At 46.9% G+C, this 243,793-nt stretch overlaps 2 protein-coding genes across 2 annotated transcripts; both read right to left on the reverse strand.

Annotated features, from left to right (window-relative positions):
* Nucleotides 1–27,091: 27,091 nt before the first annotated feature.
* On the reverse strand, nt 27,092–64,541 carry MXD1 (MAX dimerization protein 1). The gene is made up of 6 exons (XM_063932097.1): nt 64,376–64,541; nt 54,185–54,281; nt 30,815–30,844; nt 28,403–28,517; nt 28,118–28,277; nt 27,092–27,836 (listed from the first exon to the last, which is right to left on the reverse strand). Exons 1-6 carry the CDS (start codon nt 64,446–64,448, stop codon nt 27,643–27,645), a joined length of 669 nt encoding a protein of 222 aa, XP_063788167.1. The 5' UTR covers nt 64,449–64,541; the 3' UTR covers nt 27,092–27,642.
* Nucleotides 64,542–108,164: 43,623 nt separating this feature from the next.
* On the reverse strand, nt 108,165–243,417 carry SNRNP27 (small nuclear ribonucleoprotein U4/U6.U5 subunit 27). The gene is made up of 6 exons (XM_063932098.1): nt 243,177–243,417; nt 240,440–240,554; nt 222,214–222,317; nt 201,844–201,923; nt 133,069–133,133; nt 108,165–108,583 (listed from the first exon to the last, which is right to left on the reverse strand). Exons 1-6 carry the CDS (start codon nt 243,214–243,216, stop codon nt 108,529–108,531), a joined length of 459 nt encoding a protein of 152 aa, XP_063788168.1. The 5' UTR covers nt 243,217–243,417; the 3' UTR covers nt 108,165–108,528.
* Nucleotides 243,418–243,793: the final 376 nt, after the last annotated feature.

A 243,793-nucleotide genomic window follows, 5' to 3' on the forward strand; every position in this document is an offset into this window, starting at 1 on the left:
AGGGAAGGAATATCCAGGGCTTATGGTCAAGCCTGGAGACATCACTTCACATAAATATCCTGAAGCTAAGGGCCATTTACAATGCTCTAAGCTTAGCAAGACCTCTGCTTCAAGGTCAGCCGGTGTTGATCCAGTCGGACAACATCACGGCAGTCACCCACGTAAACAGACAGGGTGGCACAAGAAGCAGGAGGGCAATGGCAGAAGCTGCAAGGATTCTTCGCTGGGCGGAAAATCATGTGATAGCACTGTCAGCAGTATTCATTCCGGGAGTGGACAACTGGGAAGCAGACTTCCTCAGCACGACCTCCACCCGGGAGAGTGGGGACTTCACCCAGAAGTCTTCCACATGATTATAAACCGTTGGGAAAAACTCGACAGGTATTGCGCCAGGTCAAGGGACCCTCAGGCAATAGCTGTAGACGCTCTGGTAACACCGTGGGTGTACCAGTCAGTGTATGTGTTCCCTCCTCTGCCTCTCATACCCAAGGTACTGAGATTGATAAGATGGAGAGGAGTAAGCACTATATTCGTGGCTCCGGATTGGCCAAGAAGGACTTGGTAACCGGAACTTCAAGAGATGCTCACGGAGGATCCTTGGCCTCTACCTCTAAGAAGGGACCTGCTCCAACAAGGACCCTGTCTGTTCCAAGACTTACCGCGGCTGCGTTTGACGGCATGGCGGTTGAACGCCGGATCCTGAAGGAAAAAAGGCATTCCGGATGAAGTCATCCCTATCCTGATCAAAGCCAGGAAGGATGTAACCGCAAAACATTATCACCGCATTTGGCGAAAATATGTTGCGTGGTGCGAGGCCAGTAAGGCCCGACGGAGGAAATTCAACTGGGTCGATTCCTACATTTCCTGCAAACAGGAGTGTCTATGGGCCTGAAATTGGGGTCCATTAAGGTTCAAATTTCGGCCCAGTCAATTTTCTTCCAAAAAGAACTAGCTTCAGTCCCTGAAGTTCAGACGTTTGTAAAAGGGGTACTGCATATACAGCCTCCTTTTGTGCCTCCAGTGGCACTTTGGGATCTCAATGTAGTTTTTTGGGTTCCAAAAGTCACATTGGTTTGAACCACTTAAATCTGTGGAGTTAAAATATCTCACATGGAAAGTGGTCATGCTGTTGGCCCTGGCCTGGGCCAGGCGCGTGTCAGAATTGGCTGCTTTATCCTGTAAAAGCCCTTATCTGATTTTCCATTCGGACAGGGCGGAATTGAGGACTCGTCCTCAGTTTCTCCCTAAGGTGGTTTCAGCGTTTCACCTGAACCAACCTATTGTGGTGCCTGCGGCTACTAGGGACTTGGAGGACTCCAAGTTGCTAGACGTTGTCAGGGCCCTGAAAATATATGTTTCCAGGACGGCTGGAGTCAGAAAATCTGACTCGCTGTTTATCCTGTATGCACCCAACAAGCTGGGTGCTCCTGCTTCTAAGCAGACTATTGCTCGTTGGATTTGTAGTACAATTCAGCTTGCACATTCTGTGGCAGGCCTGCCACAGCCAAAAATCTGTAAATGCCCACTCCACAAGGAAGGTGGGCTCATCTTGGGCGGCTGCCCGAGGGGTCTCGGCTTTACAACTTTGCCGAGCAGCTACTTGGTCAGGAGCAAATACGTTTGTAAAATTCTACAAAATTGATACCCTGGCTGAGGAGGACCTGGAGTTCTCTCAATTGGTGCTGCAGAGTCATCCGCACTCTCCCGCCCGTTTGGGAGCTTTGGTATAATCCCCATGGTCCTTACGGAGTCCCCAGCATCCACTTAGGACGTTAGAGAAAATAAGAATTTACTTACCGATAATTCTATTTCTCATAGTCCGTAGTGGATGCTGGGCGCCCATCCCAAGTGCGGATTGTCTGCAATACTGGTACATAGTTATTGTTACCAAAAAATCGGGTTATTGCTGTAGTGAGCCATCTTTTCTAGAGGCTCCTCTGTTATCACGCTGTTAACTGGGTTCCGATCACAAGTTGTACAGTGTGATTGGTGTGGCTGGTATGAGTCTTACCCGGGATTCAAAATCCTTCCTTATTGTGTACGCTCGTCCGGGCACAGTATCCTAACTGAGGCTTGGAGGAGGGTCATAGGGGGAGGAGCCAGTGCACACCAGATAGTCCTAAAGCTTTCTTTAGATGTGCCCAGTCTCCTGCGGAGCCGCTATTCCCCATGGTCCTTACGGAGTCCCCAGCATCCACTACGGACTATGAGAAATAGAATTATCGGTAAGTAAATTCTTATTTTTACACATTACAGCAGCAGAGTCCCGTTTTACACATTATAGCAGCAGAGTCACATTTTGTTACATATTACAGCAACAGAGAGTGTGAGTGTGTGTGTCTCAAATCATCTGTTAGGGCGATGCAGCATCCAGGACTACCATGGGGAAGGGGCGTGTCCACATAGCTCCCTTTTACACAGTAAAGCAGGCAGAGCTCCCTTTTACACAGTACGGCAGGTAGAGTCCCCTTTTACACATCAGGCAGGTATTTTACACAGTACGGCACGTAGAGTCCCATTTTACACAATACAGCAGCAGAGTCCCATTTTACACATTATAGCAGCAAAGTCACCCTTTGTTACATATTACAGCAACAGAGAGTGTGAGTGAGTGTGTGAGAGTGTGTATGTGTGTCTCAAGTCACCTGTTAGGGTGATGCAGCATCCAGGACTACCAGACGCAGACACTCATTTACTGGCGCTCACAGTCCCCTCTCCAGTGCTCAGGCTGCAGCGGGTGTCACAGTAGAGGCAGCGGCGGCTCCTATACGGGACCAGGCGGCTGAAGGTGGCGGCGGAACTCACAGCCAGAATTACCGCATGACGGGTAACACCAAATGGCGCAGAGGCAGGCGCCAGCGGACAGCGGAAATTTCACTACTCCATCACTGACTAAAACAGCCGTATGTAGGGGTGTGCTGCCAGATGGTGCGCCTTCACTGCACTTGCGCTCTGGGCAAGGCAAAATTGGCACACATCTATCCCTGACCTGTACAGACACAGAACACAGATGGTGGGGAATGTGTGTGACACAGTGACTGAGACAGAACACATAGAGGTGGGTGTGATACAGTGACAGAACATAGAGGGGGGTGACAAAGTGACAGAACACTGGGGGTGACACTAACATAACACTGGGGGGTGGCACAGTGACATAACACTGGGGGGTGGCACAGTGACAGAACACTGGGGGGTGACACAATGACAGAACACTTAGGGGGGTGGCAAAGTGACAGAACACTTAAGGGGGGTGACACTAACATAACACTGGGGGGGTGGCACAATGACAGAACACTGGGGTGGCACAGTGACGGCACAGTGACAGAACACTGGGGGGTGACACTAACATAACACTGGGGTGGTGACAAAGTGACAGAACACTGGGGGGTGACACTGATATAACACTGGGGGGGTGGCACAGTGACAGAACACGGGGGGGTGACACAATGACAGAACACTTTGGGGGTGACATTAACATAATGGGGGGATGACACACTTGACAGAACACTGGGGGGGAGTGACACTTCACAGAACATTGGGGGGGGAGGTGAAACACTTGACAGAACACTGGGGGATGATATTGACAGAACAGGGGAGAAGGAGCGCGAAGGGCATACATTGAGACTTCTGGATGTCTGACTGCAACATCACAAGATATCGAACTCAGCACCGTTTACAGCCCCGTGCCCTCCCCCTGCTCTGTGACCTGACTGCTGCGCAGCGCTCAGAGCCGCGACCGCCGGATTTTTGCCTGTCTCTGCGCCCGGCGGCCACAATGCTGGTTTACTCACTGGGGGCCAGGAGCGCCGATGACCGTAGCTGTAAGGACTCCGGTGGCTTCATTGTGGCCGGCGTGGCTGGCCGCAGCAGCAACAACATTATGAGGCGCTGCGGGGGGTAAGGGGGTGGAGCTTGCTGCAGTCATGCTGGTGTGGTTGCCCACTCTACTTTAACTTCCGGGAGACCACTGCTGCATGAAAAAATTATACGGTGCGCCATATTTATATACTGTAGCTGTCGGCTGCTGCACCAACAGACTGCAGAGGGATGCAAAGCAGGCAGAGCGCCTCTTTAGCCCAGCGCCTCCCTGCTTTGCATCCCTTTGCTGAGCGGGCAGCCGGCTCAGTTGGCATTTCACATGTTGACACTGTGAACATGTTCACATTCTGCACAGGCCAACATGTATAATGTTTCAACAATGTTGACATTGTAAATGTGAGAATATGACTAAATATGGGTACTATATTTCTTTATTTTTATGCATATGAGGACCCTGTAGAGATTCCGATAACTATTTTCCAATATCTATTTGGAAAAGGTTTTGGCCCATTTCTGGATGTCAGCATACACAGACATTTGGAGCATGACCGTAAAAGGTCCACAAGTAGTTTTTTCTACTACTCAATACTTAACAGGTCTTCACCAGACACCAGTACCTATAGTGAAATGCACTAGAGATCCCACATTGCCTGGTAAACTTGCCAGTACAGGACACAACTGTTTGCTGAATTATTGTGAGCCGTTTATATGGGGTGCACCCTATTGTTACTATCAGGGCTGGATTAACAATTGAGAGGATGGTACTTTAGCCTTATTAGGCCTCTACATAAAAATAGGCCCATCATCATGGGAGCATGATGATGAGCAGCCAACTAACAGGCCACATGATGCTTAAGCATGAGCGCAGTTGAGGCTGGCATAGCCAGGTAAATTTATGTGACAGCAGAATTTCTGTACCCTACAAGACAGTGCTTGCTGCATGTAACATTGAGTGTGCTACCATTGCTGACAATACTATACCATGCAGTGACTTTTACACCAAAGCTGAATTACTTATTACACCACACCTGTGCGATTTGGTATATGTTGTTGCCTGTTTGAATGTCAACTTTCATCATATCATGCAAATGTTCAACATGTCAACAATGATCAAATTTTGACAAGCTAACAATGTCGACAATCGGGGGTGCAGCGATGCGGCTGTTTCGGTGGCAAGTACCCTGACCCTGTGGCTAATGCACTGGTGGCTGTGGCTTTAGTGAACATTTTGTGACAAAAGCCACAAACACGGAAAGAAGGTCCCTAAACCTAATATTGGCATTTTGCAAAATGTTGGCATTTCACTTGTCGAGCTTTGCAATGTTGACATTGAGAACATGTCAACATTTTGCAGATAGACATATTTGCTGTCGAGATGTCAACGTAACTGTGGACATAGTGACCGTCAACGTGCTGACCGCATCCCCACTGTGATGTATCCAGGATTGGACTGGCCCACAGGAGTACAGAGGAAATCCCCAGTAGGCCCCACTGCCTGAGGACTTCACCTCCTCTTCTAATGTCAGGTTTCAGACAGTGCACTCAAATTATACATGGTTACTCGATTTCAATTCGTTACTTAGTAGAGCAGGAACATAGATGAACAGACCATGCACTATACTATGCAAGTTGTCTGCAGCAGGGCCGGTTCTAGACCTTGTGGCGGCCAGGGCAAAAGTTTCCTTTGGCGTCCCCCCAGGCAAAACAGGGTTTGTGCGCGTCGTAGGCGCGTGGCAAAAAATAGGGGCATGGCTTCATCGGGAAGGGACGTGGCCACAGTTATAACCCCTTAGTAGTTGTGCCCCCAGTAGCTGTACCCTCAGTAGTTTTGCACCCTGTAGCTGTGCTCTCAGTTGTGCCTCCTGTAGTTTTGCCCCCAGTAGCTGCTCCCCCTGTAGTTGTGCCCTCAGTAGTTGTGGCCCCTGTAGTTTTGCCCCCCTGTAGTTATGCCCTTAGTAGCAGCGCTTACAAAAAAATTAAATAAAAAATGAATACTCCCGCTCCTGCTCCCCGACCGCTGCTGCCGTCCTCCGTCATGACGTCTGTCCCATAGCGCCGCACAGACACTAGAGGTCAATTATGACCTCTAGTGTCTGCGGCCACTCCCACGATGCTGTGCGGTGCACGGCAGCATGTGGGAGGGTCAGGCAACAGCGGCGCCCTCAGGACTGCGGCGCCCTGGGCAAAAAGCCTGCTTGCCCACGGCAAGGGCTGCTCCTGGGCTGCAGGCTACTGTATGTCCTCTATAATGGAGGGCCAAGCCTCTGTGATGACTGTCCACATCCCTTAAGCTGGGCCCAGTCCAATACTGAATATATTGCTTATGCAATTGTGTTTTAAAATATTTATTGTTTTAATTAAAATTAAAATATTAAAAAAGTGATAATTATTTTATAAAACATAATAATGACTTATCATAATGAGAACCGAAGAAATACTAGACTTCACGGGACAAACAAAACCATATACTGTACTGAATGTAATATGTACATACAGTACATCAACAAACATATCCTATTACAGCAATTAGGAAAGGACAGACTGCTGGGGGTAAGAGCATTAGGTTCTATCTATAGATATATGGCTAGAATGGAAATATTGCGTACATGTGTTGGGAAACATCCTGCCCGCCCCTTTCTCCCTCACCTCACATTACCTGTGCTTTGCATGTGACTTCAGGCTATACAGCTATGTCCCAGGAGACCAGACGCAACTGCGGAGAGGTAAGTAAGTGTCAGACACATAGTACGCCAAGAATCATCAGAAAATAAACATTTGAGGAATGTCTTAAAGAGGTGGAAGCTATAAGAATTTGAAACAATAAATCATAGCTTATATTAGAAAATAAACAAAAGAAATTGGCAACACCCGAAACATTTGTAAGACAGGTCCTTAGGAATGTCAGTCACTAAAGATACAAATATGAGATGCTGATATAAAGTATAGGATGGGTTCTGGAAAATATTAGCTAATAAGAAAGCAGATAGCAGAACTGGAACAAGGTTGGGGTAAGCGAGGCATCAGCCTCAGGCACAGATTAAAGGAGGCGCAATAGTAGAGCAAGCACACCTGCCCAAATGTTCCCTTCCCCATTATCGGCAGGACAAAGGGGGCAGACACCCAAACCGTATAAAAGAGATACGGTTCACGGCAACCAGTCTGTTACCTACAGCCGGGTTGATCAATTAGTAGATACATCATTTCATTTGCCACTGTGTAACAAAGTAGGGTAAAACAAACAAAGGTGGGGCAGAGGTGAAAGAAACAGATGTGGGAGAAAGTGTGGGAAGGAGCCGAGAAGAGAACAGAAAACTAGATTGGAAAAAAAGGAGGAACAAAAATAAAAATGTCTGGAGAGTATAAAGAGCAATTGGCAAAGAAAAACTTGAAGACAAATGAGAATAATAATGGATGGCAGCCATGCTGACCCTCCCAGAGTGCCCAGGAGACTGTGGGTATATTTTCAAAGTCGCCACTAGTCAGGGGTCCTGGCTGCAGGGTTTAAAAGTGCAATACAGGTTGAGTATCCCTTATCCAAAATGCTTGGGACCAGAGGTATTTTGGATATCGTATTTTTTCGTATTTTGGAATAAATGCATACCATAATGTGATATCATGGTGATGGGACCTAAATCTAATCACAGAATGCATTTATGTTTCATATACACATTATACACACAGCCTGAAGGTAGTTTTAGCCAATATTTTTTATAACTTTGTGCATTAAACAAAGTGTGTGTACATACCTCCCACCTTTGCCCTTGCAGCAAGAGGGACACACGTGCGGCGTTCCCGAAAAGGGGCGTGGCCTACAAAAGGGGGCGTGGCTTTGCGGAGGATCCACGATCGCGAGCCACGCCCCATTTTCGTCACTGAGGGGGCATGCCCAGCGCTCTGTGAGCCGCTGGCATGCCCCCTCTCCCTCTGTCTCCAGTGAATAGACGCTGTGCGCATGCGCACAGCGTCTATTCACCGCTGCTCTGCTAAGCAGGGCAGCGAGAGACAGACTCCCAACTGCCCCCCCCACCGCAGGACAATGCGGCCCGCGGGTGGGACAGCGGGACAGTCCCCAAAAAACGGGACTGTCCCGCGAAAATCGGGACAGTTGGGAGGTATGTGTGTACATTCCCACAATTCATTTATGTTTCACATACACCTTATACACACAGCCTGAAGGGCATTTAATACAATATTTGTAATAACTTTGTGTAATAATAAACAAAGTTTGTGTGCATTGAGCCATCAAAAAACAAAGGTTTCACTATCTCACTCTCACTCAAAAAAGTCCGTATTTTGGAATATTCCGTATTTCGGAATATTTGGATATGGGATACTCAACCTGTAATATTAAACACAAAACACACCTTTTCTTGCATTTAATATTATTGCCTTTTTAAATCCTACAGCTAAATCCGCCACTTAAAAAATACACCCCTAGGACTTCTGGGAATGACCCCAGACTTCCAAGAGAATCTGTAGTACTTCCAGACGTCAGACGAATCAGAAAGGGGATGAGGACACGAAAAATGCAATGCCCATAGCCCTTCTGCCACATACATAATGGTACAAAACAAGTAATTGCGCAGCAATGGAGGTATGCAATAACGTCAGTGCATTCATTGGAGGGTTGACTAAGGGAGCATGAATTGTGTCATCCTAACCCACCCACCATGACATTTTAGACCTTTGCATTGCATCACCCAGAGGTCATCTACAAATGCTGCAAGTGTGGTTGAGGACATAGTTGCCAATTCAGCTTATAACAAGCGGAATTGGGCTTGTTTTTTCTTCTGGTTGCTTATTTTTTTGGGTGGTTGCTTGTTTTTGGGCTTATAATTTTTTTTGCTGCTTGTTTTTGGGCTTCTTTTGTTTTTAGGTATCACTGACACCGACTTTCAGAGATAATTAGTCATTCATCCATATAACACAGATCCTCACACAGACATACTGTAGGTGAGACGTTGTGGATGAATAGAGTCTTAAAGAAATGATGATGAGTCATTCATTATGTCTATTGTTGCCGACTGCCGGTTGTGTGTATTCAGTAGGGCTAGTTTGTTTTTAACAATGACAACAACAAAGACACTGACCAGACACACAACAGTGAAGCAATTCAGGACCACTTCATGTGGTATTCTTTATGTCAGATATGGTTTAAGACGCTTGGGTATTTGTTGCAAGGATTTTAAACCAACTACCAATATGCTTCAGCGCTTCAACTCAGGAATGTATAACATGGAAGCTTCTATAGACGATGGAGACAGCTCAGATGAATTTGCTTATATCCATTTTACATGAAACCTTTGTAATTCAGTGTGCTATGCACTTTACCTCACAGTATGCCATCTGCAATGCACTTTACTTCAAACAGTGTGCCATGCACTTTACCTCATATAGTGGGGGTCATTCCGAGTTGTTCGCTCCCTAGCTGCTTTTAGCAGCATTGCACACGCTAGGCCGCCGACCTCTGGGAGTGTATCTTCGCTTAGCAGAATTGCGAATGAAAGATTAGCAGAATTGCGAATAAATAATTCTTAGCAGTTTCTGAGTAGCTCGAGACTTACTCCTACACTGCGATCAGCTCAGCCCGTTTCGCTCCTGGTTTGAAGTAACAAACACGCCCTGTGTTCGGCCAGCCACTCCCCCGTTTCTCTAGACACTCCTGCGTTTTATCCTGGCACGCCTGCGTTTTTCCGCACACTCCCAGAAAACTGTAAATTTCCGCCCAGAAACACCCACTTCCTGTCAATCACACTCCGATCACTTCAACGATGAAAATTCTTCGTTCGGACGTGAGTAAATCTACTAAGTTTTGTGCTAAATTACTTTGCGCATGCGCACTGCGTACCATACGCATGCGCATTTTTGCCTTAATCGCTCCGTTGCGAAAATCGGCAACGAGCGAACAACTCGGAATGACCCCCAGTGTGCTATCTGCAATGCACTATACTTCACACAGTGTGCCATGCACTTTACCTCACATAGTATGCCATCTGCAATGCACTTTACTTCACAGTGTGCCATGCACTTTACCTCAGTGTGCCATCTGCAATGCACTTTACCTCTCAGTAATTCCTTTATTATTTATTGAATTGAGTTACTATTTAATATTTATATATGCATTTATTATTTTAAATTGTCTTAATAATCTTTTGTTTTTGTTACCTTGATTTGGCCTCTTTATTTATTTAATAGAAGTACAAAGTTGGATGTTGTAAGATTATTTGTTTTATCTTTCCATCGAATAAATATTTCACAGTGAATACAAATGACCACAGATACAGTATATACAGTTGGCAATTTTCACTTGAGATTTTTCTTTAGAGGAAACATGAAAGTATAGTATCTTAAATTCACAACTCTAACTATAATATTTATAAAAAATTCCAGTATTCTTTAAAAGCCAGTTTTGTGCTGATAAATATCAATGGCCCTCATTCCGAGTTGTTCGCTCGGTAAATTTTTTCGCATCGCAGCGATTTACCGCTTAGTGCGCATGCGCAATGTCCGCAGTGCGACTGCGCCAAGTAAATTTGCTATGCTGTTAGGATTTTTACTCACGGCATTACGAGGTTTTTTCTTCGTTCTGGTGATCGTAATGTGATTGACAGGAAGTGGGTGTTTCTGGGCGGAAACAGGCCGTTTTATGGGCGTGTGGGAAAAAACGCTACAGTTTCTGGGAAAAACGCGGGAGTGGCTGGAGAAACGGAGGAGTGTCTGGACGAACGCTGGGTGTGTTTGTGACGTCAAACCAGGAACGACAAGCACTGAACTGATCGCACTGGCAGAGTAAGTCTCGAGCTACTCAGAAACTGCACAGAGAAGTCTTTTCGCAATATTGCAAATCTTTCGTTCGCAATTTTAAGAAGCTAAGATTCACTCCCAGTAGGCGGCGGCTTGCGAGCGAACAACTCGGAATGAGGGCCATTGTCAAGACCTTAAAGGCAGATTATATAAATAATTATATTTATTTTAATAAGACAAACAATAATGTTTGTTTTTATATAAAAAAAAAAAAACTTGAGTTGGGCTTTTTTTTGGGCTTTTTAGGATTGGTTTGGGCTTGTTTTGGGCTTATTTTTCAGTCATCGGTTGCTTGTTTTTCATTTCAGAGTTGGCAACACTGGTTGAGGACCACAAAAAAAAAAAGACAGAGCTATAGTAGAAAGAAGGACTTGAGTGATAAAAGCATTGGAGGAGGAGACTGTACTGGAGAATAACTAAGTGGTACTGTACAAGCAGAAGAATATAGTGTAACTGCAAAGCTATGGTAGACCCATTCTCCCCCTAACCCTTTAGGCTCAAACAGGTGGGAGAAGGGAAGCCAGGGGTTTTAGTGTAAGCATCTATGTATGGTAACTAATCCGCAACTTGCTCATTTCTTGCGGCAAAGCGATATTTTGTGGAATAGATCTCTAAGCAATAGTAATTACACAAATTACCAGTAGAGAACGTGTACATTGAGATCTCACACCTAGGCTACAGGGATTCAGTAGGCTTTCCCAACAGTCGGGATCCCGGCAGTTAAAATACAGATACCAGAATCCAGACAGGCAAAATCCCGTCATTGAGCGCAGCGTGTCTGCTCACCACGCTTCGGGCTCGGTGGCGAGCTTAGCTCGCCACTCTATAATATTCCCCCTCGGGTGGTGGCATGGACCAATACCCTAGTGGGAATACCGGGCAGCGGTCGTGATTTTAACCGCCTGCATTTTGACTGTTGTTGGGATTCTGGCGTCGGTATTTTGACTGCTGGGATCCCAAGTGTTTGGAAATTAACTGCATCCCAGCTACAGGCAATCCCCCTGTAAAGGCCCTATACATCAGCAATCAATTGGGGCAATTTGGCATTTTGCAGATGACTGTGCAAATAAAACAGCTATGTATGGAGTCCACAGATTGCAGATTCAGACCAAAATTCTATTGGGATTGTTGAATCAGGTTGTCCAATACGTTAGAGTTCACAGATCAATGGGGGCTGTAGTTTGGTATGGTATGGTAACAATCAGATTTGCAGACTGTTTCCACTAAACTGATGAGCCTCTCAAGAGTGGCAGATCTATATTTGTTGAAAATGATCTCCAAATCACTTAAAACTATCTGTAATGTATGGTCGCAGTTTGGTAGATTGGGGAATCTTTAAGTCTGGGAAAATATCTCAGAATCAGCTAAATGTTTTTTGTTATTTTTGGGATTGCTGATGTATGGGGGCCTTAAATCAGACACCTGACAGGAGACAGGTTTATCTTCTTACCCCACTTCACCCTCTTGTGAAAGTGGCAGGCTAGTTGGTAATTGAAGGCATGCAGACGGCAGACAGATCTAAAATCTAAATATAGTAATTGTAACCAATACTGCATGGTCTGCAGGGGATAAACTTTACACATCAACATGCACACAAGTCATAAAACCATTAATCTTGTGTCTAAGTGTATGACTCAGTGTAAAAAACAGTGATTAATAATCTGCAATACACCCACCTTAGAGAATAGGTGTGGGGAGATCTTGTGTTACTGGGTGAGATTATGCAACATAATCACTGTATAAACAAGCAGTAAACAGAGAAAATCCAGAATGCATCCCTATAGCTACCCGATACAGTCACACACTTCCTGGTATGAGCTGGCCCAGCTGATCTGCTGACATGGGGGGTTTCCCTTCTATACCAGAAGATACCTGGATCCTTAACAGGAGGCAGCTAGATCAGATTTCCTAGGCAATATGCCAGCAGCCATCTTTTTCTTTTTGCAACTCAATTTGCACATTGCACATTACGTAACTATCAGAGCAGAGAATCCTGTCAGATTATTTTATTTGTTCTCAGTCCATATAGCAGCTCCAGGAAACCGAGCGATTGTAGAATAGGAATACTTGAAGCCAGTTCAAAATACAAAAAGACACTTTGATTCTGTATGTACGATTAGATGCTTGCTGGAATTTTACAATAAAACTGGTCGTACAGACTAATCTCAACGCATGGTTCAAAGGTTAAATGACAGGATCCCTGCCTAAACTGATGAACATGTGGGTGGCCAAATTGAACTAGAGCTGGATGTTTAGTGCCCTCTTTCATAGCTGGGGTCTTGTGTTCCGACAAACTGTGAGGAGTTTGTATGTTCTAATAAAACATAATGGGAGATCCTTTCCATTGAAGCTCATTAATGTATGAAAACATAGTATTACAAAACTGTTTGGCATACACATTTCTAAAATTACCAAATTCCTCCCTGCTTCACAAGCAGGTTTAGGGGCAGATGTATTAAACCGCTTCTTTGACCCATGTTTTTCAAACAGCAATAGTAATTAATGCTAATTCAGGCAAAAGTTGGAGAAGTGGGCAATAAAAGTGAAAAACTATTAACCTTAGAGATAAAGAACGTCACTTTGGATTGGACTATAAAGACTTAAGTGTACGGGGTCCTATTATCTATGAGCACCAATGGAAAGGTTCTCCATATTTTTTATTTTTTTCTGTTTAAAATAAAAGTGTTGAGTGACGCTGTCCTGTCAGGTGTTTATTTTCTGGCATGCAGCTCACTGTACATTTCATTGTGCAATATTGTAGCTTGTACGTTCTCACATTGCATACATGGAAGAAACCCACGTGATCAAACAGCATATTTTAACACTGGATAGGTTGGCAGGTTAACTGGCTTCTAACTAAATGGAGTTTAGTTTATAAATTGCAGTGGCTGATGAATGATATTCTCTGTACAGCAATGTGTAAATAGGATTTTAATTACCTACCGGTAAATCCTTTTCTCGTAGTCCGTAGAGGATGCTGGGGTCTACATTAGTACCATGGGGTATAGACTGGTCCACCAGGAGTGGTATAGACTGGTCCACCACTTTAAGAGTTTGAGAGTGTGGGCTGGCTCCTCCCTCTATGCCCCTCCTACCAGACTCAGTCTGGAAACTGTGCCCGAGGAGACGGACATCTTCGAGAGAAGGATTTAACACAGATAGTGGCGAGATTCATACCAGCTCACACATACAAGGCACATCAAGCTAACTAGCTTGAAAAACTCAGCAACTGCTGAAACATTACTTACCAAGTAACAATGCAGTACATAACTAAACAAAGTTGTACTGAACCAGATAACGGTTGCAGGAAAACGAAGTGCTGGGTGGGCGCCCAGCATCCTCTACGAACTACAAGAAAAGGATTTACTGGTAGGTAACCAAAATCCTATTTTCTCTTACGTCGTAGAGGATGCTGGGGTCCACATTAGTACCATGGGGATGTACCAAAGCTCCCAGAACGGGAGGGAGAGCGTGGAGGCTCCTGCAGAACTGATTGACTGAACTTCAGATCATCAGAGGCCAAAGTATCAAACTTGTAGAACTTAGCAAATGTGTTCGACCCAGACCAAGTTGCCGCTCGGCAAAGTTGTAACGCTGAGACACCCCGGGCAGCCGCCCAGGAAGAACCCACCTTACGAGTAGAGTGGGCCTTAACAGATTTTGGACACAGCAATCCTGCCGTAGAATAAGCATGCTGGATAGTGAACCTAATCCACCGAGATATAGTTTGCTTTGAAGCAGGACACCCAATTTTCTTGGGATCATACAGGACAAACAAAGAGTCCGATTTCCTGTGACGAGCAGTCCTCTTCACATAGATTCTCAAAGCCTTCACAACATCCAAGGACTTTGACGAAATTGAGGAGTCAGCAGCCACTGGCACCACAATAGGTTGGTTGATATGAAATGCCAACACAACCTTTGGAAGAAACTACTGACGTGTCCGGAGCTCAGCTCTATCTTCGTGGAATGTCAAGTAATGGCTTTTACAGGACAAAGCCCCGAATTCTGACACACGTCTAGCAGAAGCTAAGGCCAACAACGTGACAGCCTTCCATGTAAGACCTCAACCTCCTGTAGAGGCACAAACCAGTCCGACTGGAGAAACTGCAACATCACGTTAAGGTCCCAAGGCGCCGTAGGCGGTACAAAGGAAGGTTGGATGTGCAGAACTCCCTTCAAAAAGGTCTGAACCTCAGGGAGGGCAGCCAATTGTTCTGGAAGAAAATGGACAGGGCCAAAATCTGAACCTTCACAGATCCCAACCTCAAGCCCACCTGCTTGCAGGAAGAGGAGAAAACGTCCCAGTTGAAACTCCACCGCAGGAAACTTATTGGACTCACACCAAGGGGTAAATTTACTAAGATGGGAGTTCTATTTAAGATGGGATGTTGCCCATAGCAACCAATCAGATTGTACTTCTCATTTATCTAGCACCTTCTACAAGATAATACCTGAAATCTGATTGGTTGCTATGGGCAACATCCCATCTTAAATAGTACTCACAATTTAGTAAATTTACCCCCAAGAGACATAGTTCTTCCAAATACGATGGTAATGTTTAGACGTTACCCCTTTCCTAGCCTGTATCAGGGTAGGAATGACCTTCTTCGGAATGCCTTACCGAGCTAGTATCAGGCGTTCAACCTCCATGCCGTCAAACGTAGTCGCGGTAAGTCTTGATAGGCGAACGGCCCCTGCTGCAGCAGGTCCTCCCGAAAAGGAAGAGGCCTCGGCTCTTCCTGCAAGAGATTCAGAAGGTCCGCGTACCAAGCCCGCCTTGGCCAGTGTGGAGCAATGAGGATCGATTGAACTCTTGTTCTCCTTACGAGCTTTAGAACTCTTGGAATGAGTGGGAGTGGTGGACACACCCACAGAGACACCAGGGCGTCCACTGCCACTGCTTGTGGGTCCCTCGACCTGGAACAATAGCGTTGAAGTTTCTTGGTGAGACGAGAGGCCATCATGTCTATTTGGGGTAACCCCCAAAGGTCTGTTATTTCCTTGAACACCTCCGGATGGAGACCCCACTCCCCCGGATGGAGATAGTGTCTGCTGAGGAAGTCTGCTTCCCAGTTGTCTATCCACTCCTGGAATGAAGATTGCAGAGAGCGCCAACGTGTGCTTTTCTGCCCAGAGGATGATTCTTGTCACCTTTGACATCGCAGCTCTGCTTTTAGTTCCGCCCTGTCAGTTTATGTAAGCCACCGTCGTTACATTGTCCGACTGTACTTGAATGGCCAAATTTCTTAGAAGATAGGGCCTGAAGAAGACCGTTGTAGACGGCTCTTAGTTCCAGGATGTTGATCGGCAGGCCGGCTTCCAGACTTGACCACCTTCCTTTCAAGGTTTCCCCTTGAGTGACTGCGCCCCAGCCCCAGAGGCTCGTATCCGTGGTTAGAAGGACCCAGTCCTGAATCTCGAACCTGCGGCCCTCCAGAAGGTGAGGCAATTGGAGCCACCAGAGGAGTGAAATCCTGGCCTTTGGCGACAGACGAATTCTCTGGTAATGGAACCTCCCGTACTGGAGAGCCTCGTAAGAGGCCACCATCTTCCCCAAAAGTCGAATGCATTGATGAAACGACACCCGGACTGGCTTCAGGACATCCCGGACCATTGTTTGTATCATCAACGCCTTTTCCTGCGGAAGAAACACCCTCTGCACTTCCATGTCGAGGATCATCCCCAGAAAAGACAATTTTGTTAGGCTCAGAATCAAACCATGGACTCTGAGTAGGCGGGTTGTGAGTACAATGGACTGCAACAGCTCCTCCTTGGACAATGCCTTTATCAGTAGATCGTCCAGATACGGAATGATGTTTACCCCCTGTCTTCAGAGTAGAACCATCATCTCCGCCATCACCTTGGTGAACACCCTTGGTGCTGTAGAGAGGCCGAATGGCAGGGCCTGGAACTGGAAATGACAGTCCAGTAATGCAAAACGGAGATAAGCCTGATGCGGTAGCCAAATCGGAATGTGGAGGTACGCATCCTTGATATCCAGGGATACTAGGAATTCCCCCTCTTCCAGACCTGATATCACCGCCCTGAGAGACTCCATTTTGAACTTGAACTCCTTCAGAAAAGGGTTCAGTGATTTTAGGTTCAGAATGGGCCGGACAGAACCATCCGGTTTCGGTACCACGAAAAGGTTCGAATAGTAACCTGTGGCTTGCAAATGAGAAGGTACTGGCACAATGACCTGTGCCTCCACTAACTTCTGGACCGCTGCCTGTAGGACAGTCCTGTCCACCAGCAGAACTGGCAAGCCTGATTTGAAAAATCGGTGAGGAGGGAGATTTTGAAATTCAAACCTGTATCCCTGGGACACAATATCTATCACCCAGGGATCCAGGCCGGACGATACCCAGACATGACTGAGCTGTCTGATCCTCGCTCCCACTGGCCCCACCTCCAGGCCGCGCGGTCCACTGTCATGCGGAGGACTTCGGTGTACTGGAAGCAGGCTTACTTTCCTGGGAACCTGCCGCAGCAGGTTTCTTGGATTTAGCTCGACCTCCCCTAAAGAAGGTAATGGATGGTTTGGCTTTTCTAGGCTTGTTAGATCGAAAGGATTGCGATGCTGATGAAGAGAAGGATTTCTTCGGAGCAGGTGCAGCTGAGGGAAGAAATGGAGACTTACCTGCTGTAGCTGTGGACATCCACGCATCCAAAGTTCCCCAAAGAGAACCTGACCTGTGTAGGGTAGGGACTCCACACTTTTCCTGGATTCCGCGTCGGCCGACCACTGGCGCAGCCACAGTCCCAGACAAGCTGAAACAGACATGGAAGAGATCCCCGCAGCGATGGAACCCAGGCCTTTCATGGATTCTACCATAAAACCTACTGAATCGTGAATGTTACGCAAAAACAATTCAACATCACCCTTATCCATCGTATCCAAATCCTCAAGTAAGGTGCCTGGCCATTTTACTATAGCTTTTGCAATCCATGCACTAGCAATAGTGGGACGTAATATGGCCCTCGAAGCAGTGTACATTGATTTAAGTGTATTATCAATTTTTCGATCAGCCGACTCCTTTGAGGCGGTAGATCCCGGAACAGGTAAAACCACCTTTTTGGAGAGTCTCGACACGGATGCGTCAAAAATTGGCGGGCTTTCCCATTTTTTCCTGTCCTCAGGGAAAGGAAACGCCACCTGGACCCTTTTAGGGATCTGGAATTTTTTCTCAGGGTTTTCCCATGCTTTCTCAAATATAGCATTTAATTCCTTTGACGCAGGGAAGGTTAGCGAGGCTTTCTTATTTTCAGTGAAAAAAGCCCCCTCAACCTGCTCAGGTGTTGTATCATTAATATTCAATACATCCCTGATAGAGGCGATCATCAATTGCACCCCCTTTGCAAGAGAGGCAGACCCCCGCAACACATCCCCAGTACAGTCTGTGGTATCAGAATCGGTATTATCTTGCATGACATGAACGCACGTTTGTGGGGGTATATAGCGGAGCATCCAGAGGTACCAGAATCGGGTCATATGCCCTAAAGCTCTGTAATACCTGGGTTGCCGATTCATTACTTGCAACCCTACCCGAAATCTGAGAAATCCAAGATTTGATAGAGGAAAACCACTCAGGTTCCCTTGCTAGAATCTGTGCTAAACCAGTGCTATCCTGATTACATGGAATGGGATCATCCTGGGAGGACATATCCTCCGCAGCATATGACACAGTGTCCCTGGACATAGCTAAAGGAGACCACAAAAAAACCCCACACACACACAGGGGAGGGCAGACAGAGTTTCACCCCCAAGAATGGCAAGAGAGACACAGAGATTGGAGCCAACCCACACACAGCATTTTAAAGCAAAGGGAGACAGCGCTGACTGTGCACCTTAATAGGATACACAGTCGTATTGCAGCCTCCCCCCGCTTCTACAACCCCCTGGTACCGTGAAATATAGCTGTAGTTGCTGTGGAGGGACCTTCTTTCTCCTGATCAGCGCTGTGCAGGCAGGAAATTGGCGCTGAACGCTGCTGGGTCCGCCCTGAGCTCTGCCCCCAAAATGGCGCCGTCTTCCCGCTCTTGATCCGATTATACTGCCCGGAGGATTGATGCTGGCTGAGATCCTGGCACCCCGACAGGCTGAGTGACCAGTGTAGGGTGTAAGCGCTGGTCCAGGGCGCCCCTCCACGCGCTGCACTATGTACCGCTGAGCCATCCCGGAGCACAGTTAACACTGCGCTCCTACCCTGCTGCCACCATCTTCACACCGGCCCCCCTCTTGCAAGGGGGAGGGGGGGGGGGTCGGTGTCTTACTGGCCACAATCTTTAGCTCTGTAAGGGGGTGGCGGCATGCTGCTGGGGTGAGCGATCCCCTGTGGCGGGGAGCGATCTATCCCCTCAGGAGCTGTGTCCTGTCAGCGAAGAAAGTTGCTCAGACCCCGCAGGGTGGACACTACTCCCCCCCCCCCCCCCTTAGTTCCTCGCTGCAGGGAGGCTGTTGCCAGCAGCCTCCCTGTAAAATAAAAAAACTCTTAAATAACTTTTTTCTAGAAAAGCTCTGGAGAGCTCCCCTAGCTGTGACCGGCTCCTCCAGGCACATTTTCTAAACCGAGTCTGGTAGGAGGGGCATAAAAGGAGGAGCCAGCCCACACTCTCAAACTCTTAAAGTGCCAATGGCTCCTGGTGGACCAGTCTATACCCCATGGTACTAATGTGGACCCCAGCATACTCTAGGACGTAAAATAAATATAATCAGCATTATACAACCAATAACAAATAAGAGTTCTACCACCTCTTGTTAACATTATTATACTCATACAGTAAATACAGAAAAAAAAGGCACATCAAAAAAGATATGTATATAGCCAGTTTTACTTGCAGCTTGCTCATTTCTATAACAGCGTTATGAACAGTTGCGCTAGATACACACTAAAAGATTATCTGCCCACTCTTTCTGGTTGGAACGAAAACTCTTGTAATATATGGGAGCAAATGACAATAGAACATTTCCTCCCACACACTACAAAACAGACAAAATGGACGTTCAGACAAATTGGTTAAATCCAATTGATTTAACCAAGTTTTCCGTACAACCATTTTTCACCATTTTCCGGCTTTTAGGAGCAAATGGTTGATTGTCATTTGCTCCCATAAATTACCATATATTCGCTCAAACCAGATAGATTGGACAGATAATCTTTTAGTGTGTATCTATCTTTACTCTAGTTTGTAAAGCTGGGTTACTTATAGTGCCAACTGCCAATAGAAGTCCACTGTACATACAACCAGGCATATATCACCGAGTTAAGACTTTGAGTCTGATTCTGAGTCATATGCAAAAGCATACACAGTAGCGTCTACTGGCTGCGACTGGCTACCAGTCTGCGACTTTATAAAAATGACGCTACACTCCTTACCTTGCGGCCGACTGTGCAAGCTGTGAGACGCCCCCTTTTAGAGTATATTCACACTGTAATACTGAATAGAATGTCCTTATATGCACCATCAGAACTTTACTAGCCATGCAACTCAGAAACAGGCCCTTTGGGTGCAAAGAGTGCTGCTCTAATTACTCAATAGCACTTTGCTGCTTCTACAGCAGACCCTGATTGGCTGCCAGGACCACCGTAAACGCAGCACAGCACAACTAATTAGCACAACAGCGTCAAGTGCTGTATAGTAGCTATTAAAAGATGCAAGCAGTGAGTGTCACAGTAAGATCTAAAAATATATAACTATTACAAAGCGTATAATATAAAAAATGATCCTATGGCTTAGGAGTCTCTAAGGGTATAAAAGTGCCTTCTTTGTCCTACCCAAAGCAGGCACACTGCTAAGCCACACTGGGGAACTTCTGATCTATCAGCATGGCCAAGACTAAAGGGAAAAAGTAATCACTGACATAAAAAGAATATAAAGAACCTTCTGTTGGAAATGCAGTGACACACTTTACATCAGTGCCAAAAATGGCTACAAACCACTTCTTAGTTCTTACCCAATCACGGCAGAGCGGCACAGCTATTACCAAACCAACAATCAGTGTTCAAATTAACAGACACATTATAGTAATTAAATAATTTTTATTTCATGTTTGAACAGTTTAACAGTACAGAAGTATTTCCATATACACAGCAAGTTTTTCTGTATTTTTTATTTTTTTTATCTTCTAAAACGTAGATTCTAAAAATGAATATGCTGAATGCAGTAAAAAGCACCATAATGTGATCTCAACACAGCGCTCAGGAGGAGAAATGAAATAAACAAACATAAAATGTTACCAACAAGGGAAACCCAAACAAGGAGCGGTTTCCCTCTGTACGCTCTGCCTGCTGCTTTTGGAAACACACGTTTTGGAAGACTGGCAAAACAACCGAACAAGACATTCGCTTTAGGTAGGATGGAAACGGGAACAAGAAATAAACATGGCTGCCTAACAACAACAACAAGAAGTAAAAGTTAAGATGGCAAATAAATATTTGGATCTAGCAAGCAGCAGAAGCCACACCATATAGCATCTGTCACCAATTGGTAGAAAGTTAATAACCCAATGGTTCTCAACCTCAACACCGAAGTTTTCCCAACAGGTCGTGTTTTGAGGATTTCAGTCTATGGAAACAGGTGGGATAATTACAGACCCAGCAACAAAGAGTAACTCACCTGTGCATGATAAAAGAAATCCACAAGACATGACCTGTTGGTGGTACTTGAGGACTGGAGTTGAGAATGCATGTCCTAATCCATTGTACAACCTTCATACAGATCATTGCCCATGGAACTCTACTACACCTAAAATATTGCACTGTTTCCTTGGACAAAAGACCATCGCAATACAGGGACAATTACAGTATTACTGTATAAAACATTCTACACTTCTATGGGAATTCATCAATTGATAATACACAGGTACTTTACATACAAAAAAAACAAAATTGGGAATAATGTTCTCTTTGATTATTCAGAATAAAGCAGCAATGTATTTCCAGTAGGTACATCAATTTCTAGTTTTTACACCTGGAAAATCACAAGTGTGCCTGTATCAGCATTATAACGTATTCTATAGTCATCCGGAATCTGATCACACTTCCTTAGGACCCGGCGCAACAACCAAGGCACACGAAGTCCCGCTTATAAATCCAGGACAGCTTCAAGAGGTCAGCATGGATTTTGCTTTCAAAAAAATACATTTTGGTAAAAATGGAGATTTCTATGAAACGCTTTAGAAATGCATCATGGAATAATAGAATCCCAGGCACTTGCCTCAACTTAAAAAGACAAGATGTTATAATACACATATATTGGTTGTGTTTAGGTTTGTATGCAAGATAGATGACATTCACAAAATTAGTTAATACAAAAAGGGAAATTGAAAACAAAAATGACAAAACATTAATACAGTAAATTATATACCAGAAGTTCCATATTCATAGTCATACCAGTCCTAAGGGTTGAAAAAAACCCCAACTTATTCCGAAATGGGACCCTAGTCCCTAGCTGCCGGATTGCCACTTTAAACAGAAGAATGGTAATGACCTGACAATCATCTGCATTCTAAGTCAAGATGCTGTACAGGGTTTTATAAGGCATTGAAGGGAGCAATAATGTGCAGAATATAGTGGTGACTTAAATATTAATAAACAAAAAACAAAACAAGAAAATAACAATTGAAGGTGATACAAGTTAAATAAATTACTCACTGCCAGTTTGTGGGCTGAACAGATATTTAAGAGCATGAGCTTTATCTACTGACTCACTTAATTGCCTAGGGAGTTGATGGTCTGGATTCTCAGTGGTTTAGTGAGTTCATTTATATTGTATCAAGAAGCAAAATGTGTGGAGAGAAAAAGTTTAGAGGGGGCAGAAGGGTATACGTTTAATTTGCTGGCTATCGGGATCTCGTCGGTCAGGATACAGATGCCGGAATCCCGACAGCTGACAATGCCGCCTGCCAGAGCACCGGCGCTACAGGACTATTCCCACTCGTGAGTGTCCTTGTCACCCATAGAGTGGGAATAGAACCTGTGGCAAGCGCAGTGATCCACCGAGACCGCAAGGGGACTCTTTGCGCTCGCCTCCACCTGTCGGTATACTGGCGGCCAGGATGCCGCTGTCGGTATAATGCCGGACGGCATCCCAGCCGCCGGTACATCATACTGATCCTTCCAAGCAAGCCAGCATTCTGGATATTCCTTTTAATTTTTCCGTAACCAATGTGTACATTGTTGGGTATCAGTGGTCTACAGGAACTTAATGTGATGTGATTTCAGCAAAATGCATGTAGATTTCACTTACGCTAATACAGAGCCCTTGCATTCAAACCTATACTGGCACTTCTGCCGGATTCAGTATTTGCAGCATGGAGACCTGTGACTGGCTGCCTGTAATAGATGCCTTTCATGGGGACAAGCCATGGAATTCCTACCAAGGGGCTTATTTAATGACATACTGCAACAGACACTAGTGTACACCTACACCATGCTGTCAATGAGATGCGATCTTAACTTAAGCACAGGTCCCAAAAGGAATGCAGAGTATCTGACAGGTTTCAATGGGTTACACATTTCTGCTTACTGAACCAGCTCATTCAATAAGTGTAATAATACACTAGTACCCTTTGGCTGTTATAGATGTCCATTAAAACAGAAAAATGAGGGATATTACACCTGGGTGGCTTTGGAAAACAAAAACAAAAGCAGATATCAGATCTGCAAAGCCCAGTTTCTGGTCAGCTGGCAAAGGCTCTCCGTGACCAGAACAATAAGTGTGTGAGTAATGCAAAGGGATTGCACTCCTATTGGCAATATACTGATTTTGTATCTGGTAACAGGAAAAGACATTGGTCAATAATATTACAGTCCACATACATATACAGTATATGTAATAATGATGCTGGTGGGCAAGTTCCAGGAATAAGCTCTTTACACAATTGCTTCCCCTATGACTGAAAGACCACATTAGCTTGCTTTCCAAGTCACAAAAGGCAAGGCTGAAGTAGTGTTGTAACTAAAGGCCCGAGGCTCGGCAGCTTTTAAAGTAGAACATCTGTTACCTTAAGAGCTTAGCATCTCAGATATGAATTCAAGTAAGCGATTCAGAACAGCGCACAAACACTATAAACATTTTGGTTTCTAACCAATGAACACTGCATTGCTTTGCAAAGTCAACCATGTTCATCTACAAGCAGTGGGATAGCCATTTTATGGCCTACACAAATATTCAGCCTATTCAATTAACAAAATGGGCGACTGCTTTTTGAGCACATGAAGGCTGCACCTTACAATGTATACACATGCAGGGCAAAACTGGGGCCTGTTCCTCTCAAGTGGTCATCTTAGGAGTGGCTGAAAGCAAGTCAGTGCAAAAAACAGAAGTAACTACTCTATAGGCAATTTTCAAATGTTTTAATTTATTGGCCATCATCCTATACTGTAAAGCAGGCCTGACTAACCGATGGCTCTCCAGCTGTTGTGAAACTACACATCCCAGCATGACCTGTCACTGTTTCAGCATACGCTGTTAACAAACCTGTGTACGGGCATGCTGGGACTTGTAGTTTCACAACAGCTGGCGAGCCGCAGTAGGCTAGGCCTACTGTAAAGAAGGTAAGCATAACTGGCTAGCCATTTCTGCCTGAACCCCAAAAAATGGCCACTGACACTACTCCACGCTGCTTCAAGGGTGTAAAAATGTATGGAGTATTTTCCCTTTTTATTGTGAAAGCTGGTCAACCCTCAAGTTGATCAGCCTCCCTGTACAAGACTGGTCTAAATTAATTGATATGTCAACATGAATGGTTGACTAGAAGATACAATAGGCACCCTTAAAGCCCAAAGATTATTTGAAGAAAGTTGTCCAATTGTGTTTAAAAGTAATGTGGGCGGTCGAGGTGAGCTGGGGTCATCTATGGGGGTTATTGCACAAGGGGAGGCACAAAGCAGCTAAAGGATTACTGCGGCAAGTGAGGGCCACTGCATTTGCGACTGAGACGTGAACTGCAGACTCTTCAAACTCCACGTTTCTGACGCATATGCGATAGCTTGCGGAAGTGACACCTGCTGAAAAAAGTGCTTTAAAACTATACAACTCTTGTTGTCCCTGAGTTTGGCGATGTGTATAGAATAAGATTACTAAACAAGAAATAATTAAGTTTGGTTGGCCAACCTTTGGAACGGATCTTATATGGACAGACGTTATTAAGTTAACGCTTAACATGTGCCTACTGGCTGCTCATCCCCCCTACGATGCTAGAAAGAGGAGTACTCTGTCTTCGGATAACAATAAATAAAAGCATATAAAAAAGGAACAATTTTTATTTTTGTGTCCATTACCTACATACAGTGGAGACAGCAATGGTGTAGCCTAAACATTCATTTTAGAGCTATTGCTATCACGGAGTGAATTTACGGTCTACATTGACAAGGATATTGGTTTGGCCCAAAGAGTAGCTGCTTTCACTGTGCATAGGAGAGCAATACACACACACTGTTGGTTTTTTAACTTCTAAGCCACCAAGAGCTTTATGACGGTCTGAGGGGAAAGACGTCATTTTGCCAAAAAGAGCACATCAGCTGCATTGTACGTATTACAAGCACCCAACAGACTAAAAGGACCTAGCCCTCAGGAACAGGACCCCCTTACCCTGGCAGAGGGTCTAACATAATAACCTAGAAAGCATTTTCAAGTGAATGGATTGTACGACTTTTCACTAATCTCCCTTTAAGGTGGTGGTGGTGGTGGGGATAATAATAATGCTACAAAGTGTTTAAAAGGTGTGCTAAAGTACTGCATGTAAGTTTACACACTTCAGTAATTTGCAGATAGAGATCTATATTATATATATACAAAAAATTTAGAACATTTAAAAAAGCACAAATTCATAAGAACCTCCCTAATACATCAGCTATACAAAACATGAATAAATAGTAATAGATTAAATGTGAGTTATTTACAACTTGGTGTGCTCTTTAATAGCATAATTTAAACGGGTTTCTAGAAAGGTAGAAAACTCGAACAAAGGAGTTTAATTTTTAACAACAGGGTACAAGCCAGGGAGAAACAGTGCTAGGAGCTGTGAACGCATCGGACCGTAAAAAGCGACTTGTCCCTGAATTGGTTTAAAAGTATTTTCACAGAATACTTAGCCTGTGATGACTTCAGCCCTGTGTTATTTAGGCAAATGTTCCTGTAAGACCTTTAGAGCTGATCCTCACAGTGGCCTAATTAGCTTTTATCCGAGGGATCTGCAGTGGTTGGATAGAACACCATTTAGTTATTTAGGAAACATTAAAAAGGGGGGAGTATGGAGGAGTTTAAGGAATCTATAATGCTGGTTAATCTCAAAAATATATTATTTAACCTTTGAGATTGTGCGAGTGCCAAGTGAACAGAACACAAATATATATATATATAGAAGATATAGATTGAGTGGCCTTACCTACTCAGCGTGAGCGCAGAGCTGCGCTGTGTGATGCTAGTATGAGATGGTTATTGCTCCAATGTCTGTGTGCTGTGCCAATGACTTAAGGCCTAATAATCAACAGTGGTTCGGACAACACAACAGGTCTACTCAGCATGGACCAGAAGGAACCCTGTGGCAGTACTTTAAGAGCACACACTGCAGATTTGGGTTTGGATACTAAACCAGAGACTTAATATTCTGCGCTCAAACACTGAGTGTTTCTTGTTCATCTATGAGGTAGGAAAAAAAATCCTTCAAAATAAAAACTTCTGCTTGTGGGAACTATATGCAGCAGCAAATGTGGGGGATAAATGAGAACGGCACAGTTACAATGATTTAACAAGGTTTCGGTAACGTTCCTATCCAAATAACTGCTTGGTATGAGATGTGTGTATTCAGTACAGAACGAAGGTCTCTATTGCCTTTAGGACCAAGTGCTCTCTGGGTAAACGTGTGACGATACCAATCCATTTAAAGAATAAAATAAAGGCTAAATGGTCAAAACGTACTTCCTGCAGTCAGGTACCTACTCCCTAGAAAAGAAGCCAGTCTGTATTCGAGTTGTTCTGGAACTACAAGTCCCAGCATATTCTGCAGATTATAAAATGTCAATGCATACTGGAACTTGTAGTTTAACAATAACTGGAGAAATGAAAGTAACCTGAACATGCCAGATTCTGGATGTTGACCGAGTTAACTTAATGTTAATTAACTACTGTACATGGAATTTGATGACCAATATATAAAGACTGGATTATAAAAAAAGCCATCATAAACACCAACAAGCTAAAAAACAGATGGATAACAAAAAGACCGAAACAAAGAGTAGGGGGAGAAAAAAAAATGACTGACATTATAGGTCTCCAAAGAGAAGCCAGAGAGGTCCAGCTTTGCGTTTCTTTAGACTGTGCTGGGTTCAGTGCAACATTTAGTGCACAAATTTGTGGAAAAAATATATATATATTAGCAGCATTCTCACTATTCTGAGCCAGAATCCCTAAATAGAGCAGGGAACTCCCCTCTGTAGCTTCCAATTTTATAGTATAGTAGCTGTAAACTGAAAGGCCTTGCAACGCAGCAAGATGCTCTAACCATAAATCCTTCATACCGCTCCCAGACGTGTATTCCAGGTGATGCAAGAAAGTTTCGGTGTTGCAGGGTGATACCAAGACCTTTGTGCTTGGTCAAATCTAGTGGGTGGAGATGACAGACACAGCAAGTGAGCAGTACACACTCACTCCGGCATTTGCAGTCAATCTTTATCATTGCAGTACAGTTGCTCCCCATACACATAAATATATATGTATTTTTTTCTCTTTCAGTGCTTTGCGTGTTTCTGGAATGTAGTTTCCCGGAGGACAACTAGTGGATGGGACAGGGTGTGATTTAAAATGTAAACTGACACCCACACACCTCTCAGGAGCTCTGGGTATGGGAGGCAAAACTGAGAGAGCTGGAAGTCTGAGTGGGCAATTTCACGTGCAAGATTATGGTGTGAATGCAGTCACTAGATAAGACAGTCTCTGACGTTGGAGCACTGGAAAGGAGGGGGAAGAATTGCTGGGACATTTGGAACTTCCTCCCCTCCCCTTACTTGTGGTTTATAGTGTAACACTGGCTTTTGGATTGTCTTTTAGTTCTAGCCTTTTAATTCCGGCGCTGGAATACCCTTCATCACTGCAAAGGCTCTGCAGACTTCCTCTCTCATCTAAGTCACTGGCACTGCTGCTGCTACTGCTCCAGTCCAGGTCCGCGGTTAAAAAGTCTGTGCTCTCTACATCCACATCAATCTCCTCTGTGGAAAAAAAAAAATACATCTGGTAAACAGTGATCACTCTTGTACAGTGCACCTACATAAATAAGAAGCAGCCATTTTGTGGGGGTAAACCAATATTCAGCCAGCCAATCAATTCTCTGGGAACTAGTAAGATCATAGAGGTCTCAGACTGCACTCTCATGAATAATGGTTTGGTTCACAAAATGGCTGCCCCAACAATTTAGGCTATGTATTACGTTTTAGGGAAACACGTGCAAACAAGTACTTGGATCCTGAAAAAGATGAAGGTTTTCGCTCACCCCGATCAGAATCTGATCTCTCGGATGACACTGTGGATCCTATACTATCCATTCGTATCCTGTCAACCCCGAATTTTTCTAGCTGCCTCTTCAGGTGTCGCTGCTCCCGCTGTAGCTGCTCTATTTGGTGCTGTGACTTTCGGTCACAATCTTCAAGTTTCTGTTAAACAGGGATAAAAATAAAATAAGTAAGTTGCACAAAGTTACAAGCCATCCTGTTTAGTGTAATGGAACTCTCAGAATCCTCAGCCAGAGAGAGACTACCCCTGTGGGAAACACACTTACCTTTATGTGTAACTTCGCTCTGGTCAACAGACTTAAGGTGGTATGTCTATTAGTTTCAGGCCCTAGTGGTACCAACACCTTAAGCTTTTCAAGACAAAGCCTCAAATGAGCTCGCCTAGGAAAGAGAAAAAACAAAAAAACAAAAGCGGATTTAAAAATGTTTGTGTTTCGAGAAGGTAACGGGCAAAGTTTAAATAACTGATTTGACAATGCCATGTCCCAATAAATTCAGTCCACCAAGCTATAAACTAACATATGCAGACTGCTCAGCAGTAGCTGGGTACACACTGTGCAGATATATCTGCAGATCAGATAAACGCTCTGATCCTCTGTGAACCCTGAGCACAATAAGCTTTTTGTAGTGTACTTTCTTCTGTGGGATTGGTCGTATCTTATGATCGCCTCATAGGATGTGAACTCCCGATCTGACCGTTTGCAGGAGCATTTGAAGTTGTTTATTGGTTAATGCTCCTGAAAACGCACTATACAATTGTCGGGCCAATCATACATTTATCAGCCTGATAAATGTATATATGTACTTAAGGCCCCCATCCACTACTCCAATTTGGGTACTTTTCATCAGATTTCGACGCATCCGACTGAAAAATCTGATGAAGTGTCACATCGGATGGCTCCTCCGATATATCTGAAGTTAATATAGTGAAAATTCAAGCCCAAGATCTGATCCCATTTCCGAGAAGCTGCCGGGAGAGTTCAAGAGAAATCTGATGCGACATGCAGCTCAGACAAGTTGGCCTAGTGGATGGGGGCCTTTAGCTTCACAAATTGAATATATTAGCTTTTTACAATATTACACACAATATATATATATATATATATATATATATATATATATATATATATATATATATATATATATATATATATATATATATCTCATGTATGGCCCGGCACTCCTCCTCTGAATATAGCGCCCCGGTGCCCTCAGCAACACTTGTAGGTAGTCGGGAAAAAGACTGCGGCACTCAGGGTCTTGTATTAGTGTAAAGATGTATTAGAAATACATGACAGAGAACATCAACGTTTCGGGGGATCTAACCCCGTTGTCAAGATCTTGACAACGGGGTTAGATCCCCCGAAACGTTGATGTTCTCTGTCATGTATTTCTAATACATCTTTACACTAATACAAGACCCTGAGTGCCGCAGTCTTTTTCCTGACATATATATATATATATATATATATATATATATATATATATATATATATATATATATATATATATATATATATAAAGAAAGAAAGAAAGAAAGAGAGAAAGAGAGAAAGAAAGAAAGAAAGAAAGAAAGAAAGAAAGAAAGAAAGAAAGAAAGAAAGAGAGAGAGAGAGACAGGAAACAACTCTGTTTGGTTTTGTGTCTCATCAATTAGAAACAGTGGTCCAGACTGAGGGCGGTTTGTTAATGCTGCGCATGGTGTAAAGTTCTGATGTTCGGTACTCTGCGCATGCGTCGGGCACATACTGCACATGTGCAGTTTGGGTCTGAGACGTCAGTCTCACTATGGCATCAGACTATCAGTGATTGAGGATCAGATACTGTTTCACCATTGTGGGGGGGAAGGGACTACTCCAGGATCTTCGTCAGAAGACTGAGATTTCCTGGCCTCTTGGTAGGTGTTGAGGCGGCCGGCTTGGGTGATCCCATAGGTCACGCAGTCAGCTGGTGTCGGAGATGATACGATACTGCGCCCTTGGACACAGCTTGGATCGTGACACCTCCTGCTGAATTACCATATTAGAGCCATCGCTGCTGCTTCCGTGTAAGCAGAAGCAATAGCTCCTCCAACCATATCTGAATCAAGCCCAATCTGCTCAAGCAATATTCTGGTTTTGGATACTAATGACATAACAAAATAGGACTAAAGTGCCTCCAAACTGAATACATTAAAAGTTAAGAGATAATAAGCAACATTGGAAAACATCTGGGCGTTACCCACTTCTAAGAAAAATGAATTAAAAATAAATAAATAAAAACAAATCATTAAAATTTACCATTGTATATTTATATTTCTATATTTTCCTTCTTACACAGAACGCATAGTGTGAAAACAAACAAATTCCTTTATGTTTCTGCTGAACTCAGCTATGTAAAGTGTTTTGTTTTTTTTACTTTGAAGTGTAACAAAGTGCTCTTGCACAGTCTACCCAATAATGACATCAATTATTAGAGTGGAACAGAAATGGGGAAAGAAGAAAAACATAAAACATACGTCCACACATTGAAGGGAAGATTCAAAGACAGGTACAGTGGAAATATGACAACTTGGCAGGCACTAGGGAGGACCTCACACGTCAGGGAGGCAGAGGTGAGGATAAGATTTTTGGCAGCTGTATTAAAATTATTGTGGTGCTGGGGATCAATAAATAATCCTGTAAAATGACTGGACATACCTGTTCTTCTCCATTTCATTATGGGTTGACCTGAAATGCAAAAATAACCAATATATTAGTCACATCCTCTCTAACATTAGGCTAGTAATTACACAGTAATTTAAATATTAAATACATTGTTTGAGAAACGTGCCGAGATAGAACTGGAGTACGCCATCAGTACATCTACAGGAGGAAAACATATGCTCTGCCTATAAACTACAGCCACGCACTAGACATACAGCCTTATTTTGTTTGGGTATGTCATTAAACACGCTAAGCTTTAAATCATACTTAGAATGGTCTGTCTCTAGCACTGCCTTGCCAAAACATAGAATCAGCAATCCAACACAGGGAGTGGTTTTCTTTCTTTTTTTTTTTTTAAATATCAAAGTTAAATACATTTAAAGTATATATTGGCTATTGATTAGTTGTCCTACAAAATAATTTCTGCCCTTAAAAATCTCCCTGGACAGTAGCTTCACACATATGCAGACTTAAAGGCTCATACACACGAAAATATTTTTTTACAGTGATTTGCGCGATGGTTTTGAACGATGTATCATTCAAATAGTCTAGTGTGTACATAGTAAAAGAATGACGCGCACCCACGCTTGTTTGAAGCGGGTCGTCAGTCGCCCATGCATGCAGCTCAATCACAGCAGAGCAGATCTTTTGTTGTTCAGATCATTTGTAAAAATCGCTCAGTGTGTACACTCAATATCATTTGTCACGGAGTTCAAGGGAAATTGCTCATCTTCCAAATTGTTCATCTTTCGTCTTCTAGTGTGTTAGGCCTTAACAGTTCTAAACATGCCATAAGAAGGAAGAGGTTTTTGGGCATAAACAGAGCTCAGAAGGACATTCCAAGGTGCCTCTGCTCCCCACATCATGATCATGGACTATGTGACCGTGGTTGCCATGGTAAAATTCTACATCAAATTCTAAAAATAAAATGTTTTACTTGTAGGCTACTACACTGATTTAGATTACCCCTCAAAAAAACAACAACAACAACAACAACAACAACAAAACCACACCCTCAACTTCTAAGTACAGTGCCACCAGGGCCTATATCATTCGATATGCTATGCTCTTCAATAAACACAGTTGTAATGTCAGTGGCAATTTTCAAGCTCTGCTTTTCTTGTTGTATTTTAATTAAACAGACATGAGTCCCAATTCTGATCTTGAAATAAAGGAAGAAAGTGCAAGTAACTGTGTGCAAGGGGAGCAAATATATAGATATTTTTGTATGTGGGGTAGATACTGGCTGATTTTGCATGAAGCCCATAAATGCTGAAAAGCTTCATTATACTTCAATTTGTAATTTAGATTTTCAGTTTGGACACACCCCTCTTAAATCTAAATCTTTGTGCATACTTTATACCTGCCCCATCTGCAGTGCAACATGGTTTTACCCAGGTGTACAGTTATACCCCTTTTCTGCTGCTGCAATACACCAGGGTTATTGCTGGGTCTATCTGGGTCACGTCTCAATAGAAAAGGGTCCCTGAAACACAGCCCGGGTCCAGTGATCCGGGAATCTGACCCGGGTAGCTACCAGAGTCACATCCGGGAAGTACCCTGGTGACTGTGCAGTGTAAGTGCCGGATCGCCAGTGTTTGGCAATCTTAGGGAGGAGGGTGGGGGTGAGGGTGAGGGAATCAATTGAGAGGGTTTTTTTTCCCCCCGAAGTTGCAGGGTTTTTCTATTCAATTTTCAAGCATCCCCAGAGCAAGTCTGATTTTTCTTAAATACATCTCCAAGCAGCCCTCTCCCCAGTGCAAAGATGGAGAGGAGACCACCACGATAAAAATTTGACTTTTCTCTAATGCAGTGGAGTTTTCAGAGCTGAAAACAGTGCATGCAAATGTTTTTTTTTTTGTTTGTTTTTTTAAAGGGCTGCAAGTTTTTATGCAGGGGAAAACCTTGTGCCCAATTGAATTCTCTCCTATGTTATCTCCAAGCACCGGCAGAGGGAAGACACGCCACTAACTCTGGTCTAGCCTGCAGCGTGAATGGGGTTTCAAGCCACTGTGACACAGTTTCAAACAGGGTTCAGTTACCTGGGTTGGACCCGGGTTTTAGCTGGAAAACTGGTATTACTTTCTCACTTTATTCCCAAGATAGAATCAGGCCCTTGGTGTCTGACATCACTGGATTCTTGGGCCAAGATGGGAGACCTCTGATGCGGACATACACAGTCACTTTACTGGCAACATCTGACCATGCAATTACCATCATCAAGCACCAGGTACAGCACTATCTGATCTACAGACACGCAGTTATGTGCTGTATACTGTAATGGAGGACAACAGTTACGTAGAGAAGGGAAACGTTTCTGAAGTACAGTGAGCTGCAAAGACCACCCAAGGCAACACCTGCACTTGTTCCCACGGACACAATAAGAGGCTGCAATAAATGACACTTTTACAGGTCTTTAGTATATAGATCCAGTCAGCTGAGATTTGTTTTACAATTGTAGCAAGTAAGACATGAACGAGTGCAGGAAGCACAAACCATTGATTATAAAACGCACTCCTCCCTTTTTAATTCTATGCAAATTGAAAATCCATCAGTGTCTGCTGGATAAGACAAGTAACTATTATCATTGGCTACCGAGGTTGAAGGGATTTTATGAGAACACACACATTACGGCCACTGTCTATGTCATTACTTGCAGCAACAGTCCGCAATGTTTTCATAGTTTGTCAGTTACAGGCGATTTCCATACAGAAACCACATCTAGCAAACAATCCGATCTAATTTTTACATTGGGTAACATGGTGGCTAGGAACTATACGATTTTGTATATCAGATAACTTTGACCCTGTGTTTGAAACCTTACCCTGCCAATGCCATGCAACAATGCCATACATATACATAACCCCATGTGCATTAGTTCTTAAGGACTTTGAACAGTTTAACTGCAGAATTCCAGCAGCAGGAGATCCACTAAACGCCACTAAGAGGAAAGCAATAGAGCAGCCCTGGCATTCTGTACGTTTTTTAAAAAAAAGTACATTTAAACAATAAAAGTAATATAATGGCACACCAGCACTAACAAGCAACTACATGACATACTATTAAAAATTATAGACAGACAGACAGAGACAGACAGACAGACAGACAGACAGAAAGGGTGGATATGGAAGCCCCGCCCTCTTCAAAGACAAGAATTATATAAATATATAAAAAACAACCACATTCAAAAAGAAAAAAAGAAAAGAAAAAAAACCAACAACACCTTGGAGAAAGATAATCCCCATTTTTATCCTGTTTTGTTTCCCCAATAGATCATCGAATTCGGCAGACTGGGGAATCAGGAAAAAAAACAAAACACACCACCTGATGTATGGGGGCCAAAAGACTGTAGAACCGAAGCAACATTTGTACAATAAATAGATTCAGTAAGAGGTCACCATGATGTTTAATTTTTAAACCAAAGTTTTCACCCAAGATTTATCTGAGATAGAGTGGTGTTTTTTTCAGCTAAGCTGCTGCTTAGTCTCCCAATTGATACAGAGAAATCATCACAAACCTGGCGCCAGAATCCAGACTGCCAAGATCTCGAACGGGCATCTGCCGGTCAGTCTAACTGGTAAACTGGGGGTGGGGATGGTGTTTTGTTCATACGTTTGTAAATCCAGTCATCAGGACACAGAAACATGTGAGTTCACTGCTGTGCTGTTTATTCCATCACCAACTCCAAGCACACTGCACACTGGACCACCCACTTCCCAGCATCCCCCTGGTTCTAGGGACCATCACTGAAGATTCAGGCTTACACATGTTAGCAAGGGAGTGTCTACAAATATTACGCATTCTAATACACTAACATCACATCCTCTTTTCTTTAAAGATAAGCCCTATACGCTTCAATGCAACAATTAACAAAGTCATATTAAGAACATCATCTAACACGTTTCAATGAGTCTCTCAGGTCTGCGTATTTCCATTTTGGGTCTTTCATACACAGTCTGTGTTTCATCGACCATGTTGGACCTTTCTAGAATCATGGTTTGTTCACCATTATCAGGATCATCATACATGTCAGATGAAGGGTATTCTTCAGTCACGTTGTCTTCATTATGGTTAGGTTGAGATCTTAAATCCACCCGATTTCTTCTTACTTCCGTTCCACGCTCTGTACGTATAGTATAAGATCTTGGTGCTACTTGTGCTTGCACAATACCTTACTGCCCCCAAATACCTTTCTCGTGATCTCTGAGACGGACTTGGTCACCCGATTTTAGATCAGATAAGCTTTTTGCTCGCCTGTCATGGAACAGTTTCTGTTTCGCCTGTTGACGTTCCTTACTCAGTCTGACCAACGCTGAGTTATGTGTATTAAGCAGTTCATCATGTATCAGGAGATTTGTTCTAATCCTCCTTCCCATCAGCATTTGTGCAGGAGAAAGTCCATTCTGTAAAGGTGTACTGCGGTAGATTAAAAGACTTTTGTAGAAATCTTCTTTACCTTCTTGAGCTTTTTTCATGAGACTTTTTACAGTTTTTACTGAACTTTCCACCAACCCATTTGAGCGTGGATAGTGGGGACTTGACGTAGTATGGCCAAATTCCCACTCATCAGCAAATTGTCTAAATTCAGCACTGGAAAACTGAGGACCATTGTCAGTGAACACTTCCATAGGAACACCATGCTTTGCAAAGATTGACTTCATGCAATTGATTACGGCTATACTAGTAGTTGTATGTAGTGTCTTCACCTCAGGGTAGTTAGAGTAATAATCAGTCACGACAATTTACGTCTTCCCATTACAATCAAACAAATCTGCGCCAACTTTCTGGTACGGTCTCTCTGGCACTGCGTGAGGACTCAGTGGCTCGACTTGTTTCGGTCTATATGTAAGACATATTTCACATGTAGCTGTAGTCTGTGCTATGTCTTGGTTCATTCTTGGCCAATACATAACTTCACGCGCTCTCCGCTTACATTTTTCTTCTCCTAAGTGGCCTTCATGTATCTTGCACAGCATAGTTTCTCTTAGTCGTGCAGGTATGACAAACCTATTGCCTTTGTAAATAATACCATCGACAACTATAAGGTCACTGCGGTACATCCAATAATCATGGATAGACAGCAGGCACGCATGTTTTTCTGCTGGCCAACCTTTCAGAATTATATCTTTCAACACTTTCATTGTGTCATCTGTCTCAGTTTCTTTCCTAATCTGTTCTGGTTTTGCAAGAGACACTGGTAGAGAAGCTACGATCAAATTAACATAGGCTTCTATCTCTTCATCCATCAGACTTTTGGAACCTTCACTTTTGTCCACAGCACGAGAAAGTGCATCAGCAATGTACATGTATTTGCCGGGACACTACAGCAAGTGTACATCATATTTCTGTAGTCTGATAAGCATTCTTTGAATTCTTATGGGACAGTCATGTAATGATTTAGTCATGATAGCTACCAATGGCTTGTGGTCAGTTTCCACTGTAAATGTTTGACCATACACAAACTGATGAAATCGCTCACATGCATATGTGATCGCTAGAAGTTCTTTTTCTATCTGAGCATACCTTGTTTCAGCACTTGTCAGTGCTCTTGATGCATAGATTACTGGTTGCCATGTATCCTCATGTTCTTGTAACAGCACTGAGCCTAGGCCAAATTGCAAAGCATCTGCTGAAATTCTTATTCTTTTCGCAGGATCAAAGAATTTTAGCACTGGTTGCTCTGTAATGATCCGTTTCAAGTTTTGCCAACTTTCTTCTTGTTCATGTGACCACATCCACTCGTTATCTTTGTCCAACAACCATCTAAGACAGGCTGTTCGTTCAGAGAGTTGAGAAATAAACTTTCCTAAGTAAGTAATCATTCCTAGAAATCTTCTGATGTCGTCTTTGTTGTTAGGACGTTCCATGTTCACTATGGCTGATATTTTCCTTGGGTCTGGTTTTACACCTTGATCCGAGACCACGTCGCCCATAAAGGTAAGTGTATTCACGCCAAATTCACATTTGTCCTTGTTTAGCTTTAGATTCACTTTCTTGACAAGTTCCATTACTTGTCTCAATCTAGAATCATGTTCTTCCTTTGTAGATCCCCAGACAATAAGGTCATCCATCATTGTTTCAACACCTGGAATATGTTCAAAAATCATGTGTATCTTTTTGTGATATACTTCTGGAGCAGACAATATTCCATATGGTAGACGAAGAAATCTGTATCGACCTTCTGGTGTATTAAATGTACAAAGCTTTGAGCTGGCCTCATCTAGCTTCATTTGCCAGAATCCTGCGTCCAATTTACTGAACCATTTTGCTCCCACAAATTGCGACATGATTTCATCTCTGGTTGGTAGTTTGAAATGTTCTCGTTTAATAGCTTTGTTTAAATCTCTGGGGTCTAGACATATTCTGAGTTGTCCATTTTTCTTTTCAACAATTACTAAGGAGCTTACCCATTCAGTAGGCTCATCAACTTTCTGTATCACACCCAAGGCTTCCATGCGATTTAACTCTTGTTTCAGTTTTTCTCTCAGCGCAAACGCCACTTTTCTACAGGGGTGTATCACTGAAGAAACTTGCGTGTCTATATTTATTTTATGCTCTCCAGGCAAAAACCTAGACCAGAGGTGGCCAAAAGGTAGATCGCGATCTACCGGTAGCTCGCGATCTACCGGTAGCTCGCGGAGCATCCGCTGGTAGATCATGACAGACTTAACAGAAAATAACTGTAAGGAGCCTGCCGCCGCTGCTTCTCTTCATAGATCCCATGGATGCAGTGTGCGGGTGCGCAGGTGACGTAATGACGTCAACCGCGATGTGAGGAGCCTGGGCGCTAATAGGATCCAATTTAATCCAACTGGTGGTGGCGATGACAGGAGAAACAACCAGCGGGAGGCCATGCAGCGTGAAAGCAGGAGCCGTGACTGCAGGGAGAGGGAGGACTGAAGCTAGGCAGCGTGGCAACTTGTCAAGTAAGTTATGCAAAGGGGTGTTTCTTCACAAAGGGAGGGACAATCCGCAAAGGGGGGGATCTGCACAGAGCGTGGATCTTCACAAAAGATTTTTTTTACACAAGGGGGATCTGCAACGGGTGGAGGATCTGCACAGAGAGGATTATTGTACAGGGGGCTATTATGCAGGAGACTGGAAGCGGGTGATCTGCAAAGGGGGGATTATTTGATGTTGTCATTATTAAAGCTATTTTTAAATGTGAGTGTTATTATTGGTGTTATTTGGCGGCGGTAGATCACCGGTAAGTAAGTGAACAAAAAGTAGATTCCAGGTCCCAAAAGTCCGGCCACCCCTGACCTAGACCTTCAAACAAGTCTCTGTATTCTGTAAACATTGATTTGCAGTCATCTTTTACTTGTGATGTCACCATAAAAACTTTTAGCAAGCTTTATTTTCTCACAGGAACTTAATCCTAGAATCGGTTGCACATTTTTATCCACAATCAGTAGAGATGTTTTAAACTGTTGTCCCTTATATTTCAGTGTCACTAAGCATGTACCTTTCACAGGAATTTCTTTCCCAGTGTACCCTGTAACTTTCACTTTGGCTGGATGAATTTTAGGTTTTACTCTAAAAGTCTTATAGTCTTCAAACGATATTAAATTCACCTGCGCGCCAGTATCAAGCTTAAAGGGAATGACAATCTTGTTCACAGTTAAAGGGACAATCCATTCTTTCTTATCTGCACTGCAAAGTTCAATGCAATCCACAAAGAATTCCTCTGTTTGTTTAACAGCATGCACATTGCTTGTTTCCCTTTTCATTTTGCAGCATTTGGCAAAATGATTAAGTCTACCACATTTCATGCAGGTTTTACCATAAGCAGGGCACATTTTAGGATTGTGAGCATTTCCACATCTACTACACATTTCCTTATTAGACTGTGGCTTAGACTGCTTCATTCTTGAGAATGGAGGTTTGCTTGGCTCTGTTGTCTGCACTACATGTACATCAGCATCTGCTTCCTTGTGTAACATTTTGTCTTGAAATCTAGTTATTTCTGCAGATCTGCACATAGTCACTGCCTTTTCTAGTGTTAGGTCTTGCTCTCTCAGCAGTCTCTCTCTGAGTCCATTATCAGGTATTCCACAGACAATACGATCTCTAATCAGTGAATCCTTTAAATCACCAAACTCACAGGTTTTACTGAGTGATTGCAGCTCTGTAACATACTGATCAAATCCATCTACAGACTTCTGATCACATGTGAAAAACTTATATCTTTCATATGTCACATTTTTCCTTGGCACAAAGTAATCTTCAAACTTTTGCATTGTAGAAGATAGCACCATATTCTGCCCCTCATCAAACTGAAAACTATTATAAATGTCCAGCACATCCTCTCCTATCACATGGAGGAAAATGGATGCCTTCGTTTTGTCAGCCTCTGTATCAGCTCCACATGCAGCAAGATATATATTAAACCTTTGCTTAAATCTTTTCCAGTTTTCAGACAAGTTACCAGACATCAGCATGCCGGTTGGAGGAGCTAGTTTATCCATGGTTACTCACTGTTTGAAGAGAGGAGCACACGGCAGGCTTTGCAGACACAGAGTATCACAGCCTTACAGATTGCTGCAAGATGCTTTCACACTGTGAGAGCACTAGCAGTCCAAGTTAAACTTCTTCTGACACCATGTTTTGTTCATATGTTTGTAAATCCAGTCATCAGGACACAGAGACATGTGAGTTCACTGCTGTGCTGTTTATTCCATCACCAACTCCAAGCACACTGGACCACCCACTTCCCAGCATCCCCCTAATACTAGGGACCATCACTGAAGATTCAGGCTTACACATGTTAGCAAGGGAGTGTCTACAAATATTACGCATTCTAATACACTAACATCACAGATGGGTTAGGCTATGGCCTGAGGGGGAGGGGGTTAGGTTTAGGCACATCCAGGGAGGGTTAGGTTTAGGCTGCTTGGAGGGGAGGTAAGTACATTTACCTACCCGTCGGTATTCCGAGCATTGGAATGCCACGGTCCGTATTCCGACTGCCAGCATTTCAATCCCAACCCCTTGCCCATCCCAGATACTTTGCCAGGGTACTTGCCTATTTATTGCCCACAGTTAATGTGGCTGACTTTTTTTTTTTTTTTTGCAAGTCATTTTTATTGAGTTTTAGCAAACAGTACAAAAAATTTGCAATCACAAAGTGGCATAAAAAAACCCCAATCATATGAATGAAGAGGTCTAGCAGGATAACTATCGCTATGAGATATAAAACACAGCATTAACAAAAGTAGATTGCATTTATGAGAACAACAAAACAATGTTGAACGCATAGGGCAAACCAACAAAATAAGGAAAAAAAAAGTGTTAAAAGGGACAGGGCAGGAAGAAAAATAGTGAGTGGTGGTGGTGGTATCCAGAACAGAAAGCAGGGAACACCTGAGATAAAAAGGAGAAATGAGATGATCATGTGCTGCTAAGGGATTTGAACTTAACAGGTCGAATAACTTCCAGCCAGCTGAACCATATAGCAGAGAAATACCTGAATTTATCAGCTGAGGACATAATAATCATCCGTTGATCTATACAGCTGTAAGCTATGAAACCCATCAAATATAGCCATCTTCTAATGCACAGGTTCTCAAACCCTCAAAATTACATGGTGTGGGGTGTAAGAGCTTCATATTGTTGCTGATTCCAGATGTGAAACGCTCACAGGTAATTTCTCTTTTCTTTTTTTAACTTGCAGTAAGCAATGTGCCAAAGAGACAGATCCACTAGATCTACTGCTTTAAAGTTGTATAGTGCACAGAAGGTTGCTCATACAGGGTTCACTACGGCTGGCCGGCGGTCGGGCTCCCGGCGACCAGCATCCCGGCGCCGGGAGCCCGATTGCCGGCTTACCGACAGCTTGGCGAGCGCAAATGAGCCCCTTGCGGGCTCGCTGCGCTCGCCACGCTACGGGCACGGTGGCGCGCTACGCGCGCCACACTATTTTATTCTCCCTCTATGGGGGTCGTGGACCCCCACGAGGGAAAATAATTGTCGGTATTCCGGCTGTCGGGCTCCCGGCGCCGGTATACTGAGCGCCGGGAGCCCGACCGCCGGCAAACAGAAGACCACCCCTCATACAGATAGCATTGATTGCTATGGAGAAGCAAACTATAGGGCTTCTTATCAAGAGATAAGATGGGCTACTGAATGGGGGAAGCAAAGCACATCCTATACCCCTCCTTATCATGCTACGTTATCTGTTTTAAGAATCCCATGTCAGTCTCAATGACCGGTATGTGAGCATCAGTGTCCCATCCATTCCCTCTCACACAACAGGACTCACTACGGCCGGATGTAAGGACCCCTTTCTACCCCCAGCTCTGTGCAGCATTCTCAGGTGCGTTCTCAGGAAATGCAATAGTGTAGTGGCATTCAACACAAGACCCCCCAGCTGATGAGGAACTACTGATCCCAGCATGCCCTGCAACAATTTTAGCATGCCCTGATAGCAATACTATTGCAGAGCATGCTGGGATGTGTAGTTCCACATCAGCTGGAGGGCTACGTGTTGAATACCCTTGCAATACACCATGAAGTTTGTAAGCAAAGGGAGATATAGCTTTTCCATTTGCCCTCTTTTTCACCAGATTGTCAGCAGACAGAATTAGTACCTGCTGTCATCTGGCATGACTGGACTGGTTGGTCGGGAAAAGATGTCAGACCAATAAAGGCATGGGTATCTTTACTTCTGGATCATGTAAATCTTGGCATTTGGATGAAGTGTGGTGGGTTAAAGCATTAACACCCCCTGGATACATAGGGGGGGGGCATTACGTATAAGGACGCTACTACTATAGGGGGGGCATTACGTATAAGGACGCTACTACTATGGGGGGGCATTACGTATAAGGACGCTACTACTATGGGGGGGCATTACGTATAAGGACGCTACTACTATAGGGGGGCATTACATATAAGGAGGCTACTAATACTGGGGGGCATTACATATAAGGACGCTACTACTGGGAGGGCATTACATGTAAGGATGCTACTACTACTGGGGGGGCATTATGTATAAGGACGGTACTACTACTGGGGGCACATTATGTATAAGGATGCTACTACTACAGGGGTGGCATTACGTATAAGGACGCTACTATTACTGTTGGGAGGCATTACATATAACTGCTACTACTACTGGGGGGCATTACGTATAAGGATGCTACTACTACGGGTGGGGCATTACGTATAAGGATGCTACTATTACTGTTGTGAGGCATTACATATAACTGCTACTACTACTGGGGGGGCATTATGTATAAGGACACTACTACTATTGGGGGGGCATTATGTATAAGGACGCTACTACTACTGGGGGGCATTACGTATAAGGACGCTACTACTACGGGTGGGGCATTACGTATAAGGATGCTACTATTACTGTTGGGGAGCATTACATATAACTGCTACTACTACTGGGGGGGCATTATGTATAAGGACACTACTACTATTGGGGGGGCATTACGTATATGGACGCTACTACTACGGGTGGGGCATTACGTATAAGGACGCTACTACTACGGGTGGGGCATTACGTATAAGATGAATAAGATTGTGCTACATTGTGGCGTAATTTTAAATGGGGGTACTATTGTGTGGCCATGCCCCTTAGTTGTGAGACCACACCACTTTTCCCGATGCACAACAAAGGAATATGGGAGGGCGCAAAACTCATAGGTTTGCAGGGGGGCGCCGAACACCCTAGCACCGGCACAGGCCACCAGTAGCAAAAGTACACCACGGCCACTGACACTATCTGCAGGGAGGGGAACAGCGCTGATATGGAGGGTACTTGCAGGCAGCGAGTCGCCGCCCGCAGCTCCTCTCCCACCTACACACCATACCTGCCGCCTGACACCCACACCCCAGGGAGAGGGCGCTAGCTCAGGCACCGCTAGATCAGCATCTGCAGCATACACACAAGGGCTGCCATGCTCAGCGGCAAGCGGTGCGGAGCATGTGCAGCGGGACAGCGCCAGGACGGGACACGCACTAATCAACATTGCTGCTGGGCCGGAGCTCCCTCCGTCTGCAGCCTAAGGACGCGCGCCGCACCTCTCCAGGGAAACACCATGCCTGCCCGCCCACAGGGCTCCGGACGCTTACCTATGCTCTGTGATCACAGCAGCTGACGCTGCCATGCAGGATGGAGGAATGACGCCCGTCAGACGGGGCGGACAGTGTGCGGCGGAACTGGCCAGGAAGGAATGCTGACCACGACCCATTGCTGCTGGGTCTGAGTTCCCTCCCTCTGCAGTCACCATCTCACAGCAGCAGCCTGGAGGTTAGTGGCCACCACGACCCGCACATCCTTACCTCACACATACCTCACACATGACAGCAAAGGTACACACACTGACATCACACCTGTAGGCCACCCCTATATCTGCTAAGTACTCCCCGTCACTATGCCCCGTCACCCTCATCCTGCTCTCTAACTGCCTGTCTGTGTACTGGCCTTCACCCCTCTTACACCATCACCAACCCTCACTAACTACCACAGAGACTATGTGCACTGATATCTGCCCCTCCACCACCTGCAGCGCCCCTGGACCCCTCCCCATCCCCCGCAAACCCCCGCACCTGCCCCTCCACCACCCGTGGCACCCCCACCCACTGCGCCTTCGGACCCCCTACCCCACCCGCAGTGTCTTCCAAACCCCTCCCCCATCTGCAGCAGCCCCTCCACCATCTGCTACACCCCTGGACCCATCCCCTGCACCCCCACCCCTCCAGCAACCGCAACACTTTCGGTCCCACTACCCCACCCGCAGCACTCACCCCACCACCAACCACTCCACCTGCGGACCCCCTACACCACCTGCTCCTCCACCACCTACAGCCCCTCCCGATCCACCGCACCCTCACCCCCCTCCCTCCCCCACCCGCAGCGCCTCCAGGCCCCCTACCTCACCCGCAACACCTGCACCCTTCTCCACCAGCAGCGCCTCCGGAACCCCTCCCCCATCCGCAACAGCCCATCCCCCGCCTCCCCCACCCACAGCACCCCCACCACTCCCGCATCCCCTGACCCCCTCCCCATCCGCTGAACCCCCGCACTCACCCCTCCCCCATCCGCTGCACCCACTGACCCATCCCCTACACCCCCACCTCTCCAGCAACCGCAACACCTTCGGACCCACTACCCCACCCTCAGCTCCCACCCCTCCACCACCCACTGCACCTCCGGACCCCCTACACCACCCGCTCCTCCACCACCTGCAGCCCCTCCCCATCCACCGCACCCCCACCCGCAGCGCCTCCAGGCCCCCTACCTCACCCGCAACACCTGCACCCTTCCACCCTGCAGCGCCTCCGGAACCCCTCCCTCATCCGCAACAGCCCCTCACCCGCCTCTCCCCCACCCACAGCACCTCACCTCTCCCACACTCCCGGACCACCTCCACCATCCGCTGCACCCCCCCCCTATCCCACCCGCGCACACACCCCTCCACCACCTGCAGCACCTCCAGACCCCCTCCCCCATCCACCGCAAATCCACACACCTGTCCCTCCACCACCCGTGGCACCCCCACCCACAGCGCCTACGGACCCCACACCTCAACACACACGGACCCTCCCTCCTCCGGACCCCTAACCCCATTCACTGCACCCCCCCCTCTCCCACCCGCAACGCCTCCACACCTCCTACCCACCCGCCACACCCTTTCCCACCCGCAGTACCTCTGGAACCCCTCCCCCATCCAGCCCAGCATCTGCCCCTCCCCCACACACAACGCCCCCCCCGGCCCCCTCCCCCGGTACCCACCCGCGGCGCCTCCAGACCCCCTATGCCACCCGCCCCTCCACCACCTACATCACCTCCGGACCCCATCCGCCACACCCCGCATCTGGCTCTCCCCCGCCCGCTGCACCTTTGGATCCCCTACCCCACCCACGCAGCAGGCCCTTCCCAATCCGCATCGCCTACACCATTCGCAACAGCACCGCACCCGCCACTTCCCCACCCACGTTACCCCCGCATCCACCCCTCCCCCACCCACCGCGCCCCCTGGACACCTCCCCCATCCACTGCACACCCACACCCACCCCTTCCCCATCTGCAGCGCCTTCGGAACCCCTCCTCCATCCGCAACAGCCCTGCAGCTGCCATCCCCCACCTGCGACACCCCTGCTCCTACCCCACCCACAGCGCCTTCATACCCCCTCCCCCATCCGCGGTCCCCACTCCCCAAACCCCTTCCTGTTGCAAGGGACTACGCCCCCTTCACCATCGGAAGGCCTTTCATTATGCAATATTCAAACACTAACAAAACTAGGAATGCAGGGAATACTCCATATATTGAACCCCAGAAAGGTGTGCAGGGGTTAAAGGGGCGTAGCCCCTTCCGACGGTGTGAAGAGCGCCCGTAGGGCGCGATGAAGCACCTAGTGTGTAATATATATATATATATATATATATATATATATATATATATACATACACACACACACATTATATATATATATATAATATATATATATATATATATATATATATATATATATATATATATATATATATATACATACATATACATATACATACATACACACACACACATATACATATACATACATATACATATACACACACACCACTTTTTTGGAAGTGTATTTCCCTGTAAAGAGAACCACACAAATCCCCACAGCACACTTACGCTGAGCCCAACAATGAAAATCCTGATATTCATGTGTTTTAAATTGGGACCTATCTACCAGGAGGCACACCAACAGCCTCCAATATAGCACTACAAGAACCAGCACTCCCAGACAACTACATATGCCATATATGAAACTCAAATGAGACAAAAAATGAAAAAGTCAATCAATTTCTAAGCACAAGCAGAAAGGGACGGATCATCTAGACAGCCACCAAGCAGCACATGGGACTCAGGAGGGGTAGCAGTAGATTTTCCGACGGACACAGTACAGACGCTCATAATCCAGACAGCCATTGACCGACAGTCAAAATACCAACACAGTCAAAATACCGACATTCATTATACTGACGTGTTAAAAATGCAGACAGTCAGAATACAGACATTGGAAATGCCGAAACGCATTTTTAAGGTATTTTTGCCCAAAAACAGACTCGTTCATACTTTACCATCCCAGTGGACCTGGAGGGGGAATAGAATAGTGTGCTGAGCGCAGTGAGGCACCGTGCCCGAAGCATGGCGAGCCGTCGCGGTACACTTACACGGTGTCCATGACGACCTATGTTGACATTGACACATAAAACCCCAGAAAAACTCATGCCGGTATTTTGAAATGCCATACATAACCCCATGTGCATTAGGTCTTACGCATAAAGGGGACATGGGCTATTATTCCTATAGAAGTAACGTTACCTGAAGCAATCATCACAAATAGCCTTGTGTTGGAGGAAATTCAGCCTTCATATGTAATATTGTAACAATATTTCAATATTTTAGTGTAATAAAAAGAAACAAAGCTGTACTTCGTTTTTTTTATATACACTGCTCAAAAAAATAAAGGGAACACTAAAATAACACATCCTAGATCTGAATGAATGAAATATTCTTATTAAATACTTTGTTCTTTACATAGTTGAGTGTGCTGACAACAAAATCACACAAAAAATAAGAATTTACTCACCGGTAATTCTATTTCTCGTAGTCCGTAGTGGATGCTGGGAACTCCGTAAGGACCATGGGGAATAGACGGGCTCCGCAGGAGACTGGGCACTCTAAAAGAAAGATTAGGTACTATCTGGTGTGCACTGGCTCCTCCCTCTATGCCCCTCCTCCAGACCTCAGTTAGGGAAACTGTGCCCGGAAGAGCTGACATTACAAGGAAAGAATTTTTGGAATCCACGGTAAGACTCATACCAGCCACACCAATCACACCGTACAACTTGTGTGATAACCTTACCCAGTTAACAGTATGAACAACAACAACTGAGCCTCACTCAACGGATGGCTCATAACAATAACCCTTATTTAAGCAATAACTATATACACGTATTGCAGAAAGTCCGCACTTGGGACGGGCGCCCAGCATCCACTACGGACTACGAGAAATAGATTTACCGGTGAGTAAATTCTTATTTTCTCTGACGTCCTAGTGGATGCTGGGAACTCCGTAAGGACCATGGGGATTATACCAAAGCTCCCAAACGGGCGGGAGAGTGCGGATGACTCTGCAGCACCGAATGAGCAAACACAAGGTCCTCCTCAGCCAGGGTATCAAACTTGTAGAACTTTGCAAAGGTGTTTGAACCCGACCAAGTAGCCGTTCGGCAAAGCTGTAAAGCCGAGACCCCTCGGGCAGCCGCCCAAGAAGAGCCCACCTTCCTTGTGGAATGGGCTTTTACGGATTTTGGATGCGGCAATCCAGCCGCAGAATGAGCCAGCTGAATCGTGCTACAGATCCAGCGAGCAATAGTTTGCTTTGAAGCAGGAGCACCCAGCTTGTTGGGTGCATGCAGGGTAAACAGCGAGTCAGTCTTCCTGACTCCAGCCGTTCTGGAAACATATATTTTCAAAGCCCTGACTACGTCCAGCAACTTGGAGTCCTCCAAGTCCCGAGTAGCCGCAGGCACCACAATAGGTTGGTTCAAATGAAACGATGATACCACCTTTGGGAGAAATTGGGGACGAGTCCTCAATTCTGCCCTGTCCATATGGAAGATCAGATATGGGCTTTTACATGACAAAGCCGCCAATTCCGACACACGCCTAGCCGATGCTAAGGCCAACAGCATGACCACTTTCCACGTGAGATACTTTAGTTCCACGGTCTTAAGTGGCTCAAACCAGTGGGATTTCAGGAAATCCAACACAACGTTAAGATCCCAGGGTGCCACAAAAGGGGGCTGAATATGCAGCACTCCCTTAACAAACGTCTTAACCTCAGGCAGTGAAGCCAGTTCTTTTTGAAAGAAAATGGATAGGGCCGAAATCTGGACCTTTATGGACCCCAATTTTAGGCCCATAGTCACCCCTGACTGTAGGAAGTGCAGGAATCGACCCAGCTGGAATTCCTCTGTAGGGGCCGTCCTGGCCTCACACCAAGCAACATATTTTCGCCATATACGGTGATAATGCTTTGCTGTCACGTCCTTCCTAGCCTTTATCAGCGTAGGAATAACTTCATCCGGAATGCCTTTTTCCGCTAGGATATGGCGTTCAACCGCCATGCCGTCAAACGCAGCCGCGGTAAGTCTTGGAACAGACAGGGTCCTTGTTGCAGCAGGTCCTGTCTGAGAGGCAGAGGCCATGAGTCCTCTGTGCGCATTTCTTGCAGTTCCGGGTACCAAGTCCTTCTTGGCCAATCCGGAACAATGAGTTTTGTTCTTATTCCTCTCTTTCTTACTATTCTCAGTACCTTGGGTATGAGGAAGAGGAGGAAACACATATACCGACTGGTACACCCATGGTGTCACTAGGGCGTCCACAGCTATCGCCTGAGGGTCCCGTGACCTGGCGCAATATCTTTTTAGCTTTTTGTTGAGGCGGGACGCCATCATGTCCACCTGTGGCAGTTCCCATCGCTTTGCAATCTGTGTGAAGACTTCTTGATGAAGTCCCCACTCTCCCGGGTGGAGGTCGTGTCTGCTGAGGAAGTCTGCTTCCCAGTTGTCCACTCCTGGAATGAACACTGCTGACAGTGCTTGCACGTGATTCTCCGTCCACCGAAGAATCTTTGTGGCTTCCGCCATTGCCATCCTGCTTCTTGTGCCGCCCTGGCGGTTTACATGGGCGACCACCGTGATGTTGTCTGACTGAATCAGCACTGGCCGGTTTCGAAGCAGGGGCTCTGCTTGACTCAGGGCGTTGTAAATGGCCCTTAGTTCCAATATATTTATGTGTAGAGAAGTCTCCAGACTTGACCACAGCCCTTGGAAGTTTCTTCCCTGAGTGACTGCCCCCCATCCTCGGAGGCTTGCATCCGTGGTCACCAGGACCCAGTCCTGTATGCCGAACCTGCGGCCCTCGAGAAGGTGAGCACTCTGCAGCCACCACAGAAGAGACACCCTGGCCCTTGGGGACAGGGTGATCAGCCGATGCATCTGGAGATGCGATCCGGACCACTTGTCCAACAGATCCCACTGAAAGATCCTTGCATGGAACCTGCCGAAGGGAATGGCTTCGTATGAAGCCACCATCTTTCCCAGGACTCGGGTGCAGTGATGCACCGATACCTGTTTTGGTTTCAGGAGGTCCCTGACCAGAGATGCTAATTCCTGGGCCTTCTCCACCGGGAGAAACACCTTCTTCTGTTCTGTGTCCAGAATCATGCCCAGGAAAAGCAGACGCGTCGTAGGAATCAGCTGCGACTTTGGAACATTCAGAATCCAGCCGTGCTGTTGCAACACTTCCTGAGAGAGTGCTACGCTGATCAACAACTGCTCTCTGGACCTCGCCTTTATGAGGAGATCGTCCAAGTACGGGATAACTATAACTCCCTTCTTCCGAAGGAGTATCATAATTTCGGCCATTACCTTGGTAAATATCCTCGGTGCCGTGGACAGGCCAAACGGCAACGTCTGTAACTGGTAATGACAGTCCTCTACCACAAACCTGAGGTACTCCTGGTGAAGTGGGTAAATGGGGACATGCAAGTAAGTATCATTGATGTCCAGCGACACCATAAAATCCCCCTCTTCCAGGCTTGCAATAACCGCTCTGAGCGATTCCATTTTGAACTTGAATTTCTTTATATAAGTGTTCAAGGATTTTAAATTCAGAATGGGTCTCACCAAACCGTCCGGTTTCGGTACCACAAACATTGTGGAATAGTAACCCCTTCCCTGTTGAAGGAGGGGGACCCTGATAATCACTTGCTGGAGCTACAGCTTGTGAATTGCCGCCAGTACTACCTCCCTTTCCAAGGGGGAAGCTGGCAAGGCTGATTTGAGGTAACGGCGGGGGGGGGGGGGGGGGTCGCTTCGAATTCCAGCTTGTATCCCTGAGATACAATTTGTACAGCCCAGAGATCCACCTGTGAGCGAACCCACTGGTTGCTGAAGTTTCGGAGACGCGCCCCCACCGCACCTGGCTCCGCCTGTGGAGCCCCAACGTCATGCGGTGGACTTAGTGGAAGCAGGGGAGGACTTTTGTTCCTGGGAACTGGCTGCATGGTGCAGCTTCTTACCTCTACCCCTGCCTCTGGCAAGAAAGGACCCTCTTGCCTTTCTGAGAACGAAAGGACTGCATTTGATAATACGGTGCTTTCTTAGGCTGTGAGGAAACTTGAGGCAAGAAAGTCGACTTTCCAGCTGTCGCTGTGGACACGAGGTCCGATAGACCGTCCCCAAACAATTCCTCACCCTTATAAGGCAAAACCTCCATGTGTTTTTTAGAATCAGCATCTCCTGTCCATTGCCGAGTCCATAAGACCCTCCTGGCAGAAATGGACATAGCAATAATTCTAGAGCCCAGCAGGCAAATGTCTCTCTGAGCATCCCGCATATATAAGACGACGTCTTTTATATGGCTCAGGGTTAGCAAAACAGTATCCCTGTCGAGGGAATCTATGTCGTCTGACAGAGTATCTGTCCATGCTGCTACAGCACTACACATCCAGGCTGAAGCAATAGCAGGTCTCAGTAGAGTACCAGAGTGTGTATACACTGACTTCAGGATAGCTTCCTGCTTTCTATCCGCAGGCTCCTTTAGGGCGGCCGTATCCTGAGACGGCAGGGCCACCTTTTTAGATAAGCGTGTCAGCGCCTTGTCCACCCTAGGGGATGTTTCCCAACGTAACCTGTCCGTTGGCGGGAAAGGGTACGCCATCAGTAACCTCTTAGAAATCACTAGTTTCTTATCAGGGGAACTCCACGCTTCTTCACATAATTCATTTAATTAATCAGATGGGGGAAAAGTCACTGGCTGCTTTTTCTCCCCAAACATATAAACCCTCTTGGTATTAACAGGGTTAATCTCAGAATGTGTAATACATCTTTCATTGCAATAAACATGTATCGGATGGCCTTGGTCATTTTAGACTGTAAATGTGCCTCATCATCGTCGACACTGGAGTCGGACTCCGTGTCGACATCTGTGTCAACAATCTGAGACAGAGGGCGTTTATAAGCCCCTGACGGTTTCTGAGTCGCCTGGGCAGGCGCGGGCTGAGACCCCGGCTGTCCCAAGGCTGCAGCGTCATCAAACCTTTTATGTAAGGAGCTTACATTGTCGTTTAAGACCTTCCACATATCCATCCAATCAGGTGTCGGCCCCGACGGGGGCGACACCACACTTATCTGCCCAGGTACGTGGAGGAAACACACACTACTGAGCCTCATTTTGACTTGTTTTAAGGACATTACATCAAAGTTCGATCAGCCTGTAGTGTGTTTTTCCACTTTAATTTTGAGTGTGACTCCAAATCCAGACCTCCATGGGTTAATAAATTTGATTTCCATTGATAATTTTTGTGTGATTTTGTTGTCAGCACATTCAACTATGTAAAGAACAGAGTATTTAATAAGAATATTTCATTCATTCAGATCTAGGATGTGTTATTTTAGTGTTCCCTTTATTTTTTGAGCAGTATATATAATATATAGTAATATATTTGATATAGCATCACCAGCTTATCTTAGTTTACGATCTGATAAGTGCACGTTACCCACATATTCCATGAACAGACTGATGTAGTGATTATCTGATTACTGTAAGAAATATTATTGTAATGATCTATGTTTTACACTAGTATCTATTGACAGGAACATATCAGAGAGAGATAGACGCCACTGTGCGCCGTGGTCCATCTATATATAGGTTTACGGTTGGCTATTCCATATGTTTGATATAAAACCCTTTGGTCAGCATATATACAGTCTGTGAGGAATACACAGGTATATTACACCACTGTGATACTCTACTTCATTCTCTGTGTACGTGTTTGTTTGGGGGGGTTTTATCACGAAAGAATACAGCTGCTTATGAATACCCACCTTTGTTATTACAATCACCACCTGCGGGTAGCACAAAGATGACATCCAAACAGCAGCACCTGCCCACAAGAACCTGTCTTCACTTATATTGCTCCATTAGCACCTTCTGGATTTGTCTGTGTGCCTGCAGTTCCCTGGAGAACTGCTGTGAGATTGTCGGTAATGATGTGAGCCCCCATCTTTCGGTTAGCAGAGAGGAGGAGGGGTGTCAGCTTAATGTACTTGTAAAGGATAAGATATGGTGTGTGTTTTTCAAAGCATGCTTTCTCATTGAAGAGCAGCTTCTGTGATGGATGACAGGTGCTATTTGCAGCGTTGTGTGGTGTAGACTCTTCTGCATGGTAACTGCATGTGAAATGTTTACTGACTGACATCCATTTCAATTCCTCACGTTTCAAGTTGTGTCCCTATGCAAGGCAGTGCTTAAGAACGAAACCCCAAATCTCCTTTCCCCAGTACCTGCATAAAGATCTGCCTGTCCCTGTCTATGCAACACATACACAAGTTAAATATGAATATCCGAGCACAATTTAGGCCAAACTGATGTACAGGAAACAAGATTGCTGAACTAAACCAGACCGTTCTAAATCTTTTTTTTTTTTCTTCACTATACAGTAAAGGCCAGAATGCACTGGTCGATGTGGGAGAGATGTGTGCTTAGCGAACCGCTCAGCACACATCTCTCCCACCGCTCAGCACAGCGCGATGTGTTCTGAGCGTGCGGGGGGAGCTCACTTCACCCAGCGCGTGAAGTGAGCGACCCGCTCGATTGGCCTGCATGCAGGACAATCTAGCACCAGCGATAGGAATGCGCGGGGCTGCGCATTCCTATCGCTGTGAGGGGTACACACGGAGAGATCACTGCTTAGGGGTCTATTCATGAAGCAGTGAAAAGTGTGGAGAAGTGAACCAGTAGAGAAGTGGCCCATCGCAACCAATCAGCATTGAATTAACATTTATAATTTGCATACTATAATACTATAATATAATATAATATAATATAATATTGTACGGAGCAGCTGATTGGTTGCCATGGGCAACTTCTCCACTGGCTCACTTCTGCTCACTTTTCACTGCTTCATGAATAGACCCCTTGAAATCTAAGCAATCTAGTCAGATTGCTTAGATTTTAAGCAGCGATCGCTCCGTGAGTACCCCCCTTAACAGCCCTGACGAGGCATTTTACCAGTCCTGTCTGATACGCACAGTAGTTAACGTGGCGATGCTTATATTAAGTTTATGAAGATTTTTTTTGGGTTTCCTGCCTTAAACAAATTATGCATGTGGTTACTATGGTAACGGTTTAGAAACACTGTCAAATTCAATTAGCATCATTGTCTGCAGTATTAAGGGGCCAGGTTTGACACTGACCACTTAAACGGAGATAACTGCAGGAATCTGTGTTATAGAATTGTATAAATTAGCACAGTGAGATGTTTTATCTCCTTCGCTTGCTGCTAGTTATGCACAAGTATGAACTTCCATTCACACAACTGAATTTGATGACGACAATTATCACCAGGGATGACCCGTGGGACACGAACTCTGCTTGACCTTCTTCTTCTTCTTCTTCTTCTTCATCACTGAGCCCACAATGCATAATTAAAATCCCCATGCCAGGACCGCCATTTGTCATGAGTAGGAAATCCACCAACATGGTTACCCATGTGAGTATGACCTAAAATCCTGGCTGAAGTTGCTATAGTAACCAGCCAAATTGCATTCAATATTGTATTACATTGCACAGGATCCTATGAGAAACTGAAAAAGGGAGATTTGCCAAACAGGTCACAAACAAAAGGAATATAATAATAATAATAATAATAATAATAATAATAATAAACCCAGACAATACATATATATTTTTCATCATAGATACACAAAGAAGCAGGCTCTGGGAATAGAATACAGAATAAGGGCATATGCTGGGAACTAGGACCAGTATATGGAATAATGTTGAATTATACATGCACAGCATATATAGACAATTTGTACTGATCCTGCAAACTGAAAATAGTAGGCTATAATGGCACAAGCAGTTTTCTATAGTGATCTAATAAATATGTATATACTACTTATTTTCCCTGCCAAAAACGCTACGCTTTTCCTGTTCAATTTCATTTCTTAGTAATGTTATTGCTGTGAAGTAGAAATGAGAATAGTTGCACCCCTCCCTGCAATGTGTCACCTTCTATCTTATTCCCATGCCAGTCCGCTATGCCTTCTCGCAGCTTTAACAGCTCAGACACATTTTTCACGTGAAAACAAGATGCTGTAATCACAAGAGGTTTCTCAATGAAGGCACAAACCCACGGGGGGAGAGCAGTCTTCCCAGCATCACATGTGGGCTGCAGCGTGAGAGCAGAGAGAAAGAGCCATGCTACAAAGACACACTGCACAAAGTCACAGGCATAATAGGGGGAAAAGGATTACAAATGGAGCCTGCTTGACCTTACCTGCTATTACTGCTTTTTTTCGATTTGCTTTTCCTTTTCAAGCTATCCCTCTCCTTGCTATTGTAAGGCAACATGGAAGCATACCCATGCTCAGCTTCTGTGTATGACAGAGGAAACGTGTCAATTAGCAGCATACTGCATCCAGTGCCTCGCTCTCCCAGCACAGGCAGGAGACACAACTGCTAGGTAATAACAAGCCTGCATGTAACACATCCTAGGCCATTGCCTTCAGGAACAAAGCAAACAACAAATGTAACCAAATAAACCGTCTGATTGTACTGTACATGTACATGATGTGTGCATATAGATGCGTCCTTCCGCACCTAGATACCATACGTAGTGACTCACGGCACACAGAGTGCATGAGAGTCGGCAGCTCCTGTGCAACCCAGCCAGTGCGTCTTTTCCCCTCGAAAATGCATCTATGCGAATAAGGCGCACAAGCAGACTAAATAAGATGCATTTTTGGGGGGTAAAATGCGCAAAAAGACACTCTGCGATAGTAAACGCGCTCACGACTAGGCGAGACTAGAAGGGCTGTTTAATTGCTGCAACGATGAGGATGGAGACGTCTACATACCATAGACCGAGCCCAATTCTGAATCACATGTAATACACACACACACACACACACACACACACACACACACACACACGTTTGTGAGTGAATTACAACTGAGCAGAGTAAAGAAATACAATTTGACTACTTATTGCGGATTTTGTTACACTGCAGATGAAATGTTTAGGTGCAGAACAACCATCTGGCTTTCCACCTTTCTCCTTGACAGCTTGGTGCTATGCTAGACTGGAAGCTAGTTGGCATATGCCAGGCATCGATCAGTAAAGTGTTTCGTAGTTGCAGTGCATGTTAAAAGGTGAGAGATTTGAAATTTGATCCATTGAAACCTGTCGAATGAAAACGCTTGTTAAATACTATTTAACGGCTGTGCAGCAAGAACGACGCACAATGTGTGGTAAATTTATGCTGCCATACATGGCTTTGCTTCCGATAAAAAGGCCATTTGAGCAGAGATGAGCTGCAAAATAAATTCACTTATGGTGATCTGAATATGTTACCAAACAGCAAAACAATCTGTCTCTTGAAGTAAATCTAGCAAGCATGTCTGCATAGTAGAATACATAAAAACAAAACAAAAAAAACTCATTTTGCCTTGCCAGTATTGAATTTCTATTCTCCCCTCCCCCTGTGGAATCTGTTCTGTTGACCGCGAGTAACACGCATATAATAATGTCTTACTGTATACAGCCTATGCATCCCACACTACACATCTCGGAGTATTCATTTGGCCCTCGCTATAAAAAATGCAAATAACCTCTATTTTTAGCAAGAGTTTATATTTCTCCACAGAGAAAACCCATAGAGAGGGGCAGGCTCCATTTTCATGCACCACACTGCTGCATCATGTGAATTATTCAATGTATTAGCATAATAATGGTCTCCCAATACAAGAGGAAAATATTTGAAGGATAATTAGCAACTATTATTGAGATACTGCTCAGTAATTGTTGCTTTCAACATTATGCCAGCAGTTTACATTGGCTGAATGTAGTTTATAGAGGGCATTGTAATTTGCTGTATACATGTTTGTGGTGAGGAAATTAGCACACAATTTGGTTGCATGGAATCTCTGCTCATCAAATATGAACCAGGCAAAATAAAGGACATTTTCATTTGGCGTGCGTTTAATCTGAATGAGAACATTGGCATCTCAAATGAATCAGAAAAGTACTCGGTATGTAATGAGTAACAATTAATACCTTGCTTAAAATGTGATTAATAGGACATGTAAATATGAATGCTCAGTGGCACATTTCTGCATGTAGCATAGTACATATTATAGCAAGTGCTTTTGCCCCTGTACATATACATATGTACAAATATTATCTACATAAATAATAAAGTGTTATGAAAGCCTCATCCTATATGAAATGTGTATGTGTTAGGTATGCATCTATAACGTTACATGTTTATCTGATAACAAGGTATATAAACAAAACACAATTTAATATAGATAATTTTGCATACTCACTATATTATATTCTTAATATGCAAGTGTTCATTACATATTTATACATACATATCTACATGTAGTTGTACATTACATGCTACAAAGTAGACTGTGTGTCATAGCCTGGAACATGTGTAGTAAGAGACAGTTGTTATACATGGGGTTTGTTATGTATATAAACACAGCATGGTACAGATGTGTCCTCATACACTGAGGGTCTTCACGCCATAGGGCGCGAGACGCTTCAAGGTGAATAGTGCGCAGTGTTTCTCTTTAAATTTGCATCTTGGTCGCATCACAGTGTGCTAGAGACGCTAGACTGTGACATTATCCAAATAGGAATAGGTAGAACACATATTGCAAGCCCCAGTAAAGGGCGTATTAACAGAGGAGGCGGTCCGTGTGCAACCTCCTCCACCTGGGTGCCCTCCTCTGTAGCCGGCATCTGGCAGCGCAACAGAGTCTGAGCACTACAGGGACACAAACTTTATTGAGCATGTGCAAATCTCTGGGAAATACGGTGGCAGCCATTGGCCCAGAGATTTCCTTACTGAACATGAACAAATCTCTGGAATAATGGCCGCTAAGCCATTTACCCTGTAATTTGTGGAGAGATGCTGCCACCGGTGGCAGACTCCAGAGAGGCGAGTATAAAAAAAAAAAAAAAAAAAAATGGGTGCATGGTGTGCGGTGTCCGCCCTGGACCCCGAGGGCCTGTGTGCACCCTACACACTACACCCATTATAGATATGCCACTGGTCGCAGTGGACTGTATAAGACAAATAATAAGAATTTACTTACCGATAATTCTATTTCTCGGAGTCCGTAGTGGATGCTGGGGTTCCTGAAAGGACCATGGGGAATAGCGGCTCCGCAGGAGACAGGGCACAAAAAAGTAAAGCTTTTACCAGATCAGGTGGTGTGCACTGGCCCCTCCCCCTATGACCCTCCTCCAGACTCCAGTTAGGTACTGTGCCCGGACGAGCGTACACAATAAGGGAGGCAATTTGAATCCCGGGTAAGACTCATACCAGCCACACCAATCACACCGTACAACTTGTGATCTAAACCCAGTTAACAGTATGATAACAGAAAGAGCCTCTTAAAGATGGCTCCTTAACAATATAACCCGAATTTGTTAACAATAACTATGTACAGTATTGCAGATAATCCGCACTTGGGATGGGCGCCCAGCATCCACTACGGACTCCGAGAAATAGAATTATCGGTAAGTAAATTCTTATTTTCTCTATCGTCCTAAGTGGATGCTGGGGTTCCTGAAAGGACCATGGGGATTATACCAAAGCTCCCAAACGGGCGGGAGAGTGCGGATGACTCTGCAGCACCGAATGAGAGAATTCCAAGTCCTCTTTTGCCAGGGTATCAAATTTGTAGAATTTTACAAACGTGTTTTCCCCCGACCACGTAGCTGCTCGGCAGAATTGTAATGCCGAGACCCCTCGGGCAGCCGCCCAAGATGAGCCCACCTTCCTTGTGGAATGGGCCTTAACAGATTTAGGCTGTGGCAGGCCTGCCACAGAATGAGCAAGTTGAATTGTGTTACAAATCCAACGAGCAATCGTCTGCTTAGAAGCAGGGGCACCCAACTTGTTGGGTGCATATAGTATCAACAGCGAGTCAGATTTTCTGACTTCAGCCGTCCTTGAAATGTATATTTTTAAGGCTCTGACAACGTCCAACAACTTGGAGTCTTCCAAGTCGCCAGTGGCCGCAGGCACCACAATAGGTTGGTTCAGGTGAAACGCTGATACCACCTTAGGGAGAAAATGCGGACGAGTCCTCAGTTCTGCCCTATCCGAATGGAAGATTAGATAAGGGCTTTTATAAGATAAAGCCGCCAATTCAGATACTCTCCTGGCGGAAGCCAGGGCCAGTAACATAGTCACTTTCCATGTGAGATATTTAAAATCCACCTTTTTCAATGGTTCAAACCAATGGGATTTGAGGAAATCTAAAACTACATTTAGATCCCACGGTGCCACCGGAGGCACCACAGGAGGCTGTATATGCAGTACTCCTTTAACAAAAGTCTGTACCTCAGGAACTGAGGCCAATTCTTTTTGGAAGAATAATGACAGGGCCGAAATTTGAACCTTAATAGATCTCAATTTGAGACCCACAGACAATCCTGATTGTAGGAAATGTAGGAAACGACCCAGTTGAAATTCCTCCGTCGGAACACTCCGATCCTCGCACCACGCGACATATTTTCGCCAAATGCGGTGATAATGTTTCGCGGTGACTTCCTTCCTTGCCTTAATCAAGGTAGGAATGACTTCTTCTGGAATGCCTTTCCCTTTTAGGATCTGGCGTTCAACCGCCATGCCGTCAAACGCAGCCGCGGTAAGTCTTGAAAGAGACAGGGACCCTGTTGTAGCAGGTCCCTTCTCAGAAGTAGAGGGCACGGGTCGTCCGTGACCAACTCTTGAAGTTCCGGGTACCAAGTCCTTCTTGGCCAATCCGGAGCCACTAGTATTGTTCTTACTCCTCCTCACCGTATAATCTTCAATACCTTTGGTATGAGAGGCAGAGGAGGAAACACATATACTGATTTGTACACCCAAGGTGTTACCAGTGCGTCCACAGCTATTGCCTGTGGATCTCTTGACCTGGCGCAATACTTGTCCAGTTTCTTGTTGAGGCGAGACGCCATCATGTCTACCATTGGTCTTTCCCAACAGTTTATTAGCATGTGGAAGACTTCTGGATGAAGACCCCCCTCTCCCGGGTGAATATCGTGTCTGCTGAGGAAATCTGCTTCCCAGTTGTACACGCCCGGGAAGAACACTGCTGACAGTGCTATTACGTGATTCTCCGCCCAGCGAAGAATCTTGGCAGCTTCTGCCATTGCACTCCTGCTTCTTGTGCCGCCCTGTCTGTTTACATGGGCGACCGCCGTGATGTTGTCCGACTGAATCAACACCGGTTTTCCTTGCAGGAGTGGTTCCGCCTGGCTTAGAGCATTTTAGATTGCTCTTAGTACCAGAATGTTTATGTGAAGAGACTTTTCCAGGTTCGTCCATACCCCCTGGAAGTTTCTTCCTTGTGTGACTGCTCCCCAACCTCTCAGGCTGGCGTCCGTGGTCACCAGGATCAAATCCTGTATGCCGAATCTGCGGCCCTCCAATAGATGAGCCTTTTGCAACCACCACAGAAGATATACCCTTGTCCTTGGCGACAGGGTTATTCGCAGGTGCATCTGAGGATGCGACCCTGACCATTTGTCCAACAGATCCCTTTGGAAAATTCTTGCATGGAATCTGCCGAATGGAATTGCTTCGTAAAAAGCCACCATTTTTCCCAGGACTCTTGTGCAATGATGTACAGACACCTATCCTGGTTTTAGGAGGTTCCTGACAGGTCGGATAACTCCTTGGCTTTTTCCTCGGGAAGAAAAACCTTTTTCTGAACCGTGTCCAGAATCATCCCTAGGAACAGCAGACGTATCGTCGGAAAACAGCTGCGATTCTTGGAATATTTAGAATCCAGTCGTGCCGTCGAAGAACTACTTTAGATAGTGCTCTTCCGACCTCCAACTGTTCTCTGGAACTTGCCCTTTTTAGGTCGTGCAAGTAAGGGATAATTTAGATGCCTTTTTTCTTTGAAGAAACATCTTTTCGGCCATTACCTTGGTAAAAAGGCCCGGGGTGCCGTGGATAATTCAAACGGCATCGTCTGAAACTGATATTGACAGTTCTGTACCACGAACCAGAGGTACCCTTGATGAGAAGGACAAAATTTGGACATGGAGGTAATCCTTGATGTCCAGGGACACCATATAGTCCCCTTTTTTCCGGTTCGCTATCACTGCTCTGAGTGACTTTATCTCGATTTGAACCTTTTATGTAAGTGTTCAAAACATTTTAGATTTAGACTATGTGTCACCAAGCCGTCTGGCTTCAGTACCACAATATAGTGTGGAAAAATAATACCCTTTTCCTTGTCGTAGGAGGGGTACTTTGATTATCACCTGCTGGATATACAGCTTGTGAATTGTTTCCAATGCTGCCTCCCTGTCGGAGGGAGCCGTTGGTAAAGCAGACTTCAGGAACCTGCGAGGAGAAGATGTCTCGACTCTCCAATCTTTACCCCTGGGATAATACTCGTACGATCTAGGGGTCAACTTGCGAGTGATCCCACTGCGCCCTGAGACTCTTGAGACTACCCCCCCACCTTGAGTCCGCTTGCACGGCCCCAGCGTCATGCTGAGGACTTGGCAGACGCGGTGGAGGGCTTCTTTTCCTGGGAAGGGGCTGCCTGCTGCAGTCTACTTCCCTTACCTCTATGTCTGGGCAGATATGACTGGCCTTTTGCCTGCATGCCCTCATGGGAAAGGAAAGATTGAGGCTGAAAAGACGGTGTCTTTTTTAGCTGAGATGTAACTTGGGGTAAAAAAGGTTGGATTTCCCAGCTGTTGCTGTGGTCCCCAGGTCCGATGGACCGACCCCCAAATAACTCCTTCCCTTTATACAGCAATACTTCCATCTGCCGTATGGGATCTGTATCACCTGACCACTGTCGTGTCCCTGACATCTTCTGGGAGATATGGACAACGCACTTATCTTGATGCCAGAGAGCAAATATCCCTCTGTGCATCTCACATACATATATATAGAATGCATCCTATTAAATGCTCTACATGAATAAAATATTTTCAGTCAGGGAATCCGACCAAGCCAACCCAGCACTGCATCTCCAGGCTGATGGCGATCGCTGGTCGCAGTATAACCACCGTATGTGTGTATATACTTTTTAGGATATTTTTCCAGCTTCCTATCAGCTGGCTCCTTGAGGGCGGCCGTATCTGGAGACGGTAACGCCACTTGATAAGCGTGTGAGCGCCTTATCACCCTAAGGGGTGTTTCCCAACGTACCCTAATTTCTGGCGGGAAAGGGTATAACGCCAATATTTGCTATCGGGGTAACCCTACGCATCATCACACACTTCATTTTATTTTATCTGATTCAGGAAAAACTACCGGTAGTTTTTTCCACTCCCACATAATACCCTTTCTTGTGGTACTTGTAGTATCAGAAACACGTAACACCTCCTTCATTGCCCTTAACGTGTGGCCCTAATGAGAAATACGTTTGTTTATTCACCGTCGACACTGTATTCAGTGTCCGTGTCTGTGTCTGTGTCGACCGACTGAGGTAAATGGGCGTTTTTAAAACCCCTGACGGTGTTTCTGAGACGCCTGGACCGGTCCTAATAGATTGTCGGCCGTCTCATGTCGTCAACCGACCTTGCAGCGTGTTGACATTCTCACGTAATTCTCTAAATAAGCCATCCATTCCGGTGTCGACTCCCTAGAGAGTGACATCACCATTACAGGCAATTTCTCCGCCTCCTCACCAACATCGTCCTCATACATGTCGACACACACGTACCGACACACAGCACACACACCGGGAATGCTCTGACAGAGGACAGGACCCACTAGCCCTTTGGGGAGACAGAGGGAGAGTCTGCCAGCACACACCAAAAACGCTATAATTATATAGGGACAACCTTATATAAGTGTTTCTCCCTTATAGCATCTTTTATATATATACAATATCGCCAAAATCAGTGCCCCCCCTCTCTGTTTTAACCCTGTTTCTGTAGTGCAGTGCAGGGGAGAGCCTGGGAGCCTTCTCTCCAGCTTTTCTGTGAGAGAAAATGGCGCTGTGTGCTGAGGAGATAGGCCCCGCCCCTTTTACGGCGGGCTCGTCTCCCGCTATTTTTGAAGTTAGGCAGGGGTTAAATATCTCCATATAGCCTCTGTGGGCTATATGTGAGGTATTTTTTGCCTCTAATAAGGTTTTTATTTGCCTCTCAGAGCGCCCCCCCCAGCGCTCTGCACCCTCAGTGACTGTTGTGTGAAGTGTGCTGAGAGGAAAATGGCGCACAGCTGCAGTGCTGTGCGCTACCTTTATGAAGACTCAGGAGTCTTCAGCCGCCGATTTTGGACCTCTTCTCTCTTCAGCGTCTGCAAGGGGGCCGGCGGCGCGGCTCCGGTGACCATCCAGGCTGTACCTGTGATCGTCCCTCTGGAGCTAGTGTCCAGTAGCCAAGCAGCAAATCCACTCTGCACGCAGGTGAGTTCACTACTTCTCCCCTAAGTCCCTCGTTGCAGTGATCCTGTTGCCAGCAGGACTCACTGTAAAGTAAAAAACCTAAGCTAAACTTTCTCTAAGCAGCTCTTTAGGAGAGCCACCTAGATTGCACCCTTCTCGTTCGGGCACAAAATCTAACTGGAGTCTGGAGGAGGGTCATAGGGGGAGGGGCCAGTGCACACCACCTGATCTGGTAAAAGCTTTACTTTTTTGTGCCCTGTCTCCTGCGGAGCCGCTATTCCCCATGGTCCTTTCAGGAACCCCAGCATCCACTTAGGACGATAGAGAAATTGAGAGGAATTCAATTGTTATTTGGGTGCACTACATCCTATGCAGCAATTCAATTGTAGCTCTGTTTGGGCGAGAATACCGCAGGTCCCCATTATTTTTATTCACCACCACCTGAGCTGGAAAGCAGAAATGTATGAAAAAAGTTCAGCTTTTTACACATTTTCCTTATCGCCCAATAGTTTATATAGGTTTAGCCTCTTTGCACGGTTAAAACCAAACTACTTAGTAGTGAGCAGCGCAATAATGGAATGGGCAACCAGCTCTGGAACAACTGAATATCGCCACATCTAAAGTGATGTGTGATCAGGCGCGATAGGGCGAGATAAAACAATTGAATCACCCTCTTTAAGTGAAAAATGCACTTGGCGCTAGTAAGTTGCCCGGGACCTAGCACGCCGAGAGTGGCTATTTGTTTCAACTGAAGCCACAGTAGAAGAGGGCACGTCTGTATGTGTGTGTATAAAGCCTGGTACATGTGGAGTATAACGAGACATTTACATACAAAGTCACACACAGAACACTGTATGTGGCCACATGTCGCGATTTTCCGCACATTATACAAAACTGCATATGAATCTTTGTGAATGGATGTATCTCAGCCATTTCCCTGCTGGCCGCTAAATAGATGGTTACTGGTGGCAATGTACGCAAGAGGACAGTTTTGTGGGTGTGCAGCCAGTTATTCACTAGTCGCGCATGCATTCGGATTCCAAATTTAGATGCTTACAATCGTGATGAAGACGGGCTGTGTGTTCACGAAGATGGGTGTATAAAAGTTGTGTTCGCATTACATGCTATTCAGAATATATATATATATATACATATATATACACACACACAGCATGGTACATGTACAGTACAATGAGACAGTTTGTATACATAGTATGGTACGTATTTCCACACCGCTTTGTACATGTATAGTATAATGAGACAGTTAAAGAGTATGGCTTGCAGAAGTACACAGCCTGGTAAATGTACAGTACAGTGACAGTATGGTATGCACATGTACACAGACTGTATGACTCAGTTATACAACGAGTATGCCATGTATGCCAGCCTGGTACATATAAAGTGTAAACAGACTATTAAAGGCACCGATTATTGCATGTATATGTAAACAATCTGGTACATGTAAAGAATAATGACAGATAAACACTGTATATTTTGTGCATATGTACTTAGCCTGGTAAATGTACAAGTTATAAACCAAGCATGGTATATATGTGTACACAGCCTTATACATGTGCAGTATAGAGAGACAATTATACATTGGGCATGGAACGCATGTGTATTCAGCATGGTACATGTGTTGTATAATGAGGCAGTTATACAGTGTGTGATATGTAATGTATGTGCACGCAGTCTAGTACATGTGTTGTAAAATGAGTCAGGTATGCACTGTGTGTATATACAGCCTGGTACATGTGCATTAAAATAAGTTATAAACTTTGCATGACATGTATGTGCACACAGCTTCACACATTTGCAGTATAGGCAATTATACTGTGTGTGTGACATGTATGTACATACAGCCTGATACATGTGCAGTATAAGGAGACCAATGCACTTTGCATGATATGTAGGTGCACACAGCCTGGTGCATGTGCAGTACAGGGAGGCAGATTTCTCGGTGCATGTTACATGTATGTACATATGCAGTATAGGGAGCAGTTATGCGCTGTATGTTACATGTATGTGCATGTACAGTAAAAGGAGGAGACATAGGGATGTACCACATAGCCACTCTCACCTCTCTCCCTCCGCTCCAGATACTCCGCCGCTTCCAGCAGCATCTGGATGTTGACACAGACCGAGGCCGCCATTTTCCAGCAGCAGCAGCAGGCAGGAGCAGAGAGGAGTGGTGGTGACAGGACACGGCACACCGATGGAGGTGGTAGCAGCTGGGTGACGGAGGGAGGCTGTGGCCGGGGTGTTTGTGCGCCAGACTTTGGGCTCCGCGTTCTCTGGCTGGCTCTCGGCGTCTGATAACAGAGTATATAGGGGATTGTTGTTTATCTGCTAAAGCAAGACACGCCCCTTGCTAGCCGGCACAGAAACGCCCACTGGCACAGTGGCGACTCTCGATTGGCTACGCTGACCCGGCACAATGCCCGCCCCTTGCCCGCCATTGGTATGGAGGACAGATGGGGCAGACCAATTTGAGGTCGTGGTTGGGGGCAGGAATTGCTGTCAACAGAATGTGCCTGTAATTGGGCAGCCAGCTGACAGTGACACGCCCATGGGGGGAGTGGTCACGCCTCCTTTCCATGTCTCGCCTGATTGGCTGCTGGTGGGAATGTGCTTCATCCAGTGACGTCATCGGGCACATCTATCTTTATGCAGTATACACGCTGGGCACATGCATGTACATTACCCGGCGCTACAGCTGTGTACACATAGCGGCTGCTGGCAGGTGACCCGGGCGTCTCTCCATTATCACCCTCTTTACGGAAGAAACATCAGGGAGTACGGTGTAAACATACACATGTCCAGCCTCAATTATATCAGATAACACCGCTGCTTTATCATTGTGTCTGATGTTCTTTACTGCGAAACATAGTATTGCACAGCCTACATAACTCCCGAGTATAGATCCTAGTGCGTGCATATCTATAGGTACCACAGTGAGTGTATATATCTCAGTGCATGCATACCTATAGGTACAAGTGAGTATATATCAGTCCATGCTATAGGTACCACAGTGAGAGCCTATATATGCCAGTGCCTGCATGGCTATAGGTACCACGGTGAGAGTGTATATATCCCAGTGAGAGCATATATATATATATATATATATATATATATACATATATATATATATATATATATATATATATATCTTTCCCAGTGCATGCATACCTATACTGTAGGTACCAGCAAGTGCATATATCCCAGTGTATGCAGAGCTATAGGTACCACAGTGAGTGTATCTCTCAGTGCATGCAGAGCTATGGGTACCACTCTGAGTGTGTATATCCCAGTGAGTGCACGGCTATAGGTACCACAGTTATTGTGTATACATCCCAGTGCATGCAGAGCTATAGGTACCACGTTGTGGAAGTGTATATAACCCAATGTATGCAGAGCTGTAGATACCGCAAGTGTATATATTCCAACACATGCATAGCTAGATACTATACCACAGTGAGATAGTACATATCCCATTGCTTGTAGAGCTATATATATATATCCCAATGCACAAAGAGCTATAGATACAACGGTGGGATATAGTTTATATCTCAGTGCGCAGAGCTAAAGATGCCATTACCATATATATATATATATATATATATATATATATATATATATATATATATATATAGTAATGGCATCTTTATATATGGTGATGGCATCTATATATATACACACACACACACACACACACACACACACACACACACACACACACACACAACATGGTATGAGAGTGTGTATATAATATTCCATTGTAGACAGAGCTACAGATACTATGGCGAGAGTCTGTAAAGCACCTTGGACTGTGACAGAGATATGGATATAACGATGATATATAGACCAAGAACCATATTCCGGTGCACACACGTTATATCCTGATGTACACATGATCTCCCTGTGTGTGCACAGGAATAGGCCCCTGTCTCCAGTATGGAAGCTGCTGTTGGTGCTTTGCGCTGCACCGTGCAGGAGAGAAGAGGGGGGCATGTGATGATGTCACCCCTGCCTGGGAGCGCAGCTGTCAGTCAGAGCAGGGACCCCCTCTGTGACGTAGCAGCGGACTCTGGAAATAGAACGCATTACGTAATGTGGCTGGCTGACAGGTCACGTGTTGAGGAGGCGGGCCTGGGCTCGGGTGTCACGTGACTACTGCAGTGCACAATGATAGCTGCTGCTGTTGTTGGGTATACAAACACAAAAATTGTTCCTCCATAGTAAGGCAGCGCTGTCAGTCACCTCAATTATTACTCAGGGATTTATCAGTACCAAGAAGTTGTACACAAAATACATGTCTTCTCTACACAATAATATCTAGTATCTACAGTGATAGTGGGACTGTGTGCCTGGGAACACATGGTGGAAGCAGCAACTACTGATACCACTGATGCAGGAAAGCAAGGAAATTCTGAATCATTATATTCTGGGCCCCCTTTGTAATTACCACTGCAGATCGCAGGCGAAATTACTTGGCTTAACTGGATACACTGCAAAATGACCGATACACAAATAATATTTAAATAATAACGGAAGTTCCCTTCATTTGTCAGGGGTTGAAGAATTGAAAGTGCAGTCAGTTCTACAGCTGGTGGTGTACTGCTGCACTTTCAACAGGTACCCATTTACACATCCAAGAAATTGTAATAAAAACCTGAAAATAATAAATGTATTACTGCAATAAATCCCTATTTCAAATTGTTTTAGAATTAGAGATGGCTGAATAAGTGGAATAGGTCTGAATAATGCTACTGTATAGGTCATTGGTACGGCCTCATCTGGAATATTGGGGCAGATGTATTAATCTGGAGACGGCATAAGGAAGTGATAAAGCAGTGTTAAGTGCAAGGTGATAAACACATCAGCCAATCAGCTCCCATATGTAAATTAACAGTTAGGAGCTGATTGGCTGGTGCATTATCACCTTGCACTTAACACTGCTTTATCACTTTCTTATGCAGTCTCCAGGTTAATACATCTGCCCCACTGTGTCCAGTTCTGGAGACCATGGCCCTCATTCCGAGTTGATAGCACCAAGCAACTGTTTGCTGCTGGTGCGATCAACTAATCTCCACCTATGGGGGTCATTCCGAGTTGATCGCTCGCTGCAGAGTTTCACAGTGCCGCGATCAGGTGAAAAAACGGCATTTCTGCACATGCGCATGACCCGCAATGCACATGCGCGACATACGGGTACAAAGCCCTTTGTGGTTGTGCTCAGGTTCTAGTGAAGTTTTCCTTCGCACTGGCGGCCGCTTGAAGATTGTCAGGAAAGGGGCGTTACTGGGTGCCAACTGACTATTTTCAGGGAGTGTTTGCAAAAACGCAGACGTGTCTGAAAAAACACAGGCGTGGCTGGGCGTTCACTGGGCGGGTGTATGACGTCAAATCCGGACACGGATAGGCTGAAGTGATCGCAAGCGCTGAGTAGGTTCTGAGCTATTCAGGAACTGCACAAACTGTTTTTGCAGAGCTCGGCTGCACATGCATTCGCACTTCTGCTAAGCTAATATACACTCCCCAGTGGGCGGCGGCATAGCGTTTGCACGGCTGCTAAAACTAGCTAGCGAGCGATCAACTCGGAATGACCCCCTATGGGGGAGTGTATTTTAGCATAGCAGGGCTGCGATCGCTTGTGCAGCCCTGCTATGCTAAAAAAGTTTCACTCAAAACAAGAGTAGCCCTAGACATACTTACCCTGTGCGATGGATCCAGCGATGATGGGCTCGGCTTTGACGTCACTCCTCCGCCCTCCATTTGCTGGACACGCCTGCGTTTCGCTTACCACTCCCCGAAAACGGCAGCAAACAGTAGGTTGACGCCCCGGAACGCCCTCTTGCTGTCCATCTTCTTTGCGGTCGCCGCTGCGACCGCTTTCTTCTCTGTAAGCGTCGTTGCCCGGCGACCTGTCGCCAGGCAACATCGGGCGTGCGCAATGCACACGCCACGCATTCCAGACCCGTTCGCACCGCAGCAAAGAACTGCTGCGTGCGAACGGGTCGGAATGACCCCCATATCTCCAGAAGGATATAAATACATTAGAGAGTGTACAAAGAAGGGCAACTAAAATGGTGCATGGCCTACATCACAAAACTTACCCGGAAAGGCTAAAAGATCTTAACATGTATAGTTTGGAGGAGAGAAGGGAAAGGGGAGACATAATAGAAACTTTCAAATATACCAAGGGTTTTATCAAAGTCCACGAGGGAAACATTCTTCAAAGGAAGAGAAGTATTAGAACTCAAGGACATACACTGAAACTGGAGGGAGGCAGGTTCAGGGGAAATTTAAGGAAAAATTACTTCACAGAAAGGGTAGTGGACAAGTGGAATAGCCTCCCATCAGAGGTGGTAGAGGCTAAGACTGTAGAGCAATTTAAACATGCTTGGAATAGGCATATGAATATCCTTACAAAGAATTAAGGTTCAAAAAGGGTTGAGATTCCTTAAAAGACTAAAAAAAAAAAAAGGGGCAGACTAGATGGGCCAAGTGATTCTTATCTGCAGTCAAATTCTTTGTTTCTATGTAATTACCAGCAGGCGGGATGCCGGCTGTCCATATCCTGACACTGGCATCCCCACCGCCAGAATGCCAACAGCGGGTGAGTGAGCGCAAAGGGTCCCACTCTCTGGGAATCATGGACAACTACAAGTGGGAAAAGTCCTGGTTTGCCAGGTTTCCGGCTGGTGGCATTGCCGGCTGTTGGGAAACTGACAGCCGGCAAACTGAACAAATCCTGAATAAGTGAGCGTTGGATTTTATGAGAGGTATGCCAATAGGAACAGCGATACAACACTCCTTAATGCCTAATTTCCTCTTTATGAGTGTAGGTGTGTGTAGTATAGAGATGCTTACCGTACTATCCATTTTAATCCCAGACACTCAAATTACACAGGTTCTGTGGCTGATTAAAACCAAGTGAAATGCAGGCTTGAAGTTAGGCAGCCACAGAACCTGTTTAATTCATTAGTGTCCCAGTTTAAACGAATAGTATGGAAAGCCTATATTATTATTTATATGTTATATACATATACCGAGAACCTCGCACTCTCCTTATTCATTTCATTCACCTTAATACTTTAATACACAACTAGATAAATAATGGGGTATTAGTTCATGAATTGTACAATGCAATTAGTTAAAATAAAAATTACTACGGAGTGTGTGGTTCTCGGTATATGTATATTTGACCAGGTCGTCACAGCCCACTGCACCCCAACCTGGGGAGTACATGAGTGCACCCCTTTTCTGGGAATGGCGAGTGCAGTGGATTCCTGTATGTATGTATGTATGTATGTATGTATGTGTGTGTATATATATTATATATATATATATATATATACACACACACACACAGATCAGCCATAACATTAAAACCACTGACCTAGAATAACATTGATTGTCTCGTTCTATTGGCACCTGTCAAGGGGTGAGATATATTAGGCAGCAGATGAACTCTCAGTTCTTTAAGTTAATGTGTTGGAAGCAGGAAAATCAGAATGACTTTGATAAGGGCAAAGGGGTATATTCAATTAAAGTCGGATCCATTCCGACATGCATTTGTCGGAATGGATCCGACAGGACCTATTCAATTTGGCTGTTCCCGACAATCTCAATCCGACTTTAAAAAAAAGTTGGATTGAGTAGATGAGGGAGCTGAAAGGACAAGACGGGGGAGCGTAGCGTAGAGAGCAGGAATCCAGCGGCTGCAGCAGCGTAGCAGGAGGATGGGGCACCGCCACCAGACCTCACGGCAGCGTCAACCCGGCTGCAGTCTGTGCGAGCAGCAGCTTACCTGGGACACATCAGCTCCGGACCAGCCTAAAGCTACAGTGCCTCAGCAGGGGAGGCAGCTGCGGGCAGCAGGGATTGACCCGCCGATCAACCCCCTACTTCCGGTCCCGTGCGGCGGCGTGCGATGCCGTGGGAGGTCTCAGCTGCACATTGCCAGGCTTATGGTGGATGGCAGTGGGAATCTGCAATGCGAGGCACCCGCAATGGTTCCGCATCCTACTGCTACGCTGCTGCAGCCGCTGGATTCCTGCTCTCCCCCGTCTCCTCCTCTCAGCGCCCAATAGCTGTCAGGTCCTTTCTGATGGATAGGACCCGACAGCTCCTCTATTCAATGCCGGGCCAAACCCGACTGGTTTGGCCCGGGCACAACAGTGTCAATCCGACTTTTTTAAAAGTCGGATTGACATTGTCGGAAACGGTTCCAAAACCTGTCCGGTTTGGCTCTGCTTCCGACAATGCATGCAGATCTGCGGCTTCACTGTGGCTGAATCCGTCGATCCGCGTGCATTCCAACTGGTCGGAAATTCCCGATTTGACGGAAAAAACGGCCCTCTAAAGAATAGATCCGACCTAAATCTGTCGGAAGCTGCCGTCTTTCCGACAAGACGCCAGCTTCCGACACTTATTGAATATACCCCTAAATTGTGATGGCTAGACAACTGGGTCAGAGCATCTCCAAAACGACAAGTGTTGTGGGGTGTTCCTGGTATGTAGTGGTTAGTACCTACCAAAAATGCTCCACAGAAGGACAACTGGTGAACAGATGATAAGGTCATGGGGGCCCAAGGCTCCTTGATGTGCATGGGGAACAAAGGCTATCTTGTCTGGTCCTGTCCCACTGAAGAGCTACTATACCACAAATTGCTGAAAAAGTTAATGCCAGCTACGATAGAAAGGAGCCAGAACACACAGTACATCACAGCTTGCTGCGTAGCTGCAGACCAGTCTCCACCTATCCACCTCAGAAACAACCTACAATGGACATGTAAGTGGCAGAACTGGACCATGAAGCAATGGAAGGTGGCTGATCTGATAAATCATGCTTTATTTTACATGAGGTGAACGGTAGGGTGTGTGAGTGTCATTTACCTGAGGAAGAGATAGCACCACAAGTCAGTGTAATTCCATGGGCAATGTTCTGCTAGGAAACCCTTGGTCCTGGAATTCATACTGATGTTACTTTGACATATATCACCTACTCAAACATTACTGCAGACTAAGGGGGTCATTCCAACCCGATCGCAACACAGCGATCGGGTTGGAACTGCACATGCGCCGACGCATGGCAGTCGTCGGTGCCCAGCGATCGCCCCCCGTCGTGACTACCCCCGTGAAGATCAATATACTCACCAGTCCAGGGAGCCGGTCTGCGCTGTTCCTGCTGGGCTGCCCGGCGCCGGAACCTGTGCTCTGCGGTGACCCCCGGTGCTGTAAAGTGCGCTGCCTGGACAGGTGAGTATGGGTTTTTGTATTTTATTTTTACACGGTGATCAGCTTGTGTGTCCATCGGACACACATAGCTGATCACTCTGCCGGGTCCCCGCTCAGCTTTCTCTGCCAGGGGCAAGTATGGGGAATGCAATGTGGGTTACTAAAAAAAAAAGTGAATTAAAGGGTTTGGAGGAGTTTTTCATGAAAACTGCTCAAAATGCCCTTTAATACAGTCAGGTGATACTAAAATAATGTGAAAAAGATTATTTTAGTAAAAATTATTTTAATAAATAGACTCCAAAATCACATGGAAGCATTTCATAACCACATCACATTGTATGTACACAGTGTGTTCCCACTTGATTGATTTAGGTCAGACACACTGAACTGGAACAAGACATTATAATAAAAAAAAAAAAAAGCCACACACTGCAGAATAATACAAGGTAAATGTATGTAAAAACTAATAGCTACGGACTTATTTGGTACAATGATTTTAATATTCACATCCGTGTTCATGCATTAAATATATATCAGAAGTGCAACTTTCAGAGTTTTGATGCAAACTCAAACAGCATAAAAAATGTGCACCATAATTTGATATGACTGGTTTGACTTAGGGATCAGTGAGCCTTATGGAAAACTCCACACATCACGGATATATTACAGAGACACTAAAGACGACATGCTATGTTCCCATGCAGACTAGGTTTACTCAGATGGCCGACGCTGCAAACACTGTGACGGTGATCCAATGCAGAGTCTTCGGATGCAGCACTCGGATCTGAGACGCAGTGAGGAGGTGTTTTTTTTTCCTTCAGATGCCTCCTGCAGCATTAGCATATTTTTGCACAGTAGCTGCATCCAAAGACACATCTGCTGTGCAAAACTGTTCATCTCTGAATTAGGCCCAGTGTTTCCCTCCCATAGTGATCAATGCTCCCTATTCCAAGCAAATGTGATTTCACTATGCACTCTACGAGTAGACATAATTAAGTGAGCACATTAATTCCCATTTACCATGATTATATAAATTTCTGAGGTTGAAAAAATAGGAATTTAATACCTACCGGTAATTCCTTTTCTCCTAGTCCGTAGTGGATACTGGAGTCTTGTACTTTAGTACCATTGGGTATAGATCAGGTCCACTGGAGAATGGCACTTTAAAACTTTTAGTGTGTGCATGTGTGTGCTGGCTCCTCCTCTCTATGCCTCTCCTACCAAACTCAGTCTAGGAAAACTGTGCCCGAAGAGACTGACATGATATGAGAGAAGAAACAATACAACAGCGGTGAGGCAACAAGCCAACACACAACCATAAATGAAAGGAGGGTGCTAACCAGAACAGAGGATAGCAACAACAACTTAACCCGGATAGCACAGCTATCCCAACAACAGAATGGGAGCGCAACGTCGGCCCAACCAAACACTTACACGGGTAAGCAGGAATGAAGCACTGAGGCGGGCGCCCAGTATCCACTACGGACTACGAGAAAAGGAATTACCGGTAGGTATTAAATTCCTATTTTCTCTTATGTCCTATTGTATACTGGGGTCTTGTACTTTAGTAGCATGGGGAAGTCCCAAAGCTCCCAAACGGGTGGGAGAGTGCCGAGACCCCTGTAAAACTGCCTGATCAAACTGAAAGGTCATCCTTGGACAAGTTATCGAACCTACAGAATTTAACAAACGTGTTCGAACCAGACCAAGTTGCAGCTCGGCACAACTGTAGTGCTGATACACCGCGGGCAGCCACCCAGGAAGACCCACCGACCTCGTCGAGTGAGCCTGAATAGACGTCGGCAAGGGCAGAGCCGCCGAAATATAGGCCTGTTGAATGGTCAACCGAAGCCAACGAGCAATAGATTGCTTAGAAGCTGGCCGACCAATCTTGGTGGCATCATAAAGGACAAACAGCAAGTCAGATTTCCAATGATGGGCCATCGTTTTGACATAAATTTTCAGAGCCCTGACCACATCCAAGGACTCAGGACCAATGGAAGCGTCAGACAACACTGGAACCACAATAGGTTGAGTCACATGAAACGCTGACACCACTTTAGGCAAAAACTGAGGGTGGGTCCTAAGTTCCGCCCTGTCTGCTTGAAAAATCAAATAAGGGCTCTTACAGGATAATGCCCCTAATTCAGAGACACGTCTGGCAGACGCCAATGCTAATAACACCACCGTCTTCCAGGATAGACATTTTAACTCCACCCTATGTAAGGGTTCAAACTAGTGATGAGCGGGTTCGGTTCCTCGGAATCCGAACCCCCCGAACTTCACCCATTTTACACGGGACCGAGGCATACTCGGATACTCCAGTATTGCTCGGTTAACCCGAGCGCGCCCGAACGTCATCATTCCGCTGTCGGATTCTCGCGAGATTCGGATTCTATATAAGGAGCCGCGCGTCGCCGCCATTTTTCACTCGTGCATTGGAAATGATAGTGAGAGGACATGGCTGGCGTCCTCTCACTTTGTTTCAGAATTTTCAGGGGGCTGCAAATATCTTTATTCTGGGGACCAGCAGTATTATAGGAGGAGTACAGTGCAGAGTTTTGCTGACCAGTGACCACCAGTATTATACGTTCTCTGCCTGAAAAACGCTCCATATCTGTGCTGCATTGTAGTATATAGTAGGAGTACAGTGCATAATTTTGCTGACCACCAGTATATAATATATAGGAGTACGGTACAGAAGGCCACTGCTCTACCTACCTCTGTGTCGTCAAGTATACTATCCATCCATACCTGTGGTGCATTTCAGTTTTGCACAGTTTGCTGACCACCAGTATATAATATATAGCAGTACGGTACAGTAGGCCACTGCTCTACCTACCTCTGTGTCGTCAAGTATACTATCCATCCATACCTGTGGTGCATTTCAGTTTTGCACAGTTTGCTGACCACCAGTATATAATATATAGCAGTACGGTACAGTAGGCCACTGCTCTACCTACCTCTGTGTCGTCAAGTATACTATCCATCCATACCTGTGGTGCATTTCAGTTTTGCACAGTTTGCTGACCACCAGTATATAATATATAGCAGTACGGTACAGTAGGCCACTGCTCTACCTACCTCTGTGTCGTCAAGTATACTATCCATCCATACCTGTGGTGCATTTCAGTTGTGCGCAGTATATATAATAGTAGGCCATTGCTATTGATACTGGCATATAATTCCACACATTAAAAAATGGAGAACAAAAATGTGGAGGGTAAAATAGGGAAAGATCAAGATCCACTTCCACCTCGTGCTGAAGCTGCTGCCACTAGTCATGGCCGAGACGATGAAATGCCATCAACGTCGTCTGCCAAGGCCGATGCCCAATGTCATAGTAGAGAGCATGTAAAATCCAAAACACAAAAGTTCAGTAAAATGACCCAAAAATCAAAATTAAAAGCGTCTGAGGAGAAGCGTAAACTTGCCAATATACCATTTACGCCGTGGGACGAATATGGCCATTGACATGCCTGGTCAAATTACAAAAAAAAAAATCACCTCTTCGGTGTGGAATTATTTTAACACAAATGCGGACAACAGGTGTCAAGCCGTGTGTTGCCTTTGTCAAGCTGTAATAAGTAGGGGTAAGGACGTTAACCACCTCGGAACATCCTCCCTTATACGTCACCTGCAGCGCATTCATCATAAGTCAGTGACAAGTTCAAAAACTTTGGATGACAGCGGAAGCAGTCCACTGACCACTAAATCCCTTCCTCTTGTAACCAAGCTCCTGCAAACCACACCACCAACTCCCTCAGTGTCAATTTCCTCCTTACACAGGAAAGCCAATAGTCCTGCAGGCCATGTCACTGTCAAGTCTGACGAGTCCTCTCCTGCCTGGGATTCCTCTGATGCATCCTTGAGTGTAACGCCTACTGCTGCTGGCGCTGCTGTTGTTTGCTGCTGGGAGTCGATAGTCATCCCAGAGGGGAAGTCGGAAGACCACTTGTACTACTTCCAGTAAGCAATTGACTGTCCAACAGTCCTTTGCGAGGAAGATGAAATATCACAGCAGTCATCCTGCTGCAAAGCGGATAACTCAGGCCTTGGTAGCCTGGGCGGTGAGAAACGTGTTTCCGTTATCCACCGTTAATTCACAGGCAACTACAGACTTGATTGAGGTACTGTGTCCCCGGTACCAAATACCATCTAGGTTCCATTTCTCTAGGCAGGCGATACCGAAAATGTACACAGACCTCAGAAAAAGAGCCACCAGTGTCCTAAAAAATGCAGTTGTACCCAATGTCCACTTAACCACGGACATGTGGACAAGTGGAGCAGGGCAGACTCAGGACTATATCACTGGGTAGATGTATTGCCTCCCGCAGCAAGAACAGCAGCGGCGGCACCAGTAGCAGCATCTCGCAAACGCCAACTCGTTCCTAGGCAGGCTACGCTTTGTATCACCGCTTTCCAGAAGAGGCACACAGCTGACAACCTCTTACGGAAACTGAGGAACATCATCGCAGAATGGCTTACCCCAAATGGACTCTCCTGGGGATTTGTGACATCGGACAACGCCAGCAATATTGTGCGTGCATTACATCTGGGCAAATTCCAGCACGTCCCATGTTTTGCACATACATTGAATTTGGTGGTGCAGAATTATTAAAAAAACGACAGGGGCGTGCAAGAGATGCTGTCGGTGGCCCGAAGAATTGCGGGCCACTTTCGGCATTCAGCCACCGCGTGCCGAAGACTGGAGCACCAGCAAACAGTCCTGAACCTGCCCTGCCATCATCTGAAGCAAGAGGTGGTAACGAGGTGGAATTCAACCCTCTATATGCTTCAGAGGATGGAGGAGCAGCAAAAGGCCATTCAAGCCTATACATCTGCCTACGATATAGGCAAAGGAGGGGGAATGCACCTGACTCAAGCACAGTGGAGAATGATTTCAACGTTGTGCAAGGTTCTGCAACCCTTTGAACTTGCCACACGTTAAGTCAGTTCAGACACTGCCAGCCTGAGTCAGGTCATTCCCCTCATCAGGCTTTTGCAGAAGAAGCTGGAGACATTGAAGGAGGAGCTAAAACAGAGCGATTCCGCTAGGCATGTGGGACTTGTGGATGGAGGCTTTAATTCGCTTAACCAGGATTCACGGGTGGTCAATCTGTTGAAATCAGAGCACTACATTTTGGCCACCGTTCTCGAACCTAGATTTAAAACCTACGTTGAATCTCTCTTTCCGGCAGACACAAGTCTGCAGAGGTTCAAAGACTTGCTGGTGAGAAAATTGTCAAGTCAAGCGGAACGTGACCCGTCAACAGCTCCTCCTTCACATTCTCCTGCAACTGGGGGTGCGAGGAAAAGGCCAAGAATTCCGAGCCCACCCGCTAGCGGTGATGCAGAGCAGTCTGGAGCGAGTGCTGACATCTGGTCCGGACTGAAGGACCTGCCAACGATTACTGACATGTCTACTGTCACTGCATATGATTCTCTCACCATTGAAAGAATGGTGGAGGATTATATGAGTGACCGCATCCAAGTAGGCACGTCAGACAGTCCGTACGTATACTGGCAGGAAAAAGAGGCAATTTGGAGGCCCTTGCAGAAACTGGCTTTATTTTACCTAAGTTGCCCACCCTCCAGTGTGTACTCCGAAAGAGTGTTTAGTGTAGCCGCTCACCTTGTCAGCAATCAGCGTACGAGGTTACTTCCAGAAAATGTGGAGAAGATGATGTTCATCAAAATGAATTATAATCAATTCCTCCGTGGAGACATTCACCAGCAATTGCCTCCAGAAAGTACACAGGGACCTGAGATGATGGATTCCAGTGGGGACGAATTAATAATCTGTGAGGAGGGGGATGTACACAGTGAAAGGGGTGAGGAATCGGACGATGAGGAGGAGGTGGACATCTTGCCTCTGTAGAGCCAGTTTGTGCAAGGAGAGATTGATTGCTTCTTTTTTGGTGGGGGCCCAAACCAACCAGTCATTTCAGTCACAGTTGTGTGGCAGACCCTGTCGCTGAAATGATGGGTTTGTTAAAGTGTGTATGTCCTGTTTATACAACATAAGGGTGGGTGGGAGGGCCCACGGACAATTCCATCTTGCACCTCTTTTTTCTTTCATTTTTCTTTGCATCATGTGCTGTTTGGGGACTATTTTTTTGAAGTGCCATCCTGCCTGACACTGCAGTGCCACTCCTAGATGGGCCAGGTGTTTGTGTCGGCCACTTGTGTCGCTTAGCTTAGCCATCCAGCGACCTTGGTGCACCTCTTTTTTTCTTTGCATCATGTGCTGTTTGGGGACTATTTTTTTGAAGTGCCATCCTGTCTGACACTGCAGTGCCACTCCTAGATGGGCCAGGTGTTTGTGTCGGCCACTTGGGTCGCTTAGCTTAGTCATCCAGCAACCTCGGTGCAAATTTTAGGACTAAAAATAATATTGTGGAGGTGTGAGGTGTTCAGAATAGACTGAAAATGAGTGGAAATTATGGTTATTGAGGTTAATAATACTATGGGATCAAAATGACCCCCAAATTCTATGATTTAAGCTGTTTTTGAGGGTTTTTTTGTAAAAAAACACCCGAATCCAAAACGCACCTGAATCCGACAAAAAATTTTCAGGGAGGTTTTGCCAAAACGCGTCCGAATCCAAAACACGGCCGCGGAACCGAATCCAAAACCAAAACACAAAACCCGAAAAATGTCCGGTGCACATCACTAGTTCAAACCAGTCCGATTGCAGAAAGGACAAAACCACATTGAGGTCCCACGGAGCCGTGGGAGGAATAAAAGGTGGTTGCATATGAAGAACACCCTTAAGGAAAGTCTGTACTTCTGGTAACATAGCAAGCCGTTTCTTGAAGAAAATAGAGAGCGCCGAAATCTGGACTTTGCTTGAGCCTAAACTTAGGCCCATATCCACTCCCGCTTGTAGGAAAAGTAGAAAGCGACCAATTCTAAATTTCACGGAAGACACCTTTCTACTTTTTACTAGCGATGAGCGGGTTCGGTTTCCGAGAAACCGAACGCCCCCGAACTTTACCCTTTTTACACGGGTCCGAGCCATACTCGGATTCTCCCGTATGGCTCGGCTAACCCGAGCGCGCCCGAACGTCATCATCCCGCTGTCGGATTCTCGCAAGATTCGGATTCTATATAAGCAGCCGCGCGTCGCCGCCATTTTCACTCGTGCATTGGAGATGATAGGGAGAGGACATGGCTGGCGTCCTCTCCGTTTATTGTAGAAGACAGTTGATTCTTGTTTGTTTTTTATTGCTTAATTGTGGGGAAGATTGGGGAGCAGCTGCTAGGAGTACAGTGCAGAGTTTTGCTGATAAGTGACCACCAGTTTTTTTTATCCGTTCTCTGCCTGAAAAAAAAGCTCCATACCATATCTGTGCTCAGTGTGCTGCATGATATATCTGTGCTGAGTGCTCACACTGCTTAATTGTGGGGACTGGGGAGCAGCTATAGCAGGAGTACAGTGCAGAGTTTTGCTGACAGTGACCACCAGTATACGTTGTCTGCCTGAAAAACACTCCATATCTGTGCTCACAGTGTGCTGCTTTATTGTGGGGACTGGGGACCACCAGTATAAGTAATATTATATAGGAGTAGTACAGTGCAGAGTGCACTGCTGTACCTACCTCTGTGTCGTCACTCGTCATCCATTAAGTATACTATCCATCTACATTGTATACCTGTGGTGCATTTTAGACTAGTTTAGCAGTTTGCTGACAGTGTCCATCAGTATACTATATATAGCAGTACAGTAGGCCACTGCTGTACCTACCTCTGTGTCGTCACTCGTCATCCATTAAGTATACTATCCATCTACATTGTATACCTGTGGTGCATTTTTTTAGACTAGTTTAGCAGTTTGCTGACAGTGTCCACCAGTATACAGGTTGAGTATCCCTTATCCAAAATGCTTGGGACCAGAGGTATTTTGGATAACAGATTTTTCCATATTTTGGAATAATTAGATACCATAATGAGATATCATGGGGATGGGACCTAAATCTAAGCACAGAATGCATTTATGTTACATATACACCTTATACACACAGCCTGAAGGTAATTTTTGCCAATATTTTTTATAACTTTGTGCATTAAACAAAGTGTGTGTACATACACACAATTCATTTATGTTTCATATACACAGCCTGAAGGTCATTTAATACAATATTATTAATAACTTTGTGTATTAAACAAAGTTTGTGTACACTGAGCCATCAAAAAACAAAGATTTCACTATCTCACTCTCACTCAAAAAAGTCCGTATTTCGGAATATTCCGTATTTCGGAATATATGGATATGGGATACTCAACCTGTACTATATATAGCAGTACGGTAGGCCACTGCTGTAGCTACCTCTGTGTCGTCACTCATCATCCATTAAGTATACTATCCATCTACATTCTATACCTGTGGTGCATTTTAGACAGTTTTGCAGTTTGCTGACAGTGTCCACCAGTATACTATATATATATATATACTTATAGCAGTACGGTAGGCCACTACTGTACCTACCTCTGTGTCGTCACTCGTCATCCATTAAGTATACTATCCATCTACATTCTATACCTGTGGTGCATTTCAGACAGTTTTGCAGTTTGCTGACAGTGTCCACCAGTATACTATATATATATATATACTTATAGCAGTACGGTAGGCCACTACTGTACCTACCTCTGTGTCGTCACTCGTCATCCATTAAGTATACTATCCATCTACATTCTATACCTGTGGTGCATTTTAGACAGTTTTGCAGTTTGCTGACAGTGTCCACCAGTATACTATATATATATATATACTTATAGCAGTACGGTAGGCCACTACTGTACCTACCTCTGTGTCGTCACTCGTCATCCATTAAGTATACTATCCATCTACATTCTATACCTGTGGTGCATTTTAGACAGTTTTGCAGTTTGCTGACAGTGTCCACCAGTATACTATATATATATACTTATAGCAGTACGGTAGGCCACTACTGTACCTACCTCTGTGTCGTCACTCGTCATCCATTAAGTATACTATCCATCTACATTCTATACCTGTGGTGCATTTTAGACAGTTTTGCAGTTTGCTGACAGTGTCCACCAGTATACTATATATAGCAGTACGGTAGGCCACTGCTGTACCTACCTCTGTGTCGTCACTCGTCATCCATTAAGTATACTATCCATCTACATTCTATACCTGTGGTGCATTTTAGACAGTTTTGCAGTTTGCTGACAGTGTCCACCAGTATACTATATATAGCAGTACGGTAGGCCACTGCTGTGTACCTACCTCTGTGTCGTCACTCATCATCCATTAAGTATACTATCCATCTACATTCTATACCTGTGGTGCATTTTAGTAGTAGGCCATTGCTATTGATACTGGCATATAATTCCACACATTAAAAAATGGAGAACAAAAATTTGGAGGTTAAAGGGAAAGATCAAGATCCACTTCCACCTCGTGCTGAAGCTGCTGCCACTAGTCATGGCCGAGACGATGAAATGCCATCAACGTCGTCTGCCAAGGCCGATGCCCAATGTCATAGTAGAGAGCATGTAAAATCCCAAAAAATGAAGCTCAGTAAAATGACCCAAAAATCTAAATCAAAATCGTCTGAGGAGAAGCGTAAACTTGCCAATGTGCCATTTACGACACGGAGTGGCAAGGAACGGCTGAGGCCCTGGCTTATGTTCAAGGCTAGTGGTTCAGCTTCACCTGAGGATGGAAGCACTCATCCTCCTGCTAGAAAACGTAAAAGAGTTAAGATGGCAAAAGCACAGCAAAGAACTGTGCGTTCTTCAAAATCACAAATCCCCAAGGAGAGTCCAATTGTGTCGGTTGCGATGCCTGACCTTCCCAACACTGGACAAGAAGAGCTTGCGCCTTCCACCATTTGCACGCCCCCTGCAAGTGCTGGAAGGAGCACCTGCAGTCCAGTTCCTGATAGTCAAATTGAAGATGTCACTGTTGAAGTACACCAGGATGAGGATATGGGTGTTGCTGGCGCTGGGGAGGAAATTGACAAGGAGGATTCTGATGGTGATGTGGTTTGTTTAAGTCAGGCACCCGGGGAGACACCTGTTGTCCGTGGGAGGAATATGGCCATTGACATGCCTGGTCAAAATACAAAAAAAATCAGCTCTTCGGTGTGGAATTATTTCAACACAAATGCGGACAACAGGTGTCAAGCCGTGTGTTGCCTTTGTCAAGCTGTAATAAGTAGGGGTAAGGATGTTAACCACCTCGGAACATCCTCCCTTATACGTCACCTGCAGCGCATTCATCATAAGTCAGTGACAAGTTCAAAAACTTTGGGTTACAGTGGAAGCAGTCCACTGACCACTAAATCCCTTCCTCTTGTAACCAAGCTCCTGCAAACCACACCACCAACTCCCTCAGTGTCAATTTCCTCCTTACACAGGAAAGCCAATAGTCCTGCAGGCCATGTCACTGTCAAGTCTGACGAGTCCTCTCCTGCCTGGGATTCCTCTGATGCATCCTTGAGTGTAACGCCTACTGCTGCTGGCGCTGCTGTTGTTTGCTGCTGGGAGTCGATCGTCATCCCAGAGGGGAAGTCGGAAGACCACTTGTACTACTTCCAGTAAGCAATTGACTGTCCAACAGTCCTTTGCGAGGAAGATGAAATATCACAGCAGTCATCCTGCTGCAAAGCGGATAACTCAGGCCTTGGTAGCCTGGGCGGTGAGAAACGTGTTTCCGTTATCCACCGTTAATTCACAGGCAACTACAGACTTGATTGAGGTACTGTGTCCCCGGTACCAAATACCATCTAGGTTCCATTTCTCTAGGCAGGCGATACGGAAAATGTACACAGACCTCAGAAAAAGACTCACCAGTGTCCTAAAAAATGCAGTTGTACCCAATGTCCACTTAACCACGGACATGTGGACAAGTGGAGCAGGGCAGACTCAGGACTATATGACTGTGACAGCCCACTGGGTAGATGTATTGCCTCCCGCAGCAAGAACAGCAGCGGCGGCACCAGTAGCAGCATCTCGCAAACGCCAACTCGTTCCTAGGCAGGCTACGCTTTGTATCACCGCTTTCCAGAATAGGCACACAGCTGAAAACCTCTTACGGCAACTGAGGAAGATCATCGCAGAATGGCTTACCCCAATTGGACTCTCCTGGGGATTTGTGACATCGGACAACGCCAGCAATATTGTTCGTGCATTACATCTGGGCAAATTCCATCACGTCCCATGTTTTGCACATACCTTGAATTTGGTGGTGCAGAATTATTTAAAAAACGACAGGGGCGTGCAAGAGATGCTGTCGGTGGCCCGAAGAATTGCGGGCCACTTTTGGCATTCAGGCACCGCGTACAGAAGACTGGAGCACCACCAAACATTCCTGAACCTGCCCTGCCATCATCTGAAGCAAGAGGTGGTAACGAGGTGGAATTCAACCCTCTATATGCTTCAGAGGATGGAGGAGCAGCAAAAGGCCATTCAAGCCTATACATCTGGCCACAATATAGGCAAAGGAGGTGGAATGCACCTGACTCAAGCGCAGTGGAGAATGATTTCAACGTTGTGCAAGGTTCTGCAACCCTAGGAACTTGCCACACGTGAAGTCAGTTCAGACACTGCCAGCCTGAGTCAGGTCATTCCCCTCATCAGGCTTTTGCAGAAGAAGCTGGAGACATTGAAGGAGGAGCTAAAACAGAGCGATTCCGCTAGGCATGTGGGACTTGTGGATGGAGCCCTTAATTCGCTTAACCAGGATTCACGGGTGGTCAATCTGTTGAAATCAGAGCACTACATTTTGGCCACCGTGCTCGATCCTAGATTTAAAACCTACGTTGTATCTCTCTTTCCGGCAGACACAAGTCTGCAGAGGTTCAAAGACCTGCTGGTGAGAAAATTGTCAAGTAAAGCGGAACGTGACCCGTCACCATCTCCTTCTTCACATTCTCCCGCAACTGGGGGTGCAAGGAAAAGGCTAAGAATTCCGAGCCCACCCGCTGGCGGTGATGCAGGGCAGTCTGGAGCGAGTGCCGACATCTGGTCCGGACTGAAGGACCTGGCAACGCTTACTGACATGTCGTCTACTGTCACTGCATATGATTCTCTCACCATTGAAAGAATGGTGGAGGATTATATGAGTGACCGCATCCAAGTAGGCACGTCAGACAGTCCGTACGTATACTGGCAGGAAAAAGAGGCAATTTGGAGGCACTTGCAGAAACTGGCTTTATTCTACCTAAGTTGCCCTCCCTCCAGTGTGTACTCCGAAAGAGTGTTTAAAGCAGCCGCTCACCTCGTCAGCAATCGGCGTACGAGGTTACTTCCAGAAAATGTGGAGAAGATGATGTTCATTAAAATGAATTATAATCAATTCCTCCGTGGAGACATTCACCAGCAGCAATTGCCTCCAGAAAGTACACGGGGACCTGAGATGGTGGATTCCAGTGGGGACGGATTAATAATCTGTGAGGAGGGGGATGTACACAGTGAAAGGGGTGAGGAATCGGAGGATGATGATGAGGTGGACATCTTGCCTCTGTAGAGCCAGTTTGTGCAAGGAGAGATTGATTGCTTCTTTTTTGGTGGGGGCCCAAACCAACCAGTCATTTCAGTCACAGTCGTGTGGCAGACCCTGTCACTGAAATGATGGGTTCGTTAAAGTGTGCATGTCCTGTTTATACAACATAAGGGTGGGTGGGAGGGCCCAAGGACAATTCCATCTTGCACCTCTTTTTTCTTTCATTTTTCTTTGCATCATGTGCTGTTTGGGGACAATTTTTTGGAAGGGCCATCCTGTCTTGATTGACACTGCAGTGCCACTCCTAGATGGGCCAGGTGTTTGTGTCGGCCACTTGTGTCGCTTAGCTTAGTCACACAGCGACCTTGGTGCGACTCTTTATTTCTTTGCATCATGTGCTGTTTGGGGACAATGTTTTGGAAGGGCCATCCTGTCTTGATTGACACTGCAGTGCCACTCCTAGATGGGCCAGGTGTTTGTGTCGGCCACTTGGGTCGCTTAGCTTAGTCACACAGCCACCTTGGTGCGCCTTTTTTTTTCTTTGCATCATGTGCTGTTTGGGGACTATTTTTTTGAAGGGCCATCCTGCCTGACACTGCAGTGCCACTCCTAGATGGGCCAGGTGTTTGTGTCGGCCACTTGTGTCGCTTAGCTTAGTCACACAGCCACCTTGGTGCGCCTCTTTTTTTCTTTGCATCATGTGCTGTTTGGGGACTATTTTTTTGAAGGGCCATCCTGCCTGACACTGCAGTGCCACTCCTAGATGGGCCAGGTGTTTGTGTCGGCCACTTGTGTCGCTTAGCTTAGCCATCCAGCGACCTCGGTGCAAATTTTAGGACTAAAAATAATATTGTGAGGTGTGAGGTGTTCAGAATAGACTGGAAATGAGTGGAAATTATGGTTATTGAGGTTAATAATACTATGGGATCAAAATGACCCCCAAATTCTATGATTTAAGCTGTTTTTTAGGGTTTTTTGAAAAAACACCTGAATCCAAAACACACCCGAATCAGACAAAAAATTTTCGGGGAGGTTTTGCCAAAACGCGTCCGAATCCAAAACACGGCCGCGGAACCGAACCCAAAACGCGAAAAATTTCCGGTGCACATCACTACTTTTTACACCAGGAAACATACTTTTTCCAGATACGATGATAATGTCTTGACGTAATCATCTTCCTGGCCTGGACGATGATGGAAATAACCCGTGAGGGAAGACCCTTTCTTGCTAGAATTTCCCACTCAACTTCCAAGCCGTCAAACGTAGCTGCTGTAAGTCTGGATAGACGAACTGTCCTTGCTGCAGAAGATCGTCATGGAGCGGCAGAGGCCAGGGATCCTAGACACATCGTCAGGAGGTCTGAGTACCAAGCCCGTCAAGGCCAATCCAGGGCAATTAGAATTGCCTGAACGCTTTCCCTTCTTAGCCTTTTTAGTACCCTTGGGATCAGCGGTAGAGGAGGGAACAGATACACAAACTGGTACATCCATGGTGTCGTCAGCGCGTCCACTGCTACAGCCTGCTGATCCCTCATCCTGGAACAGTAACGGCGTAGCTTCTTGTTGAGTCGAGAAGCCATCAGATTGATCTGCGGACAGCCCCACCGGTGAACTAACTGTTTAAACACCTGGGGATGTAGGCCCCATTCCCCCGGGAGGAGGTCGTGCCTGCTGAGGAATGAATATGGCAGAGATGGCCCTTGCGTTGGCCTCCGCCCAGAGAAGGATTTTTGAGACCTCTCGCATCGCCGCTCTGCTTCTTGTTCCCTCTTGTCGGTTTATGTATGCCACCGCCGTGGCGTTGTCTGATTGAACCTGGATCGTCTGATCCTTTAGAAGATGAGAAGCCTGCAGAAGAAGAGCATGGTAAATTGCCCTGAGCTCCAGGATGTTTATCGGCAGAGCCGATTCCTGTCTCGACCATATTCCCTGGAACTGGGCCCCTTGGGTCACAGCCCCCCAATCTCGGAGGCTGGCATCCGTCGTCAGTAGAATCCATGAGTGGATATTGAAACTCCTGCCCCCTACCAGGTGAGGAACTTGTAGCCACCATGATAGAAAGATCTGGGCTTTCGGAGATAATGTCACTTCCTGATGCATGTGAAGAGGAGACCCTGACCATTTGTCCAGCAGATCCAGCTGAAAGGGTCGGGCATAAAATCTGCCATATTGGATTGCCTCGTAAGCAGCTACCATCTTGCCCAGTAATCGGATGCAAAGATGAATGGATACCTTGCAAGGACTGAGCATCGAGCGAACCATAGCCTGAATAGTCAAGGCCTTTTTGATCGAGAGAAACACCTTTTGAGACACTGTATCTAGTATCATTCCCAGGAACTGAAGATGCTGGGTCGGTTCCAGGTGAGATTCCTGAAAATTTAGGATCCACTCATGATCCGTAAGTAGGCGAGTCGTCAGATCGATGTTGTGCAGCAGACGCTCCCTGGACACAGCCTTAATTAGGAGATCGTCCAAGTACGGGACTATGGGCCTAATTCGGACCTGATCAGAGCCCTGCTAAATTTTGCAGGGCTACGATCAGGCACACTGACATGCGAGGGGGGGGGGGGGGGGACACACCCAGCACAGGTCTAGTCCGCCCCGCATGTCGGGCCCGCACACCCCCCCTCCCCCCACAGAAGTACAAAAGCATTGCACAGCGGTGATGCTTTTGCACTTGTGAAGTACTACTTGTCGCTGCCCGGGTCGCAGCGGCTGCATGTGACATCACGCAGCCGCTACGGCCCGCCCCTAGCACGGTCCAACCATGTCTGTGGTGGCCGGACCGCGCCCACAAAACGGCGGCCAAACGCAGCCGTGCCGCCCTCTCCTGCCCAGTGACCGCCTCTGCCTGTCAATCAGGCAGAGGCGATCGCTAGGCAACAGCAGCCGTCGGCTGTCAGCCATGCGCCGGCGCACTGTGGCGCAGGCGCACTTCTGACCTGATTGATGCGCTGCGATGAACGGCAGCATGCGATCAGGTCAGTATGACCCCCCATGTTCACTCCCATCATGCGCAGTTGCAGCATCTTTATGCCATAACTTTGGTGAAGACCCTCGGAGCGGTGGATAATCCGAAGGGTAAAGCCTGAACCTGGAAATGGTCTTTCAAAATGGCGAACCTGAGGTAAACCTGATGTGGTGGCCACATGGGAATGCTGAAGACGGGGATGAATTGCAGGCAGTACACATAACCATGTCTACAGATATCTTTCACCCTGTAAAACAGCGCAGCCCACTGACCAAACACCTCCACACAGACCCTAAAGAGCCCCAGAAGGGACACGTGAGGAGCGGACACCAGCACCCAGAAACACAGCAGTATAAGAGTAACTAAGTGTTTGACCTGATAGGAGTGCAGCGGCGCTATCGCTTGTGTGCTCCTCCCGGTCTAAGACCCCCTGGTACCAGTACAGAGTTCTGTAGCAGCATGGGTCTCTGGAAGAGCAGCGTTGTGTGCAGCTTGATCCGCAGCAGCAAGAAAATGGCGCCTTCCCGCCTCAGGTCGCGCTCCGGGAAGCCCCGCCCCCTGTAATGGCACGCCGTCCCTGTTAATAGATTATACTGGCTACATCAAAAAATAGGATTTTGGTACTTACCAGGTAAATCCTTTTCTTTGAATCCATAGGGGGCACTGGAGTACTCTTGGGATATGGACGGTTCCACTGGAACTAGGCACTGAATAGTTAAACTTTGACTATACCTCCCCTCCATATCCCAGAGTACCTCAGTGTTTTTTTACTGAGCCGACCTGGAGCAATGGAGAAATACATATAACCAAAAAACGGACAACAATAAAGTTGACACAAAACAAACCTGACAACTAACAGTTGACACCAACCCGATAAATTTCTAATTTGAAACAGTCGGTAAGAGTGTGTTACCATAATATTCCCTGCACTTACCACAACCAGGTAACAACTGCTCTGGGTGGGCGTCCAGTGCCCCCTATGGATTCAAAGAAAAGGATTTACCTGGTAAGTACCAAAATCCTATTTTCTTTTTCATCCACTAGGGGTCACTGGAGTACTCTTGGGACGTACCAAAGTTTCCCCCGTGGGCGGGAGAGCTATTTGGCACCTGTAACACTAAACGGCCAAAGCTAGATGCTGATGCCGCAAAAGTATCACACTTATAAAAGCGCACAAACGTGTGCACTGACGACCATGTAGCCGCACGACAAAGCTGTGTCGCAGAAGCTCCACGACCAGCTGCCCATGAAGTTCCCACAGAACGTGTGGAATGAGCTGTTACCGATGTAGGCGGCTGTAACCTAGCCTGAAGATAAGCCTGACGTATGGTCAGTTTTATCCATCTGGATAAGGTCTGCTTAGAGGCTGGCCAACCTCTCTTGGCAGCATCATAGAGAATAAACAACATATCCGTCTTACGAACTGTAGACGTTCGGGATACATAAACGCGTAAAGCGCGTACCACATCCAGAGTTCCAGAATGTCCTGTTAACACAGGAACTACTATTGGTTGGTTGATGTGAAAAGATGACACTACTTTTGGTAAGAAAGCGGGATTCGTCCGAAGTTCCGCTCTGTCATCATGAAACACCAAATACGGTGGCTTGCATGACAAGGCACCCAAATCTGAAACCCGCCTTGCCTTGCCGAAGCCAAGGCTAGGAGAAAAATTGTTTTCCAAGTGAGAAACTTAATATCCACTTCTTGTAAGGGTTCAAAATATGAAGACTAAAAAATCTAACACCAGATTCAAGTCCCATGGCGCAGTAGGTGGAGTGAATGGAGGCTGTACTCTGAGGACACCCTGCATAAAGGTGTGTACCAACGGTAATAGAGCCAATCTTCTTTGAAAGTAAATTGACAAAGCAGATATCTGCACTTTTAGTGTAGATAAACGTAAACCTCCATCTAACCCCATCTGTAGAAATAACAAAATACGGGATAACTTGAAAGAAGATGTTGGAACCTTCCGAGCTTCACACCAACCTATATAGGCACGCCAAATTCTGTAATAATGAGCTGCCGTAACCGGCTTCCTAGCTCGTAACATGGTTGGAATGACTGATTCTGGAATGCCCTCTTTCCTTAAGAGGGCGGTCTCAACAGCCACCCCGTCAAACGCAGCTGCTCTAAATTGGGGTAAAAGAACGGACCCTGTTTTAACAGGTCCGGACGTAGTGGGAGCGGCCAAGGATCGTCTGCGAGTAATCCGCGAAGATCCGAGAACCAAGCTCTCCGTAGCAATGAGGCGCCACTAGTATGACTGTGACGGACTCTCTTGATCCGTTTTAGCAATAGAGGGAGCAGCGGAAAAGGTGGAAACAGATACACTAGACTGTATGGCCACCTGACTGTGAGAGCATCCACCGCCACTGCCTCTGGTTCTCTCGTTCTGGACACATACTGGGGCGTTTGATGATTGTGGCGAGATGCCATCAGATCCACCTGCGGGCAACCCCACCTCTGGACCAGCATGTGAAACACTTCTGGATTTAATGCCCATTCTCCTGGATGAAAATCCCGACGACTGAGATAATCCGCCTCCCAGTTGTCCACTCCCGGAATGAACACTGCTGACAATATCACTTGGTGATATTCGGCCCAATTGAGGATTCGAGCTACTTCCCGCATTGCCATGCGGCTTCTTGTTCCGCCTTGTTTGTTGATGTATGCGACCGCCGTCGCATTGTCTGACTGCACCTGAACAGCCTGAGCCTGCAACATGTGCACTGCTTGTCGCAAAGCATTGTAAATTGCCCGGAGTTCCAGGACATTTATAAACAGCAATCTTTCGTGATCCGCCCAGAGGCCCTGGAGCTGAAAATTTTGAACTACAGCTCCCCAACCTCTGAGACTTGCGTCTGCCGTGAGAATTATCCAATTCCAGGCGCCGAACCGTTTCCCTGCGGTTAGATTCTGTACTTTGAGCCACCAGAGTAGAGACACTCTGGTCCTTGGAGACAACCTTACCCTGTGGTGAATCTGTAAATGCGAGCCCGACCACTGTGCGAGCACGTCCAGTTGAAAAGGACGTGAGTGAAGTCTTCCGAACTGAAGCGCTTCGAAAGCCGCCACCATTGTGCCTAAAAGGCGAATGCACAAATGAACCGATACCGTGCGTGGCTTGAGCACTAATCGTACCAGATGACGAATGACCTGTATTTTCTGTTCGGGTAGGTAAATTCTTTGATCTACCGTATCGAGAACCATACCTAGGAATTGAAGTCGTTGAGACGGAACTAGATGCGATTTCTTTAAGTTGACAATCCAACCGTGGTGAACCAGTACATTGTATGTCAGCAATACCTGTTGAAGGAGGATTTGTTGAGACGGAGCTTTGATGAGTAAGTCGTCCAAGTACGGAACTATTATCACTCCTAGGGATCTGAGATGGGCTATCATCACAGACATCACCTTGGTGAATACCCGAGGCGCTGACGAGAGGCCAAACGGTAGAGCATGAAACTGGTAATGGTTCTGTCGTATTGCAAACCGCAAAAACCTTTGATGAGGAGGCCAAATCGGAATGTGTAAGTACGCATCCTTGAGATCCAGCGTGACAATGCTAAATTCCCTTGTCGTATAAACAACCCTTTATGAAGCTAAGAACACTGTACGCTGTTTACTTAAGAAGTACCGTAATGGTACGCTAGTTGCGTAACGATCGCTCAGCCGTAGGCGAGACGCTCAAGCGTCACGTTCGCTCACGGCCCAGCGATCACAGGACACGTTATTGGCTATGACTAGAGTAATGATTCGCTATGGCGTAGCGGACGCTCGAGACCACGAGGAGATCACCAGCGGCGCAGACGCTCACAACGCTATACCTTTATGTCTAAACCTTATACCAATGAAATACACGGAATACCTTAATGTGAATACAGGGTGTAAGTGCAACCTTGTGTAACCTGACTAACTACAAAGCTGCTTGAGCGTCACCGACGCTCAAGTGAACACTTAACACTATAGGAAATACACAGATACTGGTTTAGGGTCCAAAGCCTATTAACTGTATTATATCTAGTATACTTGTAAAAAGGGGATAACAGTACAAATGATACACTACAATATAACAAAGACTTCCTAACCAAAATACAATACTATCTAATACAATACAATACTAGTCTAGGGGAGATACGAGAGAAAGAGAAGGGAAAGAGAGAGAGAGAGAGATGAGAGAAATTGGCTCACAGAAAGACAATGATTACGGAGAGAAACTTACGCACAAGGGTAAACGATCGCATGCGCCTGGACATCCAGCACCCGATTTTCAGCAATGAGAACCGTTGAAGAGTGAGAGCTGGATGTGGTCGGCCTGCCTATTTATGCCCCACACACAATGCAATCTCATAGTCCCTACAATCCCATTGTCCATTGGATGAAGGAATTCGACCCTGTATCACAACAAAAGGTCATAGGTTGATTCATACAGGTGGGCTGTGACGATTTCAAACAGCTCAGGTGGGTGGGGAACTAGGTTTCCCGCCGCATACCTGAGTATGAGTAAATAGTAGAAATGGACATAAACTTCTTATGTCCATAACTATTCGCACGAGCGATTAATACGCTCCAAACCAACACCGGAATATTGCTAATTAAATACTCTTCCGATGGGTACCAAACACTGCTGTATGATTCCTGTTAGACCCTTCGTACGATACAAAGAGGGATTCCTTAGCTCAGGGACCTTCTATATTAACCAAACTTTCAGAAACTATCAAAGGGATCATGATCTATAAACTACATTAATTGTGAAAATATGTAACGAATGAGTCGCACGCTACGACTACATAAACTCTACCGTAAATACGCATACCGCGCCTGCGAGTGCACGCTATTGCGGGTATGCGCCTTCACGGGAGAGCGTACGCATGCGCAGCACGGACCAGTGTGCGGTGCAAATATGGCAACGTGCATAGAGACATTTTTCTGACTTTGACAGTCCACCCTTTGGCAGTCAATAATAACTGCCACAAAACATTTAAGGAGAAAAATGCAAGTCAGGGGTTAATTGATTTCCATGGTTGGGTAAGGGAGGAGAGAGGAGAAGGTGTGAAGAGGGTATGACCTAGTGAGATAGCAGAAGCATGTGTGTATGAATCCATGTTTGGGGGGTCATGTATCAACGTGCCGTACGTGTTGTACATCAAGCTTCGAGGTATTGCGAAGTATACATTTGAATTCCTTCTTATCCTGTGGTACAGGTCTGTGGATGGGCTGTCAAACTTTACCGAGCTCTTTTCGGATTTTGAACAAAATGGGGAGCACATTTTAGTTGATGATACATGAATGGGGGAGGTATGTGGTTGCTGATATCTGTGCCTGTATTCCCTATCGTCTATGTGTGTCATTACCTGAGGGTTGTAGAGATGAAGATAAAGAACACTTATGGAAAATGCAATGATATTCTATGTCAGGGAAATGTACATCTGTCGTCGAAGTTGTGTTCGGTATCTGTTGAGAGTCGTCTTCTTTGCGCTGTATTGCTCCTTGGGCATGAGCAAATAGCTTTGTCTGAGCCATCAGATTTACAAAAAATGTTGGGCTAGCGTGAGTTTAAAAGTACTAGGGAAACTGGGGATCCATGGCAAAGTTCATCAAGTGTCCATTTCTCAAGTGGTCAAAACTTCATCTTTGGTGCTTGTCTGTTGTCTGTATAGCGTCTCGTCAACTTCCTCGTCCAAGGGGGTCTTTGTATCTTGGAGAAAAGCAGAAAAACAGGTGAAAGAAACGGACCGTATAATCGCATTTTCATCACATTCGGGTTTCTATTATTGGGTCATAAATCAAATCCAGGTTAATTACAGTTTCCTCGCTCCTCAAGCTCATCACTCTTGTACTTTGTTTGCACCTCATTAAAGCCTGCCCGCATCTAAATATCAATCCAATCGATATAACGACACCCAAGATACATAGTAGAAACTTTCCAACATCCATTATGACTCCTTGAGCCCAGTCCCCCAAACCGGAGAACCAATTTCGCGGGTTCAACCATGACACCCAACCAGTCAGCTCATTACCTACAGCAGCAAGGGTGAGATTGTGTTTTCGACGAAATTCCCACTTCAATTGGAGAATATCGTCCATCTTTTGGTCTATGACCTCTACCGGATCCTCGGTGCTATTCGTGATATAAGTGCAACACTTTATGCCGTACTGTGTTGCCAATGTAACACAATATCCGCCTGTTACTGCTGTAAGATAATTAAGAACCATCCTATGCTGAACTAGTTCTGTTTTGTAAGCTTGAAGTTCTCTTCCAGTGTATCTAAACGTGTCATCATACATTTCAGTGATATTATCTAACAAATTGGCGAGTGCGGAAATGTATCTATAATTCATCACTCCTCGAGCGGTACGAGTGAAATCTAACGCTACCAGAACCTGAATCCCGGTGGATTCATGGATAAGATCAGAGGCCGGATGCTCTAACCTTTCTGACAGTTGTCTTTTAACTCGGTGCTCGTAATGAGTGTGAGTATAAGGAGCTTGGGCACCACGGTGTATGTCCTTCATTTTGTCATGTGTAACAGTCATCACTTCAGGCAATACTTTTCCAATATAACACAATCCTTCAGAGTTTGGGGCAAGCCACTTGTACGCCTTTCTCCCGCATATGAAATATGCGTCATCGGGGAGAACATATGGGACGGAGAAGGACATGACCATGTTACAAACTTTCCAGGTGAAATCTCCTGACCCTAATTCTTCCATCTGCCTAATGCACGTATCAGTTTGTACGATATGTGCACAGTATCCTGGTGATACCTCTCCAACTCTAGTAATCCTATTTCCTAAGGTATATCGATACCGAAAAGATTTTCCTCTACTGGCTATGTGGCGTACAAGCTCTGTATCTGTAGGCATTCTATCTGCTCTATGCGAAAGGGTCATGGTTTGGTTGCTCCATGACACTTCCCAATTTCCCGGCTTTCGGAGATTGGAGATGTTAAAACATAATAGGAACCTATCCACATGGTATTGGTGGAGCTTCAAACTAGGAGGGCTGGAGATATTAAACCTCCGGTCCACCGGTCTCCCACCACTTAGCTCAAGTACCTCCCCTAACGTTAAAGGAAATGGTACTAGCCCTGATTTACTATGACCCTGAGGTACTTGAGAGCATACCCAACAATCTGTTTTATTTAACACACTACCCACTAAGGAGTGATAGTCACTCAATGGATGCCGGTCCATATGGATATTAAAACTAGATTGGCATTTCTTTATGCATCCATCTTCAACCAGATTATCACAGAGCCTACAGATACAATTTTCTTCAGCTAACAATCCATCACAATTTCTTCTATCGGATCGTTTTCTGATACTCGCCTTTGCTTGTTGGTTTGGTTGATCTTGGAAAACTACGCCTCCATCATCATAATCGGAACCCATTCCAGATCCTCTCTCGACCTCTATGGTACTCTCGCCGGAACAGACTGCTCTGGTCAACATCATGGTTAACATCAAAATCCGGATCACAGTCTCTTGGGGCAAGTCCATCTTTGAGGAGGAAATAGAGAAGAATGAGAAGGGGGAAAAAGAAATTTCAAGGAAGAGGGGATGGGAAGTGGAGGAAAACAATAAAAGGGAGAAGGGAGTCGACAACTGCTTTCGGTCTTCAAGGCTCAGGTGCCGCCTCAGTCCTCCTAGAACAGACACTCCAGTGATACAAACTCTACCGTCTGTTCCTTATCACGGGACTTCTCTGGATCAGCAACCTTTTTGCAGTGGGATGAATGGACCCAAGTCTCTCTCTCAGCCACCTTCAATGCTGTGGTGCTAGTCAATAAGACCTGGTATGGTCCTTCCCATCTATCAATAAGACAACCTGAGCGTAGAAAATTTCGTATCATTACATAATCCCCAGGTTCAATGTCATGACAATTACTATCTGGTAAATCAGGAATCACCAACTTCAGATTATCATTTTGATTCCTCAACTGCTTACTCATGTTAATCAAGTACTTTACAGTTACTTCATTGTTACATTTCAAATCATCCTGAGGGTTAATCATGACATGCGGTTGTCGACCAAACAAGATTTCAAAAGGAGACAGATTAAGAGGGGACCTGGGAGTGGTTCTGATGCTATACAAAACAATGGGTAAAGCTTCTGGCCACGTCAATCCTGTCTCTGCCATTACTTTACTCAATTTATTTTTAATAGTGCTGTTCACTCTTTCGACCTTCGCGCTCGCCTGTGGACGGTACGGAGTGTGCAGCTTGCTATCAATTCCCATCAACTTACACATTCCTTGAAAGACATCACCTGTAAAATGGGTACCCCTATCACTTTCAATGATTCTAGGGATACCATATCTACATACAAATTCCTGCACAATTTTCTTAGCTGTAAACATAGCGGTATTTGTAGCTGCTGGGAAAGCTTCGACCCAATTCGAGAAAACATCTATACAAACAAGTACATATTTCAAATTTCGACATGGGGGTAATTGAATGAAGTCGATTTGTATTACCTGGAAAGGGCCGCCGGCAGGTGGGATATGGGATGGTTCTGTAGGTATTGCTTTTCCAATATTCTTTCTCAGACAGGTAAGGCATGACATTGCTCTTTTACTCGCATGAGAGGAGAATCCTGGGGCGCACCAGTATGCTCTTACCAATTTGCACATCCCCTCCTTGCCTAGATGAGTCAGCCCGTGAGCTGCTTCAGCCAGACATGGAAGGTATGCCCTGGGGGCCACTGGTTTACCATGTCCATCCGTCCAGAGCCCTGAGGACTCCTGGCCATATCCCTTTGCCTTCCAGACTGCTCTTTCCTGTGTGGAACACAAATTCTGCATCTCACACAACTTTTGTGTGTTGATGGTATTAAATACCATCAGTTGTGTGGTGTCTGTCTGTATGGGGGTAGCAGCTGCAAGCTTTGCGGCTTCGTCTGCTCGGCTGTTACCAAGGGATACTGGGTCTTGGCTATATGTATGTGCTTTACATTTGATAACAGCCACTCTGTCGGGTTCCTGTATCGCTGTTAGAAGCCTTTTTATGTGAGCTGCATGCGCTATCGGTGTACCAGCCGCCGTCATGAAATTTCTGAGCCGCCATAGGGCTCCGAAATCATGGACTACCCCGAAGGCGTATCTAGAATCGGTGTAGATATTGGCTGACTTACCCTTAGCCAATTCACATGCTCTGGTTAGGGCGACCAGTTCAGCAACCTGGGCTGAGTGAGGTGGGCCTAGCGGTTCCGCTTCTATGGTGTCTTGGTCATCTACGACTGCGTATCCAGTACACAAGTCTCCCGAGTCTGACTGTCTATGACAACTACCGTCCGTGTAGAACGTTAGTTCTGCATCTTCCAGTGGGTTGTCACTGATGTCAGGCCTTGCGGTGAAATTTTGGGTCAAATATTCCATACAATCATGTGTATCTTCCTTTGCATTAAATCCTCCTTCCCCATCACTCTCACCTTCCACCCTTTGTGCCTGACCAGGCACACCTGGGAGAAAAGTTGCAGGATTTAATGCGCTGCATCTCCTTATGGTGATGTTTACTGGGGCCATTAATGCCAATTCCCATCTTGTAAACCTTGCTGATGAGACGTGTCTGGTTTGGGCAGAATTCAATAAGGCAGATACCGCATGCGGTGTATGGATTGTGAGGTTGTGGCCTAGCACGACATCTTCGCTTTTCGTCACTAGCAATGCTATCGCCGCAACGCTACGTAAGCATGTGGGGAGGGATCGCGCTACCGTGTCTAGCTGGGCGCTGTAGTATGCAATTGGCCTGCTGGCGTCACCGTGTTTTTGGGTTAGTACACCTGCTGCGCACCCAGCACTTTCTGTTCCGTATAGTTCAAAGGGTTTCCCATAGTCTGGCATACCTAGTGCTGGTGCCTGCGTTAGGCACTGTTTGAGTCTCTCAAATGCTGTTTCGGATTCGTCTGTATGCGAAATCCGGTCAGGTTTGTTTGAAGAGACCATTTCCTGCAAAGGTAACGCCAATATGGAAAACCCTGGGATCCAATTACGGCAATACCCACACATTCCTAAAAACGTCCTGATCTGTTGCTGGGTTTGTGGCAGTGTCATGTCTCTAATGGCTTGGATTCTATCAGCGGTCAGGTGTCTCAGTCCTTGTGTTAGACAGTGTCCCAAATATTTTACCTTAGTCTGGCATAATTGTAACTTGTCTTTGGAAACCTTGTGACCTGTGTCTGAAAGATGAAACAGGAGCTGTTTCGTATCCTTCAGAGATGCTTCCAGTGAATCTGAACACAGTAATAAATCGTCCACATACTGTATCAATACTGATCCACTGTCTGGTTGGAAAGACTGTAAACAATCATGCAAAGCCTGAGAAAATATACTTGGACTATCTATGAAACCTTGGGGTAGCCGAGTCCACGTGTATTGGACTCCTCTGTATGTGAATGCAAACAAATATTGGCTGTCAGGGTGCAGAGGTACCGAAAAGAAAGCGGAGCAGAGGTCAATAACAGTGAAAAATTTGGCAGTGGGAGGAATTTGCATTAGGATGACAGCTGGATTAGGCACTACGGGGAACTGACTCTCAACTATTTTGTTAATCCCCCTTAGATCCTGCACTAGCCTGTAACCCCTCCCCCCACTCTTTTTAACAGGGAAGATGGGACTATTGGCTGTGCTGGACGTTCTTACCAGAATGCCCTGTTGCAGCAAGCGTTCTATTACTGGGAAAACTCCTAACTCCACCTCTGGCTTCAGAGGATACTGTGGGATTTTTGGAGCTATCCTACCATCTTTTACTTGTACAACTACTGGAGCTACGTTTGCCATTAATCCAGTGTCCTGTCCATCTTTTGTCCAAAGTGACTCTGGTATCTGAGATGTCATCTCTTCTACTTGGGATGGGTTCCTATTTGTCATAATGGAATGTGACATTAATTTTGATGGGGAGTCTAACATGTCTCGTACCTCCTGAGCGTGATTCTCAGGAATGTCCAAGAATACACCTTCAGGAGTACAATAAATGACGCAACCCATTTTACATAGTAAGTCTCTCCCCAGGAGATTAGTTGGTGCCGATGCAGCCAGCAAAAAGGAATGCTTGGTATGCAAAGGCCCTATTGTAATCTCGGCTGGTTTGCTAACAGGGTAGTGCTGGACTACTCCTGTTACTCCCATGGCTGGAATTGTCCTACCAGTGGTTCTCATGCCCACTGTCGAATTTATCACTGACTTGGCCGCCCCTGTGTCTACAAGAAAGTTTAAAGTTTTACCAGCTACATTGATTGCAATCTCTGGTTCGCTTCCAAGACTGGCAATCAATTTAACTGGCTGCAGATTACAGGTGTGGCCACACCCCTATTGGGTATGCTGACCTCCCTGAATCCCATTGGCAGCAACTACTTGTGGGGGAGTTAGCTGGGAACTACCAGAGGCCTGCCAGTCTCTGTTTGGGGGATATCTTTTTGTTTCCCCTGTATGTGGCTCAAAACTCCGCCTCTGTGGACCCTGCTCCCAATGTCGTGTGTTGTGTTGTTGTCTAGGGGGTTGAAAAGATCTTTGTACATTCTTTGTTCTACATTCTCGTGCAAAGTGTCCCGGTCTGTTACAAGAAAAACATGTTATTACACTTGCCTTACCCACAGGATTCGGTGGTACATACGCAGGCTGCCTTGTGGTCAGCGCCTGTATACTTACGGACATCAACTTATCACTTTGCGACTCCCTGTGTCTAGTGATGTTTTTGTCGTGATCAACAGCAGCCTCTCTCAAGGTGGACACTGACAGACCTCGCCAACATGGTTGTGTGGTCTGTACCCTAGCTTTTAATGTTTCTTTCAAACCATCCATCAGTACAGATACTGCTACTTCTCGATGGTTTGGGTTGGTCTTAATGTCTTCTATACCAGTGTATTTTGCCATTTCTGATAGTGCCCGGTGGAAATATTCTGCTGCCGTTTCGGACTCCTTTTGCTTAATGGAAAATATTTTATTCCATTTAACAACGGCTGGGAAATACTCCTTTAGCTGTAAATTTATCCTTTTTACATTATCCTGGTCGTACACATCTGTAAGCGGTACATCTTTATCTAGTCCACAATCAGCCAAGAATTTAACTGAGTCGACATTGGAAGGTAAGCAAGCTCTTAGCACTATCTGCCAATCCTTATTATTGGGCTCTAAAGTGTTTCCTAGATCCCTGATGTATTTTTGGCTTGCCACTAAATCTTTTCTGGGGTCTGGGAATTCAGACACTATGGTCCTCAATTCCATTCTAGTGAACGGGCAGTACATGGCAATGTTCCTGACGGGTGTGGCTCCTGATGCATCTGTTTTCCCATTGGGAACTACTATCACCTTTACAGGAGCAATTCTAACAGCCTCATTCTGCGTAGATTCTACAACTTGTGGTACAATTGTTTCAGTGTAGTGCATGGTGCCGTACTTACCCGTTGACACGACCTCACCTATCCCTCCGCTAGGGGCCTTAACTAATCTCGTGGGTGGTGCAGTTCCTACTGTGGTTTCTGATATGGTGGCCGCTAGAGAGAGCGCTGAAATTGTTGCCGAATCTTCTTCTTGATCACACTCCTGAGGAAGGTTCAAAACAGGGTACATCTTGCACGGGTTAATACTTGCATGAGTTATTTGGTTAACATCATTAACATTTACAGGGTTACTAAGAGTTTGTGTTTTACAACCCAGTGCGTTTCTCTCCGTAATCAACTTCTCTCCTGCAATGTATGGTGGAGGTGGAGCTGTGGCTATCAGCTTCCTGACTGCCCCAGATCCCGCCGCCAGAGCCAAACCTCTCTGTATCTCACCTTCCTGGTGCCATAACTGTAAGTAATCATGATGCTGAATTCGTCTCTTTGATGATTTTACGAGACATATCCTCCTCCTTAAATTTTGTAACACGTCTGGACTGAAGCTACCTATTCTTGGGAATTTGTCCCTGTCTTGTACAGTCATTCTCTCCCATTCATCACATAAAGATTCTGTGTGACTTCCGTATTTTTCACACATGATGTACCTTGCCGACCCAACGGGTCGGTTCTCTGAATCAACCCGAACCGAGGTTGATCGCCCCCTACCTGAACAACTGGCCCCCATAATTCTGCAGGTGTTGCTTATTCCTCCTTGGATCTTTATCTCAAGGTTTTCAGCGAACCCTTACAGCAAACCAAATTGTCCAAAAATAGGCCGGCGGTGGCGGTTTACCGAGTACCCCACTCACTCGCCCACCTCGACAAATACGACCTGATCACACCGATATGGTGCTGGCGTACTCGATACAGGGCCCCTATGGAACCTTCAGTTTACTGGAACATATGAGGGTTACCCGCAGGACACTTACTCTTTCCAGTAAAGGTGGGGTTGTTAGATAGTTCCTGAGTGACCAGCGAACTTCCCTTCCAAAAATAAAAAATTACACAAATCACGTCAGAATGTACAGATAGCGTTTGTGATCACTTTACTCTAATGGTATTAGGTCAGATTACTAACTACTGCACACAATTACGTGCGGTCCAATCGTTCAGTACATAAGCACTACTTGTCATGTACTGAAAGATCAATGGAATCGATGTTTCCGGCCGCGATTCCTTCAGCAAGAGCTTATGGCCTATATGGGTTCTGCACCAACACCCCAGGCGTTGTGCCACTGGACTTTTATAGCGGACCTCTTTGTCTATTTTACCTGTTACCTAATGACCTCCTGGTCTGTTACCTTATGACCTCCTGGTCTGTTACCTTATGGCCTCCTGGTCTGTTACCTTATGACCTCCTGGTCTGTTACCTTATGGTCCGCTATACTCTAATGCTCAAATATTATTTAACCAAGGATGCCTCCCTAGCCACCGTATATGTCACTTACACGTGTGTCCCTTGACGAGTACCCGACTTTCCTTTTGGTTCAACCTCTTAAGTTATATAAACTTATGTAATAAAAACACACTCACTCAACACATGTACACTTTGTTTCTATATCTATTTCTGCGCAGAAATTGTCTTCAGTCCAACAGTGTTACTAATTAGGAGCAGGATCTGTTAAACTAAATTTCAGATTTTCCAAAAATAGATTTGCGTTATTTACCGCTGTGCGTTACTTATCGCCTTTGCGCTAATTATCGCTTTGCGCTAATTCAACTTTTCGTGACTTGAGCTACGTTGCGTAACCAGACGCTACGTTGCGTAATGTACGCTGCGTGCGTCTGCCGTTTGGATTGCGTACGCAAGTCTTTTGTTAGGGACACGTGTACGCAAAACAAAGATCCACCGTAACACAATTTCTACCTTTATCAATGTAGATGATCCCTGATCATCTACCGCACACCACACTGACTGTCTTATCTCCCAGACAAGCCGTGTGTTGGTCTATACTTTAACTATTACCTCTACTATGAAATAACAGCAAATCTCTTTTTGCACTTTCTATCAACTATAAAACTTGGCAAACAGGAATAGTGATATACGAAATTTGAAAAAGAAATGCAGATAAATGTATGTGTGCGTGTATACGCAAGACAGAAGAGAAATAAAACAGTTTTAAAAGACACAAGCGTTTTGTTCTTACTTCCGGTTCCCGGATTCCTTCAGCACTCTTTATCTAAGCGAAGCAGACGCTTATCCCGTCAGCACTGCGAGACAACCTCCCACCCTTTGCTGGGGGGATAATGTCTGCTGATCTACCTAGTGCAGATATGAGAAGGATAGGACGAGTCCCCAATTGACAATGCTAAATTCCCTTGTCGTATAAACAACCCTTTATGAAGCTAAGAACACTGTACGCTGTTTACTTAAGAAGTACCGTAATGGTACGCTAGTTGCGTAACGATCGCTCAGCCGTAGGCGAGACGCTCAAGCATCACGTTCGCTCGCGGCCCAGCGATCACAGGACACGTTATTGGCTATGACTAGAGTAATGATTCGCTATGGCGTAGCGGACGCTCGAGACCACGAGGAGATCACCAGCGGCGCAGACGCTCACAACGCTATACCTTTATGTCTAAACCTTATACCAATGAAATACACGGAATACCTTAATGTGAATACAGGGTGTAAGTGCAACCTTGTGTAACCTGACTAACTACAAAGCTGCTTGAGCGTCACCGACGCTCAAGTGAACACTTAACACTATAGGAAATACACAGATACTGGTTTAGGGTCCAAAGCCTATTAACTGTATTATATCTAGTATACTTGTAAAAAGGGGATAACAGTACAAATGATACACTACAATATAACAAAGACTTCCTAACCAAAATACAATACTATCTAATACAATACAATACTAGTCTAGGGGAGATACGAGAGAAAGAGAAGGGAAAGAGAGAGAGAGAGAGATGAGAGAAATTGGCTCACAGAAAGACAATGATTACGGAGAGAAACTTACGCACAAGGGTAAACGATCGCATGCGCCTGGACATCCAGCACCCGATTTTCAGCAATGAGAACCGTTGAAGAGTGAGAGCTGGATGTGGTCGGCCTGCCTATTTATGCCCCACACACAATGCAATCTCATAGTCCCTACAATCCCATTGTCCATTGGATGAAGGAATTCGACCCTGTATCACAACAAAAGGTCATAGGTTGATTCATACAGGTGGGCTGTGACGATTTCAAACAGCTCAGGTGGGTGGGGAACTAGGTTTCCCGCCGCATACCTGAGTATGAGTAAATAGTAGAAATGGACATAAACTTCTTATGTCCATAACTATTCGCACGAGCGATTAATACGCTCCAAACCAACACCGGAATATTGCTAATTAAACACTCTTCCGATGGGTACCAAACACTGCTGTATGATTCCTGTTAGACCCTTCGTACGATACAAAGAGGGATTCCTTAGCTCAGGGACCTTCTATATTAACCAAACTTTCAGAAACTATCAAAGGGATCATGATCTATAAACTACATTAATTGTGAAAATATGTAACGAATGAGTCGCACGCTACGACTACATAAACTCTACCGTAAATACGCATACCGCGCCTGCGAGTGCACGCTATTGCGGGTATGCGCCTTCACGGGAGAGCGTACGCATGCGCAGCACGGACCAGTGTGCGGTGCAAATATGGCAACGTGCATAGAGACATTTTTCTGACTTTGACAAGCGCAATCATAAATTCCTGTGGCTCTAGACCTGCAATTACTGACCATAGAGATTCCATCTTGAATCTGTAGTAAGTGACGTACTGATTGAGGCCCTTTAAGTTCAATATTGGCCTGACCGAACCATCCGGCTTCGGTACCACAAACAGACTGGAGTAATAACCCTGACCCTGTTGGTGCACAGGGACCGGAACCAAAACTGCTGCGTCCAGCAGAGACTGAATGGCAGTCTGCAGAATCTCCCTCTTGCCGTCCGACAGAGGCAGTCCTGTCCTGAAAAACCGCATTGGCGGGAGACAGTCGAACTCTATTTTGTAACCTGTTGAAACTAAATTGCGGATCCACCCATCTGTGGACGTCTGAAGCCACGCCAACTGTAATGACTGAAGACGTGCTCCCACAATAGGAGATCCGAGATGGGCTGGGAGCCCGTCATGCCACTGGCTTACCGGTGACTTTAGTATCCTGACGAGTGGTATTGGTTCGTTGGAAACTACGTCCCCGACCTCGTCTACCTGGTGTGGCCGTTCCCCTGCCACGCCCGCGAAAGGACTGAGGTGTAAAGGATTTGAACGCCGGTCCAGAATACCTTTTTCTAGGTACTGTTGGAGGAAATGGTAAGAAAACCAACTTTCCTCCCGTGGCCTCGGAAATCCATTTGTCCAATTCAGGACCGAATAACTTCTCGCCCTTGTAAGGTAACGCTTCTATTCCTTTTTTGACCTCTGTCTCCGCTCGCCAAGAACGTAGCCAGAGCGCCCGCCGAGTTGCGACTAGCGACGATGAAAGGCGAGAAGTAAGCTGACAGACATCAGTAGAAGCTGTACATAAATAGTCAGCCGCTTCCCAGATTTGATCAGCGAGAAGTATAAGATGATCATCAGTTAAGGCAGATCTGAGTTCTGTCATCCATACCATTAGAGCCTTAGTTACCCAGATGCCACTCAACCCAGGTCTTAGCAGCACTCCTGCTGCTGTATACATGGACTTCAGCATAACCTCTATTTTACGATCCGAAGGGTCCTTGAGTGTAGTTGCAGCTGGTACTGGTATGGTTAATTTCTTTGTAAGTTTCGACACAGATGAATCCACCAACGGCGGATTCTCCCATGTAGCTGTCATAGATTCTGGAAACGGATAACTAAACCTAAATCTGTGAGGTACAGAAAACCGTTTATCCGGATTCTTCCTTGTTTCTAGTAACATTTTATTAAGAGATTCTGAAACAGGAAAACATATTGGAGTTCTCTGTCGTTTAGTAAAAACGACCTCATCATTTGTCAGAGGCTCCTCAGTTTCTGTAAAATTCAGAGACTGACGCACCGCTCTGATGAGATCAATGCCCGGGCTGTCAAAATTGTCACCCTCTGACTGCTGGTCTACTTCGCCCTCCTCACCCACATCTTGTACAGTGAGGTCTGGCGAAGAATCATCAGACAGTAACATAGCAGAAACCGGTAGTTTATAAGAAAAATTAAACTTATCCCCCTTAGCCAAAGAGGATCTGGACCCTTGGTAAGGCTGAGACCCCTCTGGTAGTTTTAGCGGTCTCACCCTAGATTCAGATCTTGCCGCCTCTCGCTCCTGCCGAGAGGCGGCCAACTCTGATTGCAATCCAGCTAAGACATCTGCTAATATAGCCCATGGTGGGTCCGGGGTTGAAACTAAATTTGAAACTGGAGCAGAAATTGTATTTGTTTCTGAATTTACAAAACATACTTTACATGTGGTAAATCCATCAGGTAATACACCCTTACAGACATGGCAGTAAAACTGCTTTTTGGACTTTGTTGGTGTTTTACTCATTATGCAAACAGACAAAACAAAATACAAAAAGACAAACAACCTGCGCGACTCAGTAAATAGCACTAAGGTGTCTCTATATCTCTGGCCAAGTGTGCCAGTAATATGCCTGATCCCAAAAATCCCCCTAACACCCCTGCGCCTTCACTGGTGGAGAGATGTAATACAGGAATTCTGGAAAAGAAGACAGGAAAAACAGGAAGCATGGTTTAATATGTCCCCATGCTCACAGAATATCACAAAAGTGCAAACTTATAATTATGTTGCAGATTTATATTTCTTTTATATGCAATAAAGCACATATATCCTGTTACAAAGCTTAATCCTATCTATGCAGCGCTGCTGGCCTTGTGCTAGGCTTCAAACACACTCGATTTATTTAAGTGTGTCTCCCCCGTGCTCCATGAACCGCTCTCTGTACACGGAGACCGGGCTATGACACTGCGCCTTCCGGAAGCTTAACGGAGCAGGTGAACATGCCGCATAGAGCCGTGGAGCGGCCGGCGTGGCTCCGAGCGGCGGGAGAGGCACATACACAGCGGCGCTGGAAGCGGCGGCGGGCGGCACATACACACACAGTAATCCACACAGCGGGGCGGCAGCATGAGCTGACCGCCCCGAACACATACCTGGACCCTGTGGTGAGGGCAATGACGGGGCTTCTCTGTAAGCACGGTCAGCCTTTTACTGCAGGTGTCCTGCACGTGGTAGTGAGGGAGCTCTTCTAGAGAGGTCCGACACCCACAGCTGCTTCAGCAGCTTTCACTATCCCAGACCCTCGCCTTCTTGGAAGGGGGAAAGGGATTCCAAAAAAATAATAATCAAAAATTCAATAATTGTGGACCAACTTCCACAAGCCTAGTCTCGGTGAGCACCAAAAAAACACTGAGGTACTCTGGGATATGGAGGGGAGGTATAGTCAAAGTTTAACTATTCAGTGCCTAGTTCCAGTGGAACCGTCCATATCCCAAGAGTACTCCAGTGACCCCTAGTGGATGAAAAAGAAATAGACATATACAGTACTCCCAAAGCCTTTCTGTGGCAGTGAGCACCGAGGGGCGTCTGCCCTTTGCCAGTTCGTCCGCGGCGGGCATCGCAGCTCAGGGCCTGTGACCACCGTGCGACCTGCCGCCAAAACTGCACTGGGTACCCACTAACCGGGACCCCCCGTGTAACACTCACCGCACCTGTATCTTCGGTATCTGTTAGAGGGTGGCGGCTAGCTGCTGGAGTGCGCACACATACTAACGATGTGTGATCAGTACCTCAGGAGCTCAGTGTCCTGTCAGCTGAGATTACGAACCATTAACCTTCAGGAGCAGGTAGTCTGTCTGCCAAGCAGAGCTACCTGAAAATAAAAACTAAATTAAACTTGATGAAAAAATCTCTGGAGCTCCAGAGCAGTGCACCCAGCTCCTTGGGCACATTTTTCTAAACAGAGTCTGGCACACACTAAAAATTTTAAAGTGCCAGGCTCTAGTGGACCTGATCTATACCCCATGGTACTAAAGTACAAGACCCCAGTATCCACTAGGACGTAAGAAAAGAAGAAAAAAAAAGTCAATTTGTCCATCAAGTTCAACATGTTAGTGGTCTCCTACACTGTTTAGCGGTAAACTAAAAAACGATTATGCTGCTAATGGCAAGTGGATGAAGTCTTTGTCTGGCCGTCATTGCAGGACTGTGCCACTTACGTTGGGTGCACACTAGATGATTAGCTCCATGAGCGATATCGCCTAGTGTTTCCCCTAACCTCCCGGGCAGGCCAGCATAGTGCGTACACACTGAATGATATCACTACCAATATAGTTCAGTGACGCAGCATATTGGTGTGATGCCTTATGGAAGACTGTATACTGGACTCTAAATAGGTCTGTCTTTATTTACCCGGTAGTATCCCCCACATTATTATTCCCCTTTATTTGTACGTAGCTACAGGCGTTCTGTATCACTGTACATACACATTTATGTCTTGTTTTCCCAGTGCACTATACTTGCAATTATTTTCCATGACTACTTCTGTTTTATAATCAGGATCATGTGAGACCTTGATGCAATGTAATATCTTTTTACATTTCAGTACATGCTGAACTTTATCTATAACCTTGAACAATCAACCCAGGAGTTAACAACATCTATAAATTGTAAACTCGGTCTCACTTATATAGTAGACAGTCATTTGAGGATAGGTAACCTTTGGTATTTTCCATACTCTATCCACCATGATGCACAGCAAACTAAAGACTTCAGCTGTAGTTTAGCAAAGGCGTGACTGCCATACAATCTTAATGTAATATGATGAATACATACCTGAGTAACAGCTGTAACGCCACACACGGGGGGGGGGGGGTTCTCAAACCATTGCTTTAAAGGGGATTATATGGAATAAAGTATCACTTATCTTTATAATATCATGCATGGTCTGTTCCAACTCAGCCACACGGAGTGTGAAACAAGGTGTTCTCTCCCCACTTCCATGACTCCCAATATGTTCGTAACTAGGGTAGGTGTTAAGGTGGTTGGGGGCGGAGACACAAGACCCCTTGACCTTGTGATTAGCAGATCTATTATGCTAGCAGTAGAATATATGGACATTATCAGTCACCTCAGAAGTCTGTGGCTTATATTTATTATTATTATCCTTTATTTATATGGCGCCACAAGGGTTCCGCAGCGCCCAATTACAGAGTACATGAATAATCAAACAGGAAAACAGCAACTTACAGTTGATGACAGTATAGGACAAGTACAGGGTAAATACACATAGTTACATCAGCAGATGACACTGGAATAAGTATCAGGTGGCAGAAGACTGCTGGAGTTGATGCAGTTGAAGATTATTAAAGTAAGAAAGGATAAGCACATGAGGGAAGAGGGCCCTGCACGTGAGAGCTTACATTCTAAAGGGGAGGGGTAGACAGACAGGGGTGACACAGATGGGGTACATGGAGAGTGTAGAACAGAGGGTTAGGATGAGATTATATGAAGAGGCTTTGTCCTGAGGTCTCCTACATTTATACTATGTGAGGACATGTAGTGCCCTTGCATTGTAATCTAGAAAGTACAATAATCCATATAGACACTTGCTCCTGAAAATCAAAAGATGACAATTTATCTCTATACAAAGGACACAGAGAGGTGTGTATGTCCGCATCCTCTATACCCAACTATTCCAAATCACCAGTCTGTGTAGTAGTTCCCCCAACACTGTTGGACACTTGAATTCTGTGTTTTTCCTGCATATTGCACCTCTATAAATATATTTGGGAACAGTGCTGTGTTATTTATATCTTTTCAAGGATGTAACTCATTGCATAATAAAATCTTTTATTAGTCAATATTTAGGATGGGTGGGAGAAAAAAATAGGGGACAACACAAAAAAAAAAAAAAATACACTATCAATAAAACAAAGGAATGCAACAATATGCCAAACAATCCTGAGCAACAACATAACCTCTCACAAGGAAATGGGTCCAGAATCCTAAACCACTGGGACAGGTCCACATACATTTTCACCATGAGGCTAGACCCAGCAGGAGCAAAGACACAACTACATGATAGAGCTCTCTGTTGTGTCAGGTCCACACAGTGGCGGTGTAGAGGGATATACGTCACACATGAAGTGTCCCAAGTATACATACTGTACATGGTCCAAACATACTGTTCTCACAGATCACGCAATAAAGTCCAGAGGTCTGTTGAACCCTCCTTTTCGGTTCATGTATTGCCTGCATTAAAGAGGGAGAACATCAGAGGGTTTACAATCATCAAAATCAGGCCTAATAGGACTATAATGTGGCTGTGTGCTCACACCGTTTTCATGAAATGTCTAAAAGCAAAAATAGGATTTTAATACCTACCGGTAAATCCTTTTCTCCTAGTCGGTAGAGTATGCTGGGGACTCCAAAAGGACCATGGGGTATAGACGGGATCCGCAGGAGACATGGGCACACTAAAAGACTTTGACTGGGTGTGAACTGGCTCCTCCCTCTATGCACCTCCTCCAGACCTCAGTTATAGGAACTGTGCCCAAGGGAGACGGACATTTCGAGGAAAAGGATTATTGTTAAACTAAGGGCGAGATACATACCAGCTCACACCACAAACACACCGTACAACTGGATTACCAGGAATACCAGATAACAGTATGAACTAACAACAGCAACAAGCTGAATATAACTGATACACAACCTTCGTGTAACCGAAAACAACCAGTATCAATACAACTGCAAGTAACAGTCCGCACTGGGATGGGCGCCCAGCATCCTCTACGGACTAGAAGAAAAGGATTAACCGGTAGGTGTTAAAATCCTATTCTCTTACGTCCTAGAGGATGCTGGGGACTCCAAAAGGACCGTGGGGTCTATACCAAAGCTCCAGACCGGACGGGAGAGTGCGGACGACTCTGCAGCACCGATTGAGCAAACATGAGGTCCTCCTCAGCCAGGGTATCAAACTTATAGAACTTAGCAAAAGTGTTTGAACCCGACCACGTAGCTACTCGGCAAAGTTGAAGTGCCGAGACCCCTCGGGCAGCCGCCCAAGATGAGCCCACCTTCCTGGTAGAATGGGCCTTTACTGACTTCGGCAACGGCAACCCAGCCGAAGAATGAGCGTGCTGAATCGTATTACAAATCCAGCGTGAAATAGTCTGCTTGGAAGCAGGATTTCCAACCTTGTTGGAAGCATACAGGACAAACAGAGCTTCCGTTTTCCTAACGAGAGCCGTTCTGGCGACATAAATTTTCAAAGCTCTTACGACATCAAGAGATTTTGGGACTGCCACAGCATCCGTAGCCACAGGTACCACAATAGGTTGATTTATGTGAAATGAAGAAACCACCTTTGACAGAAATTGTTGACAAGTCCTCAATTCCGCTCTATCCACATGAAAAATCAAATATGGGCTCTTGTGAGACAAAGCCGCCAATTCTGACACTCGCCTGGCAGACGCCAAGGCCAAAAGCATGACCACTTTCCAAGTGAGAAACTTTAACTCAACCTTTCGCAAAGATTCAAACCAGTGAGACATAAGAAACTGTAACACCACTTCAAGATCCCATGGTGCCACGGGTGGCACTAATGGAGGATGGATATGCAGCACTACCTTCACGAAGGTCTGAACCTCAGGAAGGGCGGCCAATTCTTTTTGAAAGAAAATAGATAAAGCCGAAATCTGCACTTTGATGGAACCCAATTTCAGGCCTGCATCCACGCCTGCCTGCAAAAAATGAAGGAAACGACCCAAGTGAAATTCCTCAGCAGGAGCTGTTTTGGTTTCACACCACGACACATATTTTCTCCAAATACGGTGATAATGTTTTGCCATGACCTCCTTTCTAGCCTTAAGGAGAGTGGGGATGACTTCCCCGGGAATACCTTTACGAGCTAGGATTTGGCGTTCAACCTCCACGCCATCAAACGCAGCCGCGGTAAGTATGGAAACACGCATGGCCCTTGCAGTAACAGGTCCTCTCTTAGAGGAAGCGGCCAAGGATCTTCTATGAGCAATTCCCGAAGATACGGATACCAGGCCCTCCGTGGCCAATCTGGAACGGCGAGTATTGCCTGAAACCTTGTTTGTCTTATGATCCTCAGCACTCTTGGAATGAGAGGAAGCGGGGGGAACACATACACCGACTGAAACACCCTCTGAGTTACCAGGGCGTCCACTGCACTGGCTTGGGGGTCCCTTGACCTGGAACAATACCTCGGAAGCTTCTTGTTGAGGCGAGACACCATCATGTCTATTTGAGGGATTACCCAACGCCTTGTTACTTCTGCAAACACCTCTGGATGAAGGGCCCACTCTCCTGGATGGAGATCGTGTCTGCTGAGAAAGTCTGCTTCCCAGTTGTCCACGCCAGGAAGGAAAACTGTTGACAGAGCGCTCACGTGCTGTTCCGCCCAGCGGAGAACTCTTGTGGCCTCCGCCATTGCCGCCCTGCTCTTTGTTCCGCCCTGGCAGTTAACGTACGCCACCGCTGTTATGTTGTCCGACTGGATCAGGACAGGTAGACCTTGAAGAAGGTTCTTCGCTTGCAGAAGTCCGTTGTAAATGGCTCTTAACTCCAGAACATTTATGTGGAGACAAGATTCCTGGCTTGACCATTTTCCCTGGAAACGTTTTCCTTGTGTGACTGCACCCCAGCCTCAGAGACTTGCATCTGGGGTCAGCAGGACCCAATCGTGGATTCCGAATCTGCGTCCCTCTAGAAGGTGAGAACTTTGCAGCCACCACAGGAGAGAAATTCTGGTCATGGAAGATAGACTTATTTTCTGGTGCAAGTGCAGGTGAGACCCGGACCATTTGTTCAGCAGATCCCACTGAAACACCCAGGCATGAAACCTGCCAAACGGAATGGCTTCGTAAGCCGCAACCATCTTCCCTAGTACTCGAGTGCATTGATGAATCAACACTCTTGCCGGTTTCAGAATCTCCTTGACCATGGTCTGGATTTCCAGAGCTTTTTCCGCCGGAAGAAACACTCTCCGTAGTTCAGTGTCTAGGATCATGCCCAAGAAGGGCAGCAGAGTTGTCGGAATCAACTGAGACTTTGGCAAATTGAGAATCCAACCATGATGTTGCAAAACAGTCAGGGAGAGTTCCACGCTTCTTAGCAACTGCTCTTTTGATCTCGCCTTTATCAGGAGATCGTCCAAGTGCGGGATAATTTTGACACCCTGCTTGCGTAGGAGTACCATCATTTCTGCCATCACCTTGGTGAAGACCCTCGGGGCCGTGGAAAGCCCAAACAGCAACGTCTGAAATTGGTAATGACAATCCTGCACCGCAAATCTTAGGCCTGTTGAGGAGGATATATCGGGACGTGTAAGTAGGCATCCTTTACGTCGACTGACGCCATAAAATCCCCCCCCCCCCTTCTAAGCTGGAGATCACAGCTCGAAGAGATTCCATCTTGAACTTGAAAGTTTTCAAGTATGGATTTAGGGATTTTAGGTTCAGAATCGGTCTGACCGAGCCGTCCGGCTTCGGCACGACAAAGAGGCTCGAATAGAACCCTTCCCCCCGTTGGGACGGGGGAACCGGAACAATAACCCTCTGTTGACACAGCTTTTGTATCGCAGCGTTTACTACTTCTCTTTCTGGAAGAGAAACTGGCAAGGCCGATTTGAAAAAGCGTCAGGGGGGCATCTCCTATACCACACTATAATTGTTAATTGCCTCTAAAGGAGGTTTTATACTAATTGTCTATAAACTTCTGTTTTCTAGTTTCATAAAAAAACAGTAAACAGAATTATCCAGCTCCAACTTTATTTGAAATATTGTTCAGACAACTATCAACATTGAAAACATGTCCCAAGATTCCCCCTCTACGGACGAGGCAATCTCCAATATGTGGGAGATAAAATCCAGTGTCTTCTTCCAGAAACTACATCTCCCAGAAACCATAGGGACCACTTCCGGTTTCGGCACCCGCTAAGGAATGTTTTTCTCCATATAACAGTACCGATCGTCAAGCCTTCGGACACATCTACTAAATCATTTGACTGACTTCTTTGTATTAAGAATATTAAATACAAAAAACAACAAAAGAAAAAAACCGGACTCCATTTCACCATGAAAACTACATTTCCCAGAAGCCTCAGACAAGACTTCCGGTTACGAACTTCCGGTTGCGGCACGTAAACACCACTCTCTTTTAGAGCTTATACAAGACTCATCACTGTACCACCAACGAATCTAAGTAATCCCCAACCCACGCATATACTGCTTTAATGCCCCAAAGAAATACTTCACAAGAAAGAGTTATACTCGTTTAATAGAAAAAACTACATTTCCCAGAAACCCCCACCATCACTTCCGGTGCGGCGTTTTCTCTATAAATCCATTAAATGAAATCAGATTATCAGTAAACCGCACAGAATACCCATATATCCTCCAGTTATATTGATCAGAATGTACAAACAACCAAAAAACCAGTAATTAAGATGCACAAATTCCGAGATTCACCGGAACCGGAAGTGATGTCATTTTTCTAATTTCCGGCCTTATACCTTAAATACCCCGCAAACACAGTCCTCCATCAGCCTTGAAAAAGAGTAGCATACTCGAAACGCGTCGGCTGAGGACTATTGCCTGCTGGACACCACACCGCCCGCTGTTTGGATTAAAGGTACGACCATTTTTTTCTCCATCTCAGTTTCATAGTTACCGGTTCCTATGCACAGATTTGGCTGGTCTTCCTAAATCCATAATACGGGCGGTGCCCTCCGGCAGCCAATATATATATATTTTTTAACCTTTTTGGATCTTATCATTGTCTTTTTTGTAAAAAGAAAATAAATTATGTATTTTTTTAAATTTACCATATATATATATAAGCTTCTATCTTCATGAAGAACAAAGATACCTTGATGCGAATGTAACACACACCAACATCGTGAGTACTGGTACGACTTCCTACACTTATAAAGATACCTTTATAGGAGGATATTGCACCTAACGAGTGTAAGTTAGGTACGCTTTGAAGATGTCTATGTAGTTGTAACATCATTTGAAATTAAGATCAAACCCTGATACGAATTTGAAAGGAGAAAAAAAGATACCTTTATAAATTTACCAGCTATCGTTATAGTGTAAGTGGAGGTACGCACTCACTCTAAAAAAAAGTGCGCATGATTGAGAGATCTTCTAGCTCCAATCACCATTTAAAGAAATCATTATGTGCTGAGACTTACCAATTATTGTGTAAGCTAGGTATATCTGGCAACAAATTCTATATTGCATAATCTACATAGAACAAATTGGAACTAGAACATAACCTAGTCATTCCAATTTTTCTATTCACATATACCATCCGAAATTCTTTGGAAGATTACCTCCAAAGAAAACAGAAGGAGAAGGAAGACCATCCACAATATCAGGATATCCCGACATCCAGATAAGTATTATCAAACCACTCTCAGCGCCATCCCTCTTTTTCCACTTTTTTCACTGTCCTGATACTCCAGTTCGTACCCTTGGGACACTATGTCTAAGACCCAAGGATCCAGGGCCGATTGAACCCAGACCTGACTGAAGATTCGGAGACGGCCCCCCACCGGCACGGACTCCCGTAGGGGAGCCCCAGCATCATGCGGTGGACTTGGCAGAGACGGGGGAGGACTTTTGGTCCTGGGCGCCAGACACAGCAGGCGACCTTTTTCCCCTTCCTCTACCTTTTGAAGTGAGGAAGGACGAACCCCTTCCTTTTTTGTATTTATTAGGCCGAAAGGACTGCATCTGAGAATGGGGCGCCTTTTTCTGTTGTGCGGGAACATAAGGAAGAAAAGATTACTTACCCGCAGTAGCGGTAGACACCAGGTCAGCAAGGCCGTCACCAAACAAGACACTACCTTTAAAAGGGAGAGCTTCCATAGCTTTCTTGGAGTCGGCATCAGCATTCCATTGATGAATCCGCAGCGCCCTCCTGGCCGAGACCGCCATGGCACTGGCCCTTGATCCCAAGAGGCCAATATCCCTCGCCGCATCCTTTAGGTAATCTGCAGCGTCTTTGATATAACCAAGAGTCAAAAGAATGTTATCCTTATCAAGGGTATCCATATCATAAGCTAAATTATCAGCCCACTTAGCAATAGCACTACTCCTGCTTGCGATCCGCTGGATCCTTGAGGGCAGCCGTGTCAGGAGACGGAAGCGCCACCTTTTTGGACAGTCGGGACAGAGCCTTGTCCACGTTGGGTGACAACTCCCATTTCTCCCTGTCGTCAGAGGGGAAAGGATATGCCATAAAAATTCTCTTGTGAATCTGCCACCTTTTGTCAGGCGACTCCCAAGCCTTTTCACAAAGAGCGTTCAGTTCATGAGAGGGGGGAAACTTCACCTCAGGCTTTTTCCCTTTAAATAAACAAACCCTTGTATCTGGAACAGGAGGTTCCTCAGAAATATGTAAAACATCTTTAATAGCCACAATCGTGTACTGAATACTCTTAACCACTTTTGGATGTAAACTGGCCTCACTGAAGTCGACACTGGAATCAGAGTCTGTGTCGGTATCTGTATCTGCCATCCGGGTAAATTAACGTTTTTGCGACCCTGAGGGGGTCTGTACCGGAGACAAAGCGTCCTCCATGGATTTTCTCCATGTTTGTGTCTGAGAATCAGATTTATCCAGCCTCTTAGACAATAATGCCACATTTGCATTCAATGTACTCAACATATTTACCCAATCAGCAGTCGGCTGTGCCGACAGAGTCATTCCCAAATCTTTCTCCGCGCCCCCAGTAACTTCCTCCGGGGAGGAACACTCAGCCTCAGACATGTCGACACGCAGTACCGACACCCCCCCACTCACACCGGCCAAAAAGGGGACAGACCCACAGGGAAGCCTGTAGAGAGAACACAGAGGGAGTATGCCAGCTCACACCCCAGCACCCATATACTACTAAATAAATAATATATGATGGCTGCGCTGTAATTACATATACATATATAGCACCAAATTGCTTGTGCCCCCCCACCCCCGTTTTGCTCCCCAGTACTTGTAAGGAGAGTGGAGGTCCGGGCCAGCGTCTCCGCAGCGGCTGTGAAGAGATAAATTGGCGCTGGTAAGCTGTGCGGCTAAGCCCCTTCCCTTCCCTTATTTTTTATACTGGCGGGGGTATCGTACACGGTGCCCGGGCACCGAATATGCCTCTTTTGCCAGTTAACAGACCCTCAGTAACTTGCTGCCCAGGGCACTCCCCCCCCAGCGCCGTGCACCCTGTGAGTGCCGTTGGTGTGTGTGTGGGAGCATGGAGCGCAGCGCGACCGCTGCGCTGTACCTCCGTTACTGAAGTCTTCTGCCGTCACTGAAGTCTTCTGTTCTTCTAATACTCACCCGGCTTCTTACTTCTGGCTTCTGTGAGGGGGGTGACGGCGCGGCTCCGGGAACAAGCAGCTAGGCGCACCAAGTGATCGAACCCTCTGGAGCTAATGGTGTCCAGTAGCCTAAGAAGCAGAGCCCTTAACTCAGAAGAAGTAGGTCTGACTTCTCTCCCCTCAGTCCCACGAAGCAGGGAGCCTGCAGTCTCCCTGAAAATAAAAAAGCCTAACAAAGTCTTTCCAGAGAAACTCAGTAGAGCTCCCCTAGTGTGTGTCCAGTCACTCCTGGGCACAGAATCTAACTGAGGTCTGGAGGAGGGGCATAGAGGGAGGAGGCAGTTCACACCCAGTCAAAGTCTTTTAGTGTACCCATGTCTCCTGCGGATCCCGTCTATACCCCATGGTCCTTTTGGAGTCCCCAGCATCCTCTAGGACAGGCCTGGCCAACCTGTGGCTCTCCAGCTGTTGTAAAACTACAAGTCCCATCATGCTTTCCCACAGTTTTGCTATTAGGGAATGCTAAAACTGTGGCAAGGCATGCTGGGATGTGTAGTTTCACAACATCTGGAGAGCCACAGGTTGGCCAGGCCTGCTCTAGGACGTAAGAGAAATCATCTTTATTCTTTCAAACAAAATAAGCTAGAGAAACAATTGCATCTAATATTTTTTTCTATGACGTAACTTGTAAGGCATGAATAAAGCACTTCCTTCCTCCTCGTTGTCATGGGATTGAATAATACTCTCGCTTTAACTGGTTTCAGCAACAAGAAAAATATAACCTACATTATTTCCCATAGATGCTGAGTTAATAACTCAGCGATAGGGAGAAGTTATTTGTAGGGAAAAAAATTCAGCCATTATCATGGAAAGGAGTGGCTTTACTGCTGTGCCTATCATAGTAACGGTGTAGTATGCAAGGTCGACAATAACCAGGTAAAAATGTCGTCATGACTTTTTTATGTTTTTTGGTGTCGTTTTCTCTGTACAGTGACCGGGATCCCTAATTAGTGCACTGTGTCACCTCGCGTGGCTCGCTTTGCTCGACATGCTTCGGGCAAGGTGCCTCGCTCCGCTACCACTGCACTTGGCACATGTTGCTATTCCCAATCGTAGTCCACGTGGATCGTTAAGTATGAAAAAGTTACAAAAATGAACAAAAAATGTGAAAAACTCATGTCGACCCTTTGACATGTCGACCTAGTTCCTGTCGACCAATAGTGGTCAACCTAGAGACCGGATACCCATAGTAACATTACACATTGGCTAAATTGCCAGGAATACAAACGTTTTTCCACTCAAATGCAAATTATATTACATTGATGAAGCATGAGGTCAACAAGAAAATCTGTACAGGTTCATCTGTATTTAACACTGTCACAATTTGACTGTACAAATTGATGTTCATATGCATCTGTTCCATATTGCCTCAATAAAAAAATAAAAAAAAATAAAAGCTGTACAACACATTATTAAATGCAAATGCTACCTAGACCACAGGGCCCCTGCGTCGCAAGTTATTCATCATATACTGACACATGATCACTAATTAATGGTCCATCCTGAATTTCAGAACTCTGACAGAGTACTCAGCCCACAAGGAAACACTAAGGTGTCCGAGATTTCAATCTTCTCTTTGAGTCCTACAGCAGAATAGAGAACGAGGAATTAGGAGGAAAGGGAAGGGGAAGTATATAAGAAATGGAGGGGTTTGGACACGGAACTCTGCTTTTGTTAGTGGCCACACTGCAATTTTCATTCTGGGTGGAGTTGTTTATAAAAAAGCGCAAGGAAAGCCAGTTTTTAACATTGATATACAAGACATCCTGTGTAATAGGAAGCTAAATATACCAGAGATTTACTATTGTGTCTTTCCAGCATAAGAAGGTGATGCTTCTCTATCTTGCATAACTATGTAGTCAGTCAGAAGCCAGATCTCGAGTGAGTGAGTGACTGGCTAGTTTCAAGAGCCATGATGATTTGGACAAACTGTAGATGGGTAGATTCCTAGAGAGATAGATCTGGTGATGTCTGACCAACCATAACGGATGTACTATTCTTTATCATTTCAGCTTTTCAAAATATTGATCCTATTACTTCTATCTGGGTCCATACGTGGAAGAAGCTACTCCTTACTGTTAAGGTATGAATTAACCTTTTTAAAATGATACTCCAGCCTAAATATTTGCATCTCCTCCAGCATTGTCCGGTATATATTCATAAAGGTTTTTTCCAGGACTGAGAGTATTCTTTCCTCCTTTATCTGGGGAGATAGGCCTGCTCAGGTGGTTCTTAAAACTTTATTTAAATCTAAGTTGTCTGGTGGCTTTGGCCTTCCCAATCTTCATTTGTACTATATCGCCTCTCCACTGGTACCATTTGGTGTGTTAGGCTTCAGGCTACAATTCCTACTTTCTGGTCTTTCAATTTTTAATCTACCTCCTTTATGTTGTCAGGCTCTTATGGTTTGGAGTTTTGCTCATACTCTGACTGGTCTAACACGTACACAGTTTCACTATTATGGATTAATACCTCCTACCCTGAACTGTAAAAGCTCTCTACAGATAATATTTGGGTTTTGCAGGGGGGTTTCCTCATTGGGAATTGTGTTTCCCAACACAGCTTTCTTCAGGTATGTGCAACTTCAACACGCTTTACATGCTCAATTTGGTGGGTCCCACCTAGTATTGTCTCCCTCACCAGTTAAAACCATGGTTCAGTGCTTGGCCTCTAGGGAGGCGAATCAAATGTTCTGTGTGCCCCTGCTGGGAGTCTATACGAATGGGCGTCTATCATAGCAATTCAATTGTTGCTCCGATGAAATGCCCATTAGTAGTTAACACACAGAGTCAGCTCTGGGTTTAGCCGTGTAAGGCTGCTAAGCTCATCTAAAGATCTTGATTGGGCGTCTAAGGTCCTGGACTACGGACTTTTCACATATGTTTTTTCGCACCTCTGGAGGCTGCGAGATAAAGTGTGACTGCTGCGGCTAATAGGCGTCTGATCGGAGAAATAACTGAATTGCTCTGATAGATTCCCATTGGTACAGATGCCCAGCAGGAGGCACACAGAACCTTTGAATTGCCCCCAGGGGTCGCATCTTATTTTTTATATTATATACATAGTACTTATTTGGATCCATAATGCAGAGCTTCAGGTAGGATTCCCTCTCCCTTTACTTTATTTGTGTATTATGCATGTACGTACCCCATTTTTTCTACTGTTTCTCCACTACTTTTTAAGGGAAACTATTATTAACTATTTGTTTGTTTTGTGATGGATACTAAGGGGTATATTCAATTGCAGTCGAAAACTGCAGTCTGTCGAAAAGACGGCAGTTTTCGACTTTTTAAGGTCGAATCCTGATTCGACCTATTCAAAGCTTTTCGACAAGTCGAGGCATTCGACTTGTCGAAAAGCACGTGGATCGGCGGAATAGCTGCCGATCCACGTGTTGATGTCGAAAACGGGGCCAAATCCGACAGGTCTTGGCCCCCTTTTCGACCATCTCAATCCGACATCAAAATGATGTCGGAACGAGATGGACCCAGAGGAGGCGAGCGGGACGGGGAGCCGCAGGGAGACGGGGGGACAGCCGGCGGGCATAAAAGGGAGATCAGCGCTACAGTAGCGCTGCAGCTGGATGTCACTCACCCGCCCGACCTCACGGCAGCTTCCACCCGGCTCCAGCACGGTGATCTCCTCTGGCTGCCGCCGGCTGTCCCCCCGCGGCTGTCCCCCCTCTCCTCCTCTGGGTCCCATCTAAATTCGACTTGAAAAAGTCGAATTTTAGATGGGATTGCATAGGGGTTGTCGGATCCATTCCAACAAATACATGTCGGAATGGATCCGACTTTAATTGAATATACCCCTTAGAGCTGTCTCATGCCTTTACTTTTGTCATGTTTTCTCTCGGCTATTAATATATACCTGCAGCAGCCAAGCATTTTGTATTTGTTGCCTACCTTTGTGACGTTTTTGTGTTTGTTGTTTGCAATTTATACTGATCTTTCTGAAAGATCAGTAACTCAATAAAAAAAAAAAAGACTTGATTTAAAATAAAATAGGAATTTAATACCTACCAGTAATTCCTTTTCTCGTAGTCCATAGTGGACACTGGGGAACTGTACTTTAGTACCATGGTGTATAGATCTGGTCCACTGGAGCCTGGCACTATAAAACCTTTAGTGTGTGTATGTGTGTGCTGGCTCCTCCCCTCTATGACCTTCCTACCAGACTCTAGGAAACTGTGCCCAAGAGATGGACATACCACGAGAAAAGAAAACAGGTACAACAGCGGTGAGACACTAAGCCAACACACAACCATAACCGAAAGTAGGGCGCTAACCAGAACAGAGAATAGCAACACCAACCTAACCAGGATAGCACAGCTATCCCAACAACATAATGGGACCGCAACGGCAGGCCAACCAAATACTTACTCAGGTAAGCATTAATCGAAGCACTGAGGCGGGCGCCGAGTATCCACTATGGACTACGAGAAAAGGAATTACCGGTTGGTATTAAATTCCTATTTTCTCTAACGTCCTAGTGGATACTGGGGAACTGTACTTTAGTACCATGGGGAAGACCCAAAGCTCCCAAACGGGTGGGAGAGTGCAGAGACTCCTGTAAAACCGCCTGACCAAACTAAAGGTCATCCTTGGCCAAGGTGTCGAACAGACAGAACTTAACAAAAATGTTTGAACCTGACCAAGTAGCAGCTCGGCACAACTGCAAGGCCGAGACGCCCTGGGCAGCCGCCCAGGAAGAGCTCACAGCCCTAGTCGAATGGGCCTGAATAGACGTTGGCAAACGCAGAGCCGCCGAAGTATAGGCCTGTTGAATGGTCAACCTGAGCCAATGAGCAATTGATTGCTTAGAAGCCGGACGACCAATCTTGGTGGCATCATAAAGGACAAACTGAGAGTCAGATTTACGATGACGAGCAGTCCGTTTGACATAAATCTTCAGAGCCCTCACCACATCCAAGGACTCAGGACCAACGGAAACGTCAGACAACACCGAAACCACAATGATTCACATGAAAAGCTGAAACCACTTTTGGCACAAACCGAGGTTGGGTCCTAACTTCCGCCCTGTCTTCATGAAAAAATCAAATAAGAGCTCTTACAGGATAAGGCCCCCAATTCAGAGACACGTCTGGCAGATGCCAATGCTAATTACATCACCGTCTTCCAGGTAAGAAATTTTAACTCCATTTTATGTAAGGTTCAAACCAGTCCGATTGAAGAAAGGACAGCACCACATTAAGATTCCACGGAGCCGTGGGAGGTACAAAGGGCGGTTGCATATGAAGAACTCCTTTTAGGAAAGTTTGTACTTCCGGCAACATGTTAAGTTGTTTCTGGAAGAAAATAGATAGCGCCGAAATCTGCATTCTGATAGAGCCTAAACGTAGGCCCGTATCCGCTTGCAGGAAGAGTAGAAAACGACCAATTCTCAATTCCACGGGAGAAACCTTTCTACTTTCACACCAGGAAACATTCTTTTTCCAGATACGATGATCGTGTTTAGACGTAACCATCTTCTTGGCCTGGACCATGGTGGAAATAACCCTGGAGGGAAGACCTTTTCTTGCTAGAATCTCCTGCTCAACTTCCAAGCCATCAAACGTAGCCGCTGTAACTGCTGTAACTCTGGATAGACGAACGGACCTTGTTGAAGAAGATCTTTTTGGAGCGGCAGAGGCCAGGGATCCTCCAGAGCCAGGGTTAGGAGGTCCGAGTACCACACCCGTCGAGGCCAATCTGGGGCAATTAGAACTGCCTGAACGCTTTCCCTTCTTAGTCTTTTTAGAACCCTTGGGATTAGCGGTAGAGGAGAGAACAAATACACAAACTGGTACGTCCATGATGTTGTCAGCGCGTTCACTGCTACAGCCTGCGGATCCCTCGTTCTGGAACAGTAACGGCATAGCTTCTTGTTGAGATGAGAACCCATTGGATCTATCTGTGGACAGCCCCATCTGTGAATTTACTGTCGAAAAACACCTGGGGATGTAGGCCTCATTCCCCCCGGATGGAGGTCGTGTCTGCTGAGGAAGTCTGCTTCCCAGTTGTCCACTCCTGGAATGAATATGGCTGAGATGGCCCTTGCGTTGGCCTCCGCCCAGAGGATTTTTGACACTTCTCGCATCGCCACTCTGCTTCTTGTTCCCCCTTGTCGGTTTATGTACACCACTGCCATGGCATTGTCAGATTGAACCTGGATCGCCTGATCCTTCAGGAGATGGAAAGCTTGCAGAAGAGCACTGTAAATTGCCCTGAGTTTCAGGACGTTTATCGGCAGAGCAGATTCCTGAATCGACCATATCCCCTGGAACTGGACCCCTTGGGTAACAGCCCCCCAACCCTGGAGGCTGGCATTCGTTGTCAGTAGAATCCACAAGTGGACATTGAAACTCCTGCCTTCTACCAGGTGGGGAACTTGTAGCCACCATAATAGAGAAATCCGGGCTTTTAGAGATAAGGTCACCTCCTGATGCATATGAAGGCGAGACCCTGACCATATGTCCAGCAGATCCAGCTGAAATGGCCAGGCATGAAATCTACCATATTGGATTGCCTCGTAAGCAGCAACCATCCTGCCCAGCAAGCGGATGCAAAGATGTATGGATACATTGTGAGGACGGAGCACCGAGCGGACCATAGCCTGGATAGCCAAAGCCTTGTCCATCAGGAGAAACACCTTTTGAGAGACTGTATCCAGTATCATTCCCAGGAACTGAAGACGTTGGGTCGGTTACAGGTGAGATTTCTAAAAAATTTAGGATCCACCCATGATCCGTAAGCAGGCGAGTCGTCAGATCGATGCTGTGCAGTAGACGCTCCCTGGACATAGCCTTTATCAAGATATCGTCCAAGTAGGGGACAATGTTGACTCCCATCATGCGCAGTTACAGCATAATCTCCGCCATGACTTTGGTGAAGACCCTCGGAGCTGTGGACAATCCAAAGGGCAAGGCCTGAAACTGGAAATGGTCATCCACGATGACGAACGTGAGGTTAGCCTGATGAGGGGGCCACATGGGAATGTGTATGTAAGCATCCTTGACATCTAAAGATACCAGGAATTCCCCCTCCTCCTGACCGGACACCACTGCCCGCAGAGATTCCATCTTGAATTTGAACACCCGCAGATACGGGTTTAGAGACTTCAGGTTTAAGATGGGTCGCACTGAACAGTCTGGTTTTGGAACGACAAAAAGGCTGGAGTAAAAACCCCTGTTGTGTAACGGAGGAGGTACCGGAACCACCAGAGGTACCGGAACCACCACCCCTGTCCGCAAAATTTTTTGAATAGCCTCTTGCAAGGTAACTTTTGCAGTGGGCAAAACTGGTAAGCCCGATTTGAAAAATCTGTGAGGAGGAAGTGCTTGAAATTCCAGCCGGTATCCCTGGGAAATGAGGTCCCTCACCCAAGGATCCCGGCAGGACTTCGCCCACACGTGGGCGAAGTGTTGAAGGCGAGCAGCCACCTGAAAGTCACCTTGCTGCTGGGGCCAACCGTCACGTGGAAGGCTTAGCGGCAGGGGATCCGGTGGTCTGGTCGAGAGATGCAGCAGTTTCAGGTTTACGGGACTTACCATGAGATACTCTGGGAATAGTGGAGAACCCTCGAACCCTGCCTATGAACCTTGCCACACAAAAGGACTGCAAGGAAGGTCCTGTGTAAGAACGTCTAGCAGGTGGTGCAACCGATGGCAGATAGGTAGACTAATCTGCCGTTGTCTGGGAGATCCATTTATTTAATTCGTCCCCAAACAAGGCATCACCTGTAAAGGGAAGATTTTCTACACCCTTTTTGGAATCCGCATCCGCTGACCATTGACGTAACCACAGAGCTATGCATGCCGAAACTGCCATAGCAGTAGTGCAGCCATTTATCTTGCACAAATCCTTTATAGCCTCTCTTATAAAATTTGCAGCATCCTGTATGTGTTGCAGCAGAGTAATGACCTCATCCTGGGGCAGTGTCTCTAATCCATTGATCATATTATCCGATCACTTGAGTACTGCCCTGGAAATCCACCCACAAACTATTGTGGGGCGCTGTGCTACGCCTGCTGCCATAAATATTGCCTTGAGAGTGGTCTCAATTTTACAGTCAGCAGGGTCTTTAAGGGATATAGCCCCTGGCACCAGCAGTACCAATTTCTTAGACAGTCTGGATACAGACGTATCAACTGACGGGGGGTTTTCCCATACCTTCCTGTCCTCAGCTGGGAGGTAGATAGTAGATAAAAACCTCTGAGGAATTTTACATTTCTTGTCAGGGTTTACCCATGCCTCCCTGGCCAGGGAGTTTAATTCCTTAGACACAGGAAAAGTGGCTGAGGTCTTGGGTCTAACATTAAAGTACAACTCCTCATCTGGTTCTGCTTTCTGATCTGGTATGTTAAGAACCTCTCTTACAGCATAAATGAGGGCCTCCACTGCAGGGGGACATACAGCTGTCCTCATCCATATCATCATCCACATCAGGCGGATCAGAATCAGAATCAGACTGGAGCACCTGTGGCAGTAAGCGTTTATGTAAAACCAACAGAGGGGGATGAGAAGCCTTTCTGGTATCTGCTGCTTTAGCCATGCAATCAATAGACTGTTTTAACATCTGTCTCTCTTTTTTAGCTGCAGCCAATTCTGAATTTACATTCTGAATCATGCTTTGAAAATTATCTAGCCAGTCAGGTGCCTGTGAACTGTGTCCCTGTGGAGATAAGGAACACTATTCACACATGAGGGACCCCGCTGAAGAAGGGATAGAGTTACAAGCAGCACACATAACCATGTCAACAGACATATTTACACAACCGTAATACAGCGCAGCTCACTCAAAAAACCTTCACACAGACCCTAGAGAGCCCCTGGAGTGACACAGAGAAACTGAGACCAGCACACAAAACACAGCAGTGCAGTGTGTGAAATTATGTGTAAAACCTTATAGATGTGCAGCGGTGCTACCGCTGGTGTGCTCCCCCCCCTGCTATGACCCCCTGGCACCAGTACAGAGTCTGCAACAGTGTGGGTCCATGGAGGAGCAGCGTGCATGCAGCCTTGATTATCTGCAGCAGCAGGAAATATCGCCTTCCCGCCTCTGGTCCCCCTCTCCGGGAAGCTCCGCCCCTTGTAATAGCGCACGGTCTTATTAATGTTTATACTGGCTGATTTCAACATAAAACAGTACACACAAAGCCTAATTGACAGTGAGTACTGTAGAGCATAAGCCCTGAGCCAGGGTAGTCTGCGGCGGGCACCACAGCTCATGGCCCGTGACCGCCGCTTGACATGCCACCAAACCGCATCGGGGACCCGCTAACCGGGACCCCAGTGTTAACACTCACCGCACCTGAAGATCTTCGCCATCTGTTAGAGGGTGGCGGCTAGCTGCTGGCACACTCAATATTGGTGTGTGAAACAGCACCTCAGGAGCTCAGTGTCCTGGCAGCTGGGATTACGAACCATTAACCCTCAGGAGGTTGGTTCAGTCCCCCCTCTAAGTCCCACGAAGCAGGTAGCCTGGTTGCCAACCAGTACTATCTGAAAATAAGTGACTAAAATAAAAATAAAGGAAACTCTCTGGAGCTCCAGAGAAATGGACCCAGCTCCTTGGGGACATTTTTCTAAATTGAGTCTGGTAGGAAGGGCATAGAGGGGAGGAGCCAGCACACACATACAGACACTAAAGGTTTTAAAGAGCCAGGCTCCAGCGGACCCAATCTATACCCCATGGTACTAAAGTACATTTCCCCAGTATCCACTAGGACGTTAGATAAATAAATAACTGTATAGGGCCAAAACAGAAACCTACTTCTGTTGTCATGGAAACGCATTTGCACGTACATTACATCACAATTTCTCCAATGCTGTTAATATGACCAGGCCAAATTCAGTGTTATCTTGGCACACTAAATTAGGTCTTGCTTGTTACATTTGTCACACAGGAACATTGCTAACCCCAGCTTTTCTAAAAATGAAAAGTGGTTGTTTTGCCCATAGCAACCAATCAGATTCTAAGATGCAGGAGAAAGGATAGCTAGAATCTGAGGAGTTGCTATGGGCAACACCACCACTTTTTACTTTTGGCTTTAGTAAATCTAACAAAAGGCTTAACAGCATTATCCTCTAAGCTACAAGTATTTTTTTTTTGTCTAACTCATCAGGGTTACTATACAGATGGAGGTGCATAGTTCTATAATAGTGCATAAATACATAAAGAAAATAAATTTAATCAACCTTAAATACGCATATTCTATGTTTTCTAAATTGAAGCATGTACTTTGTTTCATACGACAGGCACACCATGCATCACTCCCCTAAGCTGCTGGGGAACCCTGCACCTTCCACTAAGTCCTGCTGGTCTCTACTCCCACATGGCCCAGTAAAATGTATCCCAGACATAAGGTAGCAGCACATGGGAGTAAAGGCATCATACTGTTTCCGTCCCACATGTTGGGGTTCTAGTGTTATAATACGCAGGCAACGGAGGTAACTGTTATACCGCCGTAAGCATTTGCTTATACTGATCTAAAGCAGACAGGCCAAGCTGTAGGGAAGTGGGTTAAGTCCTTTCCACATCTTACAAATGATTAAACTATGAAGAGACGGCCTACGTGTAACACCTGCAGTACAACCTGCTGCTATGAAAGCAAGTGAGAATGCCTAGTGCCTTTCTAGCTGGAAACAACCTAAAGAGTCTACTATTACAGGTAAAACAGTATACACCAACTTAATGCTGTCATGGAAAAATAAGAATTTACTTACCGATAATTCTATTTCTCATAGTCCGTAGTGGATGCTGGGAACTCCGTAAGGACCATGGGGAATAGCGGCTCCGCAGGAGACTGGGCACAAAAAGTAAAAGCTTTAGACTAGCTGGTGTGCACTGGCTCCTCCCCCTATGACCCTCCTCCAAGCCTCAGTTAAGATACTGTGCCCGGACGAGCGTACATAATAAGGAAGGATCTTGAATCCCGGGTAAGACTCATACCAGCCACACCAATCACACCGTACAACTCGTGATCTGAACCCAGTTAACAGTATGATAACCGTAGGAGCCTCTGAAAAGATGGCTTCCAACAATAAACAACCCGATTTGTTTGTAACAATAACTATATACAAGTATTGCAGACAATCCGCACTTGGGATGGGCGCCCAGCATCCACTACGGACTATGAGAAATAGAATTATCGGTAAGTAAATTCTTATTTTCTCTGACGTCCTAGTGGATGCTGGGAACTCCGTAAGGACCATGGGGATTATACCAAAGCTCCCAAACGGGCGGGAGAGTGCGGATGACTCTGCAGCACCGAATGAGAGAACTCCAGGTCCTCCTCAGCCAGGGTATCAAATTTGTAGAATTTAGCAAACGTGTTTGCCCCTGACCAAGTAGCTGCTCGGCAAAGTTGTAAAGCCGAGACCCCTCGGGCAGCCGCCCAAGATGAGCCCACCTTCCTTGTGGAATGGGCTTTTACAGATTTTGGCTGTGGCAGGCCTGCCACAGAATGTGCAAGTTGAATTGTACTACAAATCCAACGAGCAATCGTCTGCTTAGAAGCAGGAGCACCCAGCTTGTTGGGTGCATACAGTATAAACAGCGAGTCAGATTTTCTGACTCCAGCCGTCCTGGAAACATATATTTTCAGGGCCCTGACTACGTCCAGCAGTCCTCCAAGTCCCTAGTAGCCACAGGTACCACAATAGGTTGATTCATGTGAAACGCTGAAACCACCTTAGGGAGAAATTGAGGACGAGTCCTCAATTCCGCCCTATCCGAATGAAATATCAGGTAAGGGCTTTTATAGGATAAAGCCGCCAATTCTGATACGCGCCTGGCTGAAGCCAGGGCCAACAGCATTACCACTTTCCATGTGAGATATTTCAAATCCACTGTGGCAAGTGGTTCAAACCAATGTGATTTTAGGAACCCTAAAACTACATTGAGATCCCAAGGTGCCACTGGAGGCACAAAAGGAGGCTGTATATGCAGTACCCCTTTGACAAACGTCTGAACTTCAGGCACTGAAGCCAGTTCTTTCTGGAAGAAGATCGACAGGGCCGAGATTTGAACCTTAATGGATCCTAATTTTAGGCCCATAGACAATCCTGCTTGCAGGAAATGTAGGAAACGACCCAGTTGAAATTCCTCCGTAGGGGCCTACTTGGCCTCACACCACGCAACATATTTTCGCCAAATGCGATGATAATGTTTTGCAGTTACATCCTTCCTGGCCTTGATCAGGGTAGGGATGACTTCATCTGGAATGCCTTTTTCCTTCAGGATCCGGCGTTCAACCGCCATGCCGTCAAACGCAGCCGCGGTAAGTTTTGGAACAGACAAGGTCCCTGCTGGAGCAGGTCCTTCCTTAGAGGTAGAGGCCACGGGTCCTCCGTGAGCATCTCTTGCAGCTCCGGGTACCAAGTTCTTCTTGGCCAATCCGGAGCCACGAGTATCGTTCTTACTCCTCTCCTTCTTATGATTCTCAGTACTTTTGGTATGAGAGGAAGAGGAGGGAACACATATACCGACTGGAACACCCACGGAGTTACCAGAGCGTCCACCGCTATTGCCTGAGGGTCCCTTGACCTGGCGCAATATCTGTCCAGTTTCTTGTTGAGACGGGACGCCATCATGTCCACCTTTGGTTTTTCCCAACGGTTTACAATCACTTGGAAGACTTCTGGATGAAGTCCCCACTCCCCCGGGTGGAGGTCGTGTCTGCTTCCCAGTTGTCCACTCCCGGAATGAACACTGCTGACAGTGCTATCACATGATTTTCCGCCCAGCGGAGAATCCTTGCAGCTTCTGCCATTGCCCTCCTGCTTCTTGTGCCGCCCTGTCTGTTTACGTGGGCGACAGCCGTGATGTTGTCCGACTGGATCAATACCGGTTGACCCTGAAGCAGAGGCCTTGCTTGACTTAGGGCATTGTAAATGGCCCTTAGCTCTAGGATATTTATCTGAAGAGACGTTTCCATGCTTGACCACAAGCCCTGGAAATTTCTTCCCTGTGTGACTGCTCCCCAGCCTCTCAGGCTGGCATCCGTGGTTACCAGCATCCAATCCTGAATGCCGAATCTGCGGCCCTCTAGAAGATGAGCCTTCTGTAACCACCACAGGAGAGATACCCTTGTCCTTGGAGATAGGGTTATCCGCTGATGCATCTGAAGATGCGATCCGGACCATTTGTCCAGCAGATCCCACTGAAAAGTTCTTGCATGGAATCTTCCGAATGGAATCGCTTCGTAAGAAGCCACCATTTTTCCCAGGACTCTCGTGCACTGATGCACTGACACTTGTCCTGGTTTTAGGAGGTTCCTGACTAGCTCGGATAACTCCCTGGCCTTCTCCTCCGGGAGAAACACCTTTTTCTGGACTGTGTCCAGAATCATCCCTAGGAACAGTAGACGTGTTGTTGGAATCAGCTGTGATTTTGGGATATTTAGAATCCACCCGTGCTGACGTAGCACTACCTGAGATAGTGCTACTCCGACCTCTAACTGTTCCCTGGACCTTGCCCTTATCAGGAGATCGTCCAAGTAAGGGATAATTAATACGCCTTTTCTTCGAAGAAGAATCATTTCGGCCATTACCTTGGTAAAGACCCGTGGTGCCGTGGACAATCCAAACGGCAGCGTCTGAAACTGATAATGACAGTTTTGTATCACAAACCTGAGGTACCTTTGGTGAGAAGGGTAGATTGGGACATGGAGATAAGCATCCTTGATGTCTAGAGATACCATACAGTCCCCTTCTTCCAGGTTCGCTATCACTGCTCTGAGTGACTCCATCTTGAATTTGAACCTTTTTATTTAAGTGTTCAAAGATTTTAGATTTAAAATTGGTCTCACCGAGCCGTCCGGCTTCGGTACCACAAACAGCGTGGAATAATACCCCTTTCCCTGTTGTAGGAGGGGTACCTTGATTATCATCTGCTGGGAATACAGCTTGTGAATAGCTTCCAATACTGCCTCCCTGTCGGAGGGAGACGTTGGTAGAGCAGACTTCAGGAACCGGCGAGGGGGAGACGTCTCGAATTCCAATTTGTACCCCTGTGATACTACCTGCAGGATCCAGGGGTCCACTTGCGAGTGAGCCCACTGCGCGCTGAAATTCTTGAGACGGCCCCCCACCGTGCCCGAGTCTGCTTGCAGAGCCCCAGCGTCATGCTGAGGACTTGGCAGAAGCGGGGGAGGGCTTCTGCTCCTGGGAAGAGGCTGCATGGTGCAGTCTTTTTCCCCTTCCTCTGCCCCGGGGCAGGAACGAGCGGCCTTTTTCCCTCTTGCCCTTATAGGGACGAAAGGACTGGGTTTGAAAAGACGGTGTCTTTTTCTGCTGAGAGGTGACCTGGGGTAAAAAGGTGGATTTTCCAGCCGTTGCCGTGGCCACCAGGTCCGATAGACCGACCCCAAATAACTCCTCCCCTTTATACGGCAATACTTCCATATGTCGTTTGGAATCCGCATCACCTGACCACTGTCGCGTCCATAACGTTCTTCTGGCAGAAATGGACATCGCACTTACTCTAGATGCCAGGGTGCAAATATCCCTCTGTGCATCTCGCATATATAGTAATGCATCCTTTAAATGCTCTATAGTTAATAATATACTGTCCCTATCCAGGGTATCAATATTTTCAGTCAGGGAATCCGACCAAGCCACTCCAGCGCTGCACATCCAGGCTGAGGCGATCGCTGGTCGCAGTATAACACCGGTATGTGTGTATATACCTTTTAAGATATTTTCCAGCCTTCTATCAGCTGGTTCCTTGAGAGCGGCCGTATCAGGAGACGGTAACGCCACTTGTTTTGATAAGCGTGTGAGCGCCTTATCTACCCTAGGGGGTGTTTCCCAACGTGCCCTAACCTCTGGCGGGAAAGGGTATAGTGCCAATAATTTATTAGAAATCAGCAGTTTTTTTTCAGTATCCGTGTCAGGGTCTGTGTCGACCATCTGAGGTAACGGGCGTTTTAGCGCCCCTGACGGTGTCTGAGACGCCTGAACAGGCACTAATTGATTTGTCGGCTGTCTCATGTCGTCAACAGTTTTTTGCAAAGTGCTGACATTGTCACGTAATTCTTTAATTACTACCATCCAGTCAGGTGTCGACTCCCTAGGGGGTGACATCACTAACACAGGCAATTGCTCTGCTTCCACATCATTTTCCTCCTCATACATGTCGACACAATCGTACCGACACCCAGCACACACACAGGGAATGCTCTGATAGAGGACAGGACCCCACTAGCCCTTTGGGGAGACAGAGGGAGAGTTTGCCAGCACACACCAGAGCGCTATATATATACAGGGATAACCTTATATAAGTGTTACTCCCTGTTATAGCTGCTGTATTTATATATTAGCTGCCAATAGTGCCCCCCTCTCTGTTTTACCCTGTTTCTGTAGTGCAGGACTGCAGGGGAGAGTCAGGGAGCCGTCCTTCCAGCGGAGCTGTGAAAGAAAATGGCGCTTGTGTGCTGAGGAGAAAGGCTCCACCCCCTTCACGGCGGCCTTTTCTCCCGCTTTTTTCAGGAAACTGGCAGGGGATAAATGCATCCATATAGCCCAGGAGCTATATGTGATGCATTTTTTTTAGCCATATAAGGTTTTTATATCGTTTTTATTGCGTCTCAGGGCGCTCCCCCCCAGCGCCCTGCACCCTCAGTGACCGGAGTGTGAAGTGTGCTGAGAGCAATGGCGCACAGCTGCAGTGCTGTGCGCTACCTTATTTGAAGACAGGAACGTCTTCTGCCGCCGCTTTCTCCGGACCTCTTCGCTCTTCTGGCTCTGTAAGGGGGCCGGCGGCGCGGCTCCGGGACCCATCCAGGCTGAACCTGTGATCGTCCCTCTGGAGCTAATGTCCAGTAGCCAAGAAGCCCAATCCACTCTGCAGTCAGGTGAGTTCGCTTCTTCTCCCCTTAGTCCCACGATGCAGTGAGCCTGTTGCCAGCAGGACTCACTGAAAATAAAAAACCTATTTAAACTTTTACTTCTAAGCAGCTCAGGAGAGCCACCTAGCTTGCACCCTTCTCGTTCGGGCACAAAAATCTAACTGGGGCTTGGAGGAGGGTCATAGGGGGAGGAGCCAGTGCACACCAGCTAGTCTAAAGCTTTTACTTTTTGTGCCCAGTCTCCTGCGGAGCCGCTATTCCCCATGGTCCTTACGGAGTTCCCAGCATCCACTAGGACGTCAGAGAAATAGGTGGTAGTGATGTTTGTATAGAAAGCAAAGATGATGATATGACAATAGAAATAACTTGCTTTGATTTGCCATTAGGCATGTTATTACTTAAAGTCAGTTTGTTCCATTGAACTATTTTTTGTCAGGACTGTTGTGACCATTTTATAAACATTATTTCTTTTGCATCTTACTAGCACATACACCTTAGTTGGGATGTAGTCCCCATCCCGGCGATCAGGATTCTGGCGGTTAGCATACAGACGCCGGGATCCTGGGTGCCAGAATGCCAGCAGGGGGCAGAGGACTATTCCCACTCGGGAGTGTCCACGACACCCATAGAGTGGGAATAGAACCTGTGGTGAGCGCAGCGACCCCACAACGACATTCGTTGCGCTCGCCCCCATGCTGGCATTCTGGCAGCTGGGATCCCGTGTCAGTATGCTGACTGCCGGGATCCCAGCAACCGGTCACCCATACCCAATGTCCTCAGTTACGGGTTACATACTATTTACCAGTGGGCAGGATGCCGGCTGTAAAGATCCCGACAGAAGTAACCTGCCCGCCAGAATGCCGGCAGCGGGGCGAGTGCTAAGAGTCCTCTTGAGGGCTCGCTGCGCTCGCCACAGGTTCTATTCTCACTCTATGGGTGTCGTGAACACTCACGAGTGGGAATAGCCCCTGTGCGCCAGGATTCCGGTTGTCGGCTGTCGGGATTCAGGCGTCGGTATCCTGACCGCCGGCAAATTGATTACAATACTATAGAGGACTCCCTGGGCAAGATATAAATGTTATCGTCCCCTATCGCCTGTCGAAAGTGACATGAGATCGCAAGGGGCGATATTCAAATGTCACCGTTTTTGCACTGATCGCACACAGAGCAGTCTGATCTAGCCGCGCAAAGCGGCTAAACCCGACTAAACTATTTGGCATGACGCGAGAAGTCCTGTTTGGGCACCTCTCAAGCATTTCAGCTCGCAACCCTCGGGGGTAGCAAGCTGAAATGCTGATTTTGCGCCCGTCGGCAGCAACATGTGAATACTGCCGGTGGGTGGGATGGGAGGACGGACATTTGAATCTCACCCCCTGGGTTCTAGCTCTCCATGTACACGTATTGGAAAAAATGACCATATATAATATATGTAATGCAAACAGGATCACATCATTAGGTTAGATTTTGAATCGTACCTGTATTTTCTCTTTTGAGACACATTTATGGCATATGCATTAACGGAGCCGTCTACTTTTTTCCCCTGAAAGACAACAGAGTAACCAGGAATTAATACATGCACATATCAGAGGTGACTAGAACTGCAAGACAAAGGACCAGACAAGCCCCAGGATCCCATTACATGGGGACACTAGCTAGTTATTGATTACTGTTCTGGAGAAATTCAGATTAATGATAGACACAAAGACAATGTAATAGAATAAAAACACAAGCACTGGAATCAGCTGTGCAATGCTCTGTTCAAAGTGTGACCGTGTTAACATAAAATGGAAGCAAACAGACCTGTACACACACAGTTTTTGACAAGTGTAGGGAGGCTGAACAATATGTTAAAAACTGGAAAACAGCACCATAAATATATACTAACATAGTAAATGCACACAGGCTCAGTGCATTAGGTTAGAATCCTACCACCTGTATTTTCACTTTTAAGAAACATTTTGCAGATGCATGGAAATATCAGTTGTCTCCACCATCCCGACTCTCATAGCCAAAACCTCTTCACCTGATACCGTGCTTAATGACTCTACCCCGCAACCGTACGCTACAGCATCTGCCATCTAATGTCTACTCAACCCTTCTGTGATCACTATCAACTGGAGATTATTATTATTATTAACAGTTTCTTATATAGCGCAGCATATTCCGTTGCGCTTTACAATTATAACAGTAATAGAACAAAACTGGGTAAAAAAACAGACAGACAGAGGTAGGAAGGCCCTGCTCGCAAGCTTACAATCTATAGGGAAATAGGCATTGATACACAAGGATAGATGCTACCTATTGCATAATGGTCCACCAGATTGCTAGGTTCTTAATGGGTTGTATGATGATACCCCCACAAAGTTGGCCAAGTGTCAGGAGGGTGTGAGACTAAAGACAAGATATGTGATGTTATGAATACTCTACAGAGGATGTAATTAGATAGGGAAGCACTGAAGGTTATGTGGGTGGGTCTGGAATTTGATAGGCTTGTCTCAAGAGGTGAGTTTTCAGGGAACATTTAAAGGTTTGGAGACTAGAGGCGAGTCTTACTGTGCGTGGGAGGGCATTCCACAGAGTGGGTGAAGCCCGGATAAAGTCCTGTAATCTTACCCTTCCTGCTTAACTGTGACTCTCCATCCATGAGCGGTAAATGCATTTAGCATTAGCCATCGATGGTTTGCCTCCAATGGCGGAGATCCAATGGTTTTTCACAAGCAATGGCAGACTGGGAGTCGATAGGTCTCTTTTTTTTTTCTGTTGTAACCAAGGGGGGGGGGGGGGGGGGGGGGGAGGTCAACCATTGTTATTCTCTGGATCCTATACCCGGGTCTGTCCTACTCTACTTTTCTCTGCTTGAACTCCCTCAAAACCACCCTGCCATCACACAGTCTTAAACTGCCCAGCTACTGCCTTTAGTTCACCGATTGCTTTCCATGTATCCCCCCCCACACTGCCAATTCACCTTGATCCTAAGGTCTCTCTTCACCCCCACCTGTAGAATGCAAGATCTTATAGGCACGGTCTTCTCTACCTTCTGTCTCATGTCTGTCCACTAACATTTACATTGTATGCCATGTGATTTATTATTCTGCTTAATTGTATACACAACCATTATGCTTACGGGCTTCCCATATGTCATTTAAGTCAGGTGCTACGGAATATGTGGAGCCATACAACCAAATGAAGATGAATTCCCTCCTTGTCAGTCTTCCCCTAACCAGAATCACATCTAAAATGCATCTTGATTGCAGCGACTAGACGGAATTTGTCCATAAAATAATCTTTTGCTCAGTCAGTTTCTCAATTGGTTACCTATACTTTACAGAATCCAATATAAAATACTTTATGCTTCCATATAAGGCTATCAACAAAAGTAAACCAACAAGCATATCTTCAGTTGTCTCAAAATACCTCCCTACTTGACCCCTCCACTAATTACCTGCACTTATTCACAATTAAAGTAGCTCTCAGACTGTACCCACTCTGAAATGCCTCATAAGACTTCCCTCTACTTCCAAACCTTCAAGAGTTCCCTTAGAACTCTCATATTGAAAGTCCCAACCAGCCTCTTAACTTCCCTAGGTCATACTACCCGATTAAGGGGGTCATTCCCGGTTTGATCGATAGCTGCCGTTGTTCACAGCGCAGCGATCAGGCTAAAAAAAAATCAGCATTTCTGCGCATGTGTAAGCTCCGCAATGCGCACGCGCAACGTACAGGTACAAAGGCATTTGTTGTTTAGCACAGGTTCTAGCGAAGTTTTCAGTCGCACTGACGGCCACAAGAAGATTGACAGGAAGGGGGCATTTCTGGGTGTTTCCTACGGTGGAGTTTCAACTGGGAACCTGTGGGTGCAGGTTTTCGGGATTTCCCCCGACCACCTCTAAAGAAAGTGGAGGGAGATTTTAACTTTAGCGGTCCGAAAGGACTGCATAGCAGACGTAGGATATGATTTCCTAGTCGGTGGTGTAGCAGAGGGAAGAAAAGTTGACTAACCCACAGTTGCCGTGGAGATCCGCGCATCTAACACTTCCCCAAACAGAGCCTGCCTGTGAATGGTAGGTTCTCCACAGTTTTCTTGGATTCCGCATCCGCAGACCATTGGACGCAGCTATCTAATTCAGATGTCCAAGGTCTTTCATAGCTTCCACCATGAAACCTGCAGAATCCTGTATGTGACGTAAAAACAGTTCAATGTCACTTCTATCCATAGAATCTAACTCCTCTAGTAAAGTGCCTGACCACTTTACTATGGCTTTAGAAATCCATGCACAAGCAATAGTGGGTCTTAAAGCTACGCCATTTGCTGTGTATAAAGATTTGAGTGTAGTCTCAATCTTGCGGTCAGCCGGCTCTCTCAAAGCGGTGGACCCAGGGACAGGCAAAACCACCTTCTTAGACAATCTAGAAACAGAAGAGTCTACTACCGGCGGGTTTTCCCACTTTTTCCTATCCTCCTCAGGGAAAGGAAAAGCAATGAGAACCCTTTTAGGGATCTGGAATTTCTCTGGGTTTTCCCAGGATTTTTCAAACAATGCGTTTAATTCCTTAGACGCAGGGAATGTAGTGTCAGTAAAGTAAGCCTCCTCTACCTGCTCAGGTACCTTACCAGTAATGTGTAAAATGTCCCTAATAGCCTCAATCATGAGTTGCACCCCCTTAGCAAGGAATGCCTCACCCCCCAGGATATCCCCAACACCGTCTCCTGTATCAGAGTCGGTATCCGTGTCGACTTGCATTATTTGGGCAAGAGCACGCTTTTTAGGATATATATCAGGGGCTTTGGATGAGGTAGCAGGAGCAGAATAAGACAAAACCTCTACAGATCTTTTCAAAACCTGTGCTTCAGCCTCATTATGAGCTATCCTAGTTGAAATCTATCTGGGATATCATTCCCTTAAGAGAAGCCACCCATGGGGGTTCGGATTCAGAAGGCTGAGACAGTACATTGCATTCCTTAGTACATGGAATAGACTCCTCTGGAGAGGACACACACTCTGCTGCACAAGATACAGAGTCCCTAGACATGGTAATGTGAGATATATAACATACACACACACACAGGAAAATGTCAGACACAGTTTTCCCCAAGTACCTTCAGAGAGAGACAGAGTATAAGGCAGTTATTAACAATAAATGCCTGGCGCTGACTGAGTAACCTTAATAGATTAAACAGTGAATAACACTACCCCCCCCCCCCCCCCCCTTCTATAACGCCCTGGTACCGCAGAGGATAACTGGAGTGAAGTGGAGGGCAACGCTCCCTGTCAGTGTCTCTGTAGTGTGATCTGCAGGGAGAAAATGGCGCTGGTGAGTGCTGGATCCGCTCTGAGAAGCCCCGCCCCCTGTAATGTCGCGTCTTCCCGCTCTAGTTATATTTATACTGGCCGGAGGTTGTTTGTTGCTAACAGTGGGATTAGCCACTGTTAGCTCAGTGACCAGTGTTAGTGTATTGCACTGGCCCAGGGCGCCCCTCACAGCACCGCACCACTGTACCTCTGTGCCCTCCGGAGCGCAGTATCAGTGCTTGTGCCACCATTCCCACCGGGGCGCCGGCGTCATACTCACCACCGCATCTTCTGGCTCTGTTAGGGGGTGACGGCAGTGCTGCGGGAGCGAGCGGTCGCCTCGGGGCTTGCGATCGCCACCCTCAGGAGCTCAGTGTCCTGTCAGCGGAGATGGGCGCCATTAACCTCAAGGGTTGGATCCTACTCCCACCCTAAGTCCCACGAAGCAGGGAGGCTGTTGCCAGCAGCCTCCCTGTACCTAACATCTTAAAGATAAAAAAAATAGAAACTAGAAAAGCCCCTAGGAGCTCACCTAGCTGTGACCGGCTCCACCGGGCACATTTTCTAAACTGAGCCTGGTAGGCGGGGCATAGAGGGAGGAGCCAGCCCACACTATTAAACTCTTAAAGTGCCCATGGCTCCCAAGGGACCAGTCTATACCCCATGGTACTAATGTGGACCCCCGCATCCTCTAGGACGTAAGAGAAATTATATATCAGTAAGCCAGATGTATTATAGACATAAAAATGCAGACCCTAATGTAAATGTACAATATGGAAGAGTGAGCTTTGGGAGCAAAGTATGGGGGATCTCATGAGAATTTGGACTCATACAAAGGTTGCAAGAATGAACTATCCAAAACAGAAATCATACTAAACATGCAGGGGATACACCATAAGGGAGGTACACACGGTGTGCTGAGCGATCTATCACAGACCACTCAGCACACATCTCTCCCCCCGCTCAGCACACGAGGTGGTGGGGAGGGAACGCACACTTCACACAGCGATGAAGTGAGCAATCTACTATATTGTGCAGGCCAATCTAGAACCGGCGATAGCAACGTGCGGGTCGGCGCATCGCTATCACTATGGGCATACACACGGTATACAGTTATATAGTTTTGTTTTTTTACATATACATTTGAGGTTTTAACATAGAAACAGTAAATGAATTGCAGACATAGGGCTTGATTCAGAGATGGACGCAGTACACACAGCAGCTGGGTCTTTGGATGCCGCCACTATACGAAAATGCGCTTATGTGTTTTGAGATTCAATGTTCTCCACAGGGCCTTTATCATGGGTACACCACCTGCCATTTTTCCCTAACCATCCAGCTGTCAACCCGTTTGAAGTTCCATGATTGACAGCCAGGGATTGTGGCAGCAGGCACCAATTCTCACTCCTCATTAGATCCCTCCCAGTTGTCATCCGCTAAACTCCTCAGTTAGGGGTCTATTCATGAAGCAGTCAAAAGAGTAGAGAAGTGAACCAGTGGAGAAGTTGGCAATCAGCTTTGAAGTATCAAGTGCATTCTATAAAATTATATATAGTAGCTGATCGGTTGCCATGGGCAACTTCTCCACTTTTTTAACTGCTTCATCAATAGACCTTTATATCCCTCAAAATCACTATAAATCCCACTCCTTCTCAGTGTGGCATAGCATTATAGTGGCAGGAACCCCTCTGTGCAGTCACAGAGCACAGATGAGTTCTCCATACATCATGAGCAGTGCGAATACACATTACAGCAGCAGCCCCACACTATTACAAAGTCCTCTCACAGATTTACAGTAAATTCTTCGACTATATACTCAGAAATTTACTACTCAAATTATTTAAGGACCAGCAGGGAAATGCTTCAAGCCTTCTAAAGAGTGCAGAAGTTTCAGATGGAGACTGATTGCTTACTATGGGCACCTCACACTTTAGAAGGTTTAATACATCACTCCTAAGCTGAAGTTTGTCTGACAATAAAACAAAATAAATCCTCACCTGCGCTACTGCACGTCAGATCTGCGCACATTTAAAATGCTCTTCTACATAGATGGTAAAATATGTAGTTATGGTAGACTTACCATCGAAAACTAATTCTCCTAAGTCCACAGTATCCACAGGATAAACACTGGGATATAAGGTAGCGTCAGCGGATTGGCACCAACAATCAAAGCTTTTGTCCTCCCAGAATGCAACGGGCCCGTCCATATATCCCCGCCTCCTGGCTCAGGCAATTCAGTTGTTTTCCAAAGCTCAAGGCAGGAGCATCAGAGAGAGCCCTAATCAGGAGAGAGGAACACACATACACACCCTTCCGTACAAGAAGGAAGAGGTTAGTAGGTGAAAGGATCCTGAAATCAGATGCGTCAGGGTGGGATCCCTGTGGATACTGTGGACTTAGGAGAAAGAGTTAAACGGTAAGGCTACCATAACTACATATTTCTCCTGCAGGGTCCACAGGTTATCCACAGAATAAATATTTGGATGTCCCAAAGCAAATTTAGTGGTGGGGACGCTCCTGATTGGACAGGAGAATCCTTCACCCAAATTCAGTGTCCTGAGATGCAAAGGTATCAAAGGCATAATGTCTAATGAATGTGTTAATGGAAGACCATGTGGCTGCATGGCCGGATTAACAATGGGGCGGATGGAGCTGCAGCTCCAAGCCCCCCATTGAAAATAGGCCCACAGACTTCCCTGCAGTGCAGGCAGTAGCCAGTGCTGCCAGGAAAAAAACCATTTCCTGTCAGCACATACATCAGCTCACTCACCTCTGGCTGCCCATTCAACCCGTGTCCTGACCGCTTTGTGTTGCAAGGGGCGGGGCTTCGGACGGGCAAGGGGGCGGGACTTCGGACAGGCAAGGGGGCGGAGCCACGTAAATAGTTACGAGACAGCAGCCTCCTGTTAAGACTCTGCCCCTCTTTCATGAGGCATGTTATTGTTGGAAAGCTGCAGCAGGAAAGGTATGCTGCAGCAAAAGCAATTATGTTTTGATGAGCGAGGGGGCGGGGCTTCGGACGGGCAAGGGGACGGACAAGGGGGCGGGACTTCGGACGTGCAAGGGGGCGGAGCCACGTAAATAGTTACGAGACAGCAGCCTCCTGTCAAGACCCTACCCCTCTTTCATGAGGCATGTTATTGTTGGAAAGCTGCAGCAGGAAAGGTATGCTGCAGCAAAAGCAATTATGTTTTGATTGGCGAGGGGCGGGGCTTCGGATGGGCATGGGGGCAGAGCCTCGGATATATCTCCGAGGCTCTGCCCCCGAACCCATCAGAAGCCGCGGCCCCTTGTCCATCAAAACCTAAATGTTTTTGCTGCAGCATACCTTTCCTGCTGCAGCTTCCCAACAATAACATTGAAAGAGGGGAAGGGTCTTGACAGGAGGCTGCTGTCTTTTAGGAGAGCTGGGTCCCTGGATGTCAGAGCTGAGGGGGCATGCAAACCATGTGAGTAGCAGCCCACACCAGGCCCCGAGGTCTGCTCTGTAAGTGGTGTCTATGTCAGTAAGTTTTGAAGGGGGAGGGGGGATGTGTGTGTGTCGCTAAGTAAGTAGTGTCTGTCAGTAAGTAGTGTCAGTGTCAGTAGGTTTTGCGTTTGTGTGTGTGTGTTTGTGTGTGTGTCAGTAAGTAGTGTCAGTAAGTTTTGCATTGTGTCTGTGTCAGTAAGTTTTGCATTGTGTGTGTGTGTGTGTCTGTGTAAGTTTTTTGTTGTGTCGTGTGTGTCAATATGTTTTGCGTTGTGTGTCAGTCCTGCAAGTGCGGCAGTACGCTCCGGTATGGCGTACCATTAAGAATGTGTCCGCCAGTACGCCATACCCCCTGTAACACCACCACCAAGCTCCTAGATCTTGCTCGGAGGCGCCGCCAGCACCTTCTTCCTTTTTCAGGAAAAGGACTGCTGGGAGCATGAAGGTGATGTCATCACCATCCCGCACCTGGCAGACTGGCAGAGAAAAAGTGACGATGGGGTGCCGGGCCACCGGTGTGTGGGTGGTATTCAGTATACCAGTTGTTGGGATCCCAGCGCACAGTATACCGGCGCCGGAATCCCGACAACCGGCATACCGACACCTTTTCTCCCTTTTGGGGGTCCACGAAACCCCTGGAGGGGGGATAGCGTGGCGCTTACGCGCGCCACTGAGCCCGCAAGGGGCTCATTTGCGCTCACTTTGCTGTCGGGAAGCCGGCAGTCTGGATCCCAGCGCCGGTATGCTGGCCGCCGGGGACCCGGCCGCCGGCAACTCATACTACACCCCGGTGAGTAACTCTAATGGTCGGGACCCCTCCCCACAAGTACAATGAGGCGGCACTACCAAGTTTTGCTGGTGCAGTAAGATTTATTGATCCAGAATCTTACTAAATAAATCTTACTGCACCAGCAAGACTCGGGAGTGCTGCCTCATTGTACTCTGTCCACAGCTTGAAAAACCGAAGGAGGGCACTGGAGCAAATATTCACATCATAACAGGATGAGTGCTGGGTACACATCTTATATATAATATTTTTTATTCTATAACAAGTGTCACATCCTGCTGTCCTTGCCTCTGTAGTCCGCAGGGACAGGGGGTGTCTGTGCCATGGATTCACATAATATATAACCACTTCACCTAGTGTCACATGGTTACATCCCTTAATGACATGTGACCACGCCCACGGCACGCAGGCACAGTACCACTGAGAAAAAATGCTGTGTGCACGACAGGTGTCAGTAAGAAGTGTCTGTCAGTAAGTAGTGTTTGCGTCAGTACATTTTGCATGGTGTCTGTGTCAGTAAGTTTTGTGTGTGTCAGTAAGTAGTGTTTGTCAGTAGGTTTTGTACTGTGTGTGTGTGTGTGTGTGTGTGTGTGTGTGTGTGTGTGTGTGTGTGTGTGTGTGTGTCAGTAAGTAGTGTGTCAGTAAGTGGTGGGTGTCGGTGTCAGTAATACCCCTTTCACACCACAAAAAATAAGAATTTACTTACCGATAATTCTATTTCTCGGAGTCCGTAGTGGATGCTGGGGTTCCTGAAAGGACCATGGGGAATAGCGGCTCCGCAGGAGACAGGGCACAAAAAAGTAAAGCTTTAGGATCAGGTGGTGTGCACTGGCTCCTCCCCCTATGACCCTCCTCCAAGCCAGTTAGGTACTGTGCCCGGACGAGCGTACACAATAAGGGAGGAATTTTGAATCCCGGGTAAGACTCATACCAGCCACACCAATCACACCGTACAACTTGTGATCTAAACCCAGTTAACAGTATGATAACAGCGGAGCCTCTGAAAAGATGGCTCACAACAATAATAACCCGATTTTTGTAACTATGTACAAGTATTGCAGATAATCCGCACTTGGGATGGGCGCCCAGCATCCACTACGGACTCCGAGAAATAGAATTATCGGTAAGTAAATTCTTATTTTCTCTATCGTCCTAGTGGATGCTGGGGTTCCTGAAAGGACCATGGGGATTATACCAAAGCTCCCAAACGGGCGGGAGAGTGCGGATGACTCTGCAGCACCGAATGAGAGAACTCCAGGTCCTCTTTTGCCAGGATATCAAATTTGTAGAAATTTACAAACGTGTTCTCCCCTGACCACGTAGCTGCTCGGCAGAGTTGTAATGCCGAGACCTCTCGGGCAGCCGCCCAAGATGAGCCCACCTTCCTTGTGGAATGGGCCTTAACCGATTTAGACTGTGGCAGGCCTGCCTCAGAATGTGCAAGTTGAATTGTGTTACAAATCCAACGAGCAATCGACTGCTTAGAAGCAGGCGCACCCAACTTGTTGGGTGCATACAGTATAAACAGCGAGTCAGATTTTCTGACTCCAGCTGTCCTGGAACATATTTTCAGGGCCCTGACAACTTCTAGCAACTTGGAGTCCTCCAAGTCCCTAGTAGGTGCAAGGCACCACAATAAGCTGGTTCAGGTGAAACACTGACACCACCTTAGGGAGAGAACTGGGGACGAGTCCGCAGCTCTGCCCTGTCCGAATGGACAAACAGATATGGGCTTTTTTGAGAAAAAACCACCAATTTGACACTCGCCTGGTCCAGGCCAGGGCCAAGAGCATGGTCACTTTTTATGTGAGATGCTTCAAATCCACATATTTGACTGGTTTTAAACCAATGTGATTTGAGGAATCCCAGAACTACGTTGAGATCCCACAGTGCCACTGGAGGCACAAAAAAGGGTTTTGTATATGCAATACTCCCTTGACAAACTTCTGGACTTCAGGAACTGAAGCCAATTCTTTCTGGAAGAAAATTTACAGGGCCGAATTTGAACCTTAATGGACCCCAATTTGAGGCCCATAGACACTCCTGTTTGCAGGAAATGCAGGAAACGACCGAGTTGAAATTTCTTTGTGGGGCCTTCCTGGCCTCACACCACGCAACATATTTTCGCCACACGTGGTGATAATGTTGTGCGGTCACCTCCTTTCTGGCTTTGACCAGGGTAGGAATGACCTCTTCCGGAATGCCTTTTTTCCCTTAGGATCCGGCTTTCCATCTCCATGCCGACAAACGCAGCTGCGGTAAGTCTTGGAACAGACATGGTACTTGCTGAAGCAAGTCCCTTCTTAGCGGCAGAGGCCATAAGACCTCTGTAAGCATCTCTTGAAGTTCCGGGTACCAAGTCCTCCTTGGCCAATCCGGAGCCATGAGTATAGTTCTTACTCCTCTACGTCTTATAATTCTCAGCACCTTAGGTATGAGAAGCAGAGGAGGGAACACATACACCGACTGGTACACCCACGGTGTTACCAGAACGTCCACATCTATTGCCTGAGGGTCTCTTGACCTGGCGCAATACCTGTCCCGTTTTTTGTTCAGACGGGACGCCATCATGTCCACCTTTGGTATTTCCCAACGGTTTACAATTATGTGGAAAAAACTTCTCAATGAAGTTTCCACTCTCCCGGGTGGAGGTCGTGCTGAGGAAGTCTGCTTCCCAGTTTCCATTCCCGGGATGAAAAACTGCTGACAGTGTTATCACATGATTTTCCGCCCAGCGAAAAGTCCTTGCAGTTTCTGCCATTGCCCTCCTGCTTCTTGTGTCGCCCTGTCTGTTTACGTGGGCGACTGCCGTGATGTTTTTCCCACTGGATCAATACCGGCTGACCTTGAAGCAGAGGTCTTGCTAAGCTTAGAGCATTATAAATTTACCCTTAGCTCCAGTATATTTATGTGGAGAAAAGTCTCCATACTTGATCACACTCCCTGGAAATTTTTCCCTTGTGTGACTGCTCCCCAGCCTCTCAGGCTGGGCTCCGTGGTTACCAGCATCCAATCCTGAATGCCGAATCTGCGGCCCTCTAGAAGATGAGCACTCTATAACCACCACAGGAGAGACACCCTTGTCCTTGGATATTGGGTTATCCGCTGATGCATCTGAAGATGCGATCCGGACCATTTGTCCAGCAGATCCCACTGAAAAGTTCTTACGTGAAATCTGCCGAATGGAATTGCTTCGTAGGAAGCCACCATTTTTACCAGGACCCTTGTGCAATGATGCACTGTTTTTAGGAGGTTCCTGACTTGCTCGGATAACTCCCTGGCTTTCTCTTCCGGGAGAAACACCTTTTTCTGGACTGTGTCCAGAATCATCCCTAGGCACAGCAGACGTGTCGTCGGGATCAGCTGCGATTTTGGAATATTTAGAATCCACCCGTGCTGATTGTAGCAGTATCCGAGATAGTGCTACTCCGACCTCCAACTGTTCCCTGGACTATGCCCCTATCAGGAGATCGTCCAAGTAAGGGATAATTTAGACGCCTTTTCTTCGAAGAAGAATCATCAATTCGGCCATTACCTTGGTAAAGACCCCGGGGTGCCGTGGACAATCCAAACGGCAGCGTCTGAAACTGATAGTGACAGTTCTGCACCACGAACCTGAGGTACCCTTAGTGAGAAGGGCAAATTTGGGACATAGAGGTAAGCATCCCTGATGTCCCGGGACACTATATAGTCCCCTTCTTCCTGGTTCGTTATCACTGCTCTGAGTGACTTCATCTTAATTTGAACCTTTGTAAGTGTTCAAAAAAAAATTTTTTTTAGAATAAGTCTCACCTAGCCTTCTGGCTTCAGTACCACAATATAGTGTGGAATAATACCCCTTTCCTGTAGTAGGAGGGGTAATTTAATTGTCACCTGCTGGGAATACAGCTTGTGAATTTTTTCCCATACTACCTCCTTGTCGGAGGGAGACTTGGTAAAGCAGACTTCAGGAGCCTGCGAAGGGGAAACGTCTCGACATTCCCATCTGTACCCCCGGGATACTACTTGTAGGATCCAGGGGTCCTGTACGGTCTCAGCGCCATGCTGAGAACTTGTCAGACGCGGTGAAACGCTTCTGTTCCTGGGAATAGGCTGCCTGCTGCAGTCTTCTTCCCTTTCCTCTATCCCTGGGCAGATATGATCTTATAGGGACGAGAGGACTGAGGCTGAAAAGACGGTGTCTTTTTCTGCAGAGATGTGACTTAGGGTAAAAAACGGTGGATTTTCCAGCAGTTGCCGTGACCACCAGGTCCGAAGGACCGACCCCAAACAAGTCCTCTTCCTTTATACGGCCATACTGTGCCGTTTGGAATCTGCATCACCTGACCACTGTCGTGTCTATAACATCTTCTGGCAGTTATGGACATCGCGTTTATTCATGATGCCAGAGTGCAAATATCCCTCTGTGCATCTCGCATATATAGAAATGCTCTATAGTCAATAAAATACTGTCCCTGTCAAGGGTATCAATATTTTTAGTCAGGGAATCCGACCAAGCCACCCTAGCTCTGCACATCCAGGCTGAGGCGATCGCTGGCCGCAGTATAACACCAGTATGTGTGTATATACTTTTTATTATATTTTCCAGCCTTGTCAGCTGGTCCTTGAGGACGGCCCTATCTATAGACGGTACCGCCACTTGTTTTGATAAGCGTGTGAGCGCCTTATCCACCTTAAGGGGTGTTTCCCAACGCGCCCTAACTTCTGGCGGGAAAGGGTATACCGCCCATAATTTTCTATCGGGGGGAACCCACGCATCATCACACACTTTATTTAATTTATCTGATTCAGGAAAAACTATGGTAGTTTTTTCACATCCCACATAATACCCTCTTTTGTGGTACTTGTAGTATCAGAAATACGTAACACCTCCTTCATTGCCTTTAACGTGTGGCCCTAATAAGGAATACGTTTGTTTATTCACCGTCGACACTGGATTCAGTGTCCCTGTCTGTGTCTGTGTCGACCGACTAAAGTAAACGGGCGTTTTAAAACCCTTGACGGTGTTTTTGAGACGTCTGGACCGTACTAATTGTTTGTCGGCCGTCTCATGTCGTCAACCGACCTTGCAGCGTGTTGACATTATCACGTAATTTCCTAAATAAGCCATCCATTCCGGTGTCGACTCCCTAGAGAGTGACATCACCATTACAGGCAATTGCTCCGCCTCCTCACCAACATCGTCCTCCTACCTGTCGACACACACGTACCGACACACAGCACACACACAGGGAATGCTCTGATAGAGGACAGGACCCACTAGCCCTTTGGAGAGACAGAGGGAGAGTTTGCCAGCACACACCAAAAAGCTATAATTATATAGGGACAACCTTATATAAGTGTTTTCCCTTATAGCATCTTAATATATATATAAGCATATCGCCAAATTAGTGCCCCCCCTCTCTGTTTTAACCCTGTTTCTGTAGTGCAGTGCAGGGGAGAGCCTGGGAGCCTTCCCTCCAGCCTTTCTGTGAGGGAAAATGGCGCTGTGTGCTGAGGAGATAGGCCCCGCCCCTTTTTTGGCGGCCTCGTCTCCCGCTCTTAACGGATTCTGGCAGGGGTTAAATATCTCCATATAGCCTCCGGAGGCTATATGTGAGGTATTTTTAGCCAAAATAGGTATTCATTTGCCTCCCAGGGCGCCCCCCTCCCAGCGCCCTGCACCCTCAGTGACTGCCGTGTGAAGTGTGCTGAGAGGAAAATGGCGCACAGCTGCAGTGCTGTGCGCTACCTTTAGAAGACTGAGGAGTCTTCTGCCGCCGATTCTGGACCTCTTCTTACTTCAGCATCTGCAAGGGGGCCGGCGGCAAGGCTCCGGTGACCATCCAGGCTGTACCTGTGATCGTCCCTCTGGAGCTGATGTCCAGTAGCCAAGAAGCCAATCCATCCTGCACGCAGGTGAGTTCACTTCTTCTCCCCTAAGTCCCTCGTTGCAGTGATCCTGTTGCCAGCAGGACTCACTGTAAAATAAAAAACCTAAGCTAAACTTTCCTAAGCAGCTCTTTAGGAGAGCCACCTAGATTGCACCCTTCTCGGCCGGGCACAAAAATCTAACTGGCTTGGAGGAGGGTCATAGGGGGAGGAGCCAGTGCACACCACCTGATCCTAAAGCTTTACTTTTTTGTGCCCTGTCTCCTGCGGAGCCGCTATTCCCCATGGTCCTTTCAGGAACCCCAGCATCCACTAGGACGATAGAGAAATAACCTGGTATAGACTGGGTATATTGCTGGGTCGACACGTTCCGATGTGTGTTGTGAAAGGGGTCATGGGCGAATTCTGGATTGCCTGACCCAGTAATTCAACCCGGGAATAAAGAAGGGTTATTCTCGGGTTAAATACCAGGTCCGGTGCAGTGTGAACGGGTCACCCAGGTCGATGCAACCCGGGACCCGTTCACTGCATAGGGATGATCTCATCTCCCAGCACCGCCTCTGCACCTGATGCCGACTCCATCTCCGCCCACAGATGGCAACCCGAACCGGCAAATTGCCGGGTCGGGTTGGCGGTGTGTAGGGTCAAATGCCGGGTCCCACCCAGGAATGGACCCATTTCCAATTCCCAGGTGGGACCCGGCATTGTTAAGGAAGAGCGGTATAAGTATTGTGTTGTGTGTGTGTCAGTAAGTAATGTCTGTGTCAGTAAGTTTACCTGTGTTGTGCGTGTGTGTTAGTCAGTAATATCTATCGGTAAGTGTCTGTGTCGGTAAGTTTTGTGTTGTGAGTGTGTGTGTTAGTAAATAGTGTCTGTCAGTAAGTGGTGATTGTGTCAGTAAGCTGTGTGTGTGTGTGTGTGTCTCTGTCAGTAAGTAGTGACTGTGTTACTCACATGGCATAAGCCACACCCCCTATTTAGACCACACCCACACCACACTGATCACCCCCCCACATCACTAGTCACACCACCGCAGCGCTTGTTACACCTCCTGCCGAGGCACACAATAGGCCCTTCCTAAATTTCAGCTCCAGGCCCATATGGACCTTAATCTGGCACTGTGTGGCTGCCTTACATATCTGTTCATCTGAAGCACCACGTTGTGCTGCCCATGACGGACCTACCTTACGAGTAGAATGAGCAGAGACATTAGCAGGAATAGGGAGATCAGCTTGAGAATATGCTTCTGAAATCGTGATTCGAAGCCACCTCGCCAGTGTCTGCTTGTCAGCAGGCCATACTCTCTTGTGAAATCCGTAGAGTACGAAGAGAGTGTCTGTCTTTCTGACGGCACTGGTACAATCCACGTAGATCCTTAAGGCCCGGACTACGTCCAATGATGCATCTCCCGCAGAAAGGTCCGACCCTTGGAAGGCCAGAACTACAATTTCTTTGGTAAGGTGGAATTTAGAGTCCACCTTAGAGAGATAACCAGATTTGGTTCTGAGAATCTCTCTATCTGGATGAAAAATCAGAAAAGGAGGACAGCATAACAATGCCCCTAAATCTTAAACTCTTCTAGATGAAGCAATAGCCAGTAGAAAGAGCTTTAGCTGTAAGCCATTTAAGATCCACTTGCTTTAGTGGTTCAAATGGGGCAACTTGAAACGCCTTTAGGACTAAACTTAAATCCCAAGGCACTGCAGGAGGAACAAAAATAGGTTGGATTTGAAGCATTCCCTGGAAAAAAGTGCGAACATCCTGTAGGTTAGCACCTGCACTCTCAAGGAAGCCACCCGTAAACCTTTGTCCATTCCTGCCTGAAGGAATGCTAGGACTCTGGAAACCCTGAAAGACGTAGGGTCAAATTTCTGGTCACTGCACCATGGAATATAGGCTTGCCATATTCGGTGATAAATGTGAGCGGAGGATGGTTTCCTTGCTCTAAGCATTGTTTGAATTACCTGTTGTGAGAATCCTCTTGCTTTCAGGATGGTAGTCTCAAGAGCCACGCCGTCAAAGACAGTCGATCCAGGTGCTTGTAATAGCAAGGACCCTGAGACAGTAGATCTGGACGTTGAGGGAGCAGAAATGGAGCATCCATTGACAGCTTCTTCAGATCTGTGTACCAATGTCTTCTGGTCCAAGCCGGAGCTATTAGTATCACGGCGCCCTTTCCTTGTTTTAACTTTCGCATCACCCTGGGCAACAGGGCGATCGGTGGAAACACATAGGCCAGATGAAAGTCCCATCTTAGTGACAGGGCATCCACAAAGGTCGCTCTGGGATCCTTTGTTCTTGACCCGTATGCGGGAACCTTGTTCTTCTGACAGTACGCCATGAGATCCATCTCCGGTAACCCCCACTTGTCTACCATAGTCTGGAAGACCTCGGGGTGTAAAGCCCATTCGTTTGCATGAATGGCGTGTAGACTGAGAAAATTCGCCCGCTTCCCAGTTTAGGACTCCCGTTATGAACACTGCGGACAAAGCTGGATGATGACGTTCTGCCCACTTTAATGTGCGGTTTACCTCCTTCATTGCTTTTTGGCTGCGAGTTCCTCCCTGATGATTGAGGTACGCTACTGCCATTGCATTGTCCGAGCGAATATGAACTGGATTCCCCTGAAGGATGTCCTTTGCCTGAATGAGTGCCATATACACTGCTCAAAAAAAATAAAGGGAACACTAAAATAACACATCTTAGATCTGAATGAATGAAATATTCTTATTAAATACTTTGTTCTTTACATAGTTGAATGTGCTGACAACAAAATCACACAAAAATCAATGGAAAATAAGAATTTACTTACCGATAATTCTATTTCTCGGAGTCCGTAGTGGATGCTGGGGTTCCTGAAAGGACCATGGGGAATAGCGGCTCCGCAGGAGACAGGGCACAAAAGTAAAGCTTTCCGATCAGGTGGTGTGCACTGGCTCCTCCCCCTATGACCCTCCTCCAAGCCAGTTAGGTACTGTGCCCGGACGAGCGTACACAATAAGGGAGGAATTTTGAATCCCGGGTAAGACTCATACCAGCCACACCGTACAACTTGTGATCAAAACCAGTTAACAGTATGATAACAGAGGAGCCTCTGAAAGATGGCTTCTTAACAATAACCCGAATTAGTTAACAATAACTATGTACAATTATTGCAGATAATCCGCACTTGGGATGGGCGCCCAGCATCCACTACGGACTCCGAGAAATAGAATTATCGGTAAGTAAATTCTTATTTTCTCTATCGTCCTAGTGGATGCTGGGGTTCCTGAAAGGACCATGGGGATTATACCAAAGCTCCCAAACGGGCGGGAGAGTGCGGATGACTCTGCAGCACCGAATGAGAGAACTCCAGGTCCTCCTTAGCCAGAGTATCAAATTTGTAAAATTTTACAAACGTGTTCTCCCCTGACCACGTAGCTGCTCGGCAAAGTTGTAATGCCGAGACCCCTCGGGCAGCCGCCCAAGATGAGCCCACCTTCCTTGTGGAGTGGGCCTTTACAGATTTAGGCTGTGGCAGGCCTGCCACAGAATGTGCAAGTTGGATTGTGCTACAGATCCAACGAGCAATCGTCTGCTTAGACGCAGGAGCACCCATCTTGTTGGGTGCATACAATATAAACAACGAGTCAGATTTTCTGACTCCAGCTGTCCTTGCAATATATATTTTTAATGCTCTGACAACGTCCAGTAACTTGGAGTCCTCCAAGTCACTTGTAGCCGCAGGCACTACAATAGGCTGGTTCAGATGAAATGCTGACACCACCTTAGGGAGAAAATGCGGACGAGTCCGCAGTTCTGCCCTGTCCGAATGGAAAATCAGATATGGGCTTTTGTAAGATAAAGCTGCCAGTTCTGACACTCTCCTGGCCGAAGCCAGGGCTAGTAACATGGTCACTTTCCATGTGAGATATTTTAAATCCACCTTTTTTAGTGGTTCAAACCAATGAGATTTTAGAAATTCCAAAACCACATTGAGATCCCACGGTGCCACTGGAGGCACCACAGGAGGCTGTATATGCAGCACTCCCTTAACAAAAGTCTGGACTTCAGGAACTGAAGCCAATTCTTTTTGAAAGAAAATCGACAGGGCCGAAATTTGAACCTTAATAGATCCCAATTTGAGACCCATAGACAATCCTGATTGCAGGAAATGTAGGAATCGACCCAGTTGAAATTCCTCCGTCGGAGCACTCCGATCCTCGCACCACGCAACATATCTTCGCCAAATGCGGTGATAGTGTTGCACGGTTACTTCCCTCCTTGCTTTAATCAAAGTAGGAATGACTTCTTCCGGCATGCCTTTTTCCTTTAGGATCCGGCGTTCAACCGCCATGCCGTCAAACGCAGCCGCGGTAAGTCTTGAAACAGACAGGGACCCTGCTGAAGCAAGTCCCTCCTTAGAGGTAGAGGCCACGGATCTTCCGTGATCATCTCTTGAAGTTCCGGGTACCAAGTCCTTCTTGGCCAATCCGGAACCACTAGTATCGTTCTTACGCCTCTTTGCCGTATAATTCTCAATACTTTTGGTATGAGAGGCAGAGGAGGAAACACATACACCGACTGGTACACCCAAGGCGTTACCAGCGCGTCCACAGCTATTGCCTGCGGATCTCTTGACCTGGCGCAATACCTGTCCAGTTTTTTGTTGAGGCGAGACGCCATCATGTCCACCATTGGTCTTTCCCAACGGGTTACCAGCATGTGGAAGACTTCCGGATGAAGTCCCCACTCTCCCGGGTGAAGGTCGTGTCTGCTGAGGAAGTCTGCTTCCCAGTTGTCCACTCCCGGGATGAACACTGCTGACAGTGCTATCACATGATTCTCTGCCCAGCGAAGAATCCTTGCAGCTTCTGCCATTGCACTCCTGCTTCTTGTGCCGCCCTGTCTGTTCACATGGGCGACTGCCGTGATGTTGTCCGACTGGATCAACACCGGTTTTCCTTGAAGCAGAGGTTCTGCCTGGCTTAGAGCATTGTAGATTGCTCTTAGTTCCAGAATGTTTATGTGAAGAGACGTTTCCAGGCTCGTCCACACTCCCTGGAAGTTTCTTCCTTGTGTGACTGCTCCCCAGCCTCTCAGGCTGGCGTCCGTGGTCACCAGGATCCAATCCTGTATGCCGAATCTGCGGCCCTCCAATAGATGAGCACTCTGCAACCACCACAGAAGAGATACCCTTGTCCTTGGAGACAGGGTTATCCGCTGGTGCATCTGAAGATGCGACCCTGACCATTTGTCTAACAGATCCCTCTGGAAAATTCGTGCATGGAATCTGCCGAATGGAATTGCTTCGTAAGAAGCCACCATTTTTCCCAGGACTCTTGTGCATTGATGTACAGACACCTTTCCTGGTTTTAGGAGGTTCCTGACAAGCTCGGACAACTCCTTGGCTTTTTCCTCCGGGAGAAAAACCTTTTTCTGAACCGTGTCCAGAATCATCCCTAGGAACAGCAGACGAGTTGTCGGCATTAACTGGGATTTTGGAATATTCAGAATCCAGCCGTGCTGTTTTAGCACTTCTTGAGACAGTGCTAATCCCCTCTCTAGCTGTTCTCTGGACCTTGCCCTTATTAGGAGATCGTCCAAGTATGGGATAATTAATACGCCTTTTCTTCGAAGAAGAATCATCATCTCGGCCATTACCTTTGTAAAGACCCGAGGTGCCGTGGACAATCCGAACGGCAGCGTCTGAAACTGATAGTGACAGTTTTGTACAACGAACCTGAGGTACCCCTGGTGTGAGGGGTAAATTGGAACGTGGAGGTACGCATCCTTGATGTCCAAGGACACCATAAAGTCCCCTTCTTCCAGGTTCGCTATCACTGCTCTGAGTGACTCCATTTTGAACTTGAACTTCTTTATGTACAGGTTCAAGGACTTCAGATTTAGAATAGGTCTTACCGAGCCGTCCGGCTTCGGTACCACAAATAGAGTGGAATAATACCCCTTTCCCTGTTGTAGAAGAGGTACCTTGACTATCACCTGCTGAGAGTACAGCTTGTGAATGGCTTCCAAAACCGTCTCCCTTTCGGAGGGGGACGTTGGTAAAGCAGACTTCAGGAAACGGCGAGGCGGATCTGTCTCTAGTTCCAACCTGTACCCCTGAGATATTATCTGCAGGATCCAGGGATCTACCTGCGAGTGAGCCCACTGCGCGCTGAAATGCTTGAGACGACCGCCCACCGCCCCCGAGTCCGCTTGAGAAGCCCCAGCGTCATGCTGAGGCTTTTGTAGAAGCGGGGGAGGGCTTCTGTTCCTGGGAAGGAGCTGCCTGTTGGTGTCTCTTCCCCCTTCCTCTGCCTCGTGGCAGATATGAATATCCCTTTGCTCTCTTGTTTTTAAAGGAACAAAAGGACTGCGGTTGAAAAGTCGGTGTCTTTTTCTGTTGGGGAGTAGCTTGAGGTAAAAAGGTGGATTTCCCGGCTGTAGCCGTGGCCACCAAATCTGATAGACCGACTCCAAATAACTCCTCCCCTTTATACGGCAAAACTTCCATATGCCGTTTTGAGTCCGCATCGCCTGACCACTGTCGCGTCCATAAACTTCTTCTGGCCGAAATGGACATAGCACTTACCCGTGATGCCAGTGTGCAGATATCCCTCTGTGCATCACGCATATAAATACAAAAACGCATAAATAAATGCATCCTTTATTTGCTCTAAAGACAGTAAAACATTGTCCCTATCCAGGGTATCAATATTTTCAATCAGGGACTCTGACCAAACTACTCCAGCACTGCACATCCAGGCTGACGCTATAGCTGGTCGTAGTATAACACCTGTATGTGTGTATATACTTTTTTGGATATTTTCCATCCTCCTATCTGTTGGATCTTTAAGTGCGGCCGTCTCAGGAGAGGGTAACGCCACTTGTTTAGATAAGCGTGTGAGCGCCTTATCCACCCTAGGAGGTGTTTCCCAGCGCGCCCTAACCTCTGACGGGAAAGGGTATAAAGCTAATAACTTCTTTGAAATTAGCATCTTTTTATCGGGGGCAACCCACGCTTCATCACATACATCATTTAGTTCTTCTGATTCAGGAAAAACTATAGGTAGTTTTTTCACACCCCACATAATACCCTGTTTAGTGGTACCAGTAGTATCAGCTAAATGTAACGCCTCCTTCATTGCCAAAATCATATAACGTGTGGCCCTACTGGAAAATACGGTTGATTCGTCACCGTCGCCACTGGAATCAGTGCCTGTGTCTGGGTCTGTGTCGACCGACTGAGGCAAAGGGCGTTTTACAGCCCCTGACGGTGTTTGAGGCGCCTGGACAGGCACTAACTGATTGTCCGGCCGTCTCATGTCGACAAACGACTGCTTTAGCGTGTTGACACTATCCCGTAATTCCATAAATAAAGGCATCCATTCTGGTGTCGACCCCCTAGGAGGTGACATCCCCATATTTGGCAATTGCTCCGCCTCCACACCAATATCGTCCTCATACATGTCGACACACACGTACCGACACACAGCAGACACACAGGGAATGCTCTTAACGAAGACAGGACCCCACTAGCCCTTTGGGGAGACAGAGGGAGAGTTTGCCAGCACACACCAAAAGCGCTATATATGACAGGGATAGCCTTATAATAAGTGCTCCCTGTATAGCTGCTTTTATAATATAATTTTTGCCACTATTTTGCCCCCCCTCTCTTGTTTTACCCTGTTTCTGTAGTGCAGTGCAGGGGAGAGACCTGGGAGCCGTCCTGACCAGCGGAGCTGTGTAAGGAAAATGGCGCTGTGTGCTGAGGAGAGAGGCCCCGCCCCTTTTCCGGCGGGCTCGTCTCCCGCTCTTTAGTGTATTCTGGCAGGGGTTAAATATCTCCATATAGCCCCCGGAGGCTATATGTGAGGTATTTTTTAGCCAAATAGGTTTTCATTTGCCTCCCAGGGCGCTCCCCTCCCAGCGCCCTGCACCCTCAGTGACTGCCGTGTGAAGTGTGCTGAGAGGAAAATGGCGCACAGCTGCAGTGCTGTGCGCTACCTTTAGAAGACTGAGGAGTCTTCTGCCGCCGATTCTGGACCTCTTCATGTTTCAGCATCTGCAAGGGGGCCGGCGGCGAGGCTCCGGTGACCATCCAGGCTGTACCTGTGATCGTCCCTCTGGAGCTGATGTCCAGTAGCCAAGAAGCCAATCCATCCTGCACGCAGGTGAGTTCACTTCTTCTCCCCTAAGTCCCTCGTTGCAGTGATCCTGTTGCCAGCAGGACTCACTGTAAAATAAAAAACCTAAGCTAAACTTTCTCTAAGCAGCTCTTTAGGAGAGCCACCTAGATTGCACCCTTCTCGGCCGGGCACAAAAATCTAACTGGCTTGGAGGAGGGTCATAGGGGGAGGAGCCAGTGCACACCACCTGATCGGAAAGCTTTACTTTTGTGCCCTGTCTCCTGCGGAGCCGCTATTCCCCATGGTCCTTTCAGGAACCCCAGCATCCACTAGGACGATAGAGAAATCAAATTTATTAACCCATGGCGGTCTGGATTTGGAGTCACATTCAAAATTAAAGTGGAAAAACACACTACAGGCTGATCCAACTTTGATGTAATGTCCTTAAAACAAGTCAAAATGAGGCTCAGTAGTGTGTGTGGCCTACACGTGCCTGTATGACCTCCCTACAACGCCTGGGCATGCTCCTGATGAGGTGGCGGATGGCCTCCTGAGGGATCTCCTCCCAGACCTGGACTAAAGCATCTAACTCCTGGACAGTCTGTGGTGCAACGTGGCGTTGGTGGATGGAGCGAGACATGATGTCCCAGATGTACTCAATTGGATTCAGGTCTGGGGAACGGGCGGGCCAGTCCATAGCATCAGTGCCTTCGTCTTGCAGGAACTGCTGACACACTCCAGCCACATGAGGTCTAGCATTGTCTTGCATTAGGAGGAACCCAGGGCCAACCGCACCAGCATATGGTCTCACAAGGGTTCTGAGGATCTCATCTCGGTACCTAATGGCAGTCAGGCTACCTTTGGCGAGCACATGGAGGGCTGTGCGGCCCCCCAAAGAAATGCCACCCCACACCATTACTGACCCACTGCCAAACCGGTCATGCTGGAGGATGTTGCAGGCAGCAGAACGTTCTACTTGGCGTCTCCAGACTGTCACATGTGATCAGTGAGAACCTGCTTTCATCTGTGAAGAGCACAGGGTGCCAGTGGTGAATTTGCCAATCTTGGTGTTCTCTGGCAAATACCAAACGTCCTGCACGGTGTTGGGCTGTAAGCACAACCCCCACCTATGGACGTCGGGCCCTCATACCACCCTCATGGAGTCTGTTTCTGATCGTTTGAGTAGACACATGCACATTTGTGGCTTGCTGGATGTCATTTTGCAGGGCTCTGGCAGTGCTCCTCCTGTTCCTCGTTGCACAAAGGCGAAGGTAGTGGTCCTGCTGCTGGGTTGTTGCCCTCCTGCGGCCTCCTCCACGTCTCCTGATGTACTGGCCTTTCTCCTGGTAGCGCCTCCATACTCTGGACACTACGCCGACAGACACCGCAAACCTTCTTGCCACAGCTCGCATTGATGTGCCATCCTGGATGAGCTGCACTACCTGAGCCACTTGTGTGGGTTGTAAACTCCGTCTCATGCTACCACTAGAATGTAAGCACCGCCAGCTTTCAAAAGTGACCAAAACATCAGCCAGAAAGCATAGGAGCTGAGAAGTGGTCTGTGGTCACCACCTGCAGAACAACTCCTTTATTGGGGGTGTCTTGCTAATTGCCTATAATTTCCACCTGTTGTCTATTCCATTTGCACAACAGCATGTGAAATTGATTGTCAATCAGTGTTGCTTCCTAAGTGGACAGTTTGATTTCACAGAAGTGTGATTGACTTGGAGTTACATTGTGTTGTTTAAGTGTTCCCTTTATTTTTTTGAGCAGTGTATATGGCCCGGAGTTCCAATATATTTATTGGCAGGAAACTTTCTTCCATGGTCCACTGCCCTTGGAAGCAACTTCTTCCTGACACTGCTCCGCAGCCTTGAAGACTGGCATCCGTTCTCAGAACTTCCCAATCGGATATCCAAAAGGATCTCCCTTTGTCCAGATGGGATGTCTGTAGCCACCAGGCTAATGACCTCCATACTTCCAGAGGAAGGACCATAGTCTGCGTTTTTATTGTCTGATGTAACCCATTCCAGTTGGAAAGGATCAGATGTTATAGAGGCCTCAAATGGAATTGAGCATACTCTACCATGTCGAATGTCGACACCATAGATCCCATCACACGCATTTCTGCGTGAATGGATACCCTTTGACTGTGTGGCAGCTCCTGGACCCTCGACTGAATTTTGGATATTTTGTTCAGAGGTAAAATTACTCTCTGAAGACTTGAATCCAACACAGCCCCCAAGTGAGCCATCTGTTGTGATGGAACTAGGGACAACTTTGCCCAATTTATGAGCCAACCGTCTCTCTGCAAACAAGCTATTGTCTGTTGCAGATGACACTAAAGTAATTCCTGAGATTGGGCCAGGATTAATAAATCGTTGAGGTATGGAAAAATCCTTATCCCCTGCTGACAGAGATAAGCCACCATTACCACCATAATTTTAGTGAACACTCTGGGAGCTGTGGCCAGTACAAATGGTAGGGACTGAAATTGAAAATGATGCTAGAGGATTGCAAACCTGAGATAGATAGCACTGATAGGACAGTGCTATAGGAACATGTAGGTAAGCATCCTGGATATCTAGGGATACCATAAAATCCTCTGGCTCCATGGCCAAAATAATGGAATGTAAAGTCTCCATGTGAAAACGCGGCACCCAAATGTACTAGTTCAGCACTTTGAGATTGAGTATAGGCCAGAACAACCCATTTGGCTTCTGGACTAGAAACAGGTTGGAATAAAAACCTTGTCCGCGTTGCGCAGGAGGAACTGGAATTATCACTCCTGGCTGAAGCAACTTCTGAACTGCCTCTTGCAAAGCCCTGGCCTTTGTTTCCACTGGAGCCGGGCTGGTACAAAAAACCTTTGATGAGGGTGTTTCTTGTAGGCAAACGCATAACCGTGAGATACCACTTCCTGCATGTAGGCATCTGTGGTGGACTGCTGCCAGATCTGTGCAAAATGAATAAGTCAGCCCCCAGGTGGAGGCCCGCACCATCAGGATGATGGCTTATCTTCTGACTTGGAAGCAGGCCCTCTGGTAGCCCAATGCTTTTAGTCTTACCAGACTTGTCAGATTGAGACCGTTTGCCATAACCCTTTCCTTTTGCTTTTCCGTGAGTCCGAAGGGGCAGAAAAGCTGGAAATCTAGGCCTGGATTTGTGTGTGTGTAAGGAAACTTCACTTTCTTGGAGTCTGCTTCGGACTCCAAAATACTGTTTAATTCTTTACCAAAAAAGAATATCTCCATTAAAAGGCAAAGACTCCAGAACCTTCTTGGATTCTGAGTCAGCTTTCCATGTATGTAGCCAAACCGCTCTGCGAGATGCTACTGCTGAGGCTGAAGCCCGAGAGGCAATAGTACCCATATCCAAGGCTGCTTCTTCCATAAAAATAGTCGCCTGTTTAATATGTGCAATATGGGATTTTTTCACTCTAAATGCCAATGAAAGATCCTCTTCCAATGCATCAGCCCAGGCTGCCACTGCTTTTGCCATCCAGGCTGAAGCCATGGCTGGTCTTACGATTGCCCCAGACAAGGAGAAAATGTTTTTTTAAAAACCATCTATTTTCCTATCCGTGACATAATTTGATGATGTTGAAGGCAGAGGTAATGTAGATTTTCACACCAATCGAATGACATGCATATCTACTTTGGGAGCCACCTCCCTTTTTAAACAGTCCCCAACTGGTAGAGGATAATGGGAATTCCATTTCTTTGAAATTCTAAACTTCTTACTGGGTGTTACCCACGCCTCTTGCATAATTTCCGCCACCTGTTCTGACCCAGGAAATTCACTCCTGACTGTTCTGGGACGTTTAAACACAGGTGCCTTAGATTTTAACAAAGGCTCTGCTGCTTCCTCTAAGGATAGAATGGCTTTCATAGCACGGATTAGCTCAGGTATGTCCACTGAGCTGAGACCTTCATCCTCGTCTCTGTATGCAGACCCGGAGTGTGATGTGTCCTCATCCTCCAACGAGTCCCCATCTGAAACATGTGTAGACTGTGAAGATGTTGTTTCATGTGTATGTGATTTACTTTCCACTAGCCTTTGAGTCTGTTTTGGTTGAAAGGCTGCAGATTCCTGTACTGGATGTGATAAACCCCAGGAGGAATGTTGCATGTAAGGGTTAATAGGGTAGCCTATCCCAGGTATAGTAGCTGGCATCATCCGCTCAGCTATACTGGATAATGTCTGTGCAAAAGTAGCCCAGGGGGGTTCAACTAGAACCTGTGCCTGCCTTGGATTATTCAGGAAGCTTTAGTGACAGCTAAAACAGTTTGCCCATAACCCATTTTGAACCAGATCCTGAAAGGTTAACCTAGCTTTGCAAGACAAACATGAAATGAGTGTTGGTGCTGCTGTGGAGAGTGTATCCTCCTCACCCTTGCCTCTCTTAAACATGATAATCAAATCACACCTGTACAGTGTTAACTACACAATTTATGACTGAAATCACTTTAAAACTTGTGACATACAAACCGATCCCTCCCTGCTTTGCACCAGCATTGAGGATCGGAATACACAGAAACTGACAGAAATGGTAGTCAGCAATCACACTAGCATTCAGTCACAGGTTATACGTTAGTATAATAAGCAATATGAGCACATATTCAACTACAGATACATTTCAGTATGTAGGAGAAACATATTACTGCATTACCTTATACGGGACTTTAAACGTATTCAGTCGCACAGCGAAAGAAACAGCAGCAATAGTTTACAGACTCATATGCATCAGGCAATTATCCAACTATTCAAAGGTAGATAGAGATTTAGTGCTGTATCACCTGGCTCAGGAGATTGGTATACAGGGAGACTTCACACCACTTCCAGGATCGAACAATACGTTAGTGAACGCTGAGTGGCTATAGATGCTAATAGTGTACACAAACGCCCAGTGAACCTACAGTGACCACAGATGCCCAAGTGAACACCTACGCACCAGTCACACAGCCGCCTATGCTGCCACTGGGTCCTTAGATACCGTCTCAGACGGAAGCGGAAAATCAGTTCATGGCGGGAAACTCAGAGGAAATTGGTCATAAACCCGGGGAGAGGGGCGACCAGGGGAGCGTCTTACTCCCCACTGCTGACATCAACCCCAGGGATCGAGGCCTCACACTAATCCCTGGAGCCTATGATCCCTGGATCCTAGCGCTGGTGCACCCAAGGAGGCAGCCACGTCAGCTACTGTTCGGTAGTCTCCTCCCGAAACAGTGCGGCTGTGTCTTGCGTCTCCCCTGCTAAGCGGAACCGACGCCTTACCTTTTCCCCGTGTTCCGGCCACAGCCTGGTAACGTCCACTGGACTTGCCAGCACATCCGACACAGACGCCCGCTGAAACAGCACTGTACACGTGGGTAAGTGTTGTCACGACCCGGCGGACGCTTTTTAGAAAAAACTTGCTAAAAAAATAAATTAAACAAGCTTATGGCTGCCAAAATCAGCAGCCCAAAGATCGTGGTCCGGCTCCTGCCGCACCAAAAAAAATGAATTGCCTGATGTATTCTGCTTTGATAGTTGGTGCCAATCCGCTGACACTACCTCACTGACACTACCTCATATCCCAATGTTTATCCTGTGGATAACCTGTGGACCCTGCAGGAGAAAATAGACTTTGTAAATAAGAGTCTTTAGTCTGCCCCCACCTGGCTTCTTAATAAATCTATCCAGCTGAAAATATAAAATGTACACGCTTTAACTTAAACTCTAAAACCACCTGTTGTAGCGTGGTAGTCAATGTAGGTTTCAAGTATCAAAACCGAAGATTAAATCACTGGATTAAATGATAAAATACACTTTTCGAAGAGCACATTGTCCCCAAACACCATCAGTGGCCCATATTCCCAAATCTCCCAATATGAGAACAGTTGGATAATTCGGAGTCTGATAAAGCAGGACAATCTGCAGATTTATCCACTTATCTGACAGGTTGCGGCTTAACCACTGATTTATCCAAACCACGCACCAAAATCTTACTGCAGGGGGTCTTAACCATCTTTTTGTCAAGGATCAAAGTCACTTCTATAACTTAAATTTGCAATTCATCAATTAAGAATTTACTTCCTTTGGTATAGTATTTTTAAGACTGTATAATAAAGATGTACAGGAAATTGAAGTGAATCATAATATATTAAAATAAGATTAATAACTAGGTGCTAGCATAAAATAGATATTTATACCTTTTTTGGTTTGTTCCTACAGTACTCCCTAGACTAGAGTAGGTATGATAGCCACAAGGCCCTAGCTTTTTTGACCAAGAGATTGCCACTGCTTGAGTAAAATGGGCCCTTAATATACCTAGCACTTTATGCCTATTAACTTTATTATATATTATATTACATATATTATAATGCCCATTATTCATAGTGGGTGTGGTATAGAGGGTCGACCACACTTAGGTTGACAGTGTCTAGGTCGACCACTATTGGCCGACAGGGTTTCTAGGTCGACAGGTCAAAAGGTCGACATGCGGTTTTTATTTGTTTTGGTGTCGTTTTCTCCGTACAGTGAACGGGAACCCCAATTAGTGCACCGTGTCCCCTCGCATGGCGAGCGAGCTTCGGGCAAGGTGCCTCGCTTAGCTACCGCTGCGCTCGGCACAGGTTACTATTCCCAATCGTAGTCCACGTGGATTGTCAAGTATGAAAAAGTTCAAAAAAAGAAAAAAAAATGCGAAAAACTCATGTCAACCTTTTGACCTGTTGACCTAGAGACCCTGTTGACCTAGAAACCCTGTCGACCAATAGTGGTCGACCTAGAGACCGGATACCATTCATAGTACAATGAAATCAAAATTACATACAAATTTCAAATCCAAAATTCCTAGTCTGCAACTGATATCACCAGTAACTTTGTGACAGTTCATGGAGATGACAAGCCAACATGTGAAAATAGGATTTTGGTACATTCCAGATAAATCTTTTTCTTTGAATCCACAGGGAGCACTGGAGTACACTTGGGATATGGACGGGGCGTTAGCAGGGATAGGCACATTTAAATATTTAAATTCGTAACCCTCCATACTCCCAAAATTACCTCAGTGTTTTATTACTGAGCTGAACAGGAGCGATAGAGAGGATGAACAATGGAGAATTACATATAACATTATAACATAACGGACAAAGATAAAGTTCATACATAACGGACAACTAGAAGTTGACACAACAATAGCTAACAATCACCTTAACATTTGAACAAGTCGGTGAGAATGTGTTACCATAAGATCTACTGAACTTACCACAAGCCAGGTGAAACTGCTCTGGGTGGGCGTCCAGTGCGCCCTGTGGATTCAAAGAAAAGGATTTATCTGTATGTACCAAAATCCTACTCTCTTTTTCATCCACTAGGGGTCACTGGAGTACTCTTGGGATGTACCAAAGTTTCCCCCTTGGGAGGGAGAGCTGGTTGGCACGTAATACACTAGACGGCCAAAGCTAGATGCGGATGCCGCAAACGTATCAAACTTGTAAAAGCACACAAACGTGTGCACTGATGACCATGTAGCTGCACGGCAAAGTTGCGTTGTAGAAGCTCCACGACCTGCTGCCCATTACGTTCCCACAGAACGTGTGGAATGTGCTGAAACGGATGCAGGCGGTTGTAGACTAGCATTAAAGTAAACCTGATGAATGGTCCACTTAATCCATCTGGCCAAAGTCTGCTTGGAAGCTGGCCAACCTATTTTGACTGCATCATAGAGAACAATGTATCTGTTTTACGTACTGTTGATGTTCGGGCTACATAAACGCAAAGTGAAGTGCGCGTACCACATCCAAAGTAGCTGAAGTTCCTGAACCTTCTGAAAAAACAGGAACTACGATTGGTTGATTGATGTGAAAAGATGATACTACCTTTGGTAGAAAAGCTGGATTCATCCAAAGTTCTGCTCTGTCATCATGAAACACCAGATACGGTGCTTTACATGACAACGAACCCAATTCTGAAACACGCCTTGCCGAAGCCAAGGCTATGAGAAACACTTCCAAGTTAGAAACTTAACTTCCACTTGTTGTAAGGGTTAAAAAATCGAAGACTGCAAAAAATCTAAAACTAGCTTCAAGTCCTATGGCGCTGTATGTGGTATAAACGGAGGTTGAACTCTAAGGATACCTTGCAGGAAAGTGTGAATTGTTGGCAAAAAGGGCCAAACGCCTTTGAAAGAAAATTGATAAGGCACAGACCTGCACCTTTAGCGTAGCTAAACGTAGTGCTCCTGTAAAAATAGTAAAAGACAGGGATAAGTTGAAAGACGATGTCGGAAACTTCTGAGCTTCACACCAACCTATATAAGCTCACCAAATCCAGTGATAATGAGCTGCTGTAACTGGCTTCCTAGCACGTAACATGGTTGGTATAACAGTCGTCTTGAGAGTGGTTTCAACAGCCACCCCGTCAAACGCAGCCGCGCTAAAATCAGGGTAAAGGAATGGACCCTGTGGTAGTAGGTCTGGAAGTGGCCACGGATTGTCTGCGAGTAGGACGTGGAGATCCGAGAACCACGCTCTCCGAGGCCAATGAGGCGCCACTAGTGTGACGGTCGTGGACTCTCGTTTGATCCGCTTTAGCAACCGAGGAAGCAGCGGAAACGGTGGAAATAGATACACGAGGCTGTACGGCCACGCTATTGTGAGAGCATCCACTGCCACTGCCTTTGGATCGCTTGTTCTGGACACATACTTGGGTGTCTGATGATTTTGGCGAGATGCCATTAGATCCACCTGTGGGCAACCCCACCGCTGGACTAACATCTGGAACACTTCTCGATGTAAAGCCCATTCTCCTGGATTAAAATCCTGACGACTGAGATAATCTGCTTCCCAGTTGTCCACTCCTGGAATGAAGACCGCTGACAATATCACTTGGTGATGCTCGGCCCAATTCAGGATTCAAGCGACTTCTCGCATGGCCATGCAACTTCGAGTCCCTCCTTGTTTTTTGATGTATGCGACTGCCGTCGCGTTGTCTGACTGAACTTGAACAGACTGAGAGTGAAGCATGTGAACTGCCTGTCGCAGCGCGTTGTAAATTGCCCTAACTTCCAGGACATTTATTGACAGTGATCTTTCTCAGTCTGACTATAGACCCTGAAGGTGACAATGTAGGACCACTGCTCCCCAAGCTCTGAGACTTGCATCCATCGTCAGAATTACCCAATTCCAGACTCCGTACCTTTTTCCTGCAGTGAGATTGTGTATGTGGAGCCACCAGAGTAGTAATACTCTGGCCCTTGGAGACAACAGCACCATCTGATGAATTTGTAGATGAGAGCCTGACCACTGTGCGAGAAGATCCAGTTGAAAAGGACGCAAGTGAAATCTTCCGAACTGGAGTGCTTCGAAAGACGCCACCATATTTCCTAACAATTGAATGCACAAATGCACCGAGACTGTCCATGGTTTGAACACTAACTGTACCAGATGATGAATACTTTGTGCATTCTGTTCTGGCAGATACATTTGTTGATCCACTGTATCCAGAATCATTCCTAGAAATTGAGGGGGTCATTCTGACCCGTTCGCACGCTGCTTTTTTTCGCAGCCCTGCGAAGGGGTCCGAACTGCGCATGTGCGCGGGCGGCAATGCGCAGGCGCGTAGTTCCCGATGAGAATACCGAAGAACGAGTTTGCAGCGGCGAACGCAAGAAGATTGACAGGAAGAGGCCAGCCGGGGGAGTAAACAGACCGTTTTCAGGGAGTGCCAAAGAAAACGCAGGCGTGTCCAGACGTCAGCAGGGAGGGATCCTGACGTCAGCTCCAGGAAAGTTAGTCGCAGCGGGTAAGTAAGTCTTGAGCTGTGCAGAGACTGCACAAACTTTTTGCTTGTGCAGTCTCTGCACAGCGGATCGCAGCTCTGCAAAGCCCTAACCCCCTCCGCTGTAGGCTGCGACTACCTGATCGCAGCAGTGCTAAAAGTAGCCTGCTAGCAATCAGGTCGGAATGACCCCCTGAATTCTTTGATACAGGACAAGGCTTGATTTTTTGAAGTTGACAATCCAACCGTGCTGAACTAGTACATTGTACGTTAATAAGGCCTTTTGAAGGAGTATTTGTTGAGACGGAGCCTTGATGAGAAGGCCGTCTAAGTACGGAACTATTATCACTCCCAGAGACCTGAGATGAGCTATCATAACAGACAACACCTTTGTGAATACCTAAGGCGCTGTTGAGAGGCCAAACGGTAGTGCCTGACATTAATGGTTCTGTTGTACTGCAAACCTTAAGTACCCCGATGCGGTGGCCAAATTGGAATGTGTAAGTACTCATCCTCGAGATAAAGCAAAATCATGAATTCCTGTGGTTCTAAACCTGCAATCACTAACCGTAGGGATTCCATCTTGAATCTGTAGTAAGTGACGTACTGATTGAGCCCCTTCAGGTTCAATATCTGTCTGACAGAGCCATCCGGCTTTGGTACTACAAAAAGTTTGGAATAATAACCTTGACCCTGTTGAATCGCAGTCTGCAGAACCGCCTTTTTGTCTCCTGACACAGGCAGGCCTGTCTTGAAAAACTGCATTGGTGGTAGACAATCACACTCTATTTTGTAACCTTTGAACACTAAATTGTGGATCCACCCATCAGTGGATGTCTGAAACCACGCCAAGTGAAACGTTTGAAGGCGTGCTCCCACAACTGAAGACCCGAGATGGGCTGCAAGCCCATCATGCCACTGGCTTGTCAGACTTTGTGTCCTGACAACGGTTAGTGGTTTGTTGAAAACCATGTTCTCTACCACGTCTACTCTCTATGGTTGTTCCTCTAGCACGGCCTCAAAAGGACTGAGGTCTAAAAGATTTGAACGCTGGTCCAGCGTATTTCCTTTTAGGAACTGGTGCGGGCAATGGCAGGAAAACAGACTTTCCCCCAGGAGCCTGAGAAATCCATTTGGCCATCAGGACCAAACAACATATCGCCAGTGTAAGGCAACGCTTCTATTCCTCGTTTTGGCTCTGCCTAGACCTGCCAAGAACGCAGCCATGCCGCCCGTCGGGCAGCAACTAGTGAAGCTGAAAGCAGTGAACGAACCTGGCCAACGGCCATAGAAGCCGTACCTAAATACTCAGCCGATTCACAGATGTGATCAGCAAGTAGTATAAGCTGGTCTAAGAGAATATCTTGTTGTAGGCCAAAATCGAGCTGTGTTGCCCATGCAATTACAGCCCTCTTAAACCCAATGTCAGGTTCTGTTTAGTTTGTGTTCCCGGAGGGGGCGCTAGTGGGTCAGTGGTAGTAATGTGGAGGAAGAGAGGAGGCCGGATTGGATTCCTGCGCATGTGCGCAAAGTGGTTTTATTAAACAATAAGTTGGAACAAAACGGCAGCAGAAATAATAACAGTAATGATGCAGATGAGAATGAGCAGCGTGGAAGCTGAAAGTCTATGGCAAAGTTTGCAAACTGGATACAATCAATCAGGGGATTGATGTGTCGGTATGGGAACCGATAGTTCTTGAGTTGTGGAGCCAGCAGAGATGATGGTAGAAATAGCAAGGCTGGTAGCAGTTGCAGGAGACTAGCGTTGAGGTTCTCAGTGCAGTTGGAAATAACACTGGCAGCTTGCAGGCTAATGAACAGGTGTAGGTAACGAGATGCACCTGGAGGGAAGTCTCTACTGCAGAGGCTGGAGCACACTGGGATGGTAAAGGTGTGAAGCCTGACCAGAGGTACCAGGGTTGCTGGTGCTTGTGGTTCTACAGTGGATCAGTTCAAACTGGAAAGCAGAACAGGTACGCAGGGAAACTGGAGAACGGAGCCAGACACACAGGTCATAGGAGTGACACGAAGTCCAGGACAAGGACTGACTCACCCTGCTGCTCCTGATATACCCCCCGGTCTGCAGGCATTGGCTGGAAGAGAAATGAGGAGGTGCAGCCAAGCTCCGGATTGGCTGATGCGGCAGTCCGGGGAAAACTGTCATGGCGGCGCCCATGCCGCGGCCCGGCGGGAACGCGGCGTGCATGCACGCCCGCTGACAACAGGAGCATTCCTAGGCCCAGGATGACATCCGGCGACAGGGAGACCAGTGACAGCGAGACGTAGGGACCCCGGACGGAGACAGCACCGACGGACAGATGCAGCTGTGGTAAGTCGATTCCTGACACCCAAACTCCAACTAAAGCAGGTCTAAGCAACAACCCTACTGCTGTATACATTGACTTTAGCTTCTAGCTTACGCTCTGACGGGTCTTGAAGCATCGTTGCAGCAGGGACTGGAATGGTTAACCTTTTTTAAAGTTTTGAAACAGAGAAATTTACTGTTGGTGGATTTTCCCATTTAGGTGTCAGACTCTGGGAATGGGTAAATTGACAGAAACCGCCTAGGCATCTGAATAAGGAAAACCCACAGTTGCCCGCTTTTTTTAGCAAATAAAATATCATTTGAAAGAGGTTCCTCAGTCTCAGTAAAATTTAGAACCTGGCGAACCACCCTGATGAGATTATCAATGGTTGGGCTATCAGTAACCTCACTATCTGACTCCTGGCCCAATTCACCATCCTCTTGTTCCTGCTGAGATATAAGGTCTGGTATTGAATCGTCAGAATGCAACACAGCTGAAATCGAAAAATCATGAGCCAAACTATGACTACTTTTAGGAATTGAGCTAGACCTGGAATTTTGTAAACTCTGCAAAGTCCTTGACATATCCTGAGCCCACTCAGGTAGCTCAGACGGTATTACCCTAGAATCAGACCTAACTGCCTCACAATCTTTTTGCGCAGCGGCAAGCTTTGATTTTAACTCCAGCAATCAGGGTAGAGGTTCGTATTTGGACCCGTATTTGCAAGACACACAGTGCAAGAGGAAGTTTCATTAGGTAACACACACTCACAGACATCGCAGACAAGCTGCTTCTTTGATTTTACATTAGCTTTACTCATAATGCACACAGACAGACAGGTAAACAGTGAAACACAAGTCCCACGACTCAGTAAAAAATCTAAATAAAGTGTGTATAAGCCAAAACTGCACTGCACTTTGCACACACTAATTTCTGTTAAGTAAATGCTTCACTGCAATTACTACTAACACCCCTGCACCCTTCAGTGGCCGTGTGTTGTAGGACCGACAGCAAATTCCTGTAAAAAGAAGCAGTAAGTTGTGTTAAAATGGCGTCCAGCCATGTGCTTTTTTTATACAGTAATTATAAAGCAATGTTTGCAGGCTTAATAGCCTGTATTAACCCCACTAACAGTAGCCACCCCCCCCCCCCCCCCCTATGTGAGGGGAAACGATGGACTAGTTTATACATTAGACTCAGTCTATGTTGCATTGTTTATTGTGATCCGCATGCTTCATGCTGCTGAAAGCCCCGGCTAGCACCTGTAAGATCACTCCCCGATCTCCCCCATTGTAGAAGGAATGCAGGGCAACAGAGACTCGGGAGCCTCAGCAGCAGGGCGAGCTGCTGCGGCTGAGATGAAGGGCAGTGGAAGCTGTCCGCGACTGTATAGAGCAGGAGACACGGGCGGCCAGCAGCAGGGAGAGCTGTCCGCGGCTGTGATCGCAGCAGAGAGGGACGGCCCGCGTCAGCAGTGGAAGCTGTCTGCGGCCGCTGAGAGCAGGAGGGACGGGCGGGCCAACAGTAGCAGACGGCATATGCAAGCCGGAGAGCCGTGGGTGCCCAGCGACGGCAGCTATGCTGGCCGCGGCTGGGCTAGGGGGGAGAGGCAGCGGGCGCACCCCCAAACCCGGACCCAAGCTTCTTAGTAAGCTAGGAAGGGTTTGGGAATTGAAGAAAGAAAAAATTCCTTAAAAGAAAAGTAAAGGCTGGAGAACTGTCCAACATGTGCCTTCCCGGCGAGGCACAAAAAAACACGGAGGTACCTTTGGGAGTATGGAGGGGGTGGAGGGTTACTAATTTAAATATTTAAATGTGCATATCCCTGCTAACGCCCCATCCATATCCCAAGAGTACTCCAGTGATCCCTAGTGGATGAAAAAGAAATGGAATTATTATATCATGATCCACAATTCGGGGATTCCATGCAAAGCTGTCCGGCACTGGTAAATTTGTTGAGTGTCTTCAGGTGCAGGACAGTATGAAAGGTTCGGAAGACTTCTTGATTGGGAAATGTTTGGAACAGAAACCTTTGCCCCACTGACTTATGAGTACACAGGGAATAGCTCTAGCCATGTTTTGCAGTGCTTCCAGTACTGCAGAGTCTGATGAAGGACTGGACTGTACCAAAGACATTCCCTCTTGGCCACTGGTGATAATACCCTGTGAACATTTGTTGCACTCTGTAAAAGCCACTGATCTTTGAATGTTTCCAAAATGTCTGCAATTTGTGAAATTCTTCCCCCTACTGTTGTAAGAGGGGAATGACAGTGACAATAGTCCTTATGGAGTTATCAGAGTTTACATTCTATGTTCCTGAAAGCTTGAAAAGGCTGTCCGAATGTAAAAGAAGAATCCTCCCTGTTGTATCCTCTTCCTATTTATAAAGTCTTACAAAACTATCCAATGTTATTGGAAGCTATTTATCGGTTTAATACAAGATCTCAGAAATTTGTGGGTTTTTTTTTCTTTTTTTGGTGGGGGGTTCACAAGCACTAATAATCCGAGGTATAATGAAAATACGGATAACATCCCTAACTCAGGGGCGTACCTGAAGTTGTGTGTTGTTCAGCGTAAGATCGGTCCCAGTTGCGTACATGCTTTTGGGATAAAAACTGCTAAAAAGGCAGTTCCAGCTCCCTTTTTAGCATGCATTTGTACAGGTTTTAACACATCAATTGTTGTTAAAAGTTAACACGAAGAAGTAATTTTTTCCCCTAAAAATATCAAAGTGCCTATCTAGGCTCATTTTATTTATTTTTTTAGGTAGAATTTTTTTTCTCAGTTATATTTTTTCTCTCCGTTATACCCAACACAATATATGTGTCACGGACAGGACAAACCAATTCCGCCATTATTTTGTAAAGGAAACTTCTAACTGATAATTCCCCACAACTCCAGATTAAGCGGCTAGGTTATTATTATTTTTTAAAACCTATGAGAAAAAGAGCTATCATTTTACTTGTCAACCTGTGCTGAAAACCGAAAAAATACGCAGCTACAGATTTTTTTTTTTTTTTTTTTTTTTTTTAACAGTGGGACATCTAAAGCTTTAACCGTTTTGTGCCCGGATGCCTCATCCACCACTACACACCCCGATGTTTCCCTGTGGAAACCCTATGTAGCCTGCTGTAGAAAGGGGACATTTTTACTCATTTCCATGGAATGGCCCAGATTTCCACAACCAAAACTGCTCAGTGCTCCCAAAGGTAGCAGACTGGTGTAACATGGGTTGGTCTGCCATACTGGGATGGAGCATGAGAATGGCGAGTTGCTAAAAACGAGATTTATGGTAAGAATTTACCGTTATTAAATCTCTTTCTGTGAGGTACACTGGGCTCCACAAGGATTAACATCGGGGTGTAGAGTAGGATCTTGATCCGAGGCACCAACAGGCTCAAAGCTTTGACTGTTCCCAAGATGCACAGCGCCGCCTCCTCTATAACCCCGCCTCCGTGCACAGGAGCTCAGTTTCGTTAACCAGCCCAATGCAGTAGCAGGTACTAGAGACAACAATCGCTCGTAGCCAAGTATACACCACACAATCATCACAGGAGAGGGTGTCAGCGGCTATGCCACACCAACCCAAAGAAGCTAAGTGCGTCAGGGTGGGCGCCTTGTGGAGCCCAGTGTACCTCGTAGAAAGAGATTTAACAATGGTAAATTCTTACCATAAATCTTGTTTTCTGCTGCGGGGTACACTGGGCTCCACAAGGATTAACATCGGGGATGTCCTAAAGCAGTTCCTTACTGGAGGGGACGCACTGTAGCGGGCACAGGAACCCGGCATCCAAAGGAAGCATCCTGGGAGGCGGAAGTATCAAAGGCATAGAACCTTATAAACGTGTTCCCTGAGGACCACGTAGCCGCCTTGCACAATTGTTCAAGGGTCGCACCACGGTGGGCCGCCCAAGAAGTAGAACCGAGTAGAATGGGCCGACCGAGTAGAATGGGCTTTGATGGTAGCAGGAGCTGGACGACCAGCCTGTACATAAGCATGTGCAATCACCATTCTAATCCATCTGGCCAGAGTCTGCTTGGAAGCAGGCCAGCCACGTTTGTGAAAACCAAACAGTACAAACAGAGAATCAGATTTCCCAATGGAGGATGTTCTCTTCACAGATACGGAGAGCCCGTACCACATCCAAAGACCGCTCTTTGGAAGACAATTCAGGAGAATTAAAGGCCAAGACCACAATCTCCTGGTTAAGGTGGAAGGAAGACACCACCTTGGGTAAATTACCCGGTCGCGTTCTAAGAACCGCCCGGTCACGATGAAAAATCAAATGAGGGGACTTACAGGATAAGGCACCCAAGTTCGAGACCCTTCTAGCTGAAGCAATAGCCAGCAAAATAGGTCAGCAGAGGCAAGAGGTTCAAATGGAGACTCTTGCAAGGCCTCCAGCACCACCTACAGAACCCAATGGGCCACAGGAGGTACATAAGGAGGCTGAATCCGCAACACGCCCTGAGTGAATGCATGAACATCAGGAAGGGCAGCAATCTTTCTCTGAAACCAAACCGACAAGGCAGAAATGTGAACCTTGAGGGAGGCCAGACGCAGGCCTAAATCCAGGCCCCGTTGTAGGAAGGCCAACAGTTTGGCCGTGCTGAACTTGAAAACGCCATGATTGTGAGATGCACACCAAGTAAAGTAAGCATTCCAGACCCTATGGCAAATCCAAGCAGAAGCCGGCTTACGGGCCTTCAACATAGTTTGAACGACCGCCTCAGAAAAACCCTTGGCCCTCGGATGGAAGGTTCAAGAGCCATGCCGTCAAAGCCAGATGGGCCAAATCCTGGTAAAAACAAAGGCCCTGAATGAGGAGGTCTGGTCGTTGTGGAAGGGGACGATCTAGCGAGAGGCCCTGTAGATCAGGGAACCAGTGCCGTCTGGGCCATGCTGGAGCGATCAGAAGTAGGTTTCCGCCTTCTGCTTGAACTCCCGTATTACTCTGGGCAGGAGTGACACCGGAGGGAACACATACAGCAGCCGAAAATTCCATGGGATTAACAGAGCATCCATGAACGCTGCGTGAGGATCCCTTGTCCTTGCTCCGAAGACCGGAACCTTGCGATTGTGTCGAGACGCCATCAGGTCCACATCTGGAAGGCCCCACTTGTCCACGACAAGTTGAAACACCACTGGATGGAGGCTCCATTCGCCGGCGTGTACGTCCTGACGACGACTGAGAAAGTCCGCTTCCCAGTTTAGGACCCCCGGATTGAACCATGCGGCTATGGCCGGCAGATGGCAATCTGCCCACTGGAGAATATGTGATACTTCCCTCATTGCTATGCGGCTTCGAGTGTCGCCTTGATGATTGATGTACGCCACCGTGGTGGCGTTGTCCGATTGTACTTGAATAGGTCTGTTCTGTATCAGATGCTGGGCCATTGTCAACACATTGAACACTGCCCGCAGTTCTAGAATATTTATCAGGAGTAGAGACTCCTCCTTGGTCCACCGACCCAGAAGAGAGTGTTGTTCCAACACCGCGCCCCAACCTCTCAGACTGGCATCCGTCGTCAGCAGGACCCAGCTGGATATCCAGAAGGGACGTTCCCTGCTCAATCGTTGATCCTGAAGCCACCAGCTCAGTGACAGGCGGACCTCCGGAGACAAGGAGATCATGTGAGATCTGATCCGGTGAGGCAGGCAGTCCCACTTGGTCAGAATTAACTTCTGCAGAGGGCGAGAATGGAATTGAGCATACTACACCATGTCAAAAGCAGACACCATGAGACCTAGCACTTGCATTTTCGAATGTATCGACACTTGCGGACAAGATAGGAAGCATCGAATCCTGTCCTGAAGCTTCAGGACTTTCTCCTGAGACAAGAACAACCGTTGGTTGTGAGTGTCCAATAACGCTCCCAGGTGTACCATGTTCCGAGCAGGAACCAGGGAGGATTTCTTCCAGTTGATCAGAAACCCGTGGGCTTTCATGAACTGGACCGTCAGATTTAGATGACACAGGAGAAGTTCTGGGGAATTTGCCAGGATCAACAAATCGTCCAAGTACTGTAGGACTGACCCCTTGCCGGCGGAGTGTAGCCGTCATGACCGATATTACTTTGGTGAAAACTCGGGGAGCCGTTGACAAACCACAGGGTAACGCCCGAAATTGGTAATGAAGATTGTCCACCGCAAACCTGAGGTACTGCTGATGAGACCCTGCAATAGGAATATGCAGGTAGGCATCCTGTATGTCCAGGGAGACCATATAGTCCCCAGGCTCTAAGGCCAGAACAATAGAGCGCAGTTTCCATACGGAACTTGGAGACCCGCACATACTTGTTCAAGGACTTCAGATTGAGACGGGCCGTGAGGACCCGTTCGGTTTCGGGACTAGAAACAGCGGTGGATAATACCCCTTGCCTCTCTGAACCAGAGGCACCTGTACTACCACTCCTGTGGACAGGAGGGAATGTACCACCGAATGCAGAGTGTTTGCCTTTGTCGGGTCCAGAGGAACATCTGTCAGGCAAAATCGATGAGGGGGACGATTCTTGAAGGATACGGCGTAACCTCGAGTGACGACTTTCCTTAACCAGGCATCGGAAGTGGTCTTCAACCATTCCTGGGCAAAACTTAGAAGTCGGCTCCCCACCTAGGGATACCCCAGAGGGAGGCCCACCCCGTCATGCGGCAGGCTCGTCAGTTTTGGAAGCAGGCTGGCAGGCAGCACAGGCTCGCTTTGGTCTGGGCTTGGCAGGTCTGGAAGCATAAGCTTGCTTTGGGTACGCCTGACCTTTTGCTTTACCTGGAGGATGAAAGGGCCGAGGGAAAGTACTTTTAGCCTTCTGCGTAGAAGGAGCCGTACTAGGAAGGCAAGCAGTTTTAGCAGTAGCCTGATCAGCCACAATCTTATTGAGGTCTTCTCCAAAGAGAATGTCTCCCTTGAAAGGAAGCACCTCCAGGGTTTTATTGGAATCCATATCCACCGACCATGATCTCAACCAAAGGATACGTCTGTCCAAGACGGACGTAGTAGCAGCCTTGGCCGCCAGCACCCCGGCATCGGAGGCCGCCTCATTAAGGTACCGAGAAGCCGTGGCAATATATGAGAGACATTGTTGAGCATGCTCAGATGCGTTGGAAGGCAGTTCCGCCTCTAGCTCCTGAGCCCACGCCTCAACAGCTTCAGCAGCCCAAGATGCTGCAATGGTTGGCCTATGCACAGCCCCCGTTAGGGTGTAAATCGCTTTCAAACAACACTCCACACGTCTATCCGTCGGTTCCTTCAGAGAGGTGACGGTAGTTACTGGCAGAGCAGAGGAAACTACCATGCGTGCCACATGAGAATCTACAGGCGGAGGCGTTTTCCAATTTTTTACATAGCTCCGCAGAGAGCAGATAGTGAGCCAACAGTCTCTTATGCGGTGTGAATTTCGTTCCCGGATTTTCACAAGATTCCTGTCGTATGTCAGCCAGGTGTTGAGAATGAGGTAAAACTTGTTTAACCACCTTCTTTCGTTTACATTTGTACGGATTTTTAGAGACAGCCACAGGCTCAGGTTCATCAGAGACCTGAAGAATGAGCCTGATAGCCTCAATCAAATCAGGGACATCCACCATTGACTTCCCTTCCCCATCAGAAGCATCTGAGTCAGTGTCTGTGGGGTCGATATATGCACCATCCTCCTCAGAGGATAGCAGTGGATTGTGAGGAGGTAATGGCCCTTTTAGAAGACGACGTCTTAGGTGGGAGAGAGTGAGATTTAGATTTAGTCAGTGACCGGTTCAATTGCTGTAACTGAGTGGAGATTTGATCTGCCGATGGCGGATTAACTGCAGGGACCATAACAGTTTAGTTACAAGCGTGTTTAACAGCGTGGAAAAGGTAGCCCAAGGTGGGTCATTTGTTGCCCCTGGTGCTACAGACCCACTGGGCGGTAAGGAACCCCCTGAACCTGAACTCTCTGCTACCAAATTTTCCTCCAAAATGTCCGCGGCATCACCACCACGCAATGTGGGAGAAGCCCCAGCTCCGTTGCCTCGTGTAGCGGACATAATAAGAAGCACAATATTGGGCAACCTGGTACAATTCTTAGCAGCAATATACCTAGCAAGAACTCCCGGTGTAGTGTGCCTGACTTATGTGTTCAGCACAAACTGGGAATCCAAGAGATATATGGGGACTATAAATCACAAAGAAAATTATACAGCAAGTATATCTTGTGAAATACCTATATTATTTAGAAAACCTGACACACTTAGCCCCTCAGGTTACAGAATATAGGAGTAGCACGCTGAGTGAAATACCCGATATGGCAGCCACATGCACACACACATATATAGTCACAAGTGTATAATTTCTGCATGGTACACCATAAAACTGCATTGGACTAGCAATACAAAGCAATACTCAGTATAGCTATATATGTAAACAGTAGATATAACAAAGCACAGTAGATACTGGATGTAGATCACAGGGTGTTTGTACCACACAGCCCTGAATGTATGCACTCTTTCTTAACTAACACTGTCCCTTGACAGGTAGAATACTTAAGTGTCCTGTAAAATGCACAGCGCTGGCGAGCTGGCGGCTTTACAGAGGAGGATTTGCCCCAGCAGTCCCAGGAACAGCGCAGCTCCGTTGTGATGGCGGCTGACAGGGAGTGAGGGAGAGATATGCAGCTCCAGGGCAGGAGTATTCACTGAAATGGCGCCCTGGGGGAGGGGCTACAGGTTAGGCCTTATCCCCCTGCTGGCTTCCCAACTGGGCGCTGCGGGCTTGATTAAAATGGGGTTTTTATGAGAGAAAAAAACCCACCTGTGCCCTGTGTCCCAGTGACTAGTGGAGCATCTGCCATTTACAGTGTCCACGCCAGCGCGCGCGGCCCGCCTCCCACGGCCATGCCGGATCGCGGTTAACAGCGGGCCAAAGAGACCCCCTTACCTCCCCTTGTATCTGCGGCCACGCGATCCTGGAGGGCAGCGGCGGGTGTGTGTGACTAACAGAAGGACACCGGAGCCTCCGCTGTAGTTACCCGGCAACCAGGGCGCGGGAGTATACAGCGCCGCTGGGGGAGTGATGGAGCTGCAGCAAAAGATGTCTTATGTGACATGCATAAAAGCTGCAGCCCTTGAAGTCTTCAAAAGTTCTTCTTTTCTTCTGATTAAGCTATAATATGGGCTGCAATGGCAGCCCCCCTGTTGATGGTCTGCTTACTGCATGGCACCAACTTACAAACTGAGCTCCTGTGCACGGAGGCGGGGTTATAGAGGAGGCGGCGCTGTGCATCTTGGTAACAGTCAAAGCTTTGAGCCTGTTGGTGCCTCGGATCAAGATCCTACTCTACACCCCGATGTTAATCCTTGTGGAGCCCAGTGTACTCCGCAGCAGAAATGAAAATTAAACTCCTGCACACACACACAAAAAAATCCCTGCCTGCTTAACTAGAGACAGGAGGAGACCCATTATACACCTTCTACACATTTATTATACCCTTTATTATTTTCCCTACCCTTATATCCTCTCATTTCTAAAACAATCTTCCTTAAAAAGATATAGAGGAGAAAAAAATGTCCCCAGTGGTATGCCAATCCCACTCTCCCGGCGCTGCTCAATAAACTTCTATAAATATAAAAAGAAATAATTGATATAAAAATTTCTCGTATAGATAAACAGCAGCGTATGTTTTGAGACTTGGTTAGGGTCTCTAGCATAAACAAAATGATACAGATTTAAGAAACATCGCGCTGTTAATAGAATAAAATAGTAATGATAATAATAATTATTATAATAATAATTATTAGGCTGTGAAGTTGTCAGAAATGAGGTCGGGAGACTGTTTGTAAACAATAAAATACTTTTTATTTTAAACCAAATACTCCACCATAAAAATAAAACATATATAAAATTTCTATGCAAGCATCAGACATTTAATAATCATGGCACATTCCAAGAATTATAGATAAATATAACTGTAGTAACAGCTCAGATGAATATGTTATAATGTATTGAAGTAAATACCACGTGTTCTTTTAAAGACAATATGTGTCAGATTATATTCCTTTGCAAGATCCACACGGGTTTAACAGATGGCTTTATGTGCCGACGTCCCGGCTGTAATAGTTAGTTCAGAGTAAACAGAGAGTTAGATAATTACCTCCTGTAGCTGTCACAGTTGTGACTGAGATCGTCCTTCCTTTCCCGGTGGTGAGGCTATCACCGCCCCGGGCGTGCTGTATCAGGGGTCCGCGAATGAATAGGAGACAAAGTCCTCACAGATCGTTCCTGCTGAAATTACGTGCCGTCTTCCCTCTCCCGGTGGTGAGGCCGTCACCGCTCCGGGTATAGTGCTCCGAATGTTCGTAAATGCAGCCCACAGATATCCTGCTGTTTGCAGAGTGATGGTATTCGGCAGACAGGTTAACAAGCAGGAGGGGTGGCAATATGGAAGGTGCTTACTCGTAATGATGCGGCTGCAGAATCTCTGTGTATACTTTCAAAAGCCAATTCCGTTTCTCCCGGTGGATCAAAGCACTGCTGGGAGTCCAATGTAGCGTCAACGCGTTTCGTCCCACAATGCCTTGGGACTTCCTCAAGACTTGAGGAAGTCCCAAGGCATTGTGGGACGAAACGCGTTGACTTTTCCATCTCCAACTTCCTTCATCTCCCAGCCATTACTGGGACGTGGATTACCCCCTCTGACATCACTTCTCATGATGCTCTCCCTGCTGGGGGCCTCACATTCTCCCCCCCCCCTCCTTCTCTGACCTGCGGGTCGCCATGGTGGTGGTGTTGGGGTCCTTTTACCCTCTACCCTTTACATTGTCTACATTTGAGAACCATGCTATACGCCTCTTCCAACCTGTTCATCTTCAAGCAGCTGTCATTTACTGTCCCCCTGGCACTCTCTCCAAATTCCTCAACACTGCTTCCTGGCTTCCTCACTTTCGACATTCCCTCTATTATCTTAGGCTATTTTATCCCAATCGATATCCCCACAAAATCCTCTTCACTTGGTGTCTCCCAGTGGACCTCCTCACCATCCCAGGTGAATGGGAGCTCACTTGATATGGTTTTCATTTACCAGTACGATATTTCCGATTTCTCCAACTTCCCTCTCTGACCACCACCTGCTCTATTTCAACGTATCTCTCTGCTTCTCCAACTCTACATCCTAAGGCTACCATCACTAAACGTAACATTGAGGCTATCAATGCCACTTCCCTACTGTATCCTCCCTCTGACTCACTTCTCTCTCCTCATCTCTCTCATGCCCTGAACAAGCCACTTCCCTATATAAGACTTGAGGAAGTCCCAAGGCATTGTGGGACGAAACGCGTTGACGCTACATTGGACACCCAGCAGTGCTTTGATCCACCGGGAGAAACGGAATTGGCTTTTGAAAGTATACACAGAGATTCTGCAGCCGCATCATTACGAGTAAGCACCTTCCATATTGCCACCCCTCCTGCTTGTTAACCTGTCTGCCGAATACCATCACGCTGCAAACAGCAGGATATCTGTGGGCTGCATTTACGTACATTCGGAGCACTATACCCGGAGCGGTGACGGCCTCACCACCGGGAGAGGGAAGACGGCACGTAATTTCAGCAGGAACGATCTGTGAGGACTTTGTCTCCTATTCATTCGCGGACCCCTGATACAGCACGCCCGGGGCGGTGATAGCCTCACCACCGGGAAAGGAAGGACGATCTCAGTCACAACTGTGACAGCTACAGGCGGTAATTATCTAACTCTCTGTTTACTCTGAACTAACTATTACAGCCGGGACGCCGGCACATAAAGCCATCTGTTAAACCCGTGTGGATCTTGCAAAGGAATATAATCTGACACATATTGTCTTTAAAAGGACACGTGGTATTTACTTCAATACATTATAACATATTCATCTGAGCTGTTACTACAGTTATATTTATCTATAATTCTTGGAATGTGCCATAATTATTAAATGTCTGATGCTTGCATAGAAATTTTATATAGGTTTTATTTTTATGGTGGAGTATTTGGTTTAAAATAAAAAGTATTTTATTGTTTACAAACAGTCTCCCGACCTCATTTCTGACAACTTCACAGCCTAATAATTATTATAATAATTAGTATTATCATTACTATTTTATTCTATTAACAGCGCGATGTTTCTTAAATCTGTATCAATCTTCCTTAAAAATCAATTTCTGTAACATCTAAACGATTCACTTAAAACTAAATAACTGCTGTCGAACACTCGCATCTACCAGCGCTGTACTATCACCTAATGCTCAGTCTCTCATTCAGCCACCACACATATTTTCACTTTTCCACCCCTATTTACCTCACCCACACTGCGTCAAGGCTGACAACACATCCAACACTCCTCGTCTACCTAATCCTTTATTTTGCCCTCTGGTACCACCTCTATCCTTCTCTCCTAGTCTCTTACATCTCCCCTCCTCTGCCTAACATCCTCCCCTCTGCTTGCCTTCCGCTTCTCCCCTGTTACCCCACTGTCATTCACTTCTGCAGCTCCACAGACCCTCTACTCAACCACTCAGCCCTGCTCCCTCTTTCCTCTGTCATCTCCTCACCTTCATCAGTATCACATTGTACTCCATCGGTGCCAAACTCCTGCAGTTTCTCCTCCTAGCTCAGGAGCAAAGACCATCACTACACCGTCTGTATCCTTGCCTTCCAAACTAATCTCACCTCAACACTACAGCAACCCTGATAATCTCATTTGCATCTCTCCCACAAACTCCTACCACCTATCCTGTGCTGTCTGGAATTCCAGATCTGTTTGTAACAAACTGGTTTCCACTCATGACTTTTCCATCTCCAACTTCCTTCATCTCCCAGCCATTACTGGGACGTGGATTACCCCCTCTGACATCACTTCTCATGATGCTCTCCCTGCTGGGGGCCTCACATTCTCCCCCCCCCCCCTCCTTCTCTGACCTGCGGGTCGCCATGGTGGTGGTGTTGGGGTCCTTTTACCCTCTACCCTTTACATTGTCTACATTTGAGAACCATGCTATACGCCTCTTCCAACCTGTTCATCTTCAAGCAGCTGTCATTTACTGTCCCCCTGGCACTCTCTCCAAATTCCTCAACACTGCTTCCTGGCTTCCTCACTTTCGACATTCCCTCTATTATCTTAGGCTATTTTATCCCAATAGATATCCCCACAAAATCCTCTTCACTTGGTGTCTCCCAGTGGACCTCCTCACCATCCCAGGTGAATGGGAGCTCACTTGATATGGTTTTCATTTACCAGTACGATATTTCCGATTTCTCCAACTTCCCTCTCTGACCACCACCTGCTCTATTTCAACGTATCTCTCTGCTTCTCCAACTCTACATCCTAAGGCTACCATCACTAAACGTAACATTGAGGCTATCAATGCCACTTCCCTACTGTATCCTCCCTCTGACTCACTTCTCTCTCCTCATCTCTCTCATGCCCTGAACAAGCCACTTCCCTATATAATGCATTCCTTACTTCTGGTGTTGACTCCGTCACTCCACAGACCACTATTCACTCTAGCAGATCAACATCTCAACCCTGGCACACCAAAGGCACCAGATATCTGCAAAAATGCTCACGTACTGCCGAGAGACAGTGGTGGAAATCACGTTCTATGGCAGACTTCCTCCAAACTTATGCTCTCATCCTTCAGTGCTGCCCTTTCCCTCACTAAACAGTCGTACTTCAAGAATATCATCTCCTCAGAGTCTTTGAACCCCCAGCGCCTCTTTTCCACTGCCTCCCTCCTCAGTCCACCTCATCTCCCCTCCCCAATCTCTGCTTTTGGCTTTGCTACTTACCTCACATTCAAAACTGACTACATACTTCAAGATATCACATCCCACCAGCCACCTCATTTCCCTTACCACCCCCCTCCCCAGCCCTCTTACTAACTCTGACATCTTTCTCCCATATATCTGGTGGGATAGTCGTGGCTATCATCCCCCCTCCCCCATGACCCTATCCCCTTCCGCCTGTTCCCATCTTACCCACCTCCTCAATCTCTCCCTCTTATCAGGCACTGTCCCCTCTGCCTTCAAGCATGTACTAATCTACCATATTCTTAAAAAAAAAGATCCTTGATCCAAACACCCTCTCAAACTACCGACCCATCTCCCTCCTCCCTTTTGCCTCCAAACTCCTTGAGCGTATTGTCTACAACCGCCTTTCTTTCCTCCCACTCACTGCTTGACCCATTCTAATCTGGTTCCGTCCTATTCCACTCCACTCAAACTGTCCTCATGAACATCTGCAATGACCTCCTTGCTGCTAAATCCAAGGACCACTACACTCTGATTATTCTCCTTGAACTCTCCGCTGCTTTTGACATTGTGGACCACTCTATCCTTGTGTAAATCTTTCACTCACTTAGTCTGTGTGATACTGCCCTCTCCTGGCTGTCCTCCTACCTCTCTGACCATTCCTTCTCTGTCTCTTCTCATGACTCCACCTCCCCCCACTTCTACTAACAGCAGGTGTCCCACAAGGCTCTGTTCTTGGTCCTCTACTTTTCTCTTTCTATACATCCTCTTTAGGTGAGCTCATTAACTCTTGATTTACAATATCATCTCTATGTCGATGATACTCAAATCTACCTTTCTTCTCCTAACCCCGCCCCCTCCCTGCTCTCCTCACTCATATCTCCAACTGTCTCTCTGCTACATCTTCTTGGATGTACCAATGCTTTCTAACGCTTTCTTAAATGCAACATGTCTTAGAGAGCAGATCATCTTCCCATCCTCGTGCACAACCTCACCTCCCACAATTTCATTATCTATTGATGGACCTACTATCTCCTCTAGACCCCAAGTGCACGGTCTTAGAGTAATCCTCGAATCCTACCTCTCCTTCAAACCAAACATTCAGCAACTCTCACAAACGTTTTCATCTCAAAAGATATTTCCAGGATCAGACACTTTTTCACACAGGATACTACTAAGACCCTTATCCACTCACTGGTCATCTCCAGACTGGACTATTGTAATCTCCTACTAGTTGGCATCTCTGACAAATGCTTCTCTCCACTCCAATCTATCCTCAATGCTGCAGCCAGTCTCATCTTACTTACCAAACCTACTACATCCACCTCCCCTCACTGGCTCCCCTTCCCTTTCAGAATCTAATTCAAGCATCTAAGACTACCTTACAAGGCCCTCACTCACTCCTCTCCCATTTACATCTCTGACCTTATCTCCCTTTACACTCCCACCATCCCTCTTCGCTCCACTAATGCACGATGCCTCTCCTGCCTACTGATTACTTCCTCCCACCTCCATGATTTTTCACATGCTGCTCCCTTTCTCTACAATTCTCTACCTCTTTGCCTCAGACTCTCCAACTCTCTACAAAACTTCACGATCCACTTCACCAAACCCAAACAACTCTCATCCTAACCCTCTATCCACCCAATCTGTGTCACTGCTGTGTCTATCTGCCACTCGAGCAGGGCCATCTTCCCTCATGTGCTTTTCCTTCTTTTACTTAAACCATCTTCTACTCCAAACTCCCATTGATGGCACCAAATTGTCAGTTTTCCGCCACCCTGTTATTTATTTCAGCGTTGTCTGCTGATGCAGCTATGTTTATATACCCTGTACTTGTCCTACACTGTCTTGAACTGTATGTCACTGTTTTCTTGTTTTGCTCATTTGTTTATGTACTCTGTAATTGGGCGCTGAGGATCCTTTGTGGCGCTACATAAATAAAGAAAAAAATTATAAAAATAAAAAGGACACTTTCCACTACTTGTCTCTATACAGAAGAGAGATAACCCACTGTAAGGCACTACTGCCATGGAGTATGGAAGGAGGCATACAGAACAATCTAAAAAGCTTGCCAACCTCTACCGAGTATTTGTTCCAATTGGTGTCTGCATAATGTTTTTTTTAATTCTTCAATAAACAAATGTAAATGTACAAGGTGAGTAATAAACAAAAATAAATAAATGAACCACACCAGATTTTAAAGGTTAACAAAAAAAGGCATGGTAAATGCTATAAAAAAATCTTAGTACATAAACTAAAAGTGCATGAAATACAGTTCATTTTCAATTGGTTTTGAATATATCATCCAGATGGTGGCCTTCATTCGCGATACACATTTGTAGTTTACTTCTGCTACTTTTGTCACTTGTGAGCAGAATATGTTGAAGGATAGCCTCACAACATGCCATACTGTTCCAGCTGTACAGATTGAGGTTTGTTCAGGAGCTTAATGAATGTGACTTGGAGAACCGAATGGCATGTTGAAAGGATATCCTTCAAAATGTTCCTGCAAACGCTGTTCTGCTCACAAGTGACAAAGCTCTTTCACATGTAGCTTATACACAGCAGAGATAGACAAGTACACATGACCAAATAACTAGGACAGCTCCACAGATCAGTGATTCCCAAACTGGGATGCCACGAGGATCTTGTCTCGGGTTGGTGGCCCAGGACCAAATCAAATTATTTATGGTCAAGATGCTAAGCAAAACTAGTACGAGCGGCTGCCAATCATAAAATATGTGGACATTCAGAAGCACAACTGTATACCACCATATAACTAAACCTAAAGGATGACAGGCAGGAACAATTACTTAATTAAAAAAAATAAGATTTTAAACCTACCGGTAAATCTTTTTCTCGTAGTCCGTAGAGGATGCTGGGGACTCCGTAAGGACAATGGGGATAGACGGGCTCCGCAGGAGACATGGGCACTTTAAGAAAGACTTTGACTCTGGGTGTGCACTGGCTCCTCCCTATATGCCCCTCCTCCAGACCTCAGTTAGAGAGAGAAACTGTGCCCAGAGGAGACGGACAGTACGAGGAAAGGATTTTTGTTAATCCAAGGGCAAGATTCATACCAATCACACCGTATAACTTGTGATAAACTAACCAGTTAACAGTATGAAAAAACAACATAGCATCAGTCGGAAACCGATGAAAACTATAACATAACCCTTATGTAAGCAAAACTATATACAAGTCTTGCAGAAGTAGTCCGCACTTGGGACGGGCGCCTAGCATCCTCTACGGACTACGAGAAAAAGATTTACCGGTAGGTTTAAAATCTTATTTTCTCTTACGTCCTAGAGGATGCTGGGGACTCCTTAAGGACCATGGGGATTATACCAAAGCTCCCAAACGGGCGGGAGAGTGCGGATGACTCTGCAGCACCGATTGAGCAAACAGGAGGTCCTCCTCAGCCAGGGTATCAAACTTATAGAACTTTGCAAAGGTGTTTGACCCCGACCAAGTAGCAGCTCGGCACAGCTGTAGTGCCAAGACCCCTCGGGCAGCCGCCCAAGACGAGCCCACCTTCCTAGTGGAATGGGCCTTAACCGATTTCGGTAACGGCAATCCTGCCGTAGAGTGCACCTGCTGAATCGTGTTACAGATCCAGCGAACAATAGTCTGCTTTGAAGCAGGGCCGCCAACCTTGTTGGCTGCATACAGGACAAACAGTGCTTCTGTTTTTCGGATCCTAGCCGTTCTGGCCACGTAAATTTTCAAAGCCCTGACCACATCAAGGGACTCGACAATGCTCGACAATAGGTTGGTTCATATGAAAGGATGAGACCACCTTAGGTAGGAATTGAGGACGGGTCCGCAATTCCGCTCTGTCCATATGGAAAACCAGATAGGGGCTTTTATGTGATAAAGCCGCCAATTCCGAAACTCACCTAGCCGAAGCCAAGGCTAACAACATGACCACCTTCCAAGTGAGATATTTCAACTCCACTGTTTTAAGTGGTTCAAACCAATGTGACTTAAGGAAACTTAACACCACGTTAAGGTCCCAAGGCGCCACCGGAGGTACAAAAGGAGGCTGAATATGTAGTACTCCCTTCACAAAAGTCTGTACTTAAGGTAAAGAGGCCAATTCCTCTTGAAAGAAAATGAATAAGGCCGAAATCTGAACTTTAATGGAGCCTAATTTTAGGCCCAAATCCACTCCAGTTTGTAGGAAGTGAAGAAAACGGCCTAGATGGAATTCTTCCGTAGGAGCATTCCTGGCCTCACACCAAGAAACATATTTACGCCATATACGGTGATCATGTTTAGCTGTCACATCCTTCCTAGCCTTTATTAGCGTAGGAATAACCTCATCCGGAATACCTTTATCCGCTAGGATCCGGCGTTCAACCGCCATGCCGTCAAATGCAGCCGCGGTAAGTCTTGGAACAGACAGGGACCTTGTTGTAACAGGTCCTGCCTTAGAGGAAGAGGCCACGAATCTTCTGTGAGCATTTCCTGCAGATCCGGATACCAGGTCCTTCGTTGCCAATCCGGAACAATGAGTGTTGTTCTCACTCCTCTTATTCTTATTATTCTCAACACCTTGGGTATGAGAGGAAGAGGAGGAAACACATAGACCGACTGGAACACCCACGGTGTCACTAGGGCGTCCCCAGCTACCGCCTGAGGGTCTCTTGACCTGGCGCAATACCTTTGTAGCTTTCTGTTGAGACGGGACGCCATCATGTCTATTTGGGGCAGTCCCCACCGACTTGCAATCTGCGTGAAGACTTCCTGATGAAGTCCCCACTCTCCCGGATGCAGGTCGTGTCTGCTGAGGAAGTCTGCTTCCCAGTTGTCCACTCCCAGAATGAACACTGGTGACAGAGCGCTTACATGATTTTCCGCCCAGCGAAGAATTCTGGTGGCTTCCGCCATTGCCACTCTGCTCCTTGTGCCGCCTTGGCGGTTTACATGAGCTACTGCGGTGACGTTGTCTGACTGGATCAGAACTGGTCGATCGCGAAGTAAGATCTCCGCTTGACGTAGGGCGTTGTATATGGACCTTAGTTCCAGGATGTTGATGTGAAGACAAGTCTCTTGACTTGACCAAAGGCCTTGGAAATTTCTTCCCTGTGTGACTGCTCCCCAACCTCGGAGGCTCGCGTCTGTGGTCACCAGGATCCAGTCCTGAATGCCGAACCTACGGCCCTCTAGAAGGTGAGCCCTTTTCAGCCACGACAGGAGAGATACTCTGGCCCTGGGGGACAGGGTGATCCGCTGATGCATTTGCAGATGTGACCCGGACCATTTGTCCAATAGGTCCCATTGGAAGGTCCTTGCATGGAATCTGCCGTAGGGAATGGCTTCGTATGTCGCCACCATTTTTCCCAGGACTTGAGTGCAATGACGTATTGACACTTGTTTTGGCTTCAACAGGTTCATGACTAGAGTCATGAGTTCCTGCGCTTTTTCTGTTGGAAGAAAAACCCTCTTCTGGTCTGTGTCCAGAATCATGCCCAAGAAGGGCAGACGAGTTGTAGGATTCAGCTGCGACTTTGGAATATTGATAATCCAGCCGTGTCGCTGTAACACATTCAGTTAAAGTGATACGCTGTTCAGCAACTTCTCCCGTGATCTCGCTTTTATGAGGAGATCGTCCAAGTACGAGATAATTGTGACACCCTGCTTGCGCAGGAGCACCATCACATCCGCCATTACCTTGGTGAAAATTCTCGGGGCCGTGGAAAGCCCAAAAGGCAATGTCTGAAATTGATAATGACAATCCTGTACCGTAAATCTCAGGTACGCCTGATGAGGAGGATATATGGGAACATGCAGGTATGCATCCTTTATGTCCAGAGATACCATAAAATCTCCCCCTTCCAGGCTGGCGATGACCGCTCTGAGCGATTCCATCTTGAACTTGAACCGTTTTAAGTAAAGGTTCAGGGATTTTAAATTCAAAATGGGTCTGACCGAACTGTCAGGTTTCGGGACCACAAACAGAGTTGAGTAGTACCCCTTCCCTCTTTGAAGCAGGGGAACCTCTACCACCACTTGTTTAAGACACAATTTGCGAATCGCATGTAACACTATCTCCCTCTCCAGGGGGGAAGTCGGTAGAGCAGATTTGAAAAACCGTCGAGGAGGCACCTCTTCGAATTCCAGCTTGTAACCCTGGGAAAAAATCTCTATTGCCCAGGGATCCACCTGTGAGTGAACCCAGATGTGGCTGAAAAGTGGAAGACGTGCCCCCACTGGAGCGGACTCCCTCAAGGGAGCCCCAGCATCATGCGGTGGATTTTGCAGAGGCCGGGGAGGACTTCGTTTCCTGGGAACTAGCTGTGTTGTGCAGCTTTTTCCCTCTGCCCTTACCTCTGGCCAGAAAGGACGATCCACGTACTCTCTTGCTTTTATTGGAACGAAAGGACTGCATTTGATAATGAGGCGCTTTCTTAGATTGTGAGGGAATATATGGCAAAAAATTCGATTTACCTGCCGTACCGTGGAGACGAGGTCCGAGAGGCCCTCTCCAAACAATTCCTCACCCTTGTAAGGCAACAACTCCATATGCCTCTTGGAGTCGGCATTACCTGTCCACTGTCGGGTCCATAAGACACGCCAAGCAGAAATAGACACAGCGTTTATCCTGGAACCCAGTAAACTAATGTCTCTTTGAGCATCCCTCTTATATAAGACAGCATCTTTTATATGCCCCAGGGTCATTAAAATGGTATCCTTATCAAGGGTCTCAATATCCGCTGATAAGGAATCTGTCCACGCTGCCACAGCACTACAAACCCAGGCCGACGCACTAGCCGGTCTGAGTAACGTACCAGAATGTGTGTAAATGGACTTCAAGATAACCTCCTGCTTGCGGTCAGCAGGATCCTTGAGGGTAGCCGTATCTTGGGATGGCAGCGCTATCTTTTTTGATAAGCGCGTCAAAGCTTTGTCTACCCTAGGGGAGGATTCCCACCGTATTCTGTCCTGCGATGGGAAAGGATACGCTATTAGAATCCTTTTGGGAATCTGCAGTTTTTTGTCTGGAGTTTCCCACGCTTTTTCGCATAATTCGTTCAGCTCATGTGAGGAGGGAAAGGTGACCTCAGGTTTCTTCCCCTTATACATGTGTACCCTCGTGTCAGGGACAGGGGCTTCCTTAGTGATATGCAAAACATCTTTTATTGCGATAATCATATATCGAATACATTTAGCCACCTTTGGCTGTAATAAGACAGAGAGAGAGAGTATGCCAGCACACACCCCAGCGCTATATGACCCAGGAAAAAACACAGTATGTTTACCCAGTAGCGCTTTTGTTATGTATATGCGCCAATTATGTGCCCCCCCTCTACTTTAAAACCCTTCTTTCACCGTGTGTTAAGCAGGGGAGAGTCCGGGGAGCTTCCTCTCAGCGGTACTGTGGAGAAAAATGGCGCTGGTGAGTGCTGAGGGAGAAGCCCCGCCCCCTCGACTGCGGGCTTCTGTCCCGCTCAAATTTCTCAATAATATGGCGGGGGCTCTTTATATACATGTACAGTGCCCAGCTGTACATGTATATATATATATATACATATGCCACAGGAGAGGTTTATATTGCTGCCCAGGGCGCCCCCCCCCCCCCTGCGCCCTTACAGTGACCAAGGTGTGTGAGGTGAATGGGAGCAATGGCGCACAGCTGCAGTGCTGTGCGTTACCTCTATGAAGATCAAGGTGTCTTCTGCCGCCTCTGATGTCTTTTCCTCAATACTCACCCGGCTTCTATCTTCCGGCTCTGCGAGGAGGACGGCGGCGCGGCTCTGGGACGGACGGCTAGGGTGAGACCTGCGTACCGATCCCTCTGGAGCTAATGGTGTCGAGTAGCCTAAGAAACAGAGCCCTGAAACTCAGAGAAGTGGGTCTGTTTCTCTCTCCTCGGTCCCTCGATGCAGGGAGTCTGTTGCCAGCAGTGCTCCCTGAACATAAAAAAACCTAACTAAAATGCTTTCTTTACAGGAAACTCAGGAGAGCTCCTGAAATGCACCCAGTCTCCACTGGGCACAGTATCAAACTGAGGTCTGGAGGAGGGGCATAGTGGGAGGAGCCAGTGCACACCCAGAGTCAAAGTCTTTCTTAAAGTGCCCATGTCTCCTGCGGAGCCCGTCTATCCCCATGGTCCTTACGGAGTCCCCAGCATCCTCTAGGATGTTAGAGAAAAATCTAATTTAACAATGAAAAACTTTTTTCTTAGGGGTGCCGTGAAAAAAATGCTGATACGCTAGTGCGCCGTGATGCAAGAAAGTTTGGGAACCACTGGTATAGATCCTAACATCTTTATACTTCGAGACTAAACAGTACAAATCCAGTCCTCATGATTGATCACGTTTTGGTTGAAGTATACACAGTAGAGTCACATTATTATGGTGACCTCCTACTTGTTATGTTGGCAGCGCATAGCCCATGAAGTACTTCACGTGTGCTGGCTCGGTGGGTATAGGTAAGGTGTGCGATAGGCTGTAAGCACTTGGATAAATCTCCCCTTTTACCCATGACAGCAGCAAATGATCCGAGTTACAAAAATAAGATTTTACTTACCGATAAATCTATTTCTCGGAGTCCGTAGTGGATGCTGGGGTTCCTGAAAGGACCATGGGGAATAGCGGCTCCGCAGGAGACAGGGCACAAAAAGTAAAGCTTTTTCCGATCAGGTGGTGTGCACTGGCTCCTCCCCCTATGACCCTCCTCCAGACTCCAGTTAGGTACTGTGCCCGGACGAGCGTACACAATAAGGGAGGATTTTGAATCCCGGGTAAGACTCATACCAGCCACACCAATCACACCGTACAACTTGTGATCTAAACCCAGTTAACAGTATGATAACAGCGGAGCCTCTGAAAGATGGCTTCCTTCAACAATAACCCGAATTAGTTAACAATAACTATGTACAATTTATGCAGATAATCCGCACTTGGGATGGGCGCCCAGCATCCACTACGGACTCCGAGAAATAGATTTATCGGTAAGTAAAATCTTATTTTCTCTATCGTCCTAGTGGATGCTGGGGTTCCTGAAAGGACCATGGGGATTATACCAAAGCTCCCAAACGGGCGGGAGAGTGCGGATGACTCTGCAGCACCGAATGAGAGAACTCCAGGTCCTCCTTAGCCAGAGTATCAAATTTGTAAAATTTTACAAACGTGTTCTCCCCTGACCACGTAGCTGCTCGGCAAAGTTGTAATGCCGAGACCCCTCGGGCAGCCGCCCAAGATGAGCCCACCTTCCTTGTGGAGTGGGCCTTTACAGATTTAGGCTGTGGCAGGCCTGCCACAGAATGTGCAAGTTGGATTGTGCTACAGATCCAACGAGCAATCGTCTGCTTAGACGCCGGAGCACCCATCTTGTTGGGTGCATACAATATAAACAACGAGTCAGATTTTCTGACTCCAGCTGTCCTTGCAATATATATTTTTAATGCTCTGACAACGTCCAGTAACTTGGAGTCCTCCAAGTCACTTGTAGCCGCAGGCACTACAATAGGCTGGTTCAGATGAAATGCTGACACCACCTTAGGGAGAAAATGCGGACGAGTCCGCAGTTCTGCCCTGTCCGAATGGAAAATCAGATATGGGCTTTTGTAAGATAAAGCTGCCAATTCTGACACTCTCCTGGCAGAAGCCAGGGCTAGAAGCATGGTCACTTTCCATGTGAGATATTTCAAATCCACCTTTTTTAGTGGTTCAAACCAATGAGATTTTAGGAAATCCAAAACCACATTGAGATCCCACGGTGCCACTGGAGGCACCACAGGAGGCTGTATATGCAGCACTCCCTTAACAAAGGTCTGGACTTCAGGGACTGAAGCCAATTCTTTTTGAAAGAAAATCGACAGGGCCGAAATTTGAACCTTAATAGATCCCAATTTGAGACCCATTGACAATCCTGATTGCAGGAAATGTAGGAATCGACCCAGTTGAAATTCCTCCGTCGGAGCACTCCGATCTTCGCACCACGCAACATATTTTCGCCAAATTCGGTGATAATGTTGCACGGTTACTTCCTTCCTTGCTTTAATCAAAGTAGGAATGACTTCTTCCGGCATGCCTTTTTCCTTTAGGATCCGGCGTTCAACCGCCATGCCGTCAAACGCAGCCGCGGTAAGTCTTGAAACAGACAGGGACCCTGCTGAAGCAAGTCCCTCCTTAGAGGTAGAGGCCACGGATCTTCCGTGATCATCTCTTGAAGTTCCGGGTACCAAGTCCTTCTTGGCCAATCCGGAACCACTAGTATCGTTCTTACGCCTCTTTGCCGTATAATTCTCAATACTTTTGGTATGAGAGGCAGAGGAGGAAACACATACACCGACTGGTACACCCAAGGCGTTACCAGCGCGTCCACAGCTATTGCCTGCGGATCTCTTGACCTGGCGCAATACCTGTCCAGTTTTTTGTTGAGGCGAGACGCCATCATGTCCACCATTGGTCTTTCCCAACGGGTTACCAGCATGTGGAAGACTTCTGGATGAAGTCCCCACTCTCCCGGGTGAAGATCGTGTCTGCTGAGGAAGTCTGCTTCCCAGTTGTCCACTCCCGGGATGAACACTGCTGACAGTGCTATCACATGATTCTCTGCCCAGCGAAGAATCCTTGCAGCTTCTGCCATTGCACTCCTGCTTCTTGTGCCGCCCTGTCTGTTCACATGGGCGACTGCCGTGATGTTGTCCGACTGGATCAACACCGGTTTTCCCTGAAGCAGAGGTTCTGCCTGGCTTAGAGCATTGTATATTGCTCTTAGTTCCAGAATGTTTATGTGAAGAGACGTTTCCAGGCTCGTCCATACTCCCTGGAAGTTTCTTCCTTGTGTGACTGCTCCCCAGCCTCTCAGGCTGGCGTCCGTGGTCACCAGGATCCAATCCTGTATGCCGAATCTGCGGCCCTCCAATAGATGAGCACTCTGCAACCACCACAGAAGAGACACCCTTGTCCTTGGAGACAGGGTTATCCGCAGGTGCATCTGAAGATGCGACCCTGACCATTTGTTCAACAGATCCCTTTGGAAAATTCTTGCGTGGAATCTGCCGAATGGAATTGCTTCGTAAGAAGCCACCATTTTTCCCAGGACTCTTGTGCATTGATGTACAGACACCTTTCCTGGTTTTAGGAGGTTCCTGACAAGCTCGGATAACTCCTTGGCTTTTTCCTCCGGGAGAAAAACCTTTTTCTGAACCGTGTCCAGAATCATCCCTAGGAACAGCAGACGAGTTGTCGGCATTAACTGGGATTTTGGAATATTCAGAATCCACCCGTGCTGTTTTAGCACTTCTTGAGACAGTGCTAATCCCATCTCTAGCTGTTCTCTGGACCTCGCCCTTATTAGGAGATCGTCCAAGTATGGGATAATTAATACGCCTTTTCTTCGAAGAAGAATCATCATCTCGGCCATTACCTTTGTAAAGATCCGAGGTGCCGTGGACAATCCGAACGGCAGCGTCTGAAACTGATAGTGACAGTTTTGTACAACGAACCTGAGGTACCCCTGGTGTGAGGGGTAAATTGGAACGTGGAGATACGCATCCTTGATGTCCAAGGATACCATAAAGTCCCCCTCTTCCAGGTTCGCTATCACTGCTCTGAGTGACTCCATTTTGAACTTGAACTTCTTTATGTACAGGTTCAAGGACTTCAGATTTAGAATAGGCCTTACCGAGCCATCCGGCTTCGGTACCACAAAAAGAGTGGAATAATACCCCTTCCCTTGTTGCAGAAGAGGTACCTTGACTATCACCTGCTGAGAGTACAGCTTGTGAATGGCTTCCAAAACCGTCTCCCTTTCGGAGGGGGACGTTGGTAAAGCAGACTTCAGGAAACGGCGAGGTGGATCTGTCTCTAATTCCAACCTGTATCCCTGAGATATTATCTGCAGGATCCAGGGATCTACTTGCGAGTGAGCCCACTGCGCGCTGTAATTTTTGAGACGACCCCCCACCGTCCCCGAGTCCGCTTGAGAAGCCCCAGCGTCATGCTGAGGCTTTTGTAGAAGCCGGAGAGGGCTTCTGATCCTGGGAAGGAGCTGCGTGTTGCTGTCTCTTCCCTCGACCTTTGCCTCGTGGCAGATATGAATAGCCCTTTGCTCTCTTATTTTTAAAGGAACGAAAGGGCTGCGGTTGAAAAGTCGGTGCCTTTTTCTGTTGGGGAGTGACTTGAGGTAGAAAGGTGGATTTCCCGGCTGTAGCCGTGGCCACCAAATCTGATAGACCGACTCCAAATAACTCCTCCCCTTTATACGGCAAAACTTCCATATGCCGTTTTGAATCCGCATCGCCTGTCCACTGTCGCGTCCATAAAGCTCTTCTGGCCGAAATGGACATAGCACTTACCCGTGATGCCAGTGTGCATATATCCCTCTGTGCATCACGCATATAAAGAAATGCATCCTTTATTTGTTCTAACCACAGTAAAATATTGTCCCTGTCCAGGGTATCAATATTTTCAATCAGGGATTCTGACCAAACTACCCCCGCACTGCCCATCCAGGCAGTCGCTACAGCTGGTCGTAGTATAACACCTGCATGTGTGTATATACTTTTTTGGATATTTTCCATCCTCCTATCTGATGGATCTTTAAGTGCGGCCGTCTCAGGAGAGGGTAACGCCACTTGTTTAGATAAGCGTGTTAGCGCCTTGTCCACCCTAGGAGGTGTTTCCCAGCGCTCCCTAACCTCTGGCGGGAAAGGGTATAATGCCAATAATTTCTTTGAAATTATCAGCTTTTTATCAGGGGCAACCCACGCTTCATTACACACGTCATTTAGTTCTTCTGATTCAGGAAAAACTATAGGTAGTTTTTTCATACCCCACATAATACCCTGTTTAGTGGTACCTGTAGTATCAGCTAAATGTAACGCCTCCTTCATTGCCAAAATCATATAACGTGTGGCCCTACTGGAAAATACGGTTGATTCGTCACCGTCACCACTGGAGTCATCGCCTGTGTCTGGGTCTGTGTCGACCGACTGAGGCAAAGGGCGTTTCACAGCCCCCGACGGTGTTTGAGTCGCCTGGACAGGCACTAATTGATTGTCCGGCCGTCTCATGTCGTCAAACGACTGCTTTAGCGTGTTGACACTATCCCGTAGTTCCATAAATAAAGGCATCCATTCTGGTGTCGACTCCCTAGGGGGTGACATCCTCATATTTGGCAATTGCTCCGCCTCCACACCAATATCGTCCTCATACATGTCGACACACACGTACCGACACACAGCAGACACACAGGGAATGCTCCTAACGAAGACAGGACCCACTAGCCCTTTGGGGAGACAGAGGGAGAGTTTGCCAGCACACACCAAAAGCGCTATATATATATCAGGGATAGCCTTATAATAAGTGCTCCCTTATAGCTGCTTTGTTATATCAAAATATCGCCATAAATGTGCCCCCCCCTCTCTGTTTTACCCTGTTTCTGTAGTGCAGTGCAGGGGAGAGACTTGGGAGCCGTCCTGACCAGCGGAGCTGTGAGAGGAAATGGCGCCGTGTGCTGAGGAGATAGGCCCCGCCCCTTTTCCGGCGGGCTCGTCTCCCGCTATTTAGAAAAATTAGGCAGGGGTTAAATATCTCCATATAGCCTCTAGGGCTATATGTGAGGTATTTTTAGCCTTTATAGGTACTCATTTGCCTCCCAGGGCGCCCCCCTCCCAGCGCCCTGCACCCTCAGTGACTGCCGTGTGAAGTGTGCTGAGAGGAAAATGGCGCACAGCTGCAGTGCTGTGCGCTACCTTTAGAAGACTGCAGGAGTCTTCAGCCGCCGATTCTGGACCTCTTCTGATTTCAGCATCTGCAAGGGGGCCGGCGGCGTGGCTCCGGTGACCATCCAGGCTGTACCTGTGATCGTCCCTCTGGAGCTTGATGTCCAGTAGCCAAGAAACCAATCCATCCTGCACGCAGGTGAGTTGACTCCTTCTCCCCTCAGTCCCTCGCTGCAGTGATCCTGTTGCCAGCAGGAATCACTGTAAAATAAAAAACCTAGCTAAACTTTCTCTAAGCAGCTCTTTAGGAGAGCCACCTAGATTGCACCCTTCTCGGCCGGGCACAAAAATCTAACTGGAGTCTGGAGGAGGGTCATAGGGGGAGGAGCCAGTGCACACCACCTGATCGGAAAAAGCTTTACTTTTTGTGCCCTGTCTCCTGCGGAGCCGCTATTCCCCATGGTCCTTTCAGGAACCCCAGCATCCACTAGGACGATAGAGAAAAGGGATGATTATCAGCTTTCAGGCCAAGGGTAGCAGTAATTCTGAAACAGCGCAGTGTGTGAACTGTTCGCGTGCTGCTGTGCTGAAGGTGTATTTTGACTGGACAAATGGCACCACTGCGAATAACTGATCAAGAAACTGCGGAGCACCATGTGCCATTGATGTGAGAGGTGAACGTCGGCTACGAAGGTGTGTGATGGCCGACCGACATGCTACAAAGGAGCAGCTCACTGTCCAAATGTACCCGGGGCTACCAGACTGGTGTCTAAAGTGACAGTTCAGTGAACTCTACTGCGTATGGGGATTTGCTCAGTTAGCTGGTGGTCATAATAATGTGACTCGACTGTGTATAATGGGAAGTAATCATATTACCGGCAGTCGGGATCCCGCCGCTCATTATACCGAACCCGGGATCCCGACCGCTGGAAATCCCGACAGTCGGCATGCCTACTAACAGGGACTATTCCCATTCGTGAGTGTCCACGAAACCCATAGAGTGGGGATAGAACCTGTGGAGTGTGCAGCGAGCCCGCAAGGAACTTTGTTGCGCTCGTCCCACCACCACCGGCAATCTGGCAGCCTGGATCCTGGCATTAAGATGCAGACCTCTGGGATCCCAACCTTGTATAACTACCTATATCTCAGGAAAGCATCTATTTTAACTGCATTTTTTGTCTGTTGAAATAAATATCTGTGCTTAATTTCTTACATGTTCCAAGATCTCAAGTATACACATCCATAGCTCATGTTTTCGAGGCACCATGGGTAACTTTCTGCAGTTTTATTTCAGTTGCAAAAATTGGCTAATGCGGATCGATTAGTTCATAGGTCCTCAAAATCATTCCACAAAATTTTGAATAGCATTTACCATGCCTTTTTTGTTAAATTTTAAAATCTGGGAGACTTTTTGACTCACACTATACAAAAAAACCCTAAAAATATCAAACTTTCCTTTAGTATACATAGCTAGCAGTTCAACATAATAGTCCCACAAGAAGCTTAATTATAATAAGATTTTACTTACCGATAAATCTATTTCTCGGAGTCCGTAGTGGATGCTGGGGTTCCTGAAAGGACCATGGGGAATAGCGGCTCCGCAGGAGACAGGGCACAAAAAGTAAAGCTTTTCCAGATCAGGTGGTGTGCACTGGCTCCTCCCCCTATGACCCTCCTCCAGACTCCAGTTAGGTACTGTGCCCGGACGAGCGTACACAATAAGGGAGGATTTTGAATCCCGGGTAAGACTCATACCAGCCACACCAATCACACCGTACAACCTGTGATCTAAACCCAGTTAACAGTATGATAACAGCGGAGCCTCTGAAAGATGGCTTCCTTCAACAATAACCCGAATTAGTTAACAATAACTATGTACAATTTATGCAGATAATCCGCACTTGGGATGGGCGCCCAGCATCCACTACGGACTCCGAGAAATAGATTTATCGGTAAGTAAAATCTTATTTTCTCTATCGTCCTAGTGGATGCTGGGGTTCCTGAAAGGACCATGGGGATTATACCAAAGCTCCCAAACGGGCGGGAGAGTGCGGATGACTCTGCAGCACCGAATGAGAGAACTCCAGGTCCTCCTTAGCCAGAGTATCAAATTTGTAAAATTTTACAAACGTGTTCTCCCCTGACCACGTAGCTGCTCGGCAAAGTTGTAATGCCGAGACCCCTCGGGCAGCCGCCCAAGATGAGCCCACCTTCCTTGTGGAGTGGGCCTTTACAGATTTAGGCTGTGGCAGGCCTGCCACAGAATGTGCAAGTTGGATTGTGCTACAGATCCAACGAGCAATCGTCTGCTTAGACGCAGGAGCACCCATCTTGTTGGGTGCATACAATATAAACAACGAGTCAGATTTTCTGACTCCAGCTGTCCTTGCAATATATATTTTTAATGCTCTGACAACGTCCAGTAACTTGGAGTCCTCCAAGTCACTTGTAGCCGCAGGCACTACAATAGGCTGGTTCAGATGAAATGCTGACACCACCTTAGGGAGAAAATGCGGACGAGTCCGCAGTTCTGCCCTGTCCGAATGGAAAATCAGATATGGGCTTTTGTAAGATAAAGCTGCCAATTCTGATACTCTCCTGGCAGAAGCCAGGGCTAGAAGCATGGTCACTTTCCAAGTGAGATATTTCAAATCCACCTTATTTAGTGGTTCAAACCAATGAGATTTTAGAAAGTCCAAAACCACATTGAGATCCCACGGTGCCACTGGAGGCACCACAGGAGGCTGTATATGCAGCACTCCCTTAACAAAGGTCTGGACTTCAGGGACTGAAGCCAATTCTTTTTGAAAGAAAATCGACAGGGCCGAAATTTGAACCTTAATAGATCCCAATTTGAGACCCATAGACAATCCTGATTGCAGGAAATGTAGGAATCGACCCAGTTGAAATTCCTCCGTCGGAGCACTCCGATCTTCGCACCACGCAACATATTTTCGCCAAATTCGGTGATAATGTTGCACGGTTACTTCCTTCCTTGCTTTAATCAAAGTAGGAATGACTTCTTCCGGCATGCCTTTTTCCTTTAGGATCCGGCGTTCAACCGCCATGCCGTCAAACGCAGCCGCGGTAAGTCTTGAAACAGACAGGGACCCTGCTGAAGCAAGTCCCTCCTTAGAGGTAGAGGCCACGGATCTTCCGTGATCATCTCTTGAAGTTCCGGGTACCAAGTCCTTCTTGGCCAATCCGGAACCACTAGTATCGTTCTTACGCCTCTTTGCCGTATAATTCTCAATACTTTTGGTATGAGAGGCAGAGGAGGAAACACATACACCGACTGGTACACCCAAGGCGTTACCAGCGCGTCCACAGCTATTGCCTGCGGATCTCTTGACCTGGCGCAATACCTGTCCAGTTTTTTGTTGAGGCGAGACGCCATCATGTCCACCATTGGTCTTTCCCAACGGGTTACCAGCATGTGGAAGACTTCTGGATGAAGTCCCCACTCTCCCGGGTGAAGATCGTGTCTGCTGAGGAAGTCTGCTTCCCAGTTATCCACTCCCGGGATGAACACTGCTGACAGTGCTATCACATGATTCTCTGCCCAGCGAAGAATCCTTGCAGCTTCTGCCATTGCACTCCTGCTTCTTGTGCCGCCCTGTCTGTTCACATGGGCGACTGCCGTGATGTTGTCCGACTGGATCAACACCGGTTTTCCCTGAAGCAGAGGTTCTGCCTGGCTTAGAGCATTGTATATTGCTCTTAGTTCCAGAATGTTTATGTGAAGAGACGTTTCCAGGCTCGTCCATACTCCCTGGAAGTTTCTTCCTTGTGTGACTGCTCCCCAGCCTCTCAGGCTGGCGTCCGTGGTCACCAGGATCCAATCCTGTATGCCGAATCTGCGGCCCTCCAATAGATGAGGACTCTGCAACCACCACAGAAGAGACACCCTTGTCCTTGGAGACAGGGTTATCCGTAGGTGCATCTGAAGATGCGACCCTGACCATTTGTCCAACAGATCCCTTTGGAAAATTCTTGCGTGGAATCTGCCGAATGGAATTGCTTCGTAAGAAGCCACCATTTTTCCCAGGACTCTTGTGCATTGATGTACAGACACCTTTCCTGGTTTTAGGAGGTTCCTGACAAGCTCGGATAACTCCTTGGCTTTTTCCTCCGGGAGAAAAACCTTTTTCTGAACCGTGTCCAGAATCATCCCTAGGAACAGCAGACGAGTTGTCGGCATTAACTGGGATTTTGGAATATTCAGAATCCACCCGTGCTGTTTTAGCACTTCTTGAGACAGTGCTAATCCCATCTCTAGCTGTTCTCTGGACCTCGCCCTTATTAGGAGATCGTCCAAGTATGGGATAATTAATATGCCTTTTCTTCGAAGAAGAATCATCATCTCGGCCATTACCTTTGTAAAGATCCGAGGTGCCGTGGACAATCCGAACGGCAGCGTCTGAAACTGATAGTGACAGTTTTGTACAACGAACCTGAGGTACCCCTGGTGTGAGGGGTAAATTGGAACGTGGAGATACGCATCCTTGATGTCCAAGGATACCATAAAGTCCCCCTCTTCCAGGTTCGCTATCACTGCTCTGAGTGACTCCATCTTGAACTTGAACTTCTTTATGTACAGGTTCAAAGACTTCAGATTTAGAATAGGCCTTACCGAGCCATCCGGCTTCGGTACCACAAAAAGAGTGGAATAATACCCCTTCCCTTGTTGTAGAAGAGGTACCTTGACTATCACCTGCTGAGAGTACAGCTTGTGAATGGCTTCCAAAACCGTCTCCCTTTCGGAGGGGGACGTTGGTAAAGCAGACTTCAGGAAACGGCGAGGTGGATCTGTCTCTAATTCCAACCTGTACCCTTGAGATATTATCTGCAGGATCCAGGGATCTACCTGCGAGTGAGCCCACTGCGCGCTGTAATTTTTGAGACGACCGCCCACCGTCCCCGAGTCCGCTTGAGAAGCCCCAGCGTCATGCTGAGGCTTTTGTAGAAGCCGGGGAGGGCTTCTGTTCCTGGGAAGGAGCTGCGTGTTGCTGTCTCTTCCCTCGACCTCTGCCTCGTGGCAGATATGAATAGCCCTTTGCTCTCTTATTTTTAAAGGAACGAAAGGGCTGCGGTTGAAAAGTCGGTGCCTTTTTCTGTTGGGGACTGACTTGAGGTAGAAAGGTGGATTTCCCGGCTGTAGCCGTGGCCACCAAATCTGATAGACCGACTCCAAATAACTCCTCCCCTTTATACGGCAAAACTTCCATATGCCGTTTTGAATCCGCATCGCCTGTCCACTGTCGCGTCCACAAAGCTCTTCTGGCCGAAATGGACATAGCACTTACCCGTGATGCCAGTGTGCAGATATCCCTCTGTGCATCACGCATATAAAGAAATGCATCCTTTATTTGTTCTAACGACAGTAAAATATTGTCCCTGTCCAGGGTATCAATATTTTCAATCAGGGACTCTGACCAAACTACCCCAGCACTGCCCATCCAGGCAGTCGCTACAGCTGGTCGTAGTATAACACCTGCATGTGTGTATATACTTTTTTGGATATTTTCCATCCTCCTATCTGATGGATCTTTAAGTGCGGCCGTCTCAGGAGAGGGTAACGCCACTTGTTTAGATAAGCGTGTTAGCGCCTTGTCCACCCTAGGAGGTGTTTCCCAGCGCTCCCTAACCTCTGGCGGGAAAGGGTATAATGCCAATAATTTCTTTGAAATTATCAGCTTTTTATCAGGGGCAACCCACGCTTCATTACACACGTCATTTAATTCTTCTGATTCAGGAAAAACTATAGGTAGTTTTTTCATACCCCACATAATACCCTGTTTAGTGGTACCTGTAGTATCAGCTAAATGTAACGCCTCCTTCATTGCCAAAATCATATAACGTGTGGCCCTACTGGAAAATACTGTTGAATCGTCACCGTCACCACTGGAGTCAGTGCCTGCGTCTGGGTCTGTGTCGACCGACTGAGGCAAAGGGCGTTTCACAGCCCCTGACGGTGTTTGAGTCGCCTGGACAGGCACTAATTGATTGTCCGGCCGCCTCATGTCGTCAAACGACTGCTTTAGCGTGTTGACACTATCCCGTAGTTCCATAAATAAAGGCATCCATTCTGGTGTCAACTCCCTAGGGGGTGACATCCTCATATTTGGCAATTGCTCCGCCTCCACACCAATATCGTCCTCATACATGTCGACACACACGTACCGACACACAGCAGACACACAGGGAATGCTCCTAACGAAGACAGGACCCACTAGCCCTTTGGGGAGACAGAGGGAGAGTTTGCCAGCACACACCAAAAGCGCTATATATATATCAGGGATAGCCTTATAATAAGTGCTCCCTTATAGCTGCTTTGTTATATCAAAATATCGCCATAAATTTGCCCCCCCCTCTCTGTTTTACCCTGTTTCTGTAGTGCAGTGCAGGGGAGAGACTTGGGAGCCGTCCTGACCAGCGGAGCTGTGAGAGGAAATGGCGCCGTGTGCTGAGGAGATAGGCCCCGCCCCTTTTCTGGCGGGCTCGTCTCCCGCTATTTAGAAAAATCAGGCAGGGGTTAAATATCTCCATATAGCCTCTAGGGGCTATATGTGAGGTATTTTTAGCCTTTATAGGTATTCATTTGCCTCCCAGGGCGCCCCCCTCCCAGCGCCCTGCACCCTCAGTGACTGCCGTGTGAAGTGTGCTGAGAGGAAAATGGCGCACAGCTGCAGTGCTGTGCGCTACCTTTAGAAGACTGCAGGAGTCTTCAGCCGCCGATTCTGGACCTCTTCTGACTTCAGCATCTGCAAGGGGGCCGGCGGCGCGGCTCCGGTGACCATCCAGGCTGTACCTGTGATCGTCCCTCTGGAGCTTGATGTCCAGTAGCCAAGAAGCCAATCCATCCTGCACGCAGGTGAGTTGACTCCTTCTCCCCTCAGTCCCTCGCTGCAGTGATCCTGTTGCCAGCAGGAATCACTGTAAAATAAAAAACCTAGCTAAACTTTTTCTAAGCAGCTCTTTAGGAGAGCCACCTAGATTGCACCCTTCTCGGCCGGGCACAAAAATCTAACTGGAGTCTGGAGGAGGGTCATAGGGGGAGGAGCCAGTGCACACCACCTGATCTGGAAAAGCTTTACTTTTTGTGCCCTGTCTCCTGCGGAGCCGCTATTCCCCATGGTCCTTTCAGGAACCCCAGCATCCACTAGGACGATAGAGAAATATTATTACTTAAGCGTAGCAACAAGAATCAACTTCTATTACCTTGGTGGTGTCAAATGAGCCAAAACCCATCACTTTCATCATTTCAATCTCCTCTTCCGTTTTTCCCTCAAGCTCCTCCTCTGGGTGGAAAAAATAAAACATAAACAATGTAAATAATGAAAGTAATTTAAAAAAATAAGGGGGGGGGGGGGTATCAATCCAACACAATACTTGTAAACTCCAAATACAGTGGGGCAAAAAAGTATATGGACAGCCACCAATAGTGCAAGTTGACCCACTTAAAAAGAGGAGAGAGGTCTGTAATTTCCATCATAAGTACACTTCAACTGTGAGACAGAATCTGAAGAAAAAAAACCCCAGGAAATCACATTGTATGATTTTTAAACAATTTATTTGTATATTCTTGCGGAAAATAAATATTTGGACAATCAAAAAGTTTAACTCAATACTTTGTAATATAACCTCGGTTGGCAATTACAGAGGTCAAACGTTTCCTGTAGTTCTTGACCAGGTTTGCACACACTGTAGCAGGTATTTTGGCCCACTCTTCCATGCAGATCTTCTCTAGATCTGTCATGTTTTGGGACTGTCGCCGGGCAACGCGGACTTTCAACTCCCTCCAGATTTTCTATTGGGTTGAGGTCTGGAGACTGGCTAGGCCACTCTAGGACCTTGAAATGCTTCTTACGGAGCCACTCCTTAGTTGCCCGGGTGGTGTGTTTGGGGTCATTGTCATGCTGGGAGACCCAGCCACGTTCCATCTTACTGAGGGAAGGAGGCTTTTGCCCAAAATCTCACGATACATGGCCCCATTCATCCTCTCCTTAATACGGATCAGTCGTCCTGTCCCCTTTGCAGAAAAGCAGCCCCAAAGCATGATGTTTCCACCCCTATGCTTCACAGTGGGTATGGTGTTCTTGGGATGCCATTCATCATTCTTCTCCCTCCAAACACGGCGAGTGGAGTTTATACCAAAAAGTTCGATTTTGCCCTCATCTGACCACATTACATTCTCCCAATCCTCCTCTGGATCATCCAGATGGTCACTGGCAAACATTAGACGGGCTTGGACATGTGCTTGCTTAAGCAGTGGGACCTTTCGGGCGCTGCAGGATTTCAATCCATGACGACGTAGTGTGTTACTAAAGGTAACCTTTGTGACGGTGGTCCCAGCTCCCTTGAGGTCATTGACCAGGTCCCTCGTGTAGTTCTGGGCTGATTCCTCACCGTTCTCAAGATCACTGATACCCCACGAGGTGAGATCTTGCATGGAGCCCCAGGTCGAGGGAGATTGTATTTCTTCCATTTTTTAATAATTGCGCCAACAGTTGGGGGTATATGCAATTGCGGTCGAATTCCCGAAATTGTCGAATTTCGGGTCATTTTCGACCAAAAAAAAAATTCGCCTATGCAATTCAGTGCTTTCCGACCAAAAAACGGACTTTCAAAATTCGACTTTTTGAAATTCGAATTTTTGCAAATTCGACTTTTCTGCAATGATATAAGTGCTGCAATTCGACCAAAGCATATTCAATTCAAGTTTGGAAATTCGACAGCAGTGCTTTTAGACAGCAAATTCGTCATTTTCAATCCGCCACACTTTGGAGGGTGAAAACAAATAAAAAAATTTTAAACATGTTTTTTTTTGTTTGTTTTTTTTTGGGAATAGCAGATCTATTTATATTAGAAGGGATTAGGTACTTTTTTTTTTTTTTTTTGGAGGCACAAATATTATTTATATATTTTTTAAAATATTATTTTTTTTTTTATTTTTTTTATTGCTGGAACGGTAAAATCCTAAAAAAAAATGGCGTGGGGTCCCCCCTCCAAAGCATAACCAGCCTCGGGCTCTTCGAGCTGGTCCTGGTTCTAAAAATGCGGGGGAAAAATTGACAGGGGATCCCCCGTATTTTTAAAACCAGCACCGGGCTCTGCGCCTGGTGCTGGTGCCAAAAATACGGGGGACAAAAAGCGTAGGGGTCCCCCGTATTTTTAACACCAGCATCGGGCTCCACTAGCTGGACAGATAATGCCACAGCCGGGGGTCACTTTTATGCCGTGCCCTGCGGCCGTGGCATTAAATATCCAACTAGTCACCCCTGGCCGGGGTACCCTGGGGGAGTGGGGACCCCTTCAATCAAGGGCCCCCCCAGCCACCCAAGGGCCAGGGGTGAAGCCCGAGGCTGTCCCCCCCCATCCAATGGGCTGCGGATGGGGGGGCTGATAGCCTTTTGTGATCATGAAAAGAATATTGTTTTTTCCAGCAGTACTACAAGTCCCAGCAAGCCTCCCCCGCAAGCTGGTACTTGGAGAACCACAAGTACCAGCATGCGGGAGAAAAACGGGCCCGCTGGTACCTGTAGTACTACTGGAAAAAAAATACCCAAATAAAAACAGGACACACACACCGTGAAAGTAAAACTTTATTTCATACGTCGACACACACATACTTACCTATGTTAACACGCCGACATCGGTCCTCTTCTCCATGTAGAATCCAGGGGTACCTGAAAATAAAAGATCAATATACTCACCTCAACCAGGCTCCAGAGATAAATCCACGTACTTGGAGAAAAAAACAAACCGAACACCCGCTCCATGCCGGACTGAAAGGGGTCCCATGCTGACACATGGGACCCCTATCCCCGAATGCAGAGAGACCTGTCAGTGACAGCTGTCACAGAAAGGTCTCTATAGCCAATCAGGAAGCGCAACTTCGTTGCGCTCATCTGATTGGCTCTGTGCGTCTGAGCAGACAGCGCATCGCACAGCCCAGTCCATTATATTCAATGGTGGGAACTTAGCGGCTAGCGGTGAGGTCACCCGCCGGTCAGCGGCTGACCGGCGGGTGACCCCCCCGCTAGCCGCTAAGTTCCCACCATTGAAAGTAATGGAGCGGCTTTGCGATGCGCTGTCACATCACAGACAGCGCACAGCCAATCAGATGAGCGCCACGGAAGTAGCGCTTCCTGATTGGCTGAAGGGACTTCAGTGACAGGAGTCACGTGATGTCCCGGCATTCGGGAGAAAGGGGTCTGATGTGAAAGCATTGGACCCCTTTCTAGTCCGGTATGGATCGTTGATCGTTTTTTTGTTTTGCCAAGTACCTGGATTATCTCTGGACCTGGATGTACCTCTGGACGCTGGAAGGTGAGTATAATTTTTTCACAGGTACCTCGGATCGTCGGGGACCGTGGCAGTCGGCGTGTCAACATAGGTAAGTATGTGTGTGTCGGCGTATGAAATAAAGTTTTACTTTCACGGTGTGTGTGTCCTGTTTTTATTTGGGTATTTTTTTTCCAGTAGTACTACAGGTACCAGCGGGCCCGTTTTTCTCCCGCATGCTGGTACTTGTGGTTCTCCAAGTACCAGCTTGCGGGGGAGGCTTGCTGGGACTTGTAGTACTAATGGAAAAAACAATATCTTTTTATTATCACAAAAGGCTATCAGCCCCCCCATCCGCAGCCCATTGGATGGGGGGGGGGGACAGCCTCGGGCTTCACCCCTGGCCCTTGGGTGGCTGGGGGGGGGGGACCCCTTGATTGTAGGGGTCCCCACTCCCCCAGGGTACCCCGGCCAGGGGTGACTAGTTGGGTAGTTAATGCCACGGCCGCAGGGCACGGCATAAAAGTGACCCCCGGCTGTGGCATTATCTGTCCAGCTAGTGGAGCCCGATGCTGGTGTTAAAAATACGGGGGACCCCTACTCTTTTTGTCCCCCGTATTTTTGGCACCAGCACCAGGCGCAGAGCCCGGTGCTGGTTTTAAAAATACGGGGGATCCCTGCCCAATTTTTCCCCTGCATTTTTAGAACCAGGACCAGCTCGAAGAGCCCGAGGCTGGTTATGCTTTGGAGGGGGGACCCCACGCCATTTTTTCCCCCGGGTTTTTCCCGTTTTTTCCCGTTTTTTAAAATCGCGGCAAAATCCGCCAAATCGGCCGATTTTCGCCCGCGATTCTGGCGAATCCGTTTTTCGAATTCGAATTAAAAAACGGCGAAAAATTGCCGCGATTCGCCGTGAATTGCATATACCCCTTGATCTCTTCTCACCAAGCGGCTTCCCTATTGTCGAGTAGCTCATCCCAGTCTTGAGCAGCTCTACAATTTTGTCCTGGTGTCCTTAGACAGCTCCCTGGTCTTGACCATGGTGGAGAGGTAGCAGTCTGACTGTTTGAGGGTGTGGACAGGTGTCTTTTATACAGATAACCAGTTCAAACAGGTGCCATTAATACAGGTAATGAGTGGAGGATAGAAGAGCTTCTTAAAGAAGTAACAGGTCTGTGAGAGCCAGAAATCTTGCTGCTTGGTAGGTGTCCAAATATTTATTTTCCACAAGACTATACAAGTAAATTGATTAAAAATCATACAATGTGATTTCCTGTTTTTTTTTTTCCAGATTCTGTCTCTCACGGCTGAAGTGTACCTATGATGGAAATTACAGACCTCTCTCATCTTTTTAAGTGGGTCAACTTGCACAATTGGTGGCTGTCCAAATACTTTTTTGCCCCACTGTACGAACCTCCCAACTGTTCCGATTCCAGCAGGACAGTCTCGCCATTCGTACACTGTCCCTCCAGCAGGTTGCAGTGTCTCGCGGGCGGGGGTGAACGTTGGGAGAGCCAGTGAAGCAAAGCAGCTGGTGGTCACTGAATAGATACCGTGCGCATAGCATCTGAACAGTGCGGGGATGTGACAAGGGGGCTGCCCAGCTGCTCGTGGAGCGCTGGGCACTCCCCCAAAATAACAAAACTGGGTCGTAATGCAATGCCCCACCCCTTCTCACGAGGCTCACTTTCTGGCCACCCTGAAGAACACGAAAGTTGGGAGGTAAGCAAATATATCCATTCACTACTATCAATGTACAGACTCTTGCACTGTATATAGATGACCTAAAATTCTATCGTAAGCAAGGGGAGTGCAAGAGAAAAAATATATTTATATAACTTCCATGATACTCGGCGCTCAATTCCAAATGCACAGACAGCACTTGTCAATTCCACTTGACAAAAGCAATAAAGCCAAAACACTGAAAATGAGAGTTTGCCTATTGCTAATATATATATCTATCTTTTTTTTTTTTTTCTACGTACACTGGGCCTTATTCAGGTTTGTTGGCAAACCAAAAAAAGCATGCTAATGGGCAAAACCATGTGCACTGCAATGGGGGGGGGGGGGGGGGGGGGGCAGAGGTAACATGTGCAGAGAGAGTAGATTTGGGTGGGGTGTGTTCAAACAGAGATCTAAATTGCAATGTAAAAATAAAGCAGCCAGTATTTACCCTGCACAGGAACAATATAACCCACTCAAATCTAACTCTCTCTGCACGTTATATATCTGCCCCCCCTGCAGTGCACATGGTTTGCCCATTAGTGTGCTTTTTTTGGTTTGCCAACAAACCTGAATAAGTACACTGAGAGGAGCGTGCTAGGTGAAGACGAAACACTCCAATAATAGCAATAGGCTGCGGATACACTGACTTGGATACATGCACTGAGCAACATGAAATTAAATGCTCGAGGATGTCCTACATAATGAGAGTTTTACTGTACTGAATAAAGCATAAGCTGTTACACTTACATTACATATTATAGAGGTGTTATTTTCCTTTGCTTTGTGTACTTGCAATATTACATTACCTAACTGCATCATCATATTTGCTGGTTTACAATTTGATTTAAGCACAGTAATTGGATATTGCAAATCCCCAAATGCTACCCTGAGAGAGCTATGAAACTCACATAACTGATTAACTGCGCATGTCAGACCCCTCCTACACATCTCATCTATGGAATTATTTCTAGGGCTCAAATTGTGCTGGAAGGCACTGGACCGCAGGGCCGGCGCTTATTATGGTCCTGTAGTCTAGAATGTTTGATGATGAAATATAAAGCAGCTATAATGGAAAAGGCAATAAATATCTTCACGCTGCTTCAAACCACTCATATCCTACTATGGGCCTAATTCAGAGTTGATCACAGCAGCAAATTTGTTAGCAGTTGGGCAAAACCATGTGCACTGCAGATGTCACATGTGCAGAGAGAGTTAGATTTGGGTGGGGTGTGTTCAAACTGAAATCTAAATTGCAGTGTAAAAATAAAGCAGCCAGTATTTACCCTGCACAGAAATAATATAACCCAAATCTAACTCTGGAAATGTTATATCTGCCCCCCTGCAGTGCACATGGTTTTGCTCAACTGCTAACAAATTTGCTGCTGCGATCAACTCTGAATTACCCCCTATGTATGCAATACAATGATAACAGGATTTTAATTATCTACTGGTAAAACCTTTTCTCGTAGTCCGTAGAGGATGCTGGGGTCCACATTAGTACCATGGGGTATAGACGGGTCCACTAGGAGCCATGGACACTTTAAGAGTTAAGTAGTGGGGGCTGGCTCCTCCCTCTACGCCCCTCCTACCAGACTCAGTCTAGAAACTGTGCCCGAGGAGACGGACATACTTCAAGAGAAGTAAATACACAGATAGTGGCAAGATTCACACCAGCTCACACATACAAGGCACATCAAGCTAACTAGCTTGAAACAAATCAGCAACGGCTGAACAACAGTACTTAACCAAGTAACAAAGCAGTACTCAACCAAGTAACAACTGCAGGAAAACGAAGCGCTGGGCGGGCGCCCAGCATCCTCTACGGACTACGAGAAAAAGATTTACCGGTAGGTAATTAAAATCCTATTTTCTCTTACGTCCTAGAGGATGCTGGGGTCCACACACGTACCATGGGGATGTACCAAAGCTCCCAGTACGGGAGGGAAAGCGCGGAGGCTCCTGCAAAACAGATTGACCAAACTTTAGGTCCTCAGAGGCCAAAGTATCGAACTTGTAGAACTTAGCAAACGTGTTCGACCCTAACCAAGTTGCTGCTCTGCAAAGTTGTAAAGACGAGACACCCCGGCCAGCCGCCCAGGAAGAACCCACTTTACGAGTAGAGTGGGCCTGAACAGATTTTGGACACGGCAAGCCTGCCGAAGAATAAGCATGCTGGATAGAGAACCTGATCCAGCGAGAAATCATCTGCTTAGAAGCAGGACACCCAATCTTGTTGGGATCATAAAAGAACAAACAAAGTCCGACTTTCTGTAACGTGAAGTCCTCTTCACATAAATCCTCAAAGCCCTCACAACATCCAAGGACTTTGAGGTAATTGAGGAGTCCGTAACCACTGGCACCACAGTAAGTTGGTTGATATGAAAAGCCGACACAACCTTTGGAAGAAATTGCTGACCCGTCCTGAGCTCAGCTCTATCTTCATGGAAAATCAAGTAGGAGCTCTTGCAGGACAATGCCCCCAATTCAGACACAGGCCTAGCAGAAGCTAATGCCAACAGTGTGACCCCCTTCCAAGTGAGAAACTTGACCTCAACCTCTTGTAAAGGCTCGAACCAATACGATTGCAGGAACTGCAACACCATGTTAAGATCCCAAGGATCCGTAGGAGGCACAAAGGGAGGCTGGATGTGCAGAACCCCTTTCAAAAAAGTCTGAACCTCAGGGAGGAAAGCCAACTGTTTCTGGATGAAAATGGACAAGACAGAAATCTGGACTTTTATGGAGCCCAAACGTAGGCCCACATCCACACCAGCTTGCAGGTAGAGGAGAAACCGCCCAAGTTAAAACTCCACCGTAGGAAACTTCTTGGATTCACACCAAGACACATACTTTTTCCAAATGCGATGGTAATGTTTAGACGTTACGCCTTTCCTAGCTTGTATCAGGGTAGCAATAACCCTTTTCGGAATGCCTTTCCGGGCTAAGATCTGGCGTTCAACCTCCATGCCGTCAAACGTAGCAGTGGTAAGTCTTGATAAGCGAACGGCCTCTGTTTTAGAAGGTCCTCTCGAAGAGGAAGAGGCCTCGGATCTTCCAGCAGTAACTCCAGAAGATCCGCGTACCAATCCCTTCTTGGCCAGTCTGGAGCAATGAGGATCGCCTGAACTCTTGTTCTTTTGAAAATCCTTGGGATGAGTGGAAGTGGAGGAAACACATACACTGACTTGAACACCCACGGAGTTACCAGAGCGTCCACTGCCACTGTCTGTGGGTCCCTCGACCAGGAACAATACCTCTGAAGCTTCTTATTGAGGCGTGAGGCCATCATGTCTATTTGAGGTACGCCCCAAAGACTTGTCACCTCTGCGAACACCTCTGGGTGGAGGCCCCACTCTCCCGGATGTAGATCGTGTCTGCTGAGGAAGTCCGCTTCCCAGTTGTCCACTCCCGGAATGAAGATTGCTGACAGCGCCACCGCGTGCTTTTCCGCCCAGAGGATGATTCTTGTTACCTCTGACATTGCAGCTCTGCTCTTCGTTACGCCTTGTCGGTTTATGTAGGCCACTGTCGTTACATTGTCCGACTGAACTTGAATGGCTTGAGCTTTTAGAAGATGTGCCGCTTGTAGAAGACCGTTGTATACGGCTCTTAGCTCCAGAATTTTTATTGGAATGATGGATTCCAGACTTGACCACCTTCCTTGGAAGTTTTCCCCTTGAGTGACTGCTCCCCAACCTCTGAGACTTGCATCCGTGGTTAGAAGGATCAAATTCTGAATCCCGAACCTGCGACCCGCCAGAGGAGAGAGATTCTGGCTTTCAGCGACAGACGTATCCTCTGGTGCATGTGAAGATGAGATCCTGACCATTTGTCCAGGAGATCCAGCTGGAAAGACCATGCATGAAATCTTCCGTACTGTAGAGCCTCGTAGGAGGCACCCATCTTCCCCAGAAGGCGAATGCACTGATGAACCGTTACTCGGGATGTCTTCAGGACATCCCGGACCATTGATTGGATCACCAATGCTTTTTCTACCGGTAGAAACACCCTCTGCACTTCCGTGTCGAGAATCCACCCCAGGAAGCACAGTCTTCTCGTCAGCTCCAAATGAGACTTTGGAAGATTCAGGATCCAACCATGAGCCCGGAGCAGTCGAGTCGTGAGAGCAATGGACTGCAACAACTTCTCCCTGGATGATGCTTTTATCAGCAGATCGTCCAGATATGGATTATGTTCACACCCTGCTTGTGGAGCAGAAGCATCATCTCTGCCATTACCTTGGTGAACACCCTCGGTGCTGTGGATAGGCTGAATGGCAGCGCCTGGAACGGATAGTGACAGCCCAACAGCGCAAACCTGAGATAAGCCTGGTGTGGCAGCCAAATAGGAATGTGAAGGTATGCATCCTTGATATCCAAAGATAACAGGAATTCCCCTCCTCCAGACCTGAGATCACCGCTCTCAGAGATTGCATCTTGAACATGAATTCCCTCAAATATGGATTTAACGATTTGAGGTTCAATATTGGTCTGACCGAACCGTCTGGCTTCGGCACCACAAAAAGGTTTGAGTAGTAACCCTTGTTCTCCAGGTGAGATGGAACTGGATTATGACATTTGCCTTTTCCAATTTTTGAATGGCGTCTTGTAAGATAGCCCTTTCTGCCAGCAAAGCTGGTAAGCCCAATTTGAAAAATCTGTGAGGTGGGAGCTCTTGAAACTCTAGTCTGTACCCCTGAGTTACGATATCTTGTACCCAGGGGTCCAGGCCTGAGGACGCCCAGACCTGACTGAAATTTCTTAGACGTGCTCCCACCTGCCCGACCCCCAGGCTGGGAGGTCCACCGTCATGCTGAGGATTTTGACGAAACAGAACCCGGTTTCTGTTCCTGGGAACCTGCCGGTGCAGATTTTCTGGATTTTCCCCAACCACCTCTGAAGAAGGTGGATGGGGACTTGGATTTCCTAACCTTTGCGGTCCGAAAGGACTGCACTGTAGACGCAGATTTCTTTGGCGTCGGAGTGGCTGAGGGAAGAAAGGTTGACTTACCCACGGTTGCCGTGGAGATCCATGCATCCAAAGCTTCCCCAAACAGAGCCTGACCTGTGAAGGTTAGGTTCTCCACACTCTTCTTGGATTCCACATCCGCAGACTACTGGCGCAGCCAGAGTCCCCTGTGTGCCGAGACAGCCATGGAAGACGTCCGTGCAGTCAGATTACCAAGGTCCTTCATGGCCTCCACCATGAAACCCGCAGAATCCTGTATGTGACGTAAAAACATTTCAATGTCACTTCTATCCATAGTATCTAAATCCTCTAGTAATGTGCCTGACCACTTTTCTATGGCTTTAGAAATCCATGCACAAGCAATAGGGGGCCTAAGCACCACGCCTGAAGCAGTGTATATGGATTTGAGCGTAGTCTCAATCTTGCGGTCTGCGGTTCTTTCAAAGCGTTAGACCCAGGGACAGGCAAAACCACCTTTTTAGACAATCTAGAAACAGAAGCGTCTACTATAGGAGGGTTTTCCCACTTTTTCCTGTCCTCTTCTGGGAAAGGAAAAGCAACCAGAACTCTCTTTGGGATCTGGAATTTTTTCTCTGGGTTTTCCCAGGATTTTTCAAATATTTTGCGTTTAATTCCCTAGATGCAGGAAAAGTAAGGGGTACTTTCTTATTGTCTGTAAAGAAAGCCTCATCGACCTGTTCAGGTACCTTGTCAGTAATGTGTAAAACATCCCGAATGGCCTCAATCATTAGCTGCACCCCTTTAACAAGGGATGCCTACCCCCGCAGAATGTCCCCATCACCCATATCAGAGTCGGTATCCGTGTCGACTTGCATTACCTGGCTAAGAGCACGCTTTTGGGGGAATATACCAGGGGACTTAGATGAGGTAGTGGGAGATGAATATGACAAAACCTCCACAGATTGTTTTAAAACCTGTGTTTCAGTCTCATAATGAGCTATCCTAGATGAAATCTGGGATATCATACCCTTAATAGAAGCCACCCACTTGGGTTCGGGTTCAGAGGGCTGAGACAGTGTATTGCATTCCTGAGTACATGGCATGGACTCTTCTGGAGAAGATACACACTCTGCAGCACAAGATACAGAGTCCCTAGACATGGTAATGTGAGATAAATAGTATACACACACAGGAAAATGTCAAGACACTGTTTCCCCCAAGTACCTTCAGAGAGACACAGAGTTATGGAGCCAGCCCCAACAGCGCCCCAGTAGACAGTTATAAAATAATTGCTTAGCGTTGACTGTGCAACCTTAATAGACTACACAGTAATGTACACTCTTCACCCCCACCCCTCCCCTTCCATAACCCCCTGGTACCGCACAAGATAGCTGGAGTTATGTGGAGGGTCAGCGCTCCCTGTCAGCGTCTATGTATGTGACCTGCAGGGAGAAAATGGCGCTGGTGAGCTGCTGGATCAGCTCTAAGGAGAAGCTCCGCCCCCTTAAATGGCGCGTCCTCCCGCACTTTTAAAGATTATACTGGCCCGAGGTAATCAATGTTAGCAGCAGTACAGTGTCCCAGATAGCTTCTGTGACCAGTGTAAGGGTGTCTGAGCTGGCCCAGGGCACCCCTCACCGCGCTGCATCTCTGTGCCTCTGAACCCTCCGGAGTGCAGCCGCAGTGCTGCGCTCCCACCCTGATGCCGCCATTCTCACCGGATCCCCACTTGTCGGGTAACCGAGGTCCAACTCACCACCGATATCTTCTGGCTCTGTTAGGGGGTGGCCGCAGTGCTGCGGGAGCGAGCGGTCGCCTTGGGGGCTTGTGATCGACACCCTCAGGAGCTCAGTATCCTGTCAGTGGAGATAGTGGCCATTACCCTCAGAGGGTTGGATACTACTCCCCCTCCCTAAGTCCCACGAAGCAGGGAGGCTGTTGGCAGCAGCCTCCTTGTGCCTAACTCTAAAAAACAAACAAACAATAAAACTAGAAAAACTCCTAGGAGCTCCCCTAGCTGTGACCGGCTCCTCCGGGCACATTTTCTAAACTGAGTCTGGTAGGAGGGGCATAGAGGGAGGAACCAGCACACACTATTAAACTCTTAAAGTGCCCATGGCTCCTAGTGGATCAGTCTATACCCCATGGTACTAATGTGGACCCCAGTATCCTCTAGGACGTAAGAGAAAATAAGAATTTACTTACCGGTAATTCTATTTCTCGTAGTCCGTAGTGGATGCTGGGGACTCCGTCAGGACCATGGGGAATAGCGGCTCCGCAGGAGACAGGGCACAAAATTTAAAAGTTTGACCACTAGGTGGTGTGTACTGGCTCCTCCCCCTATGACCCTCCTCCAAGCCTCAGTTAGGATACTGTGCCCGGACGAGCGTACACAATAAGGAAGGATTTTGAATCCCGGGTAAGACTCATACCAGCCACACCAATCACACCGTACAACTTGTGATCTGAACCCAGTTAACAGTATGATAACGTAGGAGCCTCTGAAAAGATGGCTCACAACAATAAACAACCCGATTTTTTTGTAACAATAACTATGTACAAGTATTGCAGACAATCCGCACTTGGGATGGGCGCCCAGCATCCACTACGGACTACGAGAAATAGAATTACCGGTGAGTAAATTCTTATTTTCTCTGACGTCCTAGTGGATGCTGGGGACTCCGTCAGGACCATGGGGATTATACCAAAGCTCCCAAACGGGCGGGAGAGTGCGGATGACTCTGCAGCACCGAATGAGAGAACTCCAGGTCCTCCTTAGCCAGGGTATCAAATTTGTAGAATTTTACAAACGTGTTCTCCCCTGACCACGTAGCTGCTCGGCAGAGTTGTAATGCCGAGACCCCTCGGGCAGCCGCCCAAGATGAGCCCACCTTCCTTGTGGAGTGGGCATTGACAGATTTAGGCTGTGGCAGGCCTGCCACAGAATGTGCCAGTTGAATTGTGCTACAAATCCAACGAGCAATCGTCTGCTTAGAAGCAGGAGCACCCAGCTTGTTGGGTGCATACAGTATAAACAGCGAGTCAGATTTTCTGACTCCAGCCGTCCTTGAAATATATATTTTCAATGCTCTGACAACGTCCAGCAACTTGGAATCCTCCAAATCGCTAGTAGCCGCAGGCACCACAATAGGCTGGTTCAGGTGAAACGCTGATACCACCTTAGGCAGAAAATGAGGACGCGTCCTCAATTCTGCCCTGTCCGAATGGAAAATCAGATATGGGCTTTTATACGATAAAGCCGCCAATTCCGACACTCTCCTGGCTGAAGCCAGGGCCAGTAGCATGGTTACTTTCCATGTAAGATATTTCAAATCTACCGATTTGAGTGGCTCAAACCAATGGGATTTGAGAAAATCCAAAACTACATTGAGATCCCACGGTGCCACTGGGGGCACAACCGGGGGCTGTATATGTAGTACTCCTTTTACAAAAGTCTGGACTTCAGGAACTGAAGCCAATTCTTTCTGGAAGAAAATCGACAGGGCCGAAATTTGAACCTTAATGGACCCTAATTTGAGGCCCATAGATAATCCTGTTTGCAGGAAATGTAGGAATCGACCCAGTTGAAATTCCTCTGTCGGGGCCTTCCTGGCCTCACACCATGCAACATATTTTCTCCAAATGCGGTGATAATGTTGTGCAGTCACCTCCTTCCTGGCTTTGACCAGGGTAGGGATGACCTCTTCCGGAATGCCTTTTTCCCTTAGGATCCGGCGTTCAACCGCCATGCCGTCAAACGCAGCCGCGGTAAGTCTTGGAATAGACACGGTCCCTGCTGAAGCAGATCCCTTCTTAGAGGTAGAGGCCACGGATCTTCCGTGAGCATCTCCTGAAGTTCCGGGTACCAAGTCCTTCTTGGCCAGTCCGGAGCCACTAGTATCGTTCTTACTCCCCTTTGCCGTATAATTCTCAGTACCTTGGGTATGAGAGGCAGAGGAGGGAACACATACACTGACTGGTACACCCATGGTGTTACCAGAGCGTCCACAGCTATTGCCTGAGGGTCTCTTGACCTGGCGCAATACCTGTCCAGTTTTTTGTTGAGGCGGGACGCCATCATGTCCACCATTGGTCTTTCCCAATGGACTACAATCATGTGGAAGACTTCTGGATGAAGTCCCCACTCTCCCGGGTGAGTATATTTATGTGAAGAGACGTTTCCAGGCTTGACCACACGCCCTGGAAGTTTCTTCCTTGTGTGACCGCTCCCCAGCCTCTCAGGCTGGCATCCGTGGTCACTAGGACCCAGTTCTGTATGCCGAATCTGCGGCCCTCTAACAGATGAGCACTCTGCAACCACCATAGCAGAGAGACCCTTGTCCTTGTCGACAATTTTATCCGCTGATGCATCTGCACATGCGATCCGGACCATTTGTCTAGCAGATCCCACTGAAAAATTTGTGCATGGAATCTGCCGAATGGAATCGCTTCGTAAGAAGTCACCATTTTTCCCAGGACTCTTGTGCATTGTTGCACAGACACTGTCCCTGGTTTTAGGAGGTTCCTGACGAGTTCGGATAACTCCCTGGCTTTCTCCTCCGGAAGAAATACCTTTTTCTGAACAGTGTCCAGAATCATCCCTAGGAACAGCAGACGTGTCGTCGGGATCAGTTGGGATTTTGGAAAATTCAGAATCCACCCGTGCTGTTGGAGCACTACTTGAGTTAGTGCTACTCCGACCTCCAGCTGTTCTCTGGATCTTGCCCTTATCAGGAGATCGTCCAAGTAAGGGATAATTAATACGCCTTCTCTTCGAAGAAGGATCATCATTTCGGCCATTACCTTGGTAAAGACCCTGGGTGCCGTGGACAATCCAAACGGCAGCGTCTGAAACTGATAATGACAGTTTTGTACCACGAACCTGAGGTACCCTTGGTGTGAAGGGCAAATTGGGACATGAAGGTAAGCATCCTTGATGTCCAAGGACACCATAAAATCCCCTTCTTCCAGATTCACTATCACTGCTCTGAGTGACTCCATCTTGAACTTGAATTTTTGTATGTACAGGTTCAGAGATTTCAGATTTAGAATAGGTCTTACCGAGCCGTCCGGCTTCGGTACCACAATAGCGTGGAGTAATACCCCTTTCCCTGTTGTAGAAGGGGTACCTTGATTATCACCTGCTGAGAATACAGCTTGTGAATGGCTTCCAATACCGTCGCCCTGTCTGAGGGAGACGTTGGCAAAGCAGATTTTAGGAACCGGCGAGGGGGAGACTTCTCGAATTCCAACCTGTAACCCTGAGATACTACCTGCAGGATCCAGGGGTCCACCTGCGAGTGAGCCCACTGTGCGCTGAAATTCTTGAGGCGACCCCCCACCGCCCCTGAGTCCGCTTGTAAGGTCCCAGCGTCATGCTGAGGCCTTTGCAGAAGCCGGGGAGGACTTCTGCTCCTGGGAAGGGGCTGCTTGCTGCAGTCTCTTACCCTTTTCCTTTGCCTCGGGGCAAATATGAATGTCCTTTTGCTCGCTTGTTCTTATAGGAACGAAAGGACTGCGGCTGAAAAGACTGCGTCTTTTTCTGCTGGGAGGGGACTTGAGGTAAAAAGGTGGACTTCCCGGCTGTTGCCGTGGCTACCAAATCCGATAGACCGACCCCAAATAATTCCTCCCCTTTATACGGCAATACTTCCATATGCCGTTTGGAATCCGCATCGCCTGACCACTGTCGTGTCCATAGACTTCTTCTGGCAGATATGGACATCGCACTTACTCTTGATGCCAGAGTGCAGATATCCCTCTGTGCATCTCGCATATAAAGGAATGCATCCTTTAATTGCTCTATAGTCAATAAAATACTGTCCCTATCCAGGGTATCAATATTTTCAGTCAGGGAATCCGACCAAGCCACCCCAGCACTGCACATCCAGGCTGAGGCGATTGCTGGTCGCAGTATAACACCAGTATGTGTGTATATACTTTTTAGAGTATTTTCCAGCCTCCTATCAGCTGGATCCTTGAGGGCGGCCGTATCAGGAGACGGTAACGCCACTTGTTTGGATAAACGTGTGAGCGCCTTGTCCACCCTAGGGGGTGTTTCCCAGCGCGCCCTAACCTCTGGCGGGAAAGGGTATAACGCCAATAACTTCTTTGAAATTAGCAGTTTTTTATCAGGGGTAACCCACGCTTCATCACACACATCATTCAATTCCTCTGATTCAGGAAAAACTACAGGTAGTTTTTTCAGACCCCACATAATACCCCTTTTTGTGGTACTTGCAGTATCAGAGATATGCAAAGCCTCCTTCATTGCCGTGATCATATAACGTGTGGCCCTACTGGAAAATACGTTCGTTTCTTCACCGTCGACACTAGATTCGGTGTCCGTGTCTGGGTCTGTGTCGACCGACTGAGGCAAAGGGCGTTTTACAGCCCCTGACGGTGTTTGAGACGCCTGTACAGGTACTAACTGGTTTGCCGGTCGTCTCATGTCGTCAACCGACTTTTGCAGCGTGCTGACATTATCACGTAATTCCATAAACAAAGCCATCCATTCCGGTGTCGACTCCCTAGGGGGTGACATCACCATTACCGGCAATTGCTCCGCCTCCACACCAACATCGTCCTCATACATGTCGACACACACGTACCGACACACAGCAGACACACAGGGAATGCTCTGATAGAAGACAGGACCCCACTAGCCCTTTGGGGAGACAGAGGGAGAGTTTGCCAGCACACACCAAAGCGCTATAATTATATAGGAACAACCTTATATAAGTGTTGTTTCCTTATAGCTGCTTAAATATATATAATATCGCCAAAAAATGCCCCCCCTCTCTGTTTTTTACCCTGTTTCTGTAGTGCAGTGCAGGGGAGAGCCTGGGAGCCTTCCTAGCAGCGGAGCTGTGTAGGAAAATGGCGCTGTGTGCTGAGGAGATAGGCCCCGCCCCCTATTCCGGCGGGCTCTTCTCCCGGTTTTTCTGAGACCTGGCAGGGGTGAAATACATCCATATAGCCTCATGGACTATATGTGATGTATTCTTTTTAGCCAGAAAGGTATTAACATTGCTGCCCAGGGCGCCCCCCCCAGCGCCCTGCACCCTCAGTGACCGCCGGTGTGAAGTGTGCCTGAGCGCAATGGCGCACAGCTGCAGTGCTGTGCGCTACCTCATGAAGACTGAAAAGCCTTCAGCCGCCGGTTTCTGGACCTCTTCTTACTTCGGCATCTGCAAGGGGGTCGGCGGCGCGGCTCCGGTGACCCATCCAGGCTGTACCTGTGATCGTCCCTCTGGAGCTAGTGTCCAGTAGCCTAAGAAGCAAATCCATCCTGCACGCAGGTGAGTTCACTTCTTCTCCCCTAGGTCCCTCGTTGCAGTGAGCCTGTTGCCAGCAGGACTCACTGAAAATAATAAAACTATCAAAACTTTTACTCTAAGCAGCTCTTTATGAGAGCCACCTAGATTGCACCCTGCTCGGACGGGCACAAAAACCTAACTGAGGCTTGGAGGAGGGTCATAGGGGGAGGAGCCAGTACACACCACCTAGTGGTCAAACTTTTAAATTTTGTGCCCTGTCTCCTGCGGAGCCGCTATTCCCCATGGTCCTGACGGAGTCCCCAGCATCCACTAGGACGTCAGAGACACAAGGATTACTACCATGTCCAGTAGGCCGAAACAAACTAGCTACTCAGGAAGTTACTGGGGAGCCTATTGCTATTCCTTTCACTTTCCAGTAATTGTACCGAGTTGGTTACAATTGTAAATTGCATTCATTTTAAAAGGAAAAACAAAGCAGCAATTGTGACCATAAGCGACGCAGTGTGGCAGTGGGCAATGCTAGCCTATGCACCTGCTTTATGCCAGACACGGCACACATGCACCCCTGTGTTTTACAGTCTCTTCACGTGCAATAAACACATTCACTATTACAGCTCCAGTCTCCCATATCAGAAATGCTTGGGACTAGAAGTATTTGGATATCTGCTTTCTCAGTATTTAGGAATATTTGCATACCATAACGAGATATCTTGGGGGTGGGAACCAAGTCTAAACAGAGAATGCATATATTTCATATACACACAGCCTGAAGAACATTTTATACACTATTTTTTTAATAATTTTGTGCATGAAACAAAGTTCACCAATGCCGGAAGACCTTTGTTGTCACGAACGGCTATTACTACCTGCCATCTGCAGATAGCACTGCTTTCTCAGGCACATATGTATCTCTGATGTACACATGCTGCAATTGGGGCATTCCATAAAATGTCCTATACGTGACACTGAAGTAAATCTGTAGCTGTTATCTTTTGAGTTTACAACATAGGTTGACAAGTTATATTATAGCTCTCTCTCATGTATTCAGAAAAAAATTAGCTTGTAAAGCATGCTGGCACTTGTAGTTTCATAACAGCTGGAGAGCCACAGGTTGGCCAGGCCTGTGCCAGAAGAGGCCAGACATTTAAAAATTCTATATCAATAGTACAAAGTATGCGACCTGAGAAGCACCTACATCTTTCAACAGTGAGAGACCAGGAATAACTTTGTTAGTATATGAAGTTATATTGAGCACTATGTAAAAAAAATCCATCTACAAATTGTGCCAGTTTCTAAATGTGATTTGCATCTCAACACTATGGGGAAGATTCAACTAAGCGCGAAGCAACTTAAGCAGGTTATTACAGGCGGAAAACTATAGGCAGCAAGCAAACACAACAAGCAGCGTTGTATTAGCATCTGAGGTTCCCACTACTCGAATCTTCCCCAACTAGCTGGACAGGAGTCAGCCCTTTATGTATTTTGCGTATACAAATACTAGTGTTTGGGGAAAAGACACTTATTAAAACAGATCTATAGATTTAGAGGAAGCTTATTGTCTAAAGCTAGAACGTCTTAGCTTCTTGTAGTCAACTGTAGACTTATTTGCAAAGGTTGGTACAATTCTTTATTATCAAGTTTTGTTACAGAGGTTTCGTGCATTATTTTTATATGGTTCATCTTACAATTCGGTGTCTTCTTAATACAAACGTTAATTATTACATTAGAACAAAATTAATGAGAATTATTCTACAACAAATAAGGATTGGACTTTTTTTATCATAATATTTATGTATCATTTTAGTTATTTAATGAATAAAAGAATTAGAAATATAGGGGGTCATTCCGAGTTGTTCGCTCGTTATTTTTTTTTCTGCAACGGAGCAATTAGTCGCTACTGCGCATGCGCAATGTCCGCAGTGCGACTGCGCCAAGTAAATTTGCTATGCAGTTAGGAATTTTACTCACGGCATTACGAGGTTTTTTTCTTCGTTCTGGTGATCGTAATGTGATTGACAGGAAGTGGGTGTTTCTGGGTGGAAACTGGCCGTTTTATGGGTGTGTGCGAAAAAACGCTACAGTTTCTGGGAAAAACGCGGGAGTGGCTGGAGAAACGGAGGAGTGTCTGGGCGAACGCTGGGTGTGTTTGTGACGTCAAACCAGGAACGACAAGCACTGATCTGATCGCACTGGCAGAGTAAGCCTCGAGCTACTCAGAAACTGCACAGAGAAGTATTTTCGCAATATTGCGAATCTTTCGTTTGCAATATTGCGAATCTTTCGTTCGCAATTTTGATAAGCTAAGATTCACTCCCAGTAGGCGGCGGCTTAGCGTGTGCAATGCTGCTAAAAGCAGCTTGCGAACGAACAACTCGGAATGACCCCCATATATTGTACCACTGCGGCCTCATTTGAGCCATATTTATTTCAACAGAACTACACTTATGATTGTTCTCCTGCGCTCCCTTTATCCTAATGTTGTGGAATCTATCACAGGAATCCAGCTCAGGACTGACCTACTTTCTGTTGAATGCCCCCATTTTTTTTATATTTTGAAAGCATCTCAAGTACAGACATGTGTTAAGGCTAATGTAGTCTGAACATATGGAAGGATTAACTAAACTGGTTGTCTGTTGTCTCCGTAATCTTGACAAAGTTGGGCCAAGCACCCTCCCCACTAGAAACATGGATGGTCATATGAAAGAGTCATGTACATGTTTTGTTCAAATCCTCAGTGTTTAGTTTTTATGGTTAGTGTCACGGTTGTTGCATTGTCAGTGTGTGGACAGTTATAGGAAGATCCACAGCAATTATGTGACTTCTAAGTATTGTGATTAAAGCAGAGCTCATCACTCAACAATCCAGGCCAATACCTCGCTGCATTGTCAGTCAATAAAGTTTGTTTGATCATCCGTAATGTGTCTGTTGTGACCCTCAGGCATCCCAGGGGATAGGAACACCATAGCTGGGGGGGGAAGAGGGGCGGAGGACAGAAGTCTCCGTATAGAATACATCTCTATTTAGATTGTAATTCAATTAAAATAAAATCTACTAGCATGCTTGTTAGTATAACTTTTCTTTCAAGGTATGCTGACTCTTACATCTATTATTGTGAATGTTATCAGCATCTCTTGCTTAAAATGTATCTTGTATATCAGGGTCAGAGCTCTTTAAGAACCTCATCTTCAGTCCAGGTGCTGTGTAACATTCCAGCCACAGACAACACCATCACCACAGTATTCAGGCCCTGCTACAAAGAGTTATATTCACACCAGCCACAAAATAAATGTAGAGGGATGGATAGAATTTTTTTTTACTGCCATTGATCTTTTAAGCTCAACAAAATGTATAGATTGTGTTGTATCCTGACCTGTTATCTGCCGTTCCTTGACTACTTTTGAGTCTTTACCATCCTTTTTATCGTCCTTCAGTCTACCCGGCGAGAGAGAGCTGGACCTGAGCCTGCGTGGCGACCTGAGTACAAACACAACAAAATACACGTAATGCATGTCAATGCCAAATCAGTGGCCTGACAATAGATTAGTGTTACTCTCCTGTAATAATAAGATTTTACTTACCGGTAAATCTATTTCTCGTAGTCCGTAGAGGATGCTGGGAACTCCGTAAGGACCATGGGGAATAGACGGGCTCCGCAGGAGATAGGGCACTTTAAGAAAGCTTTGGATTCTGGGTGTGCACTGGCTCCTCCCTCTATGTTCCTCCTCCAGACCTCAGTTAGAGAAACTGTGCCCAGAGGAGATGAACAGTACGAGGAAAGGATTTTTGTAAATCTAAGGGCAAGTTTCATACCAGCCACACCAATCACACCGTATAACTTGTGATAAACTACCCAGTTAACAGTATGAACAATAACATAGCCTCGGTTCAAACCCGATCAACTATAACATAACCCTTATGTAAGCAATAACTATATACAAGTCTTGCAGAAGAAGTCCTTGGGACAGGCGCCCAGCATCCACTACGGACTACGAGAAATAGATTTACCGGTAAGTAAAATCTTATTTTCTCTTACGTCCTAGAGGATGCTGGGGACTCCGTAAGGACCATGGGGATTATACCAAAGCTCCCAAACGGACGGGAGAGTGCGGATGACTCTGCAGCACCGATTGAGCAAACAGGAGGTCCTCCTCAGCCAGGGTATCAAACTTATAGAACTTTGCAAAGGTGTTTGACCCCGACCAAGTAGCAGCTCGGCACAGTTGTAGTGCCGAGACCACTCGGGCAGCCGCCCAAGAAGAGCCCACCTTCCTAGTGGAATGGGCCTTAACCGATTTAGGCAATGACAATCCTGCCGAAGAATGCGCCTGCTGAATCGTGTTACAGATCCAGCGAGCAATAGTCTGCTTTGAAGCAGGAGCGCCAACCTTGTTGGCCGCATACAGAACAAACAGAGCTTCGGTCTTACTGATCCTAGCCGTTCTGGTCACATAAATCTTCAAAGCCCTGACCACATCCAGGGACTCGGAATCCTCCAAGTCCCGTGTAGCCACAGGCACGACAATAGGTTGGTTCATATGAAAAGATGAGACCACCTTGGGCAGAAATTGAGGACGAGTCCTCAACTCTGCCTTATCCACGTGAAAAATCAGGTATGGGCTTTTATATGATAAAGCCGCCAATTCCAAAACCCGCCTTGCAGAAGCTAAGGCCAACAACATGACCACTTTCCAAGTGAGGTATTTCAACTCTACTGTTTTGAGTGGTTCAAACCAAGGTGACTTGAGGTGACTTTAATACTACGTAAAGGTCCCAAGGCGCCACCGGAGGCACAAAGGGAGGCTGAATATGCAGCACGCCCTTCACAAAAGTCTGTACTTCAGGAAGAGAAGCCAATTCTCTTTGAAAGAAAATGGATAAGGCCGAAATTTGAATCTTTATGGACCCTAATTTGAGGCCCAAATTCACTCCCGTTTGAAGGAAGTGAAGCAGACGGCCCAACTGGAACTCCTCCGTAGGAGCAGTTCTGGCCTCACACCAAGAAACATATTTTCGCCATATACGGTGATAATGTTTCGACGTCACGTCCTTCCTAGCCTTGATCAGGGTAGGAATGACCTCCTCCGGAATCCCTTTTTCCGCTAGGATCCGGCGTTCAACCGCCATGCCGTCAAACGCAGCCGCGGTTAGTCTTGGAACAGACAGGGCCCCTGCTGCAGCAGGTCCTGCCTTAGAGGAAGAGGCCACGGATCTTCTGTGAGCAACTCTTGCAGATCCGGATACCAAGTCCTCCTTGGCCAATCTGGAACAATGAGGATTGTTCTAACCCTTCTTATTCTTAGTATCCTCAACACCTTGGGTATGAGAGGTCGAGGAGGAAACACATAGACCGATCTGAACACCCAAGGTGTCACTAGAGCGTCTACCGCAACCGCCTGAGGGTCTCTTGACCTGGCGCAATACCCATTTAGCTTTTTGTTGAGGCGGGACGCCATCATGTCTATCTGAGGCAGTCCCCACCGATCCGTGATCTGTGTGAAGACTTCTTGATGAAGTCCCCACTCTCCCGGATGCAGGTCGTGCCTGCTGAGAAAGTCCGCCTCCCAGTTGTCCAACCCCGGGATGAATACTGCTGATAGTGCGCTTACATGGCCTTCCGCCCAGCGTAGAATCCTGGTCGCCTCTGCCATGGCCACTCTGCTCCTTGTGCCGCCTTGGCGGTTTACATGAGCCACTGCCGTGACATTGTCTGACTGAATCAGAACCGGTTGTTCCGAAGCCATTCCTCCGCTTGGCGTAGGGCGTTGTATATGGCCCTCAACTCCAGGACATTGATGTGGAGACCAGTCTCTATGCTTGACCAGAGACCCTGGAAATTTCTTCCTAGTGCGACAGCTCCCCAACCTCGGAAGCTCGCGTCCGTGGTCACCAGGACCCAGTCCTGAATGCCGAACCTGCGACCCTCCAGGAGGTGAGCACTGCGCAGCCACCACAGGAGAGACACCCTGGCCCTGGGAGACAGGGTGATCCGTTTTTGCATGTGTAGATGGGACCCGGACCATTTGTCCAATAGGTCCCATTGAAAGGTCCTTGCATGGAACCTGCCCAAGGGGATGGCCTCGTATGAAGCCACCATCTTCCCCAGAACCCTCGTGCAATGATGCACTGAAACCTTTTTTGGCTTCAATAGGTTCCTGACCAGAGCTACGAGCTCCTGAGCCTTCTCCACTGGAAGAAAAACTCTTTTTTGGTCTGTGTCTAGAATCAGGCCCAAAAAGGTCAGACGCGTTGCAGGGACTAGCTGGGATTTCGGTAAATTGAGAATCCAGCCGTGCCTCTGCAACGTCTTCACGGACAGAGACACGCAGTCCGGCAACTTCTCCCGAGATCTCGCCTTTATGAGGAGATCGTCCAAGTACGGGATAATTGTGACGCCCTGCCTGCGCAGGGAGCACCATCATTTCCGCCATTACCTTGGTGAAAATTCTCGGGGCCGTGGAAAGACCAAATGGCAACGTCTGAAATTGGTAACGACAGTCCTGTACTGCAAATCTCAGGAACGCCTGGTGAGGAGGGAAAATCGGAACATGAAGGTACGCATCCTTTATTTCCAGGGACACCATCCAATCCCCTCCCTACAGGCTGGCGATGACCGCACTGAGCGTTTCCATTTTGAAATTGAACCTCTTCAAGTACAGGTTCAGGGATTTCAGATTTAAAATGGGTCTGACCGAACCGTCCGGTTTCGGTACCACAAACAGGGATGAATAACAACCCTCTCCTTGCTGGAGATGAGGAACTTCGACTATCACCTGTTGAATGTACAATTTGTGAATTGCAGCTAACACCAGCTCCCTCTCCGACGGGGAAGCCGGCAGAGCCGATTTGAAAAACCGGCGAGGAGGCATGTCTTCGAATTCCAGTCTGTACCCCTGCGAAACAATCTCTATTGCCCAGGGATCCACCTGTGAGAGAACCCAGACGTGGCTGAAAAGACGAAGACGTGCCCTCACTTGATCTGACCCCCCCCCCCCCCCCGGAAAGCCCCAGCGTCATGCGGTGGACTTTGCGGAAGTAGGGGAGGACTTCTGCTCTTGGGAACTAGCCGAGTGCAGCTTTTTTCCCTTGCCTTTACCTCTGGCAACAAAGGACGATCCTCGTACCTTCTTGCTTTTATTGGAACGAAAGGACTGCATTTGATAATGCGGTACCTTCTTAGCATGCTGCGGGGGAACATAAGGTAAAAAATTCGATTTACCGGCCGTAGCAGTAGAGACAAGGTCCGAGAGGCCTTCTCCAAACAACTCCTCCTAAGGCAATGACTCCATATGCCGTTTTGAGTCGGCGTCTTCCGTCCACTGTCAGGTCCACAAGAGTCGCCTAGCAGAAATAGACATAGCGTTTATTCTGGAGCTTAGTAAACAAATGTCTCTCTGAGCATCCCTCATATACAAGGCAGCATCTCTGATATTCTCAATGGTCATTAGAATGGTATCCCTATCTAAGGTGTCAATCTCCGTAGATAAGGAGTCTGCCCATGCCACGACAGCACTACAAACCCAGGCCGACGCCATGGCCGGTCTAACGATAGTTACTGAATGTGTGTAAATGTGCTTCATGGTAATTTCCTGCTTGCGATCAGCAGGATCCTTGAGGGAAGCAGTATCCGGAGAAGGCAGTGCCACCTTCTTGGATAAGCGTGTCAGTGCCTTGTCTACTTTAGGCAAAGATTCCCATCGTATCCTATCCTTCTGTGGAAAAGGATACGCCATAAGAATCCTTTTGGGAACATGTAGTCTCCTATCCGGAGACTCCCAAGCCTTTTCGCAGAATTCGCTTAGCTCAAATGAGGACGGAAACGTGACCTCAGGCTTTTTCCCTTTATACATGTAAACCCTCGTGTCAGGGACAGGGGGTTCCTCAGTGACATGCAAAACCCCTTTTATGGCAATAATCATGTATCGAATACCCTTTGCCACCTTCGGCTGTAATTTTGCATCCTCATAGTCGACACTCGAGTCAGTATCTGTGTCGGTATCTGTGTCAGCGACCTGGGATATGGGGCGCTTTTGAGACCCTGAAGGTCCTGGCGCCCCAGGGACAGGCACGGTCTGGCTACCTGACTGATCCCTAGCCTCAGCCTTGTCTAACCTTTTATGCAGGAGATTTACATTTGCATTTAAGACATTCAGCATATCCACCCAGTCCGGTGTCGGCGTTGCCGACAACGACCTGACATTCAAACACTCCCCCTCCACATTAAGCGAGCCTTCCTCGTCAAACATGTCTGCACACACGTACCGACACACTTCACACACACACACAGGGAAACTCCTTTCTGAAGACAGTATCCCCTTTAGGGCCCTTTGGAGAGACAGAGAGAGAGTATGCCAGCAAACACCCCAGCGCAATGACCCAGGAGACCAACACAAAAATTTTTCCCCCAGCAGCGCTGTATAATATCTTATCCGCCAATTATGTGCGCCCCCCCTCTCTTTTAAACACCCCTTCACCATGTGTAAGCAGGGGAGAGTCCGGGGAGCTTCCTCTCAGCGTTCTGTGGAGAGAAAAATGGCGCTGGTGAGTGTTGAGGGAGAAGCCCCGCCCCCTCGGTGGCGGGCTTCGGTCCCGCTCAAATTTGTGTAAAAATGGCGGGGGCTCTTTTATATACATGTACAGTGCCCACCTGTACATGTATATATCTTTTTGCCATGTTTTGAGGTGTTATTATTGCTGCCCAGGGCGCCCCCCCTGCGCCATGCACCCATACAGTGACCGGAGTGTGTGAGGTGTGTGGAGCAATAATGCACAGCTGCGGTGCTGTGCGTTACCTCAGTGAAGCCACTGAAAGCTTCTGCCGCCTGAGACGTCTTCTTGCTTCTGTTCTTCTGGCTCTGTGAGGAGAACGGCGGCGTGGCTCCGGGGGAGGACGCCCAGGACGAACCTGTGTTCACCCCCTCTGGAGCTAATGGTGTCCAGTAGCCGAGGAAGCAGATCCTATCATTTAAGTAGGTCTGCTCCTCTCTCCCCAGTCCCTCGATGCAGGGAGCCTGTTGCCAGCAGTGCTCCCTGTAAAAAATAAGATTTTACTTACCGATAAATCTATTTCTCGTAGTCCGTAGTGGATGCTGGGGACTCCGTCAGGACCATGGGGATATAGCGGCTCCGCAGGAGACAGGGCACAATAATAAAAGCTTTAGGATCAGGTGGTGTGCACTGGCTCCTCCCCCTATGACCCTCCTCCAAGCCTCAGTTAGGATACTGTGCCCGGACGAGCGTGCATAATAAGGAAGGATATTGAATCCCGGGTAAGACTCATACCAGCCACACCAATCACACCGTACAACCTGTGATCTGAACCCAGTTAACAGTATGATAACAACGAAGGAGCCTCTGAAAAGATGGCTCACAACAAGAATAACCCGATTTTTGTAACAATAACTATGTACAAGTATTGCAGACAATCCGCACTTGGGATGGGCGCCCAGCATCCACTACGGACTACGAGAAATAGATTTATCGGTAAGTAAAATCTTATTTTCTCTGACGTCCTAGTGGATGCTGGGGACTCCGTCAGGACCATGGGGATTATACCAAAGCTCCCAAACGGGCGGGAGAGTGCGGATGACCCTGCAGCACCGAATGAGAGAACTCCATGTCCTCCTCAGCCAGGGTATCAAATTTGTAGAATTTAGCAAACGTGTTTTCCCCTGACCAAGTAACTGCTCGGCAAAGTTGTAAAGCCGAGACCCCTCGGGCAGTCGCCCAAGATGAGCCCCCTTCCTTTTGGAATGGGCTTTTACCGATTTTGGCTGTGGCAGGCCTGCCACAGAATGTGTAAACTGAATTGTATTACAAATCCAGCGAGCAATCGTCTGCTTAGAAGCAGGAGCACCCATCTTGTTGGGTGCATACAGGCTAAACAGCGAGTCAGATTTTCTGACTCCAGCCTTCCTGGAAACATATTTTTCAGGGCCCTGACAACGTCAAGTAACTTGGAGTCCTCCAAGTCCCTAGTACCCGCAGGTACCACAATAGGTTGGTTCATGTGAAAAACAGAAAACCCCTTAAGGAGAAATTGAGGACGAGTCCTCAATTCTGCCCTGTCAGAATGAAAAATTAAGTAAGGGCTTTATATATGATAAAGCCGCCAATTCTGACACACGCCTGGCTGAAGCCAGGGCTAATAAAATATCTCACATGGAAGGTGACGATGCTAAGTCCACAGTGGTGAGTGGTTCAAACCAATGTGACTTTAGGAAACTCAAAACAACATTGAGATCCCAAGGTGCCACTGGGGCACAAAAGGAGGCTGTATATGCAGTACCCCTTTTACAAACATCTGAACGTCAGGCACTAAAGCCAGTTCTTTCTGGAAGAAATTCGACAGGGCCGAAATTTGAACCTTAATGGACCCTAATTTTAGGCCCATAGACAGTCCTGTTTTCAGGAAATGTAGGAAACGACCCAGTTGGAATTCCTCTGTAGGGGCCTTCTTGGCCTCACACCACGCAACATATCTTCGCCAAATGCGGTGAAAATGTTTTGCGGTTACATCCTTCCTGTCTTCGACCAGGGTAGGGATGACTTCATCTGGAATGCCCTGTCAGGATCCGGCGTTCAACCGCCATGCCGTCAAACGCGGCCGCGGTAAGTCTTGGAACAGACAAGGCCCCTGCTGGAGCAGGTCCTTTCTTAAAGGTAGAGGCCACGGGTTTTCCGTGAACATCTCTTGAAGTTTCGGGTACCAAGTCCTTCTTGGCCAATCCGGAACCACGAGTATCATTCTTACTCATCTCCCTCTTATGATTCTCAGTACTTTTTGTATGAGAGGCATAGGAGGGAACACATACTCTGACTGGTACATCCACAGTGTTACCAGAGCGTCCACCGCTATTGCCTGAGGGTCCCTTGACCTGGCGCAATATCTAGTTTTTTTGTTCAGGCGGGACGCCATCATGTCCACCTTTGGTTTTTCACAACGGTTTACAATCATGTGGAAGACTTCCCGATGAAGTCCCCACTCTCCCGGGTGGAGGTCATGCCTGCTGAGGAAGTCTGCTTCCCAGTTTTCCACTCCCGGAATGAACACTGCTGAGAGTGTTATCACATGATTTTTCGCCCAGCGAAGAATCCTTGCAGTTTCTGCCATTTCCCTCCTGCTTCTTGTGCCGCCCTGTCTGTTTACGTGGGCGACTGCCGTGATGTTGTCCCACTGGATCAATACCGGCTGACCTTGAAGCAGAGGTCTTGCTAAGCTTAGAGCATTGTAAATTGCCCTTAGCTCCAGTATATTTATGTGGAGAGAAGTCTCCAGACTCGATCACACTCTCTGGAAATTTTTTCCTTGTGTGACTGCTCCCCAGCCACTCAGGCTGGCATCCGTGGTCACCAGGACCCAGTCCTGAATGCCGAATCTGCGGCCCTTTCATAGATGAGCACTCTACAGCCACCGCAGAAGAAACACCCTTGTCCTTGGAGACAGGGTTATCCGCTGATGCATCTGAAGATGCGATCCGGACCATTTTTCCAGCAGATCCCACGTAAAGGTTCTTGCGTGAAATCTACCGAATGGGATCGCTTTGTAAGAAACCACCATTTTTCACAGGATCCTTGTGCAATGATGCACTGATACTTTTCCTGGTTTTAGGAGGTTCCTGACTAGCTCGGATAACTCCCTGGCTTTCTTCTCCGGGAGAAAACATCCTTTACTGGACTGTGTCCAGAATCATCCCTAGGAACAGTAGACGTGTCGTCGGAAAAAACTGCGATTTTGGAATATTTAGAATCCACTCGTGCTGTCGTAGAACTACTTAAGATAGTGCTACTCCGACCTCCAACTGTTCTCTGGACCTTGCCCTTATCAGGAAAGCGTCCATATTTCTTTTAAGAAGAATCATCATTTCGGCCATTACCTTGGTAAAGACCCGGGGTGCCGTGGACAATCCAAACGGCAGCGTCTGAACTGATAGTGACAGTTCTGTACCACGAACCTGAGGTACCCTTGGTGAGAAGGGCAAATTTGGACATGTAGGTAAGCGTCCCTGATATCCAGTGACACCATATCGTCCCCTTCTTCCTGGTTCGCTATCACTGCTCTGAGTGACTCCATCTTGATTTGAACGCTTGTATGTAAGTGTTCAAATATTTCAGATCTCACCTAGCCGTCTGGCTTCAGTACCACAATATAGTGTGGAATAATACCCCTTCCCTTGTTGTAGAAGGGGTACTTTGATTATCACCTGCTGGGAATACAGCCTGTGAATTGTTCCCAATACTGCCTCCCTGTCGGAGGGAGACGTTGGTAAAGCAGACTTCAGGAACTTGTGAGGGGGAGACGTCTCGAATTTCCAATGTACACCTGGGATACTACGTGTAGGATCCAGGAGTCCACTTGTGAGTGAGCCCACTGCGTGCTGAAACTCTTGAGATGACCCCCTACCGCACCCGAGTCCGCTTGTACGGCCCCAGCGTCATGCTGCGGACTTGGCAGAAGCTGTGGAGGGCTTCTGTTCCTGGGAATGGGCTGCCTGCTGCAGTCTTCTTCCCTTTCCTCTACCCCTGGGCAGATATGACTGGCCCTTTTGCCCGCCTGCCCTTATGGGGACGAAAGGACTGAGACTGAAAAGACTGTGTCCTTTTCTGCTGAGATGTGACTTGGGGTAACAAAAGGTGGATTTTTCAGCTGTTGCCATGGCCACCAGGTCCGATGGACCGCCCCTTTATACGGCAATACTTCCATGTGCCGTCTGGAATCTGCATCACCTGACCACTGTCGTCTGGCAGATATGGACATCACATTTACTCTTGATGCCAGAATGCAAATATCCCTCTGCGCATCTCGCATATATAGAAATGCATCCTTAAAATGCTCTATAGTCAATAAAATCTTGTCCCTGTCAAGGGTATCAATATTTTCAGTCAGGAAATCCGACCAAGCCCCCTCAGTGCTGCACATCCAGGCTGAGGCGATTGCTGGTCGTAGTATAACACCAGTATATGTGTATATACTTTTAGGATATTTTTCAGCTTCCTATCAGCTGGCTCCTTGAGGGCTGCCGTATCTGGAGACGGTAACGCCACTTGTTTTTATAAGCGTGTGAGCGCCTTATTCACCCTAAGGTGTGTTTCCCAACTCGCCCTAACTTCTGGCGGGAAAGGGTATACCGCCAATAATTTTCTATCGGAGGAAACCCACGTATCATCACACACTTCATTTAATTTATCTGATTCAGGAAAAACTACAAGTAGTTTATTCACACCCTACATAATACCCTTATTTGTGGTACTTGTAGTATCAGAAATATGTAACACCTCCTTCATTGCCCTTAACATGAAACGTGTGGCCCTAAAGGAAAATACGTTTGTTTCTTCACCGTCGACACTGGAGTCAGTGTCTGTGTCGACCGACTGAGGTAAATGGGCGTTTTTACAAGCCCCTGACGGTGTCTGAGACGCCTGGACAGGTACTAATTTGTTTGCCGGCCGTCTCATGTCGTCAACCGACCTTACAGCGTGTTGACATTATCACGTAATTCCTAAATAAGCCATCCATTCCAGTGTCGACTCCCTAGAGAGTGACATCACCAATACAGGCAATTTGCTCCGCCTCCTCACCAACATCGTCCTCCTACATGTCGACACACACGTACCGACACACAGCACACACACAGGGAATGCTCTGACAGAGGACAGGACCCCACTAGCCCTTTGGGGAGACAGAGGGAGAGTTTGCCAGCACACACCAAAAACGCTATAATTATACAGGGACAACCCCTTATACAAGTGTTTTCCCTTATAGCATTTTTATATATGTAATCATATCGCCAAATAAGTGCCCCCCCTCTCTGTTTTAACCCTGTTTCTGTAGTGCAGTGCAGGGGAGAGCCTGGGAGCCTTCCTCACAGCAGAGCTGAGCAGGAAAATGGCGCCGTGTGCTGAGGAGAATAGGCCCCGCCCCCTTTTCGGAGGGCTCTTCTCCCGGAGTTTGTGAGATCTGGCAGGGGTTAAATACATCCATATAGCCTCAAGGGCTATATGTGATGTATTTTAGCCATAAAAAGGTATTATACATTGCTGCCCAGGGCGCCCCCCCCAGCGCCCTGCACCCTCAGTGACAGTTGGTGACTGTTGGTGAAGTGTGCTGACAACAATGGCGCACAGCTGCAGTGCTGTGCGCTACCTTATGAAGACTGAAAGTCTTCTGCCGCCTGTTTCTGGACCTCTGGACCTCTTCAACTTCGGCATCTGCAAGGGGGGTCGGCGGCACGGCTCCGGGACGAACCCCAGGGTGAGACCTGTGTTCCGACTCCCTCTGGAGCTAATGGTGTCCAGTAGCCTAAGAAGCAAATCCATCCTGCACGCAGGTGAGTTTTCTTCTCTCCCCTAAGTCCCTCGTAGCAGTGAGCCTGTTGCCAGCAGGACTCACTGAAAATAAAAAACCTAACTTAAACTTTTATTCTAAGCAGCTCAGGAGAGCCACCTAGATTGCACCCTTCTCGTCGGGCACAAAAATCTAACTGAGGCTTGGAGGAGGGTCATAGGGGGAGGAGCCAGTGCACACCACCTGATCCTAAAGCTTTTATTATTGTGCCCTGTCTCCTGCGGAGCCGCTATATCCCCATGGTCCTGACGGAGTCCCCAGCATCCACTAGGACGTCAGAGAAATAGAAAAATCCAAACAAAAATGCTTTCTAATGCAAAGAACTCAGGAGAGCTCCCTGCAGTGCGCCCATCTTCCTCTGGGCACAGTGTAAAACTGAGGTCTGGAGGAGGGACATAGAGGGAGGAGCCAGTGCACACCCAGAATCCAAAGCTTAAAGTGCCCTATCTCCTGCGGAGCCCGTCTATTCCCTGTGGTCCTTACGGAGTCCCCAGCATCCTCTAGGACGTTAGAGAAAATTATTTACTGTTTTGTTGCCTTTTTGGCCAACATCAGAGAAAGACTGCCATCGAATGCTGAGTATAGGAGGCTACTGTCCCATCATGAAAAACACCCATGCAGTTGTTATTCATGGCAATGGTCTACCACACACACTGCTTTTTTAGGGAGAGGATAAGCTCCAAATATTTAACTTAAGGGGGGTACACACTAGGCAATTTCAGCCTAAAAAATAAACGTTAACGATGTTATTTATTTTTAGGGTGAAATCGCTAAGTGTGTATGGGGGTGATATTGGTGACCTTTAGGAAGAAAGATATAAACTAAAGAAACATATTTAGTTATATTTAAGTGTAATTTAGAGTAATGTGTTCTTCTGCTTTTAAATAGGTGTAGTATGTTATGCCGGCGGTCAAGCTCCCGGCGGCCAGCATACCGGCGCCGGAATCCCGACCGCCGGCATACAGACAGCTGGGCGAGCGCAAATGAGCCCCTTGCGGCCTCGCTGCGCTCGCCATGCCGCGGGCACGGTGGCGTGATACGCTATCTAGTCTCCCTGCAGGGGGGTCGTGGACCCCCAAGAGGGAGAAAAGCTGTCGGTATGCTGGCAGTCGGGATTCTGGCGCCGGTATGCTGGTTGTCGGGAGCCCGGCCGCCGGCAAACTGAAGACCACCTTTTTAAACACGTCTCCCATTAGATCAAGTTGAGAATAGTAAAAATAAGAATTTACTTACCGATAATTCTATTTCTCGTAGTCCGTAGTGGATGCTGGGGACTCCGTAAGGACCATGGGGAATAGCGGCTCCGCAGGAGACTGGGCACAAAAGTAAAGCTTTAGAACTACCTGGTGTGCACTGGCTCCTCCCCCTATGACCCTCCTCCAAGCCTCAGTTAGGATACTGTGCCCGGACGAGCGTACACAATAAGGAAGGATTTTGAATCCCGGGTAAGACTCATACCAGCCACACCAATCACACCATATAACTTGTGATCTAAACCCAGTTAACAGCATGATAACAGAGGAGCCTCTAGAAAAGATGGCTCACTACAGCAATAACCCGATTTTTTGGTAACAATAACTATGTACCAGTATTGCAGACAATCCGCACTTGGGATGGGCGCCCAGCATCCACTACGGACTACGAGAAATAGAATTATCGGTAAGTAAATTCTTATTTTCTCTAACGTCCTAAGTGGATGCTGGGGACTCCGTAAGGACCATTGGGTTTATACCAAAGCTCCCAAACGGGCGGGAGAGTGCGGATGACTCTGCAGCACCAAATGAGAGAACTCCAGGTCCTCCTCAGCCAGGGTATCAAATTTGTAGAATTTTACAAACGTATTTGCCCCTGACCAAGTAGCAGCTCGGCAAAGTTGTAAAGCCGAGACCCCTCGGGCAGCCGCCCAAGATGAGCCCACCTTCCTTGTGGAATGGGCTTTTACAGATTTTGGCTGTGGCAGGCCTGCCACAGAATGTGCAAGCTGAATTGTACTACAAATCCAACGAGCAATAGTCTGCTTAGAAGCAGGAGCACCCAGCTTGTTGGGTGCATACAGAATAAAACAACAAGTCAGATTTTCTGACTCCAGCCGTCCTGGAAACCTATATTTCCAGGGCTCTGACAACGTCTAGCAACTTGGAGTCCTCCAAGTCCCTAGTAGCCGCAGGCACCACAATAGGTTTATTCAGGTGAAACGCTAAAAAACCACCTTAGGGAGAAACGGAGGACAAGTCCTCAATTCCGCCCTGTCCGAATGGAAAATCAGATGAGGGCTTTTACAGGATAAAGCCGCCAATTCTGACATGCACCTGGCCCAGGCCAGGGCCAACAGCATGACCACTTTCCATGTGAGATATTTTAACTCCACATATTTAAGTGGTTCAAACCAATGTGACTTTTGGAACCCAAAAACTACATTTAGATCCCAAGGTGCCACTGGAGGCACAAAAGGAGGCTGTATATACAGTACCCCTTTCACAAACGTCTGAACTTCAGGGACTGAAGCTAGTTCTTTTTGGAAGAAAATTGACAGGGCCGAAATTTGAACCTTAATGGACCCCCATTTCAGGCCCATAGACACTCCTGTTTGCAGGAAATGTAGGAATCGACCTAGTTGAAAAATTCCTCCGTCGGGGCCTTACTGGCCTCGCACCACGCAACATATTTTCGCCAAATGCGGTGATAATGTTTTGCGGTTATATCTTTCCTGGCTTTGATCAGGATAGGAATGACTTCATCCGGAATGCCTTTCTCCTTCAGGATCCGGCGTTCAACCGCCATGCCGTCAAACGCAGCCGCGGTAAGTCTTGGAACAGACAGGGTCCTTGCTGGAGCTGGTCCCTTCTTAGAGGTAGAGGCCACGGATCCTCAGTGAGCATCTCTTGAAGTTCCGATTACCAAGTCCTTCTTGGCCAATCCGGAGCCACGAATATAGTGCTTACTCCTCTCCATCTTATAATTCTCAGTACCTTGGGTATGAGAGGCAGAGGAGGGAACACATACACTGACTGGTACACCCACTGTGTTACCAGAGCGTCCACAGCTATTGCCTGAGGGTCCCTTGACCTGGCGCAATACTTGTCGAGTTTTATAAACATGTGGAAGACTTCTGGGTGAAGTCCCCACTCTCCCGGGTGGAGGTCGTGTCTGCTGAGGAAGTCTGCTTCCCAGTTGTCCACTCCCGGAATGAATACTGCTGACAGTGCTATCACATGATTTTCCGCCCAGCGAAGAATCCTTGCAGCTTCTGCCATTGCCCCCCTGCTTCTTGTGTCACCCTGTCTGTTTACGTGGGTGACTGCCGTGATGTTGTCCGAATGGATCAACTCCGGGTGACCTTGAAGCAGAGGTCTTGCTGAGCTTAGAGCATTGTAAATGGCCCTTAGCTTCAGGATATTTATGTGAAGTGATGTCTCCAGGCTTGACCATAAGCTCTGGAAATTCCTTCCCTGTGTGACTGCTCCCCAGCCTCGCAGGCTGGCATCCGTGGTCACCAGGACCCAGTCCTGAATGTGCGGCCCTCTAGAAGATGAGCACTCTGCAACCACCACAGGAGAGACACCCTTGTACTTGGTGACAGGGTTATCCGCTGATGCATCTGAAGATGCGACCCGGACCATTTGTCCAGCAGGTCCCACTGGAAAGTTCTCGCGTGGAATCTGCCGAATGGGATTGCTTCGTAGGAAGCCACCATTTTTCCCAGAACCATTTCATTGATGTACTGAGACTTGGCTCGGTTATAGGAGGTTCCCGACTAGCTCGGATAACTCCCTGACTTTCTCCTCCGGGAGAAACACCTTTTTCTGGACTGTGTCCAGGATCATCCCTAGGAACAGAAGACGAGTCGTCGGAATCAGCTGCGATTTTGGAATATTGAGAATCCAATCGTGCTGCCACAACACTACCTGAGATAGTGCTACACCGACCTCCAACTGTTCCCTGGATCTTACCCTTATCAGGGAATCGTCCAAGTAAGGGATAACTAAAATTCCCTTCCTTCGAAGGAGTATCATCATTTCGGCCATTACCTTGGTAAAGACCCGGGGTGCCGTGGACCATCCATACGGCAGCGTCTGAAACTGATAGTGACAGTTCTGTCCAATAAACATGAGGTACCCTTGGTGAGAAGGGTAAATTGGGACATGAAGGTAAGCATCCTTGATGTCCCGAGACATCATGTAGTCCCCTTCTTCCAGGTTCGCAATCACTGCTCTGAGTGACTCAATCTTGAATTTGAACCTCCGTATGTAAGTGTTCAAGATTTTAGATTTAGAATCGGTCTCACCGAGCCGTCCGGCTTCGGTACCACAACAGTGTGGAATAATACCCCGTTCCCTGTTGCAGGAGGGGTACCTTGATTATCACCTGCTGGGAATACAGCTTGTGAATGGCTTCCAAAACTGCCTCCCTGTCAGAAGGAGACATCGGTAAAGCCGACTTTAGGAAACGGCGAGGGGGAGACGTCTCGAATTCCAATTTGTACCCCTGAGATATCACCTGAAGGATCCAGGGGTCTACTTGCGAGTGAGCCCACTGCGCGCTGAAATTCATTGAGACGGGCCCCCACCGTGCCTGATTCTGCTTGTAAAGCCCCAGCGTCATACTGAGGGCTTGGCAGAGGCGGGAGAGGGCTTCTGTTCCTGGGAACTGGCTGATTTCTGCAGCCTTTTTCCTCTCCCTCTGTCACGGGGCAGAAATGAGGAACCTTTTGCCCGCTTGCCCACGAAAAGACTGCTCCTGATAATACGGCGTCTTCTTATGTTGAGAGGCGACCTGGGGTACAAACGTGGATTTCCCAACTGTTGCCGTGGCCACCAGGTCTGAAAGACCGACCCCAAATAACTCCTCCCCTTAATAAGGCAATACTTCCAAATGCCGTTTGGAATCCGCATCACCTGACCACTGTCGTGTCCATAACCCTCTACTGGCAGAAATGGACAACGCACTTAGACTTGATGCCAGTCGGCAAATATTCCGCTGTGCATCACGCATATATAGAAATGCATCTTTTAAATGCTCTATAGGCAATAATATACTGTCCCTATCTAGGGTATCAATATTTTCAGTCAGGGAATCCGACCACGCCAACCCAGCACTGCACATCCAGGCTGAGGCGATTGCTGGTCGCAGTATAACAGTATGTGTGTAAATACATTTTAGGATACCCTCCTGCTTTCTATCAGCAGGATCCTTAAGGGCGGCCATCTCAGGAGAGGGTAGAGCCCTTGTTCTTACAAGCGTGTGAGCGCTTTATCCACCCTAGGGGGTGTTTCCCAACGCACCCTAACCTCTGGCGGGAAAGGATATAATGCCAATAACATTTTAGAAATTATCAGTTGTTATCGGGGGAAAACCACGCATCATCACACACCTCATTTAATTTCTCAGATTCAGGAAAACTACAGGTAGTTTTTCCTCACCGAACATAATACCCCTTTTTGGTGGTACTCGTATTATCAGAAATGTGTAAAACATTTTTCATTGCCTCAATCATGTAACGTGTGGCCCTACTGGAAGTCACATTTGTCTCTTCACCGTCGACACTGGAGTCAGTATCCGTGTCGGCGTCTATATCTGCCATCTGAGGTAACGGGCGCTTTAGAGCCCCTGACGGCCTATGAGACGTCTGGACAGGCACAAGCTGAGTAGCCGGCTGTCTCATGTCAACCACTGTCTTTTATACAGAGCTGACACTGTCACGTAATTCCTTCCAACAGTTCATCCACTCAGGTGTCGACCCCCTAGGGGGTGACATCACTATTACAGGCAATCTGCTCCGTCTCCACATCATTTTTCTCCTCATACATGTCGACACAAACGTACCGACACACAGCACACACACAGGGAATGCTCTGATAGAGGACAGGACCCCACTAGCCCTTTGGGGAGACAGAGGGAGAGTTTGCCAGCACACACCAGAGCGCTATATATATACAGGGATAACCTTATATAAGTGTTTTTTCCCTTATAGCTGCTGTATTTTTAATACTGCGCATAATTAGTGCCCCCCTCTCTTTTTTAACCCTTTCTGTAGTGTAGTGACTGCAGGGGAGAGCCAGGGAGCTTCCCTCCAACGGAGCTGTGAGGGAAAATGGCGCCAGTGTGCTGAGGAGATAGGCTCCGCCCCCTTCTCGGCGGCCTTATCTCCCGTTTTTCTGTGTATTCTGGCAGGGGTTAAATTCATCCATATAGCCCAGGAGCTATATGTGATGCATTTTTTTTGCCATCCAAGGTGTTTTTATTGCGTCTCAGGGCGCCCCCCCCAGCGCCCTGCACCCTCAGTGACCGGAGTGTGAAGTGTGCTGAGAGCAATGGCGCACAGCTGCAGTGCTGTGCGCTACCTTGTTGAAGACAGGACGTCTTCTGCCGCCGATTTTCCGGACCTCTTCTGTCTTCTGGCTCTGTAAGGGGGCCGGCGGCGCGGCTCTGGGACCTATCCATGGCTGGGCCTGTGATCGGTCCCTCTGGAGCTAATGTCCAGTAGCCTAAGAAGCCCAATCCACTCTGCACGCAGTGAGTTCGCTTCTTCTCCCCTTAGTCCCTCGATGCAGTGAGCCTGTTGCCAGCAGGTCTCACTGAACATAAAAAACCTAAAACTAAACTTTTCACTAAGCAGCTCAGGAGAGCCACCTAGTGTGCACCCTTCTCGTTCGGGCACAAAAATCTAACTGAGGCTTGGAGGAGGGTCATAGGGGGAGGAGCCAGTGCACACCAGGTAGTTCTAAAGCTTTACTTTTGTGCCCAGTCTCCTGCGGAGCCGCTATTCCCCATGGTCCTTACGGAGTCCCCAGCATCCACTTAGGACGTTAGAGAAATAAGAGATCAACTTGAGTTCTCAATAGATATGAAGTATTAGGTATCTAGTGTTCTAGCTAGGATGTGGGCAGGCGATCTATGCTAGCGCCCAAGTCGTGAACGCTCGAAAAGGGGACATGACTGGCCAGGGAGGGTGTGTGGCCATTTTACTGTCACTACTGGGGGCGTGCCCAGCATGCTGGGCTGCCTCCGAGCCTTCCCCTCACTGTGTATAGATACATGCGCACGGCATCCGTTTACCCGGCGGTGATTGGCAACTGCAACTTTTTCCACCCACGGTACACGGCGACCTGCGGGTGGAGAAGGCACAGGGCAGGCTGTTTTAGCAGGGCACTGCTAAAAAGGGCAGGGCGCATTTTCCCCTTTTCAAATCTGCTAAAACAGCCAACCATGAACATTAGTTATCTATTGATTTACATCACCCATCAAAACCTATTACCTGGAGCGGCGTCTGTGCGGAGATCGTGAGCGGCTTCTCCGTCTCTCCCGGGATCTGGATCGCTCTCGTCGTCTTCTCTCACGCTCCCTAGAGGCGGATCTGGAACGCCTGCGCTCTATAAAGGTATGCATAAAACAGGTTCAGAAACGTAACAAAATCTGTTCGGGCTAATCTCGACCAGACAACCCCTATTCAAAGAGCGGCCAAATCTGACAGTCGAATTTGGCCGTTCCCTGTGTCCTGTCCTGCTGTCAGCGGCTGCTGGGTGCGCTGACAGCAGCGGCGGGGGGAGCGGCGCGAGGCGGCCGGCGGGGGAGCTTCCAGTAGCAGCCGGAGCTGGCAGCGGGAGTGATGTCTGCGGCGGCGGGGAAGGCACTACAGGTAATACTCATCCCCGTAGCCCGCTGCACCGCTCCCCGTCTCCTCACCTCAATCCGACTTGTTTTCAAGTCGGATTGAGATTGTCGGATTTGGCCCTGTTTCCGACAGCAGCACGTGGATCAGCAGGTATTCCGCCGATCCACTTGCTTTCCGGAAGCAGGTGGATCGGCGGAATACTCGCCGATCCACTTGTCGGAAAAAATGTGCCCCTATTGAATAGGTCGGAACGCCTTTCGACCTATTCCTGTCGGAAACGGACGTCTTTCCGACAAAACTGCAGTTTCCGGCTCTTATTGAATACATCCCTTAGCCTCTACCACCTCTGATTTTAGGCTATTCCACCCATCCACTGGGGGTAATTCAGAGTTGATCGCAGCAGGAAATTTGTTAGCAGTTGGGAAAAACCATGTGCACTGCAGGTGGGGCAGATATAACATGTGCAGAGAGAGTTAGATTTGGGTGGGTCATATTGTTTCTGTGCAGGGTAAATACTGGCTGCTTTATTTTTACACTGCAATTTAGATTTCGGATTTTAACACACCCCACCCAAATCTAATTCTCTCCGCACATGTTATATCTGCCTCCCCTGCAGTGCACCTGGTTTTGCCCAACTGCTAACAAACTTGCTGCTGCGATCAACTCTGAATTAGGCCCACTATCCGATCTGTGGAGTAATTTTTCCCTAAGTTTCCTCTGAACCTATCTCCTTCCAGTTTAAGTGCATGTCCCCGCATTCTAATACTTATTTACCTTTGTAGCATGTTTTCCTCCAGTACCTTGTTAAAACCATTGATACAGTATATTTGAAAATTTCATGTCCCACTTTTCCCTTCTCCAAACTATAATTATTAAGATATTTAAATTTTTCCAGGTAAGTTTTGTGATGTAGGCCAGGTACCATATTAGCGGCCCTTCTTTGTACGCTCTCTAATATATTTATATCCTGGAGATATGGTCTATAGAACTGGCCACAGTATTGTAGATGAGGCCGTACCAATGACCTATACAGTGGCAATATTACTTCTCTCTGCTGCTTCCTCTCCCTATGCAACCAAGAGTCTGACTAGCCTTCCTCATTGCTTTGTTACATTGCTTACTTGCCTTTAGGTCACCTGAAATAGTGACTCCTAGATCCCCTTTCATACGCTTTAATTTCCATTATGGGTTCAATCCTATCATGCATGATGATTTCACAGGTGCAAAACATCGCGGCAGCACTTTACGGCGGTTCGAATATGTACAAAAGTGCTCGCTGCCCCATAGGGCTCCGAGCAATTTGGTGCGAATTCAGCCCGAAACCTGACTGTGAAGGGTGCAAGATCAGGTGCTGTTACCAGCGTTATAACGCTGCAGCAACTGCATATTGCACCCTTTACGGATAATAGGATTGATCTGTTTATTTAGTCTTTGGGTGTATGAGGCCCAGGTGCATGATTTTGCATTTAGTTGCCACTCTCTTGACCTTTCCACTAGCGCAGTAGTAACCTAGGGGATGATTCAGATCTAATCGTAGATGTGCTAAATTTAGCACAGCCACAATCAGTTACTCTAACACGCGGGGGGTCGGCCAGCACAGGGCTAGTCCGCCCCACGTCAGCCCTTGCCCCCTCCTCAAAGGTGCAAAAGCAAAAAGCATTGCATGGCAGAGATGCTTTTGAACCAGGCGAGTAGTTCCCTGCTGCACTGGCAGGTGGCTACCCGCCCGGTCGCAGGACCTGTGTGTGATGTCACACAGCCACTGCGGCCCGACCCTGCAACGGTCCATGTCCGGACCGTGCCCCACCAACTACGTTCTAATGCTGTTGGCATGCCCTCTCCCGCCCCGTGACGGCCTCTGCCTGTCAATCAGGCAGAGGCGATAGCGGGCCTGAGATGCCTCCCGGGGTGCGCACGCGCAGTGCTAAAGGGCTTCAGACTGCGATCGCTACCGTGATCCTGTCTGAATGACTCCCCCCCCAAAAAAAAATAAAAAAAAAATGCAGTCCTCCGGGCAACTCAACAGTCCAGAGTTTAAGGATATCCATGCTTGAACACAGGTGACCTAATTAGTACCGCAATCAGTTTGATTACACCATCTGTACACAAGCAGGCATATCTCTAAAACCTGGACTGTTGGAGTGTCTTGAGGACCGCGTTTGGGAACTGCTGCTCTAGCCTACCTACATGATAAATCATTTGTGTTACCCCACCCAGTGTGTACACCCTGCTGCATACCCCTGTGCTAGTATGTGCAGTTAGGCATATGATACATATAACCAGCACAGTGTCATTACTGCGCAGCCGCACGGGCACCGCAGCCAGAGGGCGGGACAGCTGCCCGGTCACCCCGCTGCTGGGCACTGGGCTCCCAACTCACCTCTACGCCGGTCCGGGGACCTGCTCCTGCTACGCACCATCTTCTCACAACACCGGGCGGAAGCCTGGAACGTCCCAGACACTGTGCGGCGTGTGTGCTCTCGCAAAGCTTCCGGCTGACAACAGGTTCCGAGGAGAAAGGTTCCGGCCGCAGCTCCTCCGCTCGCGCTGTAACTCCGCAAAGACACGTTATTTCGCGTCTTTACCGCGTGCTGCAGCCCGCATTATTCATGTACTGACTGGGTGCTAGGTTAAAGGTAATTATCAGGACAGGAGGCCCCAGTGTAGAGAAAATATTCGTCTGCTGTGTGGAAATAATGCTTAGAATACGAGCTTCCTTACTTTATATAAGCTTCAAGCACTCTATAGTCATGATAAATAAATTATTTATAATATTAATAATGTGCCTTACGGGGGAGGGGAGAATTGCTTTTTGATTGCGGGACTGGGAGGATGAGACTGCCGCCTGGCGGGAGCACTGAGAACAGCAAGTGTGGTGTAGCTCAGGATCAGAGTAGGGGGTGTGGATCGGTGGGTCGACAGTCAGGTCGACCACTATTGGTCGACAGTGACTAGGTTGGTGTCGTTTTCTTTGTAAAGTGATCGGGAACCCCAATT

The sequence above is a fragment of the Pseudophryne corroboree genome, chromosome 6, assembly GCF_028390025.1.
Source record: "Pseudophryne corroboree isolate aPseCor3 chromosome 6, aPseCor3.hap2, whole genome shotgun sequence".
Classification (NCBI taxonomy): Eukaryota; Metazoa; Chordata; class Amphibia; order Anura; family Myobatrachidae; genus Pseudophryne; species Pseudophryne corroboree.

Coding starts and splice junctions, on each gene's coding strand:
- SNRNP27 (XM_063932098.1), bottom strand. CDS start 243,216: ATGGTGCGTAGCAGGAGCAGGTCCCCGGACCGGCGTAGAG. Junction 201,924..222,213: donor CAAGGAACGGCAGATAACAG/GTCAGGATACAA, acceptor TTTTCCACCCAG/AGGAGGAGCTTGAGGGAAAA. Junction 133,134..201,843: donor GCTCATTTGACACCACCAAG/GTAATAGAAGTT, acceptor GTTGTCTTTCAG/GGGAAAAAAGTAGACGGCTC.
- MXD1 (XM_063932097.1), bottom strand. CDS start 64,448: ATGGCGGCCTCGGTCTGTGTCAACATCCAGATGCTGCTGGAAGCGGCG. Junction 30,845..54,184: donor AAAAAAAGCAGTAATAGCAG/GTAAGGTCAAGC, acceptor TTTGCATTTCAG/GTCAACCCATAATGAAATGG. Junction 28,518..30,814: donor AATGAAATGGAGAAGAACAG/GTATGTCCAGTC, acceptor TCTCTTTCCTAG/GCGAGCTCATTTGAGGCTTT.